The sequence below is a fragment of the Saccostrea echinata genome, unplaced genomic scaffold (assembly GCF_033153115.1).
Source record: "Saccostrea echinata isolate AGI-Se365-2 ecotype Australia unplaced genomic scaffold, CSIRO_AGI_Sech_v1 ptg000023l, whole genome shotgun sequence".
NCBI lineage: Eukaryota > Metazoa > Mollusca > Bivalvia > Ostreida > Ostreidae > Saccostrea > Saccostrea echinata.
Genome location: NW_026889772.1, coordinates 5,996,047 through 6,250,257, shown reverse-complemented (window position 1 = coordinate 6,250,257; position 254,211 = coordinate 5,996,047). Strand labels below are relative to the sequence as shown.

The window sequence follows — 254,211 nt, the reverse complement described above, 5'->3', positions numbered from 1 at the left end:
GAAGGGAAATAACTTTTGTAGATCTATGTGAATTTCCTCCACTATAAAAACTTTCTATTTGAAAACTGTATAAGGTGACATCCCAACAAAATCAATGTACTCTATTTGGTTATTTTGTATAGAAATGATTAAGTTTAACAAAGGACATTTTCTCCATAAATGATCAGAAATAAAAATCCAAGTAACATGTACATCTCTGATATATCTAAAAATGATCTGTAAAAAAGTTCCTATTCTGAAAACTGAAGGTGGAGTTTTCAAACATACAATGTACCCTATGTGCAATATTTTGTAAAACGATGACTAAAGTTCAACAGCTGGCATTTTTTCATAAACGATCAAAAACCAAAATCAAAGTTATATGCACATCTCTAATACATATCCAATTAATCTGCAAAATAAGAACTTCCTATCTTGAAAACTCATGGATGATTTATCCATCGAATGTATGATATCTTCCCATATAATATGTATGTGTTTGTGTGTATGAGAGAGAGAGAGAGAGAGAGAGAGAGAGAGAGAGAGAGAGAGAGAGATTTGTGCTTTTGTACAAAATTAGAGCACTCTTATTACCTAACTTTATACTTTCTGTCTCTTGAAATTTCAGTATGCTAACATTAAGATTCGCTTTTAAAAAAGTTTTAAATTACTAAAACAAAGTGTGACTAATTTCAAATTACAAAACCCATTTCTAAATCATTTCTTAAAAAATAATTTTTGTTAGTTGGAGTATAATAACATTTTAAAATAAATTTGTTTCATATTTCAGGCAAATAGCAACGGGGGGGGGGGGGGGGGGCAGCCCCCCCCTTTTTTTCCAAAGACTTTACTATTTGAAATGTTAAATGAAAAGCCGATTGCCCCCCCCCCCCCACTTTTTGTTGTAGAATAGTAAAAGAAGGGTTTTGTAGTAGTGTATGAATAAAAAAGCTAGAACCACGAACCATCTAAATGTGCCTAAGATTTTAGACAAAACTGAAGTTTGATATCACAAAGCCTGTCATGTGCTATATTATAGTTCACGATGTCATGCTACTCTACATACAATTATTTGTCACACAGGCCACGGTCTTTAGCACATGCGCAGCATCAAATATACAAATGAAGTTAAAAAACTGCTAAAATACGTTGATTTACTGTAGGGCCTAGTTATTTCAAAATTTGAATGTGGCCACACTCAAGTACCAATTCCAAACTTTGCAGACAGAAAAATATTACATGGATGCATCTTTATGCATAATATCTTAGAGGTACTCGAGTGTGGACAATATGAGTTTTACATTTTATGAACGTTCTGCTATCAGAAACTGAAGCAAGGTCCTCCATTTTAACAGTAATTATGAGTTCATTACATATGTAAGTAGCCTAAATTAGTTATTAATATATCACATTTATTCTTGTTAACTACATAATCCCTAATATGTCAATTATTTTGTTGTAGAATATCTTAAACTCACATTTAAATGTGGTATTTCAAGTAAAATTTAAAATTACGTTCTTTTCAATCATGCTTACGTATAACAATAATGACGTCATAATTTGACGTCGACTACATCTGAGCACGAATTGGAGAGTTTTTTTTTTTCTTTTTTCCACCTTTTTGTGTTCGTCCAAAAAAAAAAAAAATATATGAGTCATTTTTTTAAACGAGCGTGGTCCCCCCCATCTGTACAATCGTAAAACCTCTCCAATTCGGGTGTGGGGGTGGGGTGGGGGATGGGGGAACTACACAGAAATGTTTTGACAAGAAAAAAAATTCCTGAAAGGGGGTGCAAGTGTAAGACATTTCGATTCTCGTGAACAAACCGCTAAATTGACTCTTCTTGCCATTTTAAGGGGTCCGTGTTTCTTGTGTGTGTGGAGGGGGCTTTCCTAGGACATCTGTTGGTTATTTTATTATACAAATATAATATCACTGCGGACCCACCCCCTCTATAGGTCCGTGCGTACGTATGTGCATCATTTTAAAGATGTAGAAAAGTATCCGACCCAGTGTCAAATGTGTCCGAAATTCTATTACATCTGAATGCATTTTGAGGTAAAATACCGAGGTGATCCAATTAAAATGAAAAAAGGTGTCCGACTCACGATTTGCACACATAGGATGTATAAAATAAAGTATAAGACAGCGCACTATGATGTCGGTCGTGCCTTTCCAATGCATGTATTTTGGACCCTCGTTTACTCTTAGGCGGTTTGCCTATACTGGCTTTCTCAATCACATCTAGGATGATCAGACATAGCATAGATCGGACATCTTTAACAGATTAAATCCGCAGTTTCACTTTTCCGCGATTCGACACTGCTTTTCCGCGAAAAAATACTGCTTTATCGTGACATGTTAGATTAAACTTTTTGCCTTTTCCGCAACGTATTTTAACATGTACCTCTTCCGTCACCCAGGTAAAAACATGTTGACCATTGCCTACTTAGCACTGGATAAAAACAAAGATTAAAAACAAGCACTGGTCTAGATATTAAAAGATCTACAGAACATTATTTAAAATAGGGGTGTTTAGATTTATAACAGACACTGAACAAAGACAACAAAGAGTGTTAGTACATCGCATTGCGCAGCGCTGAATGAATGAGTGAATGAATAAAATAATAAATGAGAATAATATACACAATTAATTAAAACAAATATCCTAAAAATAAAAAGTACAACTACCACATATATATATATGCTTTTACAGTTCTGTGTGAGGTCCATATGTAATACATGTATATTTGTTACCACGATTTGTTTCTGTATGAACAATTTCACTGACATGTAAAACATCATCACGGAAAAGCAGAAAGGTTGCGAAAATAAAATCGCGGAAAAGCAGGTCGGCCATTAGATCATTAAGTGAAAAAAAAATCAAATGATGAATAGTTTGATCTATAAATAGAAGGGAATCCCTCTGCAAGTGATGTAAAAAATGTTACTTGGAGATGACAATTAAACAAAAAATAACGCTTTTGGAATATGAATATTCCAGGACATACTTTATTTGTCACTTCATATGATATACCCTATTTTAGTTCGCGACATATCTTCGACATTGGGACATTTTTTTTTTTTTGGGGGGGGGGGGGTTAGAAAAGACTCTTCACTAAGATTGGTAGTTTAGATGTCTTCGGTTCAATTATTTTAAAAAATGTGGTAAGGTGGTAATTAAAAAGTTTATTTAATCGAATAAAAAATAGAGGAAGGGGATCCAAACATAATTGACCCCGCCCTTTTCCCGGGTACTACTTTTCTGACACTGCATAACGATTTTAAGTGATTTTATTTAATAAACAGATGAATGTAATATTGGAGACAAGCAACAATCATTCACTGATTTGAATACTTGAACTGTTCAACAATATATCAAAGAATAAACAAAGGCGCAGTTTCTTATGCAGTACACTCTAATGTATGTGTTTCGAAATTAAAACGCATGTGTTACGTTCTTCTGCTACGAACCCCTCCCCCCCCCCCAAAAAAAAAATAAATATAAATAAAAAAATATATTAAATAAAACAAAATCATGGAAGCGATAATACATAATAAATTTAAAAAAAAATAATTCTGCTTTAAGGCGAGATACATATCTGATCGGAAAAAATAACTAAATTCATCTATAAGTTACAAAAAAGAAAATTTTCTAGAGTTTTTGTTTAAAACTAAACGAAAATCGGGAAGACATTCAATTGTTTGAATATATTTATTGTCAAAATGCACATATGAATCGGACACAAGTCCTTCACACTCACAAAGTACTCTCCTATGATAATTCAATCTCAGTTTAATTTAGAATAAGATCTTTAATAGGCTCGGATTCTCGCTACGAAAAGGATTTGACACATACCGCACCAGACGTCACTTTCTATTTAAAATATGTTTGCACTTATATTTCTATCCAGTCAGATAAAGCTTTCCAGAATTTATTATATCAGAAAATAATATCGTATATTGCAGTAAGTCATACGTCTATAGTATTTGATACTTAAAAATACATATCTGTAAATAAGACTATTGCAACGCTCAGATGTACAAAGATAAGCAGATACTGTAGAACGCCCCTTCGTTTAAAGCCTTGGTCCAAGATTCTTCTTATATGTACTACAGGATATAAAGCAATCTGTTATACTCGCGCGCATGCAGTTATCGCATAAACTGCAATATGAAATCAACAACTATCTTCTCTTTATAATATATTGGTAAACTGATCATGATGCTGATAGATACTTCTCTATTCCAATTTCGTTTTTTAAATGTGTTTAAATACAATTGAAATGCAATTTTTTACAATGTAACGTAATGACGTTACGTTACAAATAATGACGTTCCTCACCCAAATTTCAATCAAAACAATGCCATACTGTAAAATCTCTTCTTTAAAAAGTATAATAGATATCTAAAAAAGAAAAACAGTAATGAAAAGCTAAAAGTCTACACAATCTTTATTGAAATTCTCCTTAATTTTTGAGTTGAGGCACATTTCGATGGTTCGTGGCTCTAGCTCTTTGGTACTGAAAGAAGTTGGAACCTACCTCCTCCCCCTCCCTTTTTTTTTGCTTGCCAAGTTTTTTTTTCAGGTTTTCAGGTAAGTTGAAATTTTTTTTCTCTGGCTGCCCCCCCCCCCCACACACACACATACAAAGATACATAGCGGGTTCCAGTAAATGTTCTACCAAGCCTCTTTCTTTACTCCTCACTAATTAATATAAGATATTTACAGTAGTGAAGGAGAAACTTCAGGAGTACTGTGCAACAATATATTCGAGAAGTGGTGTAAATCAGATGTGGGAACTTAAAAATTCCATGGAACTTTTAGAAAATTTGAAATCACAAAATTTTACCAAAATCAACAACATAAAAAGTTCCGACTTTTCGACTTTATATACAATCATTCCCCACTATAAATCCAAGTTTTCTGATATCATTGACAGCTTCTTTTTTTTTTGTTTTGTTTTGTTTTTTTTTAAATGGAACTCATAAATTTACTTACCTTGTCATTGGTCATTTGCAAAATTATTTTGTTAAAAAACATTCTGATTGTACACACAAGTACTGAAGTTGATATTAAAAAGATGCTCGAGTTTCTGATTGACAATATCTATGTAGTTCTTCAATCGTCAATTTCCCTTACTTATGCAGCAACATACCTTCATCACCTGCATACGGGGTTTATATCTCTCAGTTGATTCGATACGCAAGAGCTTGCTCTGCGTATGAGCAATTTCTAAGAAGAGGTTAGTTATTGACAAACACTTGATGAAACAAGAATATCAGCAGTATCGTTGAAAGTCGTAAGTTCTATGGTCGATACAATGACCTTGTCAGCAAATACAATTTATCATTAAATCAAATGCTGACTGACGTTTTTCATACTAATTGTTCGGCCATTATTTACACACTGAATTCTCGAAGGATTTATTTCCCGATCATGACAAGGAGCACACGGTGTAACCGGTCGGCAGGGGATGCTCACTCCTGGAGTGGTCCCACCTCTGATGTTTTAGAGGTCCGTGTTTGCTCTGCTCCAAAATTTGTATTGTTTAATGGACTTTTGAGTTTGAATACTGTTCGTTATCTCCATATATTTCATTCATCAATATAGACCAAAAGAATACTAAATGTAATAATTTACTGAGCATTTCATTGTATTGATTTACTGAGTATTTCAATGTAATGATTTACTGAGTATTTTAAACTCAAATGAAAATGAACTTATTTGGTAGAAATGAGCTATAGACATTTACAATTTCTATAAGCATGAAATATTTGTCATGTAAGGGGGATGAGTATTTACTGAGTATTTCAATGTAATAATTTAATGAGTATTTTAAACTCAAATGAAAATGAACTTATTTGGTAGAAATGAGCTATAGACATTTACATTTTACATAAGCATGAACTATTTGTCATGTAAGGGGGACGATGAAAACAATACTTTTAATTTCCGTTAGGTGTATAGAAATGCCTTACTCTTTGGACTGATTTGATGGAACTTCAGTCTATACATGTAAAGAACTCTAAACAAAAGTATCAATCTTTAAGTAAACTTAACATGAAGCAAAACCGAAGTTGCATTTGACTTTTCTATTTAATTATATTATAAAAATGTATAAATTCCAATAAAATTGGAAATTAGGTCAGTGCTTCAAGCATTATTTTTCTTTTGAATATCTAGTAAAACAATTTTGTTCAATAAAATCCATTACTCATTGTTTTCAAGAATTTTTAGTATATGATTGATTGATTGTATGACCAGGATTAATTAAGAATTTGATACATACAGTGCATTTGTTAAAAAAAAAAAAAAAAAAAAAAAAAAAAAGAATCCTGATTGGTGAACTCAGAGGCCGTGAATTTCATAGTTTTGGTAGAATGCTCTTTGCTGTTAACGTTACAATTACACATGCTACTGCTTAATTCCCAGGACAAAAGAAAACTTTAAAGATATCATCAATTTTAATTGCTTCCAAGATTTGTTGAAAATTTTTAATCCTTTCAAAGGAGGATAAAACATTTCCCAACTAACGTTCCATGGATAACGCTGGCCCAGAAACGAAACTCATGACAACTGATGGGAACAAATCAGAATAAGTAAATTCATTAACTTACTGTAAATGTTATGTAACATACACTTATGGATGTGTTATGATGAGATTCATTAAATTTTGATGAACTTATTTAATAAATTTCATTGGGGGTCTTGGTCAACAGAAGTTCTGAACGATCGCTAAGTGGTTGAGAAACTTGCTTTATGTTGTCTCTTGCACTGCTAACGACAGGTGCCTATCAACAGTTTATGGTCTTTGTTTACTTTAGGGAATTCACTTACTTGTTGCATTCATAACTCTCCAAAAATGTCTATTATATGAATTAAATAGCAATCTGTGCATGCTCCTTTTTTTCAACAGAAAATTGTCCTCACTATTCTTCTGTATCATTGAGCATGAGTCAGTTTTAATTTTGAATTTATTATACAAGTTTATTTTGCGTACATGTTTTTCAAAGTAATGATAAAGGAAATAAAATCTTGGCGATAAGGGTAATTATATTGATAAATGTTTTGTTAAGACCATTGATGTATGACTTGAATGTAAATGAATTGGCATAAACCTGCATTATTATTTTTAATAGATAACATGATTAAATGTTATATTTTCATGAAGAAGACAGCCAATTCTTTCAAAACTCTTTTATATTAATTGTTTCTTCCTTTAAATTTGTTTTAAATAAAAAAAAAGCTAATATTTTTAGATTTGACGTTTACAATGCTGAGATTCCTTAGTATGTGAACAAAAATCAATCACGCCTTCATAACTATCTTACTTAGAGTAGTGTGATTATTTTTCCCGAGGTATGCATTACTTATTAAATAAAATGCTCTAAAGTGGTCATACTGAGGGGCTGAAAGTTTGACAATTTCGATATAATATAGAAATGGCGAATAGAAACTTTGATGATCTACTATTATTTAACAGTGCTTTTTAATAGGAATGTGAAAGTAAACGAGTGGAACTTAGAAATTCGTCAATTTCCTCAACGTTTAAAAAATCGTCAACGTTTCCACTTTTACAGTAGGTGAAGACAACGAACAGTGATCGATCTAAACAAAGAGAAAAAAACAACCTACAAACAACAATACAAATCTGTGAACATGGCATGAAACAGGAACCACTGGTTCAGGTGCCTAGGAGAAGTAAACATCCCCTGTCGACCGGTATAATCCGCCGTGTGCCCCAATGTATTAATCAGGTAGAAGGAAATATTTTTGAGCGCTGTGTTCACAATTCGTCTGATTTTCGTTTAAACAAATGCAAAGAATACCATTAAGCAGTACAAAACAACCAATTCAGATCAAAAACAATTTACACAAATTAAGTTTTAGAGATTTAGAATACATAAATAATCATAACGCTTCAGGTGTAAATTCAATATTAAAAAAGGAACCAAGTTACTTGAGTCTGAATTACACTGCATTTTTACTTTGTTTTCTATAAATCTAAATTTGTTTCATATCATTGTGACAGAAGTTCTGGAATAAAATTTATCTTTAAAGATTTTTAAAGTTGTGATCCGAACTAACAATGACTATATTGAGAAACTTACAAGCACGTTTCGAGAAGGAATGATTTAGAGATGTAGAAACACCATTAAATTCCAGCTTTGTTCATTTCTAGCATAGACAAACCATCCTGGTAAACCTAACTTCCCTGTATCAGCACTTTTCATGAGGCCAGAAATCAAATTGTATTTTCATATCTTTTACTTAGATGGCTGATGTATATATAGACAGTCTTGATGAAGATGTGGAATTGTTTAGGAGGACGAAATGTCAATAATTTGATAATTATTTATGCTGAAGGATTTTTTTTCGTGCCAGATGAAAATGTTTGAGTTGTTTTACAAAACATTTTTTTTTATTTTACTACTTATATTGTAGTGGTTTCTTGTATTCAACAGAATTTTTTATTCTAAATTTACAGAAATTAGTAAATAACATGTCTTTAGATACAGAAATTACGACTTTCTGAGTGATTAGTTGTTTTAGAGAAACTTTACGTACCTTTTCCGCTGTATTCATAAATCCAGTTTTTTCCGAATTAAATAATCTCAAAAAAATCTTGATAATTTGACGTAAAAAAAAAGAATCTGCCATACTCCTGTGTCATCATTAATAAAAGTTTGTACCTGTTATTCTCAATTATAATTTCATGTTAGTGATTGAATATATTATCCTTAATTTTATGAAGTTATGGGTACAGGAAATGAAAACATACAGATAAAGTTAAGTGTATATATTTTTGTTTAAACCACGAAATATGACTTGAATATAAATGACTTCGAAGGTATAAGCGCTGATATATTTATTTCCTTATTTTTTTTAAAGTGAAAATTTACTCAAAAATGTTAACTAATGTCGATTTTTTTAATAGTAAAAATAATTAACATCCGGCGAATTCCAATTTAGTGATATTGACTTGAGATTAAAACCATCCACATCTTTTCATGGTTGAATGATTTAGCGCTGCTACTGAGTATCTCTTGAAAAGAAATATTTGTTGATGTAAACATGGTTTTCTAAACAGATGGTCTTTAAAACCATTACATTTTATTCAAAGTATAAAAAAAACCTACAAAACCCCCCCACCAATTCTGCACCTAAATTTAAATGGGACATCTTCGAGACCCAAAATGACCCTTAAAGACTCTTTGGAATGGTAGATGCTGGCATGAAAACTTCTGATCAATTTAATGTCCCGAAAACAACTGTACACTGATGATAAGTCACTGTTGGGAAACTGGAGCAGTTGAGGACCAACCACGAAATGGAAGTTACTTAATAGATCTTTTAGAAACACCCATTCAGTTATCAATTCTTTTGATGTCTAGATACCATATTGCTTGCTGAATGGAATGACATTCCCCTGAGATTAATTCAAAGCATTCTCAAGGGATCGCAGAAACAAGGAAGTCGTGGATGCGTGTGTGGGATGGACAAGATGCTAAATATATATAATTCTTTTGAACGCTGTGATGGTTCCAATTTCTAACCAACCAGTACGAAATAAAGACTTTTTTTTAATCATTTAATAATTTATTGAATTATTGTCTAAAAACTGATACTCTTAAATTAATTTTTTTGCTTTCGAATCACAGACTTCAATAGTAAAACGTACTGGAATGTTGCTAAACTCCCTTGACTCGTTATACGTTAATGATATTACAATTTTGTGAAGAGAACAGGCATTTCTCCAAAACACTTTCCTGCTGATTATGATTCAATTCATATTTTCCTATTTTCCAGAAGAAAGTACTCTAACCTTTGATATGAAAGAAATTAGACACTTTTACATGTGAACAAAAATCCATTTTAAAGAAACGTGACTATTTCACTATACAAATGCATTGTTGTGATAAAACCCTTCTTTTTCTACTACTTGTGTCTGTTTTGAATTAAGAAAGGAACACTCATAAAGAAGTATTTCTTGTCTGAAGTGGTAGAGTGTAATGACGAAAAATTTAGACATAATTCTAGAAGTAGTGAAATTAGCAGCATTATGACAGGAATTTAATTGAGGCATAGATTTTCATTCAATTCAATCTCTTAATGAAAGGCAAAGATTTGCTTGACATTTAATTTTATCTCCAATATCCAGCATGTACTCTGACATTTCTGTTTCCAGTGCATTGTAAGTAGTTTTTATCCTGCATGATTCTCCGGAAGCCCTGGAACTGTTGAAGACTGTGTCGTTATCTTATATAAGGGATGTCATTCTCGTATAAAATGGCTCTGACTCTAGCACTGAGAGTAGTTATATACAAGTCCCAGGTACCTCTTCAAAATGTCTACTCCTTATTACTTCTTATAAGAGAGATAATTCGGACTAGTCATTAAAAAATCTCAAATGGAACGCATTTTAAGTCATAAAGAATGTATATAGTCTGACTATAAAAAATTACTTATTTACTTACTTACAACTGAAGTACATTTATCGATAAGGTCTCTGAATTTAACTGAAAAAAATACCTTGTTGAGAGGAGGTTTTTACATTTTTTTTCCCTGTTTTACCGTAACATCGATATCTAAGTATTTTTAAATCAATAAAGACACTCCTAATAAATCTTCTTTGTACATTTTTTAAAAAAATATTGAGGATTGTTGATGCTGATTAAAAGTAATTTTCATACTCAACGGAGACAGTTCGCTGGGCCATATCACCTTTTGCTATAAAATTTGATAAACATTCAAATTTTCCAACAATGTCCTAAATTTTATAAACTTTTCACAAAAAATATGTACTAAGAAACTTACATTAATGCATTATTCAAATAAGAAGCCCACATGCCACATCGCTTACCTGAGCTCTTTGGATATAGAAAAGCAAAAATCAGTTCAGTATTGAAAAATGGTCACACCCTACTCCTGGAGGCTCAGAATAGGGAGTCATGATTTGAATAAACTGAATCTGCACTACCTGAAGATGCTTTCATATTTATATGACTATAAATTCCTATGTAAAAGTTTTATCTTTTATTGTGGCATCGTCCTACCCCCGGGGGATCAAGATTTGACAAACTTAAATCTACGCTACCTAAGGATGCTTCCATATGGACATGACTAATCATGTATTTCCTGTTCTTGAGAAGAATTTTAAACACTCTTTCTATATATTAATATCTTTTGATTGCCTATTGTATCCCTACCCTACCCATGGGGTTCATGATTTTGAATAAATTTAAATCTACACGACCTGAAGATGCTCCCATATAAATATGGCCACTCATGGCTTTGCTGTTTTTGAGGTGATTTTTAAAAAATTATCACCATATATTCCTATGTAAAAATTTGATCGCCCATTGTGGGCCCACCCTGGCCCTGGAGGTCATGATTTTAACAAACTTGAATCTACACTACCTGGGGATGCTTTCCTATTTATAAGACTAATCATGGCATTGCTGTTCTCAGGAAGATTTTTAAAGATTTTCCTTATATCTACACTACCTGAGGATGCTTCCATATAAATATGATTAATCGTGGGCTTGCTATTTTTGAGAAGAAGATTTTTAAAGATTCTTAAAAATTTCAAAGATGCCTTTAAATTTTAACTTATTTTGTATTATCTCCCTGTGAAAGAATGCGTGACCCTTCATTTGAACAAACATAAATCCCCTTTCACCCAAGGATGTTTTATGGCAGGTTTGGTTGAAATTAGCCCAGTGATTCCTGAGAAGAAGTCAAGAATGTGAAAAGTTTACAGACGACACATGACAGACGGACGCCGAACACCGTTGATCAGAAAAGCTCACTCGAACCCCTGTCTCAAGTGAGCTAAAAAAGTTTCGCAAAATAAAATTTGGAATTTGATACACGCATTTAGGATGAGGCTGAGATAAAGTATGCAAATCTGATAAAAACAATTCACCGTTAGAGGCTTGACACAAGTTTTAAATGAATGAATATTGCATAACCTCATCATTGAAATAAATCTTACTTAGGTCTGATCACGTGCAAACTGGAGAAACTTTTACAGAAGATATTTTACATTTTTATTGAAGCAAGAAATTCAAAGTGGGTCATGTAACTGCAGAAGTTAGAAAAAATGTTATGGTATAATAAATAGTTCGAGTAACGAATGTGAGAATGATCTATATACTTATGTTTTTCTGAATCTTTGTCCACCAGTTTTCCGAAATAAATATTGTGAATTTGTTTTAATGATAAAAAGTTATATTTGATTTTGAGACTAATTATGAAACACAGTGATCAGCAAAGATAAAGAACTAGAATGCACTCAGGAAAAGCTGACCTTCATTAACCCCTCAATTTTAATCCTGGAAGGTACTAAAAAGTATGTTTTTAAATCGCAAAGATTCGTAGAAAAAAATGACTCCATTAAAGTATCATTTTTAATCGTAGAAGGTACCCAGAAAAATCATGCCTCCATCAAACCATCATTTATTAATCCTGGAAGGTACCCAGAATAAGCATGGTTCTACTAAACAATTATTTTTTTTAGTAACTGAATTATTTTTAATCATTCATTTATTTGACATTCATAAAAAATCTTGTCAATTTTCTAACCTACGGAATGGTAAAAGAAGAAAAATAACTAGAAACTCCTTGCGAGCAACGAGAGGTCTTCCGTCCGAATAATATGTCTATAAAATTATATTAAGCGTCATTCTTTGCATTTTAAATTACATTTATATGTGCTTGTGGTAAAGATAACCTATTAATATATCTTTAAAAATACCAGGGTATTAAAGATTTTTTCTTTATAAAAAAAAATGGAAACAGTGGAGAATTCAGACAGAAAAAAGTCAAACATCAATTATAAAGACGAAAATGTAAATTTAGGCTTAAAATGAAAAAAAAAAATCGGACAAAGTCGGGATTAAACCCAGATCACCTGCGTGAAAAATTAATATGGAAACCACTCTACCAGCGCGATGTAACTCAACAATCAGCGATGTTTATTTGCACTCAGTGCCTGAAGTAAAGAGAGTCAGACAGGTTAATATTTTCATAGTACGGAATTATAGGATGAAAGCTAGCCAGCCAAAATTTATACAAGCAGATTCACATCGGAATTTGTTACTTGAGCTTTAACAATAACTGTTAGCAAAAGAAATAATCTGTTATTGATGAAAACTATTGATGTGTTTACTTTCATTATTCTTTATGCATTCAATTTTTTATTCCATTCAATTCTAAACAGACATGTCCGTGTAATCATTTTCTGCACTTCTATACTACTGCATCAGTTCATTTGTCTACTATGAAAGGCGGGACACGATAATTAATTTGCGCCAAATATCATTTTCGCGCCCTCTCTTTAGCAAGTTCGGCTGTTTCCGTAAACTCCGACCGAGCAGGTTGGAGTTTACGAAGACAGCCGTCATTCTGGATCACCGCTTCAAATTTAGAAATGCTAATACTCTAAAACTATTGATGTATTTACTTCCTTTATTCTTTTTGCATCTATTTTGTTTATTCCATTCAATTCCAAACAGACATGTCCGTGTAATCATTTTCTGCACTTCTATACTATTGCATCAGTCCATTTGTCCACTATGAAAGGCGGGACATGATACATTATTTCGCGCCAAATATCATGTTTTCGCCTTTTCTTTGGCAAGCTCGGCTGTTTCCGTAAACTCCGACCTGCTCGTTGGAGTTTAGGAAGACAGCCGCCATTCTGGACCACCGCTTCAACTTTAGAAAAGCGAATATCTAGAGTTTTGATATATCAATTTTCAAACAAATTATATATTAAGCATTTTGCAAATAGTATCTGATAACCTTCTAAATATTATAAAAAATATTGAAAAACAAAAAAGTTGAAAAATTCGACTTTTAAAATTCGCTTCCCGTAGCGACTAGAAGTAATGGCAATAAAGACCTTCGAGAAAATAAGTTATCATTGGAATGGTTCAGAGATACACCAAATATTTGGAATGTTTAGTTCTAGCATTGTTATAAGTTATAAGTATGTTATGAAGTAAGTAAGGCCATTCCATTTTTTTTTCTGTTTATCGTTCACCTAGCATTCAATGAAGAAGGTGATGATAACGAATAGTGATCAATTTAAAAAAAACCAAACAAAACAAAACAAAACTAGAAACAACACAAATCTGTGAACAGGGTATTCAAATACGGACCCCTGGAAATTCCAGAGGTGGGATCAGAGTACTCCGTGGTCAAATTTTGCATTAATTAAAACAATGCCCTGACACTGATATAAAACATCTTCAATATATCTGAATGTTATGTTGAAGGCCACAACAAGTGTTTTCTTCATTTTATGTAGAAGTTTTTAATGAATTCTGCTTCATAAGAATATAAAAAAACAGGTCGGCTAAAAAAGGAGCATGCAATAATAAGTGCCCATTGAAATTCCAACAGATCAACAATCTACAACAGTTCACACCTCCCCCCCCCCCCCCCCAAAAAAAAAAAAAAACTCATAGGCTAAAAAGTATAATACGTCATAAAAACGGCACTTTTGAAGGAATTTGATTTCATCATTCTGTTTTTCTCGTAGAACAATCTATTCTTTTGCAAAAGGAATGTATTAAATGCTTAGTGTGTACCTAATTTGACAGATTCTTGACAAACTGGAAAGAAATTGATAGAATTCACAATGTTGCAAGCAAAAATAAGTGTCTGAATTTCTGTTTTCTTGTGTTTTCCCCTCACCTGGGTTGTCAAAAACAAAGGTGCTCACGGACACTAAACACAGAACAAGAGGCCCATGGGCCACATCGCTCACACACCTGAGCACATTGGCTACGTAAAAGCACAAATCAGTTCAGTATTGAAAAGATTACGGGGTGAGGGGGGGGGGGGGGCTTGAATTTTAATTTACCTGATGATGCTTTTATGTCAATATAACAAATGGCTTTGTTGCACTTGAGAAGATTTAAAAAAAAAAATATTTCCATATATTCCTTTGTAAAAATTTGATCCCACATTGTGGCTCCTCCCTATCCCAGGGGTCATCATTTGAACAAACTTGAATCTACACTACCTGAGGATGCTTCCATATCAATATGACTAAACATAGCTTTTCTGTTCTTGAGAAGAAATTTTTTCTATATGTTCTTATGTAAAACTTTCGATCCCCCCATTGTGGCCCGACCCTATTCCCGGGGGTCATCATTTTAACAAACTTGCATCTACACTACCTGAGGATGCTTCCATATCAAAATGACTCATTATGGCTTTGCAGTTCTGCAGAAGAAAAATTTTCCTATATATTTCTATGTAAAACTTTGATCGTCCATTGTGGCCCCATCCTACCCCCGGGGGTCATGATTTGAACTAAATAGAATTTACACTACAAGAGGATACTTCCACATAAATATGACCACTCACGGCTTTGCTGTTCTTGAGAAGAAGATTTTTAAAATTTTTCCTATATATTTCTATGTAAAATTTTGATCCTCCATTGTGGCGCCACCCTACCCCTGGGGGTCATGATTTGAACAAAATAGAACCTACACTACCTGAGGATGCTTCCATATAAATATGACTCATCATGGCTTTGCTATTCTTGAGAAGAAGTTTTTTAAAGATTTTTCCTATATATTTCTATGTAAAACTATAATCCTCCATTGTGGCCCCACCCTACCCCCAGGGGTCATGATTTGTGGCCCCGCCCTACCCCCGGGGGTCATGATTTGAACAAATTTGAATCTACACTATCTGAGGATGTTTCCACATGAGTTTCATCTTTCCTGGCTCTGTGATTCTTAAGAAGAAGATTTTTAAAAGATGCTATTAATTTTTCACTAATTCTTAATTATCTCCCCCTTGAAAGTGGCGTGGCCCTTCATTTGAACAAACTTGAACCCCCTTCACCCAAGGATGCTTTGTGACAAGTTTGGTTGAATTTGGCTCAGTGGTTCTGGAGAAGAAGTCGAAAATGTGAAATGTTTACGGACAGACGGATGGACGAACGGACAGACAGACTACAGACAAAATGTGATCAGAAAAGCTCACTTGAGCTTTCAGCTCAGGTGAGCTAAAAACTTGGTATGGTCTGATCTATGTAAGGCATGATATTAAGAATATTGACTGAAATAATCTATAAACTTATTGGGAAAAATAAAAAAAAAAATAAATAAAAAGTGTCGATTAAATATCAGATTATATATATTCTGATAAAAAATGACTTAATTACCATATACATGCACGTGTATTGACACCCTTGTAAGTATATATAGGGCGAGGGCCTTGGAAATCTAATTTGTCGGGGATCCCTAAGCGGTAAAGATGTTTCTCATCTCTGGTGTCATGCTTCTACTTGTTTGTTCAGCTTTTGGTATGTATAATTATTGCTTTATATTACTTGAACAAAGATCTGATATTTTTTTTACACAGAAAACATCATTCACCCTTTATTTAATTTAAAATCTGCATTTTAAGCATATTTGATAATAATGCATAATCATTGAATAAGGAACATTGCCTTTAATGATTAACTTCAAATAATATTGCACGCTGGAAAAAGTTCTCAAAAAAATTGCTTTTATTTGCTCTGAATATTAAAATACGAAGTAAATAAAAAAAGAAAATTCATCACAGGTCAAAAGATCCGTGACTCTAGAAATAATCCAATTTAAAACGGACTAAAATTTTTGATAAAATGCCTCATAGAAAATGATTTAAATTTACAGTTTGTGCTCAATAATATTAAAGTATGACACATTAGTATATATAGGGTAATCACTTACAGAGAGATAAAGTACATCTGAATAATAACTATAGTTAATCGAGGCGTTATCGAAGTTATCACTAAAGGAAATCAAGTAAGTTATCACTAAGTAAATCAAAGTGTCAAAGTTATCATTAAAGTAATTCAAAGTGTCAAAGTTATCACTAAGTAAATCAAAGTGTCAAAGTTATCATTAAAGTAATTCAAAGTGTCAAAGTTATCACTAAGTAATTCAAGTGTCAAAGTTATCATTAAAGTAATTCAAAGTGTCAAAGTTATCACTAAAGTAATTCAAAGTGTCAAAGTTATCATTAAAGTAATTCAAAGTGTCAAAGTTATCACTAAAGTAAATCAAAGTGTCAAAGTTATCATTAAAGTAATTCAAAGTGTCAAAGTTATCACTAAAGTAATTCAAAGTGTCAAAGTTATCACTAAGTAATTCAAGTGTCAAAGTTATCATTAAAGTAATTCAAAGTGTCAAAGTTATCACTAAGTAAATCAAAGTGTCAAAGTTATCATTAAAGAAATTCAAAGTGTCAAAGTTATCACTAAAGTAAATCAAAGTGTCAAAGTTATCATTAAAGTAATTCGGAGTGTCAAAGTTATCACTAAGTAAATCAAAGTGTCAAAGTTATCATTAAAGTAATTCAAAGTGTCAAAGTTATCACTAAAGTAAATCAAAGTGTCAAAGTTATCATTAAAGTAAATCAAAGTGTCAAAGTTATCACTAAAGTAATTCAATGTGTCAAAGTTATCACTAAGTAATTCAAGTGTCAAAGTTATCATTAAAGTAATTCAAAGTGTCAAAGTTATCACTAAGTAAATCAAAGTGTCAAAGTTATCATTAAAGTAATTCAAAGTGTCAAAGTTATCATTAAAGTAAATCAAAGTGTCAAAGTTATCATTAAAGTAATTCAAAGTGTCAAAGTTATCACTAAAGTAATTCAAAGTGTCAAAGTTATCACTAAGTAATTCAAAGTGTCAAAGTTATCATTGATGTACATGTAAATCAAAGCACCAAAGTTTTCATTAAAGTAAATCAAATTGTGTCAATGTTATCACTAAAGGAAATCAAGTAAGTTATCACTAAGTAAATCAAAGTGTCAAAGTTATCACTAAGTAAATCAAAGTGTCAAAGTTATCATTAAAGTAATTCAAAGTGTCAAAGTTATCACTAAAGTAAATCAAAGTGTCAAAGTTATCATTAAAGTAATTCAAAGTGTCAAAGTTATCACTAAGTAAATCAAAGTGTCAAAGTTATCATTAAAGTAATTCAAAGTGTCAAAGTTATCACTAAAGTAAATCAAAGCACCAAAGTTATCACTAAAGTAAATCAAAGTGTCAAAGTTATCATTAAAGTAATTCAAAGTGTCAAAGTTATCACTAAGTAAATCAAAGTGTCAAAGTTATCATTAAAGTAATTCAAAGTGTCAATGTTATCACTAAAGTAAATCAAAGTGTCAAAGTTATCAGTAAAGTAATTCAAAGTGTCAAAGTTATCACTAAAGTAAATCAAAGTGTCAAAGTTATCATTAATGTACATGTAAATCAAAGCACCAAAGTTATCATTAAAGTAAATCAAATTGTGTCAATGTTATCACTAAAGGAAATCAAGTAAGTTATCACTAAGTAAATCAAAGTGTCAAAGTTATCACTAAAGTTAATCAAAGCACCAAAGTTATCAATAAAGTAAATCAAAGTGTCAAAGTTATCACTAAAGTAAATCAAAGTGTCAAAGTTATCAGTAAAGTAATTCAAAGTGTCAAAGTTATCACTAAAGTAAATCAAAGTGTCAAAGTTATCATTAATGTACATGTAAATCAAAGCACCAAAGTTATCATTAAAGTAAATCAAATTGTGTCAAAGTTATCACTAAAGGAAATCAAGTAAGTTATCACTAAGTAATTCAAAGTGTCAAAGTTATCACTAAAGTAAATCAAAGCACCAAAGTTATCAATAAAGTAAATCAAAGTGTCAAAGTTATCACTATAGTTAAAAAATAGTTTTCAAAGATAACACTCTAGTGTCATAGTGATCAATATAGTAAATATCAAAGTATTAAAGTTATCACTTTACTAAATCAGTTTTCAAATTGATCACTATAGTAAATCAAAATGCAAAAGTTATGACTATAGTTAACTGTAGTTTCAGTAGAGTCAAAGTCATTACTAAAGTTAACTATAGTTTACTATTATAATAGATAACTCTAGTTTACTATAGTATTTGTGTATTAGGGTATATATATCAATCATGAAAATGGAAATTTAAATCTTGGAACATTGTTATTCGCTAACAGGAAGTGTAATTCACAAGGAGGGACGTGTGTCTCTAAGTATAGAATGTGCCCCTTTCCCAAACAACCAGTCAAACACCTCTGTGACGGCAAGAAGATATGCTGCTTACCTGGTAAGTAATAGATCTCTACTCTTAATGTAATCTCTGAGGAATTAATTAGGAAAATCAATTTCGATGTCAAAATACTGTGTTTTTACTTAAGTGAACTTATAATATATGGTCGAGGAGAATAACACAAAGATTAAGCTACACTATTATTTATCAGAATTGAGGTGGTATAATTCTTTTCTTGTCTGCTTCGAATAGAAAATGAAACATTCTAGACAAAACTTATTTCGGCATCAATAATTACAGTTATAAAGAAAATATATTGAGTTTTGTTAAAACAAAAAATATATACACTGGATCCGTGATAGATAAAGATACCAAATATCTATGGTAGCAATCATCCACAGTTTAATATTCCCATTGTATAGATGAAGATATCAAGTGTACAAAGCAAGGGGGTATCTGTCAGCAGATGACTAAGAAATGCGGTCGTTCCTACGTCAGGTTTCTTTGTGGGGGTCGGTCCAGACAATGCTGTTTACCAAGTAAGACTCTGGTCATTACAGGAAATGTCAAATGTTTTTTAGGAAACCTCTAGAGAAATCTTTCTAGTGTAATTTCTTTCATGCTTAAGATAATTATCTGTTGTAGTGTTAAATTAATACTTAAGTTATCAAATTTATTTGGAGTGTCTATAGACCTCGTCAAAAAAGTTGTTGGAGTTAAATTAACATTAAATTAAAGTCAATGGGAAAGCATTTGATGATACAGATGAAGTAAAAGTCATATTTGACCACAACGTGAACTTTAGATGCATTGTGTAATAGCTATTTCATAGAAAATAGCGTTACCTTAACGTTTTCCAGGTCCATTCGAATAAATATTACGTCTCTATATGAGTGAAAAATTCTGGAATGGGACGTAAAACAACACACAATCAATCAATCGAATCAATATTAGAAGCTTAAGTGTGTTCTAAGGTCCATACTTTTCAAAGTTTTTCCAGATAACTTGAGGAAATTAGATGAGAATTACAAAGGTGTATAAAAGGTCCGATTTCTTTGTCATGGACAAGATCCACAGATGATAGGAGATTCAATCGAAAAAAGAAGGGAAGGGGGGGGGGCATTTATATGTGTTAGAAACAGAGAATCATGTTACAATACTTCGCGTAAAATTTGTATTCGTTTTGAATATGTATATAGTACATATTTTATTCACATTTCTTATCTTTTAGATGCTGCTGCACCTTGTACTGCAAAAGGTGGGAAATGCATAAAATCATGGAAAAAGTGTAAGGGGAAAAAAGTAGGGGGATTGTGAGGATACAAGAACAGAAAATGTTGCATACCACGTACGTAATATATTGCTTTTCAAAGTAGGAAAAATAAACAATAATAAAATACACAAACAAAATATTCGTAATGGAAAGATTAGTTAAATTTTCGAGTTGTTCAGCTTGATTGAGGCAATCTAAGACTTTAGAGACACATTTATTTCTACAAAATAACCTATTATTAATAAGAGCGTAATGATGATCCATAACGAAATAAAACATTCGGGCTAAGTGAATACTGTACACTTCAGGTGGTAATATCATCTTATTGACCTCAAAACAGGAAGAATTGTCTAATTATATGATTAAATGATACAGAAGTAAAACGAACTATCTTTCTTGGTCGTTTTCAAATATGTGATTTCTTTAATAATTCTTACTGCCAGATTTTATTTTTGTGTGTTATATAAACAATCTTACTCCAGACATTATTATATGCTATATACACAAATGTAATTCACACGTTGAAATTTTTAATTTCATGCATATGTACATTGCATTTACATGTACATGTTTGTAAATATTGTTTTGTTAAGTATGTCTCCTAATAAATTGAACGGTTGAAGTCCTTCCCGAAGGCAGTTATGAAAAAAATAAGCATAAGTAATTGATCGTTTTGGAAGTTCCTATCTATTTTTGATCCAATGTAGAAAAAATAAAAGCCAAGTTTACCTTGGAGGCCTGAAGAAGGCGAATATAACAACTGCATCTATTTGGAATTTTTTGTCCAAAGTAGAATAAGTGCTTGTGTTCACCTAGAAGGTCTCGTGCAGGTGAACATAGCTTTCTATAATTTCTAGAATGTTGGATCCCAATCAATAAAAGAGCTAGGAATTATTCAATCATATGATATAAACACTTTTATCTGCATGAAAAGCAAGGGATTTTAAACTTCTTCAGGAGGAAATCAGAAATGTGTTTCTCGTAATATGAATGTAAAATTAAAGAGAAATTCTGTAGCAGACTTACAACATTATTCTAGATAACTTTATGCGAAGTGAATGATTTCTTATGTAAATTCTATATTGTATTTTTCATTGGAAGTGATTAATGTTCTTTTTTTTTTACTTTTAGGCAAATATTGTCATAAAGGCTCAGGAAATACTAGCGACACATGTTGCAAAATACCAGGATTCTATCATATGCCATAATACTAGTGAATTATGATGTTCTTTTGAGCTCCAATAAATAATATATTACACATATATGCGTTATTGTTAATAAAAAAAAAACCAACGATCCAAAATATAATCAAATACATTGAGACGGACTTGAGCAAAAATAACAGAAATCTTGTTTCTCTAATTTTTATCGTCTGTATGAATTCAGAAACATTTAATGAAATATGAAGGTATCTTATGTAAACACATTCAAAAGTCATTGCAGCTTGAGAACAGCTAAAAACGGACTCCTCATAAATATAGATGAAACATCAGATGTGGGATCAAGTACCATGGAGGAGTAAGCATCCCCTGTCGACCAGTCAGACCAGTCGTGTGTCCTTTGTCTTGGGTAAACGGAGTAATCTGTAGAAAAATCAATATGAAAATAAGCCAAACATATTGAAAACATTGGTTACAAGGATGTTTTTGTAATGTCATTGCATAGAGCAAAATTTGTGAAATATTGACTAAAACGAAATGCTAAAAACCTTATGATATTTGTCATTAACCTGCCTCACCACAGAAATTCGTCTTTCCAAGAGCATGCCCTTGAATAACGAATCAACTGGTTTTTACTACAAGTATAAGAGAATTCGAAGTTGACGTAAAAGTTTGTCTTCATGTTTATCACAAAATGCCATCGATGTCTTCCTCTTGTTAAAATCCAAATATAAACAGATGTGTTTGATTTTGTGGCGTCTTTTATTTCCAGTTCATTGGGATAGTGTATATCGAATCAAAGGGAGTAAAAAAAAATCACGGTTGAAAAGCCTACATTTTAAAAACAATTCGGTAAAGAAGATTAGATTTAAGTATGGCATGAACTCAGTAACGCATGATTTTTGAAACCCACATTTAAGTAAGGCATGAATAAAGAAGCCGACATTCGGCATGAATTTAGGAAGCCAAAATTCAAATAAATCATGACTTAAAAAGCCTACATTTACACACGGTAGGATTTATATTATAAAACATGAATAATATAATGATACTGCAGGTGACATTGAAACTTGCTGGACCCGAATTAATTTATAAACGGTGTTATCTTCAACTCACACCTTCTTTTTTTACCCATGCATGGTAGAACCCACGAGGACTCCTAGCTGTATTCCCACAAACTTAATTTCATTTTTTTCTGACAAGATCTAAAGTTCTTAATTTTCGATTTTCAGAATCCCGCATCATTAAGCAAAAAAGAAAAGCTTATGCATGCATGGTTAGTTTATGTCTATCATAAACAAATGTTAGACTGCTTTAGTAAGAAAAGTGTGTGAAGAAATGTGTATAAATGTGTTAATCCGAGGACGAAACGTCAAAAATTTATTTTTTATTTGTAATAAAGGGTCTTTTCTCCTAGTAGAATAAAAATTTCCTTGCGTTGATTTATAACCGTTTTTATCTTAAGCTTACACTAGAAGAGTGTTGCATTGGCTTTCTCGAACTCAACCAAATGTTTCTTTCTAAAATTTAAAAACAGACACAACTTTTATGTAAGTGACTAGTTACCTAAACACTTCACATACCTTTTTTTCTGTATTCATAACCAAATCAAATTGTGAACTAAATACGGATATCTTAAAGCTATATATGGAGTATTTTTGATAAGTTAGATAACCAAAATTAAATACATCTTCCTAGCAAACACAGGCAATTTAACAGATTCAGAGAGAAAAGCGAGGATAAGATAGGCAGATTTAGAGAGAAGTAAAGGAAAAATTATGTTATATTGACAAGATCAAGTACATTTATATCTCCTTCCATCATGGCTTTAAAGATAAGTTTTCAAGCAGTCATGCGCGTGGCAGATAAAAAAAATATTCAACACAACTACAGCGAAGTTTAAAGTCAATTTAACCACAGAACCGTGGCAGGATGATGAAATATATGAAGATAACGAACAGTATTCAGGCTCAAAAGTCCATCAAACAATACAAAATAGGAGCAGAGCAAACACGGACCTCCAAACATCAGAGGTGGGATCAGGTGCCATGGAGGAGTGAGCATCCCCTGCCGACCGGTCACACCCGTCGTGTGCTCCTTGTCATGATCGGGAAATAACGGAAAAATCCGTCGACAATTCACTGTGTGAATAATGGCTTAACAATTTGTATGAAAAACGTCAGTCAGCATTTGACTCAATGATAAATTGTATTTGCTGACAAGGTCATTGTATCGATCGACCATAGAACTTACGAAATGATGACTTTAAACGAGACAGCTGATATTATTGTTTCATCAACTTGTATGTCAATAATTTACTTCGTTTTAGAAATTGTACATACGTAGAGCATGCTCTTGCGTATCGAATCAACTGAGAAATATATATACCCCGTATGCAGGTGATGAAGGTATATTGCTGCATAAGGGAAGTTGACGATTGAAAAGTTAAGTCATCACGTTTATCATAAAGCTTGGTTGTTAGATTACCATTAACGTCTTTTTCAAGTAAAATATCCAAATATAAAAAAGATGTGTCAGACTCTGTGGTATCTTTTATCTCAAGCTCACAAGGATATATCGTATCGACATAAGAATGGAAATAACCATTGTTAATTGACAATACGTCGTCGATATATCTAAATATCGAGTTGAAGGCCACAGCAAGTGTTTTCTTCTTTTCACGTACAAGATTTTGGACAAATTCTGCTCCATATGAATACAATAAAGGTCTGCTAATAACGGGGCGCAATTGGTACCCATGGGAATTCCAATAGATTGTTGGAAGACCTGGTCTCCAAAAACCACATAGATATTGTCAATCAGAAACTCAAGCATCTTTTTAATGTCAACTTCAGAGTACTTGTGTGTACAATCAGAATGTTTTTTAACAAAATAATTTTGCAAATGACCAATGACAAGGTAAGTAAATTTACGAGTTCCATTTTTATTGAAAAAGCAGTTGTCAATGAAATCAAAAAGCCTAGACTTTAATTTATCGTGGGGAATGGTTGTGTATAAAGTTGAAAAGTCGTAAGTTTTTAAGATGTTGATTTTGGTAAAGTCTTGTGATTTCAAATTTTCCAAAAGTTCCTTGGAATTTTTAAGTATCCACATCTGATTTACACCACTTCTCGAATATATTGTTGCACAGTACTCTTGAAGTTTCTCTTTCACTACTGTTAATATCTTAGTGAGGAGTAAAGAAAGAGGCTTGGTTGAACATTTACTGGAACCAGCTATGTATCTTTGTAAGGATTTTTATGAAGTTTCGGAATCCAAAATAAATATGGTAATTCAAATTCATTTTGGTTGTTTGGAATATTAAAAATATTCAAAACTGACATATGATTTTGAAGAATTTCTTCCTTAGAAAGATAACTATGAGTATAAGTTGGATTACCACTTGTAGAATTAAATCCAAGATCCTCTAAAATACATTTAATATAATGAGCCTTACAAACGAAGACAATGTCGTTACCTGCTTTGTCAGCAGGAACTAGTACGTACTGATCATGTAATCTATCTAATTCTTTTTTCACTTCTGGATTATTGAATACAGAAGGATAGATGGTTCTCATATTGCCTCCTCAATCTTTTTATGCGCGATTTTAACATACATCTGATACATTTAATCCATTCTGACAAAGTGTCAAGGTCTTCTTTTTCATGTCTGGCGCATCGCCTGGCGTAGTCCTCTACAGAATCCAAAATATTTATAAAACGTACGCTCAACTTGTACCTCGGGTCACCCGCAAATAGTTCGTTATTTTGCGTAGTAATATGAACTCTTCAGGCATTAAAAGCACAAAAGTAAATTCATCTATATCAATAGGATGACCGTCACTTTATGTTTTAATTGAATTTTATTTAAAAAAAGTTTATAAATCTTACTCAAATACAATTATATATAAAAACTTTACATCTATCTACTTTCTGATAGATAAGGACAGACGTGAAAGTGATGTTTTTAACGTTTAGACACACGACGACAAGTTGTTAATAGGTCAGGCCCATAAGAAGCTGTGTCGGACGCCCCCCCCCCCCTCCCCAAATGTATTTTTATAATGTGTATTTTACTTTAAGACAGATATTCATTTTATGATAATGACTCAGTTATTGATTAATTGATTGACTGTATGTTGTTTAAGCCCCATTCAAAAATTTTTCACTCATATAAAAACGTCACCCTGTACCAGCGAAGTGCTTCAAATCTAGGCCTTTATACGGTACTCGGGCCATTGAGCAGTGGGGTATCTATCATGCCAACGCCTGTCGTGACACAGGGCCTCGGCTTTTAAGATCTCATCCGAAAGACTAACAGCTTTCACTTCAAAGTGCCGAGCACTTGGAAAAGGAACAGTTGTTGCCGATTTGTTATGGTTCAGTTACAATTAGGACACTGAAAAAATTAGATATGATAAAAAAAAAAAACATATTTGAAAAGTTACAAACAATAAGTGAACACATCGTAATTTTTTGTGGCCTTTAAATATCTTGAATTTATTTAAGACAGTTTACAACGTTACCCTACTATTTTTTAAGAAAAAGAATCAAACAAATGCCAGATTCATGCACACTTTATTGAAGTTTCTGAAATAAATACGGAATTATTTTTATATAAAAAAAAATAAATGAGTAATTTTTTGAAATGAGGCTTAATATTTTTTCCCTTTTCGACCCTTTGAATTTTTTTTAAATCATAAGAAAAACCAATCATGATAAGTCATCGTTTTACAATTATTTTAAGGAGACACAGTGAGCCAAAGCAATATCTGTCATTGATGTCATGTTTTTATGATTTTTGTATCATTAATCGAAAGATTTATCAAAAATTTGAGTATAGCGTAGTATTGAAAAAAAATCAACTGCACTCTAGAGCAAGCAATATTTTATTAAAATGCCCAATTTTATGAAACTTAAAACATTTACGAATTGAACAAAATTTACCCGTGCCATGCAAAAACTCCATTTCCTTGTTTTTGTGTAACTATTAAGTAGATTTGGTTAAAAGTTCCCAACAAAAACAATTTACAAGATTACCACATCTCCTTTTTCTTTTAGAAAAAAGAATTAATTAATATTTAATTTTCCAGTCATTGGGTTTTATACATTAAAAACTTTTTACATAAAATAGATATTTTGTAACCTAGTTAAAAAAAAATCAAAAATAAGATCACAAAATTTAGTATTTAGTAAACACATGACGGATGTCGCAGAGTGAGATAAAGTAAGGGAATCTGATAGAAACAATTCACCGTTATAAACTCATAACAAAATGTTCAAATGAATAAACAGTTATCTAATCAAAGAAATAAATCTTATACTTTGATCACGTTGAAACTGCAGAAGATTTTACATCAAACATGATTGAAGCTGATTTTCAAAAGATTTTATATCAGATATCTTAAATTTTTTCATTGAAGTAAAAAATTCAAACAGGTCAATGAACTGTAGAACCTATATTTATCTAAATGTTTCTCCATAAAAATTCAAAAAATGAATTTGTGAATATATTGTAACTTTAAGTAAAAATTTATTTGAGTTTGCAAAAAATGATGAAACGTGATGCTCAAATTATACCTTCGCAAACTAAAGCAAGTATTGCAGATGGGTTTGATCGGTTTCCATAGGTCAGTAAGTCTGGAGCATACCTCCTGTATGTCGCATGATTTATTTTCAAAGGGCACCCACAAAGACCATACCTTTGGTATATCGTGTGATTTTTCCTGAGGGCACCCAGAGATAGCATACCTTCAGCATATCGTGTGATTTTTTCTGGATGGACTCACAAAGAGTATACCTCCCCTTTTCCTGCATGACTTAATTCTAGAAGGCATCCAAAAAAGAGTATACCTCCTTTACATTGCATGGCCAGTTCTAGAGGGCATCCAGAAAGAACACCATTGAACAATGCAGATACTTTTCTCCGCCTTTATTTATTTATTTTTGGTATGATGACCAGCTGAATTACGTTGGGACATCTTAAATATGTACATGTATCCAGAAGGACTTTATAATTCCTAAAGTAAATTATGCAACTAAAATAAAAAAAAAGTGTCAATCAAATATCATATCTAGATCTCCTCTGATAAAAAACTGGGTTTTTTTTATGGTTATTACCATAAACTGGCGCCTCTGCAGTCATATAAAGGGTGAAGGATTTGTTGATCTAGCTCATTTAGGAATACTGAGAAGAGATGTCCAGTCTTTTCATCCTGGGTGCAACGCTTCTACTTGTTTGTACAGTCCCTGGTATGTACATTGTTTTGTTACTTAATAAGTTCTTTGGTGTCTTTAAAAAGATGATTTAATATCTGCAGTTTAATACTGATGTTGAATAATGATAATAATAAAAAAAGACTGCTTGGTTGATAAAAACAAATAATAAATATCCCAACTGTATTATAGCAGATGTTCTCCCAGGTTTTAGTTTTGTTTTGTTTGTCATAATTCTTAAAACGTGAATAATATATATGAAGGTCACAAGAAAAAAATCTTATTTTTAAACGGATTGATATATTATAATGCATTTTTGTAAATAAAAATCTCAGTATTTCCTTCACTCACAAATTGTAAACACATTAACGTTTTTAGCCTCTGCTTCTGATAATTGCACTCCACAAAATGGGGAATGTGTCTCTAAAGACAGTGGGTGTGATTTTCCCAAGCAACCAGTGAAACACCTCTGCCCCGACGACAAGATATGTTGCTTGAAAGGTGAGTAATGAACCTCTTCTTTGTAATCTGAAAGGAGTTACGTGTGTAATTAATACCAATTAGGACTTGAAAATACTGTATGTGTACTTGTTTTAAATATTGAAAATACGGTGCATCTGTAGGTCTTATATTATCTGATCATTAATATAGTCGCTGTACATATTTATCGTACATAAGACAACAGTTTAGGCGTATGATTTTAGACATAATTCCCATTTATGACAATCATTATGTAAGAGTGGAATGTTTAGACATAATTCCCATTTATGACAATCATTATGTAAGAGTGGAATGTTTTCAATATGTATTCAATTGCTATTGACTAAGTTCATCTTTTCAGCATATATGGATTTTCTTAATATTTGAATTTTTAGCTATAAAAAATCACTTGTCCCCATTGACAATTTTCGTTGAATATCTACTGCTCATATAATTATATTTAAAAAAACCCCACTGTCCGTTAATCATTTTCTACTCCAAAAGTCTTCAGATTAATTAATATTAGGGTATTATGTACTTGATGGAGAATCTGCCATGTCTGTTTCATAATTGGATGTTTTATTGACCATAGACGATAAGGGCCAACAAACAGCGAAACTGAATGACAAACGAGATGTTAATCCTTGTTTTTACTAATTTTGACTACGGAATATTCCGTCTACCTGATCAAAACATAGGGCTCACTTCGGATATGACCAGGATGCTTACTCTTAGTAGGCACCTGATCCCACCTCTGGAATTTCCGGAGATCCGTGTTTTATGCCCTGTTCACAGATTTGTATTATTTTAGGTTTTTTGAGATTGATCACTGTTCGTTATCTTAACCTATTTCGTATTTAAGAACAGAGAGTTAGGTCCTATTAAGGATAGAATTCCTTAAATGACATTGTTGATATTCTTGTAGTATCAACTTATTTTTCAATGGCCTGTCTCGTTTGAGATATTGTTAGTACGTATCGAATCAACTAGAAGACAAACTCCATATGTAGGCGATAATGGTATATTGCTGCATAAAAAAGGAAAGTTGACAATAAAAGTTGAAGTTTTTACGTTTATCATGAAGTTTAAATGTTGGTTTCCCATCAATCTCTCTGTAGTAAAATAAACATGAAACAAATGTATCAGACTCTGTGTTGTCTTTAATTTCGAGTTCAATGTATATATATTTAAGCATCAATAATTTTAGAGAGATATTGCAATACATGTTTAAATAAAAATACCAAATTTTATTATCGCCAATCATTTTAAATAATATAGATGAAGATATCGGTTGTACAAAGCAAGGGGGCATCTGCCAGGAGATTACTGAGAAATGCGGTCGTTCCTACGTCAGGTTTCTTTGTGGTGGTGGCAATAATAGACGATGTTGTTTACCAAGTAAGTCTTTGATTCATTACAGGAATATTATAAAAGAAAATAGTTATCATGATTGAATACTTAAGTATATCAATAAGTTTGATTTTTTGAGTATAATATGTCTTTCTCAACAAAATTGTAAGTTAATACACATGTATTTTGAAAGTTATTTTTTGAATAGAAAATTCTTTATTTCTTTTCTTTTTATTATACCTTATCGAAATTAACGATTTTACAATTAATATAGGGAACCATTTTCAGTTCGCATTTACATGTGGTCGATCTTGAAAACTCCGTGTTTTTTTTTAAAAAAAACACATGTACTTTGCAGTCAATGAAATAACACCTGGAATCATATGATATTAGTTGTTCTGTAATAAAAATGTAACATCGCTCATTTATGAAGCGTTTAATTTGGATTATACTGACTCGATATCCATCTGTGCGAGTCGAAGTAGTTTTAGTCGTCCACTAAATCCAGTTTTGGAGTCTTTTCGAATCTGGTTAACGTAAACTATAGATTCGGCCTTCACAAAAATTTTCTTTCTCTTTTATTTTTTGCCTTTTGCCATTATTATCTCTCCGATTTACAGAATTACGGTTGCCTTTTCAAACACAGTGAGGACCAAACCGAGAACATATTTGGGGAAAAGGCATGAAAGTTGAAAGGCGGAAAGAGATTAGTCAAACGTATTCTAGAAAAAAAAAACATTTTCAATCACGTCCCTCGTCTGGTATGATGTATTGAGGAAATTTAGTGGACTACCTAAACTGTAATACGACCTAAATTAAACGCTACATAAATGATCGTGATGATGCTTTTTAAAATTAAAGAATAATATTGCTAAATGATTTCAGTCTTTATTGTACTGTCTGCATTACTTGATTTTTTTCAGTTTGACTCTGTGTAAATTCGTACTGACGTTGATTCCCTTATAAATTTCACCATGTTGCTGACATAAACAAAAAAAGTTAGCTAATAGTTTGAAGGAAAAAATATTCTTTCATTGTTCAATCCCCAAAGATTTTTAACAGTATTTATTGTCATCTCTCGAGAGAGATGACACATTAAGTTTGTTACCCGGACATGAAGCCCCAGTGTAAGCTGCCATTGATAAGCTGGTGGTCTGGCAAATGACACGATTTCTAAATATAGAGATGTAAACAAAACTGCTAAATGACAAGGAATGTGCGATCTGTCAAACAGGCCATCTTAAAAAAGAAAAACTACGCATTAATCATAGAGAGTCACAGAGACAGAATCGCTTGGATAGTGGTGGGTCTTCAAAATACATGCAGTTATCTAATCATGGCCAGAGCTTGTGTATCGGAATGCACTAAACATGGCATCGATTAGAACGGCCAAGGCGTGGATCAAAGTATTTACAGAAAAACAAAGTGGCGGGTCTTCAAATAACATGCAGTTATCTATGATGGCCAGCGCGTGTGTATCAAAGTACACTTTACATGGCATCGATTAGATCAGCCAAGGTGTGGATCCAAGAATTTACAGAAAAACGAAATCAAAGTATAAATACTCGCATTAAAAGTTTAAATACGACAGATGTGAATTGATGTCGAAAATTTTACCTTTATGTGTATCTTAGTCATTCAATAACTTGATGCCATTTTTAAAAATATTTTTTTAAAACAAATGGTAAATGTTAAAACTACAGGCATTGGAAGAAAGATTATAATCATCGTGAGTTTTTACGCATGTCTGCACTATTCTTTATTTTTTGTTCTATAAAAAATAGATGTCAGAAATACAATACTGTAACCTCTGTATAAAAGAAGCAATTTCTTTACCCGACTCGTATTTTGAGAATTTATAATTAAATCACCTGCAATCGTTTTCTCTTTGTAGCTTTAAATTGCATTATTGGTTAATGGCAAAAAGCTATCAAATCACTTCTCTTATTCTTGAAATATTATTATATAAAATGATAGTTTCCTTGAACAGCCTAAATATCAGGGTTGGTAAATTGGTACTCTTTCAGATAATTTGTAAATGCATAATTTTAGCTTATACCGTGTAAATTTTATTACTGACCTATATTTAAATGCATGTTAGGGTTATTTCTTTAGATAAACCATATATTTAAAAGTGGAAAATCTTTCGAAATCAACTGAGGGCCGGTGTCGTATAGTGAGACTTCTCCCATAGTGAGACTTCCCCCGGAAGGCTGGCTATAAAGTGAGAATGTCCCCTGGGAAGACTGGCTATATAGTGAAACTTCCCCCCGGAAGATCGACTGGCAATAGAGTGAGACTTCTCCCGGGGAGGTCTCACTATATAGCCTGTCTCTCCCCCCTTTCATAGTGAGACTTCCCCTCAAATGTAGTTTCCGGAATATTTTATTTCATTGTAAAACAATATTTTTCAGTATATGAATAAAAGTTCTCCGTTAATTAATAATTAAAACATCTTCATAGCCTTTTAAGAGATTGTTAGCCAAAAATAATTTTGGGATGACATGTACATGTATATTGATGTGAGATAACTGAATGAAAAATGTACGTTTTTGTTAGAAGTATACATCTTTCTTTACTACATTGTATTTATTGCATTCTCCATGAAGGTTAACGTAAGCAAATTCCAAGAATTTTTAATGCGCACTTCTATATTTATTCATACATGTATCTATTTTATAAGATCATTATCAAAATGCAAATATAAAATTATATACACCGTCGATGTAAATAAAATACAACTGAATATGGAAGGGGGACGCCTCACTATGGTCCTTTAAGGGGGAAGACTCACTATATAGTAATTCTCCCCCCCCCCCCCCCCACCGGGGAGTCTTACTATATATAGCCAGATTTCCGGGGGGGAAGTCTCACTGGGGGGGGGGGGTGTCTCACCATATTACACCGGACTAACTCAGGTTAGCGCTTTAAACTTCTTGGCTCTTGCCCGAGTAAGCTGCTGTGATGTAAAGTCAATAGGAACGCTAAAGTTTTACCCATCTTCCTGTATAACAATTGTTTACAAATTTTACGAGTACTGCTTAGTGGTTACATTTTTTAAACACATATACAAAAAAAAATATTTGAAATTACTGTTGCAAATGTTCACTGAAAGGGCAGCTTGCCTCTCCCTTCCCCACATTTTTTTGTTGCAGCATATTCATAACCCCCCCCCCCCCCATGTGTTTTTCGAGAAAATCAAAAAGTTTAAATCTTCCCTCCCCATCCACGAAATAAGAATTTCGAGTTTGAACACTCCTTTTTTTCCTAGTGTAAGATTATTCAGGTAAGTTGTAATTTTTTTTTTCTGACTACCCCCCTTTTTAGAAAAAAGTTCTTCTGCTTGAAAAAATGTTACATTCCACTGTCTATTAATGAAGCCAAAGTGATGACATTTCAGGCTTTCTGGAAAGCCAAACTTGTATGTATTATGTTTTGATATTTTTAGATTGTACTTTAAAACAAAGGTAGATTAAAATTGAGTAGATAATAATAGAGTTAGAGAAGGAAAGACTGTTCTCATGCCACATAACTTTATTATGCTCGAATAGATTTCTTTCAAACCTTTATATATTTGGTGTCTCGCTGGGGTTCTATTAATATGACGTTAATCATAATCTCCAAGGAGAAATTTACCATCGTTACTTGTAACTTTAATATTGTTTATTTGTTGTTTTACGTCCCTCTCGAGAATTTTTCACTCATATCGAGACGCCACAACTTGCCAGTGGAGGGCTGCAAATTTAGACCTATACTCGGCACTTAAGGCCATTGAGTATTGAGAGATCTTTTTCGTACCTGCACTACTGCGAAACGGGACCTCGGCTTAAACGGTCTCATTCAAAGAACCGGTCTCCACGTCCTTCAGTGGGATTCAAGCCCGCGATGTAAAGATCAATTCCTTACACAGCGACTCTATAGAGCGAACGCTCAAACACCACTGCGCGACGACTTTAACATTGAAGTGATTAGAAAATCACTGGAAGCTCCACACATGAAGTATGCGTGCCAGAACGTGGATTTTGTTTGTCAAGTTAAGAGATATTTAAAAACAGAAATACCTGTTCTTCATTTTTTCCAGACCTCTTGAATCAATATTCAATACAGCTTTCATGCAATTTAGCTTAAATGTGCTCCAGTGTGGTCCATAGTTTTGATGTTGAGCTCATTATCGATAAGAAATAAGATGAAGATTGTAGAAAGTGTAAGAATGTCCTTTTTCCTGCAGTGAAATTGATAGATAAAGTAGATAATATACTTCGAATGCTTTACGTAAAATGTCCTGCATTTGTCATGGATATATATAATAAATTATGCATACTGTATTTCCTGTCTTTCAGATGCTGCTGCACCTTGTACAGCAAAAGGTGGGAAATGCCTGTCACAGTGGGATAAATGTTATGGAAAGAAAGTATACGGATTGTGTGGAGATAAGAGCAGAAAATGTTGCATACCTCGTACGTAATATATTTCGTTTCTCAGTCGGAAAAATCGTAAAATGTACAATCAAAGTTTTGGTCGAGTGCAGATGCGTTTGAGTTCGATTTGCAGAAGCTTGGTTAAGGCCAATTTAGATTATAGAGACACATGTATTCATTTCTAAAAAAATAACCTAAAATAAGGAATAATTGGAAAAATAAATATTTTAGATTTTTCCCTTTTTTGAAGTGATTAATGTATGTTTTTATTTTTATTTTAGGTAAATGTAAGCATAAGGGCTCTAGATGTGGTAGCGACACATGTTGCAAAATACCCGGCTTTTATTATTTGCCACACTGGTGAATTATGATGCTTCGTCTGAACAGAGAATAAAAAATAAAATACACAAATACACAGATATATGTGACTATGAATTACTGATCTTTAAGAAGGAATGAAAATAATATAATTAAACAAATGAAGTGAAGCTACCATTACAGAAGACCAGTTTTCTTACCTTCTTTACGTATTATGATCAGCATGAATTTACTAGCGTGCATTTAAGGTATGACCAGAGAAACCTTTCAATTCAAGCATAAATAAAGAAGTTTACGTTTATGTAAGGTACTACTGAAAAAGCCTACATTACCAAGTGATGACTCCAAGAAGCCTTAATTTATGTAAGGCATACACACAAAACTGAAATTTCAGTTAGGCATGAATAAAAAAAACTACATTTAAGTAATGCGTAAGTAAATTAAGAATCTTACAATTAACTAGGGTATGACTTACGAAGCGTTTATTAAAGGAAGGCATACATTAATAACCCGTCATTAAAGCAAATGAAAAGTTTAAATAACAAATAATGATCAATCTTATTAACACATGTTTCATATTCGGATTACTAGAAAAAGACGTTAATGGTAACCTAACAACAAAGCTTTATGATAAACGTGATGACTTCAACTTTTTAATCGTCAGCTTCCTTTAGTAAAGTAGCAATGTACCCTTATCACCTGCATATGGGGTTTATGTCTCTCAGTTGATTCGATACGCAAGAGCATGCTCTACGTACGAACAATTTCTAAAACGAGGCAAGCTATTGACAAACACGTTGATGAAACAAGATTATCAACAGTCTCGTTCGAAGTCATCATTTTCTATGGTTCTATGGTCGATGCAATGACCTTGTCAGCGAATACAATCTATCATTAAGACAAATTAAATGCTGAGTGACATTTTTCATACTGATTGTTAGGCCATTATTTATACAATGAATTATCTACGGATTTTTCCGCCTTTTCCTCCGATCATGACAAGGAGCACACGGCGGGTGTAACCTGTCGTCAGGGGATGCTCACTCCATGGCACCTGGTCCCACCTCTGATGTTTTAGAGGTCCGTGTTTGCTCTGCTCCTGATTTGTATTGTTTGAATGGACTTATGAGCTTGAATACTGTTCGTTTTCTCCATATTCCACTCCATATTTCATCGACAACTCTACTGCAACATAATGTTGCAATTGTAATCAAAGAAATTTTAAATTAACGAAAAAATGCGACAACAGGAATTTCAACAACATGGTTAATAACAATGGCAAAATTGTGTCATTCCAAACTCATATGACAGTCGGATATCTGCTTGACAAATAAAACCTGGGCAGAAATAACTAATAACTACCTATAATGCTCCAAATCCAGCACCAGAGAATTGAATTATTCATTCGACTTATTTGTAACTCATGTGCATGTTCAGATCAGGTATACATAAATTTATACTCGTTTCTAAAACTCGATTTTCCATGTGATTAGAAAGTGTCCTGAGCAAAAAAGGGATATGTCAAGAACTGATCATCACGTATTTAAACACTGAATGTGAATGTGTTGTAGAGTAGGATTTCCCCCATAGCCAGCTTTCCCCCCTGGAATCTGTACTCCATAGTAGGATTCCCCCTCCCCCTCCCGAGGGGAAATCTCACACTAGATCCCAATTTCCTCCTCTTTCTTTCTCAGAGTAGGAGTTCCCCTCTTTTATCAATACTTAAATCATATCGACAATATTCTAGCTAAATGTTTATATGAAAATAAACTGTTTTTAAAATGGACATATGAATGTTTTCGCTCAAGAATTGTCTTTAGTATGAAATCTTAAAATATATACTGCGTCATAACTGATCAATATGATTGATCATAATTGAATCCATATATAGTTCAAATCATTGAGTTACAACCCAAAATTTTAGTTTCTGTCGGTAGAGCGGTATCTGTTTGTTCACGAATTTTAAAATGTCTATCTGGCCACCTTTACTGATTTGATAATTTGTTTGTCAACTAAAGGCCTAGGAATCTGCACTAAATCTTTTTTAGAAGGGATATGGCCTTTTATTTGAACAATATATATTGTTAACACGCTAGACAATATGATTTAAAAATAGTACCGTTCTGAGTAATCTGGGTTATGGTTTTTGATTTGTTAAGTATTTATAGCGCCTAGGGAGGTTTTTTTTTCATCTGGCCCTTCCGCGGTGCCGTAAGTATTTAAAAGAAGCGTAATATATAGCTACAGATTATACTGTGTTTAGATTTCATCAACGTTTGATTCTAAAGTCTTCTATAGTCTTTCGTTTTTTAGGTCACCTGAGTCACTCAGGTGACCTATTGCTATCTGTTTTCGTCCGTCGTCGTTCGTCGTGCGACGTGCGTCGGTCGTAAACTTTTGAACATTTTTAGCTTCTTCTCTTGAACAACTGAACCAATTTCAACCAATTTTGGCATATAGCATCAACGGGTGAAGGGGTACAAAAATTGTGAATTTCATGGTCCCTGCCCTCCTGGGGCCTGAGGGGTGGGGCTAAAACCATCAAAATTAGTGCTATCTTTAAAAATCTTCTTCTTTACTCCTGGACATCAAGCGGTCAAACTGTTGGCATGATTGTAATAAGCATTGAGCCCTCTACCAAAATTGTGAAATTCATGGCCCCAGGGTCAGGGGTTCTGGTGCTAGGGTGGGGCTATATAGATCATATAGTGAAAGTGCATTATTTCTTTGAAAATCTTCTTCTCTTCTCCTGGGTATTATTTAAACAAAGTGCATGGTTATGACAAGCAATGATGCCTTTTCCAAAATTGTGAAATGCATGGCCCCTGGGTCAGGGGTTCTGGTGTTAGGGCGGGGCTCTATTGATTATATAGTGAAAATGCATTAATTCTTTGAAAATCTTCTTTTCTGCTCCTGGGTATTATTTAAACAAACCAAGTGTATGATAATGATGCACAAGGATGATTTTTCCAAAATTGTGAAATTCATGGCCCCAGGGTCAGGAGTTCTGGCGTTAGGGTGGGGCTCTATTGATTATATAGTGAAAATGCATTAATTCTTTGAAAATCTTCTTTTCTGCTCCTGGATATTATATAAACAAACTAAGTGCATGGTTATGATAAGTATTGATGCCTTTTCCAAAATTGTGAATTTCATGGCCCCAGAGTCCGGGGTTCTGGTGTAGGGCGGGGCTCTATTAATTATATAGTGAAAATGTATTAAGTCTTTGAAAATCATCTTCTCTGCTCCTGGATATTATTTAAACAAACTAAGTGCATAGTAATGGTGCACAAGGATGCTTTTTCCAAAATTTTGAAATTCATGGCCCTAGGGTCAGGGGTTCTGGTGCTAGGGCGGGGATATATAGATCATATAGTGAAAGTGCATTATTTCTTTGAAAAATCTTCTTCTCTACTCCTGGGTATTATTGAAACAAATTGAATACATAGTTATAATAGCGAGCGCAGCGAGCGGCGCAAAGCGCCGCTCGTCACTGCGAGCTCTTAAAGCAACGCGTGGGCGAAGAGAAAATTCGGACTTTGCACATTGATCCAAACGAATATTTTTTCTGCAGTTACCTGTGGTCCCATAATGCTTTGCGAATTGCATCTCGCCGCAAACAACGTTCTCGCGGTAACAAGAAATTCCAAGAAAAAAATAAACTCACCTTGATTTGATGGATGTATAGCAGATAAATAGTAGATTAACCTAGCACTGTTCAGACTTCGTTTTGGTAATGCAACTTACAAACGACGTCATGTGACGTCAGAGTCTAGACGTACTAAATGTCACGTGCGAATTGAAGAGCCCGATCTAAGTAAAACTGAATATAGGTATCTGCGCTCACCCTAACGGTCGCACCGTCAACATATTAAGCAAGGGTGACTCTACTAAAATTGTGAAATTCATGGCCCCAGGGTCAGGGATTCTGGTGGTAGGGCGGGGCTATATAGATCATATAGTGAAAGTGCATTATTTCTTTGAAAATCTTCTTCTCTACTCCTGGGTATTATTGGAACAAATTGAATACATAGTTCTGATAAGCAAGGGTGACTCTACCAAAATTGTGAAATTCATGGCTCCAAGGTCAGAGGTTCTGGTGCTGGGGGGGGGGGGGGGGGGGGCTCTGTTGATAATATAGAGAATCTGTAGTAAAAATGCATTATTTCTTTGAAAATCTTCTTCTCTACTCCTGGGTATTATTGGAACAAATTGAATACATATTTATGATAAGCAAGGGTGACTCTACCAAAATTGTGAAATTCATGGCTTCAAGGTCAGGGGTTCTGGTGCTGGGGGCTCTGTTGATAATATAGAGAATCTGTAGTAAAAATGCATTATTTCTTTGAAAATCTTCTCTGCACCTGGGCATATCAGAGGCAAAAATAGTAAAAGTTTTAATATAAAAATGATTTTTGAACATCTGGACCATTTGGTCAAGTGTTCTGGTCCTGGCCAGAGCTCTATTAATTTGTATTCAACTGAGAGGAGTAATTCCCCTTTGCTATTTACTTTTGATAATTAATCACTGTAAATAATGTACTCTAAAGATTAATAGAAGAGGAGAATTATGCAAGATTTTTTATTGTATAATACAAAAAGTACTTTTATAGTTTTTATGATCAGGTAGACTTGTAAGTAATAGATAAATAAAAATGAGACAAAAATAACTTGTTTTATTCAATGTTCATCAAAGACCAAGAGAGTCCAATGTAAGGGATTTCATCAAGGAATTAAAGTAGTACAGAATCACTGATAATTTGTCCATATACTGTATGGTGATGGTGATAAATGGGGAACAGATTAGAACCTAATTTATGAACGGTTAATGAACAGTAGAGTAATCATTTTGTTGATCCTGATCACCCTATTTTTCTTGCTTTGGGCAACAAAGCTTCACCTTTCAGTTCATTTTATACTCTATGGATCCTCTAAGTTGTTGTATTATACTCAGGTAACCATTAAGGCCCTTGGGCCTCTTGTCTATTAAAAGTGTTTGATTATTAGGTTAAAATGCTTAGTTAACTTAAACGCGTAATAATTGTTTTAAGTTTTAGAAAATGAAATATGGAGATAACAAACTGTATTCAAGATACAAACCTCATCTCCTCTAATATTTTCTGACCCAGGGCTTCTATTTAATACACCAGAATCGAGATTTTTGCAGCTTGGTGCTCTTTTCAATCAAATTAGTTTTTTTTTCAAATTTGTTTCTTATTAGTAAAAATATGCGTAGTAGATACGGTCTATTTATGAAAAAATGATACAAAACCGTGAAGTTAGAATAGTAGAATTCATACAATGGATTTTCCAAATGGAACCAGAATTTACTTTTTTTGCGTGATAAAATATTTTCCAAACGTTTTGAAGCAGTCAGTTGTGGAAGATGGATTGTTAATGACGCATGACATTGAAATATTTTAATTATGTTTTCACATATCAATGTGTTAATAATAATTAAATCTATAGAAAATATTTATTTCAAGGTGTATAATAATCTGAAGTTATACTTTGACTAATACTGCATAAAATTTGGATGCTACACTTGACAGTTTTTTGAGTAGTGATCAGGTAGTTTCTGGAACAGTTTCATTCTAAAGTAATTATAAATGCTACAATAATTAGATGCTGATTATAGGATGATGCTGGTACTGGATCTGATATCATGTGTAACTATATTGATTAGATCTGATATCACGGTGTAACTATATTGATTAGATCTGATATCATGTGTAACTATATTGATTAGATCTGATATCACGGTGTAACTATATTGATTAGATCTGATATCATGTGTAAATATATTGATTAGATCTGATATCACGGTGTAACTATATTGATTAGATCTGATATCATGTGTAACTATATTGATTAGATCTGATATCACAAGTAACTATATTGATTAGATCTGATATCATGTGTAACTATATTGATTAGATCTGATATCACGGTGTAACTGTATTGATTAGATCTGATATCACGTGTAACTATATTGATTAGATCTGATATCATGTGTAACTGTATTGATTAGATCTGATATCATGTGTAACTATATTGATTAGATCTGATATCATGTGTAACTATATTGATTAGATCTGATATCATGTGTAACTATATTGATTAGATCTGATATCATGTGTAACTATATTGATTAGATCTGATATCACGGTGTAACTATATTGATTAGATCTGATATCATGTGTAACTATATTGATTAGATCTGATATCATGTGTAACTATATTGATTAGATCTGATATCACGGTGTAACTGTATTGATTAGATCTGATATCATGTGTAACTGTATTGATTAGATCTGATATCACGTGTAACTATATTGATTAGATCTGATATCATGTGTAACTATATTGATTAGATCTGATATCATGTCTAACTATATTGATAGATCTGATATCATGTGTAACTGTATTGATTAGATCTGATATCATGTGTAACTATATTGATTAGATTTTATATCATGTGTAACTTTATTGATTAGATCTGATATCATGTGTAACTGTATTGATTAGATCTGATATCATGTGTAACTATATTGATTAGATCTGATATCATGTGTAACTATATTGATTAGATCTGATATCACGGTGTAACTGTATTGATTAGATCTGATATCATGTGTAACTGTATTGATTAGATCTGATATCACGTGTAACTATATTGAGTAGATCTGATATCATGTGTAACTATATTGATTAGATCTGATATCATGTCTAACTATATTGATAGATCTGATATCATGTGTAACTGTATTGATTAGATCTGATATCATGTGTAACTGTATTGATTAGATCTGATATCACGGTGAAACTATATTGATTCGATCTGATATCATGTGTAACTGTATTGATTAGATCTGATATCATGTGTAATTATATTGATTAGATCTGATATCATGTGTAACTGTATTGATTAGATCTGATATCATGTGTAACTATATTGATTAGATCTGATATCACGGTGTAACTATATTGATTAGATCTGATATCATGTGTAACTATATTGATTAGATCTGATATCATGGTGTAACTATATTGATTACATCTGATATCACGTGTAACTGTATTGATTATATTTGATATCATGTGTAAATATATTGATTAGATCTGATATCACGGTGTAACTATATTGATTAGATCTGATATCATGTGTAACTATATTGATAAGATCTGATATCACGTGTAACTATATTGATTAGATCTGATATCATGTGTTACTATATTGATTAGATCTGATATCACGTGTAACTATATTGATTAGATCTGATATCACGGTGTAACTATATTGATTAGATCTGATATCATGTATAACTGTATTGATTAGATCTGATATCATGTGTAACTATATTGATTAGATCTGATATCATGTGTAACTGTATTGATTAGATCTGATATCACGTGTAACTGTATTGATTAGATCTGATATAATGTGTAACTATATTGATTAGATCTGATATCATGTGTAACTATATTGATTAGATCTGATATCATGTGTAACTGTATTGATTAGATCTGATATCACGTGTAACTATATTGATTAGATTTTATATCATGTGTAACTATATTGATTAGATCTGATATCATGTGTAAATATATTGATTAGATCTGATATCATGTCTAACTATATTGATAGATCTGATATCATGTGTAACTGTATTGATTAGATCTGATATCATGTGTAACTGTATTGATTAGATCTGATATCACGGTGAAACTATATTGATTCGATCTGATATCATGTGTAACTGTATTGATTAGATCTGATATCATGTGTAATTATATTGATTAGATCTGATATCATGTGTAACTGTATTGATTAGATCTGATATCATGTGTAACTATATTGATTAGATCTGATATCACGGTGTAACTATATTGATTAGATCTGATATCATGTGTAACTATATTGATTAGATCTGATATCATGGTGTAACTATATTGATTACATCTGATATCACGTGTAACTGTATTGATTATATTTGATATCATGTGTAAATATATTGATTAGATCTGATATCACGGTGTAACTATATTGATTAGATCTGATATCATGTGTAAGTATATTGATAAGATCTGATATCACGTGTAACTATATTGATTAGATCTGATATCATGTGTTACTATATTGATTAGATCTGATATCACGTGTAACTATATTGATTAGATCTGATATCACGGTGTAACTATATTGATTAGATCTGATATCATGTGTAACTGTATTGATTAGATCTGATATCATGTGTAACTATATTGATTAGATCTGATATCATGTGTAACTGTATTGATTAGATCTGATATCACGTGTAACTGTATTGATTAGATCTGATATAATGTGTAACTATATTGATTAGATCTGATATCATGTGTAACTATATTGATTAGATCTGATATCATGTGTAACTGTATTGATTAGATCTGATATCACGTGTAACTATATTGATTAGATTTTATATCATGTGTAACTATATTGATTAGATCTGATATCATGTGTAACTATATTGATTAGATCTGATATCATGTGTAACTGTATTGATTAGATCTGATATCACGGTGTAACTATATTGATTAGATCTGATATCACGTGTAACTATATTGATTAGATCTGATATCACGTGTAACTATATTGATTAGATCTGATATCATGTGTAACTGTATTGATTAGATCTGATATCACGTGTAACTGTATTGATTAGATCTGATATCATGTGTACTTATATTGATTAGATCTGATATCATGTGTAACTATATTGAGTAGATCTGATATCATGTGTAACTATATTGATTAGATCTGATATCACGGTGTAACTGTATTGATTAGATCTGATATCATGTGTAACTATATTGATTAGATCTGATATCATGTGTAACTATATTGATTAGATCTGATATCATGTGTAACTATATTGATTAGATCTGATATCATGTGTAACTGTATTGATTAGATCTGATATCACGTGTAACTGTATTGATTAGATCTGATATCATGTGTAACTATATTGATTAGATCTGATATCATGTGTAACTATATTGATTAGATCTGATATCATGTGTAACTATATTGATTAGATCTGATATCACGTGTAACTGTATTGATTAGATCTGATATCACGGTGTAACTATATTGATTAGATCTGATATCACGTGTAACTGTATTGATTAGATCTTATATCACGTGTAACTATATTGATTAGATCTGATATCATGTGTAACTGTATTGATTAGATCTGATATCATGTGTAACTGTATTGATTAGATCTGATATCATGTGTAACTATATTGATTAGATCTGATATCACGTGTAAATATATTGATTAGGTAGAAGTTTAGGAGCAAATTTGTTTACTGAGTCCTAACTCGGACAGGTTATGTTAATTGTTAGAAACGTAGAAACGTAATTACATAATTAAACATATTTTAGGAAAGTTTGGCACGATTTAGATAATTCAAGATCACTAGAGAAAATAACATAGCTGAATATATTGAGATAAAGCGACGGAGTTTCTTAATTGCGTATGTTTTCAAGGTTAAAGTTCAAACATTAAAAATATAAAACCCAGGCTATGAAGACATCCTGATTCTATTTAGAAGTCAAAAGCCTAAACATGTATAAATCTGTTTGTTCTGCTTATAACTTTTTACTGCTGTGGGCTCTAGTTTCTGCAGGTGAGTAATCTTCGTTAAATCATTTAGTTTTATCTGAATATTATTTTTTTTAAATTTATTTGCAAAACCGTGCAAAAGACTAATGTTTACTGTTTATCTGCAAAACAATTATTTTCCTTTTACTTAAATTGGATTCAAATTTGACCTTTCGAAAGGTATGTTTTTATAAATCATATGCCGCTTGTAAACCTTCCTTTTCGCATTTCAACACAATGTAGTTGCAAGTTGACGTAATTGCATGCTAACACATATGACATAAATTAACGATTTCAGAAGTGAGTGATTTTATTTTAATATTCTGAAAATAACTATGGAAAATATCAGCAAGATGTAACCACCATGTCATCAATTTTTAAAAGAACTATGTACATAATACATCATGTTTAATACATTCGTATATATACCTGTTCTTTCTTAATACATACATACATATGCAGACAGACCAACGACATGTAATTAAACCAATGCATATATTCTGTATATCTATCAACAAACATTGCAATAACTTTAGACAGATGCTGGAAGACTACATTTCTTCCATAAAAAAATAAATAAATAATCAAAATAAATGAATAAATAAGCAAATAATAAAATAAATAAATAAATAATCAAATGAAATATATGGAGATAACAAACAGTATTCAAGCTCAAAAGTCATAAAAAAATACAAAATAGGAGCAGAGCAAGCACGGACCTCCAAAACATCAGAGGTGGGATCAGGTGCCATGGAGAGTGAGCATCTCCTACCGACCGGTCACACCCGCCGTGTGCTCCTTGTCATGATCGGGAAATAACGGAAAAATCCGTCGACAATTCAGTGTGTAAATAATGGCCTAACAATTAGTATGAAAAACGTCAGTCAGCATTTGACTCAATGATAAATTGTATTTGCTGACAAGGTCATTGTATCGACCATAGAACTCACGAAATGATGTCTTTAAACTAGACTACTGATATTCTTGTTTCATCAACTTGTTTGTCAATAATTTACCTCGTTTCAGAAATTGGTCATACGTAGAACATGCTCTTGCGTATCGAATCAACTGAGAGATATAAACCCCGTATGCAGGTGATGAAGTATATTGCCGCATAAGTAAGTTGACGATTGAAAAATTAAAGTCATCACGTATCATAAAACTTGGTTGTTAGATTACCATTAACGTCTTTTTCAAGTAAAATATCCAAATATGAAAAAGATGTGTCAGACTCTGTGGTATCTTTTATCTAAAGCTCACCGGGATATATCGTATCGACTTAAGAATGGAAATAACCATTGTTAATTGACAATACGTGGTCGATATATCTAAATTTCGAGTGAAGGCCACAGATAAATAAATGAATAAATAAGCAAATAAATAAATGAATAAATAAATAAATAAAATGTACTTTAACTGACTTGTACTTTAAATGACTGATTTTATTCTGATAAAGGCTATGACAATTTTTTTTAAAAAATGATACTGGTGATAAAAAAGAGAGACAGAAAAGGAACACGTTGTATATATTTTATATACAGTGTTCTTTTGAAGTACTATAATATGAGAGATTCAGGTTCACATGAAAAGAATAAAACATATTTTCCGTTCCTTCGCCACTAAAGAAATAAAAACGATCATTATTTAAATCTGTAACACATACATGTAATTGACTTTAATAATATGACTGTAATTACCTTTAGATCTTACCGAGCTAAACTGAACATAGTACATAGCCTTCAGAAATACAGAAGCTTTTGATACAGTTACCTTTACATTCAACAATGTTATTGGCAAGAGCTTCCTAAATGTTGCACAAATTGAAAATAATGGATCTTTATGTGATTTCCGAAGTGATGGTTTTTGTGTTCTTTTATGGAATTATCGTGAAGTATATGAAATGCCTTTGGTACAATTAATTATCGATTTTCAAATAATATATCAATAATAATTTTACTAATAAAATTCTTTAGCTTACTTTAAGTAAAATCTATTAATATTTTTATTTTATCGTAACCACTTACAAAATATTGCTTATTTTCAAACTACAGGATGTAACTAGGTACGGATAATTAGCCGGAAGGACTGGAAAGCTGCAAAGCCGACGTCCGTCAGCTCCTTACGGCACCCCGTCAACAGGTTCTTTATCCATCATACAGCTACACCGTCCTGTAATTCTATCACCACTTGTTCTGAGAGGGTACGATCGATACAGAGTTATCACATGACAAGTAGGTTTATGTACTTACGTGACTATACATGCCCATTTAATGAGCTTAGTGCAAAGCCATTGCTGTTAATCCTTATCGCTCACATCAATCAAAGACTATATATATATATATATATATATATATATATATATATATATATATATATATATATATATATATATATATATATATATATATAGTTCAACCCCGAGCTGGGGCGGAAGTGGGTATCCTTATAAAGGTGAATTTCTTTGTGCTATCTGTATTTATATTTCTTCACTTAGGGCAGTTATGTTAGTTTAAGAGTTGTTGTAAAATGTGCTTTATATATATATATATATATATATATATATATATATATATATATATATATAGAGAGAGAGAGAGAGAGAGAGAGAGAGAGAGAGAGAACACTAAAAAACCAACAACACTGAATAGATTAAGTGTCGGATCTATTAAGTAGATACAAGGTCACGGATGGAAATTTGAATAAAACACTAAAAATGACCAACCACACGAACAATAAAAATTGTCAAATTTTCGGGACGCCCTGTCCTTTCCTCAGGATAAAGAAAAAAGTTATGAAGTCATAAAAACAAAGGAAAAAGAAAAAACTAGCACTACTACAGGGACAGGGCGTCCCGAAAATTTTACAATTGTTATTGTTCGTGTCGTTGGTCATTTTATGTTGTTTATATATATATATATATAATTTAATTTTGTTTGTATTCTAGCCTCTGATTGGTTAATATCCAAAAAGGAACCCAAATTATTTCTGTATAACCTGGTTTGGTATGGGGACCCCCCCCCCCCCCCTGACAACCAGCTGAATCATCTGTATCCATACAATCCTCTCATTTCCAGTCCTCGGGATTCATGGAAAATTCCAGATTTAATAAAAGTACCAAACAATAATTCGATCTTATCACATGTAAACAAACAACAAGGCTTCTAGGCCTGTTTATCAGTTTTTACCTCCCCTCCCTTCCCATCACTTCCGGCACTTCCGTTACTACGGTTGTATTATTGAGCGGCAAATTTGAACTAATAAAAAGCAACGAAATTTTACACCCATAGTTATTTAATGATTTTAAAATTGAATTATAAGGGATGGCTTTAATTCTTGGCCAAATTATTCGAGTATAACCTGGTTTGGGTCAGTTTACGCTGTTTTATAATCCGCGAAGCGGATTATAAAGCGTAAACTGACCCAAACCAGGTTATACTCGAATAATTTGGCCAAGGATTAGAGTCAATCCTAATAAATATATATATATATATATATATATATATATATATATATATATATATATATATATATATATATATATATATATAGGCGTCGGAACCGGGGGGGGGGGGGCTAGGGGGGCTTAGCCCCCCCCTTTTTTTTGCAAAGATAGACATAATATAGGCAACGAAAATTGGGGCTTACCTTTTTTCCTTGGGTTAGCTCCCCCACTTTCAATTAGCCACCCCACTTTGAATTTGCTTCCGACGCCTATATATATATATATATATATATATATATATATATATATATATATATATATATATATATATATATATATATATATATATATATATAAAATTAAAAACAAAATGAAGAACCGGTACAGTTTTGCTGGTTGTATTAAAAATGAAAATCAAAAAAATCACAAAATATTTTCTGCAAGCGCTTTCGCCATGTTAGGCTCTTCAGGCAGTTATACAAATGTCAGGTAGGTTTTACCTGGTAACGTCCAAAAGCAAAAGTTCATTGTGACGTCATAATAGATCAAGGTAGCGTAAAGTTGCCGTATTAGATAATGTACAAATATTGCATTAACTTGAACACATAATATGCATATATGTCAAAAATCCACTTCCGCTTATGGGTTATCTCCCTTTAAATGAAAATTTAGGAGGCTTCATTTCGAGATAAAGGCTTCGAGACTACAAAAGCTGGAGTAGAAATTCTACCGAATTTAAATAATAGAAGCATTGAAGTTGTGCACATCTATTTTTTTTTTTTGATTTCTGTGTTCAAAATGGCGCTAGATAGGGGTCAAAAATTAGAACGCCTAAAAGCGCGAAAATTTACACATATTTTCCTATGTATCTTTTAAACTAAAAATATTTTATTAAGACATGTTGAGTAAAAGTTGTGCACAATTTTAAGGTCTTTCATTTGGCACCACCAAAAAGGGGCTGGTCCCTTAAATTAGGGATCTAGGGTCCTTGAAAGTTTTCGTTTTATAACTCAAAAACGGTAAATATTTCGATATAGCTGTCGCTAAAAAGTTGTTTTTTAACATATTACTGATCTCATGAACTTGTTATTTTGTTCGAGTCTTTTTTAATAAATGAGCTAGAAGCTTGACCCATATACAGGTAACTAGTTTCATTAGACAAGTGAAGGTGAAATTTTTATGCGCATAACTGAAATAAACTTGCTATAAATGATAAACCTATCCAAAATAAATACTAATATTACTTTAAAATAAGTTTTTACGTGTTCTGTGGTTTCATTCCAAATTATTGAGTCACACATTTTCAATACGTCTCAGGGTTTGTTTTTGTTTATAATTATGTAACCGGTCATCCCCCGATCATGCGTGACCTAGATCCAGTGATCAGTGGCCATACACTAAACAGGCATTGCCGTTCTAAATCTATTTTGCAAACTCAACTATGTACGGATAATTGTTTTTTTAATCATATCGGATCTTTCAAATTATTTCATCTTATATGTTGGTCATGTTGGTGATATACTTATTAAATTATTGTGGCCGAAATTACAAGAGATCCATTGCGTGTGAACCAGCGACCTGCGTTCGTAAACAAAACATCTTTTCGTCGTTTAATGTTGAAACATACACTATATTAAATTTTAAAAAAAAAAGTTAAAAAATAAATCAGTCTTTAACTGCATTTAACTGCGTTTCACATATACCCGGGTTTTGTGTTTGTTTACAATTATGTAACCTAATTATGCAGCCGAGGAAGCAGCTATATTAGTGCTCATACACAAAACATTGTCGTTCTATATTAATTTTGCTGACACAATGATTTACGGAAAATTATTTTTTAAATCATACCGGATCATTCAATTAAATCATTTATTCTTATCTTAATTTGATTTAATTTAAATCCAAAACATTTTATTAAGGACGTATAAAGGTCCCCATTTCATGAATCCTAATCTTTAAACTGCATACATGTATTTAGTAAACGATTTATTTCTCAATTATGTGTTATTACGTGTTTAATTTCGGAGATTCATTGCGTGTGGTTAATTCTGCAGATAATTCTAACTTGACACACAAGGTTTGTAGACAAAGAATTCAAAAGAGATATATTTTGAAAACAATAAGACGCATTGCTAAACACTTTTACATTATTTTCTTTTTAAAATGACTATCTTTATGATTACACCAACTCTGAACATGCTATGTGAAAAACTCTGTCGACTATAGTTTTGTAACTCCAGCATATGACAAGTACATGTGCTTTTATTAAACACCCAATTTTCCATTAACGCCCACAAAATCTACCTAGCTTAAGATCGATAATATACCGCCCGACAATCATACAAAAATAAAAAAAAAACAATAGCTGCTGATTTGATTGACAGGCCAGCAACCTGTGCTACCTGATACTGAAGTCTGAGTTTGCATGCTTTGAAAGCAATTACACGTACCTGGTCACGCGTCAAACGCTTTCATGTACCGCTTGAAAAGTCGCTTTGTATACATTCTGGTAAAAATATATATATTTGTTGGTAATTATATTTCACAAAATAATTGAGAGAAGAGAATTAAACTTTGAATTCATTATTTTATTTTCACTGCTGTTTTGTACACTGTACTTGTACGCGATATGTCGTCCAAGATAACTGTACAGCTTTCAGAAGAAAAAAAAAAAACTGGCGGCTATTCGAGCCCCTTTTCGCCTTCAATGTCCTCTTCAAAACATACCTGTTTACAGAGAAGAGATCATAATTTCCAATAAAATATTTCATATTTTATGTAATTTGATTTGTATGTATAAGTATCTGAAAGGCTGAATTTTTTAAAATGCATGTTTTATGTAATACATATTTTTTAGCGTACGATAAAATATATTCCCTTCACTATCAGCTTAATTATTTCTAATGTCCAGAACTGTGTAACGTAAATGCCATGCATTTAAGAAGTATGTTAACTTTTTATAATTTAATTCCACTTGCACGCGCGGTTCAAAAGAAAAAAATTTACAAGGAGTACATATACATGGACTTGAATATAACAAACTTATTAGCACACATCTAATGATGAAAATGAAAATAATTGATAGTACACTTTTACAACTTCATTTCAATGACAAGTTATTCTAAAACTTTACTTCAAATGTCAGAAAGGCCAGCACAGCCAAACTACTGTTAATTGTCTCTGTTTTAATTACAATGTCAATCACAATAACTCTTTTCTTTAGATCCCTTCATTTCTTATTTGTACATAGTTACATGAAATCCATGCACGGCGCTACACCTGTCAATCAAAATTGTAACCTTCTGGTGCCACGGAAGCATTTCCCCTGTGGTGTAAAATATTCTTTAGGTCAATTCTAATCTTCGCTTTTATAGATACAGTGTAATATTTCGAAACAACGTTTTAATTAAGGCTGAAGATGCATGCTGTGAATTTATCAAACCTGCAGTCCTAATTGACGATCCGTTCTTACATATATTATAATTAATCAGAGAGTCCAGCATTTGTGACAAATTTTGACTGAGATTTCACTTTCCCTTTAGGATAAAATGATTGATTAAATAGATTATGCATATGAGATGGATACCTGTACTACATATAAATGTATACTTTTCACTTTGTAACAAGAATCTGTATAAACCGAGGTCCCGTGTAGCAGTAGGTGCTGGGATGAAAAAGATCCCTCACTGCTCAATGGCCTTGAGTGTCGAATTTACAGCCCTCCACTAGCATTTGGTGGCGTTTCCATGAGTGAAAAATCTCGACGGGGACGTTAACACACAAACAAACAAACAATTTCACTACAGAACGTGGAGTATGATCCTTCGGATAAGGCCATATAAACCGAGGTTCTGTGTAGCAGTAGGTGCCGGCATGAAAAAAATCCCCCACTGCTCAATGGCCTTGAGTGTCGAGTATAGGTCTGAATTTGCAGCCCTCCACTGGCAAATGCTGGCAGCTCAAGGGACGTTAAACAACAAACAGACAATCAAACAAACATTTTTGTGTCGCCTGCAGAGCAGAGCAGCACTTAGCGATCAATTTACCTGGCGTCTGTCTTGCTGTCCGTCCGTCTCTCACACCTTATATCTCGAGAAATGTAAGAGGTACGGATTTGATAATTTGCACATATAGCTTGACACTATGGCTTTTGTATTTTTCCATGGCTTCCGACCTAGATATCCTTGAACTTGACCTTTGACCTACTTTTCAAAATAACCAATAATGCCGATATACAACTTCTTTTTGATATTTATGAGGTAAGTCTATGCTATTTAGAATGTGCACTGTTTGTCATAAAACATTTTGAAAAATACCAGCATTACAGTCCACTTGAACTTGACCTTTGACCTATTTTGTAAAATATACTGCGGAGGGTTAAATTTAACTTATGTCTTTTGAAATTACAGAGGCAGGGTTTGATAATTAACAGTTATACATGTTTATGAGCTCAAGACAATGTATTTTGACACTGTATGAAATAAAGAAAGCACAAAAACTGAAATTGAAGTACTATGAAAATACAACGGGATCGGTATTCCAAAATGGATGGTGTAGACTGACAATTGCTGATATGATAGACTGAAGCCTCTTTCGAAGGATTGTTGAAATCACGTACTTAGATAATTTATGTATAATTATTTATAATAAATTTATTCAAATTTCATTAATATCCATTTTAGCTTCCAGGGGTTAAGGATTTGCATTTCTATTTATTTGTTAGATTTTATCGCAGTCTTACTATCCCTGGATTTTTTTTTGGCATGAACTATATTCAATGCCGTAGCAAATAAATTGCTGATCACTTTTAGACTTAATTACGTCTTTAATGAAGCTAAAAGCAGGCGACACATGCGTTCCTTGGAACACTCTAGTTCTGTAAGAAATCGGCAAAGATAATTCAGCAGAGATTTTTGATGAATAAAATGGTTTTTTTAAAACCTTTTTATAACGCTGACTATATATACATGTATGGTCTGCGTTATAAAACATGATGTGATAGGGTAACATAATGCACCTTGTACACGTATTCAAAGACGCCGACGTTTTTCAATATCGAAATTGGACATAAAACATATTTACAATAAAATTTGAAGCCAGCGAGTTAAAAGTAATAAATTACAACTATATGGAAACGAAATGAAAAAAAAAAAACATGTGTAAATTTGTCAAGTTGGAAACACTCAGAATGGGTATTGTTGGTATCATACAGACTGTGTCATGGCCTTGACTCAAGTTCAAGGTCACTAAGAACAAGATGCTTTTACTAAATGTGTGATCTGAAAGAACATGTGTTAACTTGTCAAGTCGGTAACACAGATAGGTTTGCGTCATAACCAGAGTGTGTCATGGCTTGACCCAAGGCCATCTGGACAAGTTCAAGGTCACGAAATAGAAAGTGTACATTATTTTATTGTCTTTCTACTGGCGAAGCATTGCAAGTTGATAGTCCCTTAAAAGATTATTAATCATCTTAGAATATGGCATGACCTTGACTCAAGGTCACTGCTCCAAAGGAAGACCTATTCGTTGCTCTGCAACGAGCTCGGCTCTAGTTTGTACATATTTTTATAGGAGTCTACGATTAGGACAGGGAATAGAAATTAGGAAATATGTTTGGGTTAGTAGGAAGTCAAACAATTTCCATAATTTCCAAGCACCGTGTAAGGATTTTGAAATTTCTCAATTTTATTAAGAGTGGTCATGAAGATTTTAATTTCTGTATCATAAGAATATGTTTAAATGATTTATAATTATATTCACTGGAAAAATGACAATAATAGAAGTCTCCAAGATTGCAGAAAGTGGTTCTCGACGCCTCCCCCCTCTATTGAGAGGGGGCGACTCCCTCCTTGCCTATCCGCAATTCGGCAATGATGCGTTTTAGGTAAAATCTGTGATTTCACATTAGCCTACACATTAGCAGAAGGGAATATACACCACTGTTTCCCGATAGGAGAAATACAAAAAAATCAAATTAATTATCCTAAGGCTTTGAATACTTGAATTAATTAAAAATTATATGAGCCAGTGTATGAGAAAAGGGGTCTTATGACATAAAAATCACAAAATCAGATTTTTGCTGATTCTTGTAGAATAAAACGCAAGGAATCAGAATATATAAGTTTTAATAGTATATCTTAATGATAAGTGCTTCATTTTATGGTTACAAAAGAGTGCAAAAATGGCTAAAACGTCACAATCCTGTATTTTGACGTCAAAAACGTCATATATCAACCCCGGTGAAGTTACGGTTTTAATGAACAGAGTACTATTTAAAATTGTTTTTCTTTTGCATTAATTCTATTTTTCAAAAAATGTTTAACAATCAATATTTGTTGTTTGTGAAATAAACAAAATATGGCATTTGTCACATTTTTAATGGAAAATAAATAGCCTAGGTAAGCTATTCTTCAGTCTGGGCTGGAGGGCATAATTCATCTTGACATCTTGGACGTACATACGGTCTGACCTTCTTATAAAGATACTGAGCTCTTTCTCTAGACATTCCGAGGGGTGCAAGTTCCCTAGGAAAATTTCCCGGAATCTGCTGAAGTCCATCTGGTTTTGATATTTTGATTTTTTTCTCGGCCGAATCACTATTTTCTTTTACAAATACAAATCCTGGAAAGTCCACATGAAATCGGAAAGAGTGGTATTTTGAAATACCAGGTAATGAGTTGAAAAAACGGCCCAAAAACTCTTTCCAACCGTAGTATTTCCATGTAGACTCTCTTCCGTTGTCGTAGAGAATACCTTTGTTTGTTGTTGAAGAATGATCAAAAACTCTCTGAAGTTCACTCATACTATCACAGTCTGTGCGACGGAACAGCTTTTTTGCCCTTGCAAAACCTGCGTCAATCAGACATCGTGTATGACCAACTACCTGCATCAGGTAAGTAATTTGATGATGCAAACCAGTAATCACTCGCCATGCAAAGTACGCAATCAAAAACTTGTTCTTGTTTTGACCTAAAAATACAGGAACAATAATTTACTAGAGAATGTTGTATTTATCTTTAAATGGCATTTTATCTTGATGTAAGTGAAACGTACAAATACTTTTTTTTATTCATGCACTCAAACATGATTCAAACCCAAATGAAAATTAACAAATACTGTCCGTATACTGCTTAAAATTCTCGCCATTTAGTTTTAAATATACAAGCCCCTAGGTTGCCTTCATACAGAGTCAATATGTCATAAATTATAATATCCCCCCACCCCCCACCCCCGGAAATTAACATTAGAGATTTAATATTCTAAAGGCGGAATATTTATTAAAAAAAAATTATAAATGGTACTGCAACAAAATAATATATTAGATTCTTTGTGTTTAAAAAACTTACAACGCATCAATGAGATGAGGTGCTGTTGTAAAACTGCTTTCTTTTGCTTAGTAATATTTCTACATTTAATATTGTACACTGGATTAAAAGATTATTACACATAATCGTGATACGGTTTACGGTTATAAACAGAGAGAGAGAGAGTGTGTGTGTACCTGCACAATTATCAGCATGTATCAAGCACTCTTTTTCTCCATAACCATAGTTGCCAAGGCCATGATGCACCAAGGAAATAACAGTATCTGGACCATGCGAATGCGTTCCATCCAGTCCAAGTGTTTCATTTTCCCCGATCAAGTAGTTATATTGCATAGGTTTGTCGTCAACTCGAAAACCAAATATGTGTACTTTCTTTAAAGTAAGAAAATATAGGGGTCCCATCTGACGTGCATGATGAGGCAAAGCAACACTTTGGCTAAAATCAAACGTATAGTGAACTTTAGTCATATCAGAGGATAACGGTTGGTTATGGTGTTCCTGGCGATCGATATCTTGCAATTCTTCCAGCGAATCTTTAACCAGTTTTTTGTAGAGATATCATATCGATGTGATTTTGAAATTCTCTTAAGGCCTCTAATTTGTCTTCTTCTGATCTTGCATCAAGTACCCTCTTCCTCAGCAATTCACATTTATGACAAACATCAAATCGAGGACCGCATATTTTAATATGTGAACAGCAGGAGTTCCATATATTTGTAAATGTGTGGTACTCTACTTTCCTTACATCATCTGTATCACATGCCGACTTGTACTGGCCATGAATAGCTTTCTTCGTCGAATTACAAGGAAGAAAAATGGGAGGCTCATCATCCCTACCTCTAGGGGCTGCAGGCTGAGGGAGGCCGTGTTCCTCGGCGTAGCCCAAAATGAAATTTACCACTCTCTGTACATCGTCAAAACTGACTGCATGCTTCGGCTTCCTTCCATGATTTCCATGTCGTCTAGGGACGGCCCCATTTGCTGAATAATGTTTCAAGAGATTAGAGAGAGACTTTTTCCCGACATCAAATAAACACTGGAAAGTCGATCTACAAATTTTCACATTTCTAAAACTGTAGTGGTACGAGTTCCGGACTCTTGATCCTTTTCGAGTGACAGATGACCCGGCAATGCTAATAGAACCCATGATGTATGAATCTTTTACATCTTTTTCCATTTCTCTAACATTAAATACATGGTCAAGAATTACGGAATTCTCAAACTTTGAAAAGCAACGCTGACCACATTAACAATTTTGTTTAATGTCATTCAGTTCTGAAGGGGTGTCATTTTCATTTTCACTCTCACAGTCAGACAATTCATTTCCTGATTGAGAGAGAACAAAATTGCGTATTCGGTCTAATCTATTCGGATCAGAGGGTGTATCGTCCTGATCGCTTGTTGAACGATCTTCCTCAAAATCTGAGTGTGAATTGGCAGCTGATTCCAACCCAAAGTGTGTACTGAAAAGATCATCTAGTTCCTAAAAATTAAAAGACTATTAAATCTTTGAAATCGACGAAATATAATAAATTACTTGATTTATTTAACGAATCTATCCCCTAAATGTACTTCATGTTCATTTATAATTATTAAATGTATTAGTCCTATATAAATGACATAGAATTAAATTTGAAAGATCCACTTTGATTTTAAATAGTAGAATTTTGCAAAAAATGTATGGTTTTCTTATTATTATAATTTTTTTTTTAAATTTCTATTCTTTTAATCTTGATTTGTGTTCAACTATTTAAAACTGGAGAAAAGAATATGATTTACTTTTTAATTCGTATATACTCTCTTTCTCTAATTTTATTTATTTATCTTCATTATTATTTTTATTTATTTGATTTTTTGTAGACTTTATCTAGTCTGTCCGTCAATATTCTGAGAGTTATAACGACTCTGATGCTAAGCACCACGTAAACAGAGGGAAATTTAAAATATCTATTGGACGTTTTTATTCATTAATGTACATGTAACTATTTAAAGAAAGTACAAGGATTAATTTAAAGCAATTTGTAAACGTAAAATTGAAAATACTGTACAAAACGTAATTGTGTGTTAAAATCTTAATATATAACATCTAATCTGAAAGTTGTAGTTCTGTAAGAAATCCAAACACTCCTCCGACTAGTTACCATATATGTGAACATTTATTGTGCCGGTGACTTGTTTTTCTTCTTTCTATAATAACGTGGATATGGACTAAAAGTTATTTATAAGTAAATTCCTTGTAGTGATTTTAAACATCACTTGTAAAACTGCATTGTTCGGTAATAAACTTATAAAACAATACACACGCGCACATTGCAGTGTGCGCGTGTGTATTGTTTTCTCAGTTTATTACCGAACAATGCAGTTTTACAAGTGATGTGAGAAATTACTTCAACGCATCATAGCTGCATTATTCTGACAGGGGCGTAGCTTGACTTTAAATACATTCTATAGAGTCAAATAGAGTCAAACCATAGGGTCCGGGGTTATGGGCCGCTTCAAGCCCCCAGTAGGTCCAAAAGTTAAACAGAGCCCTGGTAGGGGTTTAGTGGACTGACCCCCCCCCCCCCGGGCAGAAAATGGATTTAGGGGTTTTAAAATGCAAATATCATACTTGTCCTGCACAGAATTTTCGTCAACTTTACCAATTTCATAGCGTGGATATGATACTATACATTATATATGAAAGTATTTAAAAGCTCACCGACCTCGGATTTCTGGTGATGTTAAAAAGTTAATCAATATGTTTACTAAAACTGTAACGCATTTTCAGATGAATACACATTTTATCAAACTTAGTTTTTATTTCGTCAAAACTATAATTGTCAAACATTCATCGATTTTTAATATTTTCCCATCACTACCTGCCTGGAGTTTTTCGGTAAAGGAGGTAGAGCCCGATCTTGATGATATGAACGTACATTAAAGATTTGCTGATAATATTACAAAATATTTTCTGCAATGTATTGTTATTTATGGGAGGGGGTGATGGCAGTTACCTTATTGCCACAATGGAAGCTACGCCCCTGTCTGACCGAGAAAATAAGACCCACATGCTCATGTTGATTCATTTTTTGCAGTTCATTTCGGATTTAATCTTATATTTATTTCCTTGGTATTAAATTAATATATTGATGTTTCATAAAACTTGTAATACGTGTTATCTATAGCAGCTATACAATATCTTATTCCATGCCGGTCTTTATAGCTGTACGTAGCGTCAGTAGGTTACATAATCGATCTTAATAATTGTTGACTAAATTGTACATACATGTGTAAAATTATCTTAAATAAATACCTGAAATTCAGAATTGACCTCATCCATGATCACATGATGGTGGTGACTACTATGGTCAACTGATAACGTTCAATAGCGTAGGTAATCTATTTCCACTTTGAAATGGAGCGTCTTTGAAAATGCAGACGTCGCGCAATATTCTGACGTTTATGACGTTTTCTGTGCATTATGACGTTATGTCATAACGCAGGTAGGTTAAGGCTTCCCGTAGAATATGACAGTGCACTCTGTGCCTTCACATCTCTGAACTACCAAAATATGACGTCATAATGGAAAATGACGTCAGGTCACTGCAAACTTGTGGTGTTATGACGGGGAAAGTGTCATGAACTTTACACTTTATTTCAAACTGCATGTAAAATGCTAGATAGCTATTGCAAAATTCACGGTTCGTTAAAGGTTTTTTAAGTCTTATATGTCCGAATATTTTAAAAATACACCGCTTACCTACCCTTGATTGAAATTCATCATGTTCAAAATGCTTATGAAAAATATACTTTTGAAATGTACTCTGTTTTATACCCGTGGTAGGAGGTAGAATTTATTTTGTGTGTATAAAAGAGTCTGGCGCAGGTGATTAATGAGGATTAATCTGAGAATTTTTGTGGAAATCTGTAAGAAGAGGTTGTTCTCTAACTGAATCTTGCTTGGGAAAAATGTGTAGTGGCTTTGTTTTAATACAGATTACGATATTGTGTGGAAAATACCCTCAAATTTGTAGGTAAGTTGAATTCCTCAGGAAATATTTTTTACCCAAGTAATACTATGACTTTTCCCAAGCACATTTCGGACACACAAGGATACTATAAGTTTATTTATATAACAAAATGTTAATAATTATTGTGTTAATCAGCTGCGCCGAAGCGATTTATATGAAACACTTCAAAAAATTATAAATGACCGTCACGTGATCAACAAAGTCATGTGATATCATAACAAATATGCTAATATATACCCGAGGAAACTCTTTATATAAAATGAAAGTACTGAAGTTCAATACTTATAAATTAAAACCAAAACCGACCTCGCAATGACATATTAGGTTTTGAGCGCATTTTAAAGCTTCGGGAAGCCTTAACATAGCTGCGAAGACCCCTTTTCTCATACACTGGCTCATATATACAATACAGACTGCAATTTATTTTATTCCATATCAAAAAGTAGCTGATCAGACTAATTGCACAGATGCACCTTTAAATGTAATGAAATGTATCCTTAATTAAATTACTGTACAGTGTTAAGACGATCCTTAGTATTTCATATCAATAATAATTTTCTCTCTCATCAATTTGCTTATTAAATGATTTATCGACCTACTGATTCCGCAATTCAGCGATAAGACCATGTAATATTCTATATATGTATCCATTGTTTTATTTTAAAAAAGGAAAATAAGATTATCTATATATATTTTCCAAACGTTACCCAAAATTCATTTTCATTTTGTTTTGATACATATAACATTTTTTCTTGCATTATTATTTAAGCAAATGACTCATTTGTTATAAATATATTCAGTGATTTCTTGATAGTAAAAACTTAATAAAGGGGGTAATCAAATATTGAATCCGCCTTTTGATTGGTTAGTTTGGATCTTGAATCTCGAAAGTCGAATTTCGAATGTCGTATTTCGAAACCCGAATCTCGAATGAGCCTTCTGGGCTTTCGTATTTAAGTGTACTTTAAATACGTATTTCCGAAATTTGAGACCACATACATAGCGTAAATTAATCCCACAAAAAAGTACGTCTACAGTATTTGAACTATGCATTTAAAATGAAGCAGTTAATTCCCATTTATACAAGTTGTAGATTCCATTATAATTTTATATTTATAGCCAAGAAATGGGCCGACATAGGTTACAGCTTCCTGGTAGGAAATGATGGGAATGTTTACGAAGGTCGAGGATGAAATCGAGTGGGTGCTCATACTTATAACTACAACAACGATTTGGCAGCATCTTTCATTGGTAACTTCAATGATCAACTACCAAGCAGAGCTGCAATAAACGCAGCCAAGAATCTTATCCAATGTGGGGTGGATAGGGGCTACATAAAAGCTAGCTACACACTTCATGGACATCGTGATGTGTCTGCAACAACATGTCCTGGAAATAAGCTGTATGCAGAAATAAAGAAATGGCCACACTATAAAAACAAGCCATAAATAATACAAATGATCCAGGAGTATTGCGTGTTTCGACGAGGGGGTATATCTTTAAATGTGGCCATGTGTGTTGAAAAAAGACTTTTTACTTTAATTATAATTAATATTAAAACGTAATTCGATAATAAGATAGCATACTGTTATTTTTATAATTGACCACGCATTACACCTTTCACACGAATAGATAAAGCTTTTTCAACGGGTACATGAATAAATAAATATAAATAAAACACTTTCAGATTATTGGTATTTAATTATGCTAGTTTATGCACTGGAACACTGTCGGTGTATAAAGTCCTTTCTTCTGTCTCCTTACTATATGTAAAGATAAGCTTGTAACCGTATCTTTCAATCAACTCTTCACTTGGACAATTATTAGTCGTTCATCTGTAGCTCACTGGTTTGAAAAAAATATTCGATGGACGACCAGAGAGCTACATATCCACCCAATTGAAAAAAGTGTTTATTTATTTAGTGAAAAACTTCTTCAGGGCTTTACCGATATTTTAGCTTTAATCTTAATAAGTAACATCGTATGTTCCTCACATATTATTTTATTAATTTTACAACAAAAAAAATTATCTACAAATAGTTTTCAAAGGCCTGGGCATAAAATTGAAACCATCGGAAATTTTGCCGATTTGCAGAAGGATAAAACGTACGCTGAACTAGAAAATGGTTCTCCAAAATGTGCGCATTAATAAGCACTTGTAGAACTCTGATCAGTAAAAGTAGGAATGTACATATATCTACTTTCTATTTAGATAGCATTCCGGTTGTGACCGGTCGACAGGGGATGCTCACTCCTCCTTGGCACCTGATCCCACCTATGATATTTTTATAGATCCATGTTTGCTCTGTTTCAAATTTGTATTGTTCCAATGGACTTAATTAATAAAGTCATTAATTAATTTTTAAGTTTCAGGCTACAATAATTATTACTACTGTAACAGTATATCGTATTAAATAAGCATCAATAATTTCTTTTCATAAAAAATAAACACACACACACACACAAACAATCAACAAACAAACACCAACAAGGTGTAAAGGTTTGCTTACCTTTTATTTTGCATAAGGTCAGGATCTTGGCTCACTATTGTAAAATAGAGAAAACATGCTAAAATAAAAAAGTGAACAAACTCTCAACCAAAATTTTAAAAAATCTAAAACAACAGAAAAAGTCACAAAAAAGCCATCTGTAAAACTTTTTTTTTTTAATACCAGTACCTTCATCATTTTCACTTGGCCAGTTCTTAAGACCCCCAATAGTTGTTGCATCGAGGATTTCATGATGAAGATCTCTATATCGTTCATCAATTTTCTGAAGTATGAGCTGTTTAACATTTCTGCTTGTTGTCTCTACATTGAAGGCATTTCCCGTTAGTTGACAACCCGTCAACAACAAACAACCCGTATTCCCTTAAACTCCAATATGCCAATAAAGGAATTGACGCGGTTAATGTAATATTCTTAGTCACAAAAGGGTCCAGTCTTGTATTCCACCACATTTCAAGGTGAAGACTACAACATGTATTTACACAGATATACATAGACTATTGCTTCCAAACTCTTTATTTACAGAAAAACTTTACAGAGCCTTGATATCGAACATCTGAAACGTAGTCCTCCAACGTGTCAATGTTCTTCGTCACCCTACAACTATAGTCCTGCTGGACATGTCATTAATGGTGACGTAAATATAGTTAATAATGAGGACTTTAAATCAATTATTTTAAAAGTGCCAAAATTTAGGGAACCCCGATCTTTAACTGCCGTCATAATTTCATAAACATTATGGATTCTGTGGAAGATAACGCCAGGCGATGGGCCAGACATGAAGAAGAAGACCTTGACACGTTGTCAGAATGGATTAATAGTATCGGATCTCGCATTAAACGATTGAGGGGCAAAATGAAAACCAACTATCTTTCTGTATTCAATAATTCAGAAGTGAAAAAAAGAATTAGATAGATTACACGATCAGTATGTGCTGGTAACAACATTATCTTTGTTTGTAAGTCTCATTATTTAAATTGTAATTTAGAGGAACTGGGATTTAATTCTACAAGCGGTAATTCAACTTATACCCATAGCTCCCTTTCTAAGGAAGAAATTCTTCGAAATCATATGTCAGTTTTGGATATCTTTAATATTCTCAACAACTAAAATGAATTTGAATTACCATATCTATATTGGATTCCGAAACTTCATAAAAATCCTTACAAAGATACATAGCGGATTCCAGTAAATGTTCTACCAAGCCTCTTTCTTTACTCCTCACTAAAATATTAACAGTAGTGATGGAAAACCTTCAGAAGTACTGTGCAACAATATATTCGAGAAGTGGTGTAACTCAGAAGTGGATACTTAAAAATTTCAAGGAATTTTTAAAACATTTGAAATCGCAAAATTTTACCCAAATCAATAGCATAAAAACTTAATTACGACTTTTCAACTTTATTTGCAACCATTCCCCACAATAAATTAAATTCCAGGCTATTTGACATCATTGACAGCTGCTTTATCAATAAGAATGGAACTTATAAATTACTTACCTTGTCATTGGTCGTTTGCAAAATTATTTTGTTAAAAACATTCTGATTGTACACACAAGTTGATATTAAAAGATGCTTGAGTTTCTCATTGACAATATCTATGTGGTTTTTGGAGACCAGGTATTTCAACAATCTATTGGAATTCCCATGGGTACCAATTGCGCCTCGTTATAAGCAGACCTATTTTTGTATTCATATGAGGCAGAGTTTGTTCAAAATCCTATACGTGAAAAGAAGAAAACACTTGCTGTGGCCTTCAAATCGATATTTAGATATATCGACGACGTATTGTCAATTAACAATGGTTTTTTTTCATTCTTATGTCGATACGATATATCCTAGTGAGCTTGAAATAAAAAATGCCAGAGTCTGACACATCTGTTTCGTATATGGATATTTTACTAGACAAAGACGTTAATGTTAATCTAACAACCAACCTTTATGATAAACGTGATGACTTTTCAACTTTTCAATCGTCAACTTCCCTTACTTATGCAGCAATAAACCTTCATCACCTGCATACGGGGTTTATATCTTTCAGTTGATTCGATACGCAAGAGCATGCTCTACGTATGTCCAATTTCAAAAACGAGGTAGGTTATTGACAAACAAATTGAAACAAGAATATCAGTAGTCTCGTTTAAAGTCATCATTTCGTAAGTTTTATTGTCAATACAATGACCTTGTCAGCAAATACAATCTATCATTAAGTCAAATGCTGACTGACGTTTTTCATACTAATTGTTAGGCCATTATTTACACACTGAATTGTCGACGGATTTTGCCATTATTTCCCGATCATGACAAGGAGCACACGGTGGGTGTGACCGTTCGGCAGGGTATGCTTACTCCTCCATGGCACCTGATCCCACCTCTGATGTTTTAGAGGTCCATGTTTGCTCTTCTCCAAAATTGGTATTGTTAAATAGACTTTTGAGCTTGAATACTGTTCGTTGTTACCATATATTTCATTGATACCCTGCATATTCCTTTTCCTCCACAATTTTCTTCAACCTGTAACTGTTGCAAAATAAAATAAATATAACTAATGTAATCATGGTTATTTAACTTTTCTTGTTTATGTTCACATCTTGTACAACTAATTAATTATCGTATAATCAATAGAAAATGTTTAACTTATACATGGCATCATACTGTTTGAGAAAATCTGTTCCAGCAATTACTATCTTAGCATCCTCAATTGTCAAGTCCTGTCTTTGGAAAGTGAGAGACAATCTCACTAATGGACTGATAATTTCCTTCATATTGTTTTTGAAAGAATGATTACTTATAGCAGAAACACTTTAAATAACATTATTTTTTTTTAATTTGAATCAATGAATTAAGACTTTTGGGTACTAAACAATAAGGTTTATATTGTAAATTACCTGCAAGAGAACAGCAGAAGAAGAAGACACAAGTAGTTTTGCCTGTCCAGATGCCTTTGGATTTGAAAGGGAGGTGTCCTGGGGTTGGCCAACAAAGGCTTGGTAATACCTAAAAAGTTTCTAGAGCAAGCTGCATGTGTGGGAGCTACATGTTTCCATTCACCCGGTGAGGTAGAGTACCCTTAAGACCCAATGCCTGAAAATAAAATGGACATATTAATGTGTAAAAATTACAATTCTTTCATAGAACTTATTGATTTTAGCTTGGCTAATTTAATGATGACATTAACATTATCATATATCTTACCTTCATACATTCTCTTAAATTCTTTCTCTGTTTAGCACTGTTTTGTAGAAATAGTAAAGCCCTAAGAGGAGTGAAGAAAGCTGAGTGTTTTGACGATTCCATTAAGGGCATCTCTAAAGGCAAGCTCAAGTCTTTGGGCCAAACAGTGCACTTCCAAAATTTCAACATAATTTTTCTTGAGAAGTGAAACTAGTAGGCCACTAAAGCTTTGTGTGCTTGTTTTCACGCACATCCTCGTTTGCATAAAACCGCTCGACTGCCTTACGATGATATCGCGATTTTTCGTGGTTAATTATTCCTGAGTATCGAAAATTTGTTGATCCAGTTACAGAATTTCGAACATTCCTACAATCGCCTACCCAATATACTTGATGCAGATGTTACACGACTTTTTTTCTCCGTCAAATTTTAACCAATCTCTTCAATCTTTCCAATCTTCTTTAAAATCTCTTTTTTCTGACAGAAATAAAAAATGGAACATTTTCTCCTAATTCTTAATATATGGGACAAAATATCCCAAATCAGTTCAGAAATAGGACAAAATATTCTTTGTGAGACAATATCCTATGGGATTTTAAATATCCTATAGGATTATGATGGGATATCAAGTATTATAAGATATCCAACCAAAATCCCATAGGATTTTTGTTTTCAGGTGTTATATCTCCCACATTATACAAGATAGAGGTATCATATTTGGTAAATATCATGAGAGTACAAAATCCCACCATATAATATTAAAAGTTATATAATATCTTGAAAAAAGTGGTTAAATGTGGCACTGTTCTTTTTTTTTCGTAGTCTTGTCCGCGTCACCTTTTCTTTTCAGAGCTTGTCCTGGTTTTGCACCAGAAGTAAACTTAGTCGGCCATGACGCCATGTTTAGTGCGATTCAGTTTGCCTGGTTCTCTGTTTCATTATGTTGAGACAGAGGACCAGACAGTTTCACTCGTAGATCCTCGCGTACCTTCAACCTTGAATTATAGAATATCGCATTGTGTACGGAAGTCATCCGAGGATTACCAAAGTGTACTACAAGAAAAGACAACTTTTACGCGATTGCACTATGCATTTTTTTCATCAGACGGGGCAATCAACATCAGTCATGCGGTCCGACATTTAACCAATTTATGTAGGTCACGGCGAAATTAAGCCAGTCTTGCCGGCATGACCGGCAGTTTTCCACGTACAGTAGGCTATTTGACGTGAACCTAAGAGATAACAATTTTCTTAATATTTATATTCAAAGATATATTTCAAGTCTAAGAAATGAATGGAAACATGCAGAGCTTAATATAAACTAATCTTGTCATTTTTGGATGGTATAAACAAGGAAGAATTTGTCAGGGGTGGGGTGGGGTTAAATATGAGGGTTGTTCCAAAAAGTCGTAGACAATGTCCATATCTTTGTATTAAATCAACCATATCGCACCAAATTTTGCCTGAATATTATTTATCAAATTTTCATTTAAATAGTAAAATTTTAAATGAAAACCTTTCATAGTAATAATATTATGAGGATGTATAAGGCGGTCTGCGCACGCCCATAATCCGGGATGATTTATGTATTTAGCATTGCATTTACATTTGTTTCTCTGATAATCTGTCAACGAAAATTAATCACCCCCTCTAGAATTAATGATTTCAAAGTAAATACTGGAGGGCGACGATTGAGAAGTTGATATCATCACGTTTATTATAAAGTTTGTGGTTAGCTTGCCAAAAATGTATTTTTTGTGAAATATGCCAATATGTATTCATCGTAGGATCAGTGTGTGTGCAGCAGAATTGTGACGTCACAATCAAAACCTCCAAACAACGTTGTAAAAATGCTCCGATCGTTGCAACCATTTTTACAACGTTGTTTGGATTTTATTTCAGCTGTCTATAGTGTCAAAAAGTCTGGACATTGATTTATCGTTGGGAATGGCTGTAAAAAGTGTTAAAGTTAAACGTTTTAATGCAAATGATTTTGGGAAATATTTGTGATCCCCCCTCTCTCTCTCTGACTCTAGAAAATAATGTTTAAAGTACATGTATACTCTTGCCCATAAAATTTGCGATATTAGGAGCACATATTGTCACTTACAACAAAATGCGCCAATATGTAATAATGTAAAACAAAAATGTAAATGATATTACATTTCCAAAAATTGTTAAAAGAAAAAAACAAAACCCTAATAAAGCTGTAAAGCATTGCTGCAAAACCCAACAATTTTTTTTCTATTCAAAGGTCATAATATTTAAGTATTTCTGAAAACCCATCTTTCAACGTTTTCCACATGTTCTAATGTAGTCTAATATTTTTTAACTAGGTATCTCCTCGTGAATAGACTGACAACATCAAGTGTAAATCTAAAACTCAAGTAGCCTCTAAATGTCACTTATTATTGAAGGCAGAGGAATGACTAACACATTACTAGGAAGTGAAATTTATTTCAACTCTAACTCGACGTCAAGAGAAGACACATCATGAGTGCTAGTTTGCTTTTACAGATTTTGTGCTTTCAACTTGTTTTAGTTGTGGTTTCTTCAGAGTGTGACAGAACGAAGGGACCTCCGGGGCTGACAGGATGCATTCATTCACCACTATATTCAAAGCACCAGGCCGCTGTTTGTTTACCAAAAAAGACGATAACCTCTATAACTAAACACGTGACATGTCGGGAGGAAAATACAGAGTTTTGCTGGTATTTGTGTACTTCAGAACCCAGTTACGGGGGTCTGTCGGCATGCCAATGTGATCCGATTTATCATTTTGCAGAAAAGAATTCAATACTTGATAAAAAATGTTATTTTCCAACAAAAGACTGCTCTTGGTATTCAACATGCTTGAGGAAGAAAAATAACTGTCAATCGATTTCAGAAGCAGAGAAAGAATGTATTAGATTGGAAAAAGCCTCTAAAAAATTGTCTCTTTTAGGACAGAGTTGGGCAGACAGTGTGAAATTATGTATACAGAGAAATTTAATTTACATCCTATATCCACAAGTGTTAAGCGAATGTGAGAAAATGGAATCAATGATACATTGGTTGACTACCACATGTTACTATAAAGAATTACATTCTAAATATCGATATTGTGACTTGTCATTTCCCGATCGCTTCAAGCTTGATGCACTATCCAGCATTACAAGTTTAGTGTCTTGCAATTATGAAAATTTTGTACCTCACTGGGCGAAATTACTTATATTCTACGTGAATAATAACACTGAAAAGGACAAGGACACACTGGCTATTGAAATTGGTGAAGCTCTGGCCAAGTCGTTTAGTTGGGAGGAATCTGGCCTGTCCTACGAATCAGTTGCTCCGGAAACGGTCAATAAGGGCAAATCCATTACAATTCGTATCCACCTTTACTCGAAAACGAAAGATAATACCAAAACAAACAATGCCATTGAACATTTGAAAAATTATGTTGAAAATGGTAAAATGGCGATTCTGATATTGAAAGACAATACGATCGTTGACGTAAAGCACGTGATAAGCTGCATGACTATTGGCTGTCATTTACAATACTTTTCTTATCAGACAAGTAAGTAGGATACTCTTTCTCAATTCACTTTATATAGATAGCTTTCGATAGGCCTGAATTTAGCAAGAGTTATTTCCCATTGGTATTGGAGATATTTCCTCTTTGTACAACCAATTTTAAACTTGTATGGCAGAAATAAGTGGGCAAAATCTTTAAAATTCTATAACAAGTAAAATTGATGCAAAGTATCAAATCGGCCGCTAACAAAATTGCAGTTCAAAAAGTACTTTCACAATTAAGCATCAAAGAAAGCAAAAGATATTCAAAGCTAAAAGGGAGATCAGGCTTTTTTATATTCCGATCTCAAAATAAACCACGTGCTGATAGCCTGGATCTTTTTCATGTGATGATGCCGATGATTTCTGCAGAGTAGGCTATGCTGCACAGCGCGATTCAAAAAGGAGAAAAAATTATCTTTGTATCATTTGCAGCTGTAGCATATTCAAAACAATTTCTTACCAGTTGAACAACTTCTCAATTTTTGTTCATCATGCACTATTATCCGGAAAATCATGACGATTTACATTGATATCTTACACACTCCCAGGTTGGAGAGTACTTATTATGTTCCCCAAACGAAGTTTGGGAACATATTGTTTTTACTCTGTTTCTTATTAAGTCTTCCGTTCACAACGGAAGACTTATAGTGTTTGTATTGTTTCTTTTTATTAGGTCTTTCCACCTTTCTGTGGAAAGACCTCTTGAAATGCTTCCGTTTATTATTAGGTCTTTCCACCTTTCTGTGGAAAGACCTATTGGTATTCTTCTGTTTATTATTATTATTATTATTATTAGGTCTTTCCACCTTTCTGTGGAAAGACCTATTGATATTCTTCTGTTTCTTATTATTATTATTATTTTTTATTATTTTTCCGCCGTGTGATTTTGAGTTTCAAGATCTATCGAAAAGATTTATAGTTCATAAGAATGTACTCCGTAAAAGATTTTTGCAGTTGACCCTGCGTATATGAACTTTGACCCCTCAAAGAGTTAAGAACCCTTTCGCAATAAAAGCTTGTTATCGCTACTCCTCTGAAACCGTAAACCCTAGAGTTACGAAACCTTCACCGATGTCTTCGACTACTTGAGAAGACTTTTCAATCTTTCATTGTGAAATGATAGTTGGAGCACAATGATGAGTTATTGCCCCCTGAAAGTTTTTGTTCTTTTACGTATAATGAAAATAATGAAACCGATTAATCGTAGAGACACGAAACCAACTGCATTGGATTCTTCATCATCTGACCTTCAAAATCTGTTCAAGGTCAAAGGTCAAGGTCACTCTAAATATGAGAAATATAGCTCTTTTTATATCTCTTTTGTCTTACAACATATATTACATAACATTAAATACATCATATGTCCTTTTAAAACTATTTTCAGATTTCACTTTTCAACCCCTAAGCCTGACGCATTAAAAAGTTCTGGCCCCTTGTGCGAAAAACCTTGTTATCGCTACTCCTCCGAAACCATTGACCGTAGAGATGCGAATCCTTCGACAGCGTCTTCGACTACTTTAGGGACTTTGACCTTGAAATTTAGGTCAAGGTCAAAGGTCAAGGTCATTCAAAACATGAAAAAGTCAGTGCTTTTGATGTCTCTTTCATCTTATTAGGGCTTTCCACCTTTCTGTGGAAAGTCCTATTGAAATTGTTCTGTTTATTAGGTCTTTCCACCTTTCTGTGGAAAGACCTATTGATATTCTTCTGTTTATTATTATTATTATTATTATTATTAGGTCTTTCCACCTTTCTGTGGAAAGACCTATTGGTTTTCTTCTGTTTCTTATTAGGTCTTTCCACCTTTCTGTGGAAAGACCTCTTGAAATGCTTATGTTTATTATTATTATTATTCTTCTTCTTTTTCTTCCCGGACTTTTGAAACCGCAAGACTTATCAAAAAACTTTATAGTTCATAATACTGGATATCAAAAGTTATTCCGAAAAACGACCCCCCGTGTTTGACCTATGACCTCTTACAAAGTTATTGCCCCTTTCGCAAGAATAGCTTGTTATCGCTACTCCTTTGAAACCGTAAACCGTAGAGGTACGGAACCTTCACCAATGTCTTCGACTAATTGAGGGGACTCTTCAATCTTTTCATTGCGAAAGTATTCGTCAACCCCTTTTATGAGTTATTGCCCCTGAAAGTTTATGAAACTTACGAATAATTAAAAATTTTCAAAACGATAAGTCGTAGAGACATGGGACCAACTGCATAAGATTCATTGACCTTTGACCTTAAAATATATGCAAAGGTCAAAGGTCAAGGTCATTCAAAATATGAGAAATTAAGCTCTTTTTATATCTCTTTTGTCTTTCAACATATCCTAAATATCTTTACATCATTAATATGTCCTCTTAAAACTATTTCAAAGATTTCATACTTGTCCCCTAAGATTGACCCCTTTAAAAGTTATTGCCCCTTTTACTGAAAACATTGTTATCGCTACTCCTCCGAAACCATAAACCGTAGAGACACAAAACCTTCACTAACGTCTTCAGGGTCTTTAGACACAACTTCAATCTATTCAGTGCGAAAGTATCCGATGACCCCTTATATGAGTTATCGCCCTTTAACGTCGTTGTGCTTACTATTAAACCTTATAACTTTAAAACTAAAAGTCATAGAAGCATGGGGTCAAGTGCAATGTGACCCCTGACCTTTGAACTTGAAAATTTTCAAGGTCAAAGGTCAAGGTCATTTCAAAATTTTTAAAATTTTCATATTTTCTATCTTTCAAGCCATTTATGGATTCTTTTTGTATAAAAATTAACTTTAGAGAGTTAAATATGAAGAATATATGAAATTTAAAGAAGGTGGAAAGACCTCTAATTGTTCGAGAACAATTAGTCTACTAGTTATTCTTCTTCTTATTTTTCCGCCGCAAGATTTTGAGTTTCAAGATTTATCGAAAAGATTTATAGTTCATGAGAATGTACTCCGTAAAAGATTTTTGCAGTTGACCCTGCGTATATGAACTTTGACCCCTTGAGGAGTTACATCCCCTTTCGCAATAAAAGCTTGTTATCGCTACTCCTTTGAAACCGTAAACCGTAGAGATTCGAAACCTTCACCAATGTCCTCGACTTATTTAGGGGACTCTTCAATCTATTCATTGCGAAAGTATTCGTCGACCCCTTCAAGGAGTTATTGCCCCTCCAAGTTTTTGATTTTTAGAAATAATTTAAAATTTTTAAAACAATAAGTCGTAGAGACATGGAACCAACTGCATAAGATTCATTGACCTATGACCTTAAAATATATGCAAAGGTCAAAGGTCAAGGTCATTCAAAATATGAGAAATAAAGCTCTTTTTATATCTCTTTTGTCTTTCAACATATACTAAATATCTTTGCATCATTAATATGTCCTCTTAAAACTATTTCAAAGATTTCATACTTGTTCCCTAAGATTTACCCCTTTAAAAGTTATTGCCCCTTTTACTGAAAACTTTGTTATCGCTACTCCTCCGAAACCGTAAACCATAGAGACACAAAACCTTCACTAATGTCTTCAGGGTCCTTAGACACAACTTCAATCTATTCAGTGCGAAAGTATCCGATGACCCCTTATATGAGTTATCACCCCTTAACGTCTTTGTGATAACTATTAAACCTTATAACTTTAAAACTAAAAGTCGTAGAAGCATGGAGTCAAATGCAATGTGACCCTTCACCTTTGACCTTGAATATTTGTTCAGGGTCAAAGGTCAAGGTCATTTCAAAAATTTTAAAATTTTCATTTTTTCCATCTCTCAAGCCATTTATGGATTCTTTTTGTATAAAAATTAACTTTATAGAGTAAAATATGAAAAATATATGAAATTTAAAGAAGGTGGAAAGACCTCTAATTGTTCGAGAACAATTAGTCTACTAGTATTATTATTATTAGGTCTTTCCACCTTTCTGTGGAAAGACCTATTGATTTTCTTCTGTTTATTAGGTCTTTCCACCTTTCTGTGGAAAGACCTCTTGAAATGCTTATGTTTATTATTATTATTATTTTTCCGTTACGGACTTTTGAACCGAAAGACTTATCGAAAAACTTTATAGTTCATGATACTCGACAACAAAAGTTATTTCGAAAAACTACCCAACGAGTATGACCTATGACCCCTTTCGGAGTTCTTGCCCCTTTCGCAAGAATAGCCTGTTATCGCTACTCCTTCGAAACCATAAACCGTAGAGATACAGAACCTTCACCAATGTTTTCGACTACTCGAGAGGACTTTTCAATCTTTTCATTGCGAAATGATTTGTCGAGCCCTTTAATAAATTACTGCCCCTGAGAGTTTTTGATGTTTACGAATAATGACAAAATTCTCTAAACGATAAGTCGTAAAGACATGGGACCAACTGCATTAGATTTTGTGACCTCTGACCTTGAAATTTTTGTGAAGGTCAAAGGTCAAGGTCATTCAAAATTTGAGAAAATTAGCTTTTTTAATATCTCTTTTGTCTTTCAACATATACTGAATTTCTTTGCATCTATAATATGTCCTTCTAAAACTATTTCAAAGATTTCATTCTTGTCCCCCGAGCTTGACCCATTCAAAAGTTGTCACCCCTTTTGCAACAAAACCTTGTTATCGCTACTCCTCCGAAACCGTAAACCGTAGAGATTCCAAACCTTCATCAGTGTCTTCGACTCATTTAGTACTCTCTTCATTCTATCATTGCAAAAGCATTCTTTGGTCCCTTGTATGAGTTACTGCCCCTGAAAGTTTACGCTACATACATTTAATGAACTTATTTTTAAAACGGTGTATCCTAGAGACATGGGACCAACTGCATCGGCATATTTGACCTTTGATCTTGAAATATGGGTCAAGGTCAAAGGTCAAGATCATTTAAAAACATAAGAAATCCCTTATATATGTGTAAAATATAGCAATTCACCAAATGACCTTGAACTTTGACCTTGACCTTTGACCTTGACATTGGGTCAAATGGAAAAGTTAGGACATGCATCCAGCTCCAGTATCAGGTAAAAACACAGAAAGTAAAGATTTCTTTTTTTTTTTTTTGTTTTTTTTTTTTTGTTTTTTTTTTTTTGAATGACCTTGACCTTTGACCTTGACCTTTGACCTTGACTCAAAAGTCACAATAAGGCTTAAGGATGTGGAAGTAGTTACAATTCTTAAGAGAGGCATGAAATAAATAATTCACCCCCCCCCCCCCCCACACAACAATGTAGAATATTACTCTAGAATTCAAACCAGACCTCGGATCGACACCAAATTTGGTGCAAATGTAGTATAGACCTCAGAGAAACTTTTTGGAGAGTTTTACGGTGAGTCTTATAAGTTTATAGAAGTCCTGAAGTTTCACGGCAAAAACTACAAGTTCTGTTGTGTTTGAAATTTAAGTGCAGGCGAACGAAGAAATGATCTAAACCTTTCATCGGCTATTTCTTCAGATGTCGTTAGTAGCATTTAATTCTCCTGATATGATACGACATTTTAATACCAAGCATTCTCTCTTTCTTTTACATTTGGAATTTATTTGATTTTTATTTAGAATTAATCAGTTTCCAGAAATAGCGATTTTCGGTATATTCAAAACAATTCTCGCTTTCATTGTCGTGTTTCCCTTCTAAAAATGCATCTTGGGAATTTAATTTGGGCTACACATATTTAATTAAACCCAAAGAAATGCTTATTTAAATGTTTCATATTTATTTCAGGATATTCAGTCAGAAATGTTAAAATCCGAACCCGATCTTTATGCTTACAACGAAGCTATTTACAAAAAATCAGCATGCTCACAATATCCATGAATCAGGCTACAGTCCATTAATACATTTTCATTAGGGAACAGTGTTAACGTTTTCTCACGCAGCCCGTCCCTCATTATTTTATATACTGCTTGCAAATTCAGGAACTATTTCCTTTTACGGAACTTCTTTCTTCCCCTACCGATTCTAAAAATACGCTTGCATCTCTTCTATAGTCTTAAACAATTAACTAACGTATGTTATCGCAATGCGTGGCCGAATGGTTAGCGCACCTGCCTTTCAACCCAAGGGTTTTGAGTTCGATCCCAGCTGGAGGAACTTTTCTATTTTTTTTTTTTTTTTTTTTGTGCATTTTTCTCCTTTTTCTCCTATTTTTCAACCCAAATGACATGCAAACACTTAAAAAGGTGGAAAGGCCTCTAATTGTTCTCTGAACAATTAGTCTCCTAGTTATTCTTCTTCTTCTTCTTCTTCTTCTTCTTATTATTATTTTTCTTCCGCTGATTTTTTGTTTCGACATTTATCGAAAAGACTTTTTGTTCATCGTAAAGGTCATAAAAAGTTATGAACAAATTTGACCCAACGCGTATAACCTATGACCCCTTTTGCAGTTATTGCCCCTTTCACTAGAAACCTTGTTATCGCTACTCCTCCGAAACCATAAACCGTAGAGTTACGAAACCTTCACCAATGTCTTCGACTAATTGAGAAGACTCTTCAATCTATTCATTACGAAAGGATTCGTTGAGCCCTTTTATGAGTTACTACCCCTGAAAGTTTTTGAAGTTTACAAATAATGAAAAAATTTTCAAAACGATAAATCGTAGAGACATGAAACCAACTGCATTAGATTCTTTAACCCTAGACCTTGAAGATTATGTCAAGGTCAAAGGTCAAGGTCACTCCAAATATGAGAAATAAAGCTCTTTTTAGAGCTTTTTTGTCTTTCAACATATACAGTATATCTTTGCATCTTTTATATGTACTTTTAAAACTATTTCAAAGATTTCAATCTTGTCCCCTTAGCTTAACCCTTTTAAAAGTTATTGCCCCTTGTGCGAAAAACCTTGTTATCGCTACTCCTCCGAAACCGTAAACCGCAGAGACACAAAACCTTCTCTAATGTATTCAGGGTCTTTAGGCACAACTTTAATCTATCAGTGCGAAAGTATCCGGTGACCCCTTATATGAGTTATCGCCCTTTAACGTCTTTGCGCTTACTAGTAAACCTTATAACTTTAAAACTTAAAGTCGTAGAAGCATGGGGTTAATTGCAATGTGACCCTTGACCTTTGACCTTGAATATTTGTTCAAGGTCAAAGGTCAAGGTCATTTCAATATTTTTAAAATTTTCATTTTTTCCATCTCTCAAGCCATTTCTGGTTTCTTTTGTATAAAAATAAGCAGTAGAGAGTTAGATGTGAAGAATATATGAAATTTAAAGAAGGTGGAAAGACCTCTAATTGTTCGAGAACAATTAGTCTACTAGTTAGGTCTTTCCACCTTTCTGTGGAAAGACCTCTTGAAATGCTTATGTTTATTATTATTATTATTATTATTCTTTTTCTTCCCGGACTTTTGAAACCGCAAGACTTATCAAAAAACTTTATAGTTCATGATACTGGATATTAAAAGTTATTCCGAAAAACGACCCAACGTGTTTGACCCATGACCTCTTACGAAGTTATTGCCCCTTTCGCAAGAATAGCTTGTTATCGCTACTCCTTCGAAACCGTAAATCGTAGAGATACAGAACCTTCACCAATGTCTTTGACTACTTGAGAGGACTTTTCAATCTATTCATTGCGAAATGATTTGTCGACCCCTTCAATGAGTTATTGCCCCTGAAAGTTTTTGAAGTTTACAAATAATGAAATATTTTCAAAACGATAAGTCGTAGAGACATGGAACCAACTGCATTAGATTCTTTGACCTCAGACCTTGAAATTTTTGTAAAGGTCAAAGGTCAAGGTCATTCAAAATTTGAGAAATTAAGCTCTTTTTATATCTCTTTTGTCCTTCATTATATACTAAATCTCTTTGCATCTTTAATATGTCCTCTTAAAATTATTTCAAAGATTTCATACTTGTCCCCTAAGATTTACCCTTTCAAAAGTTATTGCCCCTTTCACTGAAAACCTTGTTATCGCTACTACTCCGAAACCGTAAACCGCAGAGACACGAAACCTTCACTTATGTCCTCAGGGCCTTTAGACACAACTTCAATCTATTCAGTGCGAAAGGATCCAATGACCCCTTATATGAGTTATTGCCCTTTAACGTCTTTGCTCTTACTATTAAACCTTATAACTTTAAAACTAAAAGTCGTAGAAGCATGGGGTCAAGTGCAATGTGACCCTTGACTTATGAACTTAAATAATTGTTCAAGGTCAAAGGTCAAGGTCATTCAATTTTTTTTTAAAATTTCATTTTTTTCCATTTCTCAAGCCATTTCTTGTTTCTTTTGTATAAAAATAAAACAATAGAGAGTTAAATATGAAAAATATATGAAATTTAAAGAAGGTGGAAAGACCTCTAATTGTTCGAGAACAATTAGTCTACTAGTTATTATTATTATTCTTCCGCTGATTTTTTGTTTCGATGTTTATCGAAAAGATTATTCGTTGACCGTAAAGGTCATAAAAAGTTAGGAACAAATTTGACCCAACGCGTATAACCTATGACCCCTTTCGCAGTTATTGCCCCTTTTGATAGAAACCTTGTTATCGCTACTCCTCCGAAACCATAAACCGTAGAGGTACGGAACCTTCACAAATGACTTCGACTAATTGAGGGGACTCTTCAATCTTTTCATTGCGAAAGTATTCGTCAACCCCTTTTATGAGTTATTGCCCCTGAAAGTTTTTGATGTTTACAAATAATTAAAAATTTTCAGAACAATAAGTTATAGAGACATGGGACCAACTGAATAAGATTCAATGACCTTTGACCATATAATATATGCAAAGGTCAAAGGTCAAGGTCATTCAAAATATAAGAAATTAAGCTCTTTTTATATCTCTTTTGTCTTTCAACATATACTAAATATCTTTGCATCATTAATATGTCCTCTTAAAACTATTTCAAAGATTTCGTACTTGTCCCCTAAGATTTACCCCTTTAAAAGTTATTGCCCCTTTTACTGAAAACCTTGTTATCGCTACTCCGACGAAACCGTAAACCGTAGAGACACAAAACCTTCACTAATGTCTTCAGGGTCTTTAGACACAACTTCAATCTATTCAGTGCGAAAGTATCCATTGACCCCTTATATGAGTTATTGCCCTTTAATGTATTTGCGCTTACTATTAAACCTTATAACTTCAAAACTAAAAGGCATAGAAGCATGGGGTCAAGTGCAATGTGACCCTTGACCTTTGACCTTGAAAATTTGTTCAAGGTCAAAGGTCAAGGTCATTTCAAATTTGTTAAATTTTTCATTTTTTCTATCTTTCAAGCCATTTATGGATTCTTTTGGTATAAAAATTAACTTTATAGAGTAAAATGTGAAAAATATATGAAATTTAAAGAAGGTGGAAAGACCTCTAATTGTTCGAGAACAATTAGTTTACTAGTTAGGGCTTTCCACCTTTCTGTGGAAAGTCCTATTGAAATTGTTCTGTTTATTATTATTATTATTTTTCCGCCGCGTGTTTTTGAGTTTCAAGATTTATCGAAAAGATTCATGGTCCATAAGAATGTACTTGGTGAAAGACTTTTGCAGTTGACCCTGCGTATATGAACTTTGACCCCTCAAAGAGTTATTACCCCTTTCGCAATATAAGCTTGTTATCGCTACTCCTTCGAAACCGTAAACCGTAGAGGTACGAAACCTTCACCAATGTCCTCGACTAATTGAGGGGACTCTTCAATCTATTCATTGCGAAAGTATTCGTCGACCCCTTTAAGGAGTTATTGCCCCTCCAAGTTTTTGATGTTTATGAATAATTAAAAATTTTCAAAACGATAAGCCGTAGAGACATGGGACCAACTGCATAAGATTCATTGACCCTTGACCTTAAAATATATGCAAAGGTCAAAGGTCAAGGTCATTCCAAATATGAGAAATTAAGCTCTTTTTATATCTCTTTTGTCTTTCAACATATACTTAATATCTTTGCATCATTAATATGTCCTCTTAAAACTATTTCAAATATTTCATACTTGTCCCATAAGATTTATCCCTTTAAAAGTTATTGCCCCTTTTACTGAAAACCTTGTTATCGCTACTCCTCCGAAACCGTAAACCATAGAGGCACAAAACCTTCACTAATGTCTTCAGGGTCTTTAGACACAACTTCAATCTATTCAGTGCGAAAGTATCCAATGACCCCTTATATGAGTTATCGCCCTTTAATGTCTTTGCGCTTACTATTAAACCTTATAACTTTAAAACTAAAAGTCGTAGAAGCATGGGGTCAAGTGCAGTGTGACCCTTGACCTATGACCTTCAATATTTGTTCAAGGTCAAAGGTCAAGGTCATTTCAAAATTTTAAAATTTTAATTTTTTTATCTTTCAAGCCATTTATGGATTCTTATTGAATAAAAATTAACTTTAGAGAGTAGAATATGAAAAATATATGAAATTTAAAGAAGGTGGAAAGACCTCTAATTGTTCGAGAACAATTAGTCTACTAGATATTATTATTATTATTATTATTATTATTCTTCCGCTGATTTTTTGTTTCGATCTTTATCGAAAAGATTATTCATTGACCGTAAAGGTCATAAAAAGTTAGGAACAAATTTGACCCAACGCATATAACCTATGATCTCTTTCGCAGTAATTGCCCCTTTCGCTAGAAACCTTGTTATCGCTACTCCTCTGAAACCGTAAACCATAGAGGTACGAAAACTTCACCAATGTCTTTGACTAATTGAGAAGACTCTTCAATCTATTCATTACGAAAGGATTCGTTTAGCCCTTTTATGAGTTATTGCCCCTGAAAGTTTTTGAAGTTTATAATTAATGAAAAATTTTCAAAACGATAAGTCGTAGAGACATGAAACTAACTGCATTATATTCCTTAACCCTAGACCTTGAAGTTTATGTCAAGGTCAAAGGTCAAGGTCATTCCAAATAAGAGAAATAAAGCTCTTTTTATAGCTCTTTTGTCTTTCAACATATACAGTATATCTTTGCATCTTTAATATGTACTTTGAAAACTATTTCAAAGATTTCAATCTTGTCCCCTTAGCTTAACCCTTTTAAAAGTTATTGCCCCTTGTGCGAAAAACCTTGTTATCGCTACTCCTCTGAAACCGTAAACCGCAGAGACACGAAACCTTCACTAATGTATTCAGTGTCTTTAGACACAACTTCAATCTATTCAGTGCAAAAGTATCCGATGACCCCTTATATGAGTTATCACCCTTTAACGTCTTTGCGCTTACTAGTAAACCTTATAACTTTAAAGCTAAAAGTCGTAGAAGCATGGGGTTAATTGTAATGTGACCCTTGGCCTTTGACCTTGAATATTTGTTCAAGGTCAAAGGTCAAGGTCATTTCAAAATTTTTAAATTTTCATTTTTTCCATCTCTCAAGCCATTTCTGGTTTCTTTTGTATAAAAGAATATATGAAATTTAAAGGTGGAAAGACCTCTAATTGTTCGAGAACAATTAGTCTACTAGTTATTATTATTATTTTTCCACCCCCTGATGTGATTCTATGTTTCAAGATCTATCGAAAAGATTTATAGTCTATAAGAATGTACTCTTTAAAAGATTTTTACAGTTGACCCTGCGTACATGAACTTTGACCCCTCCAAGAGTTATAACCCCTTTGGCAATAAAAGCTTGTTATCGCTACTCCTTCGAAACCGTAAACCATAGAGGTTCGGAACCTTCACCAATGTCTTCGACTAATTGAGGGGACTTTTCATCTTTTCATTGCGAAAGTATTCGTCCACCCCTTTTATGAGTTATTGCCCCTGAAAGTTTTTGAAGTTTAGAAAAAATAAATTTTTTTCAAAACGATAAGTCGTACAGACATGAAACCAACTGGATAAGATTCTTTGACCTCAGACCTTGAAAATTATGTCAAGGTCAAAGGTCAGGGTCATTCAAAATATGAGAAATTAAGCTCTTTTTATATCTCTTTTGTCTTTCAATGTATACTAAGTATCTTTGCATCATTAATATGTCCTCTTAAAACTATTGCAAATATTTCATACTTATCCCCTAATATTTACCCCTTTAGGAATTACTGCCCCTTTTACTGAAAACCTTGTTATCACTACTCCTCCGAAACCATAAACCTTAGAGACACAAAACCTTCACCAATGTCTTCAGGGTCTTTAGACACAACTTCAATCTATCAGTGCAAAAGTATCGAATGACCCCTTATATGAGTTACCGCCCTTTTATGTCTTTGTGCTTACTATTAAACCTTATAACTTTAAAACTAAAAGTCGTAGAAGCATGGGGTTAATTGCAATGTGACCCTTGACCTTTGACCTTGAATATGTGTTCAAGGTCAAAGGTCAAGGTCATTTCAAAATTTTTAAAATTTTCATTTTTTCCATCTCTCAAGCCATTTCTGGTTTCTTTTGTAAAAAAAAAATAAACATTAGAGAGTTAAATGTGAAGAATATATGAAATTTAAAGAAGGTGGAAAGACCTCTAATTGTTCGAGAACAATTAGTCTACTAGTTAGGTCTTTCCACCTTTCTGTGGAAAGACCTCTTGAAATGCTTATGTTTATTAGGTCTTTCCACCTTTCTGTGGAAAGACCTCTTGAAATGCTTATGTTTATTATTATTAGGTCTTTCCACCTTTCTGTGGAAAGACCTCTTGAAATGCTTATGTTTATTATTATTATTATTCTTCTTCTTTTTCTTCCCGGACTTTTGAAACCGCAAGACTTATCAAAAAACTTTATAGTTCATGATACTGGATATCAAAAGTTATTCCGAAAAACGACCCCCCATGTTTGACCTATGACCTCTTACAAAGTTATTGCCCCTTTCGCAAGAATAGCTTGTTATCGCTACTCCTTTGAAACCGTAAACCGTAGAGGTATGGAATCTTCACAAATGTCTTCGACTAATTGAGGGGACTCTTCAATCTTTTCATTGCGAAAGTATTCGTCAACCCCTTTTATGAGTTATTGCCCCTGAAAGTTTTTGATGTTTACGAATAATTAAAAATTTTCAAAACGATAAGTCATAGAGACATGGGACCAACTGCATAAGATTTATTGACCTTTGACCTTAAAATATATGCAAAGGTCAAAGGTCAAGGTCATTCAAAATATGAGAAATTAAGCTGTTTTTATATCTCTTTTATCTTTCAACATATACTAAACATCTTTGCATCATTAATATGTCCTCTTAAAACTATTTCAAAGATTTCATACTTGTCCCTAAGATTTACTCCTTTAAAAGTTATTGCCCCTTTTACTGAAAACCTTGTTATCGCTACTCCTCCAAAACCGTAAACTGTAGAGGCACAAAACCTTCACTAATGTCTTCAGGATCTTTAGATACAACTTCAATCTATTCGGTGCAAAAGTATCCGATGACCCCTTATATGAGTTATCGCCCTTTAACATCTTTGCACTTACTATTAAACCTTATAACTTTAAAACTAAAAGTCGTAGAAGCATGGCGTCAAGTGCAATGTGACCCTTGACCTTTGACCTTCAATTTGTGGTAAAGGTCAAAGGTCAAGGTTATTTCAAAATTTTGAAAATTTTCATTTTTTCTATCTTTCAAGCCATTTATGGATTCTTTTTGTATAAAAATTAACTTTAGAGAGTAAAATATGAAAAATATATGAAATTTAAAGAAGGTGGAAAGACCTCTAATTGTTCGAGAACAATTAGTCTACTAGTTATTATTATTAGGTCTTTCCACCTTTCTGTGGAAAGACCTATTGAAATGCTTATGTTTATTATTATTATTATTATTTTTCCGTTACCGCCTTTTGAACCGAAAGACTTTTCGAAGAACTCTATAGTTCATGATACTCGACATCAAAAGTTGTTTCGAAAAACTACCCAACGAGTATGACCTATGACCCCTTTCGGAGTTCTTGCCCTTTGAACGAAAAACCTTGTTATCTCTACTCCTTCGAAATCATAAACCGCAGAGGTTCGAAACCATTACCAATGTTTTTGACTACTTGAGAGGACTTTTCAATCTTTTCATTGCGAAATGATTTGTCGAGCCCTTTAATAAGTTATCGCCTCTGAGATTTTTTGGTGTTTACGAATAATGAAAAATTTTCTTAACGATAAGTCGTAAAGAAATAGGACCAACTGCATAAGATTCTTTGACCTTAAACCTTGAAGTTAAGGTCAAGGTCAAAGGTCAAGGTCATTCAAAGTATAAGAAAATTAGCTCTTTTTATAGCTCTTTTGTCTTTCAACATATACTACATATCTTTGCATCTTTCATTTGTCCTTCTAAAACTATTTTAAAGATTTCATTCTTGTTCCCCAAGCTTGACCCATTCAAAAGTTGTCACCCCTTTCGCAATAAAACCTTGTTATCGCTACTCCTCTGAAACCGTAAAGCGTAGAGATTCCAAACCCTCATCAGTGTCTTCGACTCATTTAGTGCACTCTTCAATCTATACAGTGCGAAAGGGTTCTTCGGCCCCTTCTATGAGTTACTGTCCCTGAAAGTTTTCGCTGCTTACATTTAATGAACTTTTTTTCAAAGGGTCTAACCTAGAGACATGGAACCAACTGCCTGGGCATGTTTGACCTTTGACCTTGAAATGTAGGTCAAGGTCAAAGGTCAAGGTCATTGAAAACTATATAAATTGTTGATATCAGCTATTTATTTAAATGACTTTGACCTTGACCTTTGACCTTGAACTTTGACCTTGACCTTTAACCTTTGACCTTGACACTGACTCAAGGGTAAAAAAAATTCAGAACATGCATCAAGATTCATATACATTTCAGTGTTGAACTCAGTTTAAAGCAAAGTTGTTTTTTTTTTTTTAAATCACCTTGACCTTTGACCTTGACCTTTGACCCAAAGGTCACAATCAAGATTAAGTTCGTGGAGGTTGCTACAACTCTTACTTCTAAAAATGTTAGGAATAAATAAAAAAATAATTCTCCTCACCCCCCCCCCCTTTTGAAAAAAAAAAAAAAAAAGTCAATAGCAACGTAGAAAATTTCTCTAAAACTCATTCACCTCGGATCGACATAAGATTTTAAGAAACTGCAGAAAAGACCTCAAAGAAAGTTTCCTGAAAGTTTTACGGTGAGTCTCTGAAGTGTAACGAAAATATGAATTTTATCGGCAAATACTACATTTTTTTTTCTATCTGAAATTTAGGTGCTGATGAGCATAAAAATGAATTTAAGCTTTTATCGGCTATTTCTTCAGTTGTTATTAATAGCATTCGATTCTCCTGCTCTAATACAATATTTTAATACCAAGCATTCTTGATTTCTTTAGTATGTGGAATTTATTTCAATTTTTATTTAGATTTAATATTAATGGAGAGAGTCTCGAAAATAGCGATTTTTCCTATCAAATAAATTTCCACGCTCTCATTGACACCTTTTTTTCTTCTTCCTGAAATGCATGCCTGAAATTTAATTTATGCTAGTTACATTTAACTCGACCCACATAGAGATTTTTATTTAATCTTACCTATTATTTGGAATCACCATATTCGATCAAACCGAACGCGACATTTTTCATAAATTCGTAAACAAAGTCTCGGCACGGCAGTTCTAATGTATCCTAGGCTCTAGATGATTAACTCCATTTATTCAGAGTATAAACCAACTCAAATAAATTATTTTTACAGAAAATCTGCTTTTTTTATTATACACCAATCGTGTTTCTCAAAACAATTTATTACTGATTACTACATTGGACAACAAACAAAAGGACACGTGCTCTTATATTCCTATTTATTCCTAAACAATATATTTACTACCTACATCTTCATCGGAGTGCGTGGCCTAAGGGTTAGCGCACCTGCCTTTCAATCCAAGGGTTTTGAGTTCGAGCCCAGCTGGAGGAGCTTTTTTTTTTTTTTTTTTTTTTTTTTTTGAGGGGGGGGGGGGCATTTTTCTTCTTTATTACAACCCAAATCTCACGGAAACACTTAAAAAGGTGGAAAGGCCTCTAATTGTTCTCTGAACAATTAGTCTCCTAGTTATTATTCTTTTTCTTCCCGGACTTTTGAAACCACAAGACTTATCGAAAAACTTTATTGTTCATGATACTGGATATTAAAAGTTATTCCGAAAAACGACCCAACGTGTTTGACCTATGACCTCTTACAAAGTTATTGCCCCTTTTGCAAGAATAGCTTGTTATCGCTACTCCTTCGAAACCGTAAATCGTAGAGATACAGAACCTTCACCAATGTCTTTGACTACTTGAGAAGACTTTTCAATCTATTCATTGCGAAATGATTTGTCGACCCCTTCAATGAGTTATTGCCCCTGAAAGTTTTTGAAGTTTACAAATAATGAAAATTTTTCAAAACGATAAGTCGTAGAGACATGGAACCAACTGCATTAGATTCTTTGACCTCAGACCTTGAAATTTTTGTAAAGGTCAAAGGTCAAGGTCATTCAAAATTTGAGAAATTAAGCTCTTTTTATATCTCTTTTGTCTTTCATTATATACTAAATCTCTTTGCATCTTTAATATGTACTCTTCAAACTATTTCAAAGATTTCATACTTGTCCCCTAAGATTTACCCTTTTAAAAGTTATTGCCCCTTTCATTGAAAACCTTGTTATCGCTACTACTCCGAAACCGTAAACCGCAGAGACACGAAACCTTCACTAATGTCTTCAGGGCCTTTAGACACAACTTCAATCTATTCAGTGCGAAAGGATCCGATGACCCCTTATATGAGTTATTGCCCTTTAACATCTTTGCTCTTACTATTCAACCTTATAACTTTGAAACTAAAAGTCGTAGAAGCATGGGGTCAAGTGCAATGTGACCCTTGACTTATGAACTTAAATAATTGTTCAAGGTCAAGGTCATTAGAATTTTTTTTTAAATTTCATTTTTTCCATTTCTCAAGCCATTTCTTGTTTCTTTTGTATAAAAATAAACAATAGAGAGTTAAATATGAAAAATATATGAAATTTAAAGAAGGTGGAAAGACCTCTAATTGTTCGAGAACAATTAGTCTACTAGTTATTATTAGGTCTTTCCACCTTTCTGTGGAAAGACCTATTGATATTCTTCTGTTTATTATTATTATTATTATTAGGTCTTTCCACCTTTCTGTGGAAAGACCTCTTGAAATGCTTATGTTTATTATTATTATTATTATTATTATTATTCTTTTTCTTCCCGGACTTTTGAAACCACAAGACTTATCGAAAAACTCTATTGTTCATGATACTGGATATTAAAAGTTATTCCGAAAAACGACCCAACGTGTTTGACCTATGACCTCTTACAAAGTTATTGCCCCTTTTGCAAGAATAGCTTGTTATCGCTACTCCTTCGAAACCGTAAATCGTAGAGATACAGAACCTTCACCAATGTCTTTGACTACTTGAGAAGACTTTTCAATCTATTCATTGCGAAATGATTTGTCGACCCCTTCAATGAGTTATTGCCCCTGAAAGTTTTTGAAGTTTACAAATAATGAAAATTTTTCAAAACGATAAGTCGTAGAGACATGGAACCAACTGCATTAGATTCTTTGACCTCAGACCTTGAAATTTTTGTAAAGGTCAAAGGTCAAGGTCATTCAAAATTTGAGAAATTAAGCTCTTTTTATATCTCTTTTGTCTTTCATTATATACTAAATCTCTTTGCATCTTTAATATGTACTCTTCAAACTATTTCAAAGATTTCATACTTGTCCCCTAAGATTTACCCTTTTAAAAGTTATTGCCCCTTTCATTGAAAACCTTGTTATCGCTACTACTCCGAAACCGTAAACCGCAGAGACACGAAACCTTCACTAATGTCTTCAGGGCCTTTAGACACAACTTCAATCTATTCAGTGCGAAAGGATCCGATGACCCCTTATATGAATTATTGCCCTTTAACATCTTTGCTCTGACTATTCAACCTTATAACTTTGAAACTAAAAGTCGTAGAAGCATGGGGTCAAGTGCAATGTGACCCTTGACTTATGAACTTAAATAATTGTTCAAGGTCAAAGGTCAAGGTCATTAAAATTTTTTTTTAAATTTCATTTTTTCCATCTCTCAAGCCATTTCTTGTTTCTTTTGTATAAAAATAAACAATAGAGAGTTAAATATGAAAAATATATGAAATTTAAAGAAGGTGGAAAGACCTCTAATTGTTCGAGAACAATTAGTCTACTAGTTATTATTATTATTATTATTTTTCCACCCCCTGATGTGATTCTATGTTTCAAGATATATCGAAAAGATTTATAGTCTATAAGAATGTACTCTTTAAAAGATTGTTACAGTTGACCCTGCGTATATGAACTTTGACCCCTCTAAGAGTTATTACCCCTTTTGCAATAAAAGCTTGTTATCGCTACTCCTTCGAAACCGTAAACTGTAGAGGTACGAAACCTTCACCAATGTCTTCGAGTAATTGAGGAGACTCTTCAATCTTTTCATTGTGAAAGTATTCGTCAACCCCTTTTATGAGTTATTGCCCCTGAAAGTTTTTGAAGTTTACAAATAATAATTTTTTTTCAAAACGATAAGTTATAGAGACATGAAACCAACTGGATAAGATTCTTTGACCTCAAACCTTGAAATTTATGTCAAGGTCAAAGGTCAAGGTCATTCAAAATATGAGAAATTAAGCTCTTTTTATATCTCTTTTGTCTTTCAATGTATACTAAGTATCTTTGCATCATTAATAAGTCCTCTTAAAACTATTTCAAATATTCCATGCTTGTCCCCTAAGATATACCCCTTTAAGAGTTATTGCCCCTTTTACTGAAAACCTTGTTATCGCTACTCCTCCGAAACTGAAAATCGTAGAGACACAAAACCTTCACCAATGTCTTCAGGGTCTTTAGACACAACTTCAATCTATTCAGTACGAAAGTATCCGATGACCCCTTATATGAGTTATCGCCCTTTAACGTCTATGCGCTTACTATTAAACCTTATAACTTTAAAACTAAAAGTCATAGAAGCATGGGGTCAAGTGCAATTTGACCCTTGACCTTTGACCTTGAATATTAGTTTACGGTCAAAGGTCAAGGTCATTTCAAAATTTTTAAATTTTCATTTTTTCTATCTTTTAAGCCATTTATGGATTCTTTTTCTAAAAAAATTAACTTCAGAGAGTAAAGTATGATAAATATATGAAATTTAAAGAAGGTGGAAAGACCTCTAATTGTTCGAGAACAATTAGTCTACTAGTTATTAGGTCTTTCCACCTTTCTGTGGAAAGACCTCTTGAAATGCTTATGTTTATTATTATTTTATTTCTCACCAGGACTTTTGAAACCGCAAGACTTATCGAAAAACTTTACAGTTCATGATACTGGATATTAAAAGTTATTTCGAAAAACGACCCCCCGTGTTTGACCCATGACCTCTTACGAAGTTATTGCCCCTTTCGCAAGAATAGCCTGTTATCGCTACTCCTTCAAAACCATAAACCGTAGAGATACAGAACCTTCACCAATGTTTTCGACTACTCGAGAGGACTTTTCAATCTTTTCATTGCGAAACGATTTGTCGAGCCCTTTAATGAATTACTGCCCCTGAGAGTTTTTGAAGTTTACGAATAATGACAAAATTCTCTAAACGATAAGTCGTAAAGACATGGGACCAACTGCATTAGATTTTGTGACCTCTGACCTTGAAATTTTTGTGAAGGTCAAAGGTCAAGGTCATTCAAAATATGAGAAAATTAGCTTTTTTAATATCTCTTTTGTCTTTCAACATATACTGAATATCTTTGCATCTGTAATATGTCCTTCTAAAACTATTTCAAAGATTTCATTCTTGTCCCCGGAGCTTGACCCATTCAAAAGTTGTCACCCCTTGTGCAACAAAACCTTGTTATCGCTACTCCTCCGAAACCGTAAACCGTAGAGATTCCAAACCTTCATCAGTGTCTTCGACTCATTTAGTACTCTCTTCATTCTATCATTGCGAAAGCATTCTTTGGTCCCTTGTATGAGTTACTGCCCCTGAAAGTTTACGCTGCTTACATTTAATGAACTTTTTTTTTAAAACGGTGTATCCTAGAGACATGGGATCAACTGCATGGGCATGTTCGACCTTTGACCTTGAAATATAGGTCAAGGTCAAAGGTCAAGGTCATTTAAAAACATAAGGAATCCTTTATATATGTGTAAAATATAGCAATTCACCAAATGACCTTGAACTCTGACCTTGACCTTTGACCTTGACATTGGGTCAAATAGAAAAGCTAGGACATGCATCCAGCTCCAGTATCTGGTAAAAAGACAGAAAGTAAAGATTTTTTTTTTTTTTTTTTTTTTTTTTGAATGACCTTGACCTTTGACCTTGACCTTTGACCTTGACCCAAGGTCACAATCAGGCTTAAGGAATTGGAAGTAGTTACAATTCTTAGTTTAAAAGAGGCATAAAATAAATAATTAACCTAACCCCCCCCCTTCTTAAAAAAAAAAAAAATCACATCAACAACAACGTAGAATATTTCTGTCAAATTCAAACCAGACCTCGGATTGACACCATATTTGGTACAATTGTAGTATAGACCCCAGAGAAAGTTTCTGGAGAGTTTTACGGTGAGTCCTGTAGGTTTATAGAAGTCTTGAAGTTTCACGGCAAAAACTACAAGTTCTGTTGTGTTTGTAATTAAAGTGCAGGTGAACGAAGAAATGATCTAAACCTTTTATCGGCTATTTCTTCAGATGTCGTTAGCAGCATTCGATTCTCCTGATATGATACGACATTTTAATACCAAGCATTCTCTCTTTCTTTTACATTTGGAATTTATTTGATTTTTATTTAGAATTAATCAGTTTCCAGAAATAGCGATTTTCGGTAGATTAAAAACAATTCTCGCTTTCATTGTCGTGTTTCCCTTCTAAAAATGCATGTTGGGAGTTTAATTTGTGATACACATATTTAATTTAACCCAAAGAAATGCTTATTTAAATGTTTCATAGTTATTTCAGGATATTGAGTCAGAAATGTTAAAATCCCAACCCGATCTTTTAAGCTTACAACAAAGCTATTTACAAAAAAAATCAGCATGCTCACAATATCGATGAATCGGGCTACAGTCCATTAATACATTTTCATTAGGGAACAGTGTTAATGTTTTCTTACGCAGTCCGTCCCTTATTATTTAATATACTGCTTGCAAATTCAGGAACTATTTCCTTTTACGGAACTTCTTTCTTCCCCTACCGATTCTAAAAATACGCTTGCATCTCTTCTATAGTCTTAAACAATTAACTAACGTATGTTATCGCAATGCGTGGCCGAATGGTTAGCGCACCTGCCTTTCAACCCAAGGGTTTTGAGTTCGATCCCAGCTGGAGGAGCATTTTTTTTTTTTTTTTTTCATTTTTTGCATTTTTCTCCTTTTTTCAGCCCAAATGACATGGAAACACTTAAAAAGGTGGAAAGGCCTCTAATTGTTCTCTGAACAATTAGTCTCCTAGTTATTATTATTTTTCTTCCCGGACTTTTGAAACCGCAAGACTTATCGAAAAACTTTATAGTTCATGATACTGGATATTAAAAGTTATTCCGAAAAACGACCCCCCATGTTTGAACTTTGACCTCTAACGAAGTTATTGCCCCTTTCGCAAGAATAGCTTGTTATCGCTACTCCTTCGAAACTGTAAACCGTAGAGGTACGAAACCTTCACCAATGTCTTCGACTCATTGAGGGGACTCTTCAATCTATTCATTACGAAAGAATTCGTTGACCACTTCAATGAGTTATTGCCCCTGAAAGTTTTTGATGTTCACGAAAAATTAAAAATTTTCAAAACTATAAGTCGTAGAGACATGAAACCAACTGCATTGAATTCTTTGACCTTTGACCTTGAAATTTATGTCAAGGTCAAAGGTCAAGGTCATTCAAACTATGAGATATTTATAACTCTCTTGTCCCTCAACATATACTATATGCCTTGCATCTTTAATATGTTCTTCTAAACTATTTCAAACATTTCATTCTTGTCCCCTAAGCTTAACCCCTTTGAAAGTTATTGCCCCTTGTGCGAAAAACCTTGTTATCGCTACTCCTCTGAAACCGTAGACCGTAGAGACATCAAACCTTCACTAATTTCTTTAGGGTCTTTAGACACAACTTCAATCTATTCAGTGCGAAAGGATCTGATGACCCCTTATATGAGTTATCGCCCTTTAATGTCTTTGCGCTTAATAGTAAGACCTTATAACTTTAAAAGTATAAGTCCTAGAAGCATGAAACCAATTGCAATGTGATTCTTGACCTTTGACCTTTAATGTGTGGTAAAGGTCAAAGGTCAAGGTCATTTCAAAATTTTAAAATTTTTCATTTTTTCTATTTTTCAAGCCATTTCTGGATTCTTTTTGTATAAAAATTAACTTTAAAGAGTAAAATACAAAAATTACAGAAATTTAAAGAAGGTGGAAAGACCTCTAATTGTTCGAGAACAATTAGTCTACTAGTTATTATTAGGTCTTTCCACCTTTCTGTGGAAAGACCTATTGAAATTGTTCTGTTTATTATTATTAGGTCTTTCCACCTTTCTGTGGAAAGACCTATTGATTTTCTTCTGTTTATTATTATTATTATTATTATTATTATTCTTCTTCCGCTGATTTTTTGTTTCGATGTTTATCGAAAAGACTATTCGTTGACCGTAAAGGTCATAAAAAGTTAGGAACAAATTTGACCCAACGCGTATAACCTATGACCCCTTTCGCAGTTATTGCCCCTTTTGATAGAAACCTTGTTATCGCTACTCCTCCGAAACCATAAACCGTAGAGGTACGGAACCTTCACAAATGACTTCGACTAATTGAGGGGACTCTTCAATCTTTTCATTGCGAAAGTATTCGTTAACCCCTTTTATGAGTTATTGCCCCTGAAAGTTTTTGATGTTTACAAATAATTAAAAATTTTCAAAACAATAAGTTCTAGAGACATGAGACCAACTGAATAAGATTCAATGACCTTTGACCATATAATATATGCAAAGGTCAAAGGTCAAGGTCATTCAAAATATAAGAAATTAAGCTCTTTTTATATCTCTTTTGTCTTTCAACATATACTAAATATCTTTGCATCATTAATATGTTCTCTTAAAACTATTTCAAAGATTTCGTACTTGTCCCCTAAGATTTACCCCTTTAAAAGTTATTGCCCCTTTTATTGAAAACCTTGTTATCGCTACTCCTCCGAAACCGTAAACCATAGAGACACAAAACCTTCACTAATGTCTTCAGGGTCTTTAGACACAACTTCAATCTATTCAGTGCGAAAGTATCCATTGACCCCTTATATGAGTTATTGCCCTTTAATGTATTTGCGCTTACTATTAAACCTTATAACTTCAAAACTAAAAGGCATAGAAGCATGGGGTCAAGTGCAATGTGACCCTTGACCTTTGACCTTGAAAATTTGTTCAAGGTCAAAGGTCAAGGTCATTTCAAATTTGTTAAATTTTTCATTTTTCTATCTTTCAAGCCATTTATGGATTCTTTTGGTATAAAAATTAACTTTATAGAGTAAAATGTGAAAAATATATGAAATTTAAAGAAGGTGGAAAGACCTCTAATTGTTCGAGAACAATTAGTTTACTAGTTATTATTATTATTTTTCTTCCGCTGATTTTTTGTTTCAAGGTTTATCGAAAAGATTTTTTGTTCATCGTAAAAGTCATAAAAAGTTATGAACAAATTTGACCCAACGCATATAACCTATGACCCCTTTCACAGTTATTGCCCCTTTCGCTAGAAACCTTGTTATCGCTACTCCTCCGAAACCGTAAACCGTAGAGGTAGGAAACCTTCACCAATGTCTTCAACTAACTGAGTACTCTCTCCAATCTATTCACTGAGAAAGTATTCGTCGACCCCATTACTAAGTTATTGCCCCTGAAAGTTTTTGAAGTTTACAAATAATATTTTTTTTTTCAAAATGATAAGTCGTAGAGACATGAAACCAATTGGATAAGATTTTTTGACCTCAGACCTTGAAATCTATGTCAAGGTCAAAGGTCAAGGTCATTCAAAATATGAGAAATTAAGCTCTTTTTATATCTCTTTCGTCTTTCAATGTATACTAAGTATCTTTGTATCATTAATATGTCCTCTTAAAACTATTTCAAATATTTCATACTTGTCCCCTAACATTTACCTCTTTGAGAGTTATTGCCCCTTTAACTGAAAACCTTGTTATCGCTACTCCTCCGAAACCATTAATCACAGAGACACAAAACCTTCACTAATGTCTTCAGGGTCTTTAGACACAACTTCAATCTATTCAGTGCGAAAGTATCCGATGACCCTTTATATGAGTTATCGCCCTTTAACGTCTTTTCGCTTACTATTAAACCTTATAACTTCAAAACTAAAAGTCATAGAAGCATGGGGTCAAGTGCAATGTGACCCTTGACCGTTGACCTTGAATATTTGTTCAAGGTCAAAGGTCAAGGTCATTTCAAAATTTTTAAAATTTTCATTTTTTCTATCTTTCAAGCCATTTATGGATTCTTTTTGTATAAAAATTAACTCCAGAGAGTAAAAAAAAAAAACAAAACAAAATTTAAAGAAGGTGGAAAGACCTCTAATTGTTCGAGAACAATTAGTCTACTAGTTATTATTATTATTTTTCCACCCCCTGATGTGATTCTATGTTTCAAGATATATCGAAAAGATTTATAGTCTATAAGAATGTACTCTTTAAAAGATTGTTACAGTTGACCCTGCGTATATGAACTTTGACCCCTCTAAGAGTTATTACCCCTTTTGCAATAAAAGCTTGTTATCGCTACTCCTTCGAAACCGTAAACTGTAGAGGTACGAAACCTTCACCAGTGTCTTCGACTAATTGAGGGGACTCTTCAATCTTTTCATTGCGAAAGTATTCGTGGACCCCTTTTATGAGTTATTGCCCCTGAAAGTTTTTGAAGTTTACAAATAATAAATTTTTTTCCAAACGATTAGTTGTAGAGACATGAAACCAACTGGATAAGATTCTTTGACCTCAGACCTTGAAATTTATGTCAAGGTCAAAGGTCAAGGTTATTCTAAATATGAGAAATTAAGCTTTTTTTATATCTCTTTTGTCTTTCAACATATACTAAATATCTTTGCATCATTAATATGTCCTCTTAAGACTATTTCAAAGATTTCATACTTGTCCCCTAAGATTTACCCCTTTAAAAGTTATTGCCCCTTTTACTGAAAACCTTGTTATCGCTACTCCTCCGAAACCATAAACCGTAAAGACACAAAACCTTCACTAATGTATTCAGGGTCTTTAGACACAACTTCAATCTATTCAGTGTGAAAGTGTCCGATGACCCCTTATATGAGTTATCACCCTTTAATGTCTTTGCGCTTACTATTAAACCTTATAACTTGAAAATCAAAAGTCGTAGAAGCATGGGGTCAAGTAAAATGTGACGCTTGACCTTTGACCTTGAATATTTGTTCAAGGTCAAAGGTCAAGGTCATTTCAAATTTTTTAAAATTATCATTTTTCTATCTTTCAGGCCATTTATGGATTCTTTTTGTATAAGAATTAACTTCAGAGAGTAAAATATGAAAAATATATGAAATATAAAGAAGGTGGAAAGACCTCTAATTGTTCAAGAACAATTAGTCTACTAGTTATTATTATTCCTCCCAAATTTTGTGAGCGGGATTACTCAGAGATGGTTGGATAGATTTTTACAATTTTTCACATGATAGTAGGCTGATATATGAAGTTTATATAAAATTCCGTTTTTTGAAAAATTCACTTCCGGTCCGAAGTTACGGCCGAATTTCCAATTTTTAAATGGACTTTTGTGCGGAATTTTTCTCGGAAACAGTTTGAGGTAAAGATCTGAAATTTACAGGAGTATTAGACCATGACATTCTCTTTGTTTCGAAGTTGTTTTTGTGTATTTCCGGTACTTCCTGTCCGAACCGGAAGTGAACTTGTGTTTGGTCAATTTTTAACTTTTTTGTTTTTTAATATTTTTTCAAGATATTATTATGTATAACAGAGGTTATTCTACAAATACTAAATATATAATTTGTTTTGAAATAAGATTCCACATTTTGTAGATTTTCGGTACCCTCATTTTCCCTATTTACCTAGTGTGTAGACAATGGGCAAAGAAAGATAACTCTGACTTGTAAGTGAGAATAGAACTTTCGAGATAAAGGCGGAAATAGTATCGATGACGTCAGAGACATATACACTCTCCATATATAGATAGAATAAATATTTAGACGTTCCATATTCACTCCTCTAAATGTAAGAGTACATTGGTTACTGCTTCCAGTGCATGTATGGTTTAAAGTTGCCAGTGTAGTGTAAGTCTGTATTGACAGTTAATTGATTTACACATGAATATATCTAAAAAAAAATTACTATATATGCTAGGTATATAATTCAAGTAAATATATTATATGCACTGAATATACATTTATAGTGATGGACAGGCATGCAATTTTATCTATCTCGTATAGTAAGTTCAGAATAAGATAGTTACTAAGCCTTCTATAATGCAGACGATTTATTATTCTCTATGATTTGAATGCGAAATTATCCCGATTTCCGAGTTTTTTTTTCGATATTAAAAAATATTACGTACACTCAAAAAGGAACTGAGCGATAGAAATTTGTAATACAGACTGTATTAAAGCCTTTGGAAATAAATTGATATCTGTCACTTAAAAGAAAGAAAATCAATATATAGATTAGATTTGGTTATTACATGTATTTTTGATAAAAAGTTAAATTATTTATGTCACATGATCTATATTCTATATACCCAATGAGTTGTAAAAGATGTGACAAGGCGATTCTTGGATTCTTGTGAAATACTCCAGAGTTAAAAAAAATATGTGAAAATGCGATTCTGTGTGAATAATGCTACTCTGTATGTTTCTTTTGAGAAAAAAAAAACATGATAAAAAAATTGCACAGGTCCTGTTGATATGTGGGATAGGTACATACATTTACCTGAATGAACACAATTTTATGTATTGATATATAATTATGTACATGCAACTGACGTCCGTACTTTTCCTTATAATTCATAAAACTATCTAATTCCTTTGAAGCCTCCCCCCCCCCCCCCCCCCCGTCTTGATTAATATTTAGAGAAGTTCGTGCAGCTAGGCATTTGAATTATATATTCGTTTTAGATTTAAATCTGTAACATGTGAATATAATTACCATTTACATGTATACAGAATTTCATATTCTATAATGGTAGATTTGTCATTATGATACTGAAATGTTCAATTTACGTCTGAGAGAGAGAGAGAGAGAGAGAGAGAGAGAGAGAGAGAGAGAGAGATTCCCTCTTAATCCCAATCCTCCTATCCATTTACATAGACCAAAAATTAGTTCTATATCAGTCACACCCATTCTTTATTAAATGTTTTCTGATTTCATAGTCAGTCATGGTCACATCCTGTATATTTTTCTGCTTAAAAAGTATCACACGAAGTGCACGTGTGTTGACCTGTCAATCAAAATCACCCGACGCTGTAATAAAATAGCCTGAGTTCGAAATGATCTTGAAGTATGATCTTTAAGTAAATCCAATGCAACAAACCTGTGAAAAAATAAAATAAAATTAAAAAATAAAATATCTCGGTATTATGAACTTCGATTGTGGGACGTGGAGACCGGTCCTTTGGATGAGATCGTATAAATCGAGGTCCCGTGTCGCAGAAGGTGCTGGCACAAAAAAGATTCCTCACTGATCAATGGCGATAAGTGCCAAAGTATAGGACAAAAATTTGCAGTCTCCACCGGCGAGTGCTGGCGTCTCCATGTGAGTGATAAATTCACGAGAGGGACGTTAAAGAACAAACAAAAGAAAGTAAATTTGAGAATTTATCATATATATACACCCGTAGTTGGTGCATCACTTTTATTTAAACTTTGGAAGGATGACAAAGAAAAATTTAATTTGAAATTTTAATGAACTAAGCAAACAACCTACTCATTGTTAACACTTTGACCTGTAACGCACTAAAATCTCTTGACTCTGACACAGATTTAGTGTTTCGGTGGTGCAATACGAGGCTTACATTAGAATTTTAAATAGGTAACTAATTAGCTGTGAATTTGCCATCATGGGGAAGACTTGTTACTGACTAAACATTTAATACAAGTATGAAAACGGGCATCTCCAGCATACGTTTGAATTCTACATAGATATCATTTACATGAATAGAATGGATTGATCATAACACGAGAGCGTTTGATTATCTAATACGCTAAATGTTTTTCTTCTCATATAATGTGAAGATTTGACCAGTGTGATAAATGGGCCAAATGATTCTAAGAGAAGAAGATGAATAGTCAATCAATCAATCAATCAATTAATCAATCAATCGATTGCTGAATAATTACTGTAATTGAATAATCTTTCTTATAGGTATGCTGTCAAATCTTAATATTATATTATATTCAAAACTCCGTGACTTTACGTTTAACTTGCTACTAACTTAATTCATTATATTTTTTTATAACACCATCACAATTATGCCAGAACATATACACAGTAAAGTTTATGATAGTACGGTGTTCGTTCGTCTGTTTGTTTGTCTTAGAAATGATTGCAAACATTTTTTTTTAAATGCTAATTATCCTTGCTCTATGATATACGTAAATCTCTCATAGATACAAGATTGATCATGAAAATCAAAGTACCTTAAGTACTGAAAGGACTTTCCTCCAGTTATTTATTTCTTTCACAGTAAATATGATATGTATGTTTTTTACACAGAAAAAAGCAAATTCTTACAGATTTAGTAGAACGGAAGACTTTTTTGTTGCCATGGCAACAAGAGTCTAGTTAGGGTCTTCCGTCTTCAGCGGAAGACCCTTCTATTATTCTTATGTTTCTTTTTCAATTTTCTTATTATTATTCTTTTTTTCTGCACAAATTTTGTGCAGACGATTTCTCAGAGATGGATTGATGGATTTGCATCAGATTTTCAGGGTTGGTGCTAGGTTATCTGAAGTTAATTCCGGCTAAATATTTTTTTGAAAATCACTTCCGGTCGAAAGTTATCGCCCTTTTTATAAAATTCAGAGGACCTCCTTGTCTGTGATGGAACTCAAAAACGGCTTAAGCTAGAACGCTGAAATTTTCAGTGATGACAGAGGACATGTTGCCATTATGCATCTGGGTTTAGATATTTTCCGGAACTGTCTAGTATGGAAGCTCGGTAGTGGTCAAAATTTAGGACACGAATCATGAGTGAATTTTTGAGACATTTTGTATCATATCATTAAAAGTATAAATATTTTGTTAAAACATACTGAACGATATTTGTGCAAAATGACAAGATCTTTAACAGGATATCAAGAAAAAAGAGCTGACTCATCAAATTAGGGGCCGAAAGGGGCTAAAAGTAATAAATAAATAACTCTTTAACAATCAATATTTTGGTATACATTACCGAAGCAAAAATGTTTATCTTAACAATTTACAACTATATATTATAATATTTATGTCATATGTTACATAATGAGGGGCCATGAGGGGCCAGAATGCCAAATCTTTGGCATTCTATATCTCGAAAGTTTGAAATATTTTGATAAGCAATATTGAATAAAAGATGTTCAAAATAATGTTCTAAACAATATGTACCCTTTCGATTTCTGTTAAACGTCCCTATTCAGGAGTTAAAGGGCTGGCCCCTAAATATATCTTTTGCATATATCTCGGAAACGAAAAAGAATTTCTGAATAGTTGTTGAACAAAAAGTGTTCAAAATCATAAGAGCTTTAAAGTGGTATGAAGAAAAAGGGGCTGGCTTCTCAAAATAGGGGCCGCGAGGGGCCAAAAATCTTTGAACAATAACTCTTTAACGATCAATATTTTGTAATGGATTACTAAAGCAAAAATGTTCATCTCAACAATTTACAAATATATATTATAATATTTATGTCATATGTTACATAATTAGGGGCCATAAGGGGCCAGAATGCTAAATTTTTGACGCTTTATATCTCAAAAGTGGTAAATATTTTGAACAGCAATATTGAATAAAAGATGTTCAAAATAATGTTCTAAACAATATGCAACCTTTCATATTGTGCTAAACATCCCCATTAAGGAGTTGAAGGGCCGGCCCCTAAATACTTCCTTTGGAAATATCTCAGAAACGAAGAAAAATTTCTGTGTAGTTGTTGAACAAAAAGTTGTTGTTCAAAATCATGAGAGCATTACAGTGATATGAAGAAAAAGGGGCTGGCCCCTCAAAATAGGGGCTGAGAGGGGCCGAAAGTCTTTGAACAATAACTCTTTAACGATCAATATTTTGTAAAACATTACTGAAGCAAAAATGTTTATCTCAACAATTCACAACTATATATTATGATATTCACATCATATTTACATAATTAGGGGGCGATAAGGGGCCAGAATGCTAAATCTTTGACATTTTATATCTCAAAAGTGGGAAATATTTTGATAAGCAATATTGAACAAAAGTTATTCAAAATAATGTTCTAAACAATATGCAACCTTTTGATTTTTGCTAAACGTCCCCATTAAGGAGTTGAAGGGTCGGCCCCTAAATATATCCTTCGGATATATCTCGGAAACGAAAAAGAATTTTTGAATAATTCTTGAACAAAAAGTGTTCAAAATCATGAGAGCTTTAAAGTGATATGAAGAAAAAGGGGCTGGCCCCTCAAAATAGGGGCTGAGAGGGGCCTAACATCTCTGAACAATAACTCTTTAACAATCAATATTTTGTAATGCATTACTGAAGCAAAAATGTTCATCTCAACAATTTACAACTATATATTATGATACTCACATCATATGTTACATAATTAGGGGCCATAAGGGGCCAGAATGCTAAATCTTTGACGCTTTTTATCTCAAAAGTGGGAAATATTTTAATAAGCAATATTGAACAAAAGATGTTCAAAATGATGTTCTAAACAATATGCAACCTTTCATATTCTGCTAAACGTCCCCATTAAGGAGTTGAAGGGCTGGCCCCTAAATACTTTCTTTGAAAATATCTCAGAAACGAAGAAAAATTTCTGAGTAGTTGTTGAACAAAAAGTGTTCAAAATCATGAGAGCTTTAAAGTGATATGAAGAAAAAGGGGCTGGCCCCTCAAAATAGGGGCTGAGAGGGGCCAAAAGTCTTTGAACAATAACTCTTTAACGATCAATATTTTGTAATGCATTACTGAAGCAAAAATGTTCATCTCAACAATTCACAACTACACATTATGATATTTACATCATATTTACATAATTAGGGGCCATAAGGGACCAGAATGCTAAATCGTTGACGCTTTATATCTCAAAAGTGGGAAATATTTTGATAAGCAATATTGAACAAAAGTTATTCAAAATAATGTTCTAAACAATATGCAACCTTTTGATTTGTGCTAAACGTCCCCATTAAGGAGTTGAAGGGCCGGCCCCTAAATATATCCTTCGGATATATCTCGGAAACGAAAAAGAATTTTTGAATAATTCTTGAACAAAAAGTGTTTAAAATCATGAGAGCTTTAAGGTGATATCAAGGAAAAGGGTCTGACCCATTAAATAAGGGGCTGAGAGGGACCGACAGTATACAATCAATAACTCTTTAATGATCAATATTTTGTAATATATTACTGAAGCGAAATAGTACATCTTCACACACTTTATCTAAATAACATGATGTTGATATCATATATTAAGCAGTAATGGGTCTTTAGGGGGCCAGATTGCATAATCTATGGCGCAATATATCTCGACAAGGAAGAATATTCTGATAAACAGTATTGAACAAAAGACGATCAAAATAATATTCTGAACAATATGCACTCTTTCAATTTTTGCTAGACGTCCCCATTTAGGACTTGAAGGGCCGGCCTTTAATACTTCTTTTGCATATATCCCGAAAACAAAAAAAGAATTTCTGACTAGTTGTTGAACAAAAAGTGTTCAAAATCATGAGAGCTTTAAAATGATATCAAGAAAAAGGGGCTGACCTCTCACATTAAGGGCCAAGAAGGGGCGAAAGTCTTTAATCTATATTCCTTTAATGATCAATATTTTGTAAAACATTATTAAAGCAAAATTGTTCGTCTTAACAATTTATTTATATCATTATATTTGAACGAAAATCTCAGTCAAATTCTTATCTCATCTTATCAAAAATCGGACGGAAGACCCACTCGTTGCTCGCAACGAGATCTCATCTAGTTATTATTATTATTAAGGTCTTCCGTCTTCACGGAAGACCTTATAGTGATTCTACTGTTTCTTATTATTATTATTATTATTCTTATTTTTTTCCCTAAATTTTGTGCACGCGATTTCTCAGCAACTATTCAGTGGTTTTCTATGAAATTTTCAGGAATTATTCGCATTTATAGGAACTTGATACATCTTGGAGGAATTTTGAAAATTCGCTTCCGGTGCCAAGTTATGGACAATTTCCTGATTTTAAAATGAAATTTTGTCGCCCCTTTTTTGCAAAAATGGTAAAAGATATGAACTGGAGACTTGTAAGAGAGTATAGGGCATGACTTATAGGTGAACAGAATCACCTTTTCGTTCGTCGTCGGCACTTCCGGTCGCTTACGGAAGTGATCAAAGAAATCGTAAAATTTCAACTTTGCATTTTCAAATCAAATCCTACACAACATTATTGCATCTCTTTCGTAGCTTCGAAATATGTTGGTCCCACCGGAAACAAAAACGTCAACTTCCGGTTATAAGAGAAAAACTACATAATTTGAGTATTTTTCTTTCCCATTAATATCCTTTGTAGATAAGGTATTTGAAATGAATTTTACATATGTTATTTAGACTGCAAATATCTAGAGTAACATTAATTATCTTTGTAAAATTCACTTCCGGTCGCGTGTTTTCCTGTCCTCAAAATGAGAAGTTGTCTGAGCAAGATCTCGGAAACGGTGAGAGATTAGGACACCAAACTTATATGAGCATCAGACCTTAAGATGTAGGCAAAACCAATTGGGTTCAGAGCGTCGGCCGTCACTTCCGGTCGTCACAGGAAGTGATCCAAGAAATCGAAAATTTCAATTTTTCTTTTTTTAAGTAAAAATTGCATCACTTCATTGCATCTTTTTCACAGATTCGAAAGATGTTGGTCCCACCGGAAACAAAAATGACAACTTCCGGTTATAAGAGAAAAACTACATAATTTGAGTATTTTACTTTCCCATCAATATTTTTTCTAGATAAAGTATTTGAAATGAATTTTAAATATGTTATTCAGACTGCAAATGTCTAGAGTAACCTTAAATATCTTTCAAAAATTCACTTCCGGTCGCATGTCTTCCTGTCCTCAAAATGTGAAGTTGTCTGAGCGAGATCTCAAAACCAGGTAAAAGAATAAAACACCAATCTTTTATGAGTAATAGACCTTGAGGAGTAGGCAAAACCATTTGGGTTAAACGCGTCAGTCGTCACTTCCGCTTGTCACAGTAAGTGATCAAAGAAATCTAAAAAAAAACTAACTTTTCTTTTTTAAATTAATGCTTGCATCACTTTATTGCATCTCTTTCGCTGTTTTGAAATATGTTAGATTCCACCGGAAATAAAAACGTCAACTTCCGGTTCTAGGAGATAAACTACTTTATTTTGATATTTAACTTTCTCATAAATATTGCTCATCGATAAAGTACTTGAAATGACTTTATGTATGTTGTATATACTGCAAATGTCTAGAGAAAAGTCAGAGATTTTTTATAAAATTCACTTCCGGTCTCGTGTTTACCTGTCCTCAAATTTAGAATTTGATCTCACAATATTGCTCGGCAACGACAGTAAACGACTAAGGTCTAAAACTTTCTGGACTGATGGTCAGTCATCAGTTTATTTGAATCGTGAGAAAATCTTGTATCGCCGTTACTTTCGGTATTTCCGGTCGTGACCGGAAGTGATGTAAAAAAGTGAATGGTAAATGGTTAGCACGTTGGATTTTCACGCTGACGACTAGAGTTAAATCTCCAGAGTGTCTGAATTTCTTTTATCTCTTTTTCAGCTTGAATTTTCGTTTTTATTTTCAAAATCGGACGGAAGACCTCTCATTGCTCGCAATGAGTTTCTAGTTATTTTTATTATTCTTTTTTTCTACTTTCTTCTCCGGTACTTTTTTGTCCGGGAGTGTTCTCATAGAACCACTCATCCAATTGACATGAAACCTTTTTAGGGTTAATAGGCATGTTGTGTAGGTGTTCGGAACGAAGGTCATTTTGCACGCAAATGCATGCACGTGCGCGCGCGTGCGATGAGTGAAATGACTGATATACTTTATGAAGCCGTAACTTTTATATTTCTTGATGAATTGCTTTGAAACTCAAAGTATAAAGATATTTTAGTAGTCTAGACAAGAAAACATGGTCAAATTAGCGTGAACTCACGCGCATGCACGTGCGCTCTTCTCTGATTGGCTGATACAAAAATCTCAATAATTTCCTTGTTTTTTGACAAAATACTTTGAAATTTAGAATATAAGTATATATTATAAAGTGCTACAACATGTTATATAGGAAATTTCTTGAAAACACGCGCATGCAGGTGTGCTGCAATCTGATTGGTTGAAACTTTAAATGTGTATAACTCCCTTGGTTTTCAACAAAACAGAATGAAATTTACGTCATGGATAGGCACATAGAGCCCCCACATTATGATGCTATCAAAATTGAATGCAAGGCCATGCATGCGCTTATGCTGAATTCTGATTGGCTTATACCTAAAGGGTTACATCTCTTTTATTTTTCAATGAGATCCTTTGATATTTAACACAAATGTATGTATTGTGAGACACTATAAGAAAATTAATGTGAAAAATGTAGAAAACATGTGCAAGCACATGCGCTGAAATTTGATTGGCTAATACACATATGGCTATATTGGAGTAGTTTCCAATGAAATACCCTTAAAAATAAAGTGTCCATCTATATTACTAAAGTTTTGTCTAATTTATTTAAGCTTGTAGGGAATGGAGCATCATAAGGGATTGGGGAGCCGTTTGGGGAACATCTGTAACGGTTCCCGTTACAATTAGCACTAGTTGTAAACTCGTTTCATATCATCATAAATTTGAAATCATCTTATGACAAATGAAAATTAAATTGAAACATTAAACAGCAATTAAGAGTTAATTCAAAGCAAGTTTTTTTTTTTTTTTTTAATATATTTTACTCATGATTTTATACATGTTATCATTAAAGAATTTTACTGAAATAATAAAATAATGACGTCTCAATTCCTCATGTGTACTTTCTAACACAATCACAAATAGATCGGCCGCTGCTGCCGCCGATAATTACTAATTAAAAGAAGCTTGCGTTAACGTAAATTCGTAAGAAAAATTGTGTTATCTTCACCAAATTGCCAGGTATGACAAGTTAAAATTGACATGATTCAAAGATGTACGGGAAACACCGAATATACATACCCCCCCCCCCCCCCCCCCCCCCCCCGCGGTAAGCTCATCTGGATTATCCTTGCGTACAATTAAGCGGAAATGCCTCCTACCTGTAGCCAGGCATATAATGCGGCGGAGTGACATACCGTTGACCAGCTGTACATAGGGATTTATTTTACCTGTACGACCGTATAATACATGTATCTATTACTGCTTGTTCGGTCTACATTGCAGATTTTGAGTATAAAGAATCTTTGGGTGCTTTATGCTATTAGAGAGAGAGAGAGAGAGAGAGAGAGAGAGAGAGATTTAGTGTAGGGTTTCCCCCCAATCAAATCAGAGCGAGACGAGTGTAACCAGTCGACGGGGGATGATTACTCCTCTAACTTGATTCCACCTCTGCTGTTTTACAGGGGTCCGTGTTTTATGCCCTTTTCGATAATTATGTTCCCCAAACGAAGTTTTCTTTTTTCAAAATTTCTGCTCCCGTGCTTTTTTGTCCGCGAGTGTTCTGGGAAACTACTCAGCCGATTGAGATGAAACCTTTTCATGGTTAGTAGACATCTTGTGTTGATGTGCAGAACAAAGGTCATTTCGCACACACTTGCATTCACGTGCCTGCGCATGCGAGGAGTAAAATGACTGATACAATTGAAACAGCTTTAACCTTCCTATTTTTTGATGATATGCTTTGAACCTTATTATATAAACATATATTAGTGGTGTAGACGAGATGAGGTTGTTGAAATAGCAAGAAAGCACGTGTGCTCTGATTGGTTAACACAAGAAATCTCAAATAAATTAATCTTATTGTTTTTTAACGAAATACTTTTAAATTTAAAACATAGTCATACAAAAAGAGGTTCTAGATTATGATATATATGAGATTTCGTTAAAACGCGCGCATGAACGTGTGCTGCAATTTGATTGGCTTACACTTTGAATGACTGTAACTTTTGAAAATAAAAAAAGAAGACAGGATGAAATTTTGAACACAGATAGGTATCATGGGTTCCTAAATTGTGCTGCTGTCAAAATTGAATACAAGAACATGCATGCACTGTGATGAACTTCTATCTATGTTTTTTGTACGACTTATCTAATAACCAAAATAGGGTTATCTGCCCCTGCTATCTCTGTATTTTACCGCCATATCTGAATGTCACAGTCTGGAATAAATTCTATTTAATACAACCAACGGTGTCTGTATGCATCTTGTTTAACCAGAACAGTACATGATGTCAGAAAAAAGGAACTCAAAATGACAACTCTGCCGTTCGATCAGCCTAGATTCGACTGGTTAGCCGGAGATCTGTACCAGGAATTTTGCCGGTTCAAGCAACACGTGGGTTTCATCTTCATAGGGCCACATGCGAAATCCGATGGCAAACATAAGATAGATCGGCATGTTAATTGGACAAAAAGGTAGGAAAGTGTACAAAACTTTTGTGTTTGATGAAGACAATCCGCAGAAAATTCTGGGAAAATTAGAAAACTGCGTTCGCCCAAAGAAAAACAAGCGAATGACAAGATTCAGACGTCGTCAAAAAACGCAAGAAGAGCTTAAAACTTTTGATAACTTTGTTAAGGATCTCAAAATCTTAGATATGGACTGTGATTACTTGGATAATGATGATGTTTTGATTAATATGTTCATTAGTTGCGTCAGACATAAGAAAGTGCAAGAGAGGTTGTTAGAACAAGGCCAGGAAATCACACTTAAGAAAGCCATAGAAATTGGACAACAGTTTGAACTGTCACAAGCACAAGTCAAAATAATGAGAGGAGAGGAAGCTGGAAATAGACTGCCATTCACAAAAGAAACACCCCAAGATCAATGTCGCGCAACAAAAGTGTTAAAACTGGAAAACCAAAAACCTCTAAACCCAATTTGTTCATGTTGCGGTCTGGAGCACGAACGTGGGAAGTGCCCAGCACTAGCAACCATTTGCAGTTACGAAACCACTGGAAGAAAGTGTGTCGTCGTCGGCTGAAACAGGACAAAGTCAGCACAGTACAGGGAGATACAGAGTCAGAGGGAGAAGAACTACTTACCATTTGTATGTGTACTCCCGTCAAGTCTTCTCAGGATGACAGCTGGGATGTTCATATGTCAAAGATCAGCAGGGTCACTGCAGGATAGACACTGGAGGACGGACTAACATCTGCTCAAATTAAAACTTGAGACGATGCAAACTATAGAATTCCAACAAGACTCTTAAGTCATTCAGCACCAATAGGATCAGTAAGTCTTCCCGTTGTCTACCGTGATCGTAAAACTAAAGTTCACTTTGAAATGGTCGACTTAGATCAAGAAAATATCATCATTGGTGATACAGCAGTCGCTCTTGGATTGATATACAAAGCCGACCCTGATCTGCAGACTCCGATATCAGCTCTGACTGAGACTACAGAAAGTGCACAAAGTGGACTATCCAGAACTCATAGAAACTACAGGAACACTATCCGGAGAGTACCACCTCAGTATAGATGAATCTGTTCCAGCAGTTATTCATCCTGTAGGGAAACTCCCAGCAGCAATCAAGCCTGGGGCAGTTGACAAGCTGAGAGGTGGAAACTAATGGATGCATCACGAAAGTTCACAGGCCAACAGAGTGGGTCAGCTCAATGGTAGTAAATGTAAAGGGAGAAAAGATACGCATCTGTATAGACTCAAGAGATTTGAATCATGCCATAAAACGGGAGCATCACCTTATGAAGACTATTGAAGATGTCGTATCAGACATACCGAAAGCCTTGATATTCACAGTATTGGACGCCAAATTGGGATTTTTGATGATTCAGCTCGACGAGAAATCCTCCTACCTGATAACATTTAACACACCGATAGGAAGATATCGTTGGCTCCGCCTACCCTTCGGCATAAAATCTGCAGCAGAAATCTATCAGAAGATCACGCAGGTGAGTTAAGGCTAGGAACAGGCATTTCTATGGAAATAAGCTAATTAAAATGCCTAAGGACTATATCTGTTATACAAAGCGAGTTACAATTGATTGTCTAATACATACTTGGTAATCACGACATGAAATAGCCAGTACACATTATGACGTCATATTATGACGTCATTTTCTTTACTGCACAAGATTATGCTGTATAACGACAAAAATGCTTCGGCGCAAGGACATGCTCTATTTAATTTAACTGAAACAAAGTATATTTATAAGCAAAATATTCCTAAGATTGCTAGTATTGCTGCACAAATACCAATAGCTCAGTTGTTTAATTACTATTTGTGAAGTTTTAAGGTGAATCAGAGTAAAAATCCCCAAATTCCGATCAAATGATTAAATGCCTAGAATTTGTGCAGCAGTGTTATAAATCTGTAGAAAATTCTTCTTAGCATTATACTATTTTTACGTAAAATTAAATAGGGTAATCCCTTGCGCCGAAGCTGTTTTGTCGATGTGTTTTATTACCCCCAGTAGGTAAGAACAATGACGTCATAGTATGACGTCATAATGTGTACTGGCAATAACATATTGTCGGTACTAGGTATGTAAAAGAAAATAAATCAAACATTCTGTGAATAATAAATATACCTCTAATGCTTTTTTATTAGCTCATTTGCATAGAAACGCCTATACTTAACCTTAACTCACATGCGAACGGACAACATGATATCCGGTATCAAAGGTGCATCTACAATCAAAGATGACATCCTTATTGCAGGTGAAACACTCGAGGAACACGACGCCATACTTAGAAAATTTGTGGAACGGGCAACGAGCTACAATCTGAAATTGAATTTCGATAAATGCAAAATTCGTAAATCTAGTGTGCCATACATGGGCCATACATGTCGGACCAGGGACTCAAACCATATAATAAACATGCCGGCTCCACATGACAAGGAAGGTGTTCGCAGGTTCCTTGAACTTGTCCAGTATTTGTCTAAATTTATTCCAAACCTGAGTGATTTGGATGCTCCTCTAAGAATCCTTCACAAGTCTGATGTGGAATTCAATGGAACCACGAACACGATGAAACTTTCCAGAGACTTAAAGACGTGTGTGCCAAGTCGCCAGTATTAGCTCTATTTGACGTGAACAAACCGAATGCGATTCGATCAAACACGGACTTGGAGCAGTTTTGATACAAGAAGGCCGCACAGTAGCTTATGGTTCTAGAGCTCTTACAGACGCAGAGAAACGATACGCACAAATTGAGAAGGAAATGCAGGATATAGTATACAGTTATAGGAAATTTCACAACTACACTTTCGGAAAGGAGGTCACAGTGTACAGTTATCATAAGCCCTTAGAGACTTTGTTCAACAAACCTTTACTGTCAGCTCCTATGAGGATCCAAAGGATGACGATAAAACTGCTGTGGTGTGACATATGACATCGCCGTCAAATACAGGAAGGGAACTACGATGTACATTTCAGACATTCTATCAAGGACTTACCTAGCGGAAAGCGGTGAAGATGAGGCTGAGAAAGCAGATATGATCTGTATGTTATCCATAACACCTGAAAAATACTCCGAAATCCAGAGATCAACAAGAAGTGAACTTGAAACTGTCATGAGCAACATTCAAACAGGATGACCAGACACAATAAAAGAGTCTCCGTATGAAGTTAGACAGTACTTTGACTCAAGGGATCAGTTATCCGTTCTTGACACCATAATATACAGAGGCGGTCGGATAGTCATTCCACCCAACTTGCGGAAAGAGATGCTGAACCTTATACACTAGCCTCACCTTGGAATAGTCAAGTCAAAGAGTCGCGCCAGAGAGGTCATGTATTGGCCAGCGATGAATGCCGACATAGAACAGGCTGTAAATAATTGTCCGTTTTGTGCAGAGTATCAGAAACGGCAAAACAGAGAACCTCTTATCCCAACGCCAACCCCAGATCTTCCATACATTCATGTTGCAGCTGATGTATTTAAATTCAGAGGCAAGAAATAAATGATTCTGGTGGACTACCTTTCAAAATCCATTGACGCCATAGAACTCAGATCAGAGACAACTACAGCAAAAATAAAAGCCATGAAAAGAGTTTTCACATGCCATGGACCTCCAGGGAAACTTAAGTCTGACAATGGAACGCAATTCAGCTCAGCTTATTTTTAAAAAAAAAAAAAACAACTTCTGCACAGAGCATGGAATTGAACATGAAAGAAGCAGCCCTTATTTTCAAAGGTAGAATGGCGAGGCTGAAAGAGCAGTACAAACTATAAAAAACCTCAAAGTGTGACAACAAGCAGCTTGCTCTGCTAGATTACAGAACAACTCCTCTAGAAAACATAAATCTGTCACCATCTCAACTATTAATGGGACGGAGACCTAGAAACACACTTCCAGCATCACAAGATATACTTAAACCAGCAACACAAGACCTCAGAAAAGTAAAGCAACACCTAAATGCACAGAAAGCCAAGCAGAAACTTTACCATAACAGGAGAAGAAACGTGAAGGAGTTATCACCCCTAGACAATGGAGCAACAGTCAGAGTGGAAACGCCTGGTTCAAAGTCCTCATCCCCAGGAATTGTTGTAGAGAAAACAGACAAACCAAGATCATATTTAGTGAAAAGCAAAGGAGGACTTTATCGCAGCAATCGTGTTCACCTCCACAAATCAAGCGAAAATCCGCAGGATGAAGAGGACATCCCCATGGAAGACAGCGGTCCCAATGAGCCTACAATAAAAAATACTGCTATACCCCAAGTCAGCGACAAACCCGTCAATCACAAAAATGCACTCCGAACCAGACCTGGACGAATCGTTAAACCTCCAGAAAAACTTCCGAAATTCTTGTAAAAAATTCTGTAAGTGACTTTTGATATTAGTTGCATGTCTAGTCAGCAGTTTGCACGTTACTTTGGGACATAATAATACGTGTGCAGCTGCCAGAACACAAGTTCTGCTATATTAGTTAGTGTTCTGATGTTTTTGTTTATTTTGAGTGTTTGAAACAAAATCCAGACTCTTGCCATGAACAGTTAGAAGACTTTAAATTTTTTTATTAGTGTCCTTATGTTTTTGTTAATTTTGAGTGCTTGAAACAAAATCCAGACTCTTGCCATGAATGGTAAGAAGACTAAATTTTTTTACGTTCTGTATCTGTATTTTAAATGACAAAAACTGTCTTTAGTTTAAATGAGGGGGTGTAATGTACTTCTATCTATGTTTTCCGTACGATGAAAATAGGGTTATCTGCCCCTGATATCTCTGTATTTTACTGCCATATCTGAATGTCACAGTTTGGAACAAATTCTGTTTAATACACCCAACGGTGTCTGTAGGCATCTTGTGTAACCAGAACAGAACACGCACGCGTGCTTGATACTGATTGCCTAATACTTATATGGCCGTATCTCTCATAGAATTTAATGAAAATGTTTGAGATTTCTTACATAGGTATTTATTATGAGTCTCTCCGAGGAAGACATGTGAAAAAATGGTCACAAAGATACCGTAAGCTGATGCATTTCCATATAAAACATGGTTTAATCTTAATTGTTAACCCTATCATCAACTTTTAGCATATTCAGAGAGTCTAAAATTGTCAAAAAGTCAATGTTTTGCGATATTGAAGCTCTACACAAACCCTTGACAAAAGACATTGCTTTTAAAAAGTCGGACTAGAAAGCTACAATTTTCTGGTCTAGGATTGTTGAAATAAATTCATTGAATTTATTAACCCGCTAAATGTTACAAGAAATACTCACTCTAGGACAAGGTTTATAATGAACCTTACTACTTTGTTCTGAATAACTTATCTATGTTTAAAGTTACACAATGAGTCAAAATCATTGTTTCTCTTAAGATCTTTGTATCACAAAACGAAAGATTTATGAAAAAATAGAGAAGTTATGACAAACTCAACTGCACTATAAAGCAAGAAAGACTGCAAAATGTACGTGCCGGGCAAACAAAGGTTGTATCTACCGTATCGTTGTTATCATCCATGTCAAGGCCACATGAGATATTCGTAGCGTAAAACTTGTTTGTTTCTTTGTTTGTTTATTTAATGTGCCTCTCGAGAATTTTTCACTTATACTGAGACACCAGTTCTTGTCGGTGTAGGGTTGCAAATTCAGACCTATACTCGGCACTCAGGGCCATTGAGCATGAGGGATCTTTTTCGTGACACGGGACCTCGGTTTATACGGTCTAATCCGAAGGACCGGTCTCCACGTCCCACAGTGGGATTCGAACCCTCGAAGGATCAATTCTTACGACGCGACTCTAGAGCAAACGCTCTAACCACTACGTCACGCAGGAGTGCGTAAAACTTGTAAGAAACATTGAATTTTAGTTTGCAATAGTGAGGAATATGTTCTGATAATCTTTTTGGAAGATCGTATAAAAATCCACGGTCTAACGAAATTCATTTCTTGGGACTAGAGACCATAATAACTTCTACTACTTTTCTGCACACGCACACAATAAGGAGGAAGAATAAAAGCTTGGGTCAGACAATTTTTTCCCCATTAAAATAGATCTTTTACATCATTTTCCACCTTTTTGCATCCCGGTATCGCTTTAAGCTGACAGCTTATTCAACAATATCAAGAAGAACAGACATAATCAAGTTTATTGAAATCATGACCCCCGAGGATAGGTGGGGCCACAATGGACGATCAAAGTTTTACATAGGAATATAGAGGAAAAATCTTAAAAAATCTTCTTCTGAAGAACAACGAAGCCATGATTGGTCATATTTATAAGGAAGCATCCTCAGGTAGTGTAGATTCAAATTTGTGCAAATCATAACCCCTGGGGTAGGGTGGGGCCAAAATGAAAGTTCAGACATATAGGGAAAATAGCTACAGTAAGTCAAAGAAATATGTAAGCACTCTAAGCGTAGATTCAAGTTAATTCAAATCATAACAACTCCCCCCCCCCACTTTTAGGGGTAGGTCGGGACCGCTTATGCATTTAAGCTTTTCAATACTGGATTGATTTTTGCTTTTTTACCTAGCCACAGTGCTCAGGTGAGCGAAGTGGCCCATGGGCGGCCTCTTGCTATATAATGCCTAAGACAATATTTTCATATTTTCATAAGAAAGAAACATCAGTACAGAATGCTAAATATTTAGCACTTTCAGAGCCTTTAATAATGTGATCATTTTACTCATTTTTTTAAAATCTGTAATACATGCATTTTTAAGTTTTTAGCTTACCTGAGCCGAAGGCTCAAGTGAACTTTTCTGATCAGTGTATGGCGTCCGTCTGTAAACTTTTCACATTTTCGACTTCTCCTCAAGAACCACTGAACCAATTTCAACCAAACTTGTCACAATCCGTCCTTGGGTGATGGAGATTCAAGTTTGCTCACAGGAAGTGCCGCGCCCTCTTTCAAGGGGAGATAATTAAGAATTCGTGAAAATTTGGTGGCATCTTTTAAAGATCTTCTTCTCAAGAACCACTGGGCAAGAAAAGATGAAACTAATGTGAAAGCTTCATTTCATACTCTAGATTCAAATTTGTCATATCATAACCCCTGGGGATAGGGCGGGTCCACAAGAGGGGGATCAAAGTTTTACATAGGAATATAGAAATGTCTTTAAAAATCTTCTTCCCAAGAACAGCAAAGCCATGATTAGTCATATTATTACAGAAGTACCCCCAGGTAGTGTAGATTCAAGTTTGTTCCAACCATGACCCCGGGGGGTGGGATGGGTGGGGCAGGGCCATAATGGGGGGGGCAAATTTTACCATAGGAATATATCGGAAATATCTTTAAAAATCTTTTTTTCAAGAAGAGCTTAGCCATTATTAGACATATTAATATAGAAGTATCCTTAGGTAGTGTAGATTAAAATTTGTTTCAATCATGAACCCTGGGGTAGGACAGGGGGTCAAAGTCTACCATAGGAATATATAGGAAATATCTTTGAAAATCTTCTCAAAAACAGCTAAACCATTATTAAACATATTAATACAGAAGTATCCTCAGGTAGTGTAGATTAAAGTTTGTTCCAATCATGACCCCTGGGCTTAGGGAAGGGCCACAAAGGGGGGGGGGAGGGAGGGGTCAAAGTTTACCATAGGAATATATAGGAAATATCTTTAAAGATCTTCTTCTCAAAACAGCTAAGCCATTATTAGACATATTAATACAGAAGTATCCTCAGGTAGTGTACATTCAAGTTTATTCAAATCATGACCCATGGGGGTAGGGCGGGGCCACAACAGTGGGTCCATTGTTTACACATGATAGATGTAATGGTTAAGGGGCATTGGAGTAATTTGCATTGAAGACTTCGAATAGTGGAATGACCTGACAACCCTTGGAATGGACTAGCCTAAGGGTATATAAGGCAAAGGTTTGGGAAAGTCAGGCATTCAGAAGGTAGCTGAAAAAGTTGGATGATGAATTAAGAATTTAAGGTATTCCATCCTAATAGCAAAAGATTCAATGAAATTGAACACATAATAGATGTGTAGGTGTTGAATACTCAGTATATTTAGACATAATTCCCATTTTTTACTATCAGCATGTAAGGGTGGGATGTATCCTAATTTATGACCTTGAATTTTGGTAAGAGTTATCTCTCTCTGTTTTTAATTAATAAAAAAAAAATAAATTTTTAAAAATCTCACCTGGTAATTTTTTTTTCAATTTTCATTCTATTTCTCATGTGTTTTAGTGCATTTTTTTCACTATAGTATTTATTGATGTTTTGTTATTTGAATTTTTATTTTTAAGAAATTGCTCCATAGACTTCATTGCAATCTGGATGTAGTAAATCTGACGAAAATTGAGACAACTGGTTCTTATCTATCAATGAGAATCTAGTGGAGAAACACGGTGCAAGTACTACCTTACCAGTCCCCATCTCTAGAGAAGAGAAAAATTTAAGTGTTATGTGATATACCCTCAGACATAGCTGTCTTAATAATCATTCCAATCATTAACTCAGACCGAGTAGAATGAAAACCTATATCCCTTGTAAAAACCTGATCATACACGTTACATAGAAAATATCTTTGAAATCTTCTTCACAAGAACAACTAAGCCATTATTAGTCATATTTATACAGAAGCAAACTTAGGTATTGTAGAATAAAGTTTGTTTAAATCACGACCCCCCTAGGGGTTGGGGCACAACAGAGGCTCAAAGTTTTGCATAAGAATATATAGGAATTATCTTGAAAAAATCTGCTGTTCAAGAACAGCAAAGCCATGATTAGTCATATTATTATAGGAGCATCCTCAGGTAGCGCAGATTCAAGTTTGTTCAAATTTAGGGTGGGTAGGATGGGTCCACAATGAGCAATCAGAGTTTTACAGAGGAATACATAGGAAAAAGAATCTTTAAAATTCTTCTGTTTAAGAACAGCAAATCCATGATTAGTAATATTGATATAGAAGCATCCTGAAGTAGGGTAAATTTAAAATTGTCCACCCTTAAAACTTTTCAATGTACTGATCTGACTTCTGCTTCTTCCCAGCAAGTGTGCTCAGGTGAGTGATGTGGCCCATGGGCTTCTTGATTATGGTGGACAATTTAAGATAGATTCTGTCTTGCCTTAATGAAGTGACAGATAACCATGAGAAACATTTTTCAAGAACACAGCCAAGTTTTTGTGCAAAAAGAAAAGGATCTTTATGCATAAACCAGAAGTCTCTGATGAGACTGTAGCTCTACTGGTCTACTCATAACAAAGGAAGAGAAAAGTAGCACTTGGACTTGAAGCTTTGCATCAGCAACAAATAAAATAATGATCCTTGCTTTAGTCTCTTTTTGTGGCAAGCTTTATTGCAACCAGACGAAAACTGTAGGAGAATCTTTTGAAAATATTTCACAGAAATTTTTATTTTAAATAGCCGTGGCAACATTAACGAAATAAAAAAAAACCGATAAAAAAATTATGTGTCTAAGTGTAGTCTACTTGTGTGCCAAGTTATATTGAAATCAGATCAAAACTTTAGGAGGAGTAGCATTTTGAAATTTTTTTATAGACGGACGGACGGACGACGGGCACCTTACTATCGCATTAGCTCCTCTAGTCTCTGACCACTAAATCTAAAGGTATCATTTTCATCAGCATACAAAGGATTTTTTTCAACACTTACAGACATATGCATATCATTTACCTAAATTGAAAATAAAACTGGACCTGAAGTACTCCTCTGTTGAACACCGCAATTTATTGGGTTAAAATCTGACGAAATGTCAGACATGACCTTGTTGCTGTTTACAAGATCGATTTGAACCACTTAGTTGAAAGAACACCTAAAACATAAAATTGAATGATCAACAGTGACAAAAGATGTTGTTAATTCTTTATTTTTTGTACTATGCCTTATAAAATCTAAGTAAAACAAGTGTTTGTAGAAAATTTGTTTCTAAAACCTGATCGGTATGAATACAGCAAGTTATTATTGTTTTAATAATCTAAGAGTTGAACATGGTCACATTTCAAAAGTTTCTGACACTGTACATACATGTACGCGTAGTATACTGATGGGCCTATTATTTCCGACTTCAAGTGAACTTTCTTTTTTTATTTGGCAGAAGCGCCTCTATTGGATGGAAGTTCCTTTTACAAATGCTCTGGTGGCCTTCTCCGTCAAAGGCCCATTGCTGTGGTACGCTACTTTAGCTGGTTTCCCCGTATTCGATCTCTGTTGTTTTCATGGATTCAGAATGGTTTCGTCCCGATTACCTATTCTCGCTGAGTGGTTTCGCCCCACGTGGTTTTCTTCAACCATACAATGTACTTGACGTTTATGTAGTCAAAGTCGTTTGATCAGTGGGTGTAATTAGATAAACAATACTAAAACATTTACATTTGCTGTGTTTTTCTACTATACTAACTAAGATATCTATTTGAATGCGATTTTCATATATTTACATTTGCTGTGTTTTTCTACTAAGCCAACTGTGAAATTAATTTGAAAGTCATTTTTTGTGTATACTCACGCATAGAAATATACACGGTGAAACTCGCGCTAAAGTGACATCACAGTGAACTACAGAGACGTTAATAAAAATGTAACGATATAGGGCAGCGAATAATTCAAACATCAAGTATATTATATTATTGGTGCTTTTAAACTTGTAAAATGTAAATATAAGGAATGTTTTTAAGTTTAGTGTGCTTCATACGGAGAAAATCGCGCTAAAGTGACGTCACAATGAGGCTACAGAGACGTCAATAAAATATAACGATATAGGACAGCGAGAAATTGAAATATTGAAAGTATTTTTGCAGCTTTTAAACATGTAAAATGTAAATATAAGGAATGTTTTTCAGTTTAGTGTGAATTATTGGTGTGTAAATCACACAGACTTGCACGTAGGTATATTTTTCATGAAGCGCTAGCGCTCTTCATGAAATATGCCTACGTGACAAGTCTGTGTAATAAGCATGAACCAATAACTCACACAAAACTGAAAAATTTCCTTAATTAGCACTCTAATTGAATTCGATCATTAATCGCCGCTCATTTCCGATTATAAGGATAAATGAACTTTTTTTCAAATATTATGAATATAACAACATCATCTTCGTTTATATTAGTAAATTACATAAAATTAGCCGCATTAGTTTTATGTCTTTGAAAATTGTAAATTTATTAATACTTGAACAATGTCTTTGATATTTAACAATTTATGATAACTTTGAACATTATCTTTGAAATTTTACAATTTATGAGAACCTTGAACACAATTATTTGAGAACTCCGAACTTTATGGAATTATGAGAACTTCGAACACTGTCAAAATTTGAAATTCAATTAATGAGAACTCTGCCTTTGAAATTTAGCAATTAATAAAAACTTTGATGGATGTCTTTGAAATTGTAAATCTATGAGAACTTTGAACACAGTTACATGTATATGAGAACTTTGAACACAATTATATGAGAACTTTGAGAAATGCCTTTGATTTTCATTTTTGATAAGAACTACGCAAGCTAACTCTCGATTTCCGCTTACATTTTACACCCATTTAATAAAATATAAATGACAGTTTGGCCATTAAAACTTGATTAAATGCAAAAAAGACTTCATTATTAACTGATTAATAATTTAAAACCGGTGTCAAAAACTTAATTGCTTTTATTAACGACTCTTTTCAAAAGGGGGGGGGGATGAAAATTTTATCCAGTAAAATCAGGCTTTAAAAATCGCTACATGTAGATGTTCAAATCGCATGGAAACGGATAACTTTCAGTATGTTTAACTTATATAAAATTCAACATAAAAGCTTGACAAAAGAACTTATTTTACTGATAATGTCATTTGAAATTGGTAATAAAATGACAATTTTTGCATTTTTTTGTCTGTAAAAATATGCCCCCCCCCCCCCCCCCCGGTGAAACAACAAAAGCTTTGGTATGAATTTGTGAAATAACAATTCATAAAACCCTTAAAAAGGAATTTTTGTTTCTTGATTTCTGTATTGAAAAACGCATTTTTTTTCACAAAAATTAGAGTCATCCCTCTTTGTTTTCCCATATAAGTATATATGGGAAATATAAATATATATAAATATAAAACATAATTCAAAACTGTAAAATTTTAAAATTTGACTAGAGGTAGGCGGGAGAACAATACTATCGTTCGTGGTTTTTTAAACAATAGCTAACAATAGCTTTGAAATTTAACAATTTATGAAAACTTTGAACAATGCCTTTGAAATTTAACAATTGTGAAAACCTTGAAAAATTACTTTGAAATTTAACAATTTTTGAGATTTTTCAACAACACTTATTTAAACAACATTCAACTCCTGTGTCAAATAAAAAAAAATCTGTTTAACTTGAATTAGGAAGAACATATTCATTAAACTAAAATTTTATAGAACAACAAGTTTAGAAGAATGTACAAAATGATTTTTTTTTCCTGATCAGCAAATAAAACGTACCTGAGAACTTGCTATCATGTGTCCGCCTATCAGTTCTCTCAGTATACTTTGATTAAAAAGAGGTTTGTCCTTCTGGTACAATACCATTCATAGGGACTATAATGATAAATGAATACCATTAATAATTAACTTAAAATTCATTTACAATCTCGGCATGTGAAATATAGATGAAGGACATTGATTTTAAGCTCACAACTATGTACAAAGTCTAATGAACGAAACTGTTTACTGTGCAAGCCCGATCATGTAAGAATAGTGTAATATACATGTACTAATTGTTAATACATGTTGTTTGTGTTAGGTATAGACTTTGCTGTAAATTTTGAAAACATCAAAAGAAGTTTTTTGCAATTTAAAATATCAAATTATATTAAAAAAAAATATTTCATTCATGGTATTGGACAACATACTGCCTACACGTATTTATTTCACTTGGTTAAAAAAAAAATGAAAATTGGAAGCAGAACAAACTTTGACCTCTTATAAATCAGAGGAGGGACAAGGTGCCATGGAGGAGTAAGCATCCCCTGTTGACCGGTCACACCAGCCCTGTGCTTCTTGTCATGATCGGGAAAAATCTGTAGACAATTCAGTCTGAAAATAATAGTCTAACAATTTGTACGAGAAATGTCAGTTATCATTCGAGTTAACTATATATGTATTTACTAACAAGGTCATTGTATCGACCATAGAAATTGCTATACCATACCTGAATGAAATTCACAGCAAGAATTATTCACATGTTTCACATGAACAAAATTTGTACTTAAAATACAGAACATGAATTATACAGTTTTACACCCTCTTTTTAATATGATATATTCTGATGTTTGAGCATTCTATTTTAATTATACGTAAAACAAAGCTAAAAGGTGTCCAAGAACCGGTCGCAAATTTGAAGAGTTATTCTACGTCCACCAGTTCAAAAAGTACTACAGTTATTATCTTTCTCACGGTGAAGATATTGAAAAAAGCTGAAAATTTTACTAAAGATTGTTGATTGACTTTGAAGTTAAGGATTTCATTTGTTTTTAACAATATTTTTTTCTATCCTATCTTCGTTACCAACCTAAGTGATGGGACTAAAAATGAAGTATTTCATTCACATATAAATTAATGAAATGTCATAAAAATAAGTGCATTATGACATTAAAAACAAATGTGAGCTAATATTAATGGAGTAGCTATACCAATTACCTAAATTTTCATCGGATTAGCTACCCTATATGTTAGTGCATCACAAATATAGATTTATCATCATAAAATTTGATCAAAAATTAAATAAAAACAATGATAACTATGAAATGTCGACTTTCAAACAAAACGGATATAAATTTCTTTACAGATTAAATCTAAGAATTGTTTTGTTGTCTCTGATAGCTAGTGATAGTCCATGCATTGAGAAAGGAGGCTGGTGTCAACAGAAACCATTCTCGTGTGACCATTGTGAAGGTACTAAGCAGTGCTGTTTACCCCATGAAGGTTGGTAGATTTGTTCATATTGTAAACATATGTTGAAACTCCATATTGAAATACATGTTTTGTTTGATAGTACAGAGCAATAATTACAACAGTTACTTCCAGTGGATTGTTTTTTCTGTTCGCAAGTATTGGAGCAATGGGGAATGGAGGGGGCAGATATACAAATTAAATTGATAAGTTTGCACAAAGAAGTTAATATGAACATATACCTGCTTGTAAGCGAAATGGGTTTTATCTTCACTGGAAGATTCTGTACCTTGGACACAATGAAATTTAAAAAAAAGAAACAAGGTGTTTGGTGCTGAAGAAGAGATAAATCAGTCAACAATATAAGGGCCCAAGTCGAAAAAATTCCAACGATAGTTGACATTCCTTTAAAATGCTTTGGAAAGTTTTTCGATTCATCACTGACAGTAAACATTCAAATGAGCTAAAGCCTACCTTAACATCATGGCTGGAGAAAGTAGACATTAGTTGCTCTTGGACTTTGCTTGCATATCCACCTCCTTATTAACTGACATACAGAATATGGTATTCTCACAAGCTGTAGCTCAGATCATTCACCAGTTTCACTGACCCATAAGTTCAATGAAGTCCAACATGGGAAGGATTTATGCATCTGTGTTAAATTTGGGACCAGGTTAACGCACTTTTTGAAAAAAAAATATTTCTTTTGAAAGTACGTTAATATCAACCATATTAACGCACTTTGAAAAGAAATGTGCGTGGCTTTGTCAATATTCTTGCAAATTTAAGGTAAGATAAATAATGATTTGAACCTAGTTGGATAACTTTTCGGTGATGACGTCACATCAGGATCTGAGATATAGGTGTTTTAAATATTTTTAGTGGTTGTCTTGTTCCGGAAGATTTTCCTATAAATGTTATAAAAGGGAAATTGGTCTTTTAGAAATAATGGAGGAATTAATGTTTAATAATATAATTTGTTTCTTTTTTCTATTTTATCCAGCCTGTAATAAGTTCTGTAGATGTAGGGGTCGAGAATATTCTCTCTCTCTCTCTCTCTCTCTAATCTATCTATCAATCTATCATACTCTTCTATCTATCCATTGTTAACAAATATAACACATGGCTGTCTCAATTATTTGATAGTAAAAAAATAAATCCTAGCCACATTACTCACTCGAATGAAATTTTTATATCTTACTCTAATAACTTTTTCTTAAAAAATTCTTATAAACAAAAGTTATGCAGTCAAATTACTGAATTACTGAATTACATAAAAAGGCTAGACATGTCAATTAGCATGTTTTAATTACCCTGCAAATGCCTTTTTTCCCTGAGGAATCATTAAGGTCTTCTGTTTCCAACGGAAGACATTTTACTGATTCTGTTGGTTAAAATTATTATTAAGGTCTTCTGTTGTTTTTATTTCACTATTAGTAAGGTCTACCGTCTTCACGGAAGACCTTATAGTGATTCTTCTGTTTCTTATTATGTCGCCCCAAACGAAGTCGGGCGACATATTGCTTTTGTACGCACAAACTTTACAGAAATTAGAAACTCTAGATGTACAGTCAAAATTTGAATTTTTCTATATTCCTACCATTGCCATGGAAACGGACGAACGTCCAGAATATATATTATTACATGACAGAGTGAGCAGAGGTATCATTTTCTTATTATAAAATAAATAGGGAAGGTATAAAGAGGTAACCTACATTGCTATGGTGATATCAAAGGGTAATCAAGGGTAATGATCTTTGTCTTAGCATTACAATATGTAATTCTAGAGTGACAATAGCTTGTCTGAGCAATTATGCTATTAAAGGGTGACAGGGGAATCTTTGTCTAAGCAATAAATATATCATATCCTCTATAGACTAGAGCTAACCCTTGTATTAGCATTAAATTATCTTAAGAAGGGGGTCGTCAGAGATAACCTTTATCTGAGTTATGATATAAAGAATGGACAGTGGTTAACATTAATTGTTTATGCAAAATAGAAAGAAATCAAAAATTGAAATAAGTAATTTATTTCTTCACATGATTAAATATTCAAAGGCTTATTTTCATACCTGTTGCCTTTATTTTGTTTTTGAAATATCTTTTAGGCAGCAAGCTCTAATTTCTTAGATGACTGATGATGATCCTAATCATAATAAACGAAAAACTTTGTTATTTAATCATATCTATTTTTGAATCAGATCTACGAATCGGTGAGATACCAGGCTATGCTAAGATACTTGAAAAGTTATTGAATGGGCACAAAAAGAAAATTTCTTTGTTTTCTATAGTTAACCACATGCTGACAAAATAAGGGGGGGGGGGCACCTGTCAAACATCGCTACTTATGGGCCTGACTTGACATATCAAATTATCGTCGTGTGTATAAATGTTCAAGAGGTTCGATCCTGAGCTTTTGAGTAGATTTTTGTCTGGATCTTTATTTCTAAAATTCTGCATTCTGCATTAGTTCTTACAGTAAGAAATTTGAATTCTAAAATGCAAGTTAAGCTACATTCATTTGAAAGCCCACAATTAAATTTTATACAAAAAGCATTAAGTAAGGAAATATATCTTCTGGCGGAAGTTTTTTTTTTTTTTTGAAGAAAATTATCAATTTTTCTCTTTCTAAGTTTTTACAGTACTTTTAAGTTTGGATTCCTATTTTTCCATGCATGCTGAACAAAGAGTTGTTTTGTGCGGTGAAATATGTTATGCTGGTCCTGAAATACTCATTAAATTAACTTTCAGCAGTCTCGTTTAAAGTCATTGTTTTGTAAGTTCTATGGTCGATACAATGACCTTGTCAGCAAATACAATTTATCATTGAGTCAAATGCTGACTGACGTTTTTCATACTAATTGTTAGGCCATTATATTGTGACCTAGTGATATAAAGATGGAAATGATGATGGTTTCTATATTTATTCACATATCAACAAGGTGATTCTACAGAAAAATATAAGTACTTGTAAATATATACAATTTATACATAGTAATACATTACATACGACAAGTAAATACGTATTAAACTTTATTACTCATAATTTTAGTCGTTTATTTACTAAAAAAATGTAAACCAAAGTTATTAACAATTAACATGTAATAAAATACCTTGTGCGAGGTGGTAAAGTCTACAGTCAGGAATCGCCAGATCTGCAGTAATTTGAATTTAGATTCAGCTCGCTCTTATTACAAAAGAAACGATCTGATTTGATAGTTCATTATAATAATAGCCAATGAAAAGTCCTAGCCAATAGTAAAGCACCAACTCAATCCACCTGCGCACATAACTTTTATTCTCGTTAAATTATTTAGAAACATGTAGTTAAAATGCAATATTTCAATAAATATATTTAATATATATAAATCTGCCCACATACTTCCCTGCTTTGAATTTTATCGTCCCGATAAAATCAAATTTTAATAAATTAATGGACACAAAAATATACATGTAATATAAATCCTACGCACAAGTCTTATTTTTCAAATTCACACAGTCTATAATTCTTCATGACAGTTTTTAGTTGAGAATTAAACTCACATACTGTCCTGCTTTCCGCGCACAGGTAAACTACGTCGTAAGGGTATTGGAAAACCAATGTCACTGCTTTTATTATTGTCACACGCATCACTGTTTGAATTTGTAGGTACGCGTTTTATGTCCCGTCTATGAAGAGTTCTCTGATGTCCGTCATTACCAACACATTTTCTTTACATTTGGATGGTTCCAACACTGTGTTGCCAAAAGTACGGGGAAATATGACGTCATTCAGAGACTTGTTAACGTTAAGTTATTATGACGTCACAATAAACGTTACCATGAGTATATTGTAAAACATCATGAAGAAGAAATGAAAGCGCTTATGTTTTACTCGTTCTCTGTGTTTTTTTATGTTTAAATATTTTTTTTATATTTATCACCGACCACTGTGATTTTTCTTGGATATATATATATATATATATATATATATATATATATATATATATATATATGACTGCCGTCATGAGAAAAGGGCCCTTATCTTTTGACGTCACATTGCGCAGAAAACGACGTCAAAGTCGGAGTATTGTAAACACGGAAGTATTTTCGGTGACTGCGTTTCCTGAACAAGAAATGAAATTATATTTTCAAGAGTAACTTAAAAAAAACAAAAAAAAACAAAAATCAAATTATATGAAATTTTATGTAGACATTTTTAATAAAATAATAATAATGTTACTATTAAGTACATGCATTTATTCATAATTCTGTTTAAGTATTTAACTTGATATCACATAGTTAATCTCAACATTGAACATAGTGTTAGGTTCAGCGATGAATAGCGATGTCTTTATGTTATGCATGACTAAAGATGCTATATATTTGTTTTCTGAGCAATTTGCAAATGCTTAAATTCGTCTCATATTAAGTGTCTTAATATTAAAAGGTGTTCTACATACACGTATCTAATTTTTTTTTTCAGAGAGAGATCAGTGCATATATACGCGTTCTTTACAAGTTTTTCTTTATTCTGAAAAACACCTTCAAGAGAATGTAGAAATTTCAGTTTTAATCCATAGTTAAATATATCGATATACACAGTTAAATCAGCTCAGGGTGTAGCGCCGATTTCCAAATGTTTGTGTGTGTTTGGGGGGGGGGGGGGTAATTGACATGCAAAAAAAAAAATTCCAAATAAAAAGGCAACCAGTAAAAGTTCAAACTAAAATAGAAAAACCATCTTTGTTTGGATATAGATACAGGTTACATTTGAAATTCGAACATCCTTCTAAACCGATAAATGAGGACAGGAGGGAGGGGGCGGTCCCTATTTAAATAATTCTATACTACATGTAAATTAACAACAAGAGAATATGCTAAGGAAAAAATGGAGGAGGGGGTGCCACGAACATTTTGCTAAAAAATACTCTAAGAAAAGAAACAATTTTGTAATGATCAAATAAATACATTAAAAAGTAGTTTCTGACAAAAATTACTATTTCATCAATTTACTTAAATTTTTCCGATAAAAGCCGGCTTGAAATTGAATTGCAGTATGTTTAGGAATAAAATACAGGTAGTGTGGACTTTTCTAAGAGCATTATACTCAATGTTGATGATCATATCAGTGATATTATAATGGAAAATATTTATGAAACCTGCAGAAGAAACAAAAGATTAAACAATAAATTAGGCTGGAAAGAAATTACGAACTTCTAATAGATGTTGATATGTCGACATCTTATGAAATTAAATCACTGATAGAGGGAAAAGTACTAGTAACAAGTGGTTATGGATGTCATATTCAAATGTTATATAAATGTTCAAAATCATCAACAACATTAACACCAATCGTAAGACAACAAAGACAATCAAGAAATCTACATTTTGAGAAAGATGAAAAATAAAAGCACTGGTGATGTGTACAGCAGAAAAAACGGAGATTCATGTAAAGCTTTGAAATATGTAAGGACGCATTATTGAATTCATGTATGTAATAAATTAGTCACGTTTCGCGTTGAAATCTTGGACGTCGATCTAAACTCTGATATCTCGATACCCTGGATATTTCGACATTTTCTGAAAGTTCCGTTGATGTCGGGAAACTGAAGTCTATACCTGTACAATGTACATGACTTTAAGGAAAAGGATTTAAAAGACACACACACCTTTCTGCTTTTTAAGGAAAAATGTTGCAATCGTGAGGTAACAGGCAAAAATACTAGTCATGTTCTTTATGTTCTTTAATTTCGAGTTTCAAAGGAATTAGTATTAAAAAAATAAATAGGGGAAAAAAATGGTTCGCCTATTTTACCTTTACCTTTCAAGGCAAAAGCAGATACTAAGTCGCCTATGAAGAGAGTCAAGTTAAAGCGGTAAAGTTTCAAACATTCCAGGGGATACTGCTTAACCGCTTCGCCTCATACAAAAAAGTATAAACATGTGTGTTGAATGTAATAATTGATTATTGGTTAAGACATATATGTGCATTTCATCGCATCGAAATATGAAAAGCATAGGTGTCGGTATATATAGCTGATGTCACGGAAGAAGATATATTCAAGTCTCGCACGATATTCAGTTTCAATTTCAAATTTAATTCGTCAAAATTGTAATGCAACTGTATACCTCGTATATTTCAATCCGCACAGAAAAGTCTAGCTCCGTTTAGTGCGCATATATAAAAAGAGCCATGAGCAGTACAACCATCTTTTTGATCAAACTATACGATGTTTTTAAAGAATTGTCCGTAAATCTGAGTTGGAAACCAGACAATCGTTGTAAACATTGACTTGCAATAACATGAGTGGGTAATATCTGACGAGATTCTGATTGTATCAATTCCAGGAATCCAGAGAGGTTATTATTTCAGATCGAGCGCAATGCTACAAGAAATTTAATTTTTCTAGGATTGTGATTTGAAATGTCGAGCTTTAGTAAGCTTAAATATGACAAGTGACTGCCGGCTATAATTGTATGTCCAGCAGGTAAGAATTAGTATCTGGCAATATGATCGCGAATTGTCTATTCATTCTCACATTAGGAATCATTTTTACAGAAGCCAATTTCCATAATGTTTTTCTTAATATATATATATATATATATATATATATATATATATATATATATATATATATATATATATATATATATATTACAGTAGCGGCCCTTTTTAGAAATGAAGAACGATTGTTGTGACTAAGTTGTACAGCAGTAGCGTCAAGGGCACAGGTGCCCCCCTCTCCCCCCCCCCCCCCCCCAATAAAGATCAAAGTACAGAATCATTTATAACCGCTTTTGGTTAACTAGGTGTGATTTACTTAAGTAAGAAGTTTACAAAAAGTTTCAATTTTCATGTACGGAATAAACTTTCATAAGACAATCTTTTGTAATCATTATGTGCCTTTTTTATGTTTCTACTCCATAATTAAGACAGGCGAAGAAATTAAATTGTATGGACAATAGAAACTTAATTATTTAAATATATTATCTAAATATTTTTTTTAAGTATTCCAAAAAAAGGTTTAATAAAAAAAATCAGCTAGGAATTAGCAAGCAGATTTTTTTTTTATATTTATGATTTGTTTATGAACGGAATAAACTTTTAAAAAAAATTATAAAAATAAAAAAAATTAATTAAAAATAAAAAAAAAATATTAAAAAAAAAAAAACAATTTTACATATCATGGCGCATCTGAATTTATTTATTAGAATTCTTCGCTGATACAGAAAATACATGGGGTATTATTATCCCCTCCTAACAAAGTTATAGGGGATAAAGTAACGCGCGTGTGTGTGGGTAAGTGAATGCGTCCTTTTAACTGAAAAAAAAAATATATATATATCGGGATCGATGTGCTCTTTTGCGAGGGGATGTCCCGCGCGCGGTGCCTTCTTTTGATTGGGGATATCTCCCTTTTCTTTGGGACATCTGTGTAGTTTTTTATGTTTTAATATTACACCTTTATATATTTTATAAATTGAGCTAGAGTATTTATTAAAATAAAAAAAAGAATACCCTGTGTAAAATTCAATAAGTATCATTATTATGTTTTTGACTGAATATAAACCGTTTCTAGATCCTGTCCAGAATCCCCCCTCCTCCTTTTACGAAATTACTAGATCAGCTCAAATATAATGAACTAAGGTGACTTTCCTTAGGAATAATTACATACTAGTTTCTTGGAAGAAAAAAACATTTTTTTTCTCAAGTTTATATGTGTCAAAACGAGTAAGGTTATCTAAATAATTTCAAGAATGTTTGGAAACTGAATTTGACGCACGCGACGTCATTACGTTTTCAGTGAGTAACGTCAACGTTGTTTTGAAGCGCCCCACTAAAATGCTCATAAAATACTGAAAAAGTGAGATATTTTTAAAATTTATGTATATTTGCATTCAGAAAGAGTCAGTCTATCAAAATTTACCAAAATGTCAATTTGTGGAATTTTGACCTTTAGGTCCCTTTTCTCATGACGACAGTCATATATATTATGTTTATTATATTATATTAAATTATATTATCAAAAAATTGAATGAATTTTGGTAAATTGAATAGATTGAATTTTATTTAACAAACATTTTAAAAATCTTATTCAAATACAATCATATTAATTACTTTCTTAGATCTAATAGATTAGCACAGACATGAAAGTCGTATATTGAAGGAGGTTGGATCCTGCTTTCACAAGAAAATTGGTTTAATCAGTAAGTTTTCGGATTTGGCTACACAACGACGTTTACAAATTCTTGCAATATTCCTTAACATCGTTGAACATCCCAGGCCAGTAACATCGGTCTTTGATTACACTGAAGGTTCTTTTAATTTCCTGATGGCCAAGGTTGTTGTGACACTGGTTAAGAATTTCTAGTTTCAATGAAGATGGTAAAATGTATTGCTTGGTTTTTCGGATCACACAAAGTTCTGTAAAGTATTCCGTTTTCCAGAGTTAAACGATTCCATTGTCTAAGAAGAATATGAACATCTTTTTCACAATTCTTGCGTTCTTCTTTCTCTGGATAGACGCCTTGATTCATGAATGTTAAAATTTGGCTAATGACTTTGTCCTGAGACTGTCATTGCTTCAGATCTTTATGGTTGAACTGGTAAAAAGAACATTTTACTTCATCACACATCACCGCATCACACATCACTTCAGGTGAATCTTTACACAGACTTTGTTGTACACACTTAACATCCTTTGGAGTTTCAGATGACCACAAATTTCCAAGACTGGCTGATGAGGTAGGTATTTCTTCATCACTCTCTAATTCACGTGAAAGAGCATCTGCGTTCGAATTATGCTTTCCACTGCGATACTTTATTTCAAAGTTGAATAATGCCAATTGAGACTGAGACAGCGTTGTTCGTATGCTTTTAATTTGGAAGACTGTAGATACACAAGCGGGTTATTATCGGTATATACAGTGAAAGTGGAATTCCCGAAATAATCCCTAAATTTGTCAGTAATGCTCCAATACAAAGCGAAAAGTTCGAAACGTCGTGAACTATAGTTCTGCATATTTCGTTCATTGGGACGCAGAGCTCTGCTTGCGTATGCGATAACACGTAAATGACCATCTTGATGTTGGGAAAGTACAGCTCCCAAATCGCTGAGACTTGCATCTACTTCCAGTACGAATGGCTTTGTGGAATCCGCATATCCTAGAATCGGAGCAGAGGTAAGTAATTTCTTCAGTAACAGAAACGATTTTTCACATTCACTATCCCAACTGTCACAGAATAACTTCTTAGATGCATTAGGGAATTTCCTGATTAGGTTGTACAAGGGTGCTGCAACTTGCGCAAATGACTTAATAAAACGTCTGTTATATGACGCTAGTCCAAGAAACCAAGAAACGAATGTAACTGTTTTGGTGTTGATGGTGTTGCCCAGTCACTCACGGCTTTCACATTTTCTGGATCTGTATTAATTCCCTGCTTTGAAACAATGTGGCCAAGGTATTTCACTTCCTGTTTGAAAAAATCACATTTAGATGGTTTTAACTGAAGTCCGTGCTGACGAAGCCTTTGAAACACTACTTCTAATCTTTGAATATGTTCTTCTATTGACCGCGAGAACACAATGATGTCATCTAAGAATACAGGGAGTATCCGGAAAACGTCGTCGCGGAAACAATGTTGCATAAGTCTCTGAAAGGTTGCGGGAGCGTTACATAGACCGAACGGCATGGTGTTAAATTCGTAGAGTCCAAAAGGTGTGGTAAACGCGGTTTTATGCTTGTCCTTCTCTTCCACTGCCATTAGGTTATATCCCGAAGTTAAATCCATAGTAGAGAAATAACGAGATCCACACAGTGTGTCAAATGATTCTTCAACGAGGGGAAGAGGATATGCATCTTTGACCGTTTTTGAATTCAATTTCCGATAGTCTACACATAGTCGTAAGTCGCCGTTCTTTTTGCGAACAATCACAATTGGCGATGCATATGAACTGGTAGTTTCTCTGATGATATTTTTATGTAATAGTTCTCCAATATGTTGTTTCACTTCTTGGAACTGAGTCGGGGGAATTCGTCTGTATGGTAAGTTAACGGGCACTTCATAAGTAAGTAGAATGTTGTGTTTCACTGTATCTGTAAATCTCTTATCTAAATCTGAATGCAAAAATACATTTTAATATTTGTAGAATAAATTTTCTATGTTGCGTTTCTCTTGGTCTGTTGCATCTATGTTGTTCAAATTAACAGGAGTACGGAAATTTGGGTCACAGGAATGTTCGGTAACAGATTCAGTTGTATTACACTGCACATATATTTCCTGCACTGTACCACAATTAGAAAATTGTACGGGATCACTGTTCTCGTTGATTACTTCTTCTCCTCTAGATAATACAGCTATACGTGTTCGAGGTGAAATCCAGACGTCGGAATCACTGATGTTCAAACCGCAAGTAGAAATGACCCTTGATCACTTGAACGAATGTCCGAACTACAACAAACTCGGAATGATGACTTCACTTTTGAATTGTTGGATATTTCAGACACTTTTTCATGATACTTATTTCCATGTTTTTGAATAAAAATGTCTCTACACTGTCCAATAATATTCATTCCTAGAATTCCCGGGATATTATGTTTATGTTTTCTGGTCATTGTATCTTCTGGATCTTTAATTATCAAGATACCACAATCTTTAATAACATTCCCATGCATTCAACGTCAGCTTCTATGTATCCAATATAAGGAATAGAAATTCCATTTTGTGCTTTCAAATTTAATTTCCCATCATTCTTAATGTTTTGCACATAGCTTCAATGTTATTTCTATAAAAAAACTTTCCGTAATTGTTATCACAATGAATCCAGTGTCTAACAAACAGTTGATTTCTATTCCAAACAATTTTATGTTGACTGTAGGGCTCGGACCAAGAATACGATTGACACAGAGTCCTCTATTTCCTACTGATGTCAGACTCTGCTCATCAGCAGGATCTATTTTCCCGAGTGCTGATAACTTGAAGAAAAGTTGCGTGGACAGTCTCTTCTGAGGTGATTCTCACTGTTACAGTTGTAGTAACGGCGGCGTAATTGTGGATACGATGATCGGTATTGTTCTTTAGGTTTTGACAGTCTGTTGTTCTAATCGTTTTGTTAGATTGTCGATGTTTTGTTCTCGTAGTTTTATGAGTTCTAGGCACTTGTCAATTTCTTGATTAGTTTTCTCGGACGTCTTCGTAGATTCCGTTACTGAGTTTTCTGTTGAATGCTTCTCTGTTGAACACTTTGTGTTCTAGAAAATGCATTTTCGGTTGCTGTCGAATGAGTCGTTTCAATTCTCGGCATAATGAAATATCAATCACATTTTGCGCGAATTGTTAAGATAAGGTCAGATCAGGATTCGGAATAACATCTGTGTTTTTCGTTGTTATTTTCTTTATGAGGTTCATCAATGCGTTACTGTATTCACGTAAAGATTCTCCCTCCATCTGTTTTCGCTCAAAGAAATTTCTCTGTAAAACTGTAATTCCTTCTTTGTTTCCGAATGTATCACTCAAAATGCACAAAACTTTAGTTGGATTGTTTTTTTCTTCATATGATCTGTATTTAATTTCTTCTTTTGCTGATCCTGTTAAATTCGAATATATAAAATCGATGCTCTCCTCTCTATTCATACGGCGGCTATTGATAACATGTTCAACTTCCTCTATCCAATCATCGACATGAATGTCGTCCTTTTCTTCATTTCCACTGAATTTTGGTATATTTCGGACTGGCGTTAAGTAGGTTGTTTTGGGTCTGGTATATTCTTCATTGTCCTTATCTATACTTCTGTTGAGTTCTTTTTGTAGGGTTTTGATTTGTTGTCCCAATTTCATAGTCCGCTGTTTAAAGGTACGTCGATCAAAATAACGGTAGTACTGGAATTTCACAGGTGAGTTATTTTTACCGATGACTGCTCACTGAATCCTGTAGACATTCTCGCTCACACAAGAATCACCTTTGACTGTAAATACCGGTGACGCCATTTGTGGCCTAGTGATATAAAGATGGAAATGATGATGGTTTGTATATTTATTCACATATCATCAAGGTGATTCTACAGAAAAATATAAGTACATGTAAATATATACAATTTATACATAGTAATACATTACTAATTACATTAAACTTTATTACTCATAATCTGAGTCGTTTATTTACTAAGAAAAATTGTAAACCAAAGTTATTAACAATTAACATTTAATAAAATACCTTGTGCGAGGTGGTAAGGTCTACAGACAGAAATCGCCGGACCTGCAGTGATTTGAATTTAGATTTGGCTCGCTTTTATTACAAAAGAAACGATATGATTTGATAATTCATTATAATAATAGCCAATGAAAAGTCCTAACCAATAGTAAAGCAAAGGAAGTGTTCACTAACTCAATCCAACTGCGCACACAAACTAGCTTAACTTTTATTCTCGTTAAATTATTTAGAAATATGTAGTTAAAATGCAAAATTTCGATAAATATATTTAATATATGTAAATCTGCCCACAATATACAAACTGAATTGTCGACAGATTTTTCCGTAATTTCCCGATCATGACAAAAAGCACACGGGTGTGACCGGTCGGCAGGGGATGGTCACTCCTCCATGGCACCTGATCCCACTCTGATGTTTTGGAGGTCCGTGTTTGATCTGCACCTATTTTGTAATGTTTAATGCACTTTTGATACTGTTCGTTATCTCCATATATTCCACTTTCATGAATTTCATTATGATATTATGACAAATATAGCAAATATATTCTGAAATTCGAGGATAAAATAGGGCCATTTGTAACTTAAAAACTACACTTTTTCAGTCATATCTAAAAAATTACATCGTAGACCCCGACTTCTGATTTTCTTTTCTAAATATAGAAATTAACTTTGATTATTCTGCTTAATTCAGAAAAAAGTTTAAGACTTTAGAATAATTTTCTTGCTTATTCAATTTTTATTGCCCAATGAAATTACATGTTCTGAGTGCAAAAAGGTAAAAAAAAAATTGGGTCCATTGATTAATTTAGAAAAAAAATATATTGGAGGAAAAACTTCAAAATAAAACAAGTCTCTGAATGACGTCATATTTCCCCGTACTTTTGGCAAAATAATACAATAACGAAGAAATAATTGTGACTCAGTAAAATACTCTACATGTATAAAAGTAGTGGAAAAACATGACGTCAATCAGAGACTTGTTAACGTTAAGTTATTATGACGTCACAATAAACGTTACCATGAGTATATTGTAAAACATCATGAAAAAGAAATGAAAGCACTTATATTTTACTCGTTCTCTGTGTTTTATATGTTTGAATATTTTTCATATATATATATATATATATATATATATATATATATATATATATATATATATATATATATATATATATATATATATATATATATATATATATATAGATGAATTTACTTTTGTGCCTTTCACGCCTGAAGAGTTCATATTATACAATTAATTACCCCTTATGAGGTCAACATGGTGAAATATGGACCCGAGACCTGGCCCACGAGGTGACCTGACCTGACAGACGCCGCGTAGCGGCCGAGGTCCGGTCAGCGAGTGGGCCAGGTCGAGGGTCCTTATTTCACCATGTTGACCTCATAAGGGGTAATCGATTGTTTTATTATACCAATATAAGTTAAAACAATTTTTGTAGGCTTAATTACTAAAATAAGCAATTGTGTATTAGACCTACGAACTGTTATTATCAGTGTTTCATCGGGATCGGGATTCGCCAGTGAAGTTGTTTACTTTTCGCCTGCAAGTCTTGTAAGTTTTAATTTGCACCGCCGATTTAGTAAAACACTCTGTGATTGTCAGTAACATGCATATTTATAAATTCACAAATACCATTCCCGAGTACAATGGCAATCTGGTGAAGACTTTTACTGTACAAAAGAGCCAAGTCTGCATTCGTTGAATTTGACATTGTAACGAAAGTTTCAATGAAAACGATAAATTTTATGACGCATCTGAAGGACAATCGTATTCCGTATCATAAAAAGACCCTACATATCTTTGTAACGGCATTTTTGTAATGTAAAATCATTACTGTATGCATTAATTTTTGAATTTGAATGGAATTTAAATTAACAGGCCATTTTTAGTGGTCATTATTTATAATGACCGGGTCATCATACCCCACGTGCAATGATTCCTAGGTCATTATTGCTGTAAATGGTACTTTTTGGAGTCATTATTGAGTTTGCCTTCTAACAAGCCAATCAAATTTCAGTATTTTTAATAGAGGTATAATAAAAATTGTATTACTGCACAAAATGATGAACTATTTGCGGTTGACCCGAGGTCTTAGCTGAGCGTATGTTTTATTCCCCCGCGCTTTGTAAAGCAAACACTTTCAAAGTTAACATTTCTGGTGGAAAATCATATCATCAAAGCCTTTAGAATGAATAAATATGGCGCCACCGTACACTACATGGTCATTGGCAGTGAGAGACAGCTATTTTATTTTATTATTATTATTATTATTTTTATTAGTATTATTAAATTTTATTATATTACTATATATATAATTTTATTTAAAAAAAACCTGTTCCTGTGCATAAGTAGTACATAAGTACGTGATGTAATTTGGGCGTAAGCACATAAGGGTATATGTAATGAAAGTATGTAAATACTTGAAGTAGTTGTGCGTAAGCACAGGTAATTAAATAGTGGTATGTAAGTACCTGTTTCTGTGCGTAAGTAGTACGTAAGTACTTGATGTAAGTGTGCGTAAGCACATAGGTATATATATGAAATTACGTAAGTACTTGGAGTAATTGTGCGTAAGCACAGGAAAGTATATGTGGTACGTAAGTACCTGTTTTATGTGCGTAAGCACATCTATGTGTAAATGAGTACGTATGTACTTGCTGTAAATGTGCATAGGCGCATGTAAAAATTGTCCAGAAAGTACACAGTACTTTGCTTGTATGTGTTGTATCATGTAGGTATTGTAGTACTTAGACCGTTGCTGTGCATAAACATATTTTTACTTCTGTAACATGTAAGTGGCTTGGATATTTATACAGAACATACTTCACTTCATCTGCTAAGTACCATTAAAAGTAAGCTTACATGTGCAATGCCAATGTAGAAAAACATGTACAAATAAAAGAAAATATATTTACATTTCCTTCTTGAAATTATCTTCATATATATATATATATATATATATATATATATATATATATATATATATATATATATATATATATATATATATATATATATATAACACAAATCACATTTAAGTCTTTAATCCTTAGACATAGCTATCTGAGCATCTCTAATAATCTCAATTGGGGTTTGTATATAAGTTGTGTAACAGTCGGATGACCAGCGACTAAGGGTCTTCAATAAATGATCTTCCAATCTAACTTTTGCTGCCCCTATTCTAAAAGAGTGGCCATTGTAATTTTTACCATCTAATCCAAGTTTATCTAACATAATTTTTACCTTCTGGATAAAAACATTACGAGATAATGCACTATTGTCACTTTGTAAAAATAATGGTTCTTCGTGTAAAGCCCTGATGCTTCTCATTTTTAAATATTTGGTCATGGCTTTCACTGGATAGGTAATAGTTTCATGTGCGAAAATTGGAATGGAAACACCATTCCTAAAAGGGTCTGTCATAGATCTTTTAAGAGTCAAAACCAAATGATCTTCAAAAAGTGTTAAATCGTCAATACATAGATTATTTGCTGCAACAAATTTCTCATCAATGGTAAACTCCCCACATCCTAAACCGAAAAAAAGCTAAAGTACAAACAGATTTAAGCACGCTATCTGTAAAAACATCAAAATTCCTTGATCAAGTAACATACACATTTTTGTTAAAATATCTATGATAATAGGCAAGCGAATTCTTTTGTCTCTATTACATTGTGATTTCTTTATGCCTGACAAAATGGTTTGTAGACCTTGTAATGGTTTCCCATAGCTTTCTAGGGGGTTAAAACCACCTATTCGAAGGTACATGTATCGTATACCACTTAAATAAAGTTTGATAGTAGAATAACTTAGTTGCAGCTCAGAATAACAATAACTAACATATTGTATTGTATAAACGCTTTCTCACTAACAATCGGCAAGCCATTACTTGACTTTAAGTTCATCAACGATACAAATTTTAGGAAACTCTGTAAGCCAATCTGGTATTGACGTCTGGTCTTGTCACCGATAGCTCTGTCCCAAAGTTCACTCACAACGGTTTGAAGTCCCATGGTGTTACGGGGGACACTTGGTTGGATTCACGTCTGCATTTGGAGCTAGATTGCGAAATCGTTGAAACTGAAAACGAGAAAGAGCGTCAGCTATTTCATTGAAAATGCCTGGAACATGTTTGCTATATAATAAAAATTATTTTGTACAGAACACATAACACATAACTAAACTACGCATAAGTTTCATGATAAAAGTTTCTTTGGAACGTCCCTTTTGTATGATTTTAACCACTGATTCATTATCACACATGAACTGAATTCGTTTCCTTTCCAACTATGTCCCCAAAGAATTGCTGCAACGACTATTGGATAGAGTTCTATAAATGCTATAGACATTTTTGCATCTGTTGAATCCATCAGGTCAAGTGGCCAAGGTTCACTGACCCATTTTCCATCGTAGTATTCTCCAAAACCTGAATTCGAAGCAGCGTAAGTGTAAAGATGGAGGTCTGCATTGGACGTAAGATAACGCTCATAGAAAACTGAAAACTCCATTCCATTCAGATAGAAAAGTAAGCCACATTTTCAAGTCATTTATGCACTCTTGATTTAAGTGAACATAATAGTGTAATTCCTTCAATGTAGTGGATAGACTTATTTGATAGCTTACAAATGCTCGGTCTGGTAGTATAACTCAGGTAGCAAAATTAAAATGCCCTAACAATTGTAAAAGTTCTAATTTTGTGCATGACTTTTTCCTTAAAAGATCATGAATAAAATTGGCAATGCGCTGTACTTTTTCTTCTGGTAAAATGGCTTGCATTTTCTCTGTATCCAGAATAACACCGAGATAAGTAAGACGAGTCGACGGACCTTCTGTCCTTTTCTCTGATATAGGAATTCCCAGCTTCTTAAAAATCATTTTTAATATTAACATAGTTCTTTTTCCATCGCCTGTGGGCCTGTCAATTGTACGAAAATCATCCAACAAATGCAAAATTGTATGGATACCATAGTTGTGCCGTGCAATCCAACACACTGCTTGAGAAAGGTTATCAAATATCTTAGGGCTAGATCGAGATCCAAATGGTAATCTTACACAAAAATAATAGTTCTTGTTCCATTTAAAACCCAGAAAACGCCACTGTCCAGTTTATACAGGAATTTGCTTGAAAGCGTCTTGAATGTCTGTTTTACATGAAATTGACCCTTTTCCATATTCTTGAATGTGACGAATAGCATCATCAATTTTAACATACGAAAGTGAGCATTTCTCTTTGTCAATTAAACTGTTGATGCTTTCATGATTTGGGTCATTATGAGGTGAAGATAAATCTAGAATGAGCCTTTTCTTTCCTGAATATTTTCCAACTGCTATTTCCACAGGACTAATTCTATGTAACATGAATTGAGAGGATGTAAAAGGGCCTATGACAAAACTTTTCTCTACTTCCACCCTTCTGAGACTATCAACTGTCCTTGGGTCTTCACGAGCTGATTTCATATTCTTACATTTTTAATTGTTACAAATTTCCTCTTGCTGTATTAGAATGTCAAAACCATTGGTTAGACTGTCAATCAAATAATGTACAAAATTTTATCAGGATGTTCTTGTAATTCACTGCCCAAACGATGAGTATTTACTGGTGTTGAAGCCTTGAATTCTAGTCATTTTGAAGGCTGTAATTCTGCATTGTTCTTTCCACTGCCATGAGGTGAATTTTCTATTTTCTTCCTTTTACATTTCTTAGCACTATGTGCCTGGAAGCAGATAAAACAGACATGCTGGAACTTGCATTCTGTTCTCAAGCAGCCTCTATCACTGTTGTAATTGTTGCAGAGTTCTTTGCCCAGGTGGTATCTTCTACTCCTTCCATGCATGTCGACATCTCTGTTCATTGTCCTTTGAATTTTCTGTTCTTTAACATTACACATAAGTGTGCTATGAACTGTCGAACCACATCTTTCACACTTCGTAACACTAAATCCTGCACAGACTCTCATTAAGGGTCCCCCAAAGCCCAATCTACTTAAATATGGTACTGTAAGAGAGCTGTTGAAGCTTTGGCAGAGAACAATTTATGATATTCATAAAATTGTTGACCCCAAGTGGAAAAAAACATCAATGATGTGAGAAAGATATCCATCCAATTCGCTACTTCTTTGAGGAAAAGTTTCGACCATGATTGATTTATATATGGTGAAAGCCTTAAAGGACTTATCGCATATTTCTAAATTATTTGAAATTAAAAGCGTAAAACGTTCCTTATGACCACAGTTTATAAATTTTGTGTTTTTACTGCGGATAAACCGCGGTATTAACCAATTATTGACTCAAATGAAAACCCCTGAATTAAAAATCTAACTTAATTAGATAGCAATCACGTGACCCTGTGACGTCAAAGGCGACAATGGCTGATCAGCTCTTCACGTAAATCTTACTAAAATATACGCGATACAACCTGAATTTTCTGCGTTATGGAAGACCAAATCACTGATTTTATCGATATGAAATTTAATATCCAACCTTATATTTTAGAATTGTCAGCAAGAAATAATCTGAAAAATCCGTTAACATTGTAAAAATAGCAGCGACGATAGCGAGGGAGACGCGGCGAAGACGAAGAAACTCGCCATCACAATACAATTTGATTTGTCATTTTATCACATGCATTAACTTATTTGATTCACAAATTTAATATTACATAAATTTGTTATTCTTCGTTTTTAACATAATATTAATTTATGCAAGTATGCTTTCATATGTTTTGTAAAGGATGGCGGTCTTGAAAAATAATTTTCCGATCACGAAACATTGCCGTAATCAGACCTACAGATTCTAAATGTTTGGAATAAAAAACGAAAATATCTCAAAAGTCTTATACCTTAGAACTAGTTAATGTTTCTATAGTAATTGAAAATTACTTTAGGAATTAATTTTTTCAGCATTTTTCATAATTAAGCTGCATTTGTCGTTGATAACTTCGAAAATAATGTGCAACTTCTCATCTCTCTATCACTGAATTGTCGCCTATGACGTCAGAGCAGTATTTCGCCGAAATCCGACTGAAATATGCATATTGCCGTATTTGAATTTCAATTCTCAATATCTCTTAAAATATGCTTTTAAAAACGTTTATTGTATTCAGAATTTTAATAAACAAGGTTGTAGATAATATTTTTCATAAAATTAAGATTTTTGAAAAATCATGCGATAAGTCCTTTAACAAATTCGCCGATGGATAATATTCTGTTGAGACTTTCGTCCTTCTCTTCTTCTTTCTTAGTTTTTGGGGCTACATAATTTGACAACAAGAGTTTACACATGTTAACGTCCTTACCCGAACTGATTTCTTTCCGGATTGTAGGTGATACTGCCATCACATGCTTTAAGTCCGCAGAAGGGACGCCACTCGCACTCGTTTCTTTCATGATACTTTTGAACAATTCGGGTGTAGTTGGGTAGCCGCTAATTGATCTGGAGATCCAGCTGCGAACGGTGCACTACTTCGGTTTTCATAAAATTTGCGTAAAGAATAGTCCTCTTCTTCTTTATCTTTATGTGTCTGTTGTATAAATTTCACTGTCTCCTGTAAGGCGAACGGTGTAGCCATCAACACAGAATTTTCACTGTTTACGTTTCTCTCCGGAACTGTGATACTTGCTGGTTCCGTTGGCGCATGCGCATTTACATCGGTGTAAGGAGGGGCCCCTCCATCGGGTACAGATGTTTCAGAGTAGGCTGAAGCGGATAGTTCGTCAAATCGTTCCGTTATATTGGAGGTACATTGAGCTATGTTTTCATCCTCATTCCTTACCGCGCTTGGTCTCCTCTGAGCAGAGTCAATATTTACTGTTTCCCATCGGTATCTATCTCTTTCTTGCCTTTGTTATCTAACCATAGTTTCACTAGTATTTTGTGAGGAATAGAATGATTAATATCGATGCCGCATAGTTTAAGTTCATTTTTCAATTAATCAATTGTCCAAATGTTACGATCGTCAACCTCCACGGTTGCTACCCTTCGAACCCTGGATCCTGATCTAGTGCGGTTCATGGCGGGGTCAAAGTCCAAAGACACGGATCACTAATTCATAATAACAACATTATCACATGGTAAACACATGTAGTAGTCCAGTAAAAGCAGTTAGTCCAGCGGAATGAAAACAACAGAAATAAAAATGAATGACAAGTGAATAAATGTTACTGTATAGGGGGAAAATAACTCGCGGTGTTAATATCCGCTATATTCACGGTGTTAATAAATCCATGAATTCAACAAACAGTGAATAAGTTTTCAATAACCTCCATGTTATATTTTGAAATTTGAGAATAAACTACGATAGGTATATATACGTGCAATACATGGTCATTTAAGAAATTACGAGTAGTACTTGTCATTCAATTATTTTAATCATCAGGCTTTACTTTAATTCAAATCAGCAGATAATAACCTGTATTTGTTAAAAAGATCTGTAATAATAGCCAACGCTACATGTTTCATCAATCAAAACACGTATTAGTTTTTATCGACATTTTGGTTTTAAAAATCATTCAAATAACTATCGAACTTGCTGAAGATGTGGAAGGTTATTATTTCATCGACCTACATTAACACATTTCTTACCGTCCAGTAGTTTTTCGCCGCGATGTATTGTCCCTTCGGAAAGAAGATCTTGGGGTGTACATGCACTCATCGTAATAGCACAAAGGAAAGTTATTCGACATTTATAGTCAAGGACTTTTAATAACTGCACTTGTTTTAACTAATCGTCAATTAATTATCAAATCTAACTATTTTATATGAACATACCCTGTTGTTCGTGAAGTGATCTGCTATGGATTAAACGATTATAGCCAAGGGAGGTAACTTTTATTATATACCAATTCCGCGAATTCAACAAACCGCGATTGTGTCAGAAGAGAGAAAAACGTGAAAATTACAACCCGTGAAATTAATCCCCAATACAGTATAATAGCTGTTGTAAAATCGAGATGCTGCCAGCTATGGCGTTGGTTTCAGAAAGAGGCTGGGTATTTTCCCTCCCTTATATTGGCCATCTGTGGGGCCCCCGAAGGGGAAATCTTCCACTAAGGGGCCTCTTTAGGGAAGTGAATGTGTTTGTTTGTTTCCTTGATATAAACTGAGTTTATACTACTTATAAACTTTAATCTGTTATCTGAATAGGAAATATCGTAGGCCATTCAAGTTTCGGCTACTCTCAAAATGACCGCCATGATTTTCAAAATGGCGTTATTTCTTATATTGCATATTTAGCATTTTCATTTTTTTTTTGGTCAAATATTTCAAAAAGTCTTCGAGATATTCAATCTAAATGTGGTCAAACTAAGACAAATAAAGTGTTATCATATGTATATATCCAGTGAGCATGCGCTAAGTTGTTTTATAGTACTCATAAGACCAAATCGTAAGAGTAGTTACAGATGCATTGAGTAGTACACTGTAATTCTACCTTTTCATTTTATACTTTTATACCTTTACATTTACACTAATTTTAAAAGGTCCTAAATATAGGGAACCCCGATCCTTTAACTGGCGTCGTAATTCCATACATATTATGGATTCTGTAGAAGATTACGCCAGGCGTTGGGTCAGACATGAAAAAGAAGACCTTGACACTTTGTCAGAATGGATTAAATATTTCAAATATATGTTAAAATCTCGCATTAAACGATTGAGGGGCAGTATGAAAACCATCTATTCTTCTGTATTAAGTAATTCAGAAGTGAAAAAAGAATTAGATAGATTACATGTGATCAGTTCGTACTGGTCCCTGCTGACAAAGCAGGTAACAACATCGTCTTTGTTTGGAAGGCTCATTATATAAATTGTATTTTAGAGGAACTGGGATTTAATTCTACAAGTGGTAATCCAACTTATACCCATAGCTCCCTTTCTAAGGATGAAATTCTTCAAAATCATATGTCAGTTTTAATATTCCCAACAACCAAAATGAATTTGAATTACCCTATCTATATTGGATCCCGAAACTTCATAAAAATCCTTACAAACAAAGATACAAAGCTGGTTTCAGTAAATGGTCTACAAAGCGTCTTTCTTTACTCCTCACTAAGATATTAACAGAAGTGAAGGAGAAACTTCAAGAGTACTGTGCAACGATATATTCGAGAAGTGGTGTAAATGTCGTTTGCAATGCTAAGATCTTAGACGTCTACAGCAACCCCAGAGACGGCCAAAATTAGAATATTCTACACCAACATGGAGCCTTTCTTAACATCTTGACCCTAAACAGGCTTCCCTTGATAGCACTTCTGCACTCAAGCGCTGCTCTTTATGAGCATATCAAAAGATCTGTCTTGGGAACAGAGCATACATTGAAGCAACCTTTAAAGTAATATACGAAAAAATGGCGGAGTTTGGGTCCCAACGGGACATTTGTCGCCAATGATACCCTCGTGCCAAGAAGTACTTGATTAAGTGTAGTAGAATTACTTGTTTGGTTAACTGTAAATTACATATGTGGAGATAACAAACGAGTGCATTCGTTTGCTTATGTAAACTTAAATGTTTACATCAGTTCACCTGTTTTGTTACTACTAACGCTAGAAAATTGATTGACTTCTGTTATGTAATTTTCGTCAAATGTTACCTTTCTTCCTTTTTAGTCGTAACTCTTATTAACTTTATATATTTAACCTCCTTTTTCTGTCTTAGATGTTTTATTGCAGCCCGGAGGACCGGGCTGCTCTATACATATAAGTTTAAGTGTTGGTATATGGGGATTGAGATGGGAGAAGTTATTCAGAATTAAAGGTTTTCTAAACATTAAAAAGATTGTTAATCAGAATGTTCTTTCCCTTTATAAATTACGAGATACACAATATATTTACTTCCATAAAGTGAATCTGTAAAAATATATATGTTTTTCATATTTAATATATAAAGTTGCTTATCATTTACTATCGAAAAAATGGCAGGTCCCTTTTTTTAGAACATCGAATTTTACTTATCGCATATAAACGTAAAAACGTACTTTACACAGTTCGTGTTTTATATTCTTAAAGTGAAAGACATTTTTGAAAATAGGTGATGCATGTGTCTGGTTTCAATTTATATTTTATGCAGCAAACATTTACTTGAGGAATTGATAAAGTTTAAAAGGGTATCGTTTTTGTTCGATTTTCATCCGACTATAAGTTTTCAAAATATTCTCGACTATCGTCTACATCATTTAGACCCTTGCCTTTTTCACACATATATCGAATCGGTTTTTATGATCAAGACTCATTTCCATTGTTTACTTTATTTATTTCCCGGGCGACAATTGATGGTTACATCAATGTTTTCTTGTTTTGTTTGTTAGAGTGTGAGATTGAAGTGAAAGATCTTCTGCAAAGTCTAGGTCGTATATTATCTTACCGAAGGGAGATTGAATTCCTTTTGCACTTAAATAAATACCCAGTCAACAATTAGAAATAATAATGTAAAACCCCAGTTTTTCAGTTTTACAATAAATGATTCCATCATTCAGAGTTCTTTATATTACTTGTACTTTTGACTTCCTACAATATCTTCATAATGATGTCAATCTAAACTTGGATTTCATAATGTCTCAGTAGTTTCCCTTAAACAAAGTTTATTGGTGATTTCAAACGGATTTCATTTTGGTGCTTAGTATTCTAATTTTGGCACTCTCTGACGTTCCTGTAGGCTTCAATGCTGATCTTAGCATTATAAAAGCCTACATTCCTTTGCTTTAGATTAAATGCTTATGTCAGTTCCTCTGTATTGATTATGATACTACCAAAATTAAAAAAAATGACCCTAGGCCTCTTCTATTTCCTCTTCTTCAAATGTTACAATTCCTTCACTTTTGGTCAGGTCTATCATTTTTCTTTGTATAGACGTTAAGCTTCTTTTTCCATGTTTCATCTGTTGTATCCTGTCTTTTTTGCCCGTTAGAATCTGAGATAAAAATGGAAGGTTCTTCTGCAGTCTAGGTTGTATATTCTCTAATCGACAGGGAATGAGTTCCACTTACACTTTTTTGAAGGGATCTTGTTAATCAACTTTCAAGATTAGTGTTGGTAATAAGGGGGCTACTTTGTGTCGATCTTAACACGGATTCCATAATTTCTTATCAGTTCCTCTAAACTCTCTGGTTTTAGGATATCAAACGCTTTTTTCAAAATCGTTGAAGTTCACGTCATTTTGTCATTCTACATTCTGCATATTGCTCTATAGAAATGCGTAGGCAGCTTTTGGGTCTGTGCAAATCCTCATTAATCAAAATCTGGTTCATTCGTCTCTTAACACATTTTCTATTGCCTCTTTCAATCTACTCTATTATGAAGATGACGAACAGCATTGGAGGAGTAAGCATCCCCTGCCGATTGGTCACACCCGCCATGTGCTCCTTGTCATGATGGAAAAAAAAAAACAGAACAATTTGTCGACAGTTCAGTGTATAAATAATGGCCTACCAACTAGCATAAAAAACGTCAGTCAGCATTTGACTCGATGATAGGTTGTATGTGCTGACAAGGTCATTGTATCGACCATAAAACTTACTAAATGATGACTTCAAACGAGACTGTGTTGATATCCTTGTTTCATGTACTTGTTTGGCAATAGCTTGCCTCGTTTTAGAAATTGATCATACGTAAAGCATGCTCCTGCGTATCGAATCAACTGAGAGACATAAACCCCATATGCAGTTGATAAGGGTATATTGCTACATAAGTAGGGAAGTTGACGATTGAAAAGCTGAAGTCATCAAGAGTTGCGTTCACTAAGATGGTGATAAAAAATTCCAAAATGACACATTTTAGTATGACATGAATGCAATGATTGTCAAGAAAGTAGAGACAGAGAAAAGGCAACGGGAAGGCATGTTGTATCTGCATAATGCATCTGGGGACGTGAATGCAAAAGAATTTCTGGCTGAAATTCGTGAAATAAATGCAATTGTTATCGGAGCCTCCACATTCCCTAATATGAATTTCTGATAAGAAACCCGAAACTAAAAAAAGTCCCGAAGATAGATTTATGAAAAACAAGACTGATCTTGTCATGATGTCAGAGATTAAAAGCTCGGACCTCAGGTATGCAAGAGAAAAATGTTGAAAAATAGAAAGACACGAATCGAAGAACAATTTCCAATCCTACAATAAAATGGAATTCAAAGTCTAGATACCACAGAAGACCTAGAAAAATAAATGGGGTGCATGCAAGGACATTTTCCGAAAAAGATTTTGAAATCCCAATAAAAAAAATTAAATCAAATGTTATTAAAACAGTTCGCAGGAAGCTAAGAAAGATGCAAAAACAAGATTATAAAGACTATAGCTCCAAACAAATATCAGGAGCCAGACAAACAGGTTGATCATAACTGCAGGCAAGAACAAGAGACTTTGAGACTGCTTTGAAAGCCGAGCTTGCAGCCCATGGAGGAGATTTGAAGACAAACCTGGCCAAAATGATTGTAAAGCTAGATCTAGATGAACAACTAAATCGATGAAACAAACACAACAATGAAGTACTAAATAGACCAAACTCTAGAAGACAAATGCGATTTACCTTCAAGAAGACCTGAATGCAAAAATAGCTGGAAGAAGCGAGAAGGACAACAGCTACTAGTGTTTAATCTTTTCGATATGAAATACTAACTGAGGTATTGAGTACTATATGACAAGAAAAATGAGGAATGTATGTATAGACTGTTAAACAAATTATGAAAAGCAGAGAAATTACTAAGAAGGGACTGTTTTTCGAATCATATCGCTTGTTGTATCAAGCTAGATGTGTTTCCTGCTTAAGATTTTAAACAGTGTTACTCCTCCATGGCACCTGATCTGACCTCTAAATTTTAAGGTCCGTGTTTGCTCTGCTCCAATATTGTATCGTTTCATTGGACTTTCGAGATTGAATACTGTTCATTATCTTCATATTTCATTACAATATAGAAACAATTTACATGTATTTAGGAATTAAATTGCGTTATGAAACGTCATTAAGCTTTTGTTTCACAAGGTGATGTTTAAGATGTCTTTAACAAAGCTTATTTATAACCTCTTTAACAAAGCTTATTTATAACCAGAATGTATTACAAAACCGCCAAAGTATGATAAATATTATAGTAAGTCAATCGTTGTAAGGTCAAATAGTATAGAAATGTCCCCATACCTCATATTGTTTTAGCGCCAATCATCTTGAAAATGGCGAAAATTGCGATGGCCAAAGATGATTTTAAAAACAGTATTGCTGTAAGCCGCTACCCTAATTGGAATGAATTCAATAAGTTTAACACCCCCTTGCAAACATGGTGTTCTATATTTCAAATTTGAAATTAATGGACATCTTCGGTTTGATGAACATTATAAAATAACATCTTCAGTAAGGAGAGCATTATGCACTAAAAACATTATGTAGTTTTTTGTTCTCGGTTTTGCGTCTTATACCACATTCATACATATAAGTAATAAACTAACCATATGCAAAATCTTAAAAAAAATACGGTACGAGTATTTTACTAATGAGCATCTGTTTTACAAACTATCCTGCATTTGACTATTTGTATTATTATTATTATTTTTTTTTTAATTACAAAGGAAAATGCAATTAAACAGTTTCGAAGGCTTAGATTTCTTATTAAATAGGATTAATTATATCAATTTCAAGGGTCATTATTCAGAAATTCTGTGGTTCATATGCATCATTTAGTAGTATGAACATTATACGGGTTTAGCGTTTAATATTTTGCACAAATGTGATTACATGAAATTCAAACGCAAAACTTTTTTGTATTGGACCATAAAAAAATGCTGCATCTAATGCATCCAGTGATCTGGTTCATTAGATTACTTTATATCAAATCCATATGCATTAGTTATTTCATTTTTGCACTTCAAGGTTTCCAAACTCTTTATAAAGTCGGTAGTAGCTGTAGAAGTTCACTCAACCGAAAATATCAAATGACAGTAATAAAGTAATGTAAATAATGACCCCATTTTTAATAAGGTTTTGTAACTTCTCATCTCTTCTTTCTCTCACTTTACCACTCTCTCTCTCACAGCCACCCCTATATATATATATATATATATATATATATATATATATATATATATATATATATATATATATATATATATATATATATATATATATATATATATATATATATATATATATATATATATATATATATATATATATATATATATATATATATATATATATATATATATATATATATATATATATAAGCACATTTTACAACAACTCTTAAACTAACATAACTGCCCTAAGTGAAGAAATATTAATATAGAAAGCACAAAGAAATTCACTTTTACAAGGATACCCACTTCCGCCCCAGGCCCGGGGTTGAACTCTCGACCTACGGAATCTGTCTCCTAGCAGTACAGGAAGTGTAGTGTAGGGCAGCGCCGCGAGAATTCCATCGGCATCGAAAGCAAGTGTTTTGACTTGCCTAGATAGCCGAGCGGTCTAGCGCGCTGTTCCTGTACTGCTAGGAGACAGATTCCGTAGGTCGAGAGTTCAACCCCGGGCTGGGGCGGAAGCGGGTATCCTTGTAAAAGTGAATTTCTTTGTGCTTTCTATCTATCTATCTATCTATCTATCTATCTATCTATCTATCTATCTATCTATCTATCTATCTATCTATATCTATATATATATATATATATATATATATATATATATATATATATATATATATATATATATATATCCCTGTGATGACAATAGATGAAAAACTTAGAGTCGTCTTTAAACCTGCGTATCTAGCACACAAACTGTTCTCATTTTTAAAATTATCAATAAGGTCTCTGCCAATTAAAAAAAAAAACAACAACATTTTGCTGTCCAACAATAGGGTTAAGTCGACTTTATACAGAAATTGCCCCATATCTTTAATTTGTTTTCTTTTTCACCCCTGAAAATCTTATAAACTTTGATTTTTTTCTTTTTCATCCCTGCAAATTGATTTGATTGCATTGCACTCTGCGTACGAACTCTAACTAACCCTAGAAATGGTATTACCACTTACGCATACCGCAAACATTTCCCAAACTCTGTGATCAATATTATGACCCCTCGTGAGGTGGAATGTTGAGTGACTTTTTCAAACAAATTTTTAGCCTATTTTTCCCATACTAAACTATATACAGCTTTACCCAATTACGAAAAAGGGCTCATGGCAGTTGTGACAGTTTGACATGGGATGCTTACTCCTTCTTGGCACTTGATTCCACCTCTGATGTTGTCAGGGTCTGTGTTTGCTCTGCTCTCGATTTGTATTATTTAGTTGGACTATTGAGGGATTACTGTTTCTATGTATTTAGATTCCATTTTAAGACAAAGGAACAGCCTTCCGTCTTAAATTAAGAAAAATTACATATATTTTTTTTAGTGAGAAATGGAATTGACCAGAATCGACCAATGAAATGTAAAAGCAACAAAATACAATTAAACATTAATAAAAATTGCAAGCACAGCAAACCTTTCGACACTTAGCAATAAAATTTTCAAGCAAATGCTTGATTGCTGAAAAACAACATTGAAATAGATTAGTAATTGATCCTACTTGGGACAGGACTCCTGTTGTATTTAAGGAGAAGACTTGGCCAATGAATATCACAATCATGAGGTTGTGGCATAAGATTTAGTAGGACAGCAAAAATAAAAGTGCTTTAATATTCCGGATTATTAAAGCCCCCTTTTTGATTGGTTTCTCTTCACTGTTAAAACTTCCAACTTCTATTTTTAGCTCATCTGAACTGAATTTTCTGATCACATTTTGTCTATCCGACTTTTCACATTTTCGACTTCTTCTCAAGAATCACTGGGCCAATTTCAACCAAACTTACCACAAGGTACCCTTGGATAAAGGGGATTCAAATTTGTGCAAATAAAAGGTCTCGTTTTCTTCCAAGGGTAGATAATTACAAATTAGTGGAAAATTAATGACATATCTTAAAAATCTTCTCCTCAAGAACCACTGCGCCAGGAAATATGACTTATATGGAAACATCCTCAGGTAGTGTAGATTTAAATTTGTTCAAATCATCACATTCGGGGTAGGGCGGGGTCGTAATAGACAATCAAAGTTTTACATAGGAATACATAGGAAAATGTTCTTCTCCGGAACCACTGGGCCAGGAAAAGTGAAACTTATGTGGACAAATTCTCAGGTAGTAAAGTTTGTCAAGTTTGTTCAAATCATAACCCCCTGGGTGTAGGGCGGGGCCACAATGGTCTATCATAGATTTACATAGGAATACATAGGAAACAAATCTTTAGAAATCTTCTCAATAACAGCAAATTAAAGCCATGATTGGTCATATTTATATGAAAGCAACTTCAGGCAGTGTAGATTCAAATTTGTTCAAATCATGACCCCAGGGGGAAGAGTTGGGCCACAATGGATGATCAAAGATACAAATGAAAAATCTTTAAAAATCTTCCTCTAATGAACAGCAGAGCCATGATTGGTCATATTTATATGGAAGCATCCTCAGGTAGTGTAGATTCAAGTTTGTTCAAATCATGACCCCCGGGGGTAGTGACCCCCGCAGTGGACTATCAAAGATTTACATAGCAATACTTAGGAAAAATCTTTAAAAATCTTCTTCTCCAGAACCACTGGCCAGGAAAAATGAAACTTTCAGTCAGGTAGTGTAGATTCAAATATCTTCAAATCATGAACCCTCGGGGGAAGTGCGGGGCCACAGTGGACGTTTAAAGATTTACATAGGGACACATAGAAAAACTCTTTAAAAATCTTCTTCTCTAGAACCACTAAGCCATGATTGGTCATATTTATATGGAAGCACCCTCAGGTAGTGTAGATTCGAGTTCAAATTATGACCCCGGGGGATAGGGTGGGGCCACAATAGAAGATAAAACCTATAGGAAAGAGATCTTTCTAAAAATCCATGATTTGTCAAAGAAATATGGTAGCATTCTCAGTTAGTGTAGATTCAAGTTTGTTCAAATCATGCCCCTCCCTTTGGGGATAGGTTATTACCACTTATAAAATTCTGAACTCCTGGCCAAAGTACTCAGGTGAGCGATGTGGCCCATGGGCCTCTTGCTTAAAATATCTTCACATTTAAAACTCACTTAAAGTAGACCAATACTCGTACTACGTCACTAACGAATAGTAAAACCGGAACCACGCTTCCTTTTTCCGAGATGTGATTTTTGAACTATATTGTTTGACTTTTACATGGCGTTTAATATATCTGGTAATGATTTTGCTCCAAGTCGATCGCGTCAACAGCCTTAGAAACATTCATTATACAGTTCAAGGATAAATTAATTGAAAAGGGAAGACTAAAAATAACTTTTGGTTGACAGAGACACGATTAGGTAATAAAGATATAATATAAACGACATTTCTGTGGATGATAATATGCCGATAACATGGACCACGAGTATGCTACATGTATCAATGTCCACAGCTATTGTCAACAGACAAGTTGAAGCTAATACTGATATTTCGTATGAAAAGGAATTGCTGCGATTTGACATAGGAAATTTAATAATTTTTATTATTCAAACATTACAAAATTTACTTTGAATAATAATTATTACATTAGACGCATACCTCCCCCCTCCAGCCCTGCAAACCCATCAATCGCAATGCAAAAATATCTTTAGAATACTAATGTATGAAAATAGTTGATTCACTTGCAGCGTACTTACTTTCTGTAACAAGATCATCCAGTTTGTTAGAATCAGTCAATTATGTTCCGATTCATTGTCTCTAATTTACCGACAAGTGTGTTTTTATTTTTTTTAAGTAAACAAGATAAATTTTAGGGACAATAGGTATTGGGTGATTATTATTATTGTTTTTAATATGTACAACTTTGTAAATACAAGTGTACACTCAAACTTTAACAGTCTTATAAGAAAATGTGGAAATGTATTACTTTTGGAATAATTTTTCATGGGAGTCCCTTTAGTGCAGAGCTCATACCATGAAAAGTAATGCGTCAACATATGATTTTCTGTTTAGCTTATTCTTTTTCTTAAATGTTATTTAGTAAAAATTTTTGAAGATTGGGTCCATAATTGACTTGTGAAGCATATTTACTCATATTAAATATGGTACGTTACATACTTATAATAATTCAAAACATTGATTATATATGGTTCATTTACAGGTTTCTATTCTACTTTGTGTATTGAAGCTGACTGTTAAGATTTTAATTCTTATATATAAACATCAAATTCATGGATAGGTAAATTTCAGTATTTTGCATTTCGGGGTATATACTCTGAGAGGCAATAGCGGAAAAATAAACAAGTTGACATATAATTTTTCTTATGTCTATCCATTGCTGAGACGTATGTCTATCTTATAAAAGCAGATTTTTCAAGATTGAGCCCATTTAGTGCCGAATATAGATGTACCTTTAGGATTTGGCTCAACTCCTTTTGCCTTACGTTGCCTTAAATTTTGAAAACCTTTGGGACATTGGTAATATATAAACTCCATAAACCATACGATAACTATGGATTTAAAAAGTACAAATATTACGGAATGAATTTGTCCGTCAAATAACTAATTCTGGACCAATTCTCAGTTGTCCTCTTATTGTTGAACCCAGATTAACACCAACACGCATTATAATTTTTGTACTTTTATATATGGAATTAGCAAGGAATATACTTTTACATGAGTTGGGATGTATCAGTACCGAAGGTCTTATTCCAACTACTATCATTTATAACAAAAATATTTACATAATGAACAAAGATAGAACAAAATAAAAGAACTATCAAAAGGTATAAAGAAATCAATTATCAAACAGCTATTGAAAGACTGGTGACATATTAGCAGCATATATAGTATAATAGCGCTAAAGTAGATGAAAGATTAAGAGTAATATAAATAGAATAAATTAAGAACTCCCCATCTCTGACTGTGTTTCAGTTGGGATTAAGGCTGTGTAGAATTTATAGAACTTATCACATTTGCCCAAATATGAGAAAGTTTTCGTTACAATTTACACAAAGTCAGAAAAGTTAATTTACACAATAATTTATATCAGTCCAAAAAGGTCATATTTTACACTGTGACGCATATCTTGTTTTGGTCTTCATTCTGCGAAAGAAATCAGATGCCAATGTTTCGAGATTTAGGCTTATCCTTATATTTTTGAGGATATTATGCAAAAGATTGAGGAAGACTTTACGTTTTTGTTTTCTAAAAAATTAATTTCTTTTCTCTCGGATAGATTTATCATATTTTTTGTTATTGATTGCACAACTAACACTGCCATAGAATAGATTGACTTTACTTCAGAGTAAAATGTTTTAAATTTTGAAGATAACTGTAAGAAGGTATTAATTTTAATTATAAGCAATTTGTTTCCAAACAGAGTGCACTAACATAGAGATAATAAAGAGGAAGGATTGGGGAGCAAGCGAACCACAACGTATAACTTATTTAAAAGATAAGAATACACCCGTCAAGTATTTTATTATCCATCATACGGATACTGATACATGTAACAACATTGAATCATGTAGCGCCATACTCCAAGGTATACAAAAGGATCATATAGGTAAGTTTATTTTTAATCTCAAAAGAACGTTTCTTTCTGAAACATGATTAATATCGTATTTATATACAACATAGCAGGATTACATACTCTGTAGTGATTGTCTAAGCTTTTCAAAAATGAATTCGGATTCATACAAAGAGAATGCTTCACTTAGCACTGATTCATTCCTTAAAATTTTAAATCTTGTTATGCTGTATCAAGTGAGGCCTTCTATGTTCCTCTTAGCCAATAAATTCATTGCAATAGGTTAAATCTAGCAACCACTAAAATTTGGTATTACGGCCGTACATGTAGTAGCCTTCAAAATACTAAGACTACTTGGTCGGATCTTTTTTATTGGCATTTCAAAATTGATAATAAAATAAATCATACAAATTTTTTCCCATAATGATTGATACGCTTTGAGTGATTAAGCTCGCCTCGATAAGAAATTTTTATTTTTACCGGAAAGCAAATTATCTTAGTTTACCACTCATTAAAATATTTTGAAATACAAGTATTAACAGCAGTGAAGGAAAAGATTCAGGAGTACTGTACAAATACATATAATATGCTCGAGATACTTGATACTTAAAATTTCCAAAAAAAAAAGCTTTTAGAAAATTTGGAATCGCGATATTTTACCAAAATTAACAGCATCAAAACGTCCAACTTTTCAACACTTTATACAATCATTTTTCCTTGATTAACTAATAAACTAAAGACAAGGCATTTTGACTTCATAGACAACTGCTTCTTAAATAAAGATGGAACGTGTAAATGCATACCTTGTCATTGGTCATCTGCAAACTTATATTCTTAAAAATATTTTAATTCGTCACACAAGTACTCCGAGCTTGATATCAAAAAGATACCTTATTTTCTCATATACAATATTTATGTACTTTTTTCCTAAAATCTGTTTGAATTCTTATGGGTACTAATTGTGTCCCTTTATAAGTACTCCTGTTTTTGTATTCTTATCAAGCAGAATGTATTTAAAAACTTCTACATGATATGTATGGAGATGACGAACAGTATTCAAGCTTAAAAGTCCATTAAACAATACATATTTAGGAGCAGAGCAAACACGGATCTCTAAAACATCATAGGTTGGATCAGGTGCCATGGAGGAGGGAGCATCCCCTGCCGACCGCTCACACCCGCTGTTTGCTCCTTTTCATGATCGAGAAATAATGGAAGAAAAATCGACAATTCAGTGTGTAAATAATGGTCTAACAATAAGTATGAAATACGTCAGTCAGCATTTGACTTAATGATAAAGTGCATTTGCTGACAAGGACATTCTATCGACCATAGAACTTGCGACATGACGTCTTTAAACGAGACTGTTGATATTCTTTTTTCATCAACTTGTTTGTCAATAACTTACCTCGTTTTAGAAATTGTTCACACTTAGAGCATACTCTTGTGTATAGAATCAACTGAGATATATAAACCCCATATGCAGGTGATGGAAGTATATTGCCGCATAAGTAAGGGAAGTTGATGATTGTATATTTCATTGTAAAGTTAAAGTCATCACGTTTATCATAAAGCTTGGTTGTTAGATTACCATTAATTTCTTTTTTCTAGTAAAATATCCAAACACGAAACAGATGTGTCAGACTCTTTGGTATCTTTTATTTCAAGCTAACTGGGATATATCGTATCGAAATAAGAATGGAAGTAACCATTGTTAATTGACAATACGTCGTCGATATATCTAAATGTTGATATGAAGGCCACAACAAGTGTTTTCCTCTTTTCAAGTATAAAATTTAGAAGAAATTCTGCTTCATATGAATACAAAAATAGGTCTGCTAATAACGGGGCGCTATTGGTACCCATGGGAATTCCAGTAGATTGTTGGAAAACTTGATCTCCAAAAAACCACACAGATCTTATCAGAAACTTGAGATCTTTTTAATATCAACTTCAGAGTACGTGTGTGTACAAGCAGAATGTTTTTGACAAAATAATTTTGGAAATGACCAATGGCAAAGGTAAGTTAATTTCCGAGTTCTATTTTTATTGTAAAAGCAGCTGTCAATGATATCAAAAACTCTGGACTTTACTTTTATTTATCCTGGGGAATGGTAGTATATAAAGTTCAAAAGTTGTAAGTTTTTATGTTTTTATGTTACATGAAAAGAATTCTCTTGCTGCTGCCTTTTTTTCGACATTTAAATAAAGCGACGAATTTTTATTAATTAACAATTTAATTTTCAATCCTACATTGATTCGATATATCCTTCTGGACTCATAATGAAAGATACCACAGAGAATGACACATCTGTTTTATATTTGAACATTTTACAAGAGGAAGACATGGATGGCAAACTAATAACTTAACTTAATGAAAAACGTGATATCATAAACTTTTATATCTTCAACTTCCCGTATTTATGTGGCAATATACCGTTATCACCTGCACATAGAGATTTATCTCCCAGTAGATTCGATACACAGCAGTACGTTTTATACACGAACAATTTCTTAGACGAAACAGGCTATTGACAAATAAGTTGAAAATACAATGAGCCTGTTTGCAAATACAATCTATCGCAAGGTCGAAAATTTAAATTGACGTCTTTCATACAAATTGTGTACATGAAATATATGGAGATAACGAACAGTATTCAAGCTCAAAAGTCCATTAAACAATACAAAATAGGAGCACAGCAAATACGGACCTCCAAACATCAGAGGTGGGATCAGGTGCCGTGGAGGAATGAGCATCCTCTGCCGACCGGTCACCCCCGCCATGTGCTCCTTGTCATGATCGAGTAATAAAGGAAAAATCCTTCAACAATTCAGTGTGTAAATAATGGCCTAATTATTAGTATGAAAAACGTCAGTCAGCATTTGAATCAATGATATTTTGTATTTGCTGACAAGGTCATTTTTTTCCGTTTACCCGATCATGACAAGGAGCACACGGTGGAAGTAACCGGTCTACAAGGAATGCTCCTCCAATTCATCTGATTCGAACTCTGTTTTCAGAGGTCCAGGTTTGCTCTGCTCACAATTTGTATGTTTAAATGGATTTTTGAGCCTGACCAATGTTTGTAATCTTCACGATAATATCGATGACGTATTATCAAGTGAAGATATTCATTTCACTCCTAATTTGATTTGATATTTTCAATAGAACTTGTGATTAAAGACACCACGAGTCTGACACATCTGTTTCATATTTAGAGTATTTACTAGAGACAAACTTTAATGGCAAACTAACAACTACATTTTATGATAAACGTGATAACTTAAACTTTTCTTATCGTCAACTTCCCTTATTTTTGTAGCAATAATTTTTTTTTCTCCTGCATATGGAGTTAACGTTTTGCAGTTGCTTCTTTACACAAGAGTATGTTCTACCTTCGACCAATTTCTAAACAGACACATACAATTGGAAAATAGTTTGATGATACATGGATGTTGCAGTCACTATTGAAATAACGACCACTATTGAAATAATTATTTCAATAGTGGTTATGAACAATTTATCCGTATTTATTTTTCAATAGTTGGGTTATTTCAATAAGGCGTGCAATGGGATTTTGGTATTTAAATCATTGTCAACAACTATTGAAATCATTTCAATCACTTTTGAAATCTTTATTTGAACCACTATCTATTTGAAATAATTATTCTCGTTTAAAGTCAACATTTAGCAAATTCTATGGTCGATATTTACACTGAATTGTATACGAGTTTTTTCAAGTCACAACAAGGAACACTCGGCGGAGATAACAGGTCGAAATGGGATGCTTATTCTTCCCTGGCTTCTGATTCCACCTTTTTTTTTTCCAGATATCCCTGTATTGTTTAATTGAACTTTTGAGCATGATCTCCGTATTTCTTTACTGTTGATTTCGTTTTGGTACCAAGTGAAATACTGTCTATGACAATCAAAACATATGAAGGAGTAAATGCTAGCCCACTCGGAATTCTATATAAGAATTTTACAAAAAGAAAAAAAATCAATGATTTTTTTTAATTATTACAAAAAATTGAAGGCTTATATACAATATAATACTATATGTAATAAAATATTAATCAGAAGAAAAAATATTGGCTTATTATGGCCAGATCGCTTACTCTTGCTTGTTTATTTTTTCCATGTTTAAATGTGAGACAGTACATCTGTCTCTTGACAAGGCAGGGTAAAAAGCCCATAGGACGATCATTTCTTGCTCACAGATTGCAAATGTGGAGGGTGATGTGACATCAGGCATTACCAAGGGTCGGATGGATCTTTAAAAAGCAGTTATTTATTGTCATCAATGGACAACAGAACAAACCAAGAGTAGGCGAACTTTGGAAGTATCCTGGTCATGACCAGTTATCTCATTCAAATTTTCAGATTGCACCTTAGGGATATTAAGAAGTGGTTCCTGGTAATTTGGGCATATTTCAAGCATTTATATATTCATTATCTTTTGCCACAAAAAACAGACACTGGGAAAGAATATTCGACCTTCAGAAATTTTCCTTTATAATATTGAGAGTGGTTCTTAGGATTTGACAGGGCTAATTTGCGCCCAAAACTTTGTATTTTTTACATTCCATGGTGAGATATGGGTAAAAGGTCTGCGGTTATCCCCTCTGTTTTTTTAAAATATAAAATTGCATTAAACAATTGCCAGGGAAGGAAAGGGCTCATCATTGAGTTTTCATTATCGGTCCTCAGATTGGGTTGTAGTGACCTCTAAGTGGTGTCCAGCAGTTTGGAATACTTCAAGCATAAATTTATCAATGTAAATCATATATGGTACGCAGTACAGTTAAGGTGCGCAATAGAAATATCGGCAATTTTTGTGATTAAAAATAAATTCTTAATCAGTATGGCGATTCTTTTCAGTACTTTATTCATATCCGACAAATGTAATGATGGTTAATAACTACATATTGAGGACGATAAGATTTTATATTTAGACTTACCACGTGATGCGGCAGTCACGTGATATAGCATATATACTTGCAGTATTGAGGTCACCTATAAATTTCACTAGTGCAAGGGCATAATCAAGTTAAAATTCTAAATTTAGAGTATAAATATTTTCAACACGCATCGTAGTTTCTGAAAAGTGCTGCGATCCTCTATAGATTCTGCTATTTCATTGTTAAAATCAAACTTATATGACTACATTCTGTATTTTTTGCTGGTCAACGGCATTAAATATAGATATAATTAATTCATTTTCAAGATTTCACCAGGATCGCAGCACTTTTCAGATACCTCAATACTTCTAGATTTCATATGTAAAAGCTTACTGTGATCCATTGAGTGTATACCCTTGCACTAGATCGATTTATTAAGACCCTTACATTATCCTCCGATGTACTTGCAAACAAATATACGGCAGTATCAATTAAATAGGAAATATACGGAATATATATGAATAAAATCATAAAGAAGACATTGCATCCAAGTTAATGGCCTCTTAAATATCTTTTAAAAATATTTTATTTAATTATAGAATACATTTTTTGATGTGAAAATATTTCTTGATCCGCCTCTCACTGCATACAAACTGCGTCAGGTTTTACGAAATGACGTCACATCGACAAGTGCAGTGTGATCAGTGACTTGTTTATACCTTGCTATGTGGACTTTAACTAAAGGTAAAACAGCATGTTATAGTAAGTTTAGATGTAGTTTGATGGTTTCCTATAGTTTAAAATAACAAATCATTTCATTTTGTAGTATTTTTAAGAATTGTTGGTTTTGTATGATGTCATAGTTAAAATTTCCCATACAAATTAGGCTCCGCCCCCTTTTGGTAGCCTTAACTGTGCTGCGTACCAATTTTGATGCACCAGATGCGCATTTCAACAAATTATGTCTCTTCAATGATGCTTAAGCCGAAACGTTGGAAATCCAAAATATATAAATAAAAAAGACTTGGAAGAGCTGAAAACGATGCCAAAAACTGGAGCCAAATACCTCGAAGGATCAGAGCTATACATGAGGGAGATGATCCTTATTTTTGAAATAAATTTCAAAATATTACCACAGGATTTAAATATATATCATCTTTGACTAACACAGCAAAATAACACTGTGGAAGAATAAGGTACCTTGGGGAGTATCTCTATTCAGGTTTGGAAGGGTTCCTTAGGATTTAACAGGATTTAGTACTTTTTTCATAAGCATTGTGAGATAAGGATGAAAGGATGGCTATAATTCCCTTACTTGAAAAATGCATCAAACGTTTACTGGAGTAGGGAAATTGGGACATTAAGACTATCATTCGGGCTCTCAAGTTAGGGATGTAGGAGCATCTCCAATGGTACCCGGGACTGGCACATATTTTTATATCCGCTATTTTTTGTCACCAGAAGAAACAAGCAATGGGAAAGGATGATCAGCTTTCGATTGTTTTATGTTGTTTTACGTCCTGTTCGAGAATTTTCACTCATAGAGAAACGTCACCATATACCGGTGAAGGGCATCAAATTGTAACCTTTACTGGCATGGCGAAGAAACAGATGCTACCAATTTTTTATCGACGTAGGTCAGTCGCGGCCGAGATTCGAACTCACGACCTCCCGATCATGGAGCGAGCGCTCTACCGACTGAGCTACCGTGAACGGTATCAGCTTTAGAAGGCGTTGGATTTGATGAGGTCTCTTATCTTACTCAAGCTTTCTAATTTTCACAATGCATAGTGAAATATTGGTTGAAGAGTATGTATGTTTGCAATATACATCTTTCTTTATCTTTGCAGTGTATATTAAACGGTTACCTGAGGCATGTAAGGGGTACTTAAAGCTAACATTTTTTGCTCTCGTATTGGAGCTGTAGGGTATTTTCAGTTAGTGCCTTTGACGGGCTATAATTCAAGCATTTATTTCTTTATAATGTTTAGTCAGCAGGACAAACCAACACTGAAGGGGTCCTTCTTCTTTCGTATCCTTTGCAAGTTTTTAGAGAGATCTTTTGGATATGACACGGTCAGTTAGCTCACCTGAACATCGTCATTTGTACGCTGCAAAATGAGACAGGGTCAAAGGTCGGTTGTAATCCTCTTTTACCTTACAGTGTGCATCAAATGATCAGATTTGTGGGATTTCGGACCTATGTGGTTATCCCTTCGTACTTTCAGAGTGGTGTTGAAAACGTACCACCAGGTGGTTTCTTGTGTGGGGGCATATGAAAATAAAACCCTTAAAACAATTTAGAGCATGTCTGTACACTTTCTTTGGGTTAGGAGCTAAGTTTGGAGAGTTGTAAAAGATAGATTGGTATGCTTAAATATCCACAAGCACTTCTTTGAATATCTTGTTCTTAAGCATGAAAGTAAATCTGGTAAAATTTTTACATTCCTGGGATGTGTCATAAAAGCCAAAACTAATCTTCTCAGTGAATTTTCCGATGTTTGTAAGTTTACAATATGCAAACAACAGCTGCATTATCAGAATGGAATATGACAAATGAATCCTTTAAATGAAAGTCCCATAATTCAACAGCTAAAACAATTGGGATTAATTATTGTAATCCATCAGATTTTTTTTTGGCCAAGACCCATAGAACTGTATATATTCTTTTTCTTTTACAGACAATAACTTTGAACCCTATAGAACCAGCTGCATTAGTGCAGAGATGCATTTGTTTTGAAGTAACCTGTGTATGTTCAAATAATAATGACTTCCCATTGATCTTTAAATAATGACCATGCACCCAAATCCTATCTACTCTCTCTCTCTGACCATGTCCTTGTGTTGGTGAGGTTTTGAAAGGCATTTTGTTAGGTCAATAGGCTGTCTTAAGAATGTATGCCCTCGTACAACCACCAAACATGGAAAATTTAGGAGTCCTACTAACAACTGAAAATCTCGTACTAAGAGACAAACTGTTTGTTTAAATTTCATTGCATTTGTAGCTTGTTTTAATATCTTCCATTTCTCGGGCGGCAACGAATTTCCATTGCCAATGTGTCAAATTCAATTTCATGAAATACCAACTTTGTAGCTACCCAAGAAGTTTTTTTTATACATCTAGAGTTTCACAGAGAAGTTTAAAAAGTTGAAAACTTTTATTACATATACCTGATGCCGGTGGATCAATAAATAAAAAATCATCCAACACATGAGTAATAAAGAGAATATGTCCCTTGACCTTATCAATCCATCATAAGGCCATGGAAAAAGTTTCAGAAAATAGCACAAGAACTCGACAACCCAAGTGTAAACCTTATCATAGAATAAGACTCTCCCATTGAAAGCCCAGTAGTTCATAATCCTCTTTGTGAATGGGTATTATACGAAAAGCTGATTATATAGCATCTGTTTTGGCAAAAAGGCAATCTTTCTCCATGGAAACAATAATATTTACAGCATGATCCACAATATATCCAGAACATTATCATTGCTTTACATATATATATAATTAAAAAAAAAAAAAAAGATTAGCGGTGTTTGAGTCTAAATTGACCGTGTTCTTTCTTTGGCACAATACCAATTGGGGAAATTTGAATGTTTCAAAGGGGATTGAAAGAAAAAGGCCCAGCAATTTTATGAGCATTAGCTCTTTCTGTAGCTTGGTGCAAACAATGACTGGGTTGTGTAAAGCAGACATGCCATACTCAAATAATCTGAAAGATCTTGCACCCTGATATTGTAAATCAAATCCATACTTAAATTCTGAAACCAATAATCATAAATAATGACATCATAGCCTAAAATATATATTGTAGGACATTGGGGAGAATATGGGTCAAAACATAACTGCTTTACCTGCGGGATAATATCAATCGTTTGTGTTTTGCAATTTGTTCCTACACTCTACAAAAATGCATTGAAATTTGCAGTTTTCAAGCTTGCATACCTCTTCCCAATCATATAGCCAGCAAATTTTTCTGGAGATTTGCTTTTTTTTTTAAATTTAATTTTTTTGAGTCTTCGTCCAGACTTTGATCAAAAGGGGGTAGACTCTGTAGTTTCCTCTCTAGATCTCTATGCCTGAAGCACAAATTACACACTAACCTTTCCCCAAGACGTACCCCTAACCTTCCTATACATTCTAATTTGTTTATCAAAAGTTTGCCAAGATATATTTACAGATGATGCCATATCAGGACCTGTCTCTGAATGTTTTAAACAAAATTGTGTTTCATTTGGGAATTTTCAGTATAGACAGCAATCAAATGCAAAATTGCTGTGTTCCATTGAAATATAGTGTTAATTGTTTGTTCTGACTTTTGAGTGCTACTGAATTGTTAAAAGCTCTACCATAATTTAAATGTGTACCCATTTTTTTTAGTGGTAGGTACAAGATTGTTAAAAAGGTAGTGATCCAAGGTCGATATATTGCTCTTCCCAAATTTTCTGTTTAAGCATTTGCGGAATCAGTGCCTATAGCTATATATCCACGCTCTTAAACATAGATGTATATCTTAATACAACTGTATGAGTCAATATGTTCTAACCTAACTAATCCATCAAGGATTAATAAATGTACGAAACTATCAGTGGACAAGAAAAGTAATAGGTCTGTAAATTTTTATCAATATATTTTTTCAAATCATACAGGATATGTCGAATAAAGTGTCTAACCATACAGGACAAAGTAAGTTATCCAAACCTACAGGATACAGTTATAAGCATATACAACCATACAGGATATGTCAAACAAATTGTCCAACTATAGAAGACAAGCCTGGTTATCCTACACCTGAGGATATATAAATATCTAAGCATGTTCAACAGAGCACGACATGTCAAACAGAGTGTCGAACCATAAAGAACAATTTTTTTTATTCAACCATACACGATATATATATATATATATATATATATATATATATATATATATATATATATATATATATATATATATATATATATATATATATATATATATATATATATATATATATATATATATATATATATATGTATGTATGTATGTATGTATGTATGTATGTATGTATGTATGTATGTATGTATGTATGTGTGTGTGTGTGTGTGTGTGTGAGTGTGTGTGTGTGTGTAAGCATATTAAACCATACCAGATATGTCAAATAAAGTGTCCAACCATACAGGACAACTTCTTTTATCCATTTATTCATGATATATAAATATTAACATAGCCAGCCCTACAGGATATGTCAAATAATTGTCCAACCATACAGGACAACTTAGTTTGAGCTATACAGGATTAATCCTGGATATATATACATATATACTCTGTACAAGCATATCCAAACATACAGGATATGTCAACTAAATTATCCAACCATACAGGATAAATTCAGTCACCAAACCATAAAGGATATAAAAATTCTGTATATAAGCATATTCAGCCATACAGGACGTGCCAAATAAATTGTCCAACTCTGTAGGACAAACATGGTTACCCAAGCACCCATTATATACATATAAATAAAATACTCTTATACTAGCATATTCAACCATTGTCCAACCATATAGGACAAATTGGAACCAAACCATACAGGATATATATATATATATATATATATATATATATATATATATATATATATATATATATATATATATATATATATATATATATATATATATATATATATATATAATGATATATATATATATATATATATATATATATATATATATATATATATATATATATATATATATATATATATATATATATATATATATATATATATATATATATATATATATATATATATATATATATATATATATATATATATATATATAACAAGCATATCCAACCATACAGGATATGGCAAATAAATTGTCCAACCATACAGGACAAACTGGTAACCAAACCAAACAATATATATACACCGTAAACAAGCATATCCAACTATAAAGGATAGCTAAAATTAATTGTCCAACCATATAGGACAACCTTGGTTACCAAACCATAGAGGATATATATATATATATATATATATATATATATATATATATATATATATATATATATATATATATATATATATATATATATATATATATATATATATATATATATATATATATACCGTGTACAAGCATATCCAACCATACAGGATATGGCAATTAATTGTCCAACCATATAGGACAACCTTGGTAACCAAAACATATAGGATATATCTACACTGTTATCCAACCATACAGGATACGTCAAATTAATTGTCCAACCATACAGGACAAACTATTAAGAAAGCGATATAGTACCCAACCATACAGGGCATAATACCATGGTGAAATGTGCCCCATCATTTTTTTTTAATTATAAGCCCAATGGGGCTAATAAATCTCCTTTTGGCAGATACAAAAAGAAACAAAGCTTAAATATACAGTATGAATACCTGAATAGGTTTACCCGTGTAATTATGCATCCAACCCCATGACAAATGAAATCAAAATTAGCGACTGACCGTAATAGCTACATGATGAACATGATGAACAACAAAGGCAATTCACTCTAGCTACATGCATTTGCAGTGTTAAATTTTTCATCATATGCCATCAGTAGAATTTGCCTGACAGGCCACAGGCCTAAGTTCCTTATTGAAACCAAAAACATTGAACGCACTTGTAATCTACCCAAACTTGACCATATCAAAATAAATTGTTATATAAGTATTAAAGTTTTATTATACTGCCTACAAGCTTTTAGTGCTGAAACAACTGACACCCTAACACTATTCTAATACTTTGTGTAATCATGTGTTCCTTTTAGGTGCACACTATTTTAACAGTTGACTTTATTCTCATTTTCTGATGACCAAAATCTTGAGTGATTCAAAAATCTTACACCAGAACCAAACTCTCTGCCTGATTTAGCATTTAAAAGCCTGTTTACCAACGACGCCTTGACATTGAACCATTCAGATCCTCTTAAGAACCTGCCAAGATTACCTGGTGGTTTACTATGGAGAATTCGGTATATATGTACACATACACTGTGCACTCCATGACCCCGGATTTTTCTCAGCGAGTGAAACATTCTCAACCCAGTCGTATAACTGAACATACAGACTACACAAATCATTAGAACCTGATTGTATACGTACTAAGGGGTGGGGGTGGGGGGTTAATTTTATCAACTTCTCCAAGCCTACTGAAAGTATGTCAATTTAATGCAACCCGAATATCCTCTATATGGAACCATCTCGCCGAGATACAGATAGAAATTGACATTTAACTGTTCTAAAATTTTGCAAACGAACAATAAATGAATGTCCTTGAATCAAAACACTATTCTGCATGACTGAAATCATATAAATACTCACACCCTAGTAAAATTTGTAAACCACCTTTAACTATATTATCCAAAAGTTATTTTGATAAGGATGAGGCTAATAGTCGTAACTAGATGGCGCTTAAATATTAAACCCGGAAAAAACCCTTCAAGACCCATGAATTGACACAAAAGTGATAAATAAAAATAACACAATCTTGTATGTATTTAGATCACATAAATTCATTTATATACATAAATACACTTAAAAAGTTAATTGAATGCAGTATTATAATAAAATACTTTTAAATATCCCTTAAAAACATTGAATCACTGATTCTTCTTATGTTAGAAGGCACTTCGTTCCATACGGTAGGCCCTGAAATGGCAAAAGACATGGAGGCGAATCTGTTACGTTTTACAACTTGGATGGCTAGAGTTTTTGCTATTTCGTCGATGAAGCAAATGTTAAACGTTGAAGATCTAATGCTCAAACATTTCTTGCAGATACCAGGGACTGTCGCTATCATTAAGAGACTTAAAGACGAGGAATGTTATTTTGCATTCAATCCTATAGAGAACGGGTAGCCAGTGCAAAGTTTTAAGAGCCTCTTTAGAATTGTCAGTTGATTTTAACTCCAATACGAGTTTTGCTGCTCAATCCTGTAAAAACTGTAATCGTTTGATGGTTAATGTACATTTCGGCAAACCGTATAGCAAACAATTGGCGTATTCCATTTGGCTTATTACAAGAGACTGTACAAGTTGTTTACATGAGTGTCAGTTAGGTATTGGCGAATAAATCTGATGTAGTAAAGATTCAAAGAAATTTTCTTACATTTTTCACTTACAAATTTCCTTAAGCCTAAATGTTCATCCAAGTAACATCCGAGATGTTTAATACGCGGAAGTGCATTAACATTTGCACCAACCACATTGATGAATTTGGTAAAAGACACTGATAGTATTTGTTGAATTCCGAACGAACTAAATTCCGTTTTACTTGGGTTAAGTTTTAAGTCTGTTTAAATTAATCCAATCATTAATTTCCAATAGAACGGTCTCCATATTTTGTAATACGCGATGTTCATCTTTTTAGGCCTTTGGATTTAAACTCTCATACATAGAGTAGTCATATACATAAACAAGTAACGAGACTTGAGAGAGGTTCTTGTAATTTGACAGGGCCTGTAAGCTTCCAACAACCTTTGTCATTTTTTTACATTACATAGTGAGATAGGTTACATATGCGCCTTATACGGCTGTCAGTTTTCTCTCTAATAAAGGGACTGTACGGATAGCATAAGGTTATTCCGGGAGTTGGGGCATATTTGAATTTATTATTCCTCTGCAATTTTTGATTGCTAGATCAAGCCAGCACTGGAGAAAGGCAGGGATCCTCGATTTTTCGTCATCTTTGGGCTGGGGGTCTTAAGGCTTTACGGGGCATGTTGCCCTAACCATAATTTGACCTCTTTTCACATTCAAATTGATATAGGGTTTAAAGAAGACTGACTTTCATCCCTTTATCTTTGAAGTGCGCATCAATCGATTGCCAGAACAGGGTAAGAGGCCAAAGGGCAAGCATTTCCCACTTAGTTCCTTAGCATGTTCCTTAAACTTCAATTTGCCAACAAAGGAATTGACGCAGTAAATATACTAATATTCTTTCTACAAAAGGGTTCAGTCTTGTATTCCACCATATTTCAAGTTAAAGTCCACATCATGTATTACTTACAAATATTCTTCAACTGTAGCTGCAAAAAGAAAAATACAGTGCTTAGACATCGAGTATCTTAAACATAATCCTCCTACCTCCTGCGGGTTCATGTTCTTCTTCATACGATTATAATCCTGCTGGATACGTCATTATTGATGGCGTAAATATTAGGGATGGCAACGAATATTCGAACATTCGAATATTCATTCGATGAGTTGATATTCGAATATGAATTTAAGATTCGAATATTCGGTGTTTTTCAGATTTCATAAAAAGAAGTACTGTGATTAATAAATTTTGGTTAGAACAGTGCTGGAATTATCCCTGTTTAATTTCTGATTTACTAGCGATCAATTTCGATCGCCTGATTTCTTTCACTACTTTCTTAGCTTATAAATCTACTAAATAACATGTATTTTGTTTTGAGTAAGGTGTTAAAGAATTGTACAATAATGCTTTATGTATAATACAAAACGTACTTTCATAGCATTTATTAGTTAGATACGATCGGATCTAGAATCGAGGACAACAAATGAAATCTAAGAATGTCTAAAAGGGGTGAAGAGTATACTTATCAAAATTAGGGATGGCAATTTGTAATCGGTTAACCGGTTACTCGGTCGGAACGTTGGTAATCGGTTAGAAAATCTGTAATCGGTTAGTCGGAAAAAAATTAATAAATGTGTAAATTTGAATACAATATCCTGAAAATTCAATTTCAAAACATTTTCTTAAATGTTAACATGTTCACCTATCTATTTAAGCTGATTCGGAGATAATTAAGACTCTCCAGATTGATATCTTGGGGGTAATTGGTCACTTTTCGAGTCGTTAATTGCTGCTTAAACACATGTCGTTACCCACCTTGTCCTGTGTTTCTTTAATGATTTTAATTAAATGATCATTGACTGCTGTGAACTGATTATAATGTGTACCTTTCCTCTTCTATCCTTTGCAGTTACCTATCAAATTATATTCTAAAACAAACATCGTAAGATAATCAATGATTCAGACTAAATTTTGATTATGGTGACAATGCAGAATGAATTCCGTGACATCTTTTCTGAAAATATTTTAATGCATCTGCAACCTCAGGATGTTTCATGGATTTCTTAATTTTTTCTTTTCTTTTTTTCCTTTTGCCCATTAAAATTGAAGTACAATGTATGTAGTATTCTGATCATATATAATTTAAGCATAATATTACTACATGAACATCTTACTTATTTGAGTGTAGCTATGTGGAGAATTTTTGATACGATTAACCGACTAATCGGTCGGAACATCTTGCGGTTAACCGATTGGCAATTCTGTATTCGATTGCCATCCCTAATCAAAATAAAATTAATTGATCATTGAATGAATGTCCGATAGAATTAATCTGTACTTAATATTATAAAGGGTTTAATTTCAGAATAAATGTGTAAATTACTTGATTATTTCGGGTTGTACATAATCCTGAATTTTATATTCATTATCGAGAAATTAGTTAATTACCTAGGAAAATTGTCTATGGAAATATTTGTTTACATTGTGTCAAAGATTATAATCATATCTCTTATCAGGCAGATAATTGTTATTTATTACACGTATTGAAATCTGAACAGTATACCGTTACGGCTATCTTGCCTTTTGTAAGACGACTGGTTCCTCAGTTGGAGCAGCTATAAATACACGTTTCAAATGGAATTTCTTATTGTACACCTACAAAAGTCTTCATACAATTTTACTTCCAATTTATAAGTATACCTACGCTAAACCTTTCATGAAAGTAGGATGATGCATATTTAAGATAAAACAGATTTTATTTATTTTATTGAATATTCGAATATATTCGAATACTTTCATTGAATATTCGAATATGAATTATTGACAAAACTGACATCCCTAGTAAATATAGTTAATAATGAGGACCTTGAATCACTTATTTTAAAAGAGTCGAAATTAAGGGAACTCCGATCTTTCAACTGGCGTAAAAATATCATAAATATTATGAATTCTTTGGAATATTATGCCAAGCGATGGACCAAACATGAAAAAGAAAAAATCTAAAATCTCGAATTAAACGGCTGAGGGGCAATGTAAAATCCATCAATCCTATTTTTTTCTTTGATAGTTCAGAAGTGCGCAGCTATGTTAAGGCTTCCCGACGCTTTAAGAGCCATTCTCTGTAACGACTTGAACTTTTATATAGAAGCTGTGGCACGCATAGTCTCAGAATTTCTCCAAACTCTCTATGATAAAAGTCTTTGATACCTTAAACTCAAATCAGGCAGAAATTGGTTGCTACGTGACATGGTTACCATGGCAACATATCCTAAAGTTTGAAAAATGGCATTTTTCAAGACGTTCAGAGTCCCACAATTAACGTTTGCAGCAAAGCAAACAAGTGGTAATGATTGTTTCTGAAAGTTGAAGGCCTGATGTCTTAAATGCATGATAAACATGTTTGGTAAATCAACTTTTACATACGTTACTATGGAAACAAAGTATTCAAAAGTAATAATTTTGCTCATTTAATTTTATAACATCATACATTTAAGAATAAAAAAAATTATAGGTTGAAATACAAGCAAATAATAGACAAAAGATTCTTGTAACATATACCATGGAAGAAATATGATATTTCTTATAGGTTGGCAATGGTTGCCATGGTTTTAATACCAGGAAGGGATTTTAAATTTACTCTCTTAGTGATAAAATCTAATCCTATCCTTTTAAAAAGCATATTTCTATATAACTAATGGTCAATTTTTAAAGATGTTCATGTGACCCTAATTCTCACATTTCAAAAAATGCAAATTCAATTCTTTAAATAGAACGTTGCTATGGAAATAAGCCAAAAAAATATGCATAAAAATCTGAAAAATATTCTGTTTCCTTGGATACGTACCCTTGTATGTAGATTCCCAAAACTTTTATGATTGGTATTTATGAACAACTAACCTGACTTTCAATTTTGACTGCCACTCAATCTCTAACTGTATGCAAAAAGCTGGCACATAGGGTTTAATATTGATATAAAATTAACAAAATTGAACATTTTCTTTTCTTGGTTACCATAGCAACAGTGTTGTATTTTTCAAAAAACATTATCAACATATGATATTCAACTTTAGTTTTACCAGATAAGTACTATTCAAGGTGAGTCAAATAATATGTTTCTTGAATAAAAGGTAAGTAAATTCCTAAGGCAGCAAAAAAATATCACTTAAAACAACTGGTACATTGTTTCCATGGTTACACTGCAAAGTAACAATTAATCCCAATTTTTCTTATGTTGTCGGTGTTGCAAGGTCCTAAGGATATATATGTGCCAGTCATGAAATTTATTGTTTTTCCTGAAGATAGTAGCATTGACCCAATCTTAGCAACACATTTTGGATGGTAACACTGTGTTACCATGGCAACCTTGAAAGTTATTTTTAGAATAATATTGCCAATACCTAATTACTTAAGGTCAAATATTTTTGTTGTTTTTTCTTAGGTTGTTGATTGAGTTTGATCATTTAACACCTATCATTAGTGAATATTGAGCGTTTTTCTGCATTTTTCAGCATCTAAAATGTATTCCAAGTGTACCCATGGTTACCACTTACTTAGAGATAAATTCTAAATAGTTTCTTTATAGCATAAGTGGCAACAAGGTTTCCGGTTTTGGGGAGAATGATTTGTTTGTTATTTTTATTCTTTATTAAGGCTTAATAAAGATTCAAAGCAGCTGAAAATCTCATTTTTTTCAAATTTTCTGGCTGTTACCATGGCAACCAAGACACATAGCAACGAAATTTTATTTGATATATGTTTCCGGTGTCAAGTTGTAATAATGGGCAAAGTTTCATCAAAATCGGTGACCATGCGTGGCAAAGAAGTTTAAGTGGTTACAGAGAATCGCTATTAAATTGCGCTCAAAACATAATTTGTCATTGCGAGATCGGTTTTGGTTTTAATTTATAAGTATTGAACTTTAGTACTTCCAATGTATAGAGAGAGTTTCCTCGGCTATATATTAACATATTTGTTATGATATCCATGACTTTGTTGATCACGTGACGGTCATTTATAATTTTTTGAAGTGTTTCATATAATCGCTTCGGCGCAGCTGATTAACACAATAATTATTAACATTTTGTAATATAAATAAACTTATCGTATCCCTGTGTATCCGAAATGTGCTTGGGAAAAGTCATAGTATTACTTAGATACAAAATATTTACTGAGAAATTCAACTTACCTACAAATTTGAGGGTATTTTCCACACAATATCGTAATCTGTATTAAAACAAAACCAACACACATTTTTCCCAAGCAAGATTCAATTAGAGAACAACCTCTTCTTACAGATTTCCACAAAAATTCTCAGATTAATCCTCATTAATCACCTGCGCCAGACTCTTTTATACACACAAAATAAATTCTACCTCCAACCACGGGTATAAAACAGAGTGCATTTCAAAAGTGTATTTTCATAAGCATTTTGAACATGCTGAATTTCAATCAAGGGTAGGTAAGCGGTGTATTTTTAAAATATTCGGACATATAAGGCTTAAAAAACCCGTGAATTTTGCAATAGCTATCTAGCATTTTACATGTAGTTTCAAATAAGTGTAAAGTTCATGACACTCTCCCCGTCATAACACCTCAAGTTTGCAGTGACTTGACGTCATTTTCCATTATGACGTCATATTTTGGTAGTTCAGAGATTTGAACGCACAGAGTGCACTGTGATATTCTATGGGAAGCCTTAAACTACCTGCGTGAAGGTAAGAATTAAATAGATTACAAGATCAATATGTACTGGTCCAGGCTGACAAAGCAGATAAAAACATGACTTTGTAGGGCTCATGATTTTTATTCCATTTCAGAGGAATTTGGATTTAATTCTGCAAATTGGTATCCAACATATACTTATACTTCCCTTTCTAAGGAGGAAATTCTTCAAACCCATATCAGTTTTAAAATATTTTTAATATTGTCAGCAATCAAATTGAAATTGAATACTCTGATTATCAAATTGCTATATCTAATATCCCAAACTATTTAAAAATCCTTTCAAACGAAGATATAGCTGGTTCCAGTAAATGTCCTACCAAGCCTCTTTCTTTACTCCTCACTAAAATATTATCAGCAGTGAAGGAGAAACTTTATGAGTACTGTACAACAATATATTTGAGAAGTGGTTTGATCAGATGTGGATACTAAAAAACTTCAATGAACTGTAAGAAAATCACAATCTTTTACCAAAATGGTAACATAAAAACGCTCGACTTTTCAACACTATATATAACCATTTCTCATAAAAAATTCAAGTTCAGAGTTTTTGACGTCATAGACAGCTGCTTTTTCAGTAAGAATGGAATTAATGGAGTTAATTTTCTTTCCTTGTCATTCGTCATTCGCAAAATTATTATGTAAACACAATCTGATTGTACATAAAGTACTCCGAAAATGATATTTACAAGATGCTTGAGTTTCTGATTAACAATTTCTATATAGGTTTTGGAGATCAAATACTTTCAATATCATATTAGAATTTCCATTGGTACTAATTGCGCCCTGTTATTAGCAGACTATTTTTGTATTCAGTTGAAGCGGATTTTCTACAGGAAAAGAAGTCTCTTGCTATGGCCTTCTATGTAATTTTAAGAGATATCAATGACGTTTTATCAATTAACAGTATCCACTTCCATTCCTACGTTGATATAATATACCAATGCTCTTATGTTTTTACCTGTGTTTCAAATAATTTTTTAAAGAAATGACGCCAATATTCTGTTTTCTCAACAAATAAATTCTGTATCAGTACTCTAATGTATTTACTTTAGTTTAAATAATCAGTAGTAGGTGCTGGCACGAAAAATATCCTTCACTTCTCAATGGCCCTGAGTGTCAAGTATAGATCTAAATTTGCGGCCCTCCATCGGTAAGTGTTGGCGTCTCCTTATTAGTGAAAAAAATATCGAGGGGGACGTTAAATAACAACAAACAAACACGGCAAACGTGACAGGTCGACAGGGAATGTTTACTTCTCCATGGCACCTGATTCAACCTCTGACGTTTTTAGATGTCCTCGAGCTCCAGTTTTGCTCTGCTCCCAATTTGTTCCAATGGACATTTGAGCTTGAATACTGTTTGTTATCTTCATACTTCATTTTGGGCTAAAATAGTAATATAGTTTGATTACTTTTATTAATAAGATTGCAAAGAAGATTGTATTGATTATAAATAACTAATATACAAGATTCGATATGATTTGTAATGTAATATGTAATATGGAGATAATGAACACTATTCAATCTCATAGTTCGTTTACACAATACAAAACGGGAGCAGAGCAAACACGAACCTCCAAAATATCAGAGGTAGGATCAGGTGCCATGGAGCATCTCCTGTCGACTGGTCACACACGCGGTGTGCTCCTTGTCATGATCGGGTAAGCGGGAAAATCCGTAGAAATTTCAGTTAGTATTAAAACATTTGTATGAAAAACGTCAGTCGGCATTTGACTTAATAATAGATTGTATTTACTGATAAGATCATTGTATCGACCATTGAACTTGCGAAATGATGACTAAAAACGAGACTGTTGATATCCTTGATTCATCAAATTAATAGCATGTCTCGTTTTCAGAATTGATCGTATGTACATGTAGAGCATGCTCTTGCGTATCGAATCAACTGGGAGATATTCACCTCATATGCAGGTGATAAAGATATATTGATACAGACGTAAGGGAAGTTGACGACAGAAAAGTTGAAGTCATCACGTTTGTCATAAAGTTTTGTTGTAGGGTTACCATTAACGTCTTTTTCTTGTAAAATATCAAAATATGAAATAGATGTGTCAGAATCTGTGGTGTCTTTTATTTTAAGTTCACTTGGGTATATCAAATCGACATACGAATTGAGGTAGCTATTGTTAACTGGTAATACGTCGTCGATATATCTAAATGTCGAGCTGAAGGGCACAGCCAAAAATAGGTCTGCTAATAACGGGGCGCAATTGGTACCCATGAAAATTCCAACAGATTAATGGAAGACCTCCAAAAACTACATAGATATGGTCAATCAAAAACTCCAGCAGTTTTCTAATATGAGCTTTAGAGTACTTGTGTGTACAATCGAATCGTTTTCAGCAAAATAATTTTGCAAATGACCAATGACAAGGTACGTATATTTATGAGTTCCACTTTTATTGAAAAAGCAGCTGTATATGATGCTAAAAAGCCTGGACTTAAATTTATCGTGGGGAATGGCTGTCTTTTTTATTTAAATATTTTGGATTTCCAACGTTTCGGTGATTTTAAATTTTCTAAAAGTTCCTTAGATTTTATAAGTATCCACATCTGATTTACATAACTTCTGGAATAGATTACACGATCAGTATGTACTGGTCCCAGCTAAGAAAACAGGAAATAACATTATCTTTGTTCGTAAGGCTCATTATTTTAACTGTATTTTAGAGGAACTAGGATTTAATTCTGTAAGTGGTAATTCAACTAATGCCCATAGCTCCCTTTCTAAGGTGAATATTCTTCAAAATCGTATGTCAGTTTTAAATAGTTTTAATAATGATAATAAACGAATTTGAATTACCACGCCTATGCTGGATTCCAAAGCTCAATAAAAAAAATCCCTTACGAATAACAGGTTCCATTAAATGTTCTACCAAGCCTCTTTCTTTACTCCTCACTTAAATATTACCAGCAGTGAAGAAGAAATTTGAAGAGTACTAAACAGCAGTATATTATCCTCCAACTTGTTATTTCTTCTTAACCCTACAACTATAGTACTGCTAGACACGTCATTACTGGTGACCTTAATATACAGTTAATAATTAGGATCTTAATTCCCTTATTATAAAAGGGCCAAAATTTAGGCAATCCCTGTCTTTCAACTGGCGTCATAATTTCATAAATATTATGAGTTCTGTGGAAGATTACGTCACACGATGGGACAAATATGAAAAAGAAGACCTTGGCACTTTGTCAGAATGAATTAAAAGTATCAGATGGATGTTGAAAGCTCGCATTGAGCAATTGAGGGACAATATGAAAACCATCTTTCCTTCTGTCTTCCACAATGCACAAGTGAAATACGAATTCACGTTGAAGGATAATGTTTCAGTTGTTTGATATCTAGGTACTGTAGAGTTTTTTGTAATTAAAAAGTTTGGAAGCAATTGTCGATGAAAATTTGTAAGAATTACAAGGAGTAGACTACAACTTGAAATATGGTGGGATACAAGACTGGATCCTTTTGTGACTAAGAATATTATTTATATTAACTGCGTCATTTCCTTTCTTGGCATATTGAAATTAAAGAAACAAAGAAATTGTTTGAGCAGCATTTTCTTCCGTAAATGTGGCGGCTTAAAGAGCCTATGATTTGCATTATTCATAATCCCAGCCTGTATTCTGGTGTTGAAGAAAATGCAAAATATGGACTTTCCTTAACTTTTACAAATAGGCTATTTAAAACATTCAAAGGGACAGAGTAAAGTTTGGTGCGAATGTGATGAAGACCTAACTGTTTATTTACATAAGGTAGAAGTGAATCAAAGGAGACATCGCGTATATATGTAATAGGTTAATTATAATACCGATGTTCATGACTACGCTTAGTCTCTGTGTCTTGTTAAAAAGTCCCATCACATTCACGTTTCCTGCAGTGTAGGTTTGAAAGATTGCTACAATATTGAAAGGCCGTGCCTAGTTTTCTAATCTAGTATTCTTCGCGTTGTCTACGGAAAGTGTACTCAGGGATGTTATTAGTATGATGGTGAGTCTTTCCGATAATTCTTACTTTCGTTGACAAATTAGAATGATCAGTTTAATTAAAATGTTTGTACAGAAACTGTTGGCCTCCTTTGTTAATTTTAAATTTGTGCCCCAATTAATATCCTTTAAAAGTGAACCCATGGTTTCACCAACATAAATAAGCCCACAAAGGGTACATTCTATTCCGTAGACAACATTTGAAGATTTGCAGTTCAGATTTTCCCAAGTTTTGGTATAGAAGCTCTGTCCAGTAAGATTACTAGTAAATGAAGAGCTTGTAATCAATACATCACAGATTTTTTAAGTTTTTGACAGAACATTTTTAAATAGAACACATGGGATCGGAAAGGAATCTTCAAATATATCTTTAATAGAAACCTTACATTCCCTCAATTTTTTTTATTATGAAAGTTGGTTTTATACCAAAGCTGGAAATCTGAAGATTAAACATATGACATAAATGTAATATCCCTGAATTATCCGAGGGACATCGATTGAACTCTTAGAGAACCTGTGTCCCTTATAGACTCAGAAAGTGACACCCTTTTATGCTGGGTGATGCGTCTGTGTCTTTTCGTTATGCTGTGTACTTTTCATGAATGAATAAGTACCAAACGACAAGTATCCTCGGGGACAGACTGTCCACCAGCAGAGATACATGTTCGGTGGTTAAAGTGAAATATGGATTGATTGATTGTATGTTTTTAACGTCCCATTCGAGAATTTTTCACTCATATAAAGACGTCACCATTTACCGGTGAAGGGCTTCAAATTTTGACCTTTACGCGGCACTCAGGGCCACAGAGCAATGAGATCTTTATCGTTCCAACGCCTGCCGTGACACGGGGCCTAGGTTTTTAAGGTCTCATCCGAAGGACCAGCAACTTTCACTTCAAAGTGCCGAGCGCATGGCGAAGGAACAGTTGCGACCCGTTTTTTATCGACTTAGATCAGTCGCGGCCGAGATTCGAACTCACGACCTCACGATCACCGAGCGAGCGCTCTACCGACTGAGCTACAGAGAACGGTGTGAAATATGGAGAAAACGAACAGTATTCAAGCTCATGGTCGATTTTCACAATACAAATCGGGAGTAAAGCAAACACGGACCTCCAAAAACACCAGAGGCGGGATCAGATACCACGGTGGCGTAAGAACCGCATGTCGACCAGACACACACGCTGTGAGCTTTTTGGCATGATGGGGTAAACGGAAAATCCGTAGAAAATTCAGCTTGTAAATAATGGCCTAACAATTAGTAAAAATTAGTATGAGAAGTGCCAGTCAACTTTTTATGCTTTCAAATAACCATGTCAATGGCCTTCTTTTCTTGATGGTGAAAACTATTTGAAGCATCGAACTTTTTAATATTTACAATTACCTTTCAAATATATAGCTATTTTATAGTGAAGCTTTTTAACACTTGATGATGGAAAATTTAATCGCTTTCAAGCATCAATTAAATTACCTGTATTGTATTTAAGCTGCTGGATTTAGAATTGTACCGTGATAAAATATTGAGATACCTTTTCTCGACGTTTTCCAATAGAATTACAGTATTTGAAATAATAAATATACGAGCTTTAATATAAAACAATAAAAAAAAATTAATAACATGAAAGAAGAAAAAAAATTATAATAATAACAGGTACACTACGTTTATTGTCATCTGTAGTACCATAATATATCTTTTTTACAGTTCTATCTAAAAAATTGAAGGAAAAAAAAATCTAGATTGTATATGTCATTTGGGGTTATTTCTACGAAAAATACAACGTAGAATCACCAGGAGAGAACTGTATTTTGCTTTTGAATATTATTATGTCGTACAAAACTGATATTTTCTACGCAAGACGGTAGGTGCCAAGAAGAAAATATCTTATCTGGCGGCCACTAGATAATTATCTGGCGGCCGCCACATAAATAACTGGCGGCCGCCAGAAACTTATCTGGCGGCTGACAAATAATTTTCTGGCGGCCGCCAAAAAGTTATCTGGCATCCGTCAGAAAATTATTTGGCGGCCGCCACTTATTTATGTGGCGGCCGCCAGAAACATATATTATCTGTCGACCGCCAGATAAAATATTTTTTCTACCTGGCACCAACCGGCTTCCGTAATTTTCAAATCAGACCCAGAAAGATAAATCCTTCTTTTTATATTTTTTTTAAATTAATCAATTATGGACAAACATGACTGCTTAATTGGATGGGGTATTGCTATTTTGTACCCAGTAATGCGCTTGTGCATTAAGTGGTTTTGAGTGAAGCGAATGGTTCTGTAATAAACCTTGAGATTTTGGCATTCCTTAAGGATTAAGATTTTTTTTCCGGAGTTAAATCAGCAGGTTATCTGTTAATGCTTTGATTGAATGAAGGTTTTTTTTTGGTTTTGTTTTTTGTTTTGTTTTTTTTAATACATTTTTTTTTTAAAAATACATATTATCAATTAATATAAAATTAACATTTCTTTTATTCAAAGAAAACCCAGAGAAGATTTACTATGACATAGGTTACAGCTTCCTCGTTGGAGGTGATGGGAAAATTTACGAAGGTCAAAGCTGGAGTCGAGAAGGTGCTCATACCTTAGGGAAGAATCACGTTGGATTGGCTGTATCATTTATTGGAAATTTCTCTAAAAAGAAACCAAAGACGATCGCAATACAAGCAGTGAAGAATTTGATTCAATGCGGTGTTGATAAAGGCTATATAAAACCAGATTATGAACTTCTTGGACATCGCGACCAAGATCCAACTAACGAATGTCCAGGAGAGATGTTATATAAGGAAATACAGAAGTGGGATAAATTTAGTGGAAAAAAAGCGTAACAAAAATTAAAGTATAAATGGAGCTGCAAGTACTGTGTGATTATTATTCTGTAACATTCTAACGTCTTGAAACAATCACCCCATAGAGGATGCTAATTAACAGAACAAAACAAATCAGAGGAGAAAGTTAGTCTCAAACAGTAGTCGCCAAAAGTACACATTTTCTAATATTATTTGTATAAATCACAACATTATTACAAATATTTTCCTGAGATCCTTTTTACTTGAAAAATCAAGGAATGATGCAAACTGTAGAAAAATATGTTTTCAAGTTGTCGTATCTATATTACGGAGAGCAGTCAATAAGATCTGAATGTAACAAAAATGTATATAGGTGATTAATCAAGTAGTATCTATACCTGTCTGATCGATAGCCATTTATACCGCCACGCAAATAATGCAAATATTTACTTTCTTAATTACTGTAGAAACAAATTTTCCTTGGATGAAATCTACAGTGATTTCATGGGTATTTTATTTCAGATATCATTTATTTCAAATTCACTATATTAAATATACATCCATAAAAAATCGTTTGGGATTTAATTTTCTTTAATAATTGTTTAGAACGAAATCAAAGAAATTTAATCCCCAAGGAATATTTGTACAATGACAATACCAGACAAACAATATACTATTTTACTATTCAACAATTGTCTTTGTAGTTATAGAATTGTTCATAATTGAATTAAAGTCATCAATAAAATATTTTAATCAAATAATCTGTTCTGAGAATATTATATTAAAACACAGAATGATTCCTGATATCTCTCATGAAACAATGTATTCAGGGTTAGGTTATGTCTCTTGCCGCAGAAAAATGACAATCTTATCCTTTAAAACAGCGTTACTTTTTTTAATCATGTGAACATCTTCGGGACTGTCTTTATGCAATTTTATTTTTTTTTTCATCTAGATATATTCATACTATTCGCTATTTTATGAAGGAAACAAAAACTTTTAAGGTAGTTTAAAACAACGAAAGTCCGTTGCGGACAGTTCAAAGGAAGAAATATTTTTATTGCGTTTAAACGCAATAATCATTACGTTTAAACACAAAATACTTTGCGTTAAATCGCAAAGGATTGCTATTAACAAAATCTTTTGCGTTTAAACAAAATAATTTTTGCAATTAAACGCAACATTTTTTTTGCGATTAAACGCAATACTTTTGCGATTCAACTCAATACTTTTGCCATTAAACACAATAATTTTTGCTTATAAATGCAATAATTTTGCGTTTAAATGCAATAATCCTTTTTTTAAGGATGAAATATGTGGAGATAACGAACAGTTTTCGAGCTCAAAAGTCCATTAAACAATACAAAATAGGAGCAGAGCAAACACACACCTCTCAGACATCAGAGGTGGGATCAGGTGCCATAGAGGAGTGAGCATCCCCTGCCGACCGGTCATTCCTGCCGTGTGCTCCTTGTCATGATCGGGAAATAACGGAAAAATCCGTCGACGATTAAATGTGTAAATAATGGCCTAACTATAAGTAAGAAAAAGGTCAGTCAGCATTTGACTTTATGAAAGATTGTATTTGTTGACAAAGTCATTGTATCGACCATAGAATTTATGAAATAATGACTTTAAATGAGACTGCTGATATTCTTGTTTCATCAACTTATTTGTCAATAACTTACCTTGTTTTAGAAGTTGTTCATACGTAGAGCATGCTCTTGTGTATCGAATAAACTGAGATATATAAACCCCGTATGCAGGTGATAAGGGTAAATTGCTGCATAAGTAAGGGAAGTTGACGATTGAAAAGTTAGTCATCACGTTTATCATAAAGCTTTGTTGTCAGATTACCATTAACGTTTTTTTCTAATAAAATATCCAAATATGAAACAGATGTGTCAGACTCAGTGGTATCTTTTATCTGAAGCTCACCAGGATATATCGTGTTGACATAAGAATGGAAATAGCCATTGTTAATTGACAATACGTCGTCGATATATCTAAATGTCGAGTTCAAGGCCACAGCAACTTTTTTTTTTTACGTTAAAGATTTTGAACAAATTCTGCTTCATATGATTAAAAAAACATGTCTGATAATAACGGGGCGCAATTGGTAACCATGGGAATTCCAATAGATTGTTGGAAGACCTGGTCTCCAAAAACCACATAGATATTGTCAATCAGAAACTCGAGCATCTTTTTAATGTCAACTTCAGAGTACTTGTGTGTACAATCAGATTGTTTTTTTAACAAAGAAATTTTGCAAATGACCAGTGACAAGGTATTAAGTAAATTTACGAGTTTCATTTTTATTGAAAAAGCAGCTGTCAGCGATGTCAGAAAGTCTGGACTTTAATTTATCATGGGGTAAATTTGTATATAAAGTTGAAAAGTCGTAAGTTTTATGCTGTTGATTTTGGTAAAATTTTGTGATTTCAAATATACATTTAAGTCAAAATACTTCATCATGTTGTATGTAATTCAAACATTTCATCAGTCGTTTCCTGAAACACGCTAGAGAAAAAATAAAATTACTCTGATGTCAATAATCAATTATCTTTGGAAGAAAAAATATAAACTTTGACATGTATTCACCCTTTTTTGTAAACAAAAATTGAGACATCTTATATAGGGTGAGTTAACCATGCATAGGACACATACCTTGCTTCGGCCAACTTTAAGGTAGCCCGATCCTCAGGTTCTGAAAATCAGCTTTTAAGTAATTGAAAATGCTCACAAAAATGTCTCTGATTTCACAAAGTAACGTGAATTTACCCATGGACTTTCTTCAAAGTTCATCATTATAGTTAATCATATTATATAGGGAAAATTATCAAATCTCAAATATATTTTCAGGTAATGTGAATAAAAACACCAGCTATGCATTTTCTAATTGAAAATTGATCAACAAATATAATTTAGGATAGAAAAATATAGGTATCCAGGCATTTGGAGAAAATTGCATCTTTTTTATGCTTGCACGGTATTTTAGTTCAATTGTCATATAATATATAGTGTAAAAAGCTTGTGCTATGATTGCTAGACATCACATATCACATTTAATTTCATATCATGCTAATAAGTAGTGGTATCTAATGCTTAACAAAAGGAAATTCGATTTCTCTAAAAATGAATTCATTTTTTTTCTTTTATGGGGTACAAATGTCAACTTTTTACATGACCGTTTCTAAGACTTCAAAGAACTTTGAATCATATTAAGATGCATAAAATGAAAATTGTTGCACGGAAAGATCTCAATTTCAAGCTTCATTTTGAGACTTTTTGAATAAAATATTAATTTTAAGAGTTATCCTTCCTGGCTGAGGATCGGATATCCTTAAGCAATAAACTTTCATTAAACCTGAATGTCCCCGAGTTTTTACATGTTTCTGTCTTAAAGCCGAAGATCTAAAATTGTTAATGATGCCAATTTTTATTATCATTTTGTGATAAAAATACCACGTAAATGGCCTTGAAGTTATGTCATATTTGACATCATCAAAGGGGAGTAACCAGAATATTACGATTTTGTAAATAAGAGTTGCCTTTCTTTTCAAGGGAACGAGTCGGTCTAAGTGAAATTTGTCAATGATTGATAATTTTCTAGAATTTTTCCAGAAAGTTCACTTTAATGTTTGTTTAATTTTTCTAAGAGTTGTTCTTTTACTAGTATGTTCATTTCACCGTGCATCGGACACAAATTAACATGCATCGGACACTTTCCGATGCATAAGTATACACTTCCCTTTTCGTATAGAACAAAACTGACAGCTGTCTTTTGCAGAAATGAAAGATAAAAACTCTTAATAAGTATTCAATGAAAATACAAGTTATCAATTTATGACAACTAGAAGTGGACTCAATTTATTTCTACAAACTAGAAGTTGATAACCCACGAGACAAGGGCGCGAGTTGCCATACTACTAGCATCGTAAAAACCATTCTAAGGCGATGCGATGTATCTAAAATCTCTTTACATTTGTGGATTGATATATTCAATCAATTTAAACTTGAAAGTTAATTTTTAATTAAAAGATAAAAATATTTTCTTATCACTAATTTAAAAGCACTGAGATAAAATTCTTACATTTTTCGGTTCAAAATACCGTTTGTCCGATGCATGGTGAATATTGTCCGATCCATGGTGAATTCTGACTCATTTAAAAAAAAAAGTTTTTAATGATATTTTCTCAATAAATAGCATACTGTTGTGTCACAGATTTACATTTTAATCACATACTAATGTTACATGTTAAGCTCCATTTTGATAGTATTTGATCAGTAGCGATATCGCTAGAACTTGTTGAAGTACGAGGGTGTCCGATGCATGGCGAGTTCACCCTACTGGATATTATCTAGCCTACATTTAGAATGTGTTTATGTCATCTACATGGGATCTAACCGTCTGTTGTTAAATAAAGTATAACTTTAACTATCGCTTTGTAATGGAGACCTGATGTTCGTATATATGCATTAGAAGTCTCCATGCTTTATGTACAGTAAATGTCAAGGTCAAAGAGGTCAAAGGTAAAATATTATAACGTCATAATTCTGATTATTTAATTTTTTCTGAATTGATTTTTTTCCCGAAATGTTTAAAACCTATGGATCAATTTTCATCATTTTGACACATTTTGATATTACATCCATTTCAATCATTCTCTTGATTTTTTGCTAAATTTGAATCGTACATTTTCCTTTAAGAGATCTTAAAGTGTAGCATATTTGCATAAGAGTTTGCAGTTCCCAAGCTACGTATGTTCTACTGTTACATAAGAGTGCACTCAGATATACTGGTTTTACTTATATATATAAAAACAACAAGAGATCCAAGGGCCATAACGACCATCTGAGTATTATAAAACAATTAAGAGGATCCATAGAGAATAAAATAAATTGATAAATGAAGCTTTGTTGCTTGGATTGCATTAGTGTTAGAAACTGCAAGCTATGCAACCTCTGCCCCAAATATCTAAGAGACAGTTAAATTAAAAATAGTTCATTGATACATTAAGAGTACCAATTTTGTGTTTTGTATACATAAGTTTAATGATTAGGATGAACGAAATATTTTGTCTAGTAGTCAGTAATAACTCATAAATTAGGTTCTAATCTATCTCCCCTTTATCACTATCAGATTATTAACAAACTACAGTGTATAAGTGTTTCTGTATTATTTTTACTCTGTATTGTTACCTCCCTCATTGGTCTTTCTTGGTCTTTGAAGGACATTTATTTTTAGACACCGAAGTGCCCCTTACAAATCATTATTCTTTACCACTGGAGGATAAATAAATTGAATTTAGAAGAAATTTGATAATTATCCCAATGACCTTACTGACCTGACCTAATTGAGACGTAAGTAATAATTAATATTTGGCGCGCTTGTGATGGCCATATATAAACAATCTATTATCAAAGCAACAAAATATGCACCGATCTTCAAATGGATATGGAATGGATATTGCATAAATACAAACAACTCAAAGCATTAGAAATGCCACCTTGACCTAAGGGACCTGAAAAAAAAACAAGTGCCCCATGGAGATGGAATTCTGTGCAAAATTCTGCCAAATGAACAACAAAACAAATTTTTGTGGGTCATCCACCAACAAATCTAGTCGGCCAATTTTGCATACATAAATACAATATCAATTTTACACTTAACACTAGCCATACACAAATCATTTGAAAAATTGTTACTTCAACAACTGTTCAAGGTTTAGCCATGACACGACTTAACTAATAGTAGGACAAAATCTGTCAGTAGTTGATTAAAACAGCACTACAGCATTTCTGAAAGAATTCTAAAAATATTTCATTACCCAAGTTTATGTGTAAACCATCTTAGCGGAAATGTGATACATGTTTATTTAAAATTTCGGGATATTTAATATAGGCGCTACATACTCTCTTAACAATACATGTAGCTAGGGCAAAATTAATTGTAAAAATAAATAAATTGTTTCCAATTTTCTCCATCTTTGTTAAAAAGACAAAAGGTCCAATAACTTCATGGTAAAATATGAGACCAAACAATAACTGTCTTAGGCATTAATTGAGAAATATTAAAGGACTTATCGCATGATCTTTCAAAAATCGTAATTTTATGAAAAATATTATCTATAACCTTATTTATTAAAATACTGAATACAATAAACGTTGTTGAAAGCATATTTTAAGAGATATGGAGAGCTGAAATTCAAATACGGCAATATGCATATTTCAGTCGGATTTCGGCGAAATACTGCTCTGACGTCATAGGCGACAATTCGGTGATAGAGAGATGAGAATATGCACACATTTACGGAGTTATCAACGACGAATGCAGCTTAATTACGAAAAATGCTGAAAAAAGGAAATCCTTATATGCTTTTCAATTACTATAGAACATTAATTAGTTCTAAGGTATAAGGCTTTTAAGATATTTTCGTTTTTTATTCAAAATATTTAGAACCTGTAGCTCTAATTACGGCAATGTTTCGTGATCGGGAATTTACTTTTCAAGATCGCCATCCTTTAAAAAACATATGAAGACTTGCATAAATTAATGTTATATACAAAACGAAGAATAACAAAGTTATATAATGTTTAATTTGTGAATCAAACAAGTTAATACATGTGATAAGATGACAAATCAAACTGCATTGTTATGGCAAGTTTCTTCGTCTTCGCTGCGTCTCCCTCGCTATCGTCGCTGCTATTTTTACAATGTTAACAGATTTTTCAGATTTTTTCTTGCTGACAATTCTAGCATATAAGGTTGAATATTCAATTTATATCGATAAAATAAGTGATTTGGTCGTCCACAACGCAGAAAATTCAGGTTGTATCGCGTATATTTTAGTAAGATTAATGAAGAGCTGATCAGCCATTGTCGCCTTTGACGTCACAGGGTCACGTGATCGCTATCTAATTAACTTAGATTTTTAATTCAGGGGTTTTCATTTGAGTCAATAAATGGTTAATTACCGCGATTTATCCACAGTAAAAACACAGAATTTATAAATTGTGGTCATAAGGAACGTAATACGCTTTTAATTTCAAATAATTTAGAAACATGCGATAAGTCCTTTAAGAATAGTAAGTTTCATGTACATTTGTAAGCCCTTTAGTGTTATGTAAATTGCCAATATCATTGCCACCACAATGTATTACAAGGATTATTGTGGGGTTGTTATTTTTCTACGTCTTTTGGATTATTGAATAAAGCTGATACCAAACCCTATTCCTTATTCCCTGCCAAATTATCCTATGCGATTTAAGTCCTAGGTTGTTATTCATTCTCTGTTGAGCAAATTTCTGAGCCCAATAGATGAATGACGATCCAATGATCCATGTGCAATCTGAAACAATTTTGTACAATTTTCAATTCCTATCAAATTGTTAAGCAATTTTCCATATGTATGATTTATAGGCAGTAGAACTCCATCTGCCAATGGTTTTTATTTATTGTGTAGCCCCATCAATCCTAAAAAAATGAGATTAAGTGTAATATTGTCGCCAAAATGATAAAACGGTTTTAAAGTTCAGAATTTATTGTAAGTCCAAAAATATTAATTTCACAAATAAAATTTAGATCAAACTGAATTTAACAAAGAAATTTCGTAGATTGACTCGCATTTAAATTCACTCATCTAATCTTTGACAACTCCGCCCACTTTCGTACTGTCCAACCAATTAACTTAAGGATAAGAAAGTTGCATGAACAGGGGGAATCTGTATGACATTAAATTTACAAGACTGAAATTATGTAGAGCTAAGCATAACAAATTCAAAGAACACAATCCTAAGATCTAACCATAAAGTTGATAACAAGTATGAGTAAATGACATGGTTGTCGTGAGACAGGAAAGATATGTCAAGGATTAGATATTGCTACAGTGTGCAAAAATATAAACATCAAATAGCAACAATTAACCTTCAACTACAGATGTCAAGCAAGACCGAAAATTAATAGAAAAAAATATATAGAAATGGATTGATAATTAATCATTTATAAACCTTCATAATACATACATGTAATCATAACAAAAGGTTTGAAGTTGAAATGAACAAAAAATTTATTAGATAAAATTGTCTGACGCATTGCAAGAAATTTTTGCAGTAATGTCAACAAAATTAATGACTTGGCATGCTTTAGGACTTTTACTGATGAACCCTTATGTATTTGATCAGTCTTAGAACTTTTAATCGGGAGACTAACATAGTATTCTAACAATTAAACACTATCAGATTGAAGGCCAACCACTTCACTGACTCTAAGCATGGCACAAAATGCTACTGTATAGGCACATTATATAATGTTGCCTCATATAAAGAATGTGCCACATATGGCAAGGTATCTATGATACAAAATAATAGGTGCAAGGTTATTGGCCTTCTAGTATCACTAGACACTGTCAACCTTTTGTAACCAGTCAGCAATTTTTTAAATAAAATGACTCCACGGACTTTGGCCAACCAGGAACGTTTAAAAGAAAGTTCAAACCTGACATATAACACTTGACGGTCGAAAAGGCAAATTTCCTCTCTAACATGTATGCAACAAAAATGACGACATGGTTAATAGGAGGAGGCCATAATTGTGGAAAGGAATTGTCTACCCTAAAGGACAAGGGATGGTAATGGCCGAATCTGGCCCCTTTTTTGATGTAAAAATCAGAACACAGTTAAAATTGTTATAGTTTGTAGCTAAGAACTTAAAATGATGCTTGTTTTAAAACCAGCACTAATTTTGATTCAAAACTTACACGGAGGCCACATGATCGTGCCGTAGTAGGACATTTTCCCGAATTTCCTCAATTCTGGTGGATTTTCGTCAAATTTGAGATACTTTTCACTTCGGGAAACATAGAGCACAAGCTTGCCTATCTGAGATTTTTATACACAAGATGCATCTGATGCTAGAGTATGAAATATATCAATTTGGTAGATAGGCAAGCTTGTGCTCTATGTTTTCTAAAACAAAATGTGCTGTAAAATTGATGAAAATTTGCATAAAAATGAGAAAATTCGGAAATTGACATATTTTCCGACCTTCCTCTAACCTCTGTGTATCCCATAACTTAGAACCAATACTCATTTTGTAGCAGGGGTGACAACAGGTTTTTATTGATAAACTGCTGCATCATTCTAAAAGACAACTCAAACCAGGGGCCAAAAAGGGGTCTTAGCCTATCTTGTCCTTTAACAAAGGTTTGAATGCCTTGCTTATAAACATTGTCTGTATTCCCCGAAATAACTAGCATCTTATGGTCCTCTACAGTTGATGAATAATTTTCCAAAATTGCATAGGAACTGGACAGGGATAAGGCCGAGCCCCAGGAGACAGCTGATGGAACCTCGAAAACTGATGACGAAAAATAGCATCTGCTTTATCATTTTTAATACCTTATATATGTTTACATTTGATCTGAATGTTATTCTGCAAGGTTTTGAGGAGAGGACCAAATCTCGTAAAAGAACCATAACTCTCTTATTTTTTTTTTTTTAATCTTTTATTGTTTATTAGGTGAACAAGTGCTAAATTATCTACGTGTAATAACAATTTGTTGGAAGCTAGTTTGTCTGCCCAAATAACAATACCCAACACTATTGGAACAAGTTCCAACGAAAAATATCCTTCCTTGTCTCCTATGACCAACTTGCTGGCCAAGGTAACATACTCCATCACCAGAAACAACACCACACCCACACGATCCTGAACTGTCTGAAATTGCAGTGTATCACTATCTGACCAATCTACCGATGGAATCTGACTTAGTCCATTTTTTCCAGAAATACAACCCACAAACGAAGTTCCAACTCAATCTCATTAGAAATTCTAATGAAATGAAAAGATCTATCAACAACTTGTTGTGCCCCGTAAAATCTACAAAATGCCCTACCAGCCGGTAGTGCTCTTACAACAAATGCATATGAAACAACAAGCGATTTAAATTCTTTCTTTGTTACTTTTTTACTACACTGAACATACTTAATGTTTTTCAGCAATTCATCGACCTTTTTTTCTTTTGGAACAAAAATTGTACATTTCACAGAATCTATTCCTAACCCTAAAAATGACAATTTTGTACACGGACATTGTGTTTTTTCTGATGCAAGTGGAACTCCTAAAAATGACCCAGTTCTTGAAAACAATGCATTAATTCTATGAATTCATTCGAGTTAGCTGTTCCAGCATATAAGAAATCATCTTAGTAATGAACAATACCATCTTTTTGTGACCTCTGTACTAATTCCCAATGTAAAATTGATGAAAACAGTGAATAAGGTACTGAACACCCCATTGGCACGCACATATAGTATGAATTGTTAAACTCGAAAGCTAGCAAACAGAATTCCTGAGGATTTATTGGTAAAAGCCTAAATGCACTAGAAATATCCATCTTGACCATAATGGCCCCCTTTCCTTTAATTTGAATTATGTGAATTGCTTCATCAAATGAAGCACAGTTGACAGTACAAGCTTGCTGGTCTATGTAATCATTATTACTATCATTATAAGAATATGACGGACTAATAATCATATGCCATCCACCTTGTTTGTTTTAGGTATTAAACCTACTGGGTTACATCTTAAATTTGATAGGGGGCTGAAAAAGTATCTAAAATCCTTCCTAATCCATCTTCCTTCTTAACCTTTTTTTTTAGATCACGAAAGTGGTGAATTGCAATCTTCATGTTTCTGTATTCAACCCTTACTCTAGGATCCTGATAATTTAAAAAAAAACCCTCTCCGAAAACCCTGCGCTAAAATGTCGGCAACTTCCCTGTCAGGATAATTTATAAATAATTTGTGAAAACTTTTCATTGGAATATGGTCCAACTCCCATAATCTATTGTGTAGGTCGTATTGCTCGCCGTAGGAATCTTGGGCGGAAGTGCTGTGGTGCAGGCTTAGACTGCGAGGATTGTTTGACATTGTTATTCTGAGAAGATCTGCAATTTTAAGAAGGATGCGAGCCATTACATTTCACACAAATATGCAAAAATCTACAATTGTGTTTTTTACATACACCTTGAAAGTCGTAAGAGTAACATTTAAATTGTTTTGGGGGGATTCTTATTATAGTTTTGTACAGTGTGCTGCGTATAAAACAACCACAGTTCAGCATCGACAGAACCCCAAGTTGATTTTAATCAATTGATTTTTCAGCCTAAATTGGATGTCATAATCCCTCCAACCATAAGAGTTGAGTGACCGCTCTGCACCCTTCCTGAATGTTGCCATATCATGTATATGAATAAATTCATAGCTTGCGCAGAGTGCTTGGCACAGTAAATGGAAGAAAAACTTCAAAAAAGCATCAGTCCATTGTGAAATGAATACAATTTTTTCATCGTTGTACTTAGGTTTAACCTGAATTAGTCCGCCATGATAAACAATGCTGAATATCTGAAACTGGTTTTTTTTATTAACAATTTGTTCGGAGCAACATACTCATTATTCCAGTTTTTTTTCTTTCAATGCCTGAGAGACATGAGCACCAAGGATTGATACTACATTCTGGGAAGGTGTATCTTCCTGACAATTTATACCTGATAAAGTGCTAGCTGTTGATACAAACCATTTTGGCTCCACTGTCTGCTGGGTGGGTAGTCTGTACGACAGGAGTTTGGGCATCTGTAATCTCATAAACAGGTTGTAGGGGTACTGATTGGGCTACCGATCCCTGGCTGACCATGCAACTTCTTCCTGGAACTGAGCTAACTGCCTCTAAATGAAGACTGGCCAGTGGTGTGGGAATGATGGGGTCAACTGACAATACTGGGGATGCCTGGGTGGTCACCGTGGTGGATATTACACTATGCGCAAGGGATTTCCTTGGTGGTGGTCGGGCATACGGGCTCTTCGCCTTAGATGCATCTCGTTATATTGGTTCTCAACATGGTTCACAAAAGAAACGTCTTTATTTTTTTTTATTATTATCTATTTATTTATTTATTACTCAAGCATAATATGAAGAATTCGTTGCGACTAAATTTATTTCTGTCAACTTTACTTAAATATTTTTTTTTGCAATATGGCTGACCTACCAGACCAGGTTGATTTTTTTTCAAATAAATTCAGGAAAACTTGATTTGAATGACAAAATTTCATATTAAATAATCAGTTATTTGATCCTTAGTAAGATCCGATTAATTTCACAAACTTACTTTTTTAGCTCATCTGAGCCGAAGGCTCAAGTAAGCTTTTCTGATCAGAATTTGTCCGTTGTCTGTCGTCGTCGTAAACATTTCTCTTCTTCTCAAGAACAACTGGGCCAATTTCAACCAAACGTGTCACAAGGTATCCTTGGATAAAAGAATTCAAGTTTGTCCAAATTAAGGGCCACGCCTTTTTCAAGGGAGATAATTATGATTTCGTGAAAAATTAATGGCATCATTGAAAAATCTTTTTCTCTAGAACCACTGTGCTTGAAAACATGAAACTTATGTGGAACCATTGTGAGGTAATGTAGATTCAAATTTGTTCAAATCATGACTCTCGGGGGTAGGGTGGGGCCACAATGGGGGATCAAAGTTTTACATAGGAATACATAAGAAAAATCTTTAAAAATCTTCTCAAGAACAGCAAAGCCACGATTAGCCTTATTTATATGAAAGCATCCTCATGTAGTGTAGATTCAAGTTTGCTCAGATCATGACCCCGGGGGTAAGGTGGGGCCACAATGGGCGATCAAAGTTTTACATTGGAATTCATAGGGAAAATCTTAAAAAATCTTCATCTCAAGAACAACAAAGCCATGAATGGTCTTATTTATATGGAAGCATCCTCAGGTTGTGTAGATTCAATTTTGTTCAAATAATGACCCCTAGGGGGTAGGGTGGGGGCACAATAAGCAATCATAGTTTTACAAAGGAATACATATGAAAAATCTTTAAAAATATTCCTCTTGAGAACAGCAAAGCCATGATAGGTCATATTTATATGGAAGCATCATCAGGTAGTGTGGAATCAAGTTTGTTCAAATCATGACCCCACAGCGGTAGGGTGGAGCCACAATGGGCGATCGAAGAATTTGCATAGGAATACATAAGAAAAATCTTAAAAAATCTTCTTCTCAAGAGCAGCAAAGCCATGATTAGATATATTTATGTGGAAGCATAGTCAAGTAGTGTAGACTCAAGTTTGTTCAAATCATGACCCCGCGTGTAGGGTGGGGCCACAGTGGGTGATCAAAGTTTAACATAGGAGTACAGAGCAAAAATCTTTAAAATTCTTCACAAGAACAACAAAGTCATGATTGGTCATAATAATATAAAATCATCCTCAGTAATGTAGATTTAAATTTATTCAAATCATGACCCCCCTCCGGAGAATAGAGGGGCCATAACAGGAGGATCATAGTTATACAAAGGAATATAAAGGCTATATCAATACAAATTTTCATCTTAAGAACAGCAAAGCCATTATGAGTCATATTAATTCAAAAGCACCTTAGGAAGTGTAGATTCAAGTGTTTAAATCATATACCTCCTTTATATTTAAACTTTTCAATACTTAAATGATTTCTGCTTTTTCCTAGCAACTAGCCAAAGTGCTCAGGTGAGCGAAGTGGCCCCTGGGTCTCTTGTTTCTCTTCATAATGCTTTAGTTCTACAATGTATTTTCTTCGAGTTATATTTTTGGTACCTAAAACTTTATTGTTCAGCAGGAAAAGGAAGGTACTCTTGAGCATGTCCAGTTGCACACTTGTAAAAAGCACGAGTAACTTTTCTTGCTATAGTGAGAAAATACGTGCTCAAAATAACCTAGTTTATCCAGAGAAGATCAACTCTATAATTAAATTATTTTGGTCTCATTTTTATTTATCAATGCAGGTCTAGGTGTGTAAGGAAGCACTCAGATATTCTGACTTGACTAAATCAGTGGTACAATACGGCGTCACAGTAGGCGAAATAACGTCAATTTTAGAACACAAGTTTTCTTAAAAGTTTGTAAAAGTTTAAGTACGAATTGAGGTGACAGCATTACGAACTGGTAATGATATTTCCACGATTATGAAGGATTAAACGCGGTTATATACGATACTACTATATGGCACGATACATACACATAATCCTACGATAAATGATGTTTTCTTACGAGTAAACATGTAATGAAATGCATATAGAAGAAAGGTAAAGTTGTTTGAAATTATTTAACATCATAGTAAAGTTAATTGATCAGGGTAAAAGCTACAGTGTGGAGCTTTTGATTATATTCAATCTCTTCATGAGTTTATTGGAAACGGTCTTTACAGTTTCTGTGACACATGCATTTTCAGTGTATTTCACTTTTCTTAGCTTCCTTCCTTTTATTTTATGTGGTATTCTGTCTTCGACAGTGTTAACATAAGACAACGTCTGCCTACATCGTATTAACTCGTAGTTCAATCGCAGAGTACTCGTACAGCACCTGCAATCAATCGTCCTTTTTCGTATCATGTTCGTGGGAAAGTCGTACTTTGTTCCTATGTTCAATTCGAAGAACGCTCGCAGTATCTCGTAGGACACTCGCAGTAACTCGAAAGACATTGTCGCGAGTACTACGAAGTTCCACGAATGTCGAAGATTTACTACGAATTTGTGTAGGAGTTCAGTGCAGGTGCGGGTGTTGTGCAATTGTCTACGAATATTAAGAATCGTGCAGTGCCCGCGATTGTTTTGAACATGCTCAAAGCAATCGCCGAGTTTTGCGATTTGCTGCGATTCAACACGATTAAGGAATATATCCTACGACTACCTTTACGATAAATCCCGATTTGCTGCGATTTTTTAATTCGCAATGAATCGTAGGTATAAATAGTGACAGTGTGACATGTGCATATCGAACGAGACTCGAAAATACTCTCTGTCAAGATATCGGAAAGATGGCATGGACATCTTTTTTTTAACTTTTAAAAGGTTCGTAAATAATTGTCGCATAAATTGCTACAATGTGACAAGGGCTTTTAAGGATAAAGATCAAAAACAAACTTTTTTCAGAAATCAGCAAATTTATTTTATAGATTAATATTCAAATAGGTAACCTGAATGATATTTTCCAGGTAAAGTGGGAGAATTTTGTAAGATTCTGTCAAAATGTCAAAAATATGTGCAAAATTTTGTATAGAATAAAATAAAAAAAAAGTAACTTAGTCGCATATCTAAGCATCAAAGAAAACTTACGATTTCTTTATATTTTAGGAATTATTTATTTATGCCATTTCCATTCAAAATTAGTCAAAAAATATATATCAATCCAGGCATCAATTTTTTTGTTTGTGTTATGTATCCTTAAAAGCAATAAGTTCGCCTTTTTCTATAGTACACAGTAAGTCGTCTCATGTATATATGATATCAGCATTATTTTCATCATATGTGGAGATAACGAACAGTATTCGAGCTCAAAAGTCCACTAAATATTACAAAATAGGAGCAGAGCAAACACCATCTCTAAGACATCAGAGGTGGGATCAGGTGCCAAAGAGGAGTGAGCATCCCCTGCCGACCGGTCACACCCGCCGTGTGCTCCTTGTCATGATCGGGAAATAAGGGAAAAATCCGTCGATAATTCAGTGTGTAAAAAATGGCCTAATAATTAGCATGAAAAAAGTCAGTCAGCATTTGACTTAATGATAGATTGTATTTGCTGACTAGGTCATTGTATCGACCATAGAACTTACGAAATGAAGACTTTTAAACGAGACAGCTGATATTCTTGTTTCATCAAACTGTTTGTCAATAACTTACCCCGTTTTAGAAATTGTTTATACATAGAGCATGCTCTGGCGTATCGAAAAAACCGAGAGATATAAACACCGTATGCAGGTGATAAGGGTATATTGCTGCAAAGATAAGGGAAGTTGACGATTGAAAAGTTAAAGTCATCACGTTTATCATAAAGCTTTGTTGTAAGATTACCATTAACGTCTTTTTCTAATAAAATATCCAAATATGAAACAAATGTGTCAGACTCTGTGGTATCTTTTATCTCAAGCTCACCGGGATATATCGTGTCGACATAAGAATGGAAATAACCATTGTTAATTGACAATACGTCGCCGATATATCTAAATGTCGAGTTGAAGGTCACAGCAAGTGTTTCCTTCTTTTTCTCGTAAAAGATTTTGAACAATTCTGCTTCATATGAATACAAAAATAGTTTGCTAATAACGGGCGCAATTGGTACCCATGGGAATTCAAATAGATTGTTGGAAGACCTGGTCTCCAAAAGCCACATAGATACTGTCAATCAGAAACTCGAGGATCTTTTTAATGTCAACTTCAGAGTACTTGTGTGTACAATCAAATTGTTTTTTGACAAAGTAATTTTGCAAATGACCAATAACAAGTTAAGTAAATTTGCGAGTTCCATCTTTATTGAAAAAGCAGCTGTCGGCGATATCTGAAAGTCTGGACTTTAATTTATCGTGGGGAATAGTTGTATATAAAGTTGAAAAGTCGTAAGTTTTTATGTTGTTCATTATAATTTTGGTAAAATTTTGCGATTTCAATTGTTCCAAAAGTTCCTTTGAATTTTTTAGTATCCACATCTGATTTACACCACTTCTCGAATATATTGTTGCACAGTGTTCAAAACCTTTGGTAATCTATGGTAATTTTTTTTCTTTTTGTCTAAGAACATGTAATGGTACTGTCCTCTCAATTTTAGAATTTGTTTAATCAAGGAGATAATTGGCGTATACAAATTTGAATTAACAGTTTCTAAATTTGGGAGAAGACAGACGATTATCACAATCAAAATTTTATGTTTAAGATATATTTCAAGTTCCTAAATTAATATTAAATGTTTTTCAAATAGCACTCTGAATTTTTAAGCTTTTCAAATTATTTTCCTTATTGAATTTACGACTCTTATTCTTTATTCAAATAAAACGTCAGTGATTTCAGGTAATCAAAGCTAATTGTTTTAAGATCTGTCATTATTGTTTGATATTGTTAAATTATCTCCAGGCAAAATAACATCAAAGTTATGATGATCTGATTCTCATAATTATTATTTCAAGGGTTTACTCAAGTTTCAAAACTTTTAACTTATTTATTTCGAAATACTATTTTTACACATGTCACACCACATTGCACGGCCTGAGTGTAAATCGGGCGAAATGATCGTTTGCAGAACGAACGGGGTGAGGGAATGTTGGCATAGGGAGTACGAAGTATAGATAGAGGCGCTGTGTGGCCGCTAGGTAAAATCGAAGTATATGTATTCCCTTATGAAAAACAATATGCGATTCCAGAGATAAAACAGATGATGAATGATTCCGTATTTATTAAACGAGTCCCAACAATGGTAACAGTTTAAATGGATTAACGAACAAACATGCCGGATATGGCCGAAGTGGCCTTCAGACTCAGAGTCCTGGTTAGTCAAACATGGCCGGGACTGGCTTTCGTATATTCCACTCTAAATATTGAAATTTTACTATTGTTAAAATAGATATCAATGGTAACCTAACAACAAAGCTTTATGACAAACGTGATGACTTCAACTTTTCAATCGTCAACTTCCCTTACTTATGTAGCAATATCACCTGCAGATGTCTCTCAGTTGATTCGATACGCAAGAACATGCTCTACGTATGAACAATTTCTAAAAGAGACGAGTTATTTACAAACAAGTTGATGAAACAAAGATATCAAGAGAGTCGTTTGAAGTCATCATTTCGCAAGTTTTATGGTCATTCAATGACCTTGTCATATCATACAACCTTACATTGAGTAAAATGCTGATTGCCGTTTTTCATACTAATTGTTATGCCATTATTTATACATTTAAGGTTCATAAACCCTCTCCTCACTCATAAAAAATGTTTCTTTAACGCTTATGATTTTCCAAATGAAATGTATTTTTTAAATAGAATACAAACAATTTTAGCATAGCTTACGGGGCAAAATTGGACAAAAAGACCCTTCAACTTGACAAATTTATAGAGGAATAATAGACATTTATGTCATTAAGAGTTATCTCTCTTATCAGAGTATCCATGAACCTTAACTGTCTACGAATTTTTCCGTTTTTCCGATCATGATAAGTAGCACACGGCAGGTGTGACTGGTTGGCAGGGAATGCTCACTTCTCCATGGCACCTGATCCCACCTTTAAATTTTGAGGTCCGTGTTTGCTATGATCCAAATTTGTATTGTTTCATTGGACTTTCGCGATTGAATACTGTTCGTTTCTTATACTAATTGTTATGCCATTATTTATACATTTAACTGTCTACGGATTTTTCCGTTTTTTCTGAGCATGACAAGGAGCACACGGCAGGTGTGACTGGTTGGCAGGGAATGCTCACTTCTCCATGGCCCCTGATCCAACCTCTAAATTTTGAGATCCGTGTTCGCTATGCTCCAAATTTGTATTGTTTCATTGGACTTTGGCGATTGAATACTGTTCGATATCTTCATATTCCGTATAAATTTCGTATGCTTTTAGAGCTCCATGTTGCTCTCCGCCCGATTTGTATTTGTTTCAATAGACTTTTGAGCTTTGATTCGTTATCTCCATATTTTCTGTAGCATATTTAGCCTTAAGGGTCAGATTATTTAATGTTTGATCTTTTATAACCTTGATATTTTTTGTAAGTTGATAAGAATTATTTCTAAACAGTATTCATTCTTTCAGTTTTTGAGAAACGGTCCGATTAAGGACCTGTAGCCCTTTTCGCAAAGAAAAAAATAATTACGAATGAAATATTGAGATAAAGACACTTACGAAATGTTGACTTCAAGCAAGACTATTTCATCAACCTGTTTTACAATAGCTTGCCTCGTTTTACGAAACTGTGCGTACGTAGAGCATGCTCTTGCGTATCGAATCTACTGGGAGACATAAACTCCATATGCAGATGAAATATGGAGATTACGAACAGTGTTCAAGCTCAAAGTTTATTTAAATAAACAAATCAGGAGCAGAGTTGTGTGTGTTAAAATTCTTGTTTCATCAACTTGTTTGTCAATAACTTACCTCCTTTTAGAAATTGTCCATACGTATAGAGCATGCTCTTGCGTATCGAATCAACTGAGAGATATACACCCATATATGCAATGTTGTGATCCTAAATGCGGTGGCTCTAGTCCTGTCTGATCTAGTCCAGATAATGAGAGGAGGTCACCAGACAATGTTGTGTTGCGAAATCTGGTGGCTCTAGTCCTGTCGGATCTAGACCAGATAATGAGAGGGGGTCACCAGAAAATGTTGTGTTGCTAAATCTGGTGGCTCTAGTCCTCTCGGATCTAGTCCAGGTAAATAAGAGGGGGTCACCGGACAATTTTGTGTTCCTAAATGCGGTGGTTCTAGTCCTGTCGGATCTAGTCCACGTAAATGAAAGAGAGCCACCAGACAATGTTGTGTTCCTAAATCTGGTGGCTCTAGTTCTGTCGGATGTATTCCAGGTAAATGAGAGGGGCCACTATACAATGTTATGTCTGAATCTGGTGGCTGTAGTCTGGTTGGATCTAGTCCAGGTAAATGAGAGGGGGCACCAGACAATTTTGTGTTCTTAAATCCGGTGGCTCTATTCCTGCCGGATCTAGTCCAGGTAAATGAGAGGGGGGCACCAGACAATGTTGTGTTCCTGAATCTGGTGGCTCTAGTCCTGTCGGATGTATTCCAGGTAAATGAGAGAGGGCCACCAAACAATGTTGTGTTCCTAAATCCGGTCGCTCTATTCCTGTTGGATCTAGTTCAGGTAAATAAGAGGGGTCACCAAACAATGTTGTGTTGCTAAATCTAGTGGCTTTAGATCTGTCGGATCTAGTCCAGGTAAATAAGAGAGGTCACCAGACAATGTTGTGTTCATTAGTCTAGTGGTATTAGTCCAGGTAAGTAAGAGACCTCTATACAATACTTTCGAACATTTCTACTCTGAATTTTCTGGGTTATAGTTTTAATATTTTTCATTAATATACAACAAAAATTGCCACTTTTCTTAAGTATTAGGAATGAAATTAAAATATGTGAAAGCGCAAGAGTGTGTCAATACAACGCGTCCAGAAATTTGAAGATTTAATAACTTCGAGATGAAATAAGATTTTTTTATCATATTTTAGTTAGCTTGGCTGTCTGCCTGTCTGTGTCTACATCAGAGTCTGTATCTGACGAAATCGTGTAAAAAATTGGACCCCTCGAACCAAGAGCAATATGATTTTGCTCATGACTTAAAAAGTATATCAAACGCAATTTTGTGTCAAATCTCAGATGTCAAGTTAAGTAGTGGAATAATGCCTAGGTAATAGCACTGAAACCCTTTATTGGTACTGCCAATACTTACTAGTGCATATATTTGTTGTTGCTAATATGTCGATGATTTCTTTTATAAAAGATAAAGGCCACTAGGCAAGGTATGTTAAAATTATTATTAAAATCTTGTACCGTTTTATATTTCTTTTAATACTTAAAAGTTAAAAATTTCTTTAATGTCTATGATAGGGGCAGTGACAAATGTTTCTCTACAGAAGACTCTTGAGTAGCTCATTCTATTTACTCTCTCGCCAAAATATTTAGATTTACAGATTTAGATTGTAAGCGGCTAACTACTTGTACTGAATACTGATGCAAGTTTTGTTTATTTGCTTTGGCGATGTAACAAAATTGAATCCAACTGGACGAAAGAGCGGAAGTCGGTATTAAATCTAGAATTCATAATTTACCATTACTGTAAGTTTGAAATGGTAAAAAAGTCCTTTAAATTTCATTTAATTTTTGAAAGAGAAAAAAAATCTAACGTTATCAACTTTGTCATTAAACATTTTATGATATCTGTATTTCTCCTAATTGATGTGATTCATCAGGATAACTTAAGTTTAACAGTTAATCCAAGGAAATGGGATAGTTTTTACCTGTCGAGTAGTAGCTTCAGATATATATTAGTAATATTTAAACAAATTTTTCGTCTTAACGTAAACAGTACCTTTTCTAAATACAAATAATCTACAGCTCCTAATGAATCTTACTAAGAACTCCATTTTTATAATAAGAAAACTATGTTGAACAGGAAAACCAGCCTCCGTCAGAGAAATTACACCCGACCTGTGTAGACTGAACACTAAAGAAATGTTATGTCACGACTGGACAGAACAATTGTATGTACATATATTCAGGGATGGGGTAATGGTAATGTGTAATGGTAATTGACAGTAATTAATTACAAATTTCGATGTAATTTAAAGTAATGTGTAATTGGCCTAATTTTCAATTACATGTAATTGTAATTTAATTAATTACTTTCGAGAAAAGCATGTAATTCACAATTACTTTTCAATTACATTCAATTACACTGGTGTTTAATAAATGAGAAATACCCCCCCCTTTCATATCCCATACACTTTATTCAAGAAACAAACTGAGTTTTTGGAAAATATAGTCTATAAAAAAAAAGAATTTATATATTTCCTTTATTTAGTGAATTTCTGTTTCCTCTTTAAAATGCATTTTCTTCAAAACTTTTTAATTTTTAATCATATTTATCTCCCTGTTTATAATGTTCAAATAAAATTAATAATTTTGATTAAGTTGTTTATGAATTGGCACTTAATACATCTAGTCCAATGGCTTCTAATCCTTTGTTTGCCATATCTACAGCTTGTTTAAGAAGTGATTAACAGGTGCTAATTAGTGCCCTAGGGTCATGTGCATATAGACACTGCATGAACTTAAATAGAGATTTCACACTCATTTTGACTTTACCTAATGGTAGTTTTGTACACACACATTGGCTATGTCTTCCCACAAATCTTTAAAAAGCATATATTTTGGTGTTTTAACACCAATTTTTCTATTTTAATAAAAATTTTGGAAATTAAGACAATAGTTTGACACAATATGTCACATACTAACATTTTGAGATATACAGCTTAATAACATGTTTTGAAATTATAATGATTTTTAAAGAACAAGTCCACTATTTAACTCTTTAATCAACAAATAAATATAAGTCAACAACATTTCCCAATTTTGCCACTTTTTCAGTTAAAATTTCACAATTAAAAGGGTACAGGAGCCTGTACCAAAAATGGGTCAATTAAGCCCTGAAACTTGCTATTAGTCAGTATTTATGTATTCACGTCACAAATGCCCCAGTGTAAAATATCTTCATTGCAGAATTTTTTTTTAAAACCTGATAGATGCATGTAGGTTAGGGGATGCAATATTTAAAAATTTCATTAACATCTAAACAATGTTTACTTAATGTAAAAAAAAAAGGAACTGAATCTATATGAATATATATGAACATTCATGATTATTTATCATTGTTTATTTTTATACGTTTTTTCTGAATGTAATGTGTAATTTAATTAATTACATTTGCAAAGTACTTGTAATTTAATTAATTACATTTCAAAATCCTTGTAATGGTAATGGTAATTTAATTGAAGGTTTTGGGCAAGTAATTGTAATTTAATTAATTACTTTCCTATGTAATTGACCCCATCCCTGCATATATTTATATATGATTCTTCTCATCCTTCTTATTCTAGGCTTCTGTCATAAAAGTGGGTCTGATATTTTTGCATGATGATGACAAATTCCAAATACGAATATTAGTGCAAGACCTATAATGTAATATATGTAATATATCATTTTGACAACATTCAGCTCTGCCATTGTACTGTATTTTATTGTGTATTTTATTATTGCATCTTTGCAGAAACATTATTTCAATTGTTTGTAAGACAGTTTCTGTTTTTTAAAAACATGTTATATATTTATTCTATTTATAGCACATGCTGATATGTGAATAATCTATTTTCTAATTTAATTCTGTATCTCATGAATTCGGTCACATACCTTTTAAAACTACATGTTTTCTTGTCATTATTCATGAACTGGGGATGAGATGTTATAATCTTAAAGAACTGTAATAGCGCGATTTATTTGTTCCGGATATTCTTGTATACAACCCGCTGCCATCTTTGTTGATGTGACGTACATACTAGCCAGAGTTTCGCATTTTGTATCTCTGTGATTTTATTGATTGTTTATAATATTATTTGAAATAACTCAAGTTGCTAGAACAATTGTTACAAACTATTTATTATAATCAGGCAATCATTTGTACATTTAATAGCTTATCATTGTGCTCGTATTTGAAATTACTTAGTTGACATCGTCTGCTATACGATTCAATGTTTTTATGACAATTATACATATTTCTAGGAACTGAATATTTACTTACAGGTTAGGATAATATCAAGGATAGTCATATTAATTTAATCCATGTGTATTTGTTAAATCACAGCTTGTTTTTAATTATTTATTCTTTGTGTACGGCAAACTTGTTTGGCACTGTACGGCAAATCTCATGTTGTGCGGTGCCGTACATTGCCACGATTGGTCGAGTGTCACCGTACAGTTATTTCATTGGTTAAGCCCTATCACGTGGTATCTCAGAAAGTTCTATATATATGAGTCGATCAGCCAATAATGGCAGATAATCTTGCCTAAGTTCTCTTAGCGCTAAATTCAAATTCCAGCTTTCCATTAGGTGAGAATTAATTAAGACAATTATCTCCCAACACACTGGACACCTATTAATTATTTGAAAACATTATTATTAATTACTATTTAATATTTGAGTTGACGGTCACCTTGGTGCCCCGCCCCCTTTCTTCCATAGCCCTGTACGGTAGACGCCACCGACCAAACTCATGTTTTATACCTGATGTTGTTATTGCTGAAATGTGCTAATAAATAAATTATTATTGTTACCTTTGAGAAACTCTCGTTCTGTTTACAATACTGAAGTTAACCAGGACTGAAGTACCACCGTACTTGTGTGTGTACAGTATGTTGTTATATTTTGTAACCCCCATTTATGAAAGGCCATCCGTGGGGAGCTTACACTAGTATTCAAGTTTTTCTTTTTCACCCATATTGCAAGGAAGAAAATTAATGGATTAAGGAAAGTTCTAAAAGGTTCCCCTCAAATGTTCCTCTTAATAAGGTTTTTATAACCTACAATTTAAAACGAAAGCTTAAATGACAACCTTTTATTGGGACGACATTTAGTTTTATTGTGTTTCTAAGGTATTCATCCAGCTGTCATTGCCACCATTGCCAGCAGAGAGTCGCACGCTGGTAGGCTACTGATATCGACCAATGGCTACGGAGATAACAACAATGCTTATGGAACTATGCATTATAATGGAGGGAAACCATGTCAGACAAACATTTGATTATTTTTCACATTCTGTTCTTATAAATTAAGGGGGAAATGATTTTTTCAGTGCGATGTAAAGCACTGTCCCGTCTGCGATAGAAAAACTGGTCGGAACTGTAAAACCTATCACTGGGACAACTGTGAACACATCAATATGATGACAAAATACACTTTGGTGAAATACATTAAGGAAGTTAAAAACAAGAACCCAACTTGGACCCCAGAGCAGCAGCTACAAGGTATTAAATAAATGATGCAATAATAGTAAAATGTATTTACTGCTTTCAAATAATATTTCAAGAACCTTCCTTACAATGTAGCTATAAAATTCATACATTAATCTTTGAAATCAAAAGCAACAGTACAATTATGATTACTTTTTGTCCTTACAGTGCCAATTAAAACAAGTAAAAACCAGTAAAAATAATTAGTTCTATTTGTAAGGTGGTGTTGCTGCTTACAATTTTGGAGTGAGTAATGTTCGGTCATGGAAGAATTTGGATAAAGGATCGACAGACGACGACTACAGCAATGACGTCATAGCTCGTGCTCAATATCTAATAAGCAAGCAGGGATGGTAGACCGCCAGCTACTGACTTTTGTTCCAGAAAAATTGAAGCAATAATATAATGATATTGATAGTAATATATATTAATAATAATATGTGTTTATCTAACACTTTTTGATTAAGGCATCTTATAATTGTTGATGTGACAAATTTGAAAATGAAATAAATATTTTAAATTCTCTGTTTTTTTTTTTAGAATGATAAATTTATTTTTTGTCCCTTCAATAATGTGTGTCTTTTGCATTAAATTTTTGCGACAAATAAGACGAATAATAAAGACTGGAACTAAGGTATCAATTTTAATCATTTATTGAACTATTGTTAAAGGGTGGACACGTGATTAAATCTCATAGGGTTCAAAGGGATTTGATGAAATACAAACTCGTATATTGATATATGTTTAAAAAATCAAAAGATAAAGATATTTTACACTGTTTATTTTTTGGATTATAGAATATAAGAAATTCAGGATCAGAAAAATTGGCGATAAGCTTAGGTCTTGAATTTTGCACTTTGAATGATCAGTCGGTAAAAAGGGTGACGAGAACGATAACGTAATCAATCTAGTAAGTCCCTTAAATAATACAATTGGAGAACAGGTTTTTAAGATTTTTAAAAACACGAACCCCCGGAAAAACAGTTGTTGAAACAAGGGGCTTAGGAGGAGTAAGCATCCCCTGTCGACAGGTCACAGCCTCCTAGAGCCCTATGTATTGATCATGTATAGAGAAATCCCATGTCAAAATAAACATGAAAACAATAATGTAAAAACCATTTTTCAAGCTTTTTGATACCTTTAGATACTTGTTTTTGAAAATTAGGTCATTATAACCATCACAGAATTTTCAAAATGAACTCGAAATGAGATTGTTTACAAACTTCAACTTATTCAGTACCCCGACTCCGTTTTAAACGGTGATCGTATATACAGCAATTAAGCTTGAAGACATAGACAACATTTGCGGATGGTAATATGATACTGATGGTAAAGCTGAAGATACCCAATTTGTCACAGTCGTATGTTTGCCATGAACATTATTCAGTTAAATATTTAAAAATGAAATACATGTTACAAACTCTGTGGTTACTTTTATTTCAAGTTCACTGGGATTTATCAAGTCGACATGTAAATGAAAATGAATTTTAATAAAAAAAAAAGTCATCTAAGTATCAAAATGTTTCATTGAAGTCCACATCAAAAATCTTCTTTTCATGTACAGTATTCTAATAAATTTTGTGTCATGAGAATATAATTTACCGGAGTGAAATTTATGAGCAGAGAAATTCTAACAGATCGTTGGAAAATCTGGTTTCAAGACACAAAGACATTTTTAATGAGAAATTCCAGTAAATAGTCCTCGGAAAAAAAGGATCAGAATGATTTTTATCTAATTAACCTAATTAAGACTAATCAAGTACACAGTTGAAAACTTCCATTTTTATTTTAATTTGTTTTATGCAGCAATATATCCTTATCACCTGCATATATGGGTGTATATCTCTCAGTTGATTCGATACACAAGAGCATGCTATACGTATGGACAATTTCTAAAAGGAGGTAAGTTATTGACAAAAAAATTGATGAAACAAGAATATTAATAGGCTCATTCAAAGCCATCATTTCGTAAGTTCTATGGTCGATACAATGACCTCGTCAGCAAATACAATCTATTATTCAGTCATATTCTGACCGAAGTTTTTCATTTTAATTGTTAGGCCGTTATTTATACACTGAATTGTCAACAGATTTTTTCGTTATTTCCCGATCATGACAAAGAGCACACGGCGGGTGTGACCAGTTGGCAGGAGATGCTCACGCCTTCATGGCACCTGATCCCACATCCGATGTGTTTGGAGGGCCCTATTTGCTTCGCTCCCGATTTGTGTTGTTTTAATGGACTTTGAGCTTGAATACTGTTCGTTATCTCCATAATTCACTTTAAAAAGTTGTCCATAATATCAAAAAGGCCTGATAGTGAAGAGTGATTGTATAAAGTATGCGAAATTTTGTTGTTTTTTGTGACGGTCAGACAGGTCCAATCGCCCATGACCATTATTTTAATCGATATGTTTGGATGGTACAAATATATCGACAAAAATATGAACATTTATTAAACAATATGAAGTGCATCTTCATTGAACTGTGTGTTGAAGTTAGATTGAATAAACATCTAAATATGATAAGGTGCGCCTTAATGATACATGAAATGAAAAATTGTCCGGAATAAATGAAACATGAAGTAATTATATCGGGACCATGATGATGGCTCCTTCTTGACAAATATTATATATAAATTTTAGCAAAATAAAGGGGATTTTTTTTTAAATTTGTCTTTTTATTGCGCACTTCTATTTTTTTTTAATAGATAAGTTTCTTATATAATTTTTTATGAACCATTAAGTTATGTAAAATTTTATCCTTGCATTAAAAATATGAAACATCTTTCTCTGTGGATGTTTTGTGAAAATTAACATGATTATATTTGTAATGTTTCATATATGCAATCCTCTGTGCGACCTAATTGTAGATATCCTAAGATATTAGCCCGGTATCAAATTTAAAGTATTTTTTTTAAAAGTAATTATTAACAAGAATTCAATAAATGAAGATGGATTTTTAAGACACATTGTTATTATTCTTCCTATAAAAAGAATAAAACCTCTGATCAAAAATTAGTTATTTTACACATTTTTCCATATTAAGTTTACTGAAGAAAAAATGAAAATCTATCTGCTAGGTACATTTTCTTTTAAAATGAGATAAATATTTTCAAGTTGCGAAACCCATCCACAGAAAAATCCCCATTATTTCGTGAAAAACAGTAAAAACAAGCATCAATCTTACTGGACAGTAAATAAGGTCAAGTTCACCTTGTGTTTTGTAACTGTACGCAATTGTTGTCAGATCGCGAATTTGTATATAATATTATCAAGCAAAGGTCAGAAAATGGTGTATATATAAACAGTCCCGTGAATCTCAAACAAAACACTCAAAACATAGCTCCATCTTTCAGCTATACCATTGTATTGTTGGTGTCCATTTTCCTTTATGTGAAAGGTAGGAAAACATTTTTACCAATTATTTTAAACCACAACATAAGTTTGATAATAAAGTATTACTTTACCCTCTGAGTTAGAGAAAAGAAAGATTTTTAATAAAAAAAAAAGACAGGGGTAAACAAATTCGACATATTGTTTTAAAAAACAGTATTGAATGTTTTAAATGATAAGTATTTATATATAATATTTACCAGACCAAAGTATTAAATTATGTGACAGGGAATCTATGCTTCTTAACAAAAAAAAATTATGCACATGCATTTTATCTTTAGACTGTTGACAAAGGTACATATATCTCAAATGATAAAAAAGAAATTTTTTCTTAGTAGTCTTAATCATTGACTATATTAAATCATTTCTTACTCCTTTTAGTTTTTTTTCATTTTCAAATCTAGTCATATTATTTTGAATAAACTGTGGAGAGCTAGAAAAACACAACTTTAAGGGGAAAACACTTTTCTCGCAATATTTTAAGTTGATGGCGAAGCATCCCCCCATAAAATTTTTTTTCTTTATTTGAATATAATCACAATGTTTAAAATTGTTTATTTTTATGATTTTTATGAAATATATAAATTGTTTTAGTGTGTAGAAATATGTGCAAGTATTGATGGTGTCCGTAGATATTTGTGATATTTTGTTTATTTTTAATTATTCTCCCTTTTTTGTTCTTTTGATTGTACAGTGTATTATATATGTATGTATTTTATTTTATATATATCTATTTTATTGCGATTGCCTTAGGTGACAGCAACTGTATAAGGAAGGGTGGTGTTTGCCAAGTTAACAGTAAACCATGTGACAACAATTATTTTAGGGGATAGTGCAGCGGACCTACTTCAAGGCAGTGTTGTGTTTCAAACGAAGGTATTTTAGAATAAAGGTTATTCCCTTGAATTATCGCTATAACGATAGAACAGATGTGTGATGTTGCCATAATAAGGCTATTGCATCATTATCATAATAACTGTCTACTTATAATGTTTGATTCATTCTTCACAAATACTTTAAATGTATTTTTTTTTTTACCGCTAATCATATTTTAGCACCCTTTGCGCTGCGCCTTGTCCTCTAATTAAGTGTCAGCTTCCAATTTCTTCGAAATATAGGTGTTTCAAAATATACTGTGGTCAGCGTGCGGGTATCAAAATACAACTGATCCGCTCAGCTGACCACGTGACCCTAGTTCGTTAATTATTGGCTGGAAATTTCGCAGTCCACCGTCGTGAATCCCCAGCATGCTATATCTATTGCATAAACCATTACACACATGTAAACAGTAAATACAACGCATTTAATACATAAATTCAATTATAATCATAATTGCTGTTACATGTCGCTGCTACAGCTTTAATTTATGATTGTACTAATCAGTTTAAGATGACGATTGTGCTAAAGTATGAATGCGCATATCAAATTTGTTTTCATCTGTGTCAACTGGTATGTTATTAAGCAGATAACCCAGCTATTTCAGCAGCATGGTAAGTGCACAATTAGAACATAGATGCTGAGAATGAAATATCAACTTTTCAATATATTTTGACAGTAAAAGATCGCCCATGCAAAAGCAAAGAAGGTAAATGTCAGGAGAATCGTATTTCCTGTAGTGGAAGTTATCAGAGAAATCTGTGCGGTGGAGGAGCAACAAGGCAATGCTGTATACCAAGTTCAGGTAGGTGAAGAGTTGTAAACAATACCTTTATTCTGAAATGCCATGTGTAATATCTGTAGTAAAAATGCAACAAAACCATGTTGTGTTACAAGTTCAGGTAGGTGAAGAGTTGTAAACAATACCTTGATCTGTATGTGTAACAACACATCTCTATAGCAAAGAAGGAAAAAGATGAGCACTGTATTCCAAAGTGAAGTAGGTGAGACATTGCACATATTAACTTATAATACCATGTGTAACAACAAATCTTGAAGTAAAGAAGCAACAGGACGATGCTCTATTTCTCTTTCAGATGGATGAAAAGTTGAAAACATTACTTGTATAATTCTATGTTTATTTTGATTTATTTGACGAATCGTTGAAATTGCTATAAATGAATTTATTGTTCTTACCTTTTGATATATTTGTACTGCTCTGATATATTTAGGGACAGGTAGTAGTTGTTCTTCTGCCGCCACCATAGCCTGCAAAATAAAGAATTCTAGCAAAATAAGTTTATTGAGAACTAATCCTTACAGCAATATTAGGGATGCATGTAACGGAAAGGCAGTCAAACGCTCAAGGTACAAAAACCCCTAAATCAAATATATTTTCTTAGGGTTAGTAAATAAACAACTCACGCATAAGACATTTAGTGTCAGGTTTATCGACTCTGCTAGCTAAAGGAATGTGTTTATTTTTTCATTCAGATATGGTCTAATAGTAAAAAGAGAGGTTTTTATCAATTGTTTGTTGAAAAGTCTGATTTGCAGGAGTATGGCTGTTCCATACTTAACAGTTTGTTAGATTTGTTTCATTGAATAAAGAAGGTTTAATTTTTCTAAGTTTCCGTCCGATAAAACAAGGAGGAGAAGTATAGGTTTTAACTCTATCTGTCTTTTCGTCAACCTGTCTACCTATCTACTAATCCGTCTGTCAGTTTTTTCCAGAACTTTCTTGCAATATCGGATTTTGATAGTTTGAGATTGTCGATTGTGATTGTGTCCTTTGTTATATATAGAGCATTTTATTCTTTTTATCTGGAATTATACCCTCTTTGCTGGAGCTTTGACTCCCCTTTAGAATGTAAATCAACAAAATAATATATATGTATTATAGGGTAATTTTAGATTGAATTTTTTGATAATAGATTGCGATTTATACACAAGATTATTGCATACTGAAAAGTTGCATATAAAGTATGAGATCTATGCGATTTCATCTTTTCTTGGAAAAGTTATGGTTTATAGGGTAATGGCTAAAAATCAACAAATAATATGTTTTTCTGACTGCTTAGTTGATTAAACAATGGTAATTACATTTTGTTATAGTACACCACTGTGCAAAGCAGAGTTGTTGATAAGATTTAAGATAAGAGTCTAAATCAAAATTCGTCTTGCTTTCAAATCAACGTTTTAAATTTGGACAAAACTCCTATGCATATAAGAGTTGTAGATCAGGTTGAGTTTTGCCGGATTCTAAGCCTCATTATAGGAATTGGCCCTTAATTGACCTATATGATTAATAGAAGGTTTTCTATTTTGTGTAAACCGCGATATATAACATTAAAATTTAATCCACTGATGTGTATATAGTAACCGACCGAATTATATTTCTTTAATTCTCACATTTGCTGACTTAGTTTTTGCCCATTATTTCTGAAAATCGATAAAGTTTTTATCTCAAGAATACTTTTGGGTTGCTTGCATTTTTACTAAAATTTAGAATTAATCAGATAATTCATGATTAAATGTTGCTTCATTACATTTTTTATGTTTATGTTCAGAAAAATTATCATACATACATTTAATGAAAATGAATTGAAAATACCAGGAAGTATCAGTCTTTTTTAAAGTTATTTTGATAATGCTTACTATAGCTTCTATGTTCAATGCTAGCGAATCATGAATTCTTAAAATATGAAACGTGAAGCTCTATGAATGCATTATAAATATTTTAGGGTCTGATAGATGATATGTGTCTACATTACTAAGTACTTTAAGAACGCTTGTTTCATGCGGACACAATTTTTACAAACAAGAGCCCCATAGGCCACAACACTCACCTGAGTAACTTTGGCCTTGCTGTTTTTCACCTGATATCTCTCCCCCCTTGTTGTACTTATTGTGGCCCGGCCTTCCCCCAGGGTCATGATTTGAACAATTAGAATCTACACTACCCCAGGATGCTTCCACATAAGTTTCAGCCTCTCTGACCCAGTGGTTCTTGAGAAGATTTTTAAAGGTTTTTTTTCTACATATTTCAAAGTAAAACTTGGATTCCCTATTGTGGCCCCGCCCTACCCCCGGGGGTCATGATTTGAACAATTTAGAATCTACACTACCCCAGAATGCTTCCACATAGGTTTCAGCCTTTCAGGCCCAGTGGTTCTTGAGAAGAAGATTTTTAAAGATTTTTACTACATATTTCAATGTAAAACTTGGATTCCCTATTGTGGCCCCGCCCTACCCCCGGGGGTTATGATTTGAACAATATAGAATCTACACTACCCAAGGATGCTTCCACATAAGTTTCAGCTTTTCTTGCCCAGTGGTTCTTGAGAAGAAGATTTTAAAAAGATTTTGTACTACATATTTCAATGTAAAACTTGGATTCCCTATTGTGGCCCCGCCCTACCCCCGGGGGTTATGATTTGAACAATATAGAATCTACACTACCCAAGGATGCTTCCACATAAGTTTAAGCTTTTCTTGCCCAGTGGTTCTTGAGAAGAAGATTTTAAAAAGATTTTGTACTACATATTTCAATGTAAAACTTGGATTCCCTATTGTGGCCCCGCCCTACCCCCGGGGGTTATGATTTGAACAATTTAGAATCTACACTACCACAGGATGTTTCCACATAAGTTTAAGCTTTTCTGGCCCAGTGGTTTTTGAGAAGAAGATTTTTTAATGACTCCACCCAATTTTTGAATTTTCTTGATTATCTCCCCTTTGAAGGAGACCTGGCCCTTCTTAAACTTCCCTTTACCCAAGGATGCTTTGTACCAACTTTGGTTGAAATTGGCCCAGTGGTTCTTGAGAAGAAGTTGAAAATGTGAAAAGTTTACAGACGGACGGACGGACGATGGACAACGGGTGATCAGAAAAGCTCACTTGAACTTTCAGCTCAGGTGAGCTAAAAAGTAAAGCGTACTTGTGTACGTTTCTCTCATGTCAACACTATTCTGAATTTTTATCCTTACGGCTATTTTTGTAAAGAAGGGACTTTGTCGAGTGTTGATCGTTTCATTTTTTATCCTTTCCAGTTACGAGCTATTCTTGTAAAAAAGAAAATATCTCCTGTAAAACACTATTTTTATTCTTTACAGCTATTCTATTTTTATCCTTTACAGCTATTCTTGTAAAGAAGGGACCTCTCCAGGGGGTACAGTGTGCTTAGATTCCAGAATTCTTCAGTACATCTATAATCTTGGAACGCTTACCAAGTATCAATTTCAGGTAGAAGATAATGTTATCAATTCATCTATTACCTTGATCCCCTTGATTTACCTTGATTTACACATGCAAATACCGATTTTAGGTATAAGATCATTAAATCATATATGCCATATATATATATATATATATATATATATATATATATATATATATATATATATATATATATATGATCACTTGTATTGAAAGATACGGAAGCCGGTAGGTGCCAGGTAGAAAAATATTTTATCTGGCGGCCGCCAAATAATTATCTGGTGGCCGCCAGATAAATAACTGGCGGCCGCCAGAAACTTATCTGGCGGCCGCCAAATGATTTTCTGGCGGCCGCCAGATAAAAAGATCTGGCGGCCGCCAGTTATTTATCTGGCGGCCGCCAAATAATTATGTGGCGGCCGCCAGATAACTTTCTGGCGGCCGCCAGATAAATATTTGGCGGCCGCCAGAAAGTTATCTGGCGGCCGCCACATAATTTCTGGCGGCCGCCAGATAACTTTCTGGCGGCCGCCAGTTATTTATCTGGCGGCCGCCAGATAATTATTTGGCGGCCGCCAGAAAGTTATCTGGCGGCCGCCAGATAAAATATTTTTTCTACCTGGCACCAACCGGCTTCCGTATAAAGATAATTAAAATTGTTTGATTACTTTTATTCAGAACGAACTACATCTTTATAGTAGAGAATAATCATTTCGTTCATAAGAAAGTATAGCACTTTTGAATATTAGCTAGGTCCCTTTTCACAGTAGGCACTTGTTCATACCCCCTCTCTGCATTGATTACATAATAAAGATTCAAATCAAACCCTTAACCTTTATATGGATAAAATCCAGATATTTGTGAACATATTTCCCGGGACGTTAGACTATATATTTAACCAGTCAAAAACCTGAGAGGTTATTTCTAAAACACTTGCCTGAAAGGCTTATGTCACCGATTCATAGTTCAGGTTTTAAGATAAAGCAGGTACTTACAGTTTTATGTAAAGTTTGTGACAACAGGCTATAAAAGTTATCTAATTTATTAAATTTAATCTAATTTAATCTAATAATAAATATATTTTAATAAAAGTTTTTTAATAAATATAATCAAATTTAATCTAATAATAAACATAATCTAATAAATAATCTAATTATCTAATATCGTTTATTTTTTCAGGTAAATGCTATTGCAGAAGCTTGCCACTCTACCAATTCAAAACACTACCAATGTAAGGCTGTAGATTTCCAGCTTCACGGGAGTGGATCCAGTAGAGCAGCACAGGAAAAATCCTTCAGGGACGCATGTACTAGAGTTGGCGGATGGTCTCATGGGGGAACACGGGTGCATTGCCAAATAGGCTAGTTTTATATCTATCTGACAATGTTAGAGCAAGGAAAATATCATCATTATTCCAAAGAGGATAATTTTATATATATCTAATAATGTTAAAGCAAGAATAATATCATTATCATTGCCAAAAAGGCTAGTTATATATATTCATCTGACAATGTTACAATGATAACCATTGCCACGTACTCAGTAGACTAGCTTTATATTTATTTGACAATGTTATAATGATAATACCATCTCCATTCCCAGTCGTATATTTATCCCACAACGTAAAGCAAAGATGATATTATCTCATCATTGCTAAATACACCAATTTTATATTTATCGGGCAAGGTTAAAAAAGAAGACCATCATTGCCAGAGGCCAGTCTTCTTTTTATTCGACAATTTCAAAGCATGGATAATATCATCATTACATTAATTTTTTTCTTTTGAAAAATAAACACAATGTCTTCTGATAAAGATGATTAAATATGTCTGCACAGATTATCTACTCTTTGTTACAGATTCATCATGACAATATATGTTTTGTAGTTTGATGATGAAATCGAAGATGAAAAAAGAAGAGGAGGAAGATCTTTTACAATTACATTTATCAACGCTAAATCGTTCATTCCAATGAAACACATGCACCTCGCTATGATTAATTGCAATCTGAAAAATAAATTTCATTTACATATCTTGATCTTCATTGTAATCTTAAATGATAACTATTTGTATTTCTATAGAAAACGTATATCAGACAAATTGATGAAGCATCATTCAAGAAAGAAAAAGAAAGACACACGCTTATTAATATTCCCAATGGATGCATTTATATGAAAGAGAGAATATGAAAAAGAAGCAAGATGTTTTATATTTGCAGAGAAGAAAACTTAATGTGTAAAAAAATGACAATTCAGCGTAAAACAGGACAAAAATTATTACACAACTGTTATGATAATCTTACTTTATTGTTATATCTCATTTGAGGTTTTTACTCTCGTCTGTGCGCTAACTCCCTCCGTCTGTAACCTTTACACATTTTGGATATGTCCTAAGGAGCCGTTGGGTCAATTTCATCATAAGTTGGCTCAAAGTATCCTTGTTTGAAGAAAATTCATAAGTGGTCAAATAAAGAGCTACGCTTCTTCCAAGGGGAGATCATTCAGAAATTGAGAAAGACTAAATTATTTAAGAACTTCCCAACAATCTCGAAGCCAGAAAATACAAAACCTATGTGAAAGCTGTAAAATAATGTGTGTAAATTCAATCATGTAAATTCAATAAAATCATGGCTCTTGTAGAAAGAATGCAGCAAAAATAAGGGAGCAGCATTTTACAAAAGGACATACATAGGACAAATCTTCTCAAACAACAAAGTTATAATTAGTCACACTAATATAAGAGCATCTTCGGGTAGTGTAGATCCAAGTATGTATAAATTATGGTCATAGGAGAAGAGTTTTTCATGGGACTCTGTGGTGAAAAAATCTTTCATTTTTTTTTCTTTTTACGAAAAAAAAAATGGCCATGATTAGTAATTTTATTAGTCAAATATCCTCAGGTAGTTTAGACTTAAGTTTGTTTAAATCATAGCCTCGGTGGGTTTAAGTTAGGCTACGATAGGGAATCATATTTGCATGGGAAGATATTGAAAAGAATCTTCCAAGCAACATCAAGGCCTTGCTTTGGTCAATTTAAATTGTAACAATGCTCAGGTAGTGCAGATTCAAGTTTGATAGGTCATAACACAGAGTCCTCTCTTCAAGAACCACTGTGCTATGTTTATTCATATAGGTATGAAGTATCCCCAAATTAAATTCAGGTTTGTTCAGAAAGATCCCTTTGACTAGAGTAGGACCAAATAGGGCATAAGGTCTAACCAAGGGAAAATACAATTAATTTCTTTAGAATCTTTTCAAAGGAAGCAGGATGTATAAAAGAAACCAATCTATAATTTAACTAAAGTATTTTTGTATTCATTTGAATCAGAATTTATTCAAAAACTTCTACATGAGAAGAAGACACTTACTGTGGCCTTCAACTCGACATTTAGATTTATCGACTACGTATTAACAATTAACAATATTTACTGCCATCATTATGTCGACTCAATATATCACAGTGAGCTTGAAATATAAGATACCACAGATTCTGACATATCTATTTCATATTTGAATATTTTACTAGAAAAAGACTTAATGTTAAACTATCAACAAAATTTTATTATAAACGTGACGATTTTAACTTTTCCATCGTCAACTTTCCTTATTTATGTCGCAATATACCCTTATCACCTGCATATGGGGTCTATATCTCCCAGTTGATATGATACGCAAAGGCATGCTACACGTAAGAACAATTTTTAAATCGAGGTACTCTCATCATTTCGCAAATTCTATGGTCGATACAATGACCTTGTCAGCAAAGACAATTTATCATTAAGTCGAATGCTGACTGAAATTTTTCATACTAATTGTTAGGCCATTATAAAAACACTGAATTGTTGTCTACGGATCTTTCCGTATCCCAACCATAACAATGAGCACATGGCGGGTGTGACTGGTCGACAGGGAATGCTTACTCTCCTATGGCACCTGATCCCACCTCTGATGTTTTTAGAGGTCCGTATCTTCTTTGCTCCCTATTGGTATTGTTTCGATGGAATTTTGAGTTTGATTACTGTTCGTTTTCTTCATATTTCATTTCCTAAAGGATACGCCATGTTTTCATATCAATTTTGAGACATTCCCCGTTTGGGTGGATTAATTCAAGATTCCAAGGGACAGGATAGGGCCACAAGATTGGGTTAAAGAAATTCCTGGGAGTAAAGAGGAAAAAAATATTGAGAAAAAAAGCATAGACAATATGACACAGGTAAGCGTTTTCACTCTTCAGCCTGTTGCCACTTTGTTTAAGATTTAAAAAGTAAAAAAAAAATAGATTTTTCACTTGAAATCTATGAAGTCATGAATACAAATGTAAAAAAAAAAATATATCAGAAGTTGAAATATAATCGTTCAAATTCCTAAACGTTGGGCCTTGATTGCACTGAAAACCGTTGTGATGAAGGTTAGAAATTGTAGGCTATCGATTAACTTTTGAATTTAGCTTGAAAAGACGGATTTGAATTAAATACTTTTGATAAAACATTCATATTTTGAATAGTAATGTTTTTGCTTTTAAATATATATATCAAGCACTCTAGACAAAAAGTGTAAAGTTCATTTAGTCATTCATTTCATAATAAAAATCTGAAAAGATTAATGCTTTTTTAAGAAGGTAGAAACATAAAACTATAATGTTTTGCAGTATTCATTTATCAGTATAAAGATGTTATGAATTACATTTCTCGGGTTTAGGTTGCAATAATTTATTCTTTGATATAAGATACCGTGTCCATGGTATAATCATATGTCACAAAAAACAAAATATACTTCTTCATTAGCAATACGATGTCCGCATACTTATTTTCTTATATAAAGATTCAAATTAGTTTACATACTATCCAGGAATTAGGTTGCAATAATAAAAAGTTTTCTTTATTTACGTTACAACCCTTTCTTGGTAATGTATAACCTTTCATCCTTTATAATTATACTAAAACTATTGTAATTTCTTGTATATCCAGGACTGCACACATGAATAACATATTCTCAAGTTTTTAATGAGGTTCCATGTCCATCACTGTGTACAGAGTTCCTTGTCTAACACTTTAAAAATAAAATTCAAGTTATTTTTCCTCCTTAACGAACAAGGAAGAAGCCGCTTTAGAAATGTTATTCTGTAAAATCTTATATAACTCAAGTCATTTATGAGGGTAATTTTGGGGAAGCTACATTTATTTGTTTCCGGCCAGATATTGAAATGGCACCGTTGAATATGAATCGTTTTGTGATGTTTCTTTTATTCGGAATTTTATGCACAGTAATTGGTGAGTCAATGCTATCTTAAATATGTGTTTTTATCATTAATCATGGAAAGCACTTATATATTTCAAAATTCAAGGTCAAAAAGGTATTTCTTCAAACAAGCACACTTTTATTTCATACAAAAATTTTGCTGGATTCTTATTCACAACACAGTTAAAGACTACCACCTTACATTCTGAGCTAAGGTGCTTGAAAGCCAACTTTTAAGATTACGAGTACAACTGATATACATTCATTATGAGGTCCTGTATAACTATGTAATTATTTTTAGGTAATCCTTCAAGCAAAGAAGTGTTTAGAATAATTGTACCATTTAAGATGCCTTGTATGATGAAAAAGTATATTTAAAAAGTTGCCTGCTTTGTTAAAATTTTATGCACTCATTGCAACTTCATTTTCTTGTCGGATGCTACGCTGATATTTTGCCCTAATTTATTAAAGCACTGTTCAAACGTTTGTTATCCTGAATAAATTAGTTTTTTTTCTGTTGGATGGTAAGGCTGTGGTTATAGGTACATGCTCTTGTCTGATTTGAAGCTGATGATGTGCCATGCAGGAAACTAGGAGGAACATGTCAAGAAAACATCTTGTCTTGTAATGGACAGTACCAAAGAGCTCTCTGTGATGGCAGAACCACAAGACAATGCTGTTTATCTTCCCCAGGTATTGTCGACATATTCACACCTATGTACCTTGCTAGAGTTTATCGACACATTCAGACGGATTTACGTTTCCCTAGGCATTGTCGACACATTCAGATCTGTTTACCTTCTAGACAAATTGTCGACACATCAAACCGGTTTTTGTTTCCCTTGATAATTTTGACGCATTTAGACCTGCTAACTCTCCCCACAATTTGTCATTATAGATAGACAAAATGGAGTATGCCTTTCCTTTACAGTTGATTTAGGAACAGTTTAATTTGAAGAAAGATTGAAAGGTATCAAAGAAGTTGTTGCTTAACCAAGTCATTGTTTCCTTTTGTGCATGAAACAATATTTCCTATGTAGGAAGAGACAGATACACCGGCTTAGAAAAGAAATATTTCCCTCTTTAAACATTGCACTGCCGAGTTAAAAAAGCATGAAACTATTTTAACAAGGGTTCTTCTACCAAACTTTTCAGTTGTAGATGCATGAAAAAAGAACATTCTTGGCATATTTATTCATATCCAGATGTTACCAATCTTATTAAGTCTCTCTGACTTTTGTAGGTAACAGCAATTTTTAACATTACGAAACATTACTTAAACTACCATATTATTTCAGTCAAGTGGAAGTACGCGATCCTGTATACTATGTATCTCTAAGCGTCGTAGAATTAACAAAGTTTGATGTAATTTCTTTTACAATTTTAGAGAGCTGTAGCAGCTTAGCCAAAATGATTGCTTGCAAAATAAAGGCCACGCAAAAAATAAAATTGTTGACAATAAATCCTTCAGGGGTCGACGATGGCGCTGATGCGTACCATAACATACAAGATGCTTGTAACGGGAAGCCATCGAAACGATCAAAGTGGGTATTGAAATCACAAAGAAAGCTGTACCTTTACTCTCTGCTTAATTTTCAACAGATAAAAATACAATTTGAGAATTTTAAAATCGAAATAACATTTGTAGTTACACATGCAGTGAAGGAAAATCACCAGGTGGAGTTGTTTGCCTAAAACCTAGCATTCTTCGGTATATTTATGATCTTGGAGCATCTACTAAGTACAATTTTCAGGTAAATTTTGAAGTTTTGAGAAAAAATGGTGGATCAGCAATTTTTTTTCTGTCGAAAAAATTACAATAAACTTGCTGATAGGAAAAGATAATTATAAAAATCCAAAAGAGTATTCTGTTTCCCTCAGATGTACCAAACAGTTTCATTTTATATCCATGGTTATATTATTTTGTCCATTATCACCAAGTAGGGAAGTTGCCTTATTTTGATTTCATAGATTTTCATAAATAATGATGCTTGATATTTGGATATTTGTAAAATTCAATGTGTCCACCACGCAATGAAATTTTAGAAATGGTATGAAATTCATATAAAAACGTAAACTGAGTATTAATAGAATATTTGCGTGCTCTAAAAGTTAAAAAGTATTCTAAGGAGAAGAAAATGTGAATCACTTGAATTTGCCTTCGTAATTAAATTTGGTCTGTGGAAAACGAAATTGTTTTGACGAGAAACATAAAAACGCTATGTTTGTATGCTCTGTCTAGTTGTACATGTAGATTAAAAAAAGCTAAACAAAACAAAAACAAAATGAAACTAATCAGGCGGAAAGACATGACGTTTAAAATTTTGTGACTATTACCTTGTAAAATCAGCATAGTATGGATCCTAGAATCATCAATGACAATGTTTATTTTTGCAACATGTCCTAATTAAATAACTAAGTACATCTTGCCAATGGACATTTCTTTCGTAGTTTATATTTATTATTGTCCAGCTCGACTGAAATGAAAAAGGTGAAAATAACGAAAAGTAATCGGTCTTAACCTAATCAATACAAATCTGTAAACAGGACATAAAACACGGACTCCATAACTTCCAGAGGAGGGATCAGGTGCCTTAGAGGAGTAAGCATCCCCTGTCAACCAGTCATATCCGCCCTAAGCCTTATGTATTGATCAGGTAGACGGAATTTTCCGTAGACAAATTCAGCATAAATACAAATGCCTGACAAATGTTATTAAATATGTGAGTCAAAATACCAACCAGTGATAGCCTATATTTGCTAACGAGGTCATTATAAAACCGAAGAATTTCAAATGCTGGCTTTCAATGAGGTTGTTGAGATCTAAATAACATCAACTTATCTGTCATTAGCCTGCCTCGGTTTAAAAATTGATCGTACTCAGAGTATGCTCTTGAGTATCGAATAAGTTGGGAGACATGAACACCATATACAGGTGATAACGGAATATTACTACATAAATAAGGAAAGTTGGCGATGGAAAAGCTAAAGTCATCTCGTTTGTCATACAGTTTCGTCTATAGTCAGTAAAACATCCAAATATGAAACAGATGTGGCAGACTTGGAGGTGTTTTTAATTTAGAGTTCACTTGGATATATCGAGTCGACATATATGAATGAAAGTAAATAAAATTTACACTTGATAAAAATTACTCGTCAATATATCTGAATTTCGAGTTGAAGGCAAACTCAAGTGTTTTATTCTTGTCATTTAGAAGTTTCTGAGTACGTTTGCTTCATAGAAATATAAAGACAGGTCAGCTAATAAAGGAGCACGATTAGTGCCCATTGCAATGCCAACAGTTTGTCGAAAGCCCTGGTCTCGAAATACTACATAGGTGTTGTCAATGAGGAACTCCAGTATCCTTTTAATATCAAATTCAAATTCAGAGTACTTGTGTAGAATCAAAGTGTTATTTTACAAAGTAATGTTTTTGATGACCAATCATATGATATGAAAATTTCCGGGTTCCATTTTTATTGAATAGGCAGTTGTCTATGATATCAAAAAGCATGCTTTTTTATCGTGAGGAATGATTGTATAAAGTATAGAAAAGTCATATGTTTTGATGTTAATGACGTTAAAAAAAATGTGATTTTAAATTGTCTAAAAGTTCCTTGGAATTATTTAGAATCTGCATATGATTTACACCATTTCTCGAATATAAATTTAACGGTTTCACTCTTGAAGTTAGATTGAACACTTTAATTGTATTTGCTTAAAACTATGTAGGTAAACGCCATTGCTGGCGCTTGTCATTCAACTACGTCGAAACATTATTTGGGAGAAGCAGTGGATCTTGAACTGGACAAGGGATCTACCCGGAAGGCACAGGAGAAATCCTTTATGGACGCTTGTGAAGCTTACGGGGGTTGGTCACACGGAGGAACTCACGTTCATTGTCAGATAGGTTTGTACTTTGAGTGTTTTAAATCTAGTTTCTAGTTTTTCGGTTTCCTGAGTTGTAAATACACTCAGTCGTTTGTGGCATTTCAGTCAGAAACGATCATTTAGGGAAATTACCACGTGAACAAATGTTTATACACCTTTTATAAACTCGAAGACCAAACGATTATTCCATAAATTAACATCATGTACACAGATCAGTTTTCAAGAAAATTTGTATTAATTTATCTTATTTCGCAAAAATAATTTTCTTTTCCAGTTTCACCTTAAAAACTGTTTCTGACAGGAACAGACATGTTTTAGAAATCTTTCTCTGTAAGTATAAAATTTTCGCTTGATGAAGTATTGAGAACAGATGCTAGAGAATTTAACAATAAAATAGAATATTTCTTTTGCATAACATTAGGTTTATAAATTTCATTAAATGTGTTTCAATGTACATTATCTTCTTATTTTCAGTTCATTACAATCATTTTGAGCCTGATTTTGGTTGTCGTGAATGAGCCTGATTCTGGTTGTCGTCAATCAGTTTCACTTAAAGGGAAACTTAATCTACTTTTCTTCATAGAAAAAAAAATAAACTGTACAAATATATATCTAAAACTGAAAAGAAATTATTCGGTAAATATGACCTATTGTATAAAACTGTTTTCATGGTTTTACTTTTGCATAACATATAATCGTGTAACCTATCGAATCCTATTCTAAATATATTATTATTCATGACCACTTTGTATGAAACAATACTTTCGTTACGGGCACTGTTACATAGAAAATGTACTCAATTGAACGAAAAAAAGGGAGGTGCAATAAATAGACTTCTCTTTCTAATTATACCAGTTGTGAAACAGAAATTGCAAGAAATGCTACCAGATCGTCTTAAACAATTGAAAAATCATGATGTGGTATGGACTTTGATAACATTCGTAAACAGCCCTGACATCACTATATGTGCTCTTTTTTCTGTGTTTTTTTTTTATCATAAAGATGGATTAACGTATCGATGAATAAGATATGTAAATCTATTTTTGGTAATGCCCGTTACTGCGTATAATAACAAAGAGTAACACGTGCGGGTGGGATGGCTATGTATGTTGTATAAATCGCTGTGGTTACTCTGAACACAATTTTTCAAGCAAAAAAGTAATTCCTGCTTTAATGAAAATAAAAATGATTTTCCATATTACTTAAAAATTTTCTCCAAAACATCGTTGTTTTAAAGAGAAGACATACATAAATGAAATTTTGCCTTAATTTGATATCAGTGAAGCAATATCTGTTAATGATTACCAGAAAGCAAAAAAGAAATGCTCAAAATACCTAATCTTTTCTTATGTATGCTATTTTACTTCAGCAATTCAATCCATAGTTACTTCCATTCATATGTTAACTTGATACATCCCAGTGAATTGAAATATAAGATACCACAGAGTCTGACACATCTCTTTCATATTTGGATATTTTACTAGAAAAAGGTAATGGTAACTTAACAAAAAAACTATATGATAAACTTCAAACGAGGCAAGCTATTTGACAAATTCTATTTGTTAAAAGCTAGTCAAAAGCTATTTGACAAATAATTTGATGAAACGAGGGTATAAACAGTCTCGTTTGAAGTCATCATTTCGTAAGTTCTATGGTCGATACAATGACCTTGTCAGCAAACACAATCTATCATTAAGTCGAAAGCTGACTGACGTTTTTCACACTTATTGTTAGGCCACTGTTTACATAATGAATTATCTACGGATTTTTCTGTTTTTCCCGATCATGCCAAGGAGCACACGGCGGGTGTGACCAGTCGACAGGAGATGCTTACTCCTCCAGGGCACTTGAACCCACCTCTGATGTTTTTAGAGGTCCATGTTTGCTCTGCTCCCAATTTGTTTTGTTTCAATGGACTTTTGAGTTTAAGAACTGTTCGATTTTCAGTATATAAATATCCTCATGTATTGCGGATTCAAGTTTGTTCAAATCAAGGCCCCGTGAGAAGGATTGGTTCATATCAGAGATTCAAACTTTTAAATAGGAAAATATAAGGATTATTTTTAAGGAGTTCTTTCAAGAACCAAATAAATATTTAAGCATCTTCAGGTTTGTCAGACTGAAGTTTGTTCAAATCATGGCCTCTGCGGGCTAGGGTGAACCACTTTAGGGGATTAAATTTTAATCTAAAAATACGTTATATAAATTGAATTATTCTTTTCACGAACAAAAACGCCACGTATAAGTAATTTTTAATATATATATATATATATATATAAACTTTCAGGTAGTGAAGATTCAATGTTCGATTTGTTAGGGTAATCTAGGGTAATCTCTTCAAAAGCCACTGAGCAATACATGGCCATGGATCAAAATAATGAAACATATTTTACTGTGTGAAAAGATAGGAAAAAGATTTTTTTCAAGCGTAGCGGAGCCACACTTAATCATATAAGAAACATTCTCAAGTTATTTGGACTCATTTTTCCTTATGTCGTTGATTTTGGGATTAGGATAATGATACAATCGAGGAACAAATTATCCATAACGCATGTTTAGAGGTAAAAGGTCTTTAAATAAAAAAAACATTAATATTCTCTTCAGAACAAAAAGACAATGTTGATCATAGTAATATTGAGACATGCCCATATTTTTTCACCCAAAATTCACGGATTCTTGGTTACAAATACAGGGGGTCGGAAATATTTTATCAGAACTGTGAATATATACATCCAAATTTTTTGATTCAATCTTTTATAAGCAACACATAAAAGAGATAGTCGCCCGCGTGGCGCATTGGTTAGAGAGTCTGCTCTAGAGTCGCAGAGTAAGGAGTTGATCCTTATGTCGCGGGATCGAATCCCACTTCGGGACGTGGAGACCGGTCCTTCGGATGAGACCGTATAAACCGAGGTCCCGTGTCGCAGTAGGTGCTGGCACGAAAAAGATCCCTCACTGCTCAATGGCCCTAAGTGCCGAGTATAGGTCAAAATTTGTAGCCCTCCACCGGCAGGTGGTGGTGTCTCCATATGAGTGAAAAATTCTCGAGAGGGACGTTAAACAACAAACAAGCAAAACATAAAAGAGATAGAATGAAATATTGAAAAAACGAACAGTAAGAGATAATTCTGTGGTACTTTCATGCAGTAAGAATGATCTGACCTTAAATCTAAGTTAAAATTAATTTAAATCTATCATGTATTACTCAATTCGTAATCAACTCAAGTATTCTGAACATTTTATTAGGCCAAGCTTAATCAAATTAATTGGGTTTGAGAAGAAACATTATAATGCATAAGTAAAATTATATTTTTCATATGATAGAAAGAAACAAAAAATGTTTTAACATGAAATCCAGTTATCCATACTTACTAGTATTTTCTTATATACAATCAAATTAGTCTACATGTTATTTAGAATTTACGAACCTGTCACAATGTAGACATATAGGATTGTTTTCGTTCATCCTCTCAAGGCACGTACTGCTTAACCGATTGTTTGTTATGATAATAATAAAACAACCCTCTTTTTTAAATCCAGAACGACACATTTACCCCATACATATTAATTAGTTTTTATTGTTACCTTGCATAATTAAACAGAAATAAGTTCATTGTATGTAATCAACAGTAAACCAGCTGCAAAGTTCCTCGTCTAACGCCTTAAAAATAAAAACAAGTTAATTGTTTTCCCCCTGAAAGAACAAGGAAGAATCCGTTGTAGAAAAGCTTTTCATATATAGCTCAAGTCATTAATGAATGTAATTTTTGGAATTTACATTACATATTTGTTTATTTCCGGGAAGTTTGTGATGAAATGGCACAATTGAACAAGAATCCTTTTGTGGTATTTCTTTCATTCGGAATATCATTTATAGTACTTGTTAAGGAAGAAAGTTGGAAACTACACCACTGTTGACTGTAGAATCTGTTGGACAAAGGTCAAAATGATTAAACGACCAAGATAATCTTTAACCTTGAGATTTTTCTCGCAAAGTTTTGTGTTTACTTAGATGAATAAATAAAAAAAAAACACTCATAAAATATATGTTGAGCAAAGGCCAAGGTCAAAAGAAAAGATTTGGTTTAAATTTTCATTGAAATACAATAACCTAACTGTATTCACTGCGAGGATAAAGAAAAGATTAAGACATTCTTGAATAAAGTGAAAGACCAGTAATCATAGACTATTGATGTAGCTATCACTTATTTAAGTTATGCTGTTTAGTGATCGCTATATTTTTTCAAACTAAATAATTTTGCATAAATATGTCAACTTTCAGTGAAGAAATGGAATGTAATTATGATTTTTAAATTTATTCATTCAAAGGTCAAGAACAAGAGGTTATTCTTCCCACAATCACATTTCTATGTGGGACGTATTGCGTAGTCATGGCTAATTACTTATGTAAAAAAGCTATGAACCGCCAGAGCCTTATGTATTGATCAAGTAGACGGAACATTCCGTAGTCAAATGATCTTATCAATGTGTTATATTGCAAACATGTCTTGCTTGTTGCTATTAGTATACGGAATTGGGGGGGGGGGGGTAATTTATGTCCTGGATCCTAATCTATAACAACATGCATACACTTACATCTAAAGAAATAAAGGAACTGCCAGGGACGGGGCTCTGACTAATTTCACATGAATTTAGAAAGATTTTCAGAAATTTTTCACTCATTATTACATTTAGATAGCATAATGCTGAAGAGTAAAACCAAGTTGATTTCTTTAGATGACTGTTTATGTTGTATTTTGTTTTACTTAGAGGTCAAGCTTCATAACATGTTATATTTATATTCTATATGCTACATGCTATTTAAAATTTGAAGATTCCGTAGTCAAATGATCTTATCAATGTGTTATATTGCAAACATGTCTTGCTTGTTGCTATTAGTATACGGAATTGGGGGGGGGGGGGGAGGTTAATTTATGTCCTGGATCCTAATCTATAACAACATGCATACACTTACATCTAAAGAAATAAAGGAACTGCTAGGGACGGGGCTCTGACTAATTTCACATGAATTTAGAAAGATTTTCAGAAATTTTTCACTCATTATTACATTTAGATAGCATAATGCTGAAGAGTAAAACCAAGTTGATTTCTTTAGATGACTGTTTATGTTGGATTTTGTTTTATTTAGAGGTCAAGCTTCATAACATGTTATATTTATATATTTATATTCTATATGCTACATGTTATTTAAAATTTGAAGATTTTGTCTTAAAATTTTTTGATGAAAAAAAAATCCATGCAACAACAATGCGTTTCTACTGCATTTCTAATAATAAAAAAATGCTTATAGTATTCCACCTTATCACATTCAAAAATCAGGTGTTTCACATTTTCCATTTTATTACAATGTGCACATTTACTAGAACATCTTTTTTCCCTACTTACAAGCATTATTACATAATATATTATTCCATGATATATTATTCAATAATTTTTAGCTGAATTCTGCTAGTTGTTACTGTTTCATATTTTTGATCTTACATTCATAAATATTTCATCGATTTGACTCCTCATATATTCAAAAATCTTTAGTTAATATTGCTTGAAAACATGGTCTACAAATCTTTTAATTGCGATTTGTGTACAAAAAGTAACTTGCTTTTCCAAATATGAATACTATAGTATCCTAAGAGGATGTTGAAATTCTTGACATTTCGTTTATTTATATAACTTGAATTTGAATATTCATGCACCTTATGAATTTATTTAATGGTCGACAGAGAAAGTTTGTATTTACATAGCCAGTTTGATGTGTCAATAATGTTCGAAAAATGGTTAAGTGGTCTAAAGCACCCTTTATCATCAAACAAATCATATACGTGCAGAATTCCAGATTTAATCCAATTATTAAAGAAAATAGGTTTTCTTTGTAGACCAAATTACAGGTACTCCAGATTGGTTGTTGTAAAATTTTATCAGGCGATCTTTTCTCAAAACTTAATTCACTTTTACATTTGAAAAAACAATATAGCATTTCTTTGTAAAAAATGACAAATGTATGCTTTTTAAGTTTTCCACATTTGAGGTTCAACATTGTAAAAAGAAGTTGATGAAAAAAGATATCAACAGTCTCATTTAAGGTCATCATTTCGCAAGTTCTATGGTTGATACAATGACCTTGTCAGCAATTACAATCTATCATTAAGTCAAATGCTGACTGACGCTATTCATTCTACACGTATTTGTTAGGCCATTATTTAAACACTGTATTATCTATGGATTTTCCGTTTGCACGATCATGACAATGAGCACATGGCGGGCGTGACCGGTCGACAGGGGATGCTTACGCTCCATGGTACCTGATCCAACCTCTGGTGTTTTAGAGGTCCCTGTAGAACAGGATACACTTTGAAATGAGTAATCATGGAATCAACGCTGCTTTTGATTATTTTAATTTACGTTCTACGTCGACTATAGATAGTCCAATTCGTGATATGTCGCCGATCAATGTGTTCCATTTAATTCTTTCTGTTTATCTTAAATGTTATTAAAAATTAATCTTTGAATTATTTTAACAAATTGTTTATCGGGAAGACAATAAATTGAAGATATATATATTAGCTTGGATATATCAGGTGTCCGGATAATACTAGCTTTACCAAAAAGAGTAAATTGTTTTCTCGTTTCCTAGATTCAACACGTTTTTCCATTTCATGAAAGATTCTCATGCAGCTTTTATCGTGGCATTCCTCTTAATCATGACCTATATAAATACCTAAACATTTAATTATTGGTAACTTTGATTCCATAAAGCTTCTTGAACTCATTTTTCATATCCCCAAACAAAATACATTTTGTTTTATGGTATAAATCATAAAACCAATACATTTGTAAAACGCGTTTACTGCTTCTAATCTTTTCTTCATGAATATTTCGTCATTTAAGACTACCGTTAAATCATCTGCGTGCTGTATATTTTTAACTGCAAGATTATTTATTGAGAAACCATTTATATTTCGATTATTTTTTATTTTAATTGCTAGTATTTCGGCTACAAAAAAGGGTCCAGGTAGGGGATGGTCTAACTCCTCTGTCAATAATTGAACACGTTTTGGAAAGGCATCTATTATATTGTTTTTCATTTAAAAAATTGAGTGTATAAAGAAGTATAACCTATCATTGGGTCATATTTTGGCTGACGTGTTTCGTACCAATTTTTAGGCCTTTGTTTTTATACTGAATTTGACTAGGGAATGTTCCTTCTTCTTGAATTCATAGGGCTTACGGCGCGTGTGACCTGTCAACAGAGGATGGCTCACGGCGCGTGTGACCGGTCAACAGAGGATGGCTCACGGCGCGTGTGACCGGTCAACAGAGGAGGCTTACCCCTCCTAGGCATCTGATCTCTCCTCTGGGATTTCCAGGGGTTCCTGTTGTATGCCCTCTTCATACATTTGTATTGTTTATAGATTTTTTTAAAGATCGATCACTGTTTGTTATCTTCACATTTTTCATTGGCTCACTTAAGGATAAATAACAGAAAAAGGATGCATTGATTGATATACATTTTTTGACTGATTTTAGATAGAAATGACATAAATAATAAATCCCTAAAATATAAAAAAAATTGTAGGTTTCCTTTGGTGCTCAAATACTTGACTCTTTGCCTTTTCCTATATAAATCTATACAAAATTTTCATATATTTTTAATATAATTTCAAAATCGTACAACCGTTCACAGTAGCTCTGTCGGTAGAGCGCTCGAACCGTGATCGGGAGGTCGTGAGTTCGAATCTCGGCCGCGACTGACCTTAGTCGATAAAAAAAAATGGGTAGCAACTGTTCCTTCGCCATGCGCTCGGCACTTTGAAGTGAAAGTTGCGGGTCGTTCGGATGAGACCTGAAAAACCGAGGCCCCGAGTCGTTGGCACGATAAAGATTCCTCACAGCTCAATGGCCCTGAGTGTCGAGTAAAGGTCAAAATTTGAAGCCCTTCACCGGTATATGGTGATGTCTCTATATGAGTGAAAAATTCTCGAATGGGACGTTAAACAACATACAATCAATCAATCAAAATAGTACAAAATTTCTACACTTACCCCGACAAACATCGTACAGGTTACTCATATAAATCTGTCAGATATTTTGCTGATTTCAGATAAAAGTTTGTGCTTTTTGTTCTGAATGAAAATGTTATCCATGTTGAATGTCTTTAATACTCTGAGTATGGCATACTTTTAGTATAAAAATTGCATTTAATAAGTATTGAGAGCAAATTTTAAATTTCGAGAATAAAACGATGAAATGGAGGCTTCTTTTCCATAACATTACATTTATAAACTTAAATTACTAAGTTTTAATAAATATAATATTCTTATTTTTAGTACATTATTTTGTGCCTGATTTTGGGCGTCGTGAATACATTCCAATTAAATTGATAGGAGATATTTATGAATTGTATTGATCCATACACGTTTTAGATATCTCCTATCAGTTTTATGGGAATCGGTTCAAGACGCTCAAAATGTTTAGATGCACAGAGAATAGTTCACAATGTTGATATGATCTCGATTCCTTTAAATTTTGCATGCTTTGCCTGGAGAAGAATTTTATCATTGTGCTCAATAACTTTGTTACTGACGAATCAACAACTACCATCTATCTCAGATTCTAAGTTCTAGTTCGAACCCAGTAATAGTCGAACTGACAACTTTCGACAGGTCCTTCGGATGAGACCGTATAAACCGAGGTCCCGTGTCGCAGTAGGTGCTGGCACGATAAAGATCCCTCACTGCTCAATGGCCGTAAGTGCCGAGTATAGGACAAAATTTGCAGCTCTCCACCGGCAAGTGGTGGCGTCTCCATATGAGTGAAAAATTCTCGAGAGGGATTTAAACAACATACAAACAAAACAACTTTCGCAATTGAAGTAAATTCTTTATCAATGAGCAACCATAATGAACTTTTTCGTACTTTCCCTTTGTAATTGTAATTTATATTGTTCCTTGTCATCTGAATTTCATCCCTATAACAACGAAATAGGTTTAAGAAATTGTTTGAATTGAATAATTGCACATATTCTTTTTGTGCATGGATTGTTTGATCATTTGCATCCCTTACAATTTTTTTTTCACTCACAGATTGTAACAATCTGAGGTTATCATTGATTAAAACATTATGTACATTTTATGCAATGAGAAATATTACAATAATAGATTTAATACTAAAAGATTATAGAACCCATGTGGAATTCCGTCGCAATTTAAAATCTGATGCATAATTGTTCCGGAAAAGTAATTACATCTTACATGGGGAAATCCTTAGGGCAGAAAAATGCATCAAACGCATCTGCGCTTACAATGAAAAGCGATTCGTCATTCTTCGATATTAATTGCTTCCAAATTTGCCTTTAATCTAAAAATTTAAAAGATTATAAAAAAAAATAAACATTTAGTTATGCTTTAACACATAATTGTATAATAATACCTTTGTTAATATTCAAAAATCACAAAAATCTCCCGGTATAAAGATGTTGTTCCATTGCTGGAATGTGCTCGAAATGTAACAGACGGTGTTATTTTTAATTATAGTTTTCATGGAAACTAACTTTTTAAAATCTCTGATAAAAAAAGTCACGACAAAAAAACTGATCAAAATCTAAAAAATTAATTGGTCGAGAAAAATACCGAATAAAACCATATCATGCTTCCTACTGACATGGTATTGTTAATATGCCTCCTCCACTTGACCTACTGACCTGATATCAAATCCATATCCCCTCTCTAAGTAACCTACTGACCAAATATCAAATTCCATTTACTGTTTTCACTTGAGCTTCTAAGGAGCCTAATATTTGACGCTACATAAGCATCAAACGGCGTTACAATGTAAACAATTGTTACACAGCGGTTTGCTTCGCTCGGAGAAAATGAAATTTATAATAAAACCTTCAACAGGATGAATTCGGATAAATGCAGACACTTAGAGGAGTAATAAGAAAATATATTGGGCTTCGTTTAAGCCTCGCCCGAAGTGTTCTTCTTTCCCAAGGACCCTATATATTTTTGTATTATCCGTCTAAGTGTCTAAATAACTAAAAATATCATATCATATACAAACTGTTACATACAAAATTAATGACCATGTTGTAGTAATAATGTGTAACATGATAGATGAAAGGAAGAAAGGTGTCTCCAGTTAACTATACAGTCCAGGAACGAGAGCATGAAATATGAAGATAACGAACAGTATTCAATCTCGAAAGTCCAATGAAACGATAAAAATTTGGAGCAGAGCAAACACGGACCTCAAAATTTAGAGATGGGATCAGGTGCCGTGGAGGAGTGAGCATTTCCTGCCGACCGGTCACTCCCGCCGTGTGCTCCTTGTCATGATAAAAAAAAACCAAATCCGTAGACAATTCAGTATATAAATAATGACCTAATAATAAGTATGAAAAAAGTTAGTCAGCATTTGACTCAAAGGTTGTCTGTGCTGACAAGGTCATTGTATCGACCGTAAAACTTGATGACTTCAAACGAGACTGTTGATATCCTCGTTTCATCATCTTGTTTGTCAATAGCTTGCCTCGTTTTAGAAATCGTTCATACGTAGAGCATGCTCTTGCGTGTCGAATCAACTGAGAGATATAAACCCCATATGCAGGTGTTAAGGGTATATTGCTACGTAAGTGAAGGAAGTTGACGATTGAAAAGTTAAAGTCATCATGTTTATCATAAAACTTTGTTGTTAGGTTACCATTAACGTCTTTTTCTTGTAAAATATCTAAATATGAAACACATGTGTCAGAATCTGTGGTATCTTTTATTTCAAGCTCACTGGGATATATCGAGTCGACATATGAATGAAAGTAACTATTGTTAATTGATAATACGTCGTCGATATATCGAAATGTCGGGTTGAAGGTCACAGCAAGTGTTTTCTTCTTCTCATGTAGAAGTTTTTGAATAAATTCTGCTTCATATGAATACAAAAATAGGCCTGCTAATAACGGGGGAGCAATTGGTACCCATGGGAATTCCAACAGATTGTTGGGAGATCTGATCTCCAAAAACTACATAGATATTGTCAATCAGAAACTCAAGCATTTTTTTTTAATATCAACTTCAGAATACTTGTGTACTTGCTTTTTAACAAAATAATTTTGCAAATGACCAATGACAAGGTAAGTATATTTACGAGTTCCATTTTTATTTAAAAAGCAGCTGTCTATGATGTCAAAAAAGCCTGGACTTCAATTTATCGTGTGTAATGGTTGTATAAAATGTTGAAAAGTCGTACGTTTTGATGCTATTGATTTTAGTAAAACTTTGTGATTTCAAATTTTCCAAAAGTTTTTTGGAGTTTTAAGTATCCACATTTGATTTACACTACTTCTCGAATATACTGTTGTACAGTACTCCTGATGTTTCTCCTTCGTAACAGTAAATATTTTAGTGATGAGTAAAGAAAGAGGCTTGGTAGAACATTTACTTGAACCCGCTATGTATCTTTGTTTGTAAGGATTTTTATGAAGTTTTGGAATCCAGTAAAGGTATGGTAATTCAAATTCATTTTGGTTGTTGGGAATATTAAAATGATCTAAAACGGACGTATGATTTTGAAAAATTTCCTCCTTGGAATGAGAGGTATGGGTGTAAGATGAATTTCCACCCGAAGAATTAAATCCTAATTCCTCTAAAATACAATTCAAATAATGAGCCTTAAAAACAAAGGCTATGTTGTCACCAGCTTTGTCAGGTGGGACCCAATACATACTTATCGTGTAATCTATCTAATTCCTTTTTCACTTCTGAATGATTAAAGACAGAAGGATAAATAGTTTTCATACAGGCCCTCAATCGCTTAATGCGATATTTCAACATCCATCTGACACTCTTATTCCATTCTGACAAAGTGTCAAGTTCTTCTTTTTCGTGTTTGGCCCATCGCCTGGCGTAATCTTCCGCAGAATTCATCATATTTATCAAATTATGACGCATTTGCCTTTTAGGGGATGCAAAATTACAAAATTGTTTTGTTTCTGACTATGACGTAAGTTATGAAAAAGGTAGGAAAAAACTGTCAATGTTTATGTTTTAAAACCTTAGAAACAATGCAAATAAAGAATTGAGTAGAAAAACGATCCTTGGAAATACCAGAGGTGTGATAAGGTATCTAGATAGATGAAATTATTCCCCTTGGATTGAACATCCATCGTTAGTCCTGCATTGATGAGAAAAAAAATGAACATTAAAGACAAATGGCCATTTAATTCGACTAATGATAGGTTGTAATTGTTAAAAAGGTGAAAAGAAGGAACACTGCACTGATCATCTCATAATATAATGTATAATGATATATAAGAGGTAATCATTGCGACCAGTAACATCCGCCATGTTCCACTGAATGATCACGAAAACGGAGTATTCCATATTAAAACAAAATTCATTTAAATGGAACAACAATTGGTATGAAATATTCCTGTCAAAATACGACTCAATGAAAGGTTGTATCTATTAAAATAATCATTATATAAACTATAGAATCTGCGAAATGTAGTCTTTAAACCAACAAATTATTTGTCAATAGTCTGTCTCGGTTTAAAATTCATCATACACAAAACATAGCGTAATGATTCAGCTTGGTCAATGGATACTGATCCATTTTACATTTGATAATTGGATATTGCTACATAAATATGGGAAATGGACGATTGAAAAGCTGAAAGCATTAATATGACTAAATACGACCTTGCTGTTCTTGAGATGATATCACCGGATTATTTTTATTATATATTTTCTATACAATTCGATCCTAAATTATTGCCCAACTACATGTTTACCCCTTCAGGTCCTGAATTGAACAAATCTTGAATTTACACTATGTCTGAAACCTTTCACATCGATCACTGTTCGTTATCCTCACCCTTTATATTATATGGATCCAGTAGTACATGTACTTGAAAACGGAAATTTGGAATTACTTTAACATATTTTTTATCTTATATTTTTAAACACATTTTTTTAATTTCTTAATTGACTTTCCTTGAAGAAGTCATGGCACTGCATTTCGATAAATCTGAATTCCCTTTATAAGATATTTTTGTTTTGTTTTTTTTTAATTTGGTAATGTGTTACTAGAGATAAAGTCAAGAACAGGAAATCTTAATGTTTACTGATGTCAAACAACATACAGACAAACAGCATTCAGACTTCAATCAGATAGGCTCATTTGATCCTTTGGCACAGGTGAGCTAAAACTGTTAATCAGATGTATCTTATTTTATATATCACAAATTTATGTTAAAATTGTAATTTTTGATGACGTTGCCACTTAGTATTAGTTAGATTTTCCCCGCCTTCATTTTGTCATATGAAAGATTTATGACATCCTTGTGGGTGTTAATGAAGGATCAGTAGACTCTATATATATAAAATTTGTGAACATGCGGATTATGCCAGAAGACTTCAGCTTTATTACGGTAATCATGCTTAGATATGCCGTTATATGCCTAGTCCTGTCTGTATGGACAACTTATGGACAAACATGGTAAGAGCATTAAAATATCTCAGAACATTAAACAATGTTTTTCTTTATGTTTCTGATAATTTAGAACAGAAGTTTAATGCTTAAATCGAAAAGCAGAACTACATGATCACGGATTAGAAAATAAACTATCGTCCTTTAAAAACAGTAAACTTTTTTAAAGTCATTTATAAGTTTTTATTTTTTGTTGTCATTATTTTTTCTGTATCTAACAGTACCAACGCGAACATTAAGACTGTCGCTAGGGTTGTTTTCGGAGAAGCCCGAGGAGAACCGATGAGAGGACAACTCGCCGTTGCCTACACCATTGTCAACCGAAAAAATCATCAGGCATATCCAAACACCATAAACGACGTAGTTTATCAGAAGAGAACAAACGGGAGAGAATACCAGTATGACACACTACATATGCCGGGGCATACACGAGCTTGGAACGATGCCAGAAGAAGGAATACACAGGAATACAAAAACGCAATAAAAGCGTCTGGTGACGCATTATGTAATCGGCAGAGAGATCCAACAAGATGTGCCACAGATTACTGCGCATTTGATCCCTGTCATTCCACAAGATCTAATAAATGGTGGAGGGCTACCAATAAAGTGAAGATAGGAAACCATTATTTTGTGTGTCGCGTTGCTGCCAGTGGATAATATCACACATATTTAATATAAAATCTCAAATATAAATTTTTGTGTAGTATTTTGTACCATTATTATTTGTAAAATTTCCAACAGAACAAAACCGAAGAGCTTTATATGACAAACATGTGCTTCTAAAAAATCATTTTCTGATTGATTAATAATTTTCAACATCATTCTTTTTTGTTTTGTATTCATAATAGATTAAGATCGGTACAAGTGAGTTAACATAACCTATACCAGAATAAACATTTTACTACTGCACTGTTACTATAACTTTTGCGAATGTGATATCAAAAAAGAGTTAAAATATGTTTTTTCCTTTCCTGTTACAAATATTTGAGCTCTATATTTTCACTAAAAGAACACAAATCTGTGAACAGAGCATAAAACAAGGACTCCCGGAAATTTCAGATGTGGGATCACGTGCCTAGGAGAAGTAAGGATCCCCTGTAGACCTGTTACATCCACCGTGAGTCCTATCTATTGATCAGGTAGATGGATTAATTCCTTGAAAAATTTTGTATAAAGACAAAGTCCTAACAATTAGTATGTATGAAATAGATCGGTCAAAATACGACCTAATCATAGATTATCTTTGTTAACAAGGACATTCTTAAGACCGTAGAATTTACGAAACACCGTCTTTAAACAAAATTGTTGAAATCCTTGTAAAATCTATTTAATTGTCAGCAGCTCATCTCAGTTTAAAACTTGGTCATTCTCAGAGCATATATAGGAGGAGGCATAAAAACCATATGCAGATGATAGGGGAATATTACTACATAAATAAGGAAAGTTGACGATGGAAAAACTGAAGTCATCTTGTTTGTCATACAGTTTAGTTGTTATGTTTGACCAGCTGTAAATAATTTTATGTCATTATTTAATACATGTATAAATGTTTATCATTAAGTCTCGATTAAAAGTGGTTTCTCCTTGTAAGGTCAATTACTACTGCAAGCAAAACGTGTGTTCCTTGTCTTACTTTAAGTCCTCTTAAAATTTTTCATTAACCTAGAAATAACACCAAAATATTTTGTATTTGTTTCATATACTTTGCCCTATATTATTATACTACTATTGAGAACGGATAGCAACAACCTTATGTTATCACTTCGTATAAATATTATGCAAAATGTTCTTATGAAGAAAAAATAATAAAACGTAAATAAATAAAAATAATGTATTAAGATCTAATAAGATTGTCAAAAGAAAGTATATGTACGTGCAATGTCGTGCAATTCAATATCAAAAGTGAAAAAAAAGTGAAGATAACGACCAGTGATCAATCTTAAAAAATCGACAAGCTATACAAATCTGATAACAGGGCATAAAACATGGACCCCGGAAATTTTAGAGGTGTGATCAGGTGGCTGAGAGTAGTAAGCATCCCCTGTCGACCGGTTGCACCCGCTACTAGCTCTAAATATTGAAAAGGTGGACGCAATGTTCCATATCCAAATTCAGTAAAAAAAAAAAAAAAAAAAAACAAAGGCCTAACAATTGGTTTGAAAAACATCAGCCAAAATACGACCCAATGATAATTTTTCATGCGATAATACTTTCATTTTGACTTGAAATGAGATCTTTTTTTCCCTTGTTATATGAAGGCATTAACAAGAAATGCAGGTGAAGATAGTGTAATACTACATATGAGTTGATAAGTTGAAGTCTGTAACTGAATCATAAAGTTAAGATGATAGTTTGCCTTCAAAGCCTTTCTCTTTCTTTGAAACGGATGAGAAAGATTCAATCTGTTATTTTGAATTCATTTGAAAAATAAATTTAACGTATGACTAAAATTAATATTGTAAGTTTAAGTTCAAAACAAAAGAACCTTAACATGAGATAAAATTGTTATTTATATACATTGCAATATTTATGCTCGTATTTAATCTATTTTATCTTTTCGTAATTGATAAAATTAATGTGGTGCGTTTGTAATATAAATAAATTTACAAACACACCACATTAATTCTATCAAGTTTCTGTACCAGTAAGTGAGGAGCAGAAAATTAAATAAACGTGTTATACATAGAACCTTTCCAGCTAGAAATAATTCATTACGTCCATGTAATAAAAATATGCACATAGATATTCGCATATGGACAACCAAAACTCCTACTTATGGTCATTCAGGCGTGGACGATACAAACGACAGCGCACATTACAGTGCTAAAAATACATGGAGAAAAAAAATATTTACAATAGTTACCTACTATATTGTTAAACTTTTAGCGAAACAACGTCTTGTGTATAGTAGTATATTATATAGTAGTATATCTTTTAAAGGGAAATAATTTGAATCCAATGGGCCAAGACGCTCAAATGTATTATCTAGGACCCGTTGCTCTTAAATTTTTTTTTCAACAAATATCCTCCTTAATCACATAAAAACTTTAACCGATATTGTGACCCAACCATAGCTTCAGAGGAACTTGACATAAACTAACATTAAGCCTTCATTAATTAATGCTTCAATATCAACATGACTATAATGATCTTGCTGGTCTGGGAATGTTTTTGAATTCCTGTATAAAAACAATAGGAAAACATGGTCCCCGGAGCTAAGGTCCACAATTTAAAAAAAGATGACACCACAGAACTTAGGGATGAATCTTAATTAAAGTTAGAATGGCCCTGTCATTGTTGGAAGCTTTTTCAATTAATTTTTCCAATTACATGTATTATTATGTTGCTGTACAATGTTTGACCATGAGGAGTCAAGAATTGAACAAATTTATCATGGTCTTGCTGGGATCTGAAGAGAGCTGTAAGAAATTTCAGTAAAAACTAAAAAGGGCTCAGAAAAATCCCAATATACTTCAATCTATATCTTTGAAATTCATTTTATATACTCATCCTAACCCTGTTGTTTTAGACTAGGATTTTGGTGTTTTAAAGGTTTTCCTACATAGCAATTATATTAGGGTTTTTTTTTTTATTTTCATTGCAAAACATATACCTTTCACTCCCACTCTCATACATGTATATATTTAAAAATGCTAATATTTACATTCTTGATGACTTCGCCTCTCAGTAACAATAATATTTTCTCCCTGTTTATTTGTCACTCATGAAAAATTCATGACATCCTGGTATGACATTCTGGTAGTCTCTCTCTCTCTCGTTTACCCCTACAGGTCCTGATTTAAAAAATCTTGAATTTACACTATGTCTGAAACCTTTCACACCGAGCACTGTTCGTTATCCTCACCCATTTATAGCCACAGGCTATTGCTGCTGCTTTTGGGCTATAAATAACAACAGTGTAAAATCAGGGGGACCCTAGCGGCGATTTTTGCAGAGTCCAAATAATGAAAATAGGCTTGATTCAATGTTTGAAAATAAAATGCACATAGTTAACAAATACTCTCAAGTTATTTCAAAGACATTTTGTTGATGGGCACAAAGCTTTATTCCTGATATTTGCTGTTATCGATATTTCTCGCTTCATGAATATTCATTAAATTACGCCGACCTACAACTTATTCGTACACAGACTGACTTGTATATTCGTATGCAAACTACAGAAGTGACACGGCTTTTTTTTTTAAACTTTGTGTTAATGTAAAATTTAAATAATATTTACTAATAATCGGAATATTTCAGGGAAAATATTTGAGAATAATGGTTTCACATTTTAACTTTGAAATCAAATAATCATAATTGCTAAACACACGCACTGTGGTTTCTTAGTTACATGTATGCGACAAACGGTAATTACGAGACGTTCCCAATTTGATACTCCCTAATTATGAGATACTCCATGCTAGGAAAGCGTCGATCTCCAAATTTCTCCAATTCCAAAAGTACAATATGATTCGAGGACTGCACATTCCTTGTTCCGGAATTGCGTGTTTTATAAATGTTAATTACAGCCAGGGAATTTGGAAAAGATGGGAATCCAAAGATAAAACCTATTTCATTATCTTCAGCATATGATTTATGTCGCACAATCTACAGTACATGGCCAAAAGTTTTTCATCATTTCCCTTTTTACCATATACTTTATGAAAAGTAAGTTTTTGTTAAAAAAAATATTGTGGGTTCAATTCTACTAAAAATTTCAAAAACTTTTCCAATAAGTTACGAAAAATTGTTCATATTTTCTTTTTTTGGGGGGGGGGGGGGTGGTCGCAAAATTTGATTATTGATCACTGAGTAAAGATTTGGAATTATAAAGTCAAAATTTCTAACTTCAAAACACCACGATTTCATTACACATTTTTGTAAGACGTGCATCTTAGAATAAAAATGTTCGGTCACTACATGAGTATATTAGGAACCTTGATTCCCTTATGATTTAACATTTAGGGTAAACTGGTTTTGACACCTTTCAAGCATTAATTTGTGGGGAAAATACTAAAACATCCCAAAATCCATTATTTGAATACGTAATTTCAATCTGTCCATCATCCTTAAATATGTTTTCATTTTTAAATTAGCATTTGACTGTACACCACAATAGTACATATAGAAAAAAAAAATGAAATGATCGAAGTTTCTTATCTGGCATTTCAGGATAGTTTTTTTTTAATTCAATCCTTATTTTATAATAAACCTAATGTAGAAAATTTCATGCAATACATTAACAACTCCAATTAATACATGTCCTCATTATACTACGGAAATATAAATTTACTTATTAAAAAACATGTATAGTGAAAAATTGCAATAAACTTTCATAATTTCCATCATATCATATTACAGATTCTTATAATATTTTATCTCATTCAATGCCAGTCGCCGTATGGCGCAGTGGTTAGAGTTTGCTTTAGAGTCACGAGCATGAAGGGGTCGATCCTTACGTAGCGGGTTCGAATCCCACTGCGGGACGTGGGGACAGTTAAACCGAGGTCCCGTGTCGCAGTAAGTGCTGGTCAAAAAGATCCCTCACTACCCAATGGCCCGGAGTGCTGAATGTAGATCTAGATATGTCTCAATATGAGTGAAAAATTCTCGAGAAGGACGTTAAAAGAACAAAATCATTCATGCCACCGTCTATCAGTACTTACAGTACTTTGATTATTCAGGCCCGTAGGAAGCAATTTCAGTTTGTTTGTTTGTTTTTTTAGGGGGGGGGGCACAGCTATACATTTTCAGTTGAGGGGGCACTATAAACTACCAAAAATTCCTTGACAAGAAAAAAAAAGAAAAAAAAAGGTCATTAGACGTTTTTATTAAGGGGGCACAAGCATATAGTAGCTATGTTTTCTATAGTAAGCTATATATCGGCAAAACTATTGGGGGCACGGTTCCTACGGCCATGTTATTATTTGGATCCTGTAGTACTTGACTTCAACATATTTTATTTTTTTTAATAACATTTTTACTATTTCTTAATTGACTTTCCTCGAAGAAGGCATGGCACTTCATTTCAATAAATCTAAATTCACTTTATAAGATATTTTGTCTATTAACATTTGGTAATATGTTTCTAGAGATAAAGTCAAAAACAGGAAAGCTTAAGGTTTACTGATGTCAAACACCATACAGACAGACAGCATCCAGACTTCCATCACATATGTTCATTTGATCCTTTGGCACAGGTGAGCTAAAGCTGTGTATCAGCTATACAGGTATTCTATTTTACATATCGAAAATTTATGTTAAAATTGCCAATTTTGATGACGTCGCCACTCAGCATTAATTAGATTTACCCCGCCTTCAGTTTTTCATATGAAAAATTTATGACATCCTTGTGGGTGTTAATAGACGACTTTCACATTCCTCAATAATATGTTATAAGCGGCCCGTGTCAAAGGTCAATCGGCGTAAAAGTTTTTAACCTAAGCGGCCATATTGCTAAACTAATTGAGCAGAAATTACCTGGATATATTTATTTATCGAATTACTATTTTTTTTAAATTATTTTCCGTATATGCTTTTGATATCAATTCTTACAATATGGATCCTCGAGATCAGACTTATACCTTACAAGAATTCCAATCGTGGAAAACGGAGAATTTGAAGGCTTATTTAACGAAGAGGGGTCTGTCTAAGGAACCCTAACAAAAATTTACTATTGTTAACTATAGTTTACTATATACATGTATAGTGAAAACTTTGATACTTTGATTTACTATGAAACTTTACTCTTGAACTTTTTTTGAGATTTCAAAGCTTAAAATCTCTTAAATTCGATAAAAGTGATGTAAAATTTGGAAATAATATGTGAATATACAAATAGTATTTCACTTTAGTATAAAAATGTGCATGTATGAATTAAAGAACAAAAAATATAATGATCTGAAATCCATAGTACAAATACTTTGATTTACTAAAGTGAAAGAACTTTGATACTATAGTAAACTATAGTTAACTATAGTAAACTTTAGTTAACTATAGTAAACTATAGTACTCTTTTGTTAGGGAAGGTACTAAAGAAGAACTTGTAGCTCTTTGTTTTTCTGCTTCCAAGTTAAAGCTGCCTATTATTCTAACGGCTTGTGATGTTTGAGAACTTAATGCTAAGTGTTATGAAAGTATTTTGTCTGCTTGCGGAATCCAGGACCCCCTGAAAACATACGAGGGATGGATGGACGAGAAGAGAATACCAAGTACCTGTGCGTCAGATCTTAAGTTTGGATACGATTGTGCAAACATCAGATCCTCACAAAAAAGCAGAACAAATTCATCAACAAAATTATAAATGGAGGATTTACTTAAATCAACGTACCATACTGCTTTTGACTTTACAACAGTCCCCATCATGGCCCATGTACAGATGTACATGTGTCACACTCTCAAAGCAAAACGGCCGATGATATATACACGACCGTCGTGTGCATCGTAAAGAAAGTCTATTTACACGACCGTCGTGCAAATAGCTATTGCAAATTGATGAGATATATACACGACCGTCGTGCACATTCGTAAGGAAAAAAATCTGTTTACACGACCGTCGTGCAAATAGCAATCGCACATTTCCAGAAATATATACACGACCGTCGTGTGATTGTAACCGGTTCTTGTAGAAATTAAAAAATGGCTGCAAGATGGTATATAGGGTTGGATTCTGAATATTTATTCCGTGGAGATATATAGTTGATTTCAAGATGAATTAAATGTTTTAAATCAACCCTAAAATAACAATAACAACATATAAATACATAGACAACATATAAACAAGCACATTCACTTTACAACACAAAACGATCACAATTGAAACACATAAAACATTCATTTAGGCCATTACTTTACACTTTATATAAACGCATTCAAAGGGCGATAACTCTCTGAAACTCTTACTGAATTAATTGATATAAATTATATTTCTCTATACTGAAATATTTACTACTTTAAAAAATGAGTTTAACATACCAGTGTATGGAACTGAGTGATTTATCTCTTGATCAGGATGACATTAAGAGTTATTACATGATGACCTAATGGATTAATAAATTATAAAATCATAATAATTCAAACCCAGATCTTAATTCCAAAGATCTACATGAATTAGATTAAAACATAACTTGCTCTTACTTTACAATATCAATCTTAACTTTAATAACTTTAGAACTTTCACTCTAGCACATTCATACTCATTTAGCACGTTTATATTAAAATACTTTATTATTTCATTCATTACCTTTAATTTTAGTTTATGATCATTTAATTAGTTTAAGAAAAGGATTTACTTACTAATTATGGATGTTTAATATACTCCAATATATATATATAAATCAAATTATAACAGACAACCAGATCTCTACATCCTTCTCAGACAAAAATTTCTGAATAGAATAATAAAACAAAGGTTTCCCACCTGAATGGACAACTTTGACCAAACAATACCAACTGACCAATAGAATGTTTTAAAACAGACAATACCCTTATTTATAAATGGACTAATCCATATATCTACATGTACCTTAACCCATAGTCTTTGGGTTAAACCATTATTTAAATAGGGATGTTTATGATTTAAACATATAAATAAATAATATATTAGTAATGCAGACGCAGCGCTTCTATAGATGTATGGATGAATGAATGAATGAAATTCCTGAAATAAAATATACAGCATTAATTAAAATAAGATAAAACTAAGTACAACTACCAAATGATCGAAACACTTCACACCGCACACACGTCCCTGAAGACACGACGTTGTTTATACGATCACTTATATACTTGTAGTTATATTTTTTAAACATTTTTAAAATACTGTTATTAGATTAACAAATGAATGTTTGCAATTATGAATGGACAGTTTACTTATATTTTTTTTAAACACATTAAATCAGGAAGAATTAGTAAAAATAAAAACTAATCGATAATGTAAGTGACCCGACCCCGATCAGATTATGTTTGAGCTGATAGTGTAGATGAGCCTATCTCTGGTTTTATGTGCACCTTTAGTCGGTTTTGAAAAAAAGTAAATGGAATTGACACTTTTTAAAAATAGAAATGCAAGCAATTGATTGTTTCACATAATATCAATTGTTATGTTGATATATTTAATTACCTCAACTTTTTTTTTCAATTTTATCTCATGTTAAATAAAAAAAATTATAAAACATATGAGAAAAAGACACGTGTAAGATCTACACTCCAACTTCAGATTTAAAAATAAAGATTTGTAGGCACTCCCTTTCCTATCTGGATCATAAAATACATAAGTTCAGAAACAGGTTGGGACATATAGATACCATATTGCATCATATGAAGAAATGATGTACAGTTTATTCATGAGGTTGCTCCCACGTGATTTACTTAATTTTCATAAGATCCTGCATAAAGTCGAATTATTCCATTTCTTTAAATTTTTATATTAAAACCTGCAAGCACAGTTTGTTTTGGTTTTTTTAGCCTCCGTCATAGTTATGTAACGTTTCCGGGTTCTTTTATGGGATTCGGTTGTTCTATCTGAACAATTTAAGAATTAATCAATTTTCTCAATCACAAATTTAAATTAGAAATATGTACACTATCCCTCTCGTTCCTCGGGAGCGCACGCGCCTTCCAAGGACTGAAGCGCATTCGCTTCTTGCCTTCAGTCACACAAATGTATAAAGGTACTTTATATAAATATATATAACCAACCAAAGTCCTGAAAGCCTAATTCAGGCACGCAAGACTTTATTCAAGGATTCCCTTGCAGTACCTACCACGTTCAGCTCTTCTGTTCTAGACTGTCTTTACAAGCCAGTAGTCAGCAACAGACTGCTTCAAACAACCCGACTGTCTCCGTATATATACACACTTCAGGTCACGTGACCTGCTGAGAACCGAAGGGAACAAAGAAACAGGAAGTCATCACAATGTAACTACCGAGAAACGAAGGGATAATTGATCTTGATTTCAGTTTTGCTTCATTACCCACGCCTCCAGGAAGTGCGTCTCGCATTCCTCAATAAAGAAAAACTAGAGGCAAACAATATTTGCACATGTTCATTATTTATTTACATCATGCAATAGTCTTCCTGACTAACTCTGTGCATGTCCCATAAACATTTAAGCATTCTAAGCCCTCTGCTTAAATTTAATATGCTATTTGCCATAACTACATGTTTAATCACTAAAACCAAAGTTCGTCCTCATGAATCTCTACAACAGTCTTTCCATCCTTTTGATAAGTTTCCTGAATCCGATCCAGGCGCCTCTTCTTAGTAAATTCAGTCTGAGTTGCCTCTGGTACTTGTTCGGAAGGAAGAGTCTGAGTACATTTGTCCACTCCAACGGAATGGATGGAAACCTGAACACTGCAATCCTGGACATCAGTCGACACAGCCGCTGATACTGTTGCTGAAGGAGCTGTATGTTCTTTCACAGTCGTCATAGGATGCCGGATGCCGGAACATAGCAGGAGCAACAGGAATTAAAGAACGCTTGCTTAGAAAGCTCTTGACTTTTGGAGTGTGTACGGGAGCCGGTCTTGTTGGTTTCCTCTGTGTCATTTCGGAAGAAGGAAGGGATGTCCCAGCCGCTAGTACTTCACCAACAACATCTGAGAGATTTCCGGGATCCAACTGCTCCCAATTGTCCTCACTCTCGCTGTCAACCTTAGCGAATCCACCATGGCGCGTTCTACAATGTCTGTCCATGTCGCTCTTCTTATTTGTAGCATAGTCACAATGACTGCATTCAAACCGTTTTTGCCTGCGCTTTCTCCCACACTCCAGTATATGTTTCTCCCACTCTGATTCTTCACTAATTCTCTGGGAACACATAGGACAAAGGTGACCCTCTTTTCTTTTAGTGGTCTTGGTGTTTGCCATGATCTGCAAAAATTAAAAAAAAAAAATCCTGAGTATAAACACTACTAGTATTTTATAAACTATACAAATAATGAAACTATGCTATTCACTAATCTGTGGTGGTGCTGAGCTGACAGCTTATAATTTGTATTCAACAATAAAGTCATCATGCCACGCAGGTGCATTTCTAATGCGCCTTGGCCTATCTAAAGCACAATCGTTTGAGTTTTCACCAATATCATACTGATCTTTATTGTCTTCTACAAGACTCTCTGGAGTATCATCTTCCGCATTGTTCTGATTCTCGGAATTACTGATATCATTCTCTCTTTGAAGTATTTGTGGTTTACATTTCCGTAAGCGATCACAGTGGATAATAGTGCTTTTGCTCTTTGTTCCGCATGCAACCTTATATAAAACATCCGATAACTTGTCTTCTATCAAGAAAGGCCCTCTCTAAAACGATGTTAACTTCGGAGAACAACCGCTCTTTCTTGTAGGGAAAAATACATAAACTCTTTCTCCTGGTCTAAAGGATGACCATGCTAGTTTGGTATCATGGTATCTCTTCTGGCGCTGCATTTCACCTTGCATATTTTCTCTGACCAATTTATGTGCTGACTCTAATCGTTCGCGTAACACCCAAACCCATTGATTTGTTGGAATATCTTTGATATCTGGAGGCATTTCATACATCAACTCTAATGGTGTAGTCGCTTCGCGTCCCAGCATTAGCATGTTTGGCGAGAAATTGGTGGTGTCATGTTCTGTAGAACGATATGCCATAAGTATATATGGAAGATGCAAATCCCAGTCACGTTGGTTTTCGTTTACGTAAGTGCTTAACATAGAGAGCAATGTGCGGTTAAAACGCTCTACCATCCCGTCTGATTTCGGGTGATAGGGTGTTGTACGGGTCTTTTTAATTCCAAGTAACCGACACATCTCTTGGAAGAGCTTGCTCTCATATTGCCGACCTTGGTCCGAATGAATGGTGAAAGGGATACCAAATCTGACAAAAACCTGTTCCACCATAGTACGTCCAATCGTCTCAGCCTCCATATTTGGCAGAGCAAATGCCTCTGTCCACTTGGTGAAATAGTCTGACACAACCAAGATGTGGCGATTTCCTCTATCCGTTTCAGGTAGCTCACATAGTATATCTGTTGCAATCCTTTCCATGGGCATACCTGATCCAGTTATCTGCATTGGGGCTTTATGTTTAGGATTTGGATTTTTACGTCTCCTACATTTGTCACAACCTGTAACATACTGATAAACATCTTTTTGAAATCCAGGCCAATAATATCTTTGTCGTATCTTAGCTATCGTTTTGTTTACCCCCAAGTGTCCCGACGTCTGATTATCATGACACATTTCTAAGACGCGTCTGCGCTCTTGGTCAGGTATGATAGCTTGATTTACTTCTTTGTTGGGAAGAAGCAGAGACCATTTACGCATTAGTAGTCCGTTCTCTATAGTAAGTCTAGGGAACTGATTCCACAAAGATTTCACTACGTAGCCATGCATAGAAATATCGCTAAAACTTGGTCGCTCTCCTTTCTCAACCCATGTTTTTACAAGCTTAATGTCTCTACTCTGCTCTTGGGCCTCTTGAAGACTACAATCCATATGATCTCGACTTATCTCCGATGGGTGCAAAATTCTTACAGCTGATTCAACTTTCGGATCATTTTCCAATGATATTGTATCAAAACCACACTGAGCGCATGGTATTCTGCTTAGCGCGTCCGCATTACCATGCTTTTTACCTGGTCTGTGTTCTATTTTCATATCATATGTACTGATTACTTCCAGCCACCTAGCCAACTGGCCCTCTGGGTTTTTGAACCTTAAAAGCCATCTCAATGACCCATGGTCCGTTCTAAGTAGAAACTGTTTACCATAGAGATAGTGGCGGTATTGCTTTATAAAATGGACAACGGCCAAAAGTTCTTTCCGTGTCACACAATACCTTCTCTCTGACTTTGACAATGTACGGCTAGAATATGCTATAACACGTTCTTTACCGTCAATATTTTGAGATAATACCGCACCAATCGCTTCGTTGCTAGCGTCGGTATCCAAAATAAATTGCTTTGTTATATCAGGTAAGGCTAATACTGGCGCAGTAATCAGTTTGTTGCGCAGCACTTCGAACGCTTCTTGTGCCTCTTTACTCCACAGAAACTTCCTTCCTTTTTCCGTGAGTCGGTGCAGTGGTTTGGCAACTGAGGCAAAATTCGTGATAAAACGCCTGTAATAACTGCAAAGACCTAGAAAAGATCTTAATTCAGTCACAGTACTTGGAACTGGCCACTCAGCTACCACTTTCACTTTCTCTGGGTCGGTAGCAATCCCGTCTTTGGAAATGATGTGTCCCAGATAGGATACCTTGGTAGCAAATAAATTGCATTTCTTGGCCTTTAACTTTAGGCCTGCCTGATGCAATCTCTGAAAAACATGTTGTAGGTTTTCAAGCATATCATCAAATGATTTGCCCACAACAATAATGCCGTCAAGGTATATTAAGCATTTATCCCACTGGAGTCCTGCAAGAACGGTTTCCATAAGTCTCTCAAACGTCGCAGGCGCACAGCATAAGCCAAAAGGCATTACCTTGAATTGGAATAACCCTTGTCGCGTTACAAATGCAGTTTTGGACTTATCGCTCTCCTCCATACTAACCTGCCAGTAACCACTGTTAAGATCAAGCGTAGAAAACATTTCGTGTCCTGACAAATGGTCAAAAGCCTCATCAATTTTTGGAAGAGGATAAGCGTCCTTTGTCGTCACATCATTTAATCGACGGTAGTCTACACAAAAGCGCATTGTGCCGTCTTTCTTGCGAACAAGAACTACTGGCGATGCCCAAGGGCTGTTTGAAGGTTCTATCACATCCTTTTTGAGCATTTCCTTTACCTGTGCATCTACCTCATGAGACAAATGAATCGGAATTCGCCTAGGACCTTGTTTAATGGGTTGTTTAGCTTGATCCGTATTTATCCTATGGCGCACCACATTTGTCTGCCCTAAATCATAATTAGATGTTGCAAACAAAAACTGATTTTTAAGTAGAAAGTCCTCAACTTTTGTAACTTCGTCGGGCAATAGGTTGTCCTTACATCTGTCCAACAAATCTTTCAGATCACCTCGCAATTCTTTAGTTAACTCCTGAGGATAAGATGTCGATTTTGGCCTCTCCTCAACTGCTGTCATTTTTCCAATTAGTGTTCCTCGAAAAATCTGTTGCACATCATCTGTGACGTTCATTAGGCAAACTGGTATCTTATCGTTACCTTTAACAAGAGTGCGTCCAACTAGTGCACGCCCTGTCTCAATAAATTTTCGTTCTGGTTCAACTAAGTAATCCGCTCCTCCATAGTTAATATTCCCCGTAACATTGGCTGAAATAATTATTTCACTTCTTGGTGGTATGCAAATATCACTTGCTGCAGTAACTCTGTAACAACCTAATGTACCTTCCCAGGAAAATGCACATTTCTCATTATTTAATCGCAGCGAACTCTCTTGAAGATCTATCAGCCCATTGTATTTCTTTAGAAAATCAAGCCCAATAATTCCGTCCACAGAAATATCTGCAACAACTGCATCAATAATTCTATCTGATTCACCAATCTTTAAAGAAAATGTTGCTTTACCATAGTGGGACAGAACAGAACCACTAGCATTAAATATTCGCTGTGCATTCTCCTTTAGCTCAGGTCTTTCCTTCTGCAATCTATCAAACAATCTCTTTGAAATAATAGTAAGGGATGCTCCAGTGTCAATCAAGAGTTTTGCGCTACTCCCATTCACATTTCCCTGAATAAAAATTCCTGCTTCCTCGCACAAGTTGTTTGCGCCAACATTGCCATCTTTTGTAGATTTTCTCTTCCTTTTACGTCTACTGCGAACTTGACATGCGCTTCCGCCATCTGACTTTGCTACATGTCTCCGTCTATCCTTTTCTTTGTCTTGAACTCTGTTCTTTAACTTTTGGCAATTTTTCCGAATGTGTCCTTCTTCCGAGCAGTAGTAACATTTTACCCTGTTACGTTTGCCTTCTTTCTGCAAAGATTCTCTCTGAAATCTTGTATTTGTCTTTATCTGTCTCTCCAAATTATCTATTTTATTCTGCATTTTCTACATCAGCGCTTTCAAATCTTCAGAACTGGCAGTTTGGGTTTGGGTTTGTCCGTGAGTTTCAATTGCGCGCATGTGGCTTCTTTTTTCTGTCTTGTAGTAGGCATCAAGTTCTACTGCTAAGCGAATAGCTTCATTGAGATTCTGTGGTCGACTCTGCTTTATGCGTAGTCTCATATCAGAATCTATCAATCCATCGATAAAAGCCTCCTTACCAAGGGTTTCTCTTACTTCCGCTGGTGCAGATGGATATGCCAAATAAGTTAATCTACGCACAGCTTGGCCTAGCTCAGATAATGTTTCTGATGCCCGTTGTCGCCTTTCTTTTAGTTGCGCACGGTACAACTCAGTCTGATTAGGTGGGGCAAATCTTTCTTCAAGGGCTTTCACTAAAATGTCATATTGTTGTCCTGTTTCTGACGGAACATTTCCTAATATTCCTTGTGCAGCTCCTCGTAATGACACTGCTAAATACAACCCCTTTTCCTTAGAATTCCAATTATTGATAGCCGCACATGCATCAAAATGCGATTTGTAATCTAGCCAAGAATGAGTCCCATCAAAGGTTGCAGGCTTTAAGTTACACTTGGCTATAGTTTTATCTTTTTGGTCTTCCTTCTCTTTACCCACTATGTCCCTTATCTGCCGAGGAAATACGCTATCTATCCCTGCGTTTACCTCATTCCTGTCGGAATTTCCAAGTCGACACTGCATACGTGCAGGTGCTTGATACTGCGCATTCGCTGGTGTTTGATGCAGCGCATCCGCTGGTATTTGATGCAGCGTATCCGCGGATGAATGATTCATCGGTATCGGTGGCTGTGCATAATCCTTTAAAGCAGTTTCTGAAAACCGCGCATTTAATGACAACCTTGGAATCTCATACTTGTTTTGCACCTGACCCTCATGAGGTAATTCTGCATTTCTCATTTGCGCAGGAGACCCAATTTGATACTGCGCTTGCGATGGCATTTGCGACTGCACACTCAGTGGAACTTGAAAAGGAGAATGCGCAAGAGTCTCACTCAACACATGAGCTGGATGCGGATGCGCATTTGACAAAATGCTCGGCGTTCTTCTACTGGGCAGTGGCGCAATCGCTTCATACTGAGGCGCACTCACAGCATAATCTGTTGTCAAGAGTGATGCATCTGGCCCAGAAGTCAAATTTCGTTGCGCCGTTTTTCTTCTTACTGTCACTCCACCTATGTCTTCTCGGGGCTGATTTCCTTGAGGGCTTTCACCAGCCATTGTTGCAATGCCAGAATCGCGCATTGGTCTATTTGAATCAACAGGTGTAGATTGCTTCTCTATTTCAAGGCGCAATCGCTCGCAGCTCTTTTCAAGAAAAGATATCTCCTCATTGAGCATTTCTTCCATCGCGCTCATAATTTACAAAGCAAATATAATTAAAAAAAAACTTTAATCAATTTAAAATATCTATTACTTTTATTATGTGCCGAATCCCACCGCTGCCACCAAATTTATGTAACGTTTCCGGGTTCTTTTATGGGATTCGGTTGTTCTATCTGAACAATTTAAGAATTAATCAATTTTCTCAATCACAAATTTAAATTAGAAATATGTACACTATCCCTCTCGTTCCTCGGGAGCGCACGCGCCTTCCAAGGACTGAAGCGCATTCGCTTCTTGCCTTCAGTCACACAAATGTATAAAGGTACTTTATATAAATATATATAACCAACCAAAGTCCTGAAAGCCTAATTCAGGCACGTAAGACTTTATTCAAGGATTCCCTTGCAGTACCTACCACGTTCAGCTCTTCTGTTCTAGACTGTCTTTACAAGCCAGTAGTCAGCAACAGACTGCTTCAAACAACCCGACTGTCTCCGTATATATACACACTTCAGGTCACGTGACCTGCTGAGAACCGAAGGGAACAAAGAAACAGGAAGTCATCACAATGTAACTACCGAGAAACGAAGGGATAATTGGTCTTGATTTCAGTTTTGCTTCAGTTATTTGGGCAGAATTTTGGGTTATTAACAGTTGACAACTCATGAAACCATTTTTTTTTTTTGGTAATAAGTAGGTCACACTGATGCAAGAAATTGCCTTTTTCAAATTAAAAAGCCGGTAGTAACTCTTCATGAAATGAAGAATCATCTGTATTTCATAAAAAAATAAGCATTCGTCTGCACCTATTAATCGGCGGAAGAACTCTGTCAACTTGCAATAAACACTTACATTTATTCACCAAAAATGATAAAGACGCCAATTCTGTGTTCCCTCCTTCATTAAAAAATTATACTCTCGCTTCGGAATTTCAAATCAAAAAGGCGGTCGAAACTTTCACTTTGGCGTCAACAATATTGTCATTTACGGTAGAAGATATTAAGAAAAATCTAAACATCGGCGGAAGAACTTTATCCGAAATAGTTAGTATATAAAAATCTGCGGGTTTTTGTTCGTTCCCTATATAAACCTTTATGGAATCTGTCGTCATTATAGCTCCAATATGGCCGATATGTAAATGAGAAGAATGAACACCATCTCTCCATATGATTAGTTTTAGTCTGAATAGACTGGGATACATGAATGTGCCCCCTTTATGGTTCTCTCTCATTTCTTTCAGTCTTTCTATTTCTAATTTCTACCTACTTGAAGGCTACTTCATTCACATATTTCTATTTGAAACTGATTAAAACATTATGAAACCACAGCCATTTCTTTTCACACCCCTCTCTTTTTACGATACAGCTTCTTTTGTGGAGAATTGATAATATATTTCACATATAAAATTGAGACATCAAAATACACGAGGACGCACGAGGATAGGTATAATCACTGATAATACTAGGTATATAAGCTATTCAAGTGTGAAAAAGAATACAACTGAATCGTAATATAATTTCTGTCAGTTTCATAAAAATGTAGTGGAACAGTTTATTAGCCATAAAAAGGAAAACAATTCTTAAAAAAAAAAAATACAGATTAGAAACGAAAAAGAAATCGGAAACGGGGGGGGGGGATCACTCAACATCTTCTATAAACGAGAACTATTAACATATAAATACCATTATTGTTTAATTTGAGATAACACTTGTATAAACATGATAAACTAAGGTTGTGTTACAAAATTTTGGTTAAAAAGTGTATTTAAGAAATCAATACTAGAGTAGGCGAAAATGTCTATCAAATGCGCTATGGCTCTTTTGATTGGTGGAATACGGGTTGAGGTGGATGGGGTAAACCACATGCTTACCAAAATAGTAACTAAGTAAATATTTTATTATAGTGACATGTGTATATACACAAATACAATAGTAGTTATAATAGAAACAGATCTACATTACACCCCGACCCATATTTCACTTTAGCATAATAATATAACATATTTTCATTTTCAAAAGAGAGGGTACATGCATTAATTAGATTTGTACAAATATTTTTGTTTTACTGAAAAGATTAAATTTAAAAATTTGGGTTTTTCTTTGATTATTTTTCATTTAAGTGTTTAAATTATATGGAAGCGTATTAGTACCACGTAATATTTTTTTGAAGTTAGAAATTCCAACTTTATTCTTGGCTTTTCCAACTTAAAAGTTGGTTTTTCAAATTTTAAAGTTGGAAGTTCCAACTTTAATCTTAACTTTCCCAACTATAAAGTTGGAAATTCCAACTTTAAAGTTGGAAAAACCAACTTTTTCGGGCTTCATGGGTTTTATTCGTATACTTTGTAGTTAATCAGAGTTGGAAAAGCCAAGGTTAAAGTAGGAATTACCAACTTTAAAGTTGGAAATTCCAACTTTAAAAAAATATATTATGTTTCACTAATACGCTTCCGTAATATTATCAACTAGATCTACATTTCTATTTAAATTAATATTATAAAAGAAAGTTTGTTCTGATGATTTCTTACAAACTCATCCCTCCTACACACCCCAAAATGCTTCGAAGGTTAAAGGCAATGCGTGCCGAACCTAACTGGGGACGAAACAACGAATGACATAAGCGATGTTATGTAAATACGATACACGACGGTCGTGCAAATAGTCATTGAAAAATTATATATATACAAAGGTCGTGCGAATAGCCGATGAAAAATTATATACACGACGGTCGTGCGAATAGAATTATATACACGGCGGTCGTGCGAATAGCCGATGAAAAAGTACTCGACGGTCGCGAAAAGTGGCCACCAACATTTTTGTCTCATATTGAACCAATTCACTTCTCAAGGATTACAAGGTTGGCAAAGCTTACGGATATTTCACAAGTGGCTGGCTCCAAGAAGTTTTTTTATTACCATTTGACAGGTGAAAAGAAATGCATCTTAAGAGCTAAGTGCACCCCCTCCCAAAGGATTCGAGATGATTTACATGACTGCTGGACAGCAATATCAGAAGAGGATGGTGAAGTTTTGGGAGCCTACTGCACATGTACTGCAGGGTATGAAAAAATTTACAATGTAATTCATTTCAATTCACTAATAGCCAAATTTGATTAACATAAAACTTAGAAACCAAAAAAGCTATTAAAAGTACTGTATGTGTCTTACATCTTAATATGGATGAACATGTATGAAATCAATATTGTAGACTGGGGCAAATATGCAACCATGTTGCTGCCTTGCTTTTTTTGCATTGAGGCTGCTAATCGGTATGGGCAAACGTCATGTACCATGGCCAAATGTGGTTTGGTGCAGCCAAAGGCAATGAAGGATTTGGAGCCCCAGAAAATTTCAGCCTTATGTACCAGCCTGAAGAAATCTTCTCAAGCTAAAAATGGTTATTGTTTACTTAATTGTTTGTTCTGATGTTCTGCAGTATTACCATGATTACAGTATCCTTGAAATACATACAATTTTTTAGCTATCTCAAGATTCTTTTTTTCATTTCATCTTACAACAAAAGTACCATTGAAAGGCTAAGTATTTTTTTAAAAGTGATTGTGAATCTTTTTGTATTTATACATAATACATAATTTACTTTTGTAGCTAAAAGCAGACCACTGGTGGCTACTGAAAAAAAAGTACAACCCTCTTGAAATTGAGGAATCCAACAACACGGTACTTGACAGTTTTACCATTGCACTCTGTGGAGTTGTCCCCGAGGCCTGTTTATTCAAAGGTACACTAAAAATAATCTAACAATTTACCATTATGGACTGTTTAGAAGGGAGACATCACCATTTATCAGGTCTGAGTAGGGTTGTCACCTGAGAGCGCTTGTACCAGAGAGCAACAACCTACTCAGACCTGATAATTGGTGATGGCTCCCTTATGAACAGTCTATAATTATTTTATAATAATGAAGAATCTAAATTATTAAGATAAAGTAGAAAATATGAGTTAAATTTCATTTTTTCCTACCCACTGCTCCAATTCCATACTTTGAAAATATGTCGACAGACAACTTTGACCTCACCGTTAGCATTTATTGTTTACCAATCCTGCATATAAGTTATATAATTTAAATATGAGTCATCTCGCTTATGGCACTTATTTTCATTTAAAGGGAGACAACAAAGTTGTTACCCTGCTCATTCGCTTCAGCAATTTCATTGTCATCTGAAAGGAGGCAATGCAGGTGTCACCCTGAGCATGAGGGAGACTTCACGAATTGTCTCCCCAGACATGACATGCTTTAAACCAATCAAAATGACTGTTAAAAATTTCTTTAAGATAATATTACTAATTATTAAATTCTATATAAATTATAGAATATAGAGGAACAAAAATTGTAAAAATGGAAAGACTGTAAAAATGTTCTCTTAACTAAGTTTAGGTGTTTACTAATAAGTTGTTTATTGATCCTTTTCTGTAAGGTGTTTCCTGGCTTGCCAACAAATAGTTTATTAGCAACCAGAGCATGTTTTTACTTGTCATGTAATATATACATTTCTAGTTTGACATGACATGTACGGAAAAATTTGAATTCAGTCAGAGACTTGTTCGCATTAAGTTATTATGACGTTAATTTTGTTTATTTACTTCAAGGTTTACCTCAGACTGGTGATGTATTAACTTCAGCTCTGGGAACAGAGGGAACGCTAAGAACAAGTAATCAAGGATCAACCAATGAAGATACAGGTCATGAAGAATTTTCTGCTATTGATAAATTTGATTTATCAACCATATCAAAGTCTTATAGTTCTCAAAATACTTGTTATGAATTTCTAAATTTTTTACTAAAAATTGATGAATGTGAAATTTCCAAAATTGAGAAATTTACAGTTGGTCAGCATGAAAATGAAAATTGGCACCACTTGCGTAAAGGACGGATAACTTCTTCAAAATTTTATCAAGTATATACTAAAGTAAACTCTGTTCTAGAAGGTCGTAGAAAAAATATACAAGTAGATTGTTCTTCACTTACAAAGACTATTATGTGTTATACAAAAATTAATCCTTATATCAAATCTTTAAAATATGGAAGAGAAACCGAGCAATAGCAGTCTGTTCTTATTTAAACAGTTATAGAAAAAAACGTCAATGTATCATCAAGAAATTGTGGTCTTTTTATAGACAAGAAAAATATTTTTCTTAAGTGCCAGCCAGACTTATTGGTTTCTTGTTCATGTTGTGGAGATGGTCTTGAAGTTAAGTGTCCTCTTGTATCTGAGTGTAACAAATGTAAGTCTTTTTGTGTTTTGTCATGGAAATCTTCCAGATTATGTTACAATTTCAGATGATGTCTTTTGTATTAAAAAAAAACCATGCATATTTTGCTCAGATTCAGGGCCAGCTTAGCATTACAGGTCGCAATTGGTGTGATTTATATGTATACACAAAAAATGGCCCTTTGCAATGTAGAATTACATTTGATCAGGATGCATACTTGAAACATTTGTTGCCAAATTTAGTTTTATATTTCACTGATTACATTGTACCTGAACTGTTACAAGGTAAACTTAAAGAATGTAAAGAGATTATAGAACCTATGGATGTTGACATAAGCACTAGCAACAGTTCTCGATTCTTTTGTCCAGTGTGTAGGAACATCATAAATGAGTCTATTACATCCTATAGTGATAGAAGC

At 33.6% G+C, this 254,211-nt stretch overlaps 3 protein-coding genes, 2 long non-coding RNA genes and 2 pseudogenes across 5 annotated transcripts; 6 read left to right on the top strand and 1 right to left on the bottom strand.

Annotated features, from left to right (window-relative positions):
* The first annotated feature begins 19,000 nt into the window (after window positions 1-19,000).
* LOC133191381 (uncharacterized) lies at window positions 19,001-21,592 on the top strand. Its single transcript, XR_009721677.1, has 4 exons — window positions 19,001-19,116; window positions 19,482-19,598; window positions 20,291-20,407; window positions 21,464-21,592. It is a non-coding gene; the product is annotated as an uncharacterized LOC133191381 (long non-coding RNA).
* A 6,058-nt stretch (window positions 21,593-27,650) lies between these two features.
* LOC133191380 (helofensin-1-like) lies at window positions 27,651-34,399 on the top strand. The gene is made up of 5 exons (XM_061327134.1): window positions 27,651-27,744; window positions 28,087-28,209; window positions 29,467-29,586; window positions 33,879-33,995; window positions 34,238-34,399. The coding sequence occupies exons 1-5, from the start codon at window positions 27,690-27,692 to the stop codon at window positions 34,318-34,320; spliced, it is 498 nt and encodes a 165-aa protein (XP_061183118.1). The 5' UTR covers window positions 27,651-27,689; the 3' UTR covers window positions 34,321-34,399.
* Window positions 34,400-53,738: 19,339 nt separating this feature from the next.
* On the bottom strand, window positions 53,739-55,874 carry LOC133191630 (uncharacterized; annotated as a pseudogene).
* Window positions 55,875-66,882: 11,008 nt separating this feature from the next.
* LOC133191378 (uncharacterized) lies at window positions 66,883-177,384 on the top strand. Its single transcript, XM_061327133.1, has 4 exons — window positions 66,883-67,946; window positions 118,426-118,527; window positions 151,055-151,240; window positions 176,393-177,384. The coding sequence occupies exons 1-4, from the start codon at window positions 66,884-66,886 to the stop codon at window positions 176,737-176,739; spliced, it is 1,698 nt and encodes a 565-aa protein (XP_061183117.1). The 5' UTR covers window position 66,883; the 3' UTR covers window positions 176,740-177,384.
* A 26,767-nt stretch (window positions 177,385-204,151) lies between these two features.
* Window positions 204,152-210,942, top strand: LOC133191629 (uncharacterized; annotated as a pseudogene).
* A 3,798-nt stretch (window positions 210,943-214,740) lies between these two features.
* Window positions 214,741-219,439, top strand: LOC133191114 (uncharacterized). Its single transcript, XM_061326810.1, has 7 exons — window positions 214,741-214,845; window positions 215,381-215,506; window positions 216,201-216,357; window positions 216,462-216,567; window positions 218,547-218,724; window positions 218,980-219,035; window positions 219,180-219,439. The coding sequence occupies exons 1-6, from the start codon at window positions 214,779-214,781 to the stop codon at window positions 218,988-218,990; spliced, it is 645 nt and encodes a 214-aa protein (XP_061182794.1). The 5' UTR covers window positions 214,741-214,778; the 3' UTR covers window positions 218,991-219,035; window positions 219,180-219,439.
* Window positions 219,440-251,398: 31,959 nt separating this feature from the next.
* LOC133191377 (uncharacterized) lies at window positions 251,399-253,241 on the top strand. The gene is made up of 4 exons (XR_009721676.1): window positions 251,399-251,620; window positions 251,770-251,958; window positions 252,168-252,300; window positions 253,170-253,241. It is a non-coding gene; the product is annotated as an uncharacterized LOC133191377 (long non-coding RNA).
* Window positions 253,242-254,211: the final 970 nt, after the last annotated feature.

What these genes read in the sequence shown, in the direction of transcription:
- LOC133191380 (XM_061327134.1), top strand. Translation starts at nt 27,690, where the DNA reads ATGTCCAGTCTTTTCATCCTGGGTGCAACGCTTCTACTTGTTTGTACA. An exon ending in CAAGATATGTTGCTTGAAAG is followed by an intron (nt 28,210 to 29,466) that starts GTGAGTAATGAA and finishes TAAATAATATAG; the next exon opens with ATGAAGATATCGGTTGTACA. An exon ending in CAGAAAATGTTGCATACCTC is followed by an intron (nt 33,996 to 34,237) that starts GTACGTAATATA and finishes TTTTTATTTTAG; the next exon opens with GTAAATGTAAGCATAAGGGC.
- LOC133191378 (XM_061327133.1), top strand. Translation starts at nt 66,884, where the DNA reads ATGAGTGCTAGTTTGCTTTTACAGATTTTGTGCTTTCAACTTGTTTTA. An exon ending in ATACTTTTCTTATCAGACAA is followed by an intron (nt 67,947 to 118,425) that starts GTAAGTAGGATA and finishes TGTCTCTGATAG; the next exon opens with CTAGTGATAGTCCATGCATT. An exon ending in TATACAAAAGGATCATATAG is followed by an intron (nt 151,241 to 176,392) that starts GTAAGTTTATTT and finishes TTTTATTCAAAG; the next exon opens with AAAACCCAGAGAAGATTTAC.
- LOC133191114 (XM_061326810.1), top strand. Translation starts at nt 214,779, where the DNA reads ATGGCACCGTTGAATATGAATCGTTTTGTGATGTTTCTTTTATTCGGA. An exon ending in AATTTTATGCACAGTAATTG is followed by an intron (nt 214,846 to 215,380) that starts GTGAGTCAATGC and finishes TCTGATTTGAAG; the next exon opens with CTGATGATGTGCCATGCAGG. An exon ending in ATGCTGTTTATCTTCCCCAG is followed by an intron (nt 215,507 to 216,200) that starts GTATTGTCGACA and finishes TTACAATTTTAG; the next exon opens with AGAGCTGTAGCAGCTTAGCC.